This window comes from Corythoichthys intestinalis, chromosome 4 (genome assembly GCF_030265065.1).
Source record: "Corythoichthys intestinalis isolate RoL2023-P3 chromosome 4, ASM3026506v1, whole genome shotgun sequence".
In the NCBI taxonomy this organism is placed as follows: domain Eukaryota; kingdom Metazoa; phylum Chordata; class Actinopteri; order Syngnathiformes; family Syngnathidae; genus Corythoichthys; species Corythoichthys intestinalis.
In genome coordinates, this window is record NC_080398.1 from 33,960,742 (window position 1) to 34,211,366 (window position 250,625).

At 39.6% G+C, this 250,625-nt stretch overlaps 2 protein-coding genes across 7 annotated transcripts; both read right to left on the bottom strand.

Moving 5' to 3' along the window:
- Positions 1 to 39,176: 39,176 nt before the first annotated feature.
- Positions 39,177 to 85,424, bottom strand: etv1 (ETS variant transcription factor 1). Of its 5 annotated transcripts, XM_057834283.1 has the most exons (13): positions 85,364 to 85,424; positions 85,118 to 85,208; positions 81,469 to 81,482; positions 80,620 to 80,653; positions 69,704 to 69,757; positions 52,088 to 52,217; positions 51,841 to 52,011; positions 49,738 to 49,988; positions 49,283 to 49,354; positions 49,148 to 49,216; positions 48,898 to 49,067; positions 48,149 to 48,250; positions 39,177 to 45,733 (listed from the first exon to the last, which is right to left on the bottom strand). In XM_057834283.1, exons 1-13 carry the CDS (start codon positions 85,406 to 85,408, stop codon positions 45,512 to 45,514), a joined length of 1,425 nt encoding a protein of 474 aa, XP_057690266.1. In that variant the 5' UTR covers positions 85,409 to 85,424; the 3' UTR covers positions 39,177 to 45,511. The 5 variants fall into 5 exon arrangements, with proteins under 5 accessions (XP_057690266.1, XP_057690265.1, XP_057690263.1 ...); XM_057834282.1 differs by lacking the exons at positions 80,620 to 80,653; positions 81,469 to 81,482; positions 85,118 to 85,208; positions 85,364 to 85,424 and adding an exon at positions 75,334 to 75,766; XM_057834280.1 differs by lacking the exons at positions 80,620 to 80,653; positions 81,469 to 81,482; positions 85,118 to 85,208; positions 85,364 to 85,424 and adding an exon at positions 75,334 to 75,766 and having other exon boundaries at positions 49,148 to 49,354.
- A 7,481-nt stretch (positions 85,425 to 92,905) lies between these two features.
- On the bottom strand, positions 92,906 to 243,164 carry dgkb (diacylglycerol kinase, beta). Of its 2 annotated transcripts, XM_057833808.1 has the most exons (25): positions 241,112 to 243,164; positions 227,971 to 228,109; positions 221,200 to 221,276; positions 218,366 to 218,386; positions 218,129 to 218,270; positions 213,267 to 213,404; positions 208,450 to 208,499; positions 205,911 to 205,985; positions 196,749 to 196,868; positions 196,287 to 196,404; positions 191,654 to 191,742; positions 191,344 to 191,460; positions 190,775 to 190,873; positions 185,585 to 185,686; positions 177,788 to 177,861; positions 174,999 to 175,073; positions 168,715 to 168,800; positions 168,097 to 168,186; positions 164,904 to 165,064; positions 149,343 to 149,407; positions 122,430 to 122,520; positions 119,316 to 119,511; positions 107,279 to 107,399; positions 107,017 to 107,077; positions 92,907 to 97,063 (listed from the first exon to the last, which is right to left on the bottom strand). In XM_057833808.1, exons 2-25 carry the CDS (start codon positions 228,041 to 228,043, stop codon positions 96,956 to 96,958), a joined length of 2,349 nt encoding a protein of 782 aa, XP_057689791.1. In that variant the 5' UTR covers positions 228,044 to 228,109; positions 241,112 to 243,164; the 3' UTR covers positions 92,907 to 96,955. The 2 variants fall into 2 exon arrangements, with proteins under 2 accessions (XP_057689792.1, XP_057689791.1); XM_057833809.1 differs by lacking the exons at positions 190,775 to 190,873; positions 191,344 to 191,460; positions 191,654 to 191,742; ... (8 more) ...; positions 227,971 to 228,109; positions 241,112 to 243,164 and adding an exon at positions 186,120 to 186,155 and having other exon boundaries at positions 92,906 to 97,063.
- Between the last annotated feature and the right edge of the window lie 7,461 nt (positions 243,165 to 250,625).

The following is a 250,625-nucleotide window of genomic DNA, read 5'->3' on the forward strand; positions in this document are numbered from 1 at the left end:
CGGTAAGAGCCGAGTGGCGAGCTAACCCAAGAGCTGGATTTTCCCTTCTGAACAACGAGTTACCGTCACAACCAAGGTTGCGGTAGGAGTTGGATTTTTTTTTTCTTTTGGATGGACAGAACTGAACCGTGTGCTTCCTACACCGCAAACTCATTGGATTCTGAGAGGACAATTAATGGACAACCTAAATTGTTCTATTTTTGATTTTGAATGTTGAGGTTTGTGCCTTCAAATATTATTTGGAGTGTTACAAATTGAACATTGCTTAATTTTGTGATATTGGTTTAAAACTAAACAAATTAATCACTATAATTAGCAAATCTGACCGGTCAGAAAATTGAACATAGAATAGGAAAACAGGTTGAAGGTATAATTTTGTTAAAATTCTTAATACAAAATTAAGGAATAAGATAACAAAAATAATTTTCGTCAAGTACATCTTAAGAATTGATGCACATAACTTATTTGTTAATTGTAGTTTGTCTATTGTCTTGTTAATTTGTTTAGTAAATTGCCGGCTTTGTGTTCAAGTAGTATCTGTCTCTGGTTCCTTCTTTTTTACTTACCACTCCACGAACCTAGAACTAATCCAGTAGCCCACATCACCCTCTGCCTAACAGCAGAGGCGCTACAGAGCGCTGCCATCGCTGTTCTCGGTGTGACGTATCACTTCTGGGTTCGTCCCCTTTCGAACTTCGGAAACGCGATTATTTTGTCAAATATACAACATATAAATTATTTTTTCATGCTTTATTTGTTGGACAATGTTTAATTACTTTAATTGTGACCCTATTTGTCATGTTATGAAATTACTTCACATAACTGCTTTAAAGTTGCAGGCCGAGTTGCGAGCTTCAAAACAACAATAACGTCAATGGAGGCTAGCGTGTCCTAGCGCTGATTACGCTCGCGACGGGCCGCCGTTCGTCAAGCTCCGGCAAAGCACGGCGGGGATCCCTGATGACTTAATTGCCCGCCGGAGTCTCGTTAAGGCTTCCTATCCATCACGAGTCGTACGGCGAACGGCAACTTGGCTTGATGAGCAATTAGTGACGTACAAGCGATTTAAATCGTTACGCGTCGGCTTCTTTGCTATCAAATTCATCACGTGGACGGATGCCGCTGCGCCAAAGACAAAGCGATGAACGTCAACGATGTCAAGTCGCTCGGTACCAGCCTTTTGCGTTGAATCTCTCAACCACATATGTGTGATAGTAGGATTATGGGAAGTTTGCTCCCTAATTGTCTCATTAAATGGTTGGTAAATGTGTCTTATGAATAAAATCATGATACCTCGCAAATGTTTGGAGACCTGGCAGAAGCTGCCACAACTGAAATTAAGCGGATTTTTAGACAACCGTGGCACAGCTAGTGTCGGCCACTGCTGCACGATGCACCATTTCCACTGGCTGGTTGTTTTGCCATCCGTCCTTACACAAAGTTCATCTAACATAAAATCAAAATAGTTTTCCTGGACGTTTTACCCTTTCAGAGACAGTGGTCATCTATTCAAAAGTTATCATTGGCTTAAAGTGCCTATGACACCAAAAAGCATGTTTGTGTCATATTTCACGCGGTGTTTATTCTCCTTAATGAAATGGACCGCTTGGATGTGTGTGGAAGCAATCGTTTCGAATATTCAGTTTTTTAATCCCGTCCCGTGAAAATGAGTGACTTTCGGCTTCAGTCTCGGGTTTAGGATGAATGCGAATGTGACGTCACCCTGGTCAGCATCTCACAATACAGCATTGCTTTATAAGATGGACTGCGGATTCAGCTGATTTTGCGGATTAATTTGTTTATTTTTCGCATCAAGTCAGCCAAACGGCTGCAGAAAATTGTTGCTGCACCAGGGAGAGGCGTGTGAGCCTTTTTGGGTTTCAAAAGTTTCCCGTTCACCGCGGATATTGGCCAAAACAAGCCCTACTACTGTGGGACCTTTGGACTTACGAGGAAGTGAGTAAACATCGTATTTTGTATTATGTCAAATATTGGGATCATGGCACATGTTTTAATACGGAGGTGGCTTGCATTTTGTGGCTGACTGGCCACCCAAAATGCCACTCGGCCGACGACCGGCGGCTTTTTGAGTTACTGAACAAGAACCTGGGAATCACCCAAATGAATAGGCAGTGTCCTAAACTCAACAAGAAATGACCTGTAAATGCCCCAAAATGAACAGTAAGTGACCTGTAAAAGCCCTGAACATTGGACAGAATGACTGTGAATGCTTTGGTTTCGAATGAATGAACGTTCCCAGTCTAAATGGTATTTTGGTTGCAACTTGTTGGTTCCTTTTTATTTTATTTTTTTTTTATACATTGACACCTTTTTAAAACGTTACCTCGATTCTTGGCAGGAGCATATCGATAACCTTTTGGGATACAAAGTATCACGATATATCACCATTTTGATAGTTTGTCACAGCCCGAGTTACTACAATACAGTACATACTGTATATCAAACAGTACATAAATTATTGTGTTTATGATGCTTACACCTATTTTTTCTGCTTATGATACAAAAATATAGAGTTTTATTAGAGAAACATTTAAAACTTGAATGTTTTTATTGAACTCTGTATGATGTGCTCCTCCCAATGGAAATAATTTGGACGTCTACCGCAGTTAATGGCACTTCATAATTCTTCAGTGCCAGCTCTTGAAGCGCCACACAGCGAGTGTGCCAGTTTAGTGGCGATAAAAGTGCCTCCTCAGCTGTTTGCTCCCCCCACACCTCCTTCTCCGTCCCCTCGGCATTTCTCCAGGTAACATTTTCCAAAGTCTCACTATTAATAAGCAACATATTTGATTAGCAATGCGCAGCAGCAAACAGCATGCCATATGAGCAGCGTGGCAGAATAATTCAAGGCGTGACAGCGCCCCCAGGGTCCCCCCACGTGCTTTTGGGGGTGCGAATGTGTGGCTCACCGGCGCCAACGCCTCAGGTGAGCTCACGAGTGGAGCCTTTCTTTTGTCTCACTCGCTTGTCGTTCACTTTTTTTTTTGTTCTTTTTGAAAGTGTTGAGGTGTCAATTAGACGAGCAAGCAGCTCGCAGCACCTCCAAACTCGCTCATTAACACTACACGCGCGCATGTACGCGCTACTTGTTTGTTTGCGCTAGCTAACAACACAGCCGTCTGCAACAAGTTAGGTGTCAACTGTCCATTGATTTACTAACAAAGGTGATTATAACTGTAATTTTTGGACTGTAAGGCGCACCTGACTATAAGCCGCCACCCACCAAATTTGAAATGAAAACGGCATTTTTTTCATAGCCGCGCTGGACTTTAAGCCGCAGCTGTCCTCACTGTATTATGGGATTGTTACACCAAAAGATATTAACCGATAACTAGGGTTGTTCCGATCATGTTTTTTTGCTCCCGATTCAATTCCAATCATTCCCGATAATTTTTCCCGATCATATACATTTTGGCAATGCATTAAGAAAAAAATGAATAAAACTCAGACGAATATATACATTCAATATACAGTACATAAGTACTGTATATGTTTATTATGACAATAAATCCTCAAGATGGCATTTACATTATTAACATTCTTTCTGTGAGAGGGATCCACGGATAGAAAGATTTGTAATTCTTAAAGGATAAATGTGACTTTGTATATTGTGACTAAATATTGCCATCTAGTGTATTTGTTTTGCCCAAATGCATGATGGGAAGTGCAACCATGACTGTGCGTAGTGGCACCAACTGATATATCTTCTATGTGTTGGGAAATAACATAAGGTGTAAAAAAAGATCAACTACTACCTTTCTTCCCCACATTGCTTCCCACGATATTTCTAATTGTTGAGAGAGGGATTGTAAGGCTTTAGCCAATTAAAAAAAGGCTCCAAAGGCTGCCAAAATTCACTCTATACTCATTTTACACTGCCTTTTAGCTCTATATATAGGTAAAACGGCACCATTACAGATTGAGCGGGACAATGCGTGAGTGGGTCGTGCAGCACATGCGTTAATTGCGTTAAATATTTTAACGTGATTATTTTTTTAAAAATTACCACCGTTAATGCGATGAATTTGATAGTCCTACTTTAAGCCAAAACTAAAGACTTTGGATGAGTGTAAGACATTTTGTCTGTAACGTAAATACAATTAGAAAACGATTTAATTAAAAAAAAAATATATATATATATATATATATTTAAAAAAGGCATGTCCGATATTTTTTTGCCGATTCCGATACTTTGAAAATGACGTGATCGGACCCGATCGATCGGCATCCCAAGGGATGTCCCGATCCAGGTTTTTGCACTTCCGATCCGATACCGATACTGGCCGATACCGATACCGGCCTATCTGAGCATGTGTTAAAGTTTAAAGTTATTTAGCCTCCTTACTTAGTTGTCAGACCCATGTTGAAAAAAGTTACAAAAATTGTATAAAAAGCCTCTCAGGTTTAAATAAACGACTATTTCAGTATCAAGTTAACATTTCAAAACAGTAAATAAAATACTCAAGTCCCCATTCTGTATCAGCAGCTTTAAACTACATTCAATTCATTTAATTTTGCGAATCAACTGTTAAAGTTGTTAAAATTGCTTCCGTTATTCCATAATTTCCCTTCTGTCTACTTTCGACATGTGAAAGTTTTAAAACTGTTTTGAAGATAGATTCAAGTCATGATTTTGCCGATTCAGGAGTATTTTAGATAAAAAGTTAATTAGGTTCGCTTGGAAGGTTCACAACAGCCTACTAGGGAAGTCTCCTGCTTTAAGATGGCAGCTGTTTACTAACGCAACTAGTTTTCAATACTTGAATGTCGCTAACGCCATCGAGTCTGTCATTTTGCATCTAGTTCTATATACATATGATATCTATTATCTACAGTAAAACGATGTTGACGTAGTTTGTAGCGGCTGTCAGCAGCAGTCAGGTATTCTTGTGTTTTTTATCCAGCGGCATGAGTCGAGATAAAGCCGTGAGTTGAGCATTGGAATTACCCGGGTCTATGACACGCATGATGTTTACTCTCGGGATGCAATGCGGTCTGTTTCTCATTGTGTCCCGAAGACCGCGCTGTGTATTAGTTCCACTTTGCTTGACATATTTCAGTAATCGGAATTTGGATGTTTGTGAATCGTTCTCGAATCTTCCATGGGCGAATCGCTCAAGGATGTAATGACGGCTGGGCATGTTGTACCGTGGTTCTAAGTGTTTGATGGTGCGTCTTTACTCACCAGAGATAATGGCTCGTCATCCAGAATGAATTCTTCGGCAATGACTCGTTATTCCCTGGGCTTTGGGACTGTCGAGTGCCAGTTTGTCACGCATAGCAAAAGTTTCTGCCAGTGTTAGTTGCGTAGGACCTTTCTTTTTGCCTTCGGTTTTCTTAACATACTTCTTATATTGTTTGTGGTGGTATTTCGCTAAATGCTTGATTAGGTTGGTTGTATTAAAACTTCTTACCGCTTTACCACCACGCTTGACTTTATTGTGGCATATGTTGCACTCTGCCTCTTCGTCTTTGTCGTCCTTTAAGGTGAAATGACCCCACACAGCTGACATTTTTACCGATAAAGTCTCTCGGTAAATTGGGAGATGGTAATGTAAATGTAGTGTGTTGAAGGTGTGCCGTAAAATGTTGACCGGATTTTAGGGAAACCGAAGCAAAAATTGGAATGGATTATGTAAATCAGTGCGCTGGAAAACCCGCACCGGACTTTGAAAAAAAAAACTGGATCGGAATTTTTCCATGTTGGCCGATTCGATACCGATGCGCATTTTTTTTGCCCATATCGGTGTCCGATCCGATCCAAATATCGGATCGGGACATCTCTATTCAAAATGCTCTTCAGACATGACTACAATATTCTTCATTCCTACATACATTATGAGGCAATAACAAAATAGTATCGCACAGACACAAAGGAAGCTAACTTTAATTAGATCACTGGTTTGTAAAAATGAACGCGTTAGATTGCTCTTTACTGAAAGAAAGTAATCAGATTATAACTACTAACTCCTTAGTAACGCGTTACTGACAACACTGATTGTCATCATTTAATAGCGTTTATCTGTGTTTTTGTGAGGCTAAGATGTTTTGGTTCAATCAGATTTCAGGTTTAATGTGTTGCTATGTCAATATAATCTGCCCAACAGATAAATTTTACATCAAAATGAAGTTTTATATTTGATTACAATAAGTTTCACGTTATTCACATTTTAAGGCTGATGAAATGTAAATGTAACATTTTTACATGATAAATTTCGCTCCTAATAGTGCAAATTTTTATTAAGTTTCCTGTTTTGACGCGATATCATTTTAAGTGATAGTTTTTAAATTGTGAAAAGAGAAGTTTTTTTTACCGTAAAAATATTTGCATTCTTTTAAGTTTTATCGTAATGATTTACAATGTAATGTGAAAAGTTTCACATTTTAACTAGGGCTGTCAAACGATTAAAATTTTTAATCGAGTTAATTACAGCTTAAAAATTAATTAATCGTAATTAATCGCAATTAATGGCAATTCGAACCATCTATAAAATATGCCATATTTTTCTGTAAATTATTGTTGGAATGGAAAGATAAGACACAAGATGGATATATACATTCAACATGCGGTACATAAGGACTGTATTTGTTATAACAATAAATCAACAAGATGGCATTAACATTCTGTTAAAGCGATCCATGGATAGAAAGACTTGTAGTTCTTAAAAGATAAATGTTAGTACAAGTTATAGAAATTTTATATTAAAACCCGTCTTAATGTTTTCGTTTTCATAAAATTTGTAAAATTTTCAATGAAAAAATAAATTAGTAGCCCGCCATTGTTGATGTCAATAATTACTTACACAATGCTCATGGGTGCTGAAGCCTACAAAATCAGTCGCACCCAAGCGCCAGCAGAGGGCAGTAAAACTCCATAAAACACAACAAGTGGGCAATTCACTGTAAAGTCATTTAAATCTGTCAGCGTTAATTGCGTCAAACATTTTAACGTGATTAATTAAAAAAATTATTTACCGCCAGTTAACACGATAATTTTGACAGCCCTAATTTTAATGTAATATTTTTTCATGACTCATTTCAGTTTAACATTTACCTTAATATTACATATAGAATGAAAATATGTATGTTTCTTCTAAAGTACATTCATACCATTTTTTTGTCCCTCATCTAATGATGTTTTCTGTAGAATTGCTCGCGACCGCTCCCCAACAAGCCAGGAGGTGCTCTAATTGGACGACAGTCCGATTAAACCACACTCGCTCGTGGCCGCTGAGTCGTCGCCGCCAATTAGCGGCGTTAACAAACAATTAAGAGGTCCGTCCAACCGAGGCAGGTAGTGATGGGTTTAGGGGGGGCATGCCCCATGATGACTATTGATCCGCCACTGGAGTGTTAGCCGGCGCCATCATTGCTTGATGGTAGCTGATGGACAATGACGTCCTTTAACTTTTCACTGACATAGACGGTGATAGATGTCAAATCCATTTTGACTGGGAGGTTTGGCAGGGATCGAACAGCACTATTCTCAGCTGACACATGAAAGGAAAACTTTGTCAAAATCAGCAGAGAGAAGCAGCAACTGGAATGAAAATGGTAACACTTTACAATAAGGGTCCCTTAATTAACATTAGTTAATGTATTTTTAGACAATAACTCATGTTTAAGTAACATGACAATAATTCATTTAATCCCTTATCTAACATTTATTAATATATTAATTAACATGAGTTAATGCATTAGTTAATGCATTTTAAGACAATAACTAATGTTTAAATAACATGACAATAATTAATATAATTCAAGGGCGTAGGTTTGCATAGGGACGGTAGGGACATAACACTACCAACTTTTCAGGATGCTTAAATTGTTCCCACCAACTTTTAAGTCACCTTATTTGCATTGATAATGACTTCAGTTATATGGTCATTTAGAATGTCTTCCCATATGTTGTAAGGATAGAAATGACCCTACCATTATTAAGTGAATTATTTTCATTATGTTCAGGCTTACAATACATTTGCAGCTTTTGACTTGCCAGTCCATTTTTTCCCCTCAAACACGCATTTGATGACTTTACTCCATCAACAAAAGCACTCACAGCCCGAAAGAAATACAACATGTCGACAACAATGCCGCCTCCTCTGACCCCTTCGAAGTTTTTTTCGACCAGCAGCAGCAGCCACTGTGTGTAAAAAGACATCAATGTTGTGTAGGTGGGGAATACACCACTAATTTTGACATTGAAAGTCTGACCTCAGAGTTAGCAGAACATTAAACTGTGTGAGTTTGCTAACCTGCAAACTTGAATAGGAAGCTGCTTAGAGAGACGGTAATTAGACTTACTAAACTTTTATTTTTGTTATTCCCTGACTAAGAAGTGTTTTCAGTAATTTTTTTTTTTTTTTTTAATTTAGACAACGTTGAGTGGTCTTAACACAGATGTTTATTTTTTGCATTCCTGGATAGTTGAGATTATTATCAAGTATATGTTAATATAATTTATGTTCAAATATTGCAATTTAAATTTGCTAATAAAATCCAGACATTTATTCTGGAATTTTTAAAAATGTTTAGTAGTTTTTGAAAACACAGGTTTGAATTGAACGGTGTATCACCTGAACCAATACACTTGAAAGTTAGTATAAGTAAATACAGATTTACAGATTTGCATTAATCATTTAGCCTATCAATTAATTAGGTTCATATTCGTGAGAAATGTAGCCCCCGTTCACCCAATCTGTTTGGTCTTATTAATGTCCTGTCCCCAGCAAAAAGTCTACATGCTAAGATATGCTGTAAATTATGCTATTATATCGTCCCTACCAATGTTGAGACCAAACCTGCGCCGTTGATATAATTGCTTATCTAACATTTATTAATATAATAATTAACACGAGTTAATGCATTAGGTAATGCATTAATTAATGCATTAGTTAATGCATAACCAAACAGTAACCAATAGTTTGGTAAAATTAATATATATATAGGCCTATATAGGGTTAGTGTTTAGGGTTAGGGTTTGTTAACTTAAGCATTTATGATTTCTTAGTTAAGGGACACATGTGCAACACTTAAAATAAGGGTCCCAAAAAAAACATTCACTAATGGTTAATTAAGGTTAAGAAGGGGGAACTTAAGCATTTATAATTTCTTAGTTAAGGGATACGTGTGCTACACTTTACAATAAGTGTCGAAAAAACATTCAGTAATGGTGAATTAAGGTTAAGTAATACTTATAAGGTACGTTCAGCATGTGTCTCTAACTAAGAAATTATAAATGCTAAGTTAACTAACCCAAAACCCTAACCCTATATAGTTCTATATATATTTTAATTTTACCAAACCATTAGTTACTGTCTGGTTATGCATTAACTAATGCATTAACTCATGTTGATTAATATATTAATAAATGTTAGATACTGTAAGCAATCATATTAATCATTGTAATGTTACTTAAACATTACTGTCTAAAAATGCATTAACTAATGTTTGTTAAGGGACCCTTATTGTATAGTGTTACCATTTATTTGTTTTGGGGGGGGTACATTTTTTTTTTTCGGTTCTCAATTTTAAAAAAATATTTTTATCCGATTTTTTGTTGTTGTTTTTCTAATGATTTTTTTTTTCAACATTTTTTCGTTCTTTCTTTTTTCTCGATTTTTTCCCCCTGAAATACATAGCTGACTCACACATTTTTTAGTTTTTTCAAAATATTTAACCAAAAAAAAAAAAAAAAATTAAGAAAAATAAATACAGACAAAAGTAGAGGGAATAATTGTCAAATTAACAGCAGTCTGAGTTAGAGATACTTGGGGGAAAAAAGTACAAATAGGAAAAATGTTTAGAAAAACAAAAACTCCGAAAAATAGAATATTGAGGAAAAACAAAACAAAAATTCCCAATACAAAACAAAACAAATACACCTTTCAAAATAAATGACTGTAAAAAAACTTTCTCTTTTGAAGTGAATGCAATACGTTTCTGTACATGGCTTTTATTTCGAAATGGACATAATAGCTGGATGGATGTGCTAATTGGCTAATGACACACGTGTGTGTCGTGTTGTCCTGGTGGGTCCAAATGGCCGCGTGATATAGATTAAAGGGCGGAACGAGCGATTCATTGAGTTTCGTGACTTCCTGTGGACTCATCACATCCTCGTTAGCTGACGCTAATATGCACATGACAGCGGGACATCATCATGAACGATGATGCACACCCGCTTATCTTGAGGGGGGTTTCTAAACCACCTGTGATACACAAAATATTTTGAGAAATACTTTTCCCGTACCCACCTAATTAAAAAAAAATCTTCCAAATTGCCTTTACTATCATATAACATAATTTCAAAGGTAGGAATAATTTTTTTAATTTATAAAAAAAAAAAATTGCACTTACTTTGTCATGACTGTTACTTTACTTAAAACTGACGTACAAACCAAAAGACAATTTAACAATTCCCAGCACAAAAGGGTTAAAAAAAATTTCCAACGGGGGGGAAAAGTCAGAAAACAAGCGTGTATGTTGTCCCGGGCCTCAGGACCATAGGGGCCCCTGAATGACCCTTAGTTTTGTTTTATTTTACATTCACATATTTCTTTTTTATTCAAATCATTTTCTGATTCAATATTATTTTCTACTCGATATATACTGAAAAACTTTAAAATATTAAATATTTCAAATATATATATTTTTATATATAATGCCTCTCTGATCTTGATTATGAGAGGAGTCACGGAACGTATCCAAAGAGTCATGAAAAAATACAACATAAACACACCAGTCAAATCACACACAACACTCCGCCAGATATCGGTCCATCCAAAGGACAAAATCCACCCAGAAAACAAATATATGAAATTCCATGCAAATCATGCAATAAATCATACATCGGGGAGACAGGGAAGAGTTTTATTATAAGAAAAACAGAACACAAGAAGGAGTGTGAGAAGGAAACAGCAATAAGACAAACAAGGGCATTAAAAGAACAAGCACAACAGGAACATCACAAGTCAGCCATCAACGATCACTGCAAAAGGGAAAACCATATTATGGACTGGGAAAAGGCCAGAGTCATCCGCACCAAAGAAAACAAACATCAGCGCTGGATCAGGGAGGCCATTGAGGTCCGCAAGCAGGGCCCAAGGACCATCAACAGGGACGAGGGGGCTTACATGCTCTCTACTACCTGGACCAGCATCCTGGAAGAGTGAATGGTCAGCAGAGGGCGTGACTCGCCTTTCAATCCGACAGGTGATTCATGCCTTCATCCATCTTCTGATAAAGATGCATTACACCAACACCCATGACTCTCTGATGAAAGCGGATTGTCCGCCGAAACATGTCAGGTAATTAACCCTTTAACACTGGACGTGTCGGCAGCGATGCGTTTACGCATATCGTCTTTGAGGCTTCGTCACGCTGTAATTACGTCACCCACGTGCTGCTGGTTGGTCTCATTTGAAAGTGCAGAAGTTGATGTCCACACCAGTTTTTATTTGAAGTCAATCAACCAAGTAAAACGGGAGATAATGTCATTTGAGGTTTATAGTTTTATTGCACTCATAAATATGCATTAAAACGCTGAATGGACCATGTATCTATCTCCATATTTCCATCATTTCTTGTCCTTTTTCAACACCGAAAGCAGCAGAAAAGACTACATATCCCAAGAGCCGTTGTGATGTCAAGAAGGACAAACCGAATGTGAACATTTTAAATAAATTTCCGAGCAAGTCGCCAACTAAGGAAAGGGAGGCATATGAAGCAAGCAACGGCCAGTTGGTTTGAGCGAGCGACTTTGAAACGTACAGAATGAATCTAAAACTAAATTTAGCGCAAGCTAATGCATTATTTCATTAACTCAGGGAACAAGATGAGCCGTATTTGTCGTTGTTTTCTTCGGATGAGTCGGTGCCTCTGCGAGTAGAAGTGACAGCAGCGGGCAAACGGCAAAAGAGTAGGCTGTGTGACATTGTGTGTGACGTAGCTCCATGACCTGTTCAAGATGAAGCTTTATTGAGTGCGCAAAAAAAAACAAAACAAAAAAAAAAACACTTTATTGGGTCGCATGCCTGAAAAATTTGATTTGAACTGAACTACTTGTCAATATTTTTGAAAATACTTTTTTTTCAACGTTATATATATTTTTTCTTCACTCAAATTTTTTCAATTTTTATGTAGATGTGTGTTCGAGAAGCTTGATTGCATGTACGTATATATTTTTGATAAGGTGATGGGTACAATACCTAACTTCACAGAGATATCCTCCAAACCCTTTTTGTGTTAGATGATATATATTTTTTTCTCTCACTATTTTGCACTGTATATAACCTGTTTTGACAATAGTATGTGTAAAGGCCAAAAACACCTATGACCAGTGTTGGGAGTAATGCCGTTATAAATAATGCCGTTACGTAACGGCGTTAGTTTTTCAGTAACGGGGTAATCTATCTGATTACTTTTTCCGCCGTTACAACGCCGTTACCGTTACTGACGGTCAAAAGCGGTGCGTTACTTACTCTGAATAAATTGAAGAAACTACCAGCCGTGTCGAGTCGACTCTCTGCTCTGTTGATTTGTCAACCAAGACTTGGGGTGCGTTCAGGTTCGAGAATAGCGCATGTACTTCTGACTCCAAGCTGTTTGTCCCTGCTCATTCAATTAGACAATGCTTTCCAAAGTTTGGTAACGTTTCTGTGTTTTCTACACCTGATGCTAGCCTCGTTCCCATCTCCCACTGTCAGCCAGCAATAATTCTGCTTCCATCTTGAGGACGGCAGACGCTTTGAAGATGACGTGAATTGTCGGGAAACAAGCCTCCCTGAATGCAACCCCTCGAGAGATGCGATGGAAGTGATTGTGATTGGCTGAGGGTTAGAGTCATGTGTCGTGGTAAGCCAATCAGAGCCGGTGATTTCACAAGCAAACCGGAACAGCGCGTGCGGCAAACACACATGCAAAACAGATGCACAGGGTCGGGATGGCAGAGCATTCAGAAGAAAAATTGTCCTTTAAGAGGTGGAGATATAGACACTATTTCAAGTTTGTCGAAATTAAAGGAAAGAACCTGCATGTAATGTGTAATTTATGTCCCGGGGCAAAGCTTTTGTCGACATCTGTGTTAAGCAATTCAAATCTGCTGAAGCACCTAACATGTTAACTACCTGTCTGTTCTTCTCTATTCCACTGACTTGAATACTGCTCAGAAAATTTCAAATTCTTTGACATACAACAAGTTCTTTTTAAAGTCACAGAAATAGTTAATTTCCCTGGTAACTAGTTACTTTTACTATAGAGTAATTCAGTTACTAACTCAGTTACTTTTTGGAAGAAGTAGTGAGTAATGTAACTAATTACTTTTTGAAAGTAACGTGCCCAACACTGGCATACCTGCTGTTTGTGTTGAATTGTCAAACATAAAACTATTCAATCTTATTTTTTCTATTGAATGTTTATCCCAACAAGTTGAATAAATATTATCAAGCTTTAAAACGGTTGGTCGAGCATGTTTGGTTGTCAATGGGACATCAACATTACAAATTTTGAAAAAAGATTTTGGGATTTTTTTGTCTTTTGGGGTCCAAAATGTGGATTATAATTGGTCAGTGAAGAAAACAACAGTTTGGACATGAAGTTTAGGGTGTCCTGAAAAAAGGGACCCAACTTGGCCATTGTGAACATTCTTTTCTTTGAAATAAAATGGATTAGACATCTAGCGCCGTGAACTGCAGCCAATGAGTTTAAAAAAAAAAAAAAAAGTTTTGCATAAACGTTTAACACCATTGTCATTTTTCCCCCTGGTGGGCCAGCGCTGGCCAACATACCACCTGAAGCTTCCATGCATTTATCCGTGCGCCGCTCGCTCGCTTCCGCTAAGCAAATGATTAACATTCTGATGAATCAAATGGTCTCATTAGACACGTTTCCTATAGGCTGATTACGCCTCGTGGACCACATGGCGACAAGAAGTCATATAGAGTCACTTCATGATTGGCGCTGTCAGACCGGCACTCCAGAGATGATGAACTTAACATATTTCACATACATGATTTATTTAATTTCAAACACAGTGGGCGGGAAAAAACACAGTAGCGTCTAAAGAAGCCAAAATGTCCTGTTGCTGACGCCGCCCAGTCCGAGGTTGACTTTGGCCATTGGCCACGGACGGCGAGCCAAGCTGGTTAAAAGACACTTCCGCTCCGCACGCCGGCAACCATCTGCTTGAATTTGTGTGGACACAACACAACTGAAGCCATGACGAGCTGACGTGGAGACGAACGCATATTTGCGAGATGGGAATCGAAAACGAATTTCATTCCTGAAGAGATAGGTCAACTAGTTGGCGGGAAGAACAAAACTACAGAGCTTATAAGCACTCATTTATCGATGATTCCATTAAAGGAAGCATTTGACAATTGGGCCAAATAGACAAAATGGATGACTTCCTGTTTGATTTTAACCATGGGTCCTTGAGACTTTTTGATGCATTTTGTCATGATATACGAGTATTTTCTCACGCAATTTCATGTTGCCTAGTGAAATTGGCGCAAGTGGCTAATATTTTCTCTTTCAGATATCTGTCCAAAATGGCTGCTTCAAACCAAAATGGCTTACTTTCTGTTCAATTTTAGCCATGTGTCTGTTTGTTTTTTTTGTAGTTTTTTTTTTTTTTTTACTGTATGTCCTCATCATAAATACTCCCACCAAATTTTGTGTTTCTTGGTAAAACTGTGTCGAGGAACTATTTTTTTCCTCAACTTTCCGAATATTCTCCGAAGTCCAGAATTTGTTGAAATGGTTGGTTCAAAAAGAAATGGCTGATTTTCTGTTCAAGTCTGAGTTCGTGAGACTAACTGTTACTTTTTTTCATGTCAGTTCATGGTCGTGTCAATGTGCCTCTGAAGTGGACCCACTCTTGGATAGCTCCCCGTTTTTTTAAAATAAACGGACTTGCACTGTGAAGCCACTACGTTGCATTACCATAACGCATGTAATGTAAACATTGATCCAAATGAGCAACGGCTAGCTTGACTTCGTTGTTCTTTGTGGAGGCTGGCCTGACCGCAGTAGTTTTGCAGGTTAGCAAATTCAGACAGTTTAATGTTATGCTAACTCTTATGCAGGTTGGATTTTCAGTAGCAAAACCAGTGGTGTTTCCTCTACCTCCACAACATTGTCGTCTTTTTACATTACTTACAGTGGCTGCTGCTGGCCAAAAAAAAACAAAAACCTTCTAATTTCCCTCCTCTTCAAAGGGGGTGAAGGAGGGTGGCATGATGGTGACATGAATCTGTTGGCGCTGTGTGAGGCTACGACTACACGAGGACAGATAATTTTCTCCAGAGTATTTTGACGACTATTTTTATACCTGTCCACACTTACGATTAAGGTGCATTTAAGGCCCCCCCTCCCCCCCGCTTCTGCAAGGTACACCTGCATTTGTGCAAACTACCTATGCGTAGAAAGGAGCAGCCTCATATGTTACGTCATCACCCGAGCCGTTTACCTCTGAACCCGAAACTCACTACTCGCCAGCGGCAAATTTCGAAATTACTACACCTTCTAGACTATTTTGTGATCACTGTTTTTTTTCGTGAGCGCAATTGAACGCATCATGCAGAAGCGAGAGTGAAGGAAGAGCACGCTCGGCTTTCACGAGCAGTTGCCGAGTTGTGATTGAAAAATTTTTTTAGAAAACGAAAGCCTGACATCGTTACTGGGGATGTTACAATTAGGGCTGTCAAAATTATCGCGTTAACGGGCGGTAATTAATTTTTAAAATTAATCACGTTAAAATATTTGACACATTTAATGCACATGACCCGCTCAAACAGATTAAACTGACAGCACAGTGTCATGTGCACTTGTTACTTGTGGTTTTTGGTGTTTTGTCGCCCTCTGCTGGCGCTTGGTTGCAACTGATTTTATGGGTTTCAGCACCATTGTATAATTATTGACATCAACAATGGCGAGCTACTAGTTTATTTTTTGATTGAAAGTTTTACAAATTTTATTAAAACGAAAACACCAAGAGGGGATTTAATATAACATGTCTATAACTTGTACTAAAATGTATCTTTTAAGAACTACAAGTCTTTCTATCCACGGATCGCTTTAACAGAATGTTAATAATGTTAATGCCATCTTGTTGATTTATTGTTATAATAAACAAATACAGTACTTATGTACAGTATGTTGAATGTATATATCCATCTTGTGTCTTATCTTTCCATTCCAACAATAATTTACAGAAAAATATGGCATATTTTATAGATGGTGTGAATTGCGATTAATTACGATTAATTCATTTTTAAGCTGCGATTAACTCGATTAAAAATTTTAATCGGTTGACAGCCCTAGTTAGAATCAATGCTCAGTTGCGCTCTTACCACTTGGAAAATAACAAATACAAACATATGGTGGGTATATTTCCTGGAAGCCGCAACCAGGAGTGCTTGTGCATAACAGTGGCGATCCTGGATGTGGCGAAAGCTTTGACAGGCAGAAATGTCATGGAAAAAAACTGATTGCGCGCCTCTTTGATGGGGGTACCGCGCAGGTCACTTTTCAGGGTTTAATTTTCCTCTATGCATTTTAATATACTCATGCTCTGTCGGCATCGAGTTGGGAGGGGCCAGCCCCGCAGCTGGCTGATCGGAGACAAGGCGGGAGATGAGAACTGTAAAAAACGCTCATCTCCGCGTCATCCGCGATGGGAGGACCACAAATGGGCTCTGAATTGAAGCATATTATTGCGACGTAGTTTGAAGGTTCAGGAAAAATGTGTGGAAAAGAGGAGCAGGAATGCCACGTCGTGATCAACGATGCCTTCATGCTGCACTAAAAATGGCGACGTCATGACGTCACTTCCTTAGTATCCGATTGTTGTACGGAGACAGCAGTCCATATTAAGCGGCGGGTAATATTACCCGCCTACATTATCCGTTTAACAACTAATCCGGATAAGAGGCATACTAGTGTAGCCGACATGCCGTATAGTCAAACTAATTACACGTTTAAAGCCATTAACCGTCCCAGTGTAGACGTAGCCTGAGTGTGCGTGTGTGTCTGTGTGGCGGAAGGGTGGTGGGGGAGCAAGTAATCAACCAATCTAATGTACGTTTGGGGGGGGGGGGGGTGACAAACACATTCAGCATGTGAAAAGGAACAAATGTAAGTCTGAAAATAATAAAAATAGTTCACTTAATAATGGTAGGGTCTGTTCTATCCTTACAACATATGGGAAGACAGTCTAAATTACCTATATAACTGAGTTCATTATACAGTATAATGCAAATAAAATCAGGCATGCAATCTTGCCACCTTTCGGCGAAATTTCGCCGTTTCGAAATAAAAATCTGTCATTCTTCTGAATCCCGTAGATCCGGGGAGAAAAAAATGGGAAAGGGGGGGGGGGCATGTCAACGAGCGAGTGAAACCGTTAACTTCAAAACCGTAGTCCATGCTCAAAACTACACTCTAGTCCTATGACCTAGACCTATCACCGCCACTCTCTTCTCGTGACAACAAATAACTGACAAGAGTGAGAGACGGGAGCACAGTTATCACCAATCAGCAATGAGGGGGCCGAACCCCTCTCCATCCCAGCTTCTCGCCCGGTGTTCTGCCAAAATCTCCTACATTGGCGAAACGTCTACATTAATCGAATTTGACACCCAAAGTACTACCGTGCGCTCTAAACTTGTTTTGTTTAGATGCATACAGGAATAACGTACTAAAAAAAATGCCTGCAGAGAACACTTAAATTTAGTTATGTCAAATAAGGACAGTTTAAATACGCTACGTGACTAATAGAGCTGGGAATCTCTAGGCACCTAACGATTCGATTACGATTACGATTCAGAGGCTCCGATTCGATTATAAAACGATTATTGATGCACCCCCCTCCCTTTTTTTTTTTTTTTAATGTTTTGTACATTAGTTCCAAAATTGTTCAAAAATACTCTCAGGCTAAACCACACTACTATTTCAGTATCAAGTTAGCATATAGCAGTAAACAAATATACAAAAATAACATTAAATAAAAAACTCCAGTCCCCATTCTGTATCAGCAGCTTTAAACTACATTCAAATAATTTAATGTTGTGAATCAACCGTTAAATTTGTTAAAATTGCTCCCGTTATTACATAATTTTCCTTTTGTCTACTTTCGACATGTGAAAGTTTTAAAACTATTTTAAAGATAGATTCAAGTCAATATTTTACCGATTTAGGAGTATTTTAGATAAAAAGTTAATTAGGTTTGCTTGGAAGGTTTGCTACAACAGCCTTGTAGGGAAGTGTACTGCTTTAAGATGGCGGCCGTTTATAACGCCCGCATCTAGCTTTTTGTAGATGTGCTGCTAACACTACCAAATCTATAATGCATTTAGTCCTATATAAATGATATCCACCGTAACACTATATGGATGTACTTGTAGCAGCTTTTCGGCAGCAGTCAGGTATGTTGTTGTGTTTTTTTATCTCGTTGCATGAGTTGAGCTAGAGCCCTGAGTTGAGCATTGGCATTACCCGAGGGGCCGGTTAATGGGAAGCATGATGTTTAGCTACTCTCGCTGCGTTCCGTCCCGAAGACCGCGCGGCTCGCTGAGTGTTGTGTACTTCCGCTTTACTTTGCATATTTCAATAATCGGAATTTGGATGTTTGTGAATCGTTCTCGAATCTTCCACGGCCGAATCGCGAATAATCTAAGAATCGGAAATTTTGCACAACTCTAGTGACTAATGTGGTCAACTGCTTCAAAGCTAACACAAAAAACACAATGGTTAAAAGTATGAGAGGGTAATACATGCAAAAAGTATCTTTGAGGCAGTGAAAAGGTTCTAAATAACTAAATAAAAACAAAAATAGTGAGCGCTCGCCGCTTCTAACCCATGTGCGCATGCGTGTGGATGCATGCGCAAGCGCGCTGAGCATTGTGTAGGACGTTTCACCGCATAGTAAGGAATGGCCGAACACCGGACCCGTTGGAAATTGCGGCAAGGTAAGGGATTAATGTCAAAAATTGTTAACTTCTTAAAGCTAAAAGTTTGAGTGATGGCCTATAATAGTCTTCATAAATCATTCAGTCGTGTCGTTCGATCAGTTCCTGCGCTTGTAACGATGTCTATAACACAAGTATTCGCTTAATTTCTTGATAACTGACTTCAGATAGTCCTCGATATTTCACCACCTCGTAGAACGCAGTTACTCAAGGTAGCTCTAACTGCGGAGGGGCAAACTAGCGCCTTTCACACAGGGCTTTGCTAGTAAAGTTAGCGAACGTCAGTTGGGATCTGAATTATCGCCAGTTGGCGTTGTGACGAGTTATTTAAGGCCCCTTTGTAAAGCGCTTGTTAACGATTAAAATAAATAAATCATGAGCAGTGAGGTAACTAGAGTGATGAACTAGTGCCTTCCATACAAGTCATGTTCAGGGCTTTGTTAGTAAAGTTCTGAATGGCCACCAGTTATTTTTTACAACGAGTCATTTAAGGCCCCTCTTTACTCTCCGATAATTACAGAAAGGGAAGAGTTTTGCCTTGTTGTGGAGGTCGTTTCATTTGTTTAGCCATCGAGAGTTTATCAAACCGGAGAGCTCCGCTACAGGTCAGTGACGGGATCTGTCGTTCACTTGAGTAAACGAATCCATTCCGGATCGTTCAGTAAAAAGATTCGTTCAAACGAATCGTTCAAACGAATCGTTCAACGAATCGTTCGCCCCCCTCATCTCCCTCCCCGTCCAAATGAATCGTTCGGTTACTGAACGGGAAGTGACGTTGCCGAACGAATCACCAAAGACCGCTTCGCAGTATAACTGAACGGGAAGTGACATTGCTTGGTCCCTCCCTCTCTTGCACATTGACCACTCGTCGAAGTTTCAATAATGAGTGACAGGCAATATCATTCTGCTTTCACAGACAGCCTCGTCTCCCTCCCTCCCGCTGCTGCAAAAGCGAGGGAGAACTTTCGCGTCGTCTGTCCTAGTTCTATGGGCTCAAAATCATGGCTCGTGCTTGCATTTCGATTTAGGACACGGTTAAACATTTTCCTTTTGTGGGAGGAGTGGGGGTTTGGGGTCGGGGGCGCACGGACTTTCTTTAGCATGTTCTCGATCACATATACAATGCTGCTGCTAGCCTGCTACCAGCCAACGCAGCATGCTTGCTGTCACGAAAATAAAAATACATCGAAAGTTTAATTTCTAAATGGAACGACCAACACATCATATTTACCTCTCGCTCTGTTGTATTTTTGTTTTCATGCTCATCACTATTATTTTTAGTCACTATTGTTAAAACTATAAGTGTAAATAGCTAGTTTTCGAATGTGCTGCTCTGAAATAAAGACAATACTGCATTTTGATATTTGACAGTTTAATTGCAAATCAGTATTAAGATGATCGTATTGAATTTTTGCACTGGTATTAATAAATAAAATAATCCGGTCAGCTCCCCTGTCGTCCCCGCATCTCAGATCGTCAAATGCTGACGAGAAATGGTTGTTTGCTCTTTACGATGTCGCCTTTCTACCCTTATTAGTCTGTTAAGAAAAATGTAGACATATTGCGACATCTCCCGTGTCCGCGTGCGTTGTTTTGGGGCGCTTGAGTAGTGCATGATGGACGGATTGACATAATTTGTCAAACCAACCAACACCTGACACGGGGAAAAAAAATAAAACACTCGGAAAAAAATGACATGTACATACAGTTTCATTGCAAATCAGTATTATGGTGATCGTATTGACGTTTTGCACTGGTATTAATAAATAAAATAATCCGGTCAGCTCCCCTGTCGTCCCCGCATCTCAGATCGTCAAATGCTGACGAGAAATAATTGTTTGCTCTTTACGATATCGCCTTTCTACTCTTATTAGTCTGTTAAGAAAAATGTAGACATATTGCGACATCTCCCGTGTCCATGTGCGTTGTTGTGGGGCGCTTGAGTAGCACATGATGGACGGATTGACATAATTTGTCAAACCAACCAACACCTGACACGGAAAAAAAAATAAAACACTTGGAAAAAATGGACATGTATATACCGTTTCATTGCAAATCAGTATTATGGTGATCATACTATTCTTTTTTTCTGTGCACATATGAGGTAAATATCGCTGCCATGAAGCCTCCATATAGTGACAGTTCTTTGCCCCCTTCATTGTTGTCACGCGACCGCAGCTCAGCTTTTGCTTGCCTCGTAGCTACCCGTGTTTTAAATTACTGTAAATTTGATAGTATGTCGTAATAGGTAGTCCCGAGTCTGTTGAGAAAAGTAGTACACTAAACCATGCTCGCTAGATTTGTGTGGTGTTTTTGTCTTTTTGAGCTGCATTTGATAGGCTCCACGTTAACAAATATGTGACAAAGTCCTTTCCTTTCATTTTTTGATTCGTTCACCGCATAGTCATTACTGGAAAGTCACGTTAGCAGCAAGCTAGGTCAGGAACCAGAGGACCGAGTCACTGAACGGGAAGTGACAAAACTCAGTCTTGCCCCCTTGCCTGCACGCTGGCTGCTTATTGGCCACACGTGGAAGTGAGTGACATACGCCCTGATTCTGTTTCCGGTCCCTCCCCTGCCCGCGATGAGGCTGGCGTCTGATTGGTCGTGTGCGATGTCAGAAGACGCTGTCGCTTGCTCAACGCCCTCCCACGCAGTGAACAAGCACCAACTTCATAGAACGAATCAGTGCAGATGGTGATTAGTTCGGTCTCGTTCACCCAAACAATTCGTTCACAAAGAACGAATCGTTCGCGACCGATACAACACTACTACAGGTCGCATTTGAAAGTACCCCCATTCCCGCGCTGTTCGTACACACCCTCGTTCACAAAACAGCCTACAGGTGTACTTCTGTTTATCCCGTATGATGCCCTATCAATCGAAGTTAAGGACCATGGGACTAATTGCTTTGGTTGAATGCAAATAAAGTTATGATCACTACAGTCAATGCTTTTGAAGACTTGTAATTTTTTTTATTCTATCCATCTATATATCTATCAAACACATAATAGTTAAGTGAATGGAATTTATACTGTACCTGTAAATTCATATTTTATGCTGTCAAGCTGTTCTCTGCTTAATAATGCAAATGGGACATACAGTATATTTTATAATTCAGATTTTGTATAATTTGCTACTTAATACGTCTTATATGTTCTGATTTCAGGATGAGAGATTTAGACTTGTATATGTTAAATTATTATGTACTGTGTTTAATTCGAGATCTCTGGTGGTTGCACTATGAAATGCACTTTTCCTCGCATGCCGTGTTTTCATGTTATGTTACTTTGTCACCTTTGTCACCCCTAACCAGTTTGCATGCCTGAAAATAGCTTAAAAGTTGGTGGGGACAATTTGAGCATCCTGAAAAGTTGGTAGTGTTATGTCCCTACGCAAACCTACACCCTTGCTAACTCCTCCAAAGACCGGAATTTGTGAAAAAAGACTGACTTTCAGGCATGTCTTCTTCATACTTCTTAGTGATTTTAGTTACATGTTTACCAAATTTCATGTTGCTAAATGAAGACGTGCTCACCCAAATTCAAATAAGCACACATATATACAGTATATAATCTTCCTTTCGGTTTTTCCCTTCAGCGGTCGCCACAGCGAATCAGTTGACTCCATACATACATATGATAATGAGAATATATAATAAGAAATTAATGAAAATACAAACAGTGGAGCAGCTTTGAAATGTTAATAGTAGCCAATCTAGTTGTATGGAAACATGATTGCATTTTTTAGCACGTTTGGCACAAAGTGAAAATGAATCTTAACATAAAGTGAAAAGGGAAAAAAATGAACATGGGCTCCTATTTCCAGAGCTCCTTTTAGAGCTATTTAAAGGGCCTTAGGTGATATGAACGTGAGCCGCTCTAAATTTACCCGGCAAATATCTGTCTTCATCTGCGCCCACACTCTGCTCGTTAGTTAAATCTTTTCATTGGGGCGCACGTTAGCAGCCAGGGCTAACGGGCGGGGTCTTGGGTCCGAGTTGTACGGACCCTGCGACAGATGGTCGGCAACATCCAGGTCTATCGCCAGGCTGCTGGGCCGGCCCGCGACATTGTGGAAGGTTGAATAGAAGGGTGGCGTGCCAGGACAGAGAAGCTCTGGCGTCCGAATACTGATGTTTGCCCTTTTACATACACAAAACCAAAAAATAATATTTTAATTGACAGTAATAGACGTCCAATCCATTTGAACATTTGTTCATTTGCTGCCAGGTCCCCCATTTCAAACTGATTGGACGTCTCTCGCTGTTAATGGCACCTAACTAATTAGATGGGTGGCAGTTCTGTGTTTGAACCATGAAAACTTCTGGTAATGTGTTTACAAAAACTTAATACGAAATGAACAGAAGTCGCCAACAAATAGATATTTTTGATTAAGATTTTGGTTTCATAAATGCCATACAGTGGGGCAAATATGTATTTAGTCAACCACTAATTGTGCAAGTTCTCCCAGTTGAAAATATTAGAGAGGCCTATAATTGTCACCATGGGTAAACCTCAACCATGAGAGACAGAATGTGGGAAAAAAAATCGAGAAAATCACATTGTTTGATTTTTAAAGAATTTATTTGCAAATCATGGTGGAAAATAAGTATTTGGTCAATACCAGAAGTTCATCTCAATACTTTGTTATGTACCCTTTGTTGGCAATAACGGAGGCCAAACGTTTTCTGTAACTCTTCACAAGCTTTTTACACACTGTTGCTGGTATTTTGGCCCATTCCTCCATGCAGATCTCCTCTAGAGCAGTGATGTTTTGGGGCTGTCGTTTGGCAACACGGACTTTCAACTCCCTCCACAGATTTTCTATGGGGTCGAGATCTGGAGACTGGCTAGGCCACTCCAGGACCTTGAAATGCTTCTTGCAAAGCCACTCCTTTGTTGCCCTGGCTGTGTGTTTGGGATCATTGTCATGCTGAAAGACCCAGCCACGTCTCATCTTCAATGCCCTTGCTGACGGAAGGAGATTTTCACTTAAAATCTCTCGATACATGGCCCCATTCATTCTTTCCTTTACACAGATCAGTCGTCCTGGTCCCTTGGCAGAAAAACAGCCCCAAAGCATGATGTTTCCACCCCCATGCTTCACAGTGGGTATGGTGTTCTTCGGATGCAATTCAGTATTCTTTCTCCTCCAAACACGAGAACCTGTGTTTCTATCAAAAGTTCTATTTTGGTTTCATCTGACCATAACACATTCTCCCAGTCCTCTTCTTGATCATCCAAATGCTCTCTAGCGAACCGCAGACGGGCCTGGACGTGTACTTTCTTCAGCAGGGGGGACACGTCTGGCAGTGCAGGATTTGAGTCCCTGGCGGCGCATTGTGTTCCTGTGGTCCCAGCTCTCTGTAGGTCATTCACTAGGTCCCCCCGCGTGTTCTGGGATTTTTGCTTACAATTCTTATCTTATCATTTTGACACCACGGGGTGAGATCTTGCATGGAGCCCCAGATCGAGGGAGATTATCAGTGGTCTTGTATGTCTTCCATTTTCTAATGATTGCTCCCACAGTTGATTTCTTTACACCAAGCGTTTTACCTATTGCAGATCCAGTCTTCCCAGCCTGGTGCAGGTCTACAATTTTGTCTCTGGTGTCCTTCGACAGCTCTTTGTTCTTGGCCATAGTGGAGTTTGGAGTGTGACTGACTGAAGTTGTGGACAGGTGTCTTTTATACCGATAATGAGTTAAAACAGGTGCCATTAAGACAGGTAACGAGAGGAGCCTCATTAGACCTCGTTAGAAGAAGTTAAACCTCTTTGGCAGCCAGAAATCTTGCTTGTTTGTGGGTGACCAAGTAATTATTTTCCACTCTAATTTGGAAATAAATTCTTTAAAAATATAACAATGTGATTTTCTGTTTTTTTTTTCACATTCTGTCTCGCATAGTTGAGGTTTACCCATGTTGACAATTACAGGCCTCTCTAATCTTTTCAAGTATAAGAACTTGCATAATTGGAGGTTGACTAAATACTTATTTGCCTAACTGTAGGTAATGATTGAAATACACCACAAGTGTCAATGGCGAGTTTTAAATTAATTAGATATGGAGCCAGCGAGTGCGTTTTGTCCCTCGACTGACGCCGTAGTTTCCGGGTTCATTGTACCTTATGTACTGGCTTCACAACGTGCGAGACCTCTGATAGTTTGTATATTGTGACTAACTATTGCCATCCAGTGTATTTGTTGAGAATAGAGTTTGACCTAAGTCTGAGTAAGTTTTAGGTGTATTTTGCATACCTATTTTGATCAGGAATGCCAGTTCTTTGCATTTTTGCTTAACTGTGTGAGAATAGGGCCTCATTAATACAGATTGAAGCGCTTTTCTTTTTGTGAACATTATTTTTTTTTTGGAGAGAGGTAGGAATATTATTTTTTATGTGCTTTCACTAAATGATACTTATGTTTGTGAAGGAGTTGCCGAAGCTTATGCCAATAAACGGCGCGGTCCAATGAATGCCTGTGTCTACTCGTCTTTCTCTGCCTCTTAGCTCTCAATGTGCAAAAAATGGTGTTATTGTAATCGGTTTGAACCAATGCATGAGCGGGTCACTCCGCGCATGTGTTAAATGTAAAGATGCCGATCGATCGGGTCCGATCACGTCATTTTCAAAGTATCGGCAAAAAAATATTGGACATGCTTTTTTAAAAAAATATATATATATTTTTAATTAAATCGTTTTCTAATTGTATTTAACGTGTTAACGGTGGTAATTAATTAAGAAAAAAATTAATCACGTTAAAATGTTTCACGCAATTAACGCATGCGCTGCACGACCCACTCACGCAGTGTCGCGTTCAATCTATAATGGCGCCGTTTTACCTACATATAGAGCTAAAACGCAGCGTAAAATGAGTAGAGAGAATTTTGGCAGCCTTTGGAGCCTTTTTTTAATTGGCTCAAGCCTTATTATCCCTCTCTCAACAATTAGAAATATCGTGGAAAGCAATGTGGAGAAGAAAGCTAGTAGTTGATCTTTTTCTTAACACCCTATGTTATTTCCCAACGCAGAGAAGATATATGAATTGGTGCCACTACGCACAGACATGGTTGCACTTCCCATCATGCATTTGGGCAGAACAGTTAAATGGCTACAGTATCATTTACTCAACAAATACACTAGATGGCAATATTTAGTCACAATATACAAAGTCACATTTATCCTTTAAGAATTACAAGTCTTTCTATCCGTGGATCCCTCTCACAGAAAGAATGCTAATAATGTCAATGCCATCTTGAGGATTTATTGTCATAATAAACAAATAGAGTACTTATGTACTGTATGTTGAATGTATATATTCGTCCGAGTTTTATTCGTGTTTTTATCTTAATGCATTGCCAAAATGTATATGATCGGGAAAAATTATTGGGAATGATTAGAATTGAATCGGGAGCAAAAAAAAAACGCAATCGGATCGGGAAATATCTGGATCGGCAGATACTCAAACTAAAACGATCGGGATCGGATCGGGAGCAAAAAAACATTATCAGAACAACCCTAGATAAATGCGTCAAATATTTTAACGTGATTAATTTAAAAAATTAATTACCGCCCGTTAATGCGATAAATTTGACAGCTCTAATAAAAATTAATGTTTTTTTTTTTTTTGTGGTTTACCTGAAATGCTCCAAAGAAATAGTCACACAAATACGAAAAAAAAAAATCACTACTCAATTTGGGAAGCAATATCTTCCTCCGTGTTGGACACTCATTGGAAATTCCCCAACAAATGTACGTTAATCACACATTCACATTGGACAAAGTGAGTCAAATTGAGAACCAAAATGTATATTACACGTCACGTAACTATGCCATCATCATCATCATCTCCAGAGCATGCTGTGTTATCATTCCGCTTTATTAGCTTTGATGAAGTGCCTGCCTGATGAAACCACAATGCAAGCGTCATGTGACCCTTTTCCTATTTTCACGCTGATAAACAAACACACTAAATAGGTGGCACATAATGCACAGAGGGAAAGTAGGAATTCCAAATAAGTGATTATTTAACTCATTGGCTGCCAATCTTATCCTCCCAGTTCAAATGAAATAGACGTCTACTGCCATCAACGGCAATTGAAACATGATCCTTCACTGACAGCGCCATGAATTGTGAGCCCATCTTGGGCTCCTGTTGATGGGATTAAAAGGTTGCCGCAGTCTAGACGGAGAGATGATGGCGAGCTGCACTTCCTAACTGCAATAAACGATAATAATAACCGATATTTGTCAAGGAAGTCAAAACTCGCGGACAACGAAATAAAAAAGTGGGGAGATTCAAAACCCTGTCATCACAAAAAATTTTTTTTTAACTCATTTGCTCCAGAAACGTATAAATACGTTGTATTTTTAAATACTTCATTAACCCAAAAACTTTTGCGTTTTTTCTTACAAGAATATATAACTTGCGATCTATCTGAGAAACAAAAAAGGCTCCAAACCCATTTTAAAGCAATAAAACTGGCCACTGGAGGGCAGTAGCGCATTTTGTAAAGACCCGCAACCCGATTCAACAGCGGTGAAAGGCCGGGCAACACGGTCGGAGCGCTGGCGGCAGTATGCCAGGCGGCGGACGACGGAGCAAAACGACTGAGACCACCGTGCAGCAGGCTCGCCAAGCAGACCCCGCAGAGATTTAAAAAATAATCCCTCTTTGTGAGACAGACAACGATAAGGGAAAAGTTTACACGGCAGACGCGGCGACAATGGCGTCATCTCGGCGACAACAGCGTCATCGGAATGGGTACATGACATCTCGCTCTTCGAGTTAATAATTTTCACAGTGCGCAATAAAGCATATAACACTAGCAATCACTTTTCAAATTAATTTAATTTATTTGTCTGCTCAATTACAGTCACAGTAGATAATCAAAACTTATTGGCACTTATTAACACTTATCAATTTAAATATGCACATTCCTGTTGTAATGAAATAACAATAACATTCTGTAGCCACAAAAATTATTCAAAATCTTTTCTTCTTCCAAGTTTTTTTTTAGGATTAAGTATAATAATGTATTGCTTAAAATAAGGCTGTTAAGATTATTTTCAGCTAGCTATTTTTCTTCCAAGAAATCTGAGAGAAATACACTTGAAGCGCTGGCAGATAATTTCACTTATTTCCAATAGATTTACACTTAAAACTGACTAGTTTTAAGGAGGTGTGTTTTGCAGTGTATTAATGTTATACATTTTAGGAATGGCTTACTTTTAAAGGGATTTTTGTGCAATTTAGGTATTTACTCTGTAAGTAATTGTTGCCAAAAGTTTACCAGTACACAATGTCAGACACCCTGTCATTATTTAGATGTTGGAATTGAATACTTGTTCATATTTTATGTTGAAAAAAAGAGCAATATTTGTGTATACTTTAAAGTTTTACATAAATCTTTTAATAGAATTATCGGCTTGACATTATCGGTTATCGGTTGGAATGAGGAGGAAATTATCGGTTATCGTTATCGGTTGAAAAATGTATTATCGTGCATCACTAAAATGTATTATTACAACGATATTCTTATTTAACTTGCAGGTTTATTATGTACTCATTATTTTTATTTGTAATAAATGCATATTGAATAATTTTGTATGCATATTTAACATGTACATTTAAGTTGTACTTATTGTATTTATTTATTATTATTATTATTTTTTTTTAACAATATTTACAAACTACAATGAATTAACCAATTATAATAAATGTGCTTTATTAACATTTCAAGTGATCTTAAAGGAGAAGTTCACAATTTTTGACATTGGACTTCCAGTTAGTGGGGGTTTAATTAGTTGGTGCAGTTGATATAAAAGAATTCCGTGCAGTCAGTTATTTGTTAGTTTCAGGGCTTCGGACTGGCTAAGCTAGCGCCAGTCAATAGTACAATATTAGCATGCAAATGGAAAAACAACATACAGTATACACGCATGACAATCGCCAATGACCCATGCATTTTGCTGCACATAACAGAAAAATAAAAACCTTTATTGCTGTTGTAATGGAGATCCCAGCTTTGAATTGTTGGACTTTGCTCATTCCTTCCTGTGTTTTTGCACTGAATTAGTGTTGAATGATTGATGCTGTGTGATGGGCCCTGGCAACATATATATCAGCGCACACACAACGTTTGTGCTGTGTCAACAAACACTCACTGTCACTATCACCAGCCAACTTGTCGCCTACACGTGCGCTTCTGTCGCCAATCGACGACCAATCAAAAGCCTCCACGGAGCCATTTAAGCGAGCAAATAGAGGAGGCGGCCGCGACCCGTGTCGAGAACGCGAGCAAACACGAGCGGCCGTGGACCGGCGGGCGTCAACGGGGGCCGAGGGCCGGCGTCTGGGTTAATGGCTTTGTGATGACTCGAGACCCGGCAACCATCTGTTTGCCCCCCGTGCCGGGATTTGGGGGGGCGGGGCGGCGGCCACCAAATATTAGCGGCGCAGGATGTCCGCCATATGTCGACGTAAATGGCAAACACGCCGCTAGCCAAATTTGTTGGGTGGAACAGCTACACCTCTTATACTGTACAATATATAAATCATATCAGATGATATATACTGTATAGTATAGTATAGTATTCATCTCAAATGTATGCATCATTTGAAATGCTCAAAACCTCCTGTTGCATTTCCAGTGTGGCTTCTTAAGACTTTTTTATGCATCTACTCTTGATAGATATGGCAACCACATTTCATGTTACGAAGAGAATTCTGCCTCAAGGGCTAAAATTTTAGGACATTTTTAAAAGGTGCTACAAGGTGCTACATTTTGTGGGTCTACTCGTAATAGACGTGCTCACCAAATTTCACATTTTTATATGAAACTGTCTTCAGGGGCTGAATTTTTAGAACATTTGTGGAAGATGCTACCCGGCCAATTTGGACAAGCACTTCACGTCAAAGTGGAAGATTTTCATTTTATTTTCTGGCATGGCTTCCTGAAGCGTTTTATGAGTCTATTTATAATAGATAAGCAACAGAATTTCATGGGCTGAATTTTCCTCTTGAACATTCTTCATTCTTGGAAAATGATATTGGCCAATTTGAACAAGCACATATGTAAATGTCCACTTCATACCAAAGTGGCAGACCTCCTGCATGGATTCTTGAGACTTTTTCTTTTTTGTCAGGTACTCGTGACAGTTATGCCTACCAAAATTTCTTGTTGCCAAATGAATCTGGCTCCAAGGGCTCAGTTTTTAGAGCTTTTATCGAAAATTTTACCATGCCAATTTGGACAAGCACATACAAAAATAGCCATTTCAAAGTGGCAGACTTCCGATGTGAATTCAGGCATTGAGGCGTTTTTGTGGGCCTACTTGGGCTACATAAGCCCACAAATTTCAAATTGCAGAGTGAATCTGGCATCAGAAGCTGAATTTCTTTTGAATATTCTTGGGCTAGTGCATACTCGTTCTTGGACAAGTGCATACCAAAATGGCCGATTCAGACCAATCGGGCAGACTTCCTGTACATTTTCCAGCATGGCCTCTTAAAAGCAACACTTTGTAACCTGTCAGTTTGGTCGATTTTAGCGACGGTGGTAGACAAAAGCGGCAGGTTTTGCCTTAAGGAAGACTGCGTTTCCCATGAGGACCCCTGCTGCGTTTCCCATGAGGGCCAGCGCACACCCGAACGGTGTTGTAAAATCATCAATGACTCAAAAATCAATCTCCTGGTCCCCTGCAGAAGGATTACAGTTTTTTTCAATTGTTTTGGTACGTTTCTCGGATCAGACTTGCAATTCTCAAAACTACTTGTTCAATCCTCACAGCATTGCATCACTAGTGTGACTAGTAAATCATATTGTTTGATTTTTAAAGAATTTATTTCCAAATTCGAGTTGAAAATAAGTATTTGGTCACCTACAGACAAGCAAGATTTCTGGCTGTCAAAGAGGTCTAACTTCTTTTAACGAGGTCTAACGAGGCTCCACTCATTACCTGTATTAATGGCACCTGTTTTAACTCATTATCGGTATAAAATACACCTGTCCACAACATCAGTCAGTCACACTCCAAACTCCACTATGGCCAAGACCAAAGAGCTGTCGAAGGACACCAGAGACAAAATTGTAGACCTGCACCAGGCTGGGAAGACTGTGTCTGCAATAGGTAAAATGTTTGGTGTAAAGAAATCAACTGTGGGCGAAATTATTAGAAAATGTAAAATATACAAGACCACTGATAATCTCCCTTGATCTGGGGCTCCATGCAAGATCTCATCCCGTGGCGTGAAAATGATAACAAGAACGGTGAGCAAAAATCCCAGAACCACAAGGGGGGACCTAGTGAATGACCTACAGAGAGCTGGGACCAAGGTATCAAAGGATACTATCAGTAACACAATGCGCTGCTAGGGACTCAAATCCTGCACTGCCAGACGTGTCCCCTTGCTGAAGGAAGTACACGTCGAGGCCCGTCTGCGGTTCGCTAGAGAGCATTTGGATGATCCAGAAGAGGACTGGGAGAATGTGTTATGGTCAGATGAAACCAAAATAGAACTTTTTGGTAGAAACACAGGTTCTCGTGTTTGGAGGAGAAAGAATACTGAATTGCATCCGAAGAACACCATACCCACTGTGAAGCATGGAGGTGGAAACATCATGCTTTGGGGCTGTTTTTGTGCAAAGGGACCAGGACGACTGATCTGTGTAAAGGAAAGAATGAATGGGGCCATGTATCAAGAAATTTTGAGTGAAAATCTCCTTCCATCAGCAAGGGCATTGAAGATGAGACGTGGCTGGGTCTTTCAGCGTGACAATGATCCCAAACACACAGCCAGGGTAACAAAGGAGTGGCTTCGTAAGAAGCATTTCAAGGTCCTGGAGTGGCCTAGCCAGTCTCCAGATCTCAACCCCATAGAAAATCTGTGAATGGAGTTGAAAGTCCGTATTGCCCAACGACCGCCCCAAAACATCACTGCTCTAGAGGAGATCTGCATGGAGGAATGGGCCAAAATACCAGCAACAGTGTGTGAAAAGCTTGTGAAGAGTTACAGAAAATGTATGGCCTCCGTTATTGCCACCAAAGGGTACTTAACAAACTATTGAGATGAACTTTTGGTATTGACCAAATACTTATTTTCCACCATGATTTGCAAATAAATTATTCAAAAATCAAACAATGTGATTTTCTGTTTTTTTTTTTTTCCCACATTCTGTCTCTCATGGTTGAGGTTTACCCATATTGACAATTACAGGCCTCTCTAATATTTTCAAGTGGGAGAACTTGCACAATTAGTGGTTGACTAAATACTTATTTGCCCCACTGTATTTCTTTGTGATATTAAGTGCCGTCTTTTGCTTTCTGTATTGCAATGGAAAAACAGTAAGAGTGTAAACTGAATCTTGCAATCAATCTCCCACACACAATAGTGTAACTTGAAATTTTCATCAAAATTTACGTACACCATCTTCAGCATCAGAGCCTACCAGAGTAACTGTTCAATTGAGAGCATGACTAAGCAATTTGACTGTCTTGTCTGTACACAATGAAAAAATGACTTATCATTCTGACACCCCTGACATGTTCATTGACACAGAAATTTAATTTTGAGCGATGGACAAAGTGTTTTGCACAGAAAACCTGCTTTTGCAGGTAATCCATGTTGTTTTGCTGCTTGTGTGACGTGTTTTGAGAAATGCCCAAACTGTTTTGAGAATTTCAATTCTGATCTCCGAGATATAAATACCTGGATGAGCACTAACTATCTTCTACTTAATCCTGAAAAGACAGAAGTCCTTATAATAGGCCCGAAAAGTGTGAGAGACTCTTTAGCTGCCCAGATAGTCACTCTGGACGATGTAAGTGTAGCCTCCAGCACCACAGTTAAAAACCTAGGAGTTTTATTCGACCCTGACTTATCGTTTAAAGCTCACATTAAACAAACCTGCAGAACGGCCTTCTTTCACCTACGCAACATAGCCAAAATTAGAAATATTTTATCTAAAAGCGATGCAGAAAAATTCACGCGTTCGTTACATCAAGATTGGATTACTGTAACTCCCTACCTGCAGCTTGTCCTAAAAGTTCTCTAAAAGGTCTTCAGCTTGTCCAAAACGCAGCAGCAAGACTTTTAACAGGAACCAATAGAAGAGAGCACATTACCCCTGTGCTCCAGGCCCTTCACTGACTTCCAGTCGAGTTTAGAATTAAATTTAAAATCCTCCTTCTTACATTTAAGACCATAAATGGGTTGGGGCTATCTTATCTCACCGATCCTCTGGTTCCATACCGCCCCAACAGAACACTCCACTCTCAGAATGCAGGTCTGCTGGTAGTTCCCAGGGTTTCTAAAAGTACTGTCGGAGCTAGAGCCTTTAGTCACCAAACCCCTGTTTTATGGAATCAGCTTCCAGCTAATATTAAAGAAGCCGAGACAGTCTGCACAAGTTTAGATTAAAAACGTTCCTATTCAACAAAGCTTATGTTCAGGCTAGTTGAAGTGGGAGTAGACTCAAAGTTTAGTCTAAGCTGCACTAGAAGCTATAAAGCTGGGGGAAGTACAGCCACTGAGTTCTATCTCCTTTTTCTCACTCTACCTACCACTTATCTTACTTTATTTCTATTTTCCAATGCTATATCTAGTTGTGTAGTCTCTTCATCACTAGTCACCCGGTGTCCCCTTTCCCCCCTCCCCTCTGGGGAGGGGCTATTTTTCAGATGCAGCCTCCTGACTGTCCGGACCCCAAGCTGGATGGACGTCCTCGTTGCTACCCCCGTCTCATCTGGCTAGATGGACCTCTTTTTGTTCCTTTACTCCACTGCATCTTTACGGACTGTAACTTCACCTGCTAATTCCCATTAGCGGTCCTGGGGCTTCCTGTCTATCCGTCCTGGGAGTGGATCTCTCCTGACTGTGGTACTCCCCAAGGTTTCTCATTTTCTCCCGAAGACTCTGGAGTTTTTGAAGTTTTTCCTTGCCGACATGGAGGGTCTAAGGATGGGGGATACCCAGGACTTGAATTTATTTATTCATCTTTGTTGCTTCATTTGCTGTTTCTGATTGTGGATCATATTGCCTCTACAAAGCCCTTTGAGACAACGTTGTTGTGATCCAGGGCTATACAAATAAAATTGAATTGATCTGAGAAACGTACCAAAGCAATTGAGAAAAACTGTATACAACATTTCTGTTTCCAGTGGCTGTGTGAAGGACGAATAGTAATAAGGTAATGAATCTAGGGCTGCAGCTATCGAATATTTTAGTAATCGAGTAATCGACTGAAAATTCTATCGATTAATCGAGTAATCGGATAAAACAAATATATTTTTAGGTGAAGAGCAATTATAAATATACATGAGAAAACAAGACATTTTATCATTTTCAGTCAATCAATGTCTTTATTTTTTATGTATATTGTTAAAAACAGCCAACAATTGTATCTCAGATGTAACTAGAATTTTAAAAAATGACTAATTCACTGCTTTCACTCAAAAAACCTTTAATCTTATTTTTTAAAAGTATATATATATTATATAATATATATATATAAACACACCTAAAAATGCCTTTACGCTTGATAACACACATCACTTAAAAGTTAGGATTTTTTCCCACGTTTTTCAATTAAATATCTATTTGTGTCAAGCCATTTTTAAGTTCTAGTTAAGTTTTAAGTTAGTCTAAACTGTAAGTCCTGATAGGATTTTGAGTTTTTGCACTGTTCAAAATAAATGTATGATACAGGCTGTATTGGAGCACATTAGGGACTAGTGCTACTTGGTGTTTTATCCAGCAATGACTACTGAGCTAAAATTGATAGTTAGCATTATTGAGTTTTTATTTTACACCCTCATCACTCCACAACGCTATGTTGTGTAAAGCCTGTATGAAAGACACGTTAGCCACGCATCGAAAGCGGTCTTAATTAATTGAAACCTAGCCCTCCGCAATGCTAACGTAAGGTGAGCTAGTAGTGACAGTAACGTTAATCTTATATATTAGCGCTTAACGCTCTTTATTAGCGCTTAGCGCTCTACTGCTTTAAGATGGCGGCTGTTTGCTAACGCTGCCCAGACGCGGCCTAGTCTTTCACTGTGCATCTAGTTCAACATACATGTGATCTCTATGAGACGCACCAGATGCTATCTGTTACCAATGTAGCATTGTGCGGGCTAGTATTTAGCAACGTCGGCGTCATTTGTGGCGGCTGTCGGCTGCGGTAAGTTTTTTTTTTCCCCTTTATCCTCTCCGCACGTGACAGCGCGTTGTCCCGCATTAAAAGTAGTCCTGGCAAAACGTGATGCTTAGAGCTGTCAAAATAAACGATTACTCGAGGTGAATAAAATTACTCGGATCAGTTTTTAAACTCGAGTTACTCGAGTTGCTCGAGTATTCGTTTCAGCTCTAAATGAATCCAATTGTGGCTAAACAATAACATATGATGGTTAGCAACCATGCGGCATAGGCCAATGTTTATTCTGTATATCCTGTTAGCCTCTCTTTTTTTCCTCCTCAGACAAAACTTTTTGTCTCTTTTGCTACTCTGCCATCTTTGCAGCATTCACATCGACTTCTGTCTTTACAATGAATGGAGAAAGGGGGAAGTGACTTATGCCGTAAAGCAGTCAGCACATTTGGAGTTTTTTATTGTGTGGCAGAGTTCCTGCTACCCTTCTCAAAGTTAATTAGTGCCGGTGAAAGCAATACAGACACCCTGAAGATATAAAAGAGGTGTCATTCAACTAGTTGTCAGTTGACATATTATCACAAATGTTATGAAAATATTAGGGTTGTCAAAATTATCGTGTTAACGGGCGGTAATCAATTTTTTAAATTAATCACGTTAAAATATTTGACGCAATTAACGCACATGCCCCGCTCAAACAGATTAAAATGACAGTACAGTGACATGTGCACTTGTTACTTGTGTTCTTGTAGTTTTGTCGCCCTCTGCTGGCACTTGGGTGCGACTCATTTTATGGTTTTCAGCACTATGAGAATTGGTGGTGCTGAACAATGGCAAGCTACTAGTTTATTTTTTGTTTGAAAATTTCACACATTTTATTAAAACGAAAACATTGAGGGATTTAATATAAAATTTCTATAACTTGTACTAACATTTATCTTTTAAGAACTACAAGTCTTTCTACCATGGATCGCTTTAATAGAATGTTAATAATGTTAATGCCATCTTGTTGATTTATTGTTATAATAAACAAATGCAGTACTTATGTACAGTATGTCGAATGTATATATCCGTCTTATCTTTCCATTCAAACAATAATTTACAGAAAAATATGGCATATTTATAGATTATCTGAATTGTGATTAATTGCGATTAATTACGATTAATTAATTTTTAAGCTGTGATTAACTCGATTAAAAATTTGAATCGTTTGACAGCCCTAGAAAATATTTTAGAAAGGTTGACAAGTTACCTAGTGTTGTTTTAAGGATATTTTGAAGGTCTACACATGAGGGACATGCTTGGCAAATTTTATGAAACTGGTTTCGGGCCTTAATTTTCAAACAATTCCAAGGACCTGTGGAAATAATCCAAAAGACTATTTTAATTCAAAGTTGCGGAGTTCCTTTGCGTTTTCTTTTATGACTTTTCAAGGTCTACTCATTGTAGACATGCCCACCAAATTTTTCAAAAATTGCTTCAGGAGCTAAATTTTCAAATGAAATCAAGCAGACACGCCTGCCAACAGCCAGTTTATTTGACCTGAGAATAACAAAAGGATGAAACAATACAATTTGCTTGGGCCCAAATAAACAGTTGCATGTATTCATGTGTCATCACGTCAGTCAGGGAGCCAATCAGCTGTTTCAGCTCAAGTTTTACTTCCACTGGACTGCACACAATCAATAAATAAAGCAACAACGGCTCTGACAAATTAAGGCAAGTGTTGCTTTTTCATTACTTACACATCCGCTTTCATTTTTCCATCGGCGGAAAGCAATTAAACGGTGCTTCCTTCAATTAGTCATTGATTTTTAGCTATAGTGACACTTTACACGAGGCAATAATAACTTTAAAAGAGTGTGTGTTTTCTATTACTGCCAGTGTTGTAAAAAAACAAACAAAAAAAACCCACAATCCTCGAACACGTGATGAGCAGGAGAAAAAAAGTGCAGTCTTAAATTAGCCATTGATTTTTACTCAGGTGTCACTTTAGTTAAACACTTTGTGTGCCACAGCTGGAAATTGACAAGAGTCGAATCTATTTGTCTACGCGCACACACACACGCGCAGAGACACACTTTTGACTCGTTGTCTGTCATTGACGATGATCGATCTCAAAACTATTTTGAATGGAATGGCGTCGATCGTCGTCAATGCATCGAGGGTTGATTTCATGTTGTTTTGTGTTAGATGGCAAAATTTTTGCAAAAAACAGACAAAAAAGCCTGGAAATGCTCGACCTTCTGTGTTTTTCAGGCCTGGCTTCTTGGATTTTTCGTGGCTCTACCCATGATAGACATGTCTACCACGTATCATATTCCTGAGTGAAACTGGCTTTCAGGTATCAGTTTTTGAAAAGCTACAAAACCTTTGTCCATCCCAAAATGGCATACCTTTGCCATATCTTTTCTGGCATGACTTTTTGAGATCTTTTTTGCGGCTCTACTCATACTCATGTCTACCAAATTTTATATTCTTAAGTTAAACTGAATTTCCTGTCTCAACTTTTGAAAAGTTTCCAAATACTTCCCCAATAAAATGCCCACTTTAATCCAAAATGGTAGACTTCATGTGTCTTTTCAGGCATAACTTCTTGAAACTTTTTTGTGGCTTACCCATGATAGACATGAGTACCATATTTTATATTCCTATGTGAAACAAACATGGCTAAAATTTAAAAAACTCACAAATACTTTTCTCCCCCAAAAATGGCAATTTCAAACCAAAATAGAAGCCTTCCAGTGACTTTTGAGGCGTGACCTTTTGAGACTTCTTTTTTGGGTCTAGTTGTGATAGATATCTCTACCAAATTTTATAATCCTATGTAAAACTGGCTTTCGGGGCTCAATTTTTGAACACTCACAAATACTTTCCTCCATAAATATGGCCACTTCAACCCAAAATTGCAGACTTCCCATGTCTTTTCAGGTTTAACTTCTTGAGAATTTTTTGTAGGCCCAATTGTGACAGACTTGTCTACCAAATATTAGATTCCTAAATAAAACCAGCTTTCGGGGCTCAATTTTTGAAAGGTCCCAAATACTTTTCTCCCAAAAAATGGCCACTTCAACCCAAAATGGCAGACTTGCTGTGTCTTTCCAGGCATGACTTCCAGGGACTTTTTTGTGGGTCTAATTATGTTTTATTGTAAAGTTCATATTCCTAAGTGATACTGGCTTTCGGGGCTCAATTTTTAAAAGCTCCCTAATACTTTTCTCCCCAAAAAATGGCTATTTCAACCCAAAATAGCAGACTTCCCGTGTCTTTTCAGGCATGACTTCTTGAGACTTTTTTTGTGGGTTTAATTGTCATAGACACGTCTACCAAATTTGATATATTCCTATGCGAAACCGGCATTTGGGGCTCAATTTTTGAAAGCTACTTTTCTCCCAAAAAATTACAATTTCAACCGTAGGTTTGGTCTCAACATTTTTAAAGACAATATTACCGTAATCCACATAATGCAAACAATGCAAATAACGAATGGGTAGCTTGACTTTGTTGTTCCTTGTGGAGGCTGGCCTGACCGCAGTAGTTTTGCAGGTTAGATTAATGTTAGTTTAATGTTATGCTAACTCTGAGGCAGGTCGTACTTTCATCAGCAAAGTTAGTGGTGTTTCCCCCACTTCCACAACATTACGTCTTTTTACATGACTTACAGTGGCTGCTGCTGGCCGAAAAAAAATTGCATGTTGTCGACATGAATCTGTCAGGGCTGTATGAGTATGTGTGTGTGTCTTTGTGGTGGGACGGCGGACTTCAAGTCATCAGCCAACCAAACATTCGTTTGGGGGGTGGGGGGGTATTCAGGAAGTGAAAAGGGATAAATGTAAGTCTGAACATTATAATTCATTTAATGATAGCATGGTAGGCACAATTCTATCATTACTAATTGAACTCTATATAATGCAAATAAGGTTGCTTAAAAGTTGGTGGAGACATTTTGAGCCTCCAGAAAAGTTGGTAGTGTAATGTCCCTACCGTCCCTATGCAAACCTATGCCCTTGATTTCAACCCAAAATAGCAGACTTCCCGGGTCTTTTCAGACATGACTTCTTGAGACTTTTTTTGTGGGTCTAACAGTAATAGACCAGTCTACCAAATTTTATATTCCTATGTGAAACCGGCTTTCGGGGCTCAATTTCTGAAAGCTCTAAAATACCTTTTCCCCCCCAAAAATGGCCATTTCAAACCAAAATGGCAGACTTCCGGTGACTTTTGAGGCATGACCTTTTGAGACTTCTTTTATTGGGTCTAGTTGTGATAGACATCTCTACCAAATTTTTATATTCCTATGCAAAACTGGCTTTGGGGGCTCAATTTTTGAACACTCACAAATACTTTCCTCCCAAAATATGGCCACTTCAACCCAAAATTGCAGACTTCCCGTGTCTTTTCAGGTTTAACTTCTTGAGAATTTTTTGTAGGCCCAATTGTGACAGACTTGTCTACCAAATATTAGATTCCTAAGTAAAACCAGCTTTCGGGGCTCAATTTTTGAATAGTCCCAAATACTTTTCTCCCAAAAAATGGCCACTTCAACCCAAAATGGCAGACTTGCTGTGTCTTTCCAGGCATGACTTCTGGGGACTTTTTTGTAGGTCGAATTATGTTTTATTGTAATGTTCATATTCCTAAGTGATACTGGCTTTCGGGGCTCAATTTTTTAAAAGCTCCGTAATACTTTTCTCCCAAAAACTGGCCACTTCAACCCAAAATTGCAGACTTCCCGTGTTTTATCAGGCATAACTTCTTGAGAATTTTTTTGTGGGTCTAATTGTAATAGACTGGTCTACCAATTTTTATATTCCTTTGTGAAACCGGCTTTCGGCCCCAATTTTTGAAAAGCTACCAAACACACTTTTTCTTCCTAAAATAGCTCCTTTCAATCTAAAATTGCCGACTTTCTGTTTCTTACCAGGCACCAGGCTATGAGACTTTTTTGGGAGTCTACTCATGATATACACATCTACCAAATTTAATATGACAAAGTCGATTTTTGGGGCTAAATTTATGGTTGACAATTTCACAATTTTTATGGCGACTCATCAATTTTTCGAAACCATGGTGTGCCTGCTCGCAAAAGCCAAAACTTTTTCACACAATTTAGCATCCATTGGTACAATGTTCACGGTTGAAATTTCTTTTGAAGCACACAAAACCCAAAATAGCTGAATAAATACAATTGATTGGTTTCATTAGCATTCAACAATTGTTTGGAGTGTTATTAGCATTCAACAGTCTCATAATGCAACCAAACAAGTGATTCATTGAACAGTATGTTTATTATCGTGGTTGACATATTTATAATAAGCTACACGAGAGGGTCAAAACATTAGAAACAGTAGGATGCATGTTCTGGATGGGAAATGGAGGCTCCTAATGAAGTGTCCAGTCAATTCATTGACGTTCATGTGTTCATCGGTCCACTCCAATGTGTTCTGCGTCCCGAACGTCTTTTGATCCTTTCGACAAACGAAAAAAAAAAAGGAGAACAGTTGTCCTCTCTTCACATGAGTGGACGAGCAGGAAGTAGTCTTGGTGAAATTCTTCAAAATACAGAATGAAAGTTCTGGCTGTGGCGAGAGTCCAGTTTCAATGTGGTGTCGCATGCTGGAAAGTTTCATCTTAATATTTTTTTAGAAAACAAAACACTTCATGTACAAACATAAACAATGCCGTCGAGCCGTCAGAGTCCCTTAAAGTGCACGTCAACTAAACGATGTTGATGATGTTTAGAAATGGCCCTTATTTTAATCCTTGAAATAATCAAACTTCAGCGCTATGCCCAAAATGACTTTTGTGTATGTGTGTGTGCATCCCGTTAGGATAATATTGTCCACCCATTTTCATGTTAATAAAAAAATGCTGTCATGAGCCTTTCAATAAAAATTTAGAATCCCCCAGTAAGAGGATTAGTATGTTGACAGAACAATAAACAGCAATTCTAAGAGCTATTCTCTATAATTAAAGCTTCCACATACCCTCACACATGTTGATGGTGTGAGTAACAGTTTGAAGGAAGCTATAGCTGGCTTATTAGATCTATTAATTTCTGTGAATTAAGGGTGCTTATGAATCTCTTAACAGTAGGACCTTTATAATTCACTGTTATTTAGCCGTTTTATGGTGATTAGCCATGTTTCCCCACAAGCAATCATGAAAAATAAAATGTATGATAATTTAGCAGTGAGTAAAATTTGCTAGCAGACATACAAAAAAATATCTGCCTCAAGGCAAAATGGCAACCATACTGTATCCTATACTTGTTTTTTGAGAATTTTTTTGCGGGTCTACTTAGCACCCTTCAAAACAAAGGCTAGTTTCATACCGCAGGTCTTAATGTACAATCCGATTTTTGTCATATCTGTTTTTTCGGCATCCCCGTTCAGACTGCCTTTTTTCCATTGAGCCAGTTCAAGTATCACGCATACGCACTAATTCGCAATCCGAGACGTGCTGGGTGAAACTGACCCGCATGCGCAAGAGCATCAAAACAAATGACTACATATGACGCACACACACACATACGGACAGTTTGCCTCGACTCCCGGCCGTGTAAGCAGTCTTGAAAATATTGCTCATTTGGAGCAGAGAGAAAACTATTCTCAAGCTTATCCTCAACCTATTTTATTTTTTTATGACTGTTGCCAAGCCCGCCCCTTCCCCAAAAGCCGCGTTCAACCTAGGCGCTAACTAGGGTTGTTCCGATCATGTTTTTTTGGCTCCTGATCCGATCCCGATTCTTTTAGTTTGAGTATCTGCCGATCCCGATATTTCCCTATCCGATTGCTTTTTTTTTGTTCCCGATTCAATTCCAATCATTCCCGATAATTTTTCCCGATCATATACATTTTGGCAATGCATTAAGAAAAAAATGAATAAAACTCGGACGAATATATACATTCAACATACAGTACATAAGTACTGTATTTGTTTATTACGACAATAAATCCTCAAGATGGCATTTACATTATTAACATTCGTTCTGTGAGAGGGATCCACAGATAGAAAGACTTGTAATTCTTAAAGGATAAATGTGACTTTGTGTACTGTGACTAAATATTGCCATCTAGTGTATTTGTTGAGCTTTCAGTAAATGATACTGAAGCCATTTAACTGTTCTGCCCAAATGCATGATGGGAAGTACAACCATGACTGTGCGTAGTGGCACCAATTGATATATATTTTTTCTGCGTTGGGAAATAACATAGGGTGTTAAGAAAAAGATCAACTACTACCTTTCTTCCCCACATTGCTTCCCACGATATTTCTAATTGTTGAGAGAGGGATTGTAAGGCTTTAGCCTTTTAAAAAAAAGGCTCCAAAGACTGCCAAAATTCACTCTACTCATTTTACGCTGCCTTTTAGCTCTATATGTCGGTAAAACGGCGCCATTATAGATTGAACGCGACAATGCGTGAGTGGGCCGTGCAGCGCTTGCGTTAATTGCGTTAAACATTTTAACGTGATTAATTTAAGAAAAATTAATTACCGCCGTTAACGCGATAAATTTGATAGCCCTACTTTAAGCCAAAATTAAAGACTCTGGATGAGTGAAAGACATTTTGTCTGTAACGTTAATTACAATTAGAAAACGATTTAATTAAAAAATACATATATATTAAAAAAAGGCATGTCCGATATTTTTTTGCCGATTCCGATACTTTGAAAATGACGTGATCGGACCCGATCGATCGGCATTTTTAGCGCTAACGCTTTTGCACAGGTGCACTGCTACAGTAGTGCCCCGTCTCTCTCACTCTTTGCTAATGTAATTGCTGCATGAATTCTGATTTGGAGGACTTGACAGTTCAGACCGCAGTTACATTCTGGAAAAATATGGCCCAGATCGGATTTTAACCACATACGAAAGTGAAATGGTCCACTTTTATGCGACTTTTCCCGTTAAGACCCTCCGTCCGTTAATGCCTTACTCGAGTCGAAAAAAACACGAAAAAATCAGATTCGTGCATTAAGACCTGCGATATGAACCTATCCAAAATGGCTGAATTCCTGTGTGTTATAAGGTACGGGTAGTTCTGAAAGCATACCTGAAAATACAATTTCTAAGCAGCAAATTGATTTGGAGGGCTGAATTTTTTAACATTTTAACAATAATTTCCCCCCCGGAGTTTTGTCACAGTTCAGTTGAATTAAATTTCATAGCATTGTGAAGGATTAAGTAAATGTTTGTCCTTGAAGGAACCCTGGGAATGGTCAAATTGTGTCAAAAAAGCTCAATTCAAACCCAATTGACAGATTTCCTGTTTTTTCGGGCAAGACAATTGAGATTTTTTTTTTGTGGGTGAGGTCATGAAAGATAGTATAAACTAGGGGTTTCGTGATTGCATATTTTAGCACCCTAATCCGAGTCAACTGATTTTGAGAATCTTCCGATACCGAGTTCCGATCCGATACCGAAAGTTCCAAACATGTTAATATCCCACCGAGCTGCGTTCATAATGTGAATTATTTATAAACAAGAATAACGCAGAACAATGCGTGTCCTTAATAAATGCTTCATTGAGTGAGTCCACTCACGCTTTGACGCTCATGCTGCACAGAACAGCCTCTCACTTACACAATGGGTTGCCACAGCACACATCTGCAAGTTTAACGATGGTTGACAGATATGTGCCTTTGATCGTTGAACTACCAAGCTTCCCTGGCAAGATCAAAGCTACAAATCTGTCAATCACCGTGAACTTTAAGTACCAAACGCAAGCTTGACAGTTTGGCACACTGCTTAGTAAGAAGGAGGGTGAGATGCTGTGGTGCTGTATAAGCATGAAGCAGAAAAACGAATACCGTAATTTCCTGACTGTAAGCCGCTACGTACTTGTTTCCCTCATTTTGCATCATGCAGCTTATAGTCAGTCCAGTGCGGCTAATTTGTTGATTTATTTGGGTTAATAGGTAACACTTTATTTGACAACGGTGTCTTAAGAGTGCCATAAGAACATCATAATTATGACATGACATTATCATAGGCATTATTGAATGCTTATGAAAGATGTCATAAAGTGTCATCTGGCAAACTATGTCACTAACTTAATTTATGTCCATCTCTGATATTTTACATCCATTCAAAAGGGAGATAATTTGCCGGATGACACAAAATGACATCCGTCATAAGCATTCGTTAATTCTCATGGCAGTGTCATTTTATAATTATGATGGTCTTATGACATTCTGATGGCACCACTGTCGAATAAAGTGTTACCAAATACCATAACTAGCAATTAATGAAACAACTAGAACAGTAACTGAAGAAACAATTAGCACAGAACATGAATTTTGATTTGTTATTTACATCTGTAGCGCTGCAATGCATGCTAGGAGGCATGTTGGATGACAACATGGCTCCAACATGACAACCCGTTGCCAGCAAGTGACTGCAGAGGTTGGCTGTCTCCCCTAAGAGAACAGTGATGACCAAATGAAGCTTCTGGAGGGAATGAAGCTTTGGAGCCTATTGGTTCAAAGTTTTATGGTGGTTCATTTGGTCTTATGATGCCGCTGTCAAATAAAGTGTTACCGGTTGATATCTTTTGGTGTAAATATCACATAATACAGTGAGGACAGCTGCGGCTTATAGTCCGGTGCGGCTTATCTATGAACAAATGCTGTTTTGGTGTCAAATTTGGTGGGTGGCAGCTTATAGTCAGGTGCGCCTTACAGTGCAAACATTACGGTATATATTTTTAAAATTAAAAACCTGATCCTTTTTACCTGATTTCAATCCTCTGACAAATGGTGCATCCGGGCCGAATTCCAATCATGTGATCGGATCGGAACATCCCTAGTATAAAGTAGGGGATACATTTTCTTCAAAGCAAAAAACCTGTAAATGGCCAAAATGTCCGCTTCAAACCAAAATGGCAGACTTAGGTGTCTTTTCAGGCATGATTTCTTGAGACATTTTTTTGGGGGTCAGCTCATGATAGACAAGTATACCGAATTTCATTTTCCTTAGTAGAACCGGTTTTAAGGGACACGTTTTTAAAGTGCTGCCAAACAAACTTTCTCTGCTAAAATGGCCCCTTTTATCGAAAATGGTGTGTCATTTCAGGCATGGCTTCTTCTACACATGATAGGCATGTCTGCCAAATTTCATGTTGCTAAAATGAAACTGGACTTGGGGGCTGAATTTTTAAGGTGAGCATTCTGTCAAAAATCAATGCTCGGTAATGTAGTGTAGTTTAATGTGGGTGATTGAAATTTAGTCATAATGTGTCAAAATGTCCGAAGAATTTGTTCTTCGAGGGACCTTTGGAAACGGCCTTCAAATGTCCGTGTCAAATGATAATAAGGGAGGTTGCGTTTCTCTTTTAAGTTGAGTCTTTTTTTTTTTCCTGCGGCGCTTCTAGTAGACGTAGGCCTCGCTGTAAGGGTGCGGTTGGCAATAAGACGCCTCCTGGGCATAGGGGGCGCTCTCATCAAAGTGCGACAGGGGTACAGTGTCCTCCTCGTTGACGTGACGCTCCACGTCGCTTTTCAGGACCGGACGCTGGTTGTCGGGGAAGGCCATGGAGAACAAGGCCTCCGGGTCACACACAAACTTGTAAACGTATCTCTCGCCCGCCACCTGCCATTGATGGATAGATGGATGGATGAAGGTGGGATGGATCGATGGGTGGATGAGGAAGTGGGTGAAGGAAGGTTTGAATGGCGGGTGATGATGGAGTGGGGTGGGGGTGATGTTAAAAAATAAGTTTAAATCTTTAAATACGAGATCTTTTCAGTTGGTTGCTGAACTCTTAAAATTGTTATTAGTAGGTGACGTAGTGTTAATATTAGTATGTAAGGTTATATTGTGGTTCTTAAGAGAGCAAATATTAGATGAAAAGTCAAATATTCGTGTATCATGCAGCAAATTCACAATTATTTGGGAAAATAGCCAAGGTTAGATTTGAAAAAAAAAAAAAAAAAAAGGTAAAATACACTAATATTCAGTTAAGATTTCATTAATATGGGGGGAAAATATATGAATAAAAAAAAAACAAACAAAAATAATAGTCTTAATACTGTATTTAGCATAAATATACCAAATTTTATATTCCTTTGTGAAACCGTTTTACAATATAAATATAATATAATATCATATATGATATAAATATATTTATAGTACCTAAATATTAGACAAAATGAATGGGGAGAAAAACTAGAATACTATTAATTTGGAGATGTACACATTTTTGAAACCTGTTAGGGCATGAAGAAGAAAATCTTTTTGAAATTGATTGGAAAAATACAAAAAACCATTATGTGAAAAATGGTAATATACAGGGTGGGGCAGAGCAACTTGCTTATTTAAATTTGGCATCCTGAAACGATAGTTGCTCTGAGGATGCTAGGGATGGACTTATTTGAGAGGGTGGGGCTTAAAGTTTGGTTCTTAACGTGTGTTATTTATTTTGTGTTCATTTTTCAGGAACCCCAGGGAGTATCATAGAGTGGACGAAGTTAGAATACGCTTTCACTGTTGAGTCAGTTTTTTCAAGCGGTCGCTCAATCATCGCAACGCGCATTCTTCATGGAGGATTTGTCTCACAGAACGAGCAGAAAACCCAAGAGCAGATGTGTGTTTGCGGGCAGACCGTTGGGGAGATCTCATAACAGATTGTCTCAGCATGTCAATGTTTTGTGGTGTCCTTGCTGTTCGTGGGAGGCCAGGTTTCTTTTTCTTTACATCACCCGTTTCCCTGAAGTTGTTTACCCATGAATCAATTGTCTGCCGGCCAGGAATACGACCACGGGGGGCAATATTGACATGTCTACGGAATGCACGTTGCGTTGCGACCATTGAGCTACCGCTTGAATAAAATGCCATAACTATAAATATAAATAAATAACGCACGTGAAGAACCAAACTTTAAATGCCACCCTTTCAAATAAGTCCATCCCTACCATCCTCAGAGCTACCATGGCTTTAGGGTGCCAAATTTAAATAAGCAAGTTGCTGTGCCCCACCCTGCATTATACATGTAAATACTGCGTCACCAGTAGGTGAATAGTGAGATAGTGTAAAGCGCTTTGAGCGCCTTGAAAGGTGGAAAAGCGCTATATAAGTATAACACCATTTACCATTTACCATTACAGTATTGTATAAAAAAACAAAAACAACAAAAAACAATGGAAATTGGCAAATCCCACTCAACTTTCAAATTGAAAATACAAAATATTAAAAATAATTATTGAGGTAGTCCCCGACGTACAATGCAGCAGACTTTGATTTGTACTTTACAACTACCAACAACTATTTTTCTTGTTGTTGTTGTTTTTTGTCGTGTAAACAGTACCTTATTCTACCTCACAGTATTTTATTTATTATTTACTTAATTTTATTAATATGGCTGTTCTGCCCTACGGCGAAATGTGTATTTGATTATAATGTTGACTTTTGTCTTGTGATGCATGCTTATATTTTGGCGCAGGAAGCGTAGAGTAGGTAGTACTTCCACACGCGAGTAAGAGTGTATGCACACACGAAGAAGACCGCACGCGCACACACGAGGAAGAGCGCATTTGCGCCCACGAAGAAGTCGCGCAGCAGAGTCAGAGAGGGGAAAGAGTAGAGTTTAGCTCGCTGTCTAGCTGGGACTTAGTTCCAACGTCTTGGCGAAGACAATACAATTGCGTATAATACATGTTTTTGGATAGTTATTTTGAGATTTAAGTGGTATTTAAAGGGTTAATTCCGAGTTACGTGGAAAGCTTAGGGACGGAACTCTTTCATAACCCGGGGACTACCTGTATTCTATAAACTAAACTGATGGTTGAAAAATACACATCCGTTTGATCAACAAATATTTGTATGAAATGCATTTGTTAGTTTTTGCATTTTTTTAATGTTTGGGGAAAACGATCATAAAAAAATGCTAAAACATTAACAAAAAAAATAATATATATCATAATTATTATGTAATGATAACAAGAAATTTGTTATCATTGAATTGAATCAAACAGGTTCCGATTATTACAATAAACGTACTGGACTGACCTTTTGCATGATTCCCTTCTCGTAGTAGTAGCGTAGCGATCGGCTCAGCTTGTCATAGTTCATGGCCGGTCGGTTCTTCTGGATGCCCCATCGGCGTGCCACCTGTGTCATGCGCATATCGTTAGGAACAACAATGGCTGCCGCTCAGCAGCTGTGACAAAGCAAAGAGTCCACGTGGCGCTAACGACGCTGATTAGAGCGCGGCGACCGGCGTGCTTGGCGTTCATTAGCGCGCTCCAAGGAGGAAGCAGATGTTGCCGCACCTGTCTGGCGTGGCGCCCACCTGCCCGACAACCTCCCTAACACATAGCTGATAGTTTACCAACCACTTTGTTGCCATATTTTCCACATTATCATGATAGGTAAACACTAGGAAAGTGCCAAAGTTGCCTTTTTATCGCAACCTAAAGGAGAAAATGAATAGAAAATCTAATTGCTAGGCATAATTGCACAACCCGACACACTTTCGTGCAGTTGGCGTTGTCTCCATGTAAGCCAATCATCAGATGAAACATATGTATATCCACTGTATACTTGCTATGAACACCTTTTTCACAGTAATAAAACTGTAATAACACTATAATAACAGTTTAATAACACTACTAAAATTTTGATATGTCCTTGGATTCTCACTGGCTTACACCGTACTGACACATTTCCCACTCACTTCAATATCATAATTACACTCTTGCATCAGCCTATCTACTGTAACAAACGTGTAATAGCGCAGTCATCATTTCTTATCACACCTCTTCGGGTTCGATGAGCTTGAATTCCATGCCGCGACCCGTCCAGGCGATGAAATGCGAGTTAGCAGGGTCGTCCAGCAGTGCCACCAGGAACTGCCACAGCTGAAGAGACCCTCGCCGCTGGTAGGACGGACCCTCGCGGTACAGGCCCGCCTCCTGTTTTATGTCTCCTGAAAACCGAGAACAAACACAAGCTTTTAACCTTGCGTCATGTGCGGTTTTCACATGGGTGCGGGATCACGGGACCCACCTTCAACTTTCTCTGGCACCACGCAGGTGTCGTCGTAAAAGTGCCTGGCCACTTTGTCAAACATGCAACCTGGACAACGAGAAGCAGCGTTGGGAATGCTGTTTTTGGGAAGACTCCGAACGCCAGAGCTGGTACCTTCGGTCCGATTGCTGTGGGCCAGGTAGCCATCTTGTCGCAGGTAGACCGAATGGCAACTGGGAACCTCCGCTGAAAGCCAGGTGGGTGAAAAAGCATTTTTTAAATAGCTGTTTATTCCAAAAATTCATCATTTTTCAAAATCTTATCAGTGTCTTTGATTTTGTCTTAGACGTCCAATCCATTGAATATCAAATAAATGCTGCCAGCTCAGTTCAAATGGATTGGACATCCAGCACCACTATGGGCTTTGCTTCCAGAATAGGAGCGTAGGAGGACACAACGAAAAAGTTGACCGTCCGTAACCTCCGCCCACTCCCTTATTAGCACGCTACAGGAAATGGCTTCCACCGCAGACCCCCACCAGAACCCATTTTACTAATAATGGGCAAACTCAATCAACCCCCCTGCACTTCCGTCCTCACTCAGAGGGAAAATACTGTAGTTTTACTAACCCGAGTCATAGTTGAAGTCTCGGGGCTCCTGCTTGATCATCATGGCGGCAGGGTACATGTGGGGCAGCGGGGCGCCCATCATGGCGGGATGAGGTTCGAACAGTGGGTCGGCGTATTCCTGCTTGAAGCCTTGAGGAGGGAAGGGGATGCTGGGCTCGGACATTTGACGCTGGTACAGGGGCCGGGCGTCCCGGGACATTGTCGGCGGGGACGGGAACGAGTGACACGGCTCAGAAAGCTGACGGCGAAATCTGAAGGATGGCAATTTTAAAAAAAGACATTTTTATTTTATTACTATTTTTTATGATTTTATTATTTTTAAAATGCATGATTATTTTACAAATGATTATGATGTTTAAATTAAATTTGGTTTAATTTATTATTCATTTCTTATGCATTTGTTTCATTTATGTTTTTTTTTCCCAAATACTTTGTATTTTTAATTAATTAATTTATTTAAAATAACAAAACAATGGACGGCAAATTATAAAAGGGCATCGTTACTGGTGTAGGACATGAGATTTTGTGTTTATCATCAGGTGTGGGAAACTCTTGGTATCTCACAATCAGTGTTTTTAATCTTACTTTTAAAAAGTAATTAATTACATTTACATTTCTCCCAAAAAGTATGTAAGAGAATAAGAATTTTAGAGTAATTAATTACTTGGCAAAGTAACTGGTGTTAATTTTCATGTTTTTTTTTTTTTTCATTCACAAAAAAAAAAAAAAAAATCCATTCAAAAAAGCGAGTCTATCATTTCGCATCTAGTTCTCTATACATGTGTCGGTCATTTCTAGTTCTATATTCATGTGATATCTACCGTAGCATCTTGTGGCCGTAGTTTGTAGGCTATCAGCTACAGTCAGGTATTATTGGAGCCACCTAGCATCGCGTTTGCAATGGCGTCACAACTCCCTTGCCTCCTCCCCACTCCCGCTCTGCTCTTTCGTCTCCGTGAGTCCTTGTCTCTCAGACTTTTCTCGCGTCATTCAACCAGCGTAGTAACCCATAGTAACACACGACTTTACATCCCCAGTAACGGTTTTGCGTAGATGAGAAAAATTATTAATTAGATAACTCACCACTGAAAAAAATTAATGCCGTTAGTAACGCCGTTATACTCTAAATGCTGTGATTAACAACACTGCTTACGATACGATACGATTTGTGGTACAAAGCTCACAATGACGAACGATCTCACGATATGGCAATACAACAATTATCAATACATTGCTCAGGAAATCATTGTAGGATATTCTACAAAACAATTGATAACAGAAAAACAAGCTATCTTCATCCTTCTGTTGTAAGTTTATTAGCTAGTAGACGTCTAATCCATTTGAACTGGGAGGGTGACAGCAAATGAACCGCTCCCTCTTCGAACAGGCTCCTCCCACTTCTATGGCCGTCAGTGGCAGCCAATGCCAGGCAACGAGGTAATTTTGGGCCATTTCAGGTTGTTGATTTTCAGTCACTTCCTGTTGATTTTGGGGCATCTTATGGATCACTTCCTGTTGATTTTGGGTTACAGAACAGGAAGTTACCCGGGAATGAATAGGCAGTGACTCAAACTCAAAAGGAAGTGACCCGTAAATGCCCCAAAAATCGGAAAGAGTGACTGTGAATGCTCCAGTTTAGAATGACCGTATGTTCAGTCGACCTTCCCAGTCTCCCCCCCCCCCCCCCCTTTTTTTTTTTTTTTTTTAAAACATTGACATGTTTTTAAAACGATATCTCGATACTTGGCATGAACGTATCGATAACTTTTTGGAATGCTAAGTATTACGATATATCACCATTTCGCTATTTTGTCACACCCCTATTTATCATAGACATTAACTATATATAGACGTAGCCTTGAAGTAAAATTCTATATAAACATCAACACAATATTGTTGTGAAAAGCTGCATGGATACTTTTATGATTGTATGAATATTTTTTGTTTTGTGTTTACAGCTACCAAAGCACATAACACACTGATTAAAAATTCTAAATTCACTATAAAGGGAGTAGACAAGGTTAAGAATCATCAGATTTAAAAGCAACAAAGACATTTAATGTTTTGATGCTAACTTCCTTAGCATGAGTGCTAAAAGTGTACCTGTGATCCATGGCATAGGCGGCTTCGGGTATCGAGGGCGGCACGTGGGTGTACACCCGCTCGGGTTTGGGGGTCGGGGCGCCATGATGGAGGGGGGACACGGGGGTGCTACAGGGTGGCGTCACTGGGCTGGAGGGCTTCATGCCTGCGTGCTGCTTCTGCTCGTAGGCACTATAGTACATGGGTCAACTTCTTTAAGGCTGTGGATTATTTCTAATTGTTATGTTTAGGATGAAAGCGCACAAACCTGATGTTGTACAGGCACTTCTCTCCATACTGGAGTTTGAAGGGCCGCTCTTGGCTGCAGGTGGAGCTAAGCTCAGAACACGGACTGTGCAGCTCCCGCTTGATTTTCAGCTGCAGTCCGTGGAACGCCACTACAGCATGGCAAACAAACTTCAGTTAGGGTTCAAAAGGAAAAAAAAATACATTGGAACATTGGCAGGAGAAATGCGAACAGGACCCAGTGTGGCGAGCATAAACGGGACCCCTTGAATGGACCGTCCAACGGGGGAGTTGGAGGTGGGGTGCTAGTGGAAAATTGTTCGCGGGCCTTTCCACACTTTCACAGGCCCCTCAAGACAACCTGCCAAGCAGTTAGCAGAGAGATTTTAACACTTAAACACTATATCAGTGTTTTTCAACCGGTGTGCCGTGAGAGATCGTAAGGTGTGACGCAAGAAGTTATCCATTATCGCTTTTTTTAAACATACAGTACATCGTAGAGTCAATGGGGCTGTTGTCGGCGCGGTGCTCCTATTGGTGTGCTCGATGCTTCGGCGCGGCACTCCAGGTGGTGCCTCCGATGCGCCGGCGCGCCGCTCTTGTTGGTGCAACGGCTGCGCCAATGCGACACTCCCATTGGTGGACTACAGATACGCAAATGTACCGTCATTTTCAGACTATAAACCGCTACTTTTCTTCCTTCATTTTGAATCCTGCAGCTTATAGTCCAGTGCGGCTTATTTGTTAATTTATTTGGGTTTATATGTAACACTTTATTTGAAAGCGGCGTCATAAGACTGTCATAAGACCGTCATAATTATGACATGACACTATCATGGGCATTAATGAATGCATATGACAGATGTCACTAAGTGTTATCCGGCAAATTATGTCACTAACTCCATTTATGTCCAGCTCGGATCTTTTATATCCAATCAAAAGTGAGATAATTTGCCGGATGACACAAAATGATATCTCTCATAAGCATTTATTAATGCTCAAAGCAGTGTCATGTCATAATTATGATGGTCTTATGACAGTCTTATGGCGAACTTGTTACCAAATACCATAACTAGCAATTCATGAAACAACTGGAACAGTAATTGAAGAAATAATTAGCACAGAACATAAATGTTGATTGTTATTTACATCTGTAGCGCTGCAGTGCATGCTAGTAGGCATGTTGGACAAAAACAGTGTTGACAGCAGGTGGCAGCAGAGGTTGAGTGTCTTCCCCAAGGGAGCAGTAATGGCCAAATGAAGCTTCTTGAAGAAATGAAGCTTTGCAGCCAATTGGTTCAAAGCTTGGTTAATTTGGTTTTATGACAGTTGTATGATGCCGCTGTCAAATAAAGTGTTACCGGTTAGTATCTTTTGGTGTAAATATTACATAATACAGTGAGGACAGATGCAGTTTATAGTCCAGTGCGGCTTATCTATGAACACATGCCGTTTTCGTGTCAAATTTGGTGGGTAGCGTCTTATAGTCAGGTGCGCCTTATAGTCCGGAAATTACAGTATATAGTGGCGTTTTTGTATGAATTGGTTACGGGGAAAAAATATAGTTAAAAGCGATAAGGACTCCCGTGTTTGAATGGTAAATGGACAGTTTCCGCTGCCAATTCTTATTTTGCAAACGCTACAATACATAATTTGTAACAGTGTTAGGGTGGCCCCTGACGGTATTTTGAAGGACACTCAGCCTTGATAACAGCACGCGGACGTTGTGGGGCGGAGTTTAGAAGGAAGGAGTAGGTGTGTGGTGGCCACCACTACCACCACAATTTAGTGTTTCAAGATTTAGTTAATTATTTATGTGATATTTTTTTGGAGATGTATTTTCTAATGGGGCACACTTTAGTTAATATTTTTCTGAATGCTTATTAGATTTAATTTGCCAATTAGAGGTAACGACCACAGCTGTGTAAGATCTGGCACCTACCATTCTGAAGGGGGGTTATTTAAGTTGATTTGATTATGATTGTTTAGTGTAAAGTTTTCAGTTTGTTTAAATGCACATTAGTTATTGTTTGAATATATGTATATTTTTCATCTGTTGTTGTTTAGTAAGTTGAGAATGTTTGGTTGATTTGTCATACCTCCTTCAGGTGGTCGTTAGTAGAGTCCGCCCTGATTTAAACAGCCACAGAGATGTGTCTGGAGGTCAGGTCGGTTTTTGGTTGAAGACTTTTTGTTATGTTGGCTTCTTTTATGTTGGGCCCAAGGTTTGTGTTAAACTGTTTATTTTGTGACTTTATCAAATGGAATTTTTACCTAAGTTGAAACACCAGTATCCGCGTGTATGTCGGTCCACTACAAGGTGGAAGGTTCGGTCGTTTGCAGGCGAGCGAGTTATTGCTCGGTTCACGTTCAAGAACTGCTCGGTTTTCTAGCCATCAGCCACGTTGCTATCCAAGACAATGTGTTTGAATAAAACGCAGGGGGAGATTGACGATCATCACGTATAAATAAAATGGAAAGGATACTTTCATGTATATCGACACTTGAGTCTAATTAAAATTTTGTACAGTAATGTGCTGGGGTCCACATAGTCGCAGACAGCAAGGTGACTGTGGCTATAATTCCCAACAGTTCTTGAACACAAGATGGGTAATTACCTCGCTCGCCCGCATGTGACATGGTGGCGGTCATGGATTAATTTTTAAAAAAGGACAACTTTGAAATCCAAACTGAGCCCTGGACAAGATTCTGACCCTGATGAAGGCCCTAGTCATGCTTAAAAATAAAAGCGAAGACAGCCCAAAGGCAAGGCAATACGGTGAAAGCTACTATGTCTCGTGCGGATTTACTTTCACCGGGGATGAGACGAAACCTACTCCATTATGTTTCACATTCCATCAAATCTCACACTAAGTGTTAATATTGAGAAATTACATTAAAATTAGATATACTGTACAGAAAGTCATTTTGGAACATTTTTAGTTTGTGTTTTTCCAATGTAAAAACGTGCTATGACTCAGAAAAACTGCACTATATTGCAGCTCCATGCCTCATCGTACCTTTCCGTTTGACCCTTCCCTTGCCCAACCACACCCACTTTACGCCAGCAAACTGGGCCCCTGAGAGGCCCCAGCACCCCCCTAGGTTCTGCCCCTGCATTGGACAAATATACTGGGATGCATTTGGTCTGAGAGACACTGAAACTAAAGTTAGTCATAGACTTCACAATGATATTGACGGGTCAGATTCCACATTCAGTGCGCTACGCCTTCAAGAAGAGGGCCATCCCACGATCCGTTTGTTATTCGCAGTCGGTCGCAGCGACATATGCAGCGATCCAACGCTGGATTTATGTTGAAAAAGTACGAAAGCTGTACTAAATACAAACAAGAAGGATTGTCTCAGGAGTAATTTGTTTGAGGATTCAAGGACATTATTATATTTTTCGTACCATTTTGAAACGTTGTGAAAAAAATCAATGGGAGAAATTAGCCGCTACAGCATTGGCATTATACTTCGCAATATTTACGTAAAATAAATGCTACCTGCACGTTTTTTTTTTTTTTTTGCTTTTAACCAAGAATCGAGACTCTTTTACGTCCATACCTATAAAGAATTCAGGGATTTAAGCATTTATTCACAAATATTTTCAACGGATAAAGCTCTTTGTTTACATATGGCGGCAGCTGATTTCCTTACTGACTAGCCTCATAGTTCGAAATATGTACGTAAAATAAATGCTAACTGCACTTTTTTTTTTGCTTTTAACCAAGAATCGAGACTATTTTACGTCCATATATATAAAGAAGTCAGGGATTTAAGCATTCATTCACAAGAATTTTCAACGAAAAAAGCTCTTTGTTTACATATGGCGGCAGCTAATTTCCTTACTGACTAGCCTCATAGTTCGCAATATTTACGTAAAAGAAATACTACCTGCACGGTGTTTTTGCTTTTAACCAAGAATCGAGACTGTTTTACGTCCATATCTATAAAGAATTCAGGGATATAAGCATTTATTCACAAGAAATTTCACCGGAAAAGCTCTGTTTACGTATGGCAGCTGCCACATTGACTGACAGACTAGCATCGTACTTCGACATATTTACGTAAAATAAATGCTAACTGCACTTTTTTTTGCTTTTAACAAGAATTGAGACTATTTTACGTCCATATCTATAAAGAAGTCAGGGATTTAAGCATTTATTCACAAGAATTTTCAACGAAAAAAGCTCTTTGTTTACATATGGTGATAGCTAATTTCCTTACTGACTAGCCTCATAGTTCGCAATATTTACGTAAAATAAATACTACCTGCACGGTTTTTTTGCTTTTAACCATGAATCGACACTCTTTTACGTCCATATCTATAAAGAATTAAGGGATTTAAGCATTTATTCACAAGAATTTTCACCAGAAAAGCTCTGTTTACATATGGCAGCTGCCACATTGACTGACAGACTAGCATCGTACTTCGACATATTTACGTAAAATAAATGCTAACTGCACTTTTTTTTGCTTTTCACCAAGAATCGAGACTATTTTACTTCCATATCTATTAAGAGAAGTCAGGGATTCAAACATTTATTCACAAAAATTTTCTACAAAAAAGCTCTTTGTTTACATATGGCGGTAGCTAATTTCCTGACTGACTAACCTCATAGTTCGCAATATTTACATAAAATAAATACTACCTGCACGTTTTTTTTGCTTTTAACCAAGAATCGACACTCTTTTACGTCCATAACTATAAAGAATTAAGGGATTTAAGCATTTATTTACAAGAATTTTCACCAGAAAAGCTCTGTTTACATGTGGCAGCTGCCACATTGACTGACAGTCTAGCATCGTACTTCGACATATTCACGTAAAATAAATGCTAACTGTACTTTTTTTTTTTTTTGCTTTTAACCAAAAATCGAGACTATTTTACGTCCAAATCTATAAAAAAAGGACAGGGATTTAAGCATTTATTCACAAGAATTTTCCACAAAAAAAGCTTTGTCTGTGATTCCACTTGGTCAGCTTTGACCGCCACGCCAACAATGCAGACCCCCTATTAATCTGCCCTGCGCTACGTGTCCCGTCAATATCATTATGTAGTCTATGGGTTAGTCTTGAAAGGACCACTGGATTCAGCCAAATTGACCCTAAAATGTCCTGCTTCAAAGAAAAAATGATGACTTGATTAATGTATTGTAGCAAGACTTTTTGTAGGTCTACACATGATAGACATGCTTCCCAAATGTCATGCTGCTAAGTTTAAAGTGGCTATGAGGGCTGAATTTTCCTACAATTCTGTGAGGGGTGCTACCCAAACAAAATGGCTTCTTTCGAGTGTCTTATTGGACATGGCTTCTTGAGACTTTTTCTTGGGTTAACTAAAGATAGAAATGTCTACCAAATTTCATGTAGGCTAGGTTAAACTGGCTTCAGGGGCTGAATTTTCCCAAATTTCTGTAAGGGGTTTTAATGACCCATAACTTCCAAAAGAAGGTTTTGCAATACTTTACGATAAGGATTTTTTCTAGTTTTGACTGACAGCTGCTGTATAAATTCAAGGGGCTCTGCCAACACGTCATGTGACGCACAGCCGGGCCTGTTTGGGGAGGGCGGTTGTGAGTGAGGGCTGGATTGGGAGGGGGCGTGACAAAGCACGCTGGGGGCCTGCCCTTTCCAGGTCATCGATCGGAGGTCAAAAAGACACTTCCTGTGGGGAGACCTTTGACGACGCTCACGTGGAACAAACCTTATTAGGCGATTGACGTCTGATCCATTTGAACTGGGAGAGGCTGGCAGCGATCATTCGCTGCCAGCCTCTCCCAGTTCAAACGGATTGGGCGTTTATCGCTATAAAAAGGCAGTGAGTTAAAAAAAAAAAATTAGTTTCCAATGTCACATTTTCCACATCAATAGCAAGCTTATTCTGTCCGATTCAACGCAACTATGTTTAATTGGCGCCAATGAAAATATTTATTCAAAAACTGATAGCGTTACATCTTTGAGTCACACATGGAAATGTCACAATGGATTTTTGGCGGCAGGGTGCCAAGGTATGCTGATCGATAGCAAGCGCAGACGCTTCCTTTTCTCACATAGAATGTCACGGCGTGATTGCTCTCATTATCTGCACATTGATTAAGAAGTACGACGCCGGCGCCTTTTAAAAGCAGCACTTAAGACAATTAGCGACTCTTGGTGGAATGCTAATGTTTTCGTGCCGTAGTCGACCTCCTTTGTGTTGTAGAGGAAGACTTCTTGAGACTTTTTGGTGGGTTTACTCATGATACAGCCATGATACAGCCCAAACTCAGATAAAAAGCTTGAAAAAATAATGAATTAGTTAAAAAGTGCAACTCTTTAGCATTCAGAAACACTAAAATGAATAAAAAACATTGTGGTGGTCAGTAAATGTGACTTTTATAGAGCAAGTGCAGGGAAATATATATGGAATCACTCCATTCTGAGGAAAAAAATAGGGAATCTTGAGAAACAAACAAAGAAATAACAATCAAAACACATCTCTTGTATTTAGTAGCACCACCTCTGGCTTTTATGACAGCTTGCAGTCTCTGAGGTATGGACTTGATGAGTATTCTTCATCAATTTGGTGCCAACTCTCTTTGATTGCAGTTGCATCCTTGCAGGTCGGAGCCTTGCTGTGGACCATTTTTTTCAATTTCCACCACAGGTTTTCAATAGGGTTGAGATCTGGGCTATTCGCAGGCCATGACATTAACTAGATGAGTCTTTCTCCAAAGAATGATTTAACAGTTTTAGCTCTGAGGCAAGATGCATTGTCATCTTGGAAAATGATATATTTTAAATTGAAGGGATAAGAAAGTTGTCTAAGATTTCAATGTAAACTTGTGCATTTATTGCAGATTTAACCACAGCCATCTCCCCAGTGCCTTTGCCTGACATGCAGCCCTATATCATCAAGGACTGAGGGAATTTTGATGTTTTCTTCAGGCAATCTTTGTAAATCTCACTGGAACAGCACCAAACAAAAGTTCCAGCATCATCATCTTGTCAAGAGTCAAGAATCTGCATTGCTTGTCAAGAGTCAAGAATCTGCATTGGACAAGGTGATGATGCTGGAACTTTTGTTTGGTGCTGTTCCAGTGAGTGCTTGTCTGAGATGGGTGATTCCATACTTTTTGCTAGGGGTTGTAAACATGTCTGCCAATTTTAGTTTTCCTAAGTGTCACAGGCTGCTGGGGCTGAATTTTTAAAATTAATTTCAGGGGACAAGGGCTCATGAAAATTATGACTGATTTGGCCAATAAAAAAACGAAATAGCAGTTATTTCTGTGTTTTTTAGTGTGGCTTCTTGAGACTTTTTTGAGGCTTTACTCTCAATAGGCATACTGTTTCTACCAAATTTATTGCAGCTTAAAGTGATCATTCGCTAACAGCCTCTCCCAGTCAAAATTGGATTGGATCACCATCATTGCATGACAATGGCAACCAATGAGTGTCCTTTAAAGAATTAATAGTAATCTGAAAATGAACAAAATGACCCCAAACGGACAAAAACCAAACATTCATTCATAAATATTCCACATCAAAACATTTCCCGCTAATTAATGAGCCCTTGGCTGTGACATGTTGGACATTCTCAGGTCCGAATGGTGTGTTTTTGCCGCCCGTATTTGGCAGATCTTTTCCCAGTTCATTCATTTAACCCCAAAAAGGGGGTAAAAGGCTTTTTTGGCAAAGGGTGAAACAAGCTTCTATTCCATTTTCACCTACTGTAGGTGCTGGCCTTCGTTGTTAAATGCAGGCTCGGTGGCGGAGACGGAACGTGTGGCCTCATTTTACACCTCCGCCGTTCCCCGCTAAGTTATGCTAATGGTAAGCATCTGTGGAGATGAGACAAAGAAGACGATTCTTCCTTCTCCACACTTCCACCATGCTGCTTCCATACCGACGTGACATTGAAGACGACCGCCAAGTCAAAGTCTAAGATTAGACAAACTGTCAAAGTCCTGTTCTTCAGTTTTTATGCTATCTGTATCGACTGGACTTTGAAGCCTCAGTATGTAACGGTCTCGAAGTTTTTTTTTTTTTTTTTAGACAAAAATGAGTGGAAATGAGAAGGTCAAATGGCTAAATTTCCTCTTTTTGTTGCATCTTGCTGTTCCTTTTGCACTCATTTAGCGCCGACTAAATTCTTCTCTGTAAACAATAGAGTTTAAGGACCAAAGTGCTTGCAATGGCGGTCAATGAAAATCCTGTTAATGGTGTGAAAAATATAAAAACTGAAAAATAAATCACACGTTCATTTCATTTAATTTTTCAATCCAAAATCAGATTAAAATCAAATCAGTTTTGGGTGATTTAAATTTATTTGATCTAACGAAACATGCTAACATGCTAACAGGTCTCTATTCGAAAATTTTTGAAAATGAAATTTTAATGAATGATGCATGGATTATTTTGTCTGTCCAATAATTTTACAATTAAATGAGTCACTGAACTGCATGAATTTAAAACATTTATCATTGGAAAAATTGCAAGAACGTGATCCCTCGTTTTTTGCGGTTAATGGGGACCAGAACCCGCCGGGATAAGTGAAAAACCGTGAAGTAGCGCACCCCCCGTTTTTATTTATTTATTTATTTATTTTTGGCATTTAATGTATCTATTCAGATTTAGCATTCGAAAGAGATACATATAAGACATGTTTCTCCCTTTTTTTCCCCAAAGTATAATTAAAAATAAATGCTTCATTGAGTGAGTCCACTCAAATCCACTCCAACTGCTCACTTACACACAATGAGTTGCTACAGCAACAGTTTATCAAGTTAGACGATTATTGACGTATGCAGTGCTTTGAAGCTTTGGCTTACGAGCATCTGTGGCAAGATCAAACCCAAACATCTGTCAACATTGTTCACTTTAAAAAGCAACTTCAGGGCACTGTCTTTTTTTTAAATTTTATTTTACTAAATTGAAAAAAAAATCCACGATGGACTGAGGACCCAAAGTTTGAAGCGAAGTACTAGGGATCACTGTATACTAAAACTAGTGTCACATTGATACCGATACTAGTATCGATACCAATACGGTATGGTACTATACAAGTAGTACTGTGTTTAAGAACGAGTTCTGTTCCTGCACTGACGATGTAACCCGGATTTTCCTGTTAATCTGAATTACCCTTTAACTACCTCTAAACACCCTCTAAATTGAAAAAGAAACTATCCAAAAACATGTATTTTACGTATATTAATAAAATAAAGTAAAAAATGAAGTGAAGAGTGCACAACTGGCGATAAAATTGCGGACGCGGCACTGTTACTCGACTGAAAAAAGGGGAAAAAAAAACAACTCGAGACAAAATGGTGGCTGAAACACCAGCGTCGTTAAGTCGAAATCGCGTGAATCGGGTCCGTCGTAAACCGGTGCTTACATGTATTTGATATCATCGGTATCTAAGAAATAACGTGCTGAGGCTGAGTAATATGTACTCTTTGAGATCTGCTCTCCAACTGCCAGTCGCCCTAACCAAGATGGCTGCCAGTTACATACAATGCAGTTAAAAAAGGAATCCTTTTCACCCTTCTCAAGATGATGATAGACCCCCAGTTGTGTGATGTCCAATCATCCTTTTTATAAATTTAAATGAGTTTATCACTAGTAAACTCCAATCCAGTTTAAGTGGGAGGATGGCAGGACTTTCTCAACAGACTGGACGTCTAGCGCTGTCAATGGCAGCCAGTGAGTTAAGCAGTGTCTGAACAAGCCACTTATTTTACATTCAAGTGAGTATGCAGAAATTTAGTATTAAAAGAATAATATATACAGAATATTCTGTATCATTTAAAAAACAAAAGACACAAACACACAAAGAAACTAGGTATCGGCTGATACTCTTCGGCAGAGTATCAGAATCGGAGGCCAAAAAATAGTATTAGTGCAACCTCAACTAAAAACTTACATTAGTAGTGCATGCTAACTAGCTCGTCAATCACATTTCACGTTAAATGTTAGCATTAAGGTAGTCGACTTTGTATATGATAGGATCCTGTTAGTTGTTTAAATGAATGATACACTAATTATTTCATCAGCGCTTTCATTTCACAATAGAATGAGACATTGAACTCCAGAGTTTCAATTTTTTCAACCAAAATACTTCTCAATTGTAGTGTATGCTAATTTACGTTAAGATTGTCAAACACATGTCAAGCTACATGCTAGCATAGCAAGTAGCTTTGTATATGATGGTATTCCATTTCTGTTTTTTAAAACTATTTCAGAGAGATATTATATATTGTATGTATTTAACGTATATGTAATAGGTAAGATCATATAAAAAATATTTTTACAAAGTGTTGCACATTTTCCCCTCATGAGGAATGGGGGGAAAATTTTTTTAACTGTCCTTCCAATTTCACGATCAGACCCTAAACAAGCCTCCCTTTCACGAAAATGTCATCCAATGTAGCTTTTCTTCAAGACACAGTCTACACATTGTGCACTTGTTTATTTTCAAGCTGTGGTTTTGGGGAGTATTTACAGTAGCGGGGTGGATTTTTGCTGCACGGACTAAGAAAAAAAAAGAATGTAACCGCATTAAAATAATAGAAGCGGGGCTTTATTTTTGGAGTGTTTTTTTGTGTACGTCGTCGTCCTATGGCGTGTCATCCATCATCTTTGTCTACTCAGACCTCCGTGCTGGTGGTATAGGAACCCACCCATATGGGAGAGGTGGCGTCTGGGATGCCCAACCACGGCGCCATCTGTCAGCGGCGTGCCAGTGTGCCAACATCGCCACGATCCTGAAGGACAACCGGACCGGCGGATTGACCTCTTAGGCGGGATTTTCATTCAAAACTATTTTCTATTAAGTCTTTGGCTAGCTAGCATATGAGGGGTACCACAAACGATTATCTTGTGAGTCAATTAGTCATCGCCCATTTTTGCTATGGGTCGGGACTCATAGGCTAATATATAAATTACGTGGTATTTGCTGTCATATACGTAACTCTGGACTTTTTACTTCAGCTGGAAATGTGTGTTGGAAGCAAAAACTATTGACAGACATAGGTGAGCTATGTATTATGTAACTATGGACTGTAGTAACTGAAATCCTACAGAAATCAAATAATGCCTATTGTTGATTTTCCTTTTTTCAAATAATAAAATGGAAAAAAATATAGGGTATATAAAAAGCCACTTACTATTTTTCCTTTTTAAAATGTAAATTTACTTTTCTAAGTATAAATAGAAAAGACAATATTTAAAAACTTTTTTTTTTTTGGGGGGCAAGGGAAACAAAAGAATTTAAAAATTATATAATGATGTTTCTTGTTTTTCTTTAAAAACAAAAAGAATTTTATTTAATGAATAAAATAATACAGGTAGTCCCTGGGTTATGAACGAGTTCCATTCCTACGCTGGTGACGTAATCCGAATGGCCGCGTAAATCGGAATTAACCCTTTAAGTACCTCTAAATACCCCCTAAATCTCAAAATAACTATCCATAGACGTCATAATGATATTGATGGGACACATTCTCCACTGCGGCACGCCTACAAGTAGGGGGCCGTCCCACACGCCACTTCAGTCGGTTGAAGTCGGTCGGAGTTATTCTCAAACACTTGCAGCGATCCAACGCTGGATTTAGGTTGAAAAAGTACGAAAGCTGTACCGCATACAAACATGAAGGATTGTCTCAGGACTGAGTCGGTTGAGGATTCAAGGTAATTATTATATTTTTCGTACCATAAGTGCATTTTGAAACGTTCAGAAAAAATATTCATCGGGAGAAATTAACCGCTAAGGCATTGGCGTCATAATTCGCAATCTTTACATAAAATAAATGCTAACTGCCCTTTTTTTTTTTACTTTTAACCAAGAATCGAGACTTTAGGGATTTAAGCATTTATTCACAACCATTTTCAACGTAAAAAGCTCTTAGTGGTGATAAGGCGGCGCAACAGGGGCTCAAAGACAAGCAGCACATTCGACATAATTACGTAAAATAAATGCTAGCGGCCCGTTTTTTTCTTACTTTATACCAAGAATCGAGACTGTTCTACGTCCATATCTATAAAGACTTCAGGGACTTCAGCATTTATTCACAAGAATTTTCAACGTAAAAAGCTCATCGTGGTGATAAGGCGGCGCCACAGTGGCTTAAAGACTAGTAGCACATTCGACATATTTACATAAAATAAATGCTAACTGCCCATTTTTTTTGCTTTCAACCAGGAATCGAGAATGTTTTACATCCATATCTATAAAGAATTCAGGGATTTAAGCATTTATTCACAAGAACTTTCAACGTAAAAAGCTCATTGTGGTGATAAGGCGGCGCCAAAGTGGCTTAAAGACTAGCAGCACATTCGACATATTTACGTAATATAAACGCTAACTGCCCAGTTTTTTTTTATTTTAACGAAGAATCGAGATTGTTCTACGTCCATATGTATAACGAATTCAGGGATTTAAGCATTTATTCACAAGAATTTTCAACGTAAAAAGCTCATCGTGGTGATAAGGCGGCGCCTCAGTGGCTTAAAGACTAGTAGCACATTCGACATATTTACATGAAATAAATGCTAACTGCCCTTTTTTTTTTTTTTTTTTTTTTTTTTTTTTTTTGCTTTAAACCAAGAATTGAGACTGTTTTACGTCCATATCTATAACGAATTCAGGGATTTAAGCATTTATTCACAAGAATTTTCAACGTAAAAAGCTCATTGTGGTGATTAGGCGGCGCCACAGTGGCTCAAAGACTAGCAGCACATTTAACATATTTATGTAAAATAAATGCTAACTGCCTGTTTTTTTTTTTTTTTTTGTGCTTTTAACCAAGAATCGAGACTTTTTTACATCCATATCTATAAAGAATTCAGGGATTTAAGCATTTATTCACAAGAGTTTTCAACGTAAAAAGCTATTTTGTGGTGATAAGGCGGCGCCACAGTGGCTTCAAGACTAGCAGCACATTCAACATATTTACGTAAAATAAATGCCAACTGCCCGTTCTTTTTTTTTGCTTTAAACCAAGAATTGAGACTGTTTTACGTCCATATCTATAAAGAATTCAGGGATTTAAGCATTTATTCACAAGAATTTTCAACCTAAAAAGCTCTTAGTCTGTGTTTCCACTCAGTAGATAGGCCCCTTATTATTCGGCCCCGCGCCCCGTCAATATATTATGAAGTCTATGAACTATCCAAAAAATGTATTATACATCATATTAATATAATTTAGAAAAAAATAAGATCGCAACTCACGACAAAATGACGGACGAGATCTCGTAAAGTCAAGATCACGCAAGTCAGATACGTCGTAACCCGGGGACTACCTGTATTTATAGGTTTTTGGTTTTAGTAATGTTAATTTATTTATTATTATTTTTTATCTTTAAAAATAGATTAAAATAATTGACTATTAGGAGCCTCAAAAAAGAGAATTTGGACACTTTTTAGGTCACCAATACCTCCCAACGATTCATTAACTATCCAAATAGCTGTCGATTAATTTGATGATCAATTAGTCGATAAATTATGGCAGCCATACAGCCAAAGAGTAAAAAACTATCGCTAGCTAGCACTGTGTTGACATAGTTTTTCTTCATTCATGTAGTGTTATTTTGGGAAATTGCTTTGTTTATCTACAGTCAATGTGAACGCTAGAAAGATATGTTCTAGTACACTTTAATGTCTTGAGATGAAGAAAAAAAAATTGTGAAAGCCAATTTGTTATAAATGAAACCTGACTGCTTTAATACGCTTTTATTTAAGCTTTCTCTGTCCATCAATCAATCAAACTAAAGTAAAAAGCAAAGATCAGAGCGAGGCCTTTAAAAGCGGGGGTCACAAATGCTAAAAGTAGTTTCAAAACACCTTGTCTGATGTGTGTATGTGTTTTTAAGTATAATCAGCTTGAACTTCTTGATGTGTCATCTCAAGTTGGACGAGAAAGTATTAAAAGTAAAAAAAAGAAATAAAAAAAGAAGACCACCCATTGTTTCTGGACGTGGAACGCTTGCTTCAAGTTTCAACTGAGTTAAACGCTCTAATTTAGAGGCATAAAGTCCAATTTAAGACTTTTTTTAAGCCACTCTAATCTAATTTAAGACTAACTCAATGATTATTCATGTTTTTGCTTCTTCAGATCATTTCTTAGTTATGCTGAAACACTAAATTCTTCTAATACAGCCATTTGTGATTGGGTCTGGAGATCACCAAAATTACATCCCCCTGAAATTCATGCAAATTTACTACATCAAACCAAAATGGCTTACTCCATGTTCAATTTCAGGTATGGAACCTTAAGGCTTTTCTTGTGGATCTTGTCATGATACAGTTCATGTCAATCAGTCAAACGGGTTTCCATCAAAGTACAAGCCCTGGAATTAATCCATTATGGTTGCTTCAAAGCAAAATTGTTCACATCCTATTCAATTTTGGGGTATTAATCCTTGACATTTTTTGTTTCCTGGCTCGATGGACATATCCACCAAATCTTGTGTCGCCTGGCAAAACTAATTTTTTCCATCATATGATAAGCTCTAAAATTCGCCAAAAGTGGCTGCTTCAAACCAAAATGGCTGGGTTCCTATTAAATCTTAGGCATTGGTCCTTAGGACTTTTTCGTGTTTCCTGTTACGACAGACATATCCACCAAATTTAGTCGCGCCTTGTAAAACTGGCATCAGGGGCTAATTTCTTGCATCATATGACAAGCTCTAATATTCGCCAAAAGTGGCTGCTTCAAACCAAAATGGCTGACTTCCTATTCAATTGTGGGGATTGGTCATTGAGACTTTTTTTTGCATCCTGTTACAACAGACATGTCCCCAAATTTGGTCTTGACTAGTAAAACTTATTAGAGGCATATTTTTTCCATCATATGACAAGCTGTAAAATACGCTAAAAAATGGCTGCCTCAAACCAAAATGGCTGACTTCCTGTATCATTTTGGGCATTGGTGGTGTCCTTGAGACATTTTGTGTGTCTTGTTAAGAGAGAGATATACACCAAATTTTGTCTCACCTAGTAAAATTCATATTAGGGGCTATTATTTTCCGTAATATGATAAGCTCTAAAAGTTGCCAAACTGGCTGCTTCAAACCAAAATGGCTAACTTCCTGTTCAATTTCGGGCATTGGTCATTGAGGCTTTTTCGTGCGTCCTGTTACGACTGACATATCCACCAAATTTTGCCTAGCCTAGTAAAACTGGCACCAGGGGCCATTTTTTTCCAAATTAGGACAAGCTCTAAAATTTGCCAAAATTGGCTGCGTCAAACCAAAATGGCTAAGTTCCTGTTTCATTTTGGGAATTGGTCCTTGAGACTTTTACGTGCATCCTGTTACGACAGACATATCCACCAAATTTGATCTAGTAAAACTTATCAGGCGGCATTTTTTTCCATGATATGACTATCGATAAAATTTAGCAAACTGGCTGCTTCAAACCAAAATGGCTGACTTCCTGTTCAATCTTGGGCATTGGTCCTACAGACTTTTTTGTGCGTCTTGTTATGAGAGACATATACACCAAATTTTGTTTCACCTTTTAAAACTGGTGTTAGGGGCTATTTTTTCCCGTAATATGACAAGCTCTAAAATTTGCCAAAAGTGGCTGCTTCAAACAAAAATGGCTGACTTCCTGTTCAATTTTGTGCATTGGTCCTTGAGACTTCTTGTGCGTCCTGTTATGAGAGACATATCCACCAAAATTTGTCTCGCCTAGTAACACTGGTATTAGGGGCTATTATTTTCAGTAATATGACAAGCTCTAAAATTCGCCAAACTAGCTGCTTCAACCCAAAACGGCTGACTTCGTGTTCAATCTTGAGCAATGGTCCTTGAGACTTTTTTTGTGCGCCTTGTTACGATATAGCAACCAAATTTTGTCTCGCCTAGTAAAACTGGTGTTAGAAGCTATTTTTTTCTGTAATATGACAAGCTCTAAAATTCGCCAAAAATGGCTGTTTCAAACCAAAATGTCTGACGTCCTTTTTCATTTTGGGCATTGGTCCTTCAGACTTTTTCGTGTGTCCTGTTACGATATATCCACCAAATTTTGTCTTGCCTAGTAAAACTGGCATCAGGGGCAATTTTTTTCCCCATCATAAGACAAATGCTAAAATACGCCAAAAGTGGCTGCTTTAAACCAGAATGGCTGACTTCCTGTTCGATTCTGGGGATTGGTCCTTGAGACTTTTTTTGCGAGTTCTGTTACAACAGACATATTCACCAAATTTTGGCTAGCCTAGTAAAACTGGTATGAGGAACTATTATTTTCCAGTATCCTATTGGCCTGAATATAAGACGGTGTTTTTGCAATGTAAATAAGACTGAAAAAGTGGGGGTCGTCTTATATTCGCGGTCTAGACGTTATACCCATTCACGGCGCTAGATGGCGCCAGATATCATTGAAGCGATGTTCTGTCATGACAGAACTCAGCTACTCTCAAGTTTAACCAGTTTGCATTATTTTATTGCAATGTTTTTCCTTATTCAGATTTGTTTCAAGACTACAGTTACAGTTAGACTTCACTTTGATGGTAAATCCAGTTATTGCAATTTTGTTATTTCATCACAATAGATTGGTTTATTTACATTTCAAAAACCAGAAGCCATTCATTTACGAATGTGATTGCACTTTAGTTTACATATTTAAATGTTCAGATATTAAGATTTGAATGAGGCAAAATAAAATGCTTTTTATATGCTCAAATATATTGTTATAATCATTTGTTTCAGATGTACTGTAATTATTTTCTGTAAAAAAAATTTGTTATTCAAAAATTCTTTTTCAAACTTAAGTCTTGAAAAACGTCTTCTTATAATCAGGGCCGTCTTATATTCGGGCCAATACGGTCATTTGTCCAAATTTTCAGTTCACGACGTGAATTGTAAACTTCCTGTTCAATTTGGATTATCAGTCCTTGAGACCTATTAATGCATCCTGTTACGATAAGCATGACACTGGTGTTAACTCTTTGGCTGCCATTGACAGCAATAGACGTCCAATCCTTGTACACCACATGGATTGGACTTTTCGTCTTTACTGACTACCACAACACATACCCTACGAAAACGATACAAATAGAGTACGTCGGCTGGCAGTGAATGAGTTCAGGGGATATTTTTGTTTTCATAAACTTAAATTTAATAAAGGACATCAAGGAGATTCAGTGACGTCCGTTGTCATTTCACTTTGGCGTCCCATCCCAAAGACATGTGCTCACTCGGGTGGTCCCCACTGAGTACCCCCCTTTTTTCTGTCTCCATTTGCCAAATGGCAAAGCAACCGGGTGACACTAACACATCGCCTTCAATTTCCATCCAGAGTATTCTTAGAAACAAGCCAGCAAACGCGCTTTCATTGAGTCTAATAACCACAACGGCGAGGGGCCGACCGAAAAGACAAGAAGAAAAATCCTGATTTAGCGGAAGGTGCGCACAAAAAGCACTTTGAGGAGAAAAAAAGGTCGAGGGGCGTCTCGTCAGATGAGAACATTTCTATTCTGGAGGAAAAAAAAAAAACAACAAGCAAACAGCCTCCCTTCCTTCTGACTGCCTCCCCCCCAAAATCAGGTGACACTCAGCTTGGCCCTCCCAATGTTAAAAATATCCTCTAAAAACAATATTCATCCCTATGCAAATAAGCACACACACATACGAGGATTGGTGGCACTCACAGTTTTCAGTCTGGAAGTCTGGGACGAACTGCTCGTCATTGTCGGGAACTTGAGCTGCGAGCACAAAGCAGACGAGACGAGACACCTTGAGATGTTTGTGATGTTGACCCCGAGTCCAAACCCTCCCCCGAAGGGCCCCAGAATTTTTATTCTTTGTCAGCTTTCTTCTGTAAGCCACCAAAAAGCGCCGACGCGGAAGCTGCTGGGTGACTAAAATGGTTTCTTCACATGTACAAGAAGAATGATCATAGTTAAAGGCAGAAAAAAAGGTGTCTAGTAATCATTTTAAAAATATCATAATCCACTCCGAATAAATTCAATTATCTGTATTAATAATAACATATTAACCGATTACTTGCAGTCAGTCTCTTCCAATCAAAATGGATTGGACATCTAACACCGTCAATGGCAGCAAATGAGTTTTTTGGGGTTTTTTTAATAAGGAAAAAATGGCAATCAGCAGTATGTCATAATAACATCAGTCTTTGTGTAAAAGAAATTGTTGGTTTATCTTTTCTCAATAAGCTTCTTTGTTTGATTTTTTTTTTTTTATTATTTTTAAACAGTTTAACTTCCTATCAAAGAAATTGAGAATCGTAAAAACAATTTTTTTAATGTGATAAATTGCCAAAATCAGAAGTGTACTGAACTTTACTTTTCAGAAATGGCTGACACTTTAATTAAAACAAAACTTAAAATAAATAAGTAAATACAAATCCAATTTGGAGGAATACACAATATGTTATTTAGATTATTGAAGGTGTTTTTATATTTAGGAAAAAAGCTTTTTTTTGTTTGAATGACGATCTTTCACTGCAAATTTATAACGTCTTCATATGATTTTTCTTCAAACTTGTCAAATATTTTTCTCCAACCCGTTTTGAGTGTTACAGACTAGTTAATAGATTAATACGTCAGATTATTCCAGTTACTTTAAGTAAATGCAGTGGTTCTTCAACATAAAAAGACATCAAATTTGACTCGCCATTTGTTTCTACATCCGACGACATGCTCAAAATATGACGATTTTTAGTTTGTTTTCCTGCAAGACGGACACACAGCGGATTTTCTTGCGAGAGAAATCAACATGGGTTCCAACAATGTTAGTGGAGTGTTAGTGATGAAAAAAAAATGGAATATTGTGAGGCTTACCTGTGAATTGAAGATGGAAATGATAAAAAAATAATGAGCATGGGGTGCGTATCCGTGAACTGGCTCAACAATACGGCCGTAGATGGTCTATGATCTTGGCGGTCCTCCTCCGTTCGACAGTCTTTATAAGTTAAGGTGACAATTATTATTGTAACATAGCCAAAGAAATCGCCAGCTTTAGGTTAGGTTTTTAATCATTTATTTCAGGACTTGCGCAACACAACATGCCGAATGTCCGTCGTGAAAAGTTCTCCCCTCACTCTGACACGTCAGCCACGCGGTGTGTCAGGTACACCACACAAAAATACATCTCCCACATTAGGAACCGATTCGTTACATTATTACAGGTATTATTAATATTATTATTACCTATTATTATATTATTATTCCAATTTTTATTCATAATTTATTTGTTTTGCTCTGTGTAATTGCTATTTGTAATAATACCAGCAGTATTTATTGAGGATTTAGTGTAGGTTTTTGGGCTGTGCAACAAATTAATGGATTTATAATGTATTCTTATGGGAAAACCCTGCTCGACATGCGACCATTTCGACTTAAAAACAAGGTCCTAGAACAAATGAACTTTGTATGTAGAGGTACCACTGTATTATTATTGGTTATTATTACATCTAAAGGTTGGTAATTTTTCACCTAAATCAAGGAAAATTTGCTCTCAAATTATGTTTTGAACAATATTTGTTCTTGAATTAAGAACATTAGACATTTCAAATCTTTTTTTAAGATTAAATATACGAATTAATTAACTAAAATATGTCTTTTTTTCAGCCAGCTATTTTACTCATTTCAAGAAGTCTAAGAGAGTCGAATTTACTTGAAGCCCTAGCAGATTATTTAACTTATTTTTAGTAGATTTACACTGAAAACAAGGCAATTTACCTAGTTTTAAGGACCTGTTCTTGCAGTGTTGAATTACTCTATGTCTGCTAAGAACAGTATTTTGTATAATTTTTCAAATCTTATTTTACTTTTTTACTTTACTTTTTCGCAAATAATCATTTAAATTGAAAGTACAACTTGTGGAAAAATCTAAATGTGTGTGGGGTTTTTTTTTGGGGGGGGGGGACTCAATATATTTTTTTTCACCCTAAATTTTGTTTTTGAGTTGTAATGATCATGAATCTACCAAATACTTAAACATAAGCTTGCTGAAATACAAACCCGGTATAGTCTGTAGTGATGTATATTTTTAGAAATATAAACAAATCAGTGCAGTTATGAAATGAACTAATAAAATTCAAATTACAGGTTGGTACAAATAAGTACACGTTTTAAAAATACCGTTGCTTAACTATTACTATAATCATGATGAAAATGTCAAGTTAAAATTTATCTTACAAATTATAACATTTTATAACAGTGTTATTTTGAGACCTTTTCATTAATATTTTAACCCTCCCAAAAAATGTAATCTAAATTTATCAATGAATTTTAGCATTACATCTTATAATCATAATCATGTTCTCAATATTTCGATCTACTCTTGTCAAAATATTTGAAACCGAATACCACAAAAATACAGTAAAAAATTTTTTTAGGCAAGATTCTCTAATTAAATGTGTTTTGTTCCTATCAGATTTCATTGAAGTTTGCCTAATAGATTGATCGGTATCAATTGAGTGTAGACAAGCTTACAAGTGCAAAAAAAATATGATCTAAATGTTGCTCGTGAAGATGCTTTTGATAGTGGTGACCCCCTCCGCTGGTCCCAGCACTTCCTGGCTGCCACCACGCAGCCTCCCATTGTTAGCATCTTCTAATTAGCCCCCCCTTCCATGCTGAACGCTACCTGTACACCTGCCCGCTTGGCTCCTCGCGTTCCCAAAATTCAAATTCCCCAACGCGGACTCGGTAATAAACAAGCTTGCACAGGTCTATTAGCACTTCTATTTATACGCACGAGCTGGAGTTGGCGTAACACGTCTCGACATGATTTTTAAAATTCTCACTCTGGATGAGATGATGATGATGACACAATTGAAGCGATCAGCTAGTTAGTCATCCAGTAGTTATTTATTTCAAGCTTGAATGGGCAACCTGCGGCGTGTCAGATGCTCACCAGTCGGTAATGGTGTTTTACTATGTTATTACTACTATATTATTACTATATTACTACATTGTGTAATAATAGAATGTGCATGGCTTCCTAAATTGAATATTAGATTGATGTAATTTATATTTAAAGTATGTTCCTTTTTATGGAATTGGAAGTGGAACAAAAGGTTTCGTAAAAGTGAATAATTTTTTTTTAGAGACAAAATTAATGAATTTTTCCTTTCTATTTTCACTTTTTTTGGGGGGGGTGTATTTTTTTCCTTTTTTTTTTCTATCGCCGTTTTTTTCCCCCAAAATAGATGTCAGATTTGGCATTTTTCAGTCTCCATTTTTATTTACTGATCTATAAATGTGGTTACGTGTGCTATTTTGGCTAATCTCCGCTGTTGATTTGACATTTTTACTTAACTCCCTTTGCTTACATTTGAACATTTATCCAAAATGTGTATTACTTTTCTTCTGAAATCGCAAATTAGGGTGTGTGTTGTTAACATATGAAGGGCTTTTAGTTACTTTCCATCTACACACACACACATACAAAAAAAAAATCACCATATTGAAGATTTTACACTTACATAGTGTAAGCATTTCTATTTATTTCTTAAAGATGCTATTAGAAACAAACATAAAACATGTTTTGTAGTATTAAAAGGGGGTAAAAGTGTAATGTTCTAGCATTCTGTTTGCATTTTATAGCATTCAATCCACACCAAAAAGCTTGAAAAATCACGCTAGCTAACATTTTATCCAGTATTTTGAATATTTTTGAAGTGAAAACTACTAAAACACCTGTTGTAAAGTATTGAGAATACTTTTTAACAATCAAAAATTTTTTAAGGGGTCACTATTGTGCCAAGTACATTGAAATGGGGTTTTAATGTAGGCTCTTCAGAGTTCAGTGGCTTGCCCAAGAACACTTTGACAGCAAGAATTCGAACCGTTGACCCTTAGTACACTAGAAAACACACTCTACTGGTAGAAGCACGGCATTCTGGAGAACGGTGAACACCTGCGCTAACGTCAGGGCGCTCCCCACTCAGCGCGCACACTTTCAGGGGTGCGAAACGGACACAGGAAGGATGGAAGGAAGGAAGGAAGTGGAGCACAAATGAGTCAGTCTCTTAATGGAACAGTTGGATATGTTGCGCTCTCCCAAAAATTTGGAACACTTCCGAAATTCCTAAAAATGACATTCATCGTTTCAGCCCCAGCCGTCAAAGTTTCCTCAACGTGGAAAGTGACTCCCGTTCCTCCGCTTCTTCCTTCCAATTACCTCCGATAATAAATCTCAGGTTTTAGCGGACAGGAAGTTAAGAGCCGTCGCCGTCGTCGGAAGTGCCATCCTGAGCAGGGATGAAATATTCATTCCGTATTTAATATTTTTGTCCGCTGTTGAAGCTCGTTTTTCAACGAAAAGATGTATGGCACGCCTACTGTGAAAGCATTAAAATGAACAAAAGTTTCAAATTTCTAGGTAATATTATTGCAATCTGGAGTATCGGTGACTTTTGTGTTTATTGTATGTTTAATGTTTTACACAAATTTAAAAATTTTTTGATTTTCATTAAGCTGGCAATTTATTTTATGTTAAGTAACGCAAGATGATGTTGAATTTTGAAGGTGAAAAAAATAATGCTCAAGTCGATTTAAAAAAAAAAAATATCCGCATTTTCAAATTCACCCCCCTCACACCACTAAAATTTTAAAATATATTGACAACTTTGAAAATGTATATAAGGACAAAGCAGCCATTTGTAGTAAAAGAAAAAAAAAAATCATGTCATTTTTAATGTTCACGTGCATAAAACTAGCCTATCTGTGTTAAAATTTGGATTTTTCAGTTCAATACTCAAAAGTTAATACAGTTTAGTTTAAATAATAGACATGCAAAAAGTACTTTAAAAGGTACACAAATTAGTCAATTCTTTTGTTTTTCTAATCAATACTCAAGCAACCGTTAGCCATTTTGATTAAAGGTGATACCAGATGCAATATTGTGCAACTCTTAATATGATTTATATGCATTAAATTCACATTTTTAAGACCGGTTGATTCTAATTCAAATTTTCAATATTTCATAAATGTAAAAATTTTACCTTCAGTAAAAACAAGTCAATTTGTGCAACAATGCGAGTACAAATTAGCACAAACATTCAAATTAAATTTCTAAATATCTATTAATTTACATTTCATTATTTTGTCTTTAAATTATCAACATGGAGACTTCAAACTCAACAAAATTGGTAGCGCTAGCACAAAATGAGAAATGATGCACTTTAAACTTCTTAAAAAAATCTGCTCACTCATTAACTCACTCACTTTTCAAGTTTCAAATAATTTAAGCATCATTTATACACATAAATGCGTGAAAACTTGAAACTTTAGCTCAAAATTCCACTAACCAAAAGTTGTGTGCTGCAGACACGGCGGAAAGAGGACGCTGGCGCTTAAATCCTGAAGCATCCCGTCTCACTTAGAGCGCAGTGAGCCAGTCTTGCCATGGGAGAAAAAACATTTCTAAAAAAAAGAAAAAGAAAACGTGCGCAAAAGAAAACTTGAACACACCAGAAGCAAAAACAAAATGAAAAAAAGTCACTTTTTCAGTTCGGCGTGTCAGGAAAAAACGGTTAGATCCATTCTTGTTTTTAGTGCAGGCGAGGACGAGCAAGAGGAATTAAAGCAGACAAGGTGATGGTGCAGCTGGAGATGATGGAGAACAGAAAGAGAGAGAGCGAGAAAGAGAGAGAGAGATGGAGGCGGCGCAGTCGCTCCCGCCAAAAAAGCCGAGCAGACATTGAATGTCGCGCGGCTAATTTGTGATGACACTCCCACAGCTACAACCTCGCCGCTCTAGTGCAAGAAACCCGAGACCCCCCTAATATATGCAGGTGCTTCTCCGTAATTGGACCGTCATGTTGGGCGTGAGACCGCAACCCCCCTTAACAGGTTTGGTGGTGTTCAATGGAGATTTCAAATGTGTGGCAATCGTTTAAAAGATATTGAGGAATCCGAAAAAACAAAAAACGGTGATGATTCATGTTGAAAACATCTTTCAAATAAACGTAAATTCTAGTTTCAATCAGCAACTAAAAGATGATTAAACTACGGATCCTTCAGTCGACTCAATTCCAATAACAGATGTACTGAAAAGCAGATTGCTTATCTTTACGCCACACAAAGCATAAAAAGTAGTGTTGCACCGATACCATTTTTTGGGCTCGATACCGATACAGATACCTGGCTGAGCAGTATCGGCCGATACCGATGCCATTCCGATACCACTCTGTTTGCCAAAAAAAAACAACAACATACATACGTATAAGGGATGCAACGATACAGTTAAGTCATGGTTCGGTACAATTTTCGATACAACTCAATACAACAACAACAACAAAACAACAAAAATACAACTGTTATTATTATTATTTTTTTTTTTAATTTGCTAACAAGCAAAAATAACAGTGCCATCATATAAACAAGCATTTTAATGCATAATATTTATGTGCTTACTTCTTACTGAGCTGAAGAAATTTTGTATATAAGTGCTGAGAACAATCTTTACTGTTTGTAAAGTGGAGCACACTGTTGATTGCTGCAGCTCTCTTAGCAGCTATATTTACCACGTAAGCCAAACATCCTATTTGTGGTCCGAGCCCATCTGTAACATGTACTGAATCAACAGTATTTGCAGCATTATCTAAAGTCACTGGTATGGATTGATTTGGCCTGCTTAACTTCCATTCAGTCATGGCGGTTTCTAATTCTCCAATGTAGTGTATGGACTACGCGTCGCTCTGGGCTCATGCAGCTAATGGCATGGGATCTAATGTATCACATCTAGGTTTCTATTTGATGATATCTAGTGTGTGCCCGCGAGAGTTGGCATGGGATCTAATATAGTCATCTAGGTTGCTATTTGATGATATCTAGTGTGCGCGCTGCGCAGCTAGAGTGTTTTCTGACCACAGAAATCACTTCTGCTCATTACTGCACAACACCAGCATATGACAATCGACTTTCATAAACAGAACGTGTTTGAAGTACGGCGCTCTTAATTTGCCACTCATTGATCATCATGAAACCATGAGTTTGCTTAGTCTCCCACGGTCTTAACCTTTCTGATCCCATCGGCGCTACAACAACAGGCGTTAGCTTACGCATGCTAATTGTTTATGAATGCCATGTTAGATGAGCAGCCTAACATCGCGGATATGCGTCGTAGTTTACATCCTTAATATTGAAGACGAAGGTGTTAATTTCGTTTGATAATTTTGAGACAAAGACATACAAATGTCATGCATCGGGATTTGGGAAGTTTGCTCACGTAGGGAGGACAGTACATTTGCGTTCAAGTGATGCCAGTAGATGGTATCGGTGCCCTAAATGTTGGTACTCATCGATACCGATACCACCAATTCCGGCCGGATCGGCACCCCCTGCCGATACTGGTATCGGTATCGGTGCAACTTTAATAAAAAGTAAAAAAAATAAAATGAAATACTTGACTAAGTGACAAAAATGTTTTTTTCTGGCTGCACCCTAAAAATACATTCATTAGCAAAGATCATAGAGAAACATTCTATTCAATTGATCGACAAATAAATTTATAAACTAATAACATTTCATTAACGCAACACATGGTAACTTTTCAGTTCTGGTCGATTTTAGCGACGCTAATGGACAAAAGACAATGTCTTGTCTCCGGTTCTCGATTGTGTACAGTCCCTGACAAAAGTTGTCGCTTATCCATTTTGTAGAAACAATTGCTAATAACCTGACTTTTAATTATTCAATTGGCTTTAGAAATGGCTCAGATGAAAGTTAAGACCCTCCCAAATGATGCTGAATGTGTATTTGAATGTTGTGAATCAACCGTTAAAGTTAAAATTGCTCCCGATATGCTATAATTTCCCTTCTTTCTACTTACGTCGTGTAAGTTTTATAACTGTTTCATCATTTAAAAATAGATTCAAGTCAAGATTCTGCCGTTTTTTTTTTTTTTAAGATAAGAAGTAATTAGGTTCGCTACAAAAAAGCCTTCTAGAGAAGTCTACTGCTTTAAGATGGCGCCTGTTTACGAGCGCGGGAAAGTCATTTCGCATCTAGTTCTTGGTATATGATCTAACATGGCCGTCGTCTGTCATTTCACATCTAGTTCCAGATATATGTGATATCTACCATAGCCGTATGTTGCCGTATGTTTGTAGCAACTAGTAACTGGACGCTGTTTGTCGCGGCTGATGGCCGCAGTCAGGTATTATTGTTTTTTTTTTTTTTTTATCTAGCGGCATGAGTTGAACATGATACTTACTCTCGGTCCGTTCCTCATTGCGTCCTGAAGACCGCGCTGTGTTTTATTTCCGCTTTACCTGGTATAATTCAATAATCGGAATTGGGATGTTTGTGAATCGTTCTCGAATCTTCCACGGCCGAATCGCTAAGAATCGGAATTTTCGCACGCCTCTAGAAAGTAGTGTGAAAACTGAACAAAAAATGTACTTCAAATACAAAAATATGTTAAATAACATAAGCGAATTAAGTAGTGGTGCTGTGAGATCCAAATTTAATATTTTGTATGACTTCCAAGGGCTTGAAGGACTGCATCCATGCGGTTCAGCAAGGATTCATACAATTTATTGATGAAGTCATCAGGAACATCAAAGAAAGCAGTCTTGCATGCCTCCCAGAGTTCATCAACATTCTTGGGTTTCGTCTTCCATGCTTCCTCTTTGCTTTCTTTGATGTTCCTGATGACTTCATCAATAAATTGTATGAATGCTTGCCGAACCGCATGGACGCAGTCCTTAAAGCCCATGGAAGTCATACAAAATATTAAATTTGGATCTCACAGCACCACTACTTAATTCGCTTGTTATGTGACATATTTTTGTATTTGAAGTACGTTTTTGTCCAATTTTCACACTACTTGCTGTAGGCGACAAAACTTTTGTCTTTCCAAAATTGGATATTTACGTCTTCATTAAATGATAAATCTTTTTTCAGTGAAACAAATATATTTTTGTACATTCAACATCATTTGGGAGGGTCTTAGCTTTCATATGAACCATTTCTGAAACCAATGGAATAATTAAAAGTCAGGTTATTAGCAACTGTTTCTACAAAATGGATAAGCAAGCAGACTGTTGTCAGTGATTGTATGTTTATGACTTAACTTGTTTATTTAGCACCCTTGTTAACATAGAGAGTCCAACTGAATGTAAAAGAGGGCTTATTCACCGCTACACAAAAGCTTTGATGGCAAAATATTATAAGGGTGTAAAATTTGGCAGAACACCGGTGATGATCACTGCCTGCCTGCCGGGGCCACAGCAGAACGATGAGCCGAAACTTGTTCGCCGCCGGGGGCTGGCCGATCAGTGAAGACAATCAGTGTGTGACATGAGTCGAGGTAGTTTTGTGTGATTTTTCATTTTAAAAAATCGAGAAAAAGACTTGGAAAAGCCGCTCGGTTCGGGTTAGCATGCCGCCTAGCAGTCATGCCTCCTGTTTTGTTTACACTCTTTCCTCAGTCTCCGAAGCCGGGGCAGGGAAATGACAAAAGCTGGATTAACTCCGGTGGCATAAAATACCATTCGGGAGGTTTAAGAGGTCGGCAGTTTTGACCGTTATGCTGTAATTTTGCCCTCTCGTACTGAATAAATGCATTGTTAATATTTCATATTCCATTTAGCTCAAGACTGTTACTTGTCATGACCATACCATTTATTTACCAATTGGGGAAAAATACTTAGATAAGAAGAATATCCTGCAAAAATATTGCCGTAGAGAGATTAAACAATGATGACATTTTGCTGTTCTCTATCGCATTTTCCTCATTCTGAATCTTCCCCCTCAATGGGCTGAATTCTAAATCAGCTGAAATCGTTACTCTGCTGAGGTCATCACCCAGCTGGGGATGCTTGAGCGCTATAATGACAGGCAGGGCTAAACGGCAGATTAAAAGACTAATTTCTCGTCATCTGCGCTTTGCCAAATTGTTATAGTCGAATTGTCTCAAAATATGATTTTAATTCACATAAGAATGCTTTTGACCCTACCCACCGACGTCACAAAACCACGTGCTCGCTGTATGGTTCCGCCCCCTTGTCCGTCATTTTGTCTGTGTATTAGCATTGGTTTCAATTGATCGAGGAATTTAAAATGCATTTCATGGAAGACCCGGTGCTTTCGGATGCCGTAAACTCACTGGATGTGTTGCATAAAAGGCGTTATGTGGAAAAGCTTCGTTCTATAGACCCTACCCACGTGACGTCACAACTCCGCTCTCCTGACTGGTGCCGCCCACTTGTCCGTCAACACATCGTGTTGACCTGTTACGGCTACGTACATTCCTCCTATTTACGGCGTGTTTTTCTGCTCGTTAACATTAATAATCAAAATGGTGAAGGCGTGTGTGGCGGTCGGTTGCAATAACAGAGAAGATAGACGGAGAGACTTGAAGTTCTACCAGATTCCGAGAGACACGGAGAGGAGAGAGCGAGATGGGCTGCTGCAATTCGACGAGAAAACTGGGCTCCAAACGATTACCACAGATTATGTAGTAGTCATTTTATATCTGGTAAGATGCATTTAATATATATTTAGAGGGTTTTGGGCTGACAACCACAATTAAGATCATTGCTAGGCTAATCGCCGACAACATACACGTATGTATGTAGTGAGAGTGCTATCGCTAATCCATATAAACATTAAAAGCCCTAGCTCCATTGACAAATGACATGAAATACATTAGACTTGACAGTGGATGTTAGCAAGAACAAAAGATTTTGAATTGAAAATTTCGTAACTCACCTTCCGAGCACAAGATTCCTGTGCGATTTCGTGTACGAGGACCTGTTTCACCCAACCAGCAACGTAGCATTTATAAGCCTCCAAGCTCTTAAAGTTTTTCAAACTTTCGTGAGAATTGGCTGATTTTGTGTGGACAAGATAGTTGTACAGTTCAGGGTCAGGCAGAGACGGCGAAGGCAGCCGGTCAAAAATCATCGATTTAGGCATCAAATATGGATCTGGCGACTGTATAGAACGAAGCTTTTCCACATAACGCCTTTTATGCAACACATCCAGTGAGTTTACGGCATCCGAAAGCACCGGGTCTTCCATGAAATGCATTTTAAATTCCTCGATCAATTGAAACCAATGCTAATACACAGACAAAATGACGGACAAGGGGGCGGAACCATACAGCGAGCACGTGGTTTTGTGACGTCGGTGGGTAGGGTATATACAGTCGCCAGATCCATATTTGATGCCCAAATCGATGTTTTTCGACCCACTGTCTTCGCCCTGTCTGCCTGACATCTGCTACGCTGATATTTACAACTATCTTGTCCACACAAAATCAGCCTATTCTCACGAAAATTTGAAAAACTTCAAGAGCTTGGAGGCTTATAAATACTTCGTTGCTGGTTGGGTGAAACAGGTCCTCGTCCACGAAAAATTTGGCAGGAATCTATCTTGTGCTTGGAAAGGTGAGTTACGAAATTTTCAATTCAAAATCTTTTATTCTCGCTAACATCCACTGTCAAGTCTAATTTATTTCATGTCATTTGTCAATGCAGTTAGGGCTTTTTATGTTTATACGGTTTAGCGATAGCACTCTCACTACATACATACGTGTATGTTGTCGGCGATTAGCCTAGCAATGATCTTAATTGTGGTTATTTGTCAGCCCAAAACACTCTAAGTATATCTTAAATGCATCTTACCTGATATAAAATGACTACTACATAGTCTGTGGTTATTTTTTGGTGCCCAGTTTTCACGTCAAATTGCAGCCGTCCATTTCGCTCTCCTCTTTGGATCCCTCGGAATACGGTAAAACTTCAAGTCTCTCCTTCCATCTTCTCTGTTAGTGCAACCAACAGCCACACACGCCTTCACCATTTTGATTATTAATGTTAAGGAGCAGAAAAACACGCCGTAAATAGGAGGAATGTACGTAGCCGTAACAGGTTAACACTATGTTTAGACGGACAATTGGGCGGTACCATTCAGGAGAGCGGAGTTGTGACGTCACGTGGGTAGGGTCTATTCAAGACTTTTTTTTATCCTGTCACAGGCACTTTAAGGAAGACTGCGTTTCCCATGAGGACCAGTGTTGACCCGAAGTGTCGTAAAATCATCAATGAATCAAAAATCAATCTCTCGGTCGCCAGCAGATGGATTAAACAACATTTCTGTTTCCAGCGGCTGTGCAAAGGACAAATAGTAATAAGGTCATGAATCCAGTGTTGGCTACACAATAGCATATGACGGTTAGCAAGCGTGTGGCTTAGTGTGGCTAAACCCCCCACCCAAACTGGGGGGTTTCATGCCAAAAAGTGAAAGCTGGGCCAATTCTTATTCTGTATATCCAGTATATCCTCCTCATACAAAACTTTTTGCTTCCGTTTCTGTTGCTCTGCCATCTTTAGAGCATTCACGCGAAAGTGTTAGCATCGACTTCTGTCTTTATATTGAATAGGGAAAGGGGGAAGTGATGTATGCCGTGAAGCAGTCAGCACATTTGTAGGTTTTTTTTTTTGTGTGTGGCAGCGTTCCTGTCACCCTCCTCATAGTTAATTAGTGCCGGTGAAAGTGATACAGACACCCTCAAGATATAAAAGAGGTGTCATTCAACTTGTTGTCAGTCGACATATTTTCACAAATATTATGAAAATATTTTGTAAAGGTTGAAAAGTTATCTAGTGTTGCTTTAAAAACGAAATGTGAAATTGCACGGGGATGCTTTTGCTTTGCTCATTGGTAAACTGCGGTTTACAACTTTGTTGATTTTGGGGCATTCCTGTTGATTTTATGACATTTACGGGTCTCTTCCTTCTGATTTTGGTTTATTCCAGGATCGTTCCCTATTTATTCCGAGTCACTCTGTGTTGATTTCGGCTCAATCGCAGGTCACTTCCTGATGATTTCGGGTCATTTCCAGGAGACATCCTTTTGACGTATACAGTATACAGTGGGGAGAACAACTATTTGATACACTGCCAATGGGTTTTCCCATTGGCAGTGTATCAAATACTACAAATGTGCTGACAGTGGGGAGAAAAAGTATTACATACACTGCCAATGGGTTTTCCCATTGGCAGTGTATCAAATACTTGTTCTCGCCACTGTATATAGACCCCACTCACATGACGTCACAACCACGCCTCCGCGCCATATTGTCCGTCAGCTCGTCGTGTTTACGCATTACCGCTACGTAAATTCCTCCTATTATGGCGTGTTTTTCTGCTCGTTAACATTAATAATCAAAATGGTGAAGGCGTGTGTGGCGGTTGGTTGCAGTAACAGAGAAGATAGACGGAGAGACTTGAAGTTCTACCGTATTCCGAGAGACCCGGAGAGGAGAGCAAGATGGACTGCTGCAATTCGACGAGAAAACTGGGCACCAAACGATCACCACAGATTATGTAGTAGTCATTTTATATCTGGTAAGATGCATTTAATATATATTTAGAGGGTTTTGGGCTGACAACCACAATTAAGGCTAATCGCCGACAAAATGCAGTTTCAAATTAAAGATGCTTATTTCTTCCACCATCATTATTTTTTTTGAATAATATTTAGCTGGTAACAAGTGAAAGAAGCTGGCCTCGTCTACGGATCATCAGTTAAACAGGGGTGTCCAAACTTTTTGCAAAGGGGGCCAGATTTGGTGTGGTAAAAATGTGGGGGGCTACCTGGGCTGATTTATGTAGAACAATATATTTAAACAAATTTTAGCAAGCCCTTCTTTGTGTGGCATTTGCTTTATTATTTTTTAAATTCATTAATTCATTCATCAATTTCAACAATCTCGCCTTTGCGGCGTTCTCTTTCGTCACTCGGGCTCTTGCGAAATACTGCTGCTGTGAAATTAAACTAGCTTCAAGTTGCTTTAATTTCTCGCTGCGTATCTTCCCTGTAATGTTGTCGTACATGTCACCGTGTCTTGTTTGGTAATATCGCGTCACATCGAACTCTTGAAAAACAGCGACTGTCTCTTTGCAAATGCGGCAGACACAGTTGTTGCGTATTTTATTGAAGAAATAGTCCAATATCCACCTATCCTTGAAGCGTCGGCCATCGCAGTCAACTTTTTTATTGATTGTCGCCATTTTAGAAAATTGGAAGTAAAGGGTCACACGGGGTAATGTTGCTTAGAGTGCTGCTCTTACAGTTTTTCAAAGTTTCGTGAGAATAGGCAGAGTTTCTGTGGACAAGATAGTTGTAGATATCAGGGTAGCAGATGTCAGGCAGAGACGGCGAAGACAGCGGGTCGAAAAATATCGATTTAGGCATCAAATATGGATCTGGCGAATGGATAGACTGAAGCTTTTCCACATAACGCCTTTTATGCAACGCATCCAATGAGTTTACAGCGTCTGAAAGCAACGGGGCTTCCATGAATTGCACTATAAATTGCACAACAAATTGAAACCATTGAGAATACGGATAAACAATGACGGACAATATGGCGCCTGGATACAGCGACACGTCATTGTGTGACGTTGGTGAGTGGGGTCTATATAGTATACATATACAGTATACGCAATCCTGACTTGATGGTAACTCATTGCCTGTCATTGACAACAAAAGACATGCAATTTAACTGAGAGGACTGACTGTGAATGCTCGTTTCATTGCCATCGACTGTGCTAGACACGCAATCCATTCTGACTTGCAGTCAAACTCGATCGGGCATTTTGGGTCACCAATGATGATGAGTTAAAACGACCAAATCTCAATGAGAAATGGGCAATTTTTAAGAAGACACATGAATATTTGGACTTATTAGGCAATATTAGTTTTGATATAGAGTTTCAAGAAATGGTAAATGGTGTTATACTTATATAGCGCTTTTCCACCTTTCAAGGCGCTCAAAGCGCTTTACACTATCTCCAGGTATAACACTAATACCAACGGCCCGAATAGAGAAAAATGCTAAAAACTAAAATGGAATTTGCTACCAAAACTCATAGATATTTGAACCTTGCCTTCATTATCCTACACAAACATTGGTATTAGGAGGTCCAATTGAAATCTCGACACAGACCGCGCTCCAAAAACAAGAGATTTTTTCTTCGTACGTTCATTACAAAGGCCGCCAAGATGGAGATGCACAGAAAAATAGAACAACAACAATTGGATTGTAGCTAAAATGTTTAGCGGCCGTGAAATTACCTTCAGTGTCCTTGGCCAGGTTCGACTTAATCAACTTGGTCCTTCTGTCGTTTGATGAACTCTCACAAATTCTCCTCTTTTCTATGGTCTTCTTCACATATACACAGACACAAATCAATTGCGTCAGTGAATGAATGAGTCAGTGAGCCGCACTAAACAAGCTCGAATGTAAACAGTTTCTCAGTCGACGCTAATTCGTATGATTGTTAGCAATTATTGATATTCATAGGTTTTTGCAAGACTCACGTTGGAAAGACGACGAGGCACCTGCTGGTTATGTGAACTTTCCATTGTGCACCTGCCAGGATTTTAGAAGACGGAAAGAAACACAAAATAAGTACTCAGTACTTTCAGGGACAGTGGTGACAATGGTGATCTATTGAAAGGATATCATTAGCTTAATGTATGTGTTGTAGTAGTAAAAGAGGGAAATTGATATTGAGCACATCTATTGCCGTAAGTGGGAGCCATAGAATTGAGTTATAAGAGAAAGAAACAATCAGAAAAACAAAACCCCAAAAAATTCTAGCGCAAAATACAGTATACACGGGACACTTATTTTGTCTTTATTCATTTCGTTTTTTATTTTTTGCAATTTCTTTCAGTTAGATTTGTTGTTATATTTATTGAGATTTAAATAGGGCGGAAAACACAGACAAGACTGAAAAAGCAGTTTCTGCTCTTGCACGCCTTTTTAAAAGAAAATGCTGTATTGTAAGCCAAAACAACTGTTGTGTTTGATAGAACAGTATGTCTACATGCTGCCATAGCAGATTCATAGCACATTACGCCCCCAAACTATTTTTAATTTGCCTGTTTTACCCTGCAAACCCCCGTTTGCAGACGTCTGTTTCAACCCAGCCATGAAAACAAGGTAAGTAATTATATTTATTATTCAAAATGTCTGTCATTTTTAGCTTTGAATTATTAATTGATGTCCAATATTTTGTTTAAAAAAAAAAAAATTCACTCGCATATTTTTAACTTTTAAACAAATTACGTCACAATGAAAAAAATGGCGTCTGTAAAAAAAGTCAGATATCTACCTCATGCTATCGCTAAATTGTATTTTTTTGTTACTGTCGAATTTTCCCCGATATGTTAGATGATGAATAGTCGATCCAAACAAAGAAAAATTGGGGGAAAAAAAAAAAAAAAAGTTTTAGAAGGGTAAATATATGAAAAGGAAAATCTCGACCACTCCTTGATGTCTGCGATTTCTGCATTGCGACCCTTGTTATATTGCCATGTTTCACCCATAAAATCCCCCAAAAATCCAGCTGTGGCCATTCACAGCTTTGTCTTAACACTCAGTGAGACATGCGACATGGAGTTTTTGGATCGAAACAAGGTAAGTAAGCGATAATATATCGTTAAAGTCGTGGCGTCTGTAATTCTGCTATGGCGTGCTCTCACCTCCAGATAGGGTTTTGTTGTTTAAAAAACATTTTTTAAATTTTTTTTTTTAAATACCCTCCTGTCCAAAATTTTTCATTGCCCAAAAAATTGAGATTCATAGATTTCCAATGATAATGCGTATCGGACAATTTTGAAATTTGGCCAAATTGGGGGTGTCAGAGCGGAACTTCAAGTCACCTGAGTGTTTTCCACCATCGGTATATTTTTGGATTATCCATGTTTTTTAAATTACCATTTGTTTTTTTTTTTCCCGCAAAAGAGATCCTCCAATTAATTCATTTTACTTAACTTCATACATGTTTTTTAATTGCTCATCGCAAAATATGTGCACACAACACTTATACTACAATAGGATGTCAAATGGGTGCCGCAAAATATTGTCCCGTGTGCCGCAATTGGCCCCTGAACCACAAGTTTGTGACCACTATCCTATATGGTTGAAATTAAAAAAACATTTAACAAAATCATAATTCGTACATGAAAGACTTGAAATATGTTTTGACGAAAAGTAACCTTTTAGAAAAATTGCAAATTCCAGCAGCACTTCCAACCTGTTAACCTCACTTCAAAATTGGTGTTGAAATGTCTGAACAGTACTTACAGTTGGCTGCGGAGAGAACAGTTTGAGGGTCTGCACATGCAGTTTTGCTCTGAGCACACTGTTAATGCTCTCTTGGCCACCTGGCGTCGCCTCCGCACGGCCTCCTGTTGTGGAGTAACCCCCCCTAGACACAACCGCCACCCACCACACCACCTCCTCCCTACCCAAACATCCCCACTCAACATAAAGGTGCTATCAATTTTTACAAAGTGACTAACAGTACCGATCATATTTTTTCTTTACATAAATCCACCAAAATAAGTGACAGAAAAGGCTTAATAATATAAGTAGATCCTAATTATTTTTTCTGAGCTGCCTTCACCCCACCCACTAAACAAATCTCCAAACAAAAGTTGATGTCACAATAAGAATGAGCTGCAGATTTTTGCAGTTTGCTAACATGCTATCCAAAGGCTTTCCATAGACCCTACCCACCAACGTCACAAAATCACGTGATCGCTTTTGTGTCTGTATTAACAATGGTCTCAATTGATCGAGCAATTTATAATGCATTTCATGGAAGACCCGGTGCTTTCGGATGCCGTAAACTCACTGGATGCGTTGCATAAAAGGCGTTATGTGGAAAAGATTAGTTCTATACAGTCGCCAGATCCATATTTGATGCCCAAATCGATATTTTTCGACCCGCTGTCTTCGCCGTCTCTGCCTGACATCTGCTACCCTAATATCTACAATTATCTTATCCACACAAAATCAGCATATTCTCACAAAAGTTTGAAAAACTTTAAGAGCTTGGAGGCTTACAAATACTTCGTTGCTGGTTGGGTGAAACAGGTCCTCGTCCACGAAAATTCGGCAGGAATCTATCTTGTGCTTGGAAAGGTGAGTTACGAAATTTTCAATTCAAAATCTTTTGTTCTTGCTAACATCCACTGTCAAGTCTAATGTATTTCATGTCATTTGTCAATGGAGCTAGGGCTTTTAATGTTTATATGGTTTAGCGATAGCACTCTCACTACATACATACGTGTATGTTGTCGGCGATTAGCCTAGCAATGATCTTAATTGTGGTTGTCAGCCCAAAACCCTCTAAATATATATTAAATGCATCTTACCAGATATAAAATGACTACTACATAATCTGTGGTTATCGTTTGGAGCCCAGTTTTCTCGTCGAATTGCAGCAGCCCATCTCGCTCTCCTCTCCGGGTCTCTCGGAATCCGGTAGAACTTCAAGTCTCTCCGTCTATCTTCTCTGTTATTGCAACCGACCGCCACACACGCCTTCACCATTTTGATTATTAGTGTTAACGAGCAGAAAAACACGCCGTAAATAGGAGGAACGTACGTAGCCGTAACAGGTAAACACGATGTGTTGACGGACAATTGGGCGGCACCAGTCAGGAGGGCGGAGTTGTGACGTCACGTGGGTAGGGTCTATAGCATACCACACGAATGCTATTTTTAGACTGTGACATCGCCATCGTAACACGGAAGTGGGGCATTTTCGACACGCTCTAGCATACAAACCATGTTATTTCTGCTTATTTTCGCCTGTAATCTTTCAAAAAAGAACATGCCGATCAAGCACTGCTGATATGGAACTTGTAGAAATTACTCTAGACATTACGAAAATTAAGGATGTTTTCGTCATACGTTTCCCGAAACCAAAAACTCGGAAGAAAAAAATGTGAAGAATAGATCAACTTGCGCGGACGTCCAAAAGACCAGTTTAACGCCAGCAAGGTGAAGCCATTCACATTTCATCTGCAGTAAACATTTTGTTGGAGTCCTTCCTTCAGAGGACGAAGAGGTAAGCCATTATGATTTTTTTTTTTTTAGCGTGGCGTTTTGCCGTGCTGCTTCTGTCTGACAATGAATGACCTGAAAAAAATTAAAATGGTATCTGACTGCCACTGTTACTTTTTCTGTTGTAAAAAACACCTTTAGTACAGGGGAAGTGTAAATAAATTATATAATCAAGATTTGTTGTTAATGAAAAAAATTAAAAGTGTTCGTTTGCTGTCACCGAGTCGCATTTGCGATCGCTACACAAAAATAGCAACGTAAATTGCCGCCAAGAACAGTCAGAGACGGAAGACAACCAGAGGATATAATATATAAGAAAGACAGAGCATATGGTGGTAAAGGATAGATTGTTGAAACTAGGGTGACCAAACGTCCTCTTTTGCCCGGACAATTCCTACTTTCACGTAGTATCCTCGTCGTCCGGGCGGGTTTTATAAATTCATAAAAATGTCCGGTTTTTATGATTTTTCACGGGACCAATTTTGAAGAGAATCCCTCCGGCCGCTTGGTGGCAGCAGTTGACATGGCTCCCACAAGAAGGGAGGGAAGGAGTAGTTCTTGTTTTTGTTGGCAGTTTACCCCTATCATGAAGCAATACCGCCATCTACTGGGTTGACAATTTGGCCACAACGCCTGCCCAGTTGTTAAGTTTTTAACGATAAATACGTAAATAATGGCAACTATTGACTTCTGTCGGAGCTTTGACTGTAAAATCCCATTTGGTGTCGCATCGTTGCGCTGCCGATGATTGTAAACTTTTCTAGCAAAGTTTGAGTTTTGCCTCAGCTAGCTATCAGTAAGCTAAACCATTCTAGGCATTATGGGAAACGTAGTTTTGAACCGCTACGTTTGGAAACATGCTGGTTGAATAGTTTGTCAGTTTACTTTGGTTATTGTGTTCAATCTAGAACATTGAATGAGAATATCAATTGAATGGGAATAACAATTTGTCAAGGACAATTGTCGTGATAGTAATTTATAAAAATGTTTAGTTGGCACATAGCCTACTGTGTGTATGTGTATTGACTGGACTACATTTCCATGGGTCTTCATTATATATATCTATATAATATTTTAGTCATTTTTTTTTTTTTTTTCAAACTGCATTTTCCCATCCTAAGTGAGGGGGCACACTTTAAATATATTAAAGTGATATAGACATCTTTGAGTGAACTTCGAGTAAAATTCAAGTATCTTGAGGCTGGGCTGAGTGTCCTCTTTTTTGGAAATCAAAATATGGTCACCCTATTGAAACAGGAGAATGTCTTTGTCAGTGGCGTAAGAAAAGGGTGTCGATAAAAAAGCTAAGGCTAAGCTTAGGCTCTTTTCCCGTCTTTTTTAGCTCTCGAAATTTAAGCCATCTCTCTAACTGAACATTTGACTGTTCTTCCACATCTTTTCCAGTGAATTTGGCACCAGGGACATCTCATTCGTACACTATTTCCATTCATTTACTATTGGCGGCAAACGGGAGGTTGACCCACCTAGCCACAATTGCTAACGTCATGAATATTAACGAGCAAAAGTGACGTGTTGCTTGCGGTAGGCCATTGTGTCTTCGCCGTGTGACCAATCTGTCATGTCAACATGTACTAGCTAGCACAGGACTGGAAAGCCAGGCATAATCATAATTAATTATGGTTGCGATGTCAAAACCAGCATTGCTGAATAAATCTCCCTAATGCATTATTTTGGATGAAATACTGTAACTATGAAAAGGGTAAAAGACTGCTAGATTCAAGTGCCAAATTCATTTTCTACATGTAAAATTACATCAGTCATTTTTTTCAGGGTCACCATTTATTAGGACCTTTGAATTACAATGCTAACGAGATTTATGTCACAGGTTTTTCTTTGCGCGAGGATTATGTGAAGCAAAATAGTTATATAAACATTTTTCCAATCATAAAAAAATAAATTGGATAAGCATGTTAAAAAAAAAAAAAAGTAAATATATACTCACACACACTTATACATACCTTTATATAAATGGAACTTGGTGTGTGTTGTGCTCGTTCCCTATCGACTCCAAAAAGGCTGGGCGGATTTGGATGAATTTTATACAGTTGTACTTTGTGTGTCTGGCGTGTTCTTAACGGGTTTGATCTCTGTAGGCCTCCATTTAGTGCGGAAAATTAACACGAAATTAAGAAAAAAAATAGCATACAAAAATCCCTGATTGTGGAGGCCATCTCTTGGACAATAGAAGCGTCTCTCGCGATTACAATATCTAAGTTAGTTTTCAAACTTTACGGTTTCATGTACAAATTTAAATGTTCTGTGATGATGTGTTGTGGATTTAAAGTGCCTATGACTCCAAAAAGCATGTTTATTTCATATTTCACGCAGTATTTTATGCTCCTGAATGAAATGGACGTGTGTGGAAGCGATCGTTTTATTTATTCAATTTTTTTTAATCCCGCGCCATGAAAATGAATAACTTCCTGTTTTGTGAAGGAATGCGAATGTGACGTCACCTGGGTCAGCATCTCACAATACAGCATTACTTTATAGCATGCAGATGGACTGCGGATTCAGCTGATTTCGCGGATTAATTCGTTTATTTTTCGCATCATGCCAGTAAAATGTGCTGCAGGGATTTGTTGCTGCACCAGGGAGAGGCGTGAGCCTTTTCGGGTTTCAAAAAGTTCCCGTTCACCCTCGGAGAATGGCCAAAACAAGTCTGACAACTGTGGGACCATTGGACTTACGAGGAAGTCTGCTATTACCATCTAAAAAATATAGCAAGAATTAAGGGGCTTCTGACTCAACAAGACATGAAAAAACTTATGCATGCATTCATTTTCAGCAGATTGGACTATTGCAACGGCATTTTTACAGGTCTTGATAAAAAAATAATAAATAAAAAAATAAAAATCAGTCAGGAAGCTGCAGCTAGTACAGAATGCTGCAGCCAGAGTCCTCACAAATACAAGGAAACTGGACCACATTACACTGGTTTTGAAATCGTTACACCCGCTTCCAGTGAGTCAAAGGATAAACTGTAAAATACTGCTACTCATCTACAAAACACTTTATGGCCTTGGACCAAAATACATGCTTGATTTGTTAGATTCCTATGAAACATCTAGACCCCTAAAGTCGTCTGGAACCGGTCTCCTGTATGTTCCAAGAACAAGAACCAAGCAGGGTGAGGCAGCATTTAGTTACCTCACCTCTGGAACAAGTTACCTGAAGGTCTGAAGTATGCTCAAACTGTTAGCTCCTTTAAATCAGGGCTAAAAACGCTTTTGTTTAGCACTGCATATCCATAACTGTCTATATATTTAAATCTATTTGCTTTCTATTCCTCTTGTGCTTATCTCCATTGCTGATTTCAATTATTATTAGTAGTAGTAGTATTTTTTAAATGTTTTTAATCCTATTCGTGATTAAATGCGATTTTCATGAATAATTTTATTTCCTATTGCGATTGTTGTTTTTACGCTCAATTGATTTTAATGTGATTTTTATGATCTTTACGTGATGTAAAGCACTTTGAATTGCCTTGTGTTGAATTGTGCAATAAAAATAAATTTGCCTTCCCTTGCCATGTCAATGGAGATCTTATTTGTAGTTCTGTCAATGAAGTTTTCTGGGTCAGAGTTGAATGAGTAAGAGTGAATGGAGAATTTGTATATGTTAATCAGATACATTGTGAATTGATTGAGCAATGGCACTCTTTTAGAATGTATTTGCCAATGGAAATGAATGAGCCAAAAAGCGAGAAACGCCAGTCCTACAATTAGCGGTAAAGCTAGTTTTTAGCTCAAAGCTCTCCGAAGACAGTAGAACTTTCTCCTTTCCTTAAGTTGGCATGAAAATTCATGACGACTGCTATTGCAAACGACGCTGCTGACGTCACCCAATTGAAGTCGCAAGCGTGTGGCGTTCACACAACCGAAGGCCGGATCCTATCTTTACGCCTAACACTCCACTTGAAAGGCGGACGCGTCGGAAGCGCTCCATCTCGGATCCAGGCGGCTTTGCGTTAGTGGAGGTGGGTGACGCCGATGCGACGTGAAGGCTCGCCGCGCTTGCTCAAACACCACCTGACACCGAGACGGTCAACAGCAACATGGAGGAAAAAATACTCAAGGCATGGTGTCGGACAAATGTTTTTTTTTTTTTGTAATTTTGAAAATTTAATCTTCATCATCTCAGTTGACATCAACAGGCAATTTTTTCCCCCTATGAAGAGGAACAAGACGTGGCAGTATTTTCCAGAGTGACGAAGAAAATGTTGAAAAATGCAAAGCAAAAGACTCCATGCAGCAGCGCAAACACGACATTTATCAAGTGCACGCACATCGGAATTATGCGGATTACCCGTTTTTTTTTCCTGATGGGGAAAAGTGTGTCACCAATTTGAGGAAGGCGCTTTTTTTTTCTTAGGTCATTAAAAAGACAAACTGTTGCTGAGGCACACAAAAAATCAGCAGTTATAAAATAATTTAATTGTAGCAATATTTTGTATGCATATTCCTGTTTTTCATAAAAAGTGTTGCAATTTGCTAAAAAGAAAAAAAAATCAGCATTTATACAATATATAAATAAAATCTTTTTTTTTTTTGTATTCTATTGGCCAAAGCAGTAACTTTAAAAACTAATTTTCCTAAAAATACTAAAGAGATGTTATGTACTATTAAATATTCATTTTGTACAATAAGTTTCTCTGTTTTGCACATATATATATATATATATATATATAACCTTATATATCTAATTTTAGTGTACATATTATTTTGCTTTATTTTGCTCTACATTCTAAGAAGGCAAATTATTGATCAGACACGTTACTCAAAAATAAAGATTTTTTTTTTCTTTTTAATTGTTGACATTGTTAATATTTCATTCATCTGATAATTTACTGCTCGTGGGGTTTTGCCAATTTCATTTTAAATGTGATGCAATTTCTTCATGTCTACAAAGTCGTCTAGGTCCTGAAGGAGCAAAGCAGCCCCAAACCATCACAATACCAATATCAATTTGGATGCATTTTTTTTCGCCCATTCTTTTTTATCTTAAAAACAAAAGATTTAAAGGCCATTTTTATTTAATAAATTAACTCACTGGCTGCCATTGACGGGCCTAGACGTCCAATGCATTTATAGTCAGTGGGTTGTTCATTCACTGCCACCCTCCCACTTCAAATGGATTGGAGGTCTACTCGTGATAAACCTTCACAGCAGAATGATAAAAACATTGTTTTCGTCAACAAAGGCGATCACGAAAATATTTCGTCGAGGAACAATTTTTTTTCATGACGATGACAACACGATAACAAGCTAAAAATGTGTATAGGGAAACTAAAACATAACGCGATGAATGCCCATTTTCATCTCACAAGACGACAACGCATTGAGGGGGTCCGGTTTGGTGGCCTCAGCATTGCATCTCTGCTTTTTGCAGATGATGTGGTGCTGTTGGCTTCATCAAGCCGTGATCTCCAACTCTCACTGGAGCTGTTCACAGCCGAGTGTGAAGCAGTTGGGATGAAGATCAGCAACTCCAAATCCGAGACCATGACCCTCAGTCGGAAAAGGGCGGCGTGCCCTCTCTGGGTTGGGAATGAGATCCTGCCCCAAGTGTAGGAGTTCAAGTATCTTGGGGTCTTGTTCACAAGTGAGGGTGGGAGGGAGCAGGAGATCAATAGGCAGATCGGTGCAGCGTCTGCAGTGATGCGGACTCTGCACCAGTACAATGTGGTAAAGAAGGTGCTGAGCAAAAAGGCGAAGCTCTTGATTTACCAATAGATTTACATTCCTACCCTCAACTATGGTCAAGAGCTGTGGGCCGTGACTGAAAGAACAAGATCCCGGATACAAGCGGCTGAAATGAGTTTCCTCCGCAGGGTCTCTGGGCTCTCCCTTAGAGATAGGGTGAGAAGCTTGGTCATTTGGGAGGGATTCAGGGTCGAGCCACTACTCCTCCACATTGAGAGGAGGCAGCTAAGGTGGCTAGGGCATTAAGATCGGATGCCTCCTGTACGCCTCCCTGGAGAGGTGTTCCGGGGATGTCCCACCGGCCGCAGGCTCTGGGGACGACCCAGGACATGCCATAGAGAGACGATGTCTCTCGGCTGGCTTGGGAACGCCTCGGGAGGACCGGGTTGAAGTGGCTGGGGAGTGGGAAATTTGGGCTTCCCTGCTAAAGCTGCTGCCCCCGCGACCAGACCCCGAATTAAGCGGAAGATAATGGATATCAATGGATGCGTGACATTATTTATTGTACAGTATATGTAGTTAGCCTGCATCGTACCATTTTTTTTGGTTGTGTCACTCATGTGACGTGCTGCACCCACCCCCACTCACTGGTGTCCTCTAAAGGCTCCAGGCTTTCTTGTATTGAAACACATAGTAAGATTTGTATTCTTATGTTGGCAAGAGAGAATAAGCAATGTTGCTTTAGCCTCTAAAGGTCTGTGCTGAGTGATCTTCACACACTCAACGGAACTCTGAGCGTTAGCATAGCAATCATTTTCTCATTAGCATGAGCGACATGTTAAACTCTTTTTTTTTTTTTTTTTAAGTTTGTGGCGTCCAGGTAGGTATAATTAATTGAAAATAATGTACCTTTACCTGATGAATGTGGATGATTATCACAAATTTGGCGTAATTCTTGTAGACGCTACAAGATGTGATTGCCTGTCAATGTACGTTCCAAATTGCTGGAAACCTTTATTTTATTTTTTGGGGGGACTAAAACTTTTGCATTTTGCAGACGAAAACATTTTGAGTATGTGTCAACTCACAAACTCAAAGCCAGTTGAAATTTGGCTTTCCTAAACGAAAACGTGACAAGACAAATTTGGAAATTACTAAACTATGACCAAGACTAATAATTATTTTCGTACAAAGTATGAAAATTAGAAGGGATGCCAAAAAACAACACTGGATGAAATGAGCCACATTTGGACGTCTAGCACCGTCAATGGCACTATTGAATGCTTAAATAGCTGCGCAGCGTTTCAATTATCGAAAAATTTACTGGACTATTTCCTTACTGTAGGAAAAGCGCAAAAACTATCACCCAGAGACCAAAATTCATACAGAAGTCTCTGTTACTAGTACTGCTACTTACTGTACGACTTAACAATAATCGTGTTGCTGTTATTTTTGTGTGTGTGAATAAAATGAACAAAAATCACTGAAAAAAAAAAAAAAAAAAAATCAAGGCATGTTACCCTAATGAAACGCCTGCACAGAAAAGTCATTCAGGCTATTTTTCCATTCAAATAAAACACGAAAACCTGGTTTAAGCGAAGTCGTCCATTCCTGTAAAAAAGCGTCATGCATGCATTTCTATTTCTATAACAATCATTAACAACTGGCAGTAGTGAGCCTTGTCCATAAAAAAGCAACACATGCGAGGTGACCACCAAGTGCCCAAAAAAATCACGTCAGAGATGCAAAAAAAGGGAAAAACTAACATGATAAACAAATACAGTGGTGCCTTGACTTAGAAGAATTTGTTCCATGATACAGCTCTTAACTCAATTTCATCATCATGTCCCGTCAAATTTCGAACACAGAAAATTTGCATATATTTTCCATATTAAATTTTGGACTCTGATGGTAATAAAAATAAGAAAATGACATATTAAGGATGACAAATAAATAATACAAAATTAATATATAGATTTTTTTTTCTAACGCAGGACTAAGTTTGATTTTAAAATATGTAATTGCTGTTTTTTTTAAAAAAAAATTTTTTAATTCACTCAAATGGGGTCAAATCTTAAGCTCACTCATAACTCAAACAAGTTACCAGTGTATGAATAAATAATTGCGCAGTCTCCTCATAACAAAACATTTGTCCGCAACGGAACAACAGTGACAATTAAAAAAAAAAAAAAACTGCATTTTTCTGGATCCAAGCCGCACTCTCACCCACCTGGCATAACCTACACTTTTGCTACAGCACGGCGGGCTAGCAAGCAAGGATGCGAGCTCCACGCATCTCCAAGCGGGTCAGAGAGAATCCAGGGTTTGCCCGTGTGAGCTGTTACGGGCTCTGACGAGGACTTTGAGAAGTATTTTCAATGATCAGTCATTGCTTTCCGCCCGCCGTCTTCGCACCAGTGATGAGAAGAAGCTTCGACTCGGCTGAGGACCCATCAGCATGGGAGCTTGGTTCTTGTGGACGATCTCGATCTGGTAAGAATAGCAGTGTTGGTGATTCAACATGAAGATACTGAGTAACAAGGTACAGTAGATACATACATACAGTTGTTATACAGTATTCCAGCATTAAGGTCAACTGAATCCAGGAGTTAAAGTCACCTGATCTTATTCAGCCAATCAGACAAAGTTGACTGCATGTATTGAGAATAGTTGTTTATGTTTGTTTGTTTATATGCTGATCGATCGGGTCCGATCACATCATTTTCAAAGTATCAGAATCGGCAAGAAAAATATCGGACATGCCTTTTTTTTAATATATATATATTTTTTTTAATTAAATCATTTTCTAATTGTTTTTAACGTTACAGACATAATATGTTACACTCATCCAGAGTCTTTAGTTTAGGCTTAAGGTAGGGTTATCAAATTTATCCCGTTAACGGCGGAATTTTTTTTTTTTTTAATTTATCACGTTAAAATATTTAACGCAATTAACGCATGCGCTGCACGACCCACTCACGCATTGTCGCGTTCAATCTGTAATGGCGCCATTTTACCTATATATAGAGCTAAAAGGCAGCGAAAAATGAGTGGAGTGAATTTTGCCAGCCTTTGGAGCCTTTTTTTAATTGGCTAAAGCCTTACAATCCCTTTCCCTACGATTAGAAATATCGTGTGAGGCAATGAGGGGAAGAAAGGTAGTAATTGATCTTTTTCTTAACACCCTATGTTATTTCCCAACGCAGAGAAGATACATCAATTGGTACCACTACGCACAGTCATGGTTGCACTTCCCATCATGCATTTGGACAGAACAGTTAAATGGCTACAGTATCATTTACTGAAAGCTCAACAAATACACTAGATGGCAATATTTAGTCACAATATACAAAGTCACATTTATCCTTTAAGAATTACAAGTCTTTCTATCCGTGGATCCCTCTCACAGAAAGAATGTTAATAATGTAAATGCCATCTTGAGGATTTATTGTCATAATAAACAAATACAGTACTTATGTACTGTATTTTGAATGTATATATTCGTCCAGGTTTTATTCATTTTTTTCTCAATGCATTGCCAAAATGTATATGATCGGGAAAAATTATCGGGAATGATTGGAATTGAATCGGGAGCAAAAAAAAAAAAAAGCAATTGGATCGGGAAATATCGAGATCAGCAGATACTCAAACTAAAACGATCGGGATCGGATCGGGAGCAAAAAAACATGATCGGAACAACCCTAGTTAGAACCCATTCGCCATTGGCAAGTCGTGTACTTTTTGGAAGGAAAGCGTGATGCGACAGCTGCTGCAGATAATTATTTTGATAGTCGACTCATGACAACTCATGTTATTTACCATTACATTACTTTGATATTCAGCTTTTGTTTGATTTGCTTTTTGTTTAAAGTAGCAAAACAAAACAAAAATTACAGGTAATTCCCGGGTTAAGACATACCCGATTTATGTACATATTTCGACTTTACGACACCAGAGCCTCGTCCGCCATTTTCCCCAGTCGTTTTTTATTTAGGTATTTATTTATTATTAATATTGTTCAATTTGTTTTGTGATGCATGCTTTTATTTTGGCGCATGAAACACAGAGCAAATAGTACTTCCACACGCGAGTAAGAGCGCATGTACACACGACGAAGAACGTATTTGCGCACACGAAGAAGAGCGCACTCGCAAACACAAAGAAGAACGCATTTGCTCCCATGAAGAATTTGCGCAGCCGAGTGAGAGAGAGAGAGAGAGAGAGAGAGGATAGATTACAGCTCCAAGCTTGCACGTACATTTGTTGCTTGTGAAGCATTCACAGAGGCAACACCTGTATATAACACCTTTTGTACTATTTATTGTGCATTTTTAATTGTGGTCAAATACTTGGGGCGAGTTTATGTGATTGTTTTTGATGATGTGCGGATGCTCACTGATACATGCTAATTGTTTGTGTGGATTGTTTTTGCTGTATCAACAGCTAGTTATAAATGCAAATTTGAATTGCTGTTATTGAATATGAAACTGATTTAATTTAATTTTTATTTTAGTTTCATTCTGCAAGTGTTGATGTCAAGAGCAGCTGAATAAAGTCGTAAAGTCACAGGGACTTCTGACAGTGTCACTTTGGAGCTTGGCTTACTATCTAGCAATGACTTAGCTCCAACGTCTTGGCGAAGACAGTACAATGACGTATAATACATGTTTTTTCAGCTTGAATATTTATTTTCAGGTTACGTCTACACTAGGACAGATAATTTTCTCCAGGGTATTTTGCCGACTATTTTTATACCTGTCCGCACTTACGTTTAAGGTGCGTTTAAGGCCTCCCCTGCATTTGCACGAACTACGCATGCGTAGAAAGGATCAGCCTCATATGTTATGTCATCGTCCGCGAGGTTTACCTCTGAACCGGAAACTCATTACTCGCCGGCGGGAAATTTCAAAATTACTACACCTTCTAAAAAGCCGTTTTGTGATGACCGTTTTTTTCGTGGTCGCAATTAAATGCATCACGCAGGAGAGTAAAGGGAGAGCATGCTCGGCTTTTACGAGCAGTCGCCGACTTGTTATTGAAATAAATATTTAGAAAACAATGAAAGCCTGACATCGTCACTTGGGATGTTAAAATCAATGCTCAGCTGCGCTCTTGGAAAATAAAAAATAGAAACATAAGTTGTGGCGCTGTGTATTTTAACCTGGAAGCCGCAACCAGCAGCGCTTGTGCATAACCGTGGTGATCCTGGAGGTGGCGACAGTTTTGACAGGTGGAAATGTCATGAATGATGATTGGGGTACCACGCAGGCCTCCATTGTTTACGATGCCGTCATGCTGCACTAAAAATGGCGACGGCATGATTTCACTTCCTTAGTATCCGATTGTTGTACGGACACACTAGTCTATATGAAGCGGCGGGTAATACGTATTAGCCAGCTAACTTATCTGTGTAAGTTCTTGCACGGATCAGAGGCAGATTAGTGTAGCCGACATGTCGTATAGTCTAACTAATTACACGTGTAAGGCCATTATCCATAAAACACAAGACAGTAAAATAACACACAACTTAAACATGCTACTAAATAACAGACAAAGAATAAATTATTGTGCAAAAGTCGCTACATGGCAGCATCATGAACAATTAGTGCTGTTCAGTGTTGAGAACGCGGATGGCCCGATATTTGCATTTGAGTAGAGTCCCCTGATTTTGAGAATCTGCCGATAAGAAGTCCCAATCCGATCCCGTGAAAAAAAGTTTTATTTATTTATTTATTTTTATTTTTGAACAAAAGTTCCAAACATGTTTTGGTATTGCACTGTTTAGAGTACTTCCTTTTCCGCTTTTTCCGGGAGTGTTGTGGAGTGTAAAACATATATATTTTTGTTCCTTTTGGCAATGCCATTGTATATCTGCATTATTTTGTTACTTTTTAGCCCTTCCAAAAAAAAAAAAAAAAAAAGTTTTATTTATTTATTTATTTTTATTTTATTATATTAAAAACCCGATCCTTTTCACCCGATTCCGATCCTCTGAAAATTGGCGCGATCGGCCCTATTTCCGATCATGTGATCCAATCGGGGACATCCCTAATACTTGCGGTTTTCTTGACATATTTTCAGTTATAATAAATAAATATGAACATTTTAACACTTAATAATACTGATTTCCCCTCTTGTTTTATATTTAAAAACAATTCAAAAAAATAGAATATGTACTATTTACTCTTTCAAAGCCATTTACGATGACAGACTTTTAATCCTTCTGCTGAGAGATTGTCACTGGTAGATGTCCAATCCATTTGAAGTGGTAGAGTTGCCATAATCTAATTGTTGTTCATTCACTGCCAACCCTCCAACTTCAAATAGATTTGACAAATATTGCTGTCAATGGCAGCCAATGAGTAAGGAGGCCCAAAAATAGTAGAAATTGGACAATTTTAGGCCCACAATGCATCTAAACATTTGTTCTACTATCAAAGTACCGTAATTTTCGACTATAAGCCGCTACTTTTTTCCCCTCATTTTGAATCCTGCGGTTTACAGTCCAGTGCGGCTTATTTGTTGATTTATTTGGGTTAATAGGTAATACTTTATTTGACGGCGGCGTCATAAGACTGCCATAAGACCGTCATAATGATGAGATGACACTATCATGGGCATTAATGAATGCTTATGACATATTTCATTTAGTATCATGCGGCAAATTATGTCACTAAGACCATTTATTTCCAGCTCGGATCTTTTGCATCCATTCATAAGTGATATAATTTGCCGGCTGGCACAAAATGACACCTGTCATAAGTATGTTGATGGTCTTATGACAGTCTTATGGCACCACTGTCAGATATAGTGCTACTATATACCATAACTATCAATTAATGAAACAACTGGAGCAGTAACTGAAGAAATAATTATCAAAGAACATGAATTTTGATTGTTATTTACATCTGTAGTGCTGCAATGCATGATAGGAGGCATGCTTGACGACAACAAGATTGACAGCAGGTGGCAGCAAAGGTTGACGGTCTCCCCCAAGAGAACCCTGATGGCCAAATGAAGCGAGACCAGTGAAGGCCAAATGAAGCTTCTTGAAGCAATGAAGCTTTGCAGCCAATTGTTTCAAAGCTTCATGGTGGTTCCTTTGGTCTTATGACAGTCTTATGAAGCTGCTGTCAAATTATGTGTTACCGGTTTTTATCTTTTGGTGTAACTATCCCATACTACAATGAGGACAGCTGCGGCTTATAGTCCAGTGCAGAGTATCTATGAACAAATGCAATTTTTGTGTCAAATTTGGTGGGTGGCGGCTTATAGTCAGGTGCACCCCTATAGTCCAGAAATTATGGTAGTTGCTAATTAATTTGATTTGCTTTTATTACTTCTTAACACTACACGGATAGAATAAAAGTTTTCTATAGCACAGATTGACTACAATTGTTTGAGATTTTTGAAAGGAGTCTTTTTGTCAATTGTAATGTCTTCCATTAATTCAAATCCCATTTAGGACCCATTCCTTAAAAATCCAGGTCATTCTCAAGTATCCACTAACTTTTCCTATCACCTGTACATAATGAAAAGCAATTTGCTCCCATCTGTTTCACAACACAACAAGTGTTTTCTCCCTCAAGAGGATTTTCACTTTCACAATGAAACACAGGGTTTTCTTTGAGCTTATTTTGTCTTTAATTACGGTGGCCCTCTCACGCTGAAGCGCAGCGCCCATCTCCATAGCCGACGAGGCGTAGCGTGACCGAAGGAGCGGCCCGGGAGGGCTCTTGAGCGCGCCGTAACGATTTGCACACCGGCTACTTCTCGGTCGTCATCTTTTCGGTGTGTTGTTAAACGCCGGCAAAAACATCACAGTCCAAAAGGGATGTTAGCCTGCTAATTATTAACAACAAGTATGCAAATGCGGAATGAATAAACACATTGACGAGTGTCTGTCGTATCATTTGCATTTCTGAGCGATGTCTGACATGTTTTCTTTTGCTTTGATGAACAGGTTGCGAGATGTTACGCTCTTTTCATGTGTGATTGCACTAATGGAGGGTAATTATTCTTTCACTTTTGCTACATGCACAACACAAATTACCCATCATCCAAATCGAGTTACCTTCACAAGTTCAACTATGTTTGAAGTTGACTTCAGAACAAAAGTTGGAGAGTGAGGACTTGTAGTTTTCTGTTTTCAGTTCATAAAAAGTCAACAAAAAGCAAGTGGGTTGACTCTTCGAGATACGAGAACCTAATTTTCAGTTTTTCAAGATAGAAGCTGGCACTCTGATATACATACAGTGCCTTGCAAAAGTATTCGGCCCCCTTGAACCTTGCAACCTTTCGCCACATTTCAGGCTTCAAACATAAAGATATAAAATTTTAATTTTTTGTCAAGAATCAACAACAAGTGGGACACAATCGTGAAGTGGAACAAAATTTATTGGATAATTTAAACTTTTTAAAAAAATAAAAAACTGAAAAGTGGGGCGTGCAATATTATTCGGCCCCCTTGCGTTAATACTTTGTAGCGCCACCTTTTGCTCCAATTACATGTTTCTATCAGTTTTGCACATCGAGAGACTGACATTCTTGCCCATTCTTCCTTGCAAAACAGCTCGAGCTCAGTGAGGTTGGATGGAGAGTGTTTGTGAACAGCAGTCTTCAGCTCTTTCCACAGATTCTCGATTGGATTCAGGTCTGGACTTTGACTTGGCCATTCTAACACCTGGATACGTTTATTTTTGAACCATTCCATTGTAGATTTGGCTTTATGTTTTGGATCATTGTCCTGTTGGAAGATAAATCTCTGTCCCAGTCTCAGGTCTTGTGCAGATACCAACAGGTTTTCTTCCAGAATGTTCCTGTATTTGGCTGCATCCATCTTCCCGTCAATTTTAACCATCTTCCCTGTCCCTGCTGAAGAAAAGCAGGCCCAAACCATGATGCTGCCACCACCATGTTTGACAGTGGGGATGGTGTGTTCAGGGTGATGAGCTGTGTTGCTTTTACGCCAAACATATCGTTTTGCATTGTGGCCAAAAAGTTCAATTTTGGTTTCATCTGACCAGAGCACCTTCTTCCACATGTTTGGTGTGTCTCCCAGGTGGCTTGTGGCAAACTTTAAATGAGACTTTTTATGGATATCTTTGAGAACTGGCTTTCTTCTTGCCACTCTTCCATAAAGGCCAGATTTGTGCAGTGTACGACTGATTGTTGTCCTATGGACAGACTCTCCCACCTCAGCTGTAGATCTCTGCAGTTCATCCAGAGTGATCATGGGCCTCTTGACTGCATCTCTGATCAGTTTTCTCCTTGTTTGAGAAGAAAGTTTGGAAGGACGGCCAGGTCTTGGTAGATTTGCAGTGGTCTGATGCTCCTTCCATTTCAATATGATGGCTTGCACAGTGCTCCTTGAGATGTTTCAAGCTTGGGAAATTTTTTTGTATCCAAATCCGGCTTTAAACTTCTCCACAATAGTATCTCGGACCTGCCTGGTGTGTTCCTTGGTTTTCATAATGCTCTCTGCACTTTAAACAGAACCCTGAGACTATCACAGAGCAGGTGCATTTATACGGAGACTTGATTACACACAGGTGGATTCTATTTATCATCATCGGTCATTTAGGACAACATTGGATCATTCAGAGATCCTCACTGAACTTCTGGAGTGAGTTTGCTGCACTGAAAGTAAAGGGGCCAAATAATATTGCATGCCCCACTTTTCAGTTTTTTATTTGTTAAAAAAGTTTAAATTATCTAATAAATGTTGTTCCACTTCACGATTGTGTCCCACTTGTTGTTGATTCTTGACAAAAAAATTAAATTTCATATCTTTATGTTTGAAGCCTGAAATGTGGCGAAAGGTTGCAAGATTCAAGGGGGCCGAATACTTTTGCAAGGCACTGTATACTAGTATATATTTTTTGGGTAAGGAAGAATTTATTCTTCTTTTTGTTTTTCAAAGATGTTTACTGCCAATGCCAGTTTACCGTAATTTTCGGACTTTAAACCGCTACTTTTTTCCCCTCATTTTGAATCCCGCGGATTACAGTCCAGTGTGGCTTATTTGTTGATTTATTTGGGTTAATATGTAACACTTTATTTGACAGTGGCTTCATAAGACTGCCATAAGGCCGTCATAAATATGACATGACACTGTCATGGGCATTACTGAATGCTTATGACAGTTGTCATTTAGTGTCTTCTGCCAAATTATGTCACTAACCCTATTTATGTCGAGCTGGGATCTTTTACATCCATTCATATGTGAGATAATTTGCCGGATGACACTAAATGACATCTGTCATAAGCATTCATTAATGCTCATGGCAGTGTCATGTCATAGTTATGATGGTCTTATGACAGTCTTATGGCGTCACTGTCAAAAAAAGTGTTACCAAATACCATAACTAGCAATTAATGAAACAATTAGAACAGTAACTGAAGAAATAATTAGCACAGAACATGAATTTCGATTGCAATCCAATGACAGCAGGTGGCAGCAGTAGTTGACTGTCTCCCCAACGGGAGCAGTGATGGCCAAATGAAGCTTCTTGAAGCAATGAAGCTTTGCAGCCAATTGGTTCAAAGCTTCACGGTGGTTCATTTGGTCTTATGAAGCTGCTGTCAAATAAATTGTTACCGGTCAATATCTTTTGGTGTAAATATCCCATGATACAGTGGGGACAGCTGTGGTTTGTAGTCCAGTGCGGCTTATATATGAACAAATGACTTTTTCGTGTCAAATCTGGTGGGTGGCTGCTTATAGTCAGGTGCACCTCATAGTCCAAAAATTACGGTATTTAAAAATCAAACAAATATCTAAGAATTTTATGGAGACTCCCTGATTCAAAAGTAGAACAATTAAATATGTTAATACTCTGTACCCTAAATATACAAATCCTCACCCCTGGGCTGCGTTCAGACTGCAGACACTTGTGATTCCAATCAGATTCCTCCTCAAATCCGATTTCTAGGGCTATTTTAATTATTATTATTATTATTATTATTATTATTATTATTATTATCATCACTATTTTTAGCAAGTGTCCAAATCGGACGTGGGCCTGTTCAGACTGGGCCACATAAATGACCCATCTGACAGGTTTCTGTGGCAAAGAAGTCGTCATCCAGCTTGGAGTGACGTCACAGACAGTTAAAACCCATCTGAGCTGTTCAGACTGAGAAGCGTGTTGTCCACATTAGCTATGAAACTACCTCCTGTATGTGGTTTCAATCCATCTCGCAAAAATCTGATTTCTGTGCTTGATGACTTTTCAGACTACAAAAGAGCTGCTCAGTTTCTGAATGGGCTAAAAATGTAATTTTGGCTGCCAGTCTGAACAAGGTCTTAGACTGCCAATACTGTATGTACCCTCAGTTTACTAATCTGCATGAGATGTGCAACAATTAATCGACAACTAATCGATTAGCAAATTATTAGACAACTATTCTGATAACCAATAAATTGTTTAGGACCTTTTTCACCTTAAATTTGTCTAAAGTCTTGAAACTATAACATACTGTATATACAACTTCTAAGCTGTAAAAATTATCAGATTTCTTCATTATATTTTTGTTAAGCCAAAGTAGGACATGAACAAAAATCTAATTTTTTTTTAAATTGGAAAACAACAATTCAGATTTTTGCCAATTTTCGGACATCTTACATTCTAAATTAGCTTCTTAATAAGGCTGCAACAACTAATCGATTAAAAAAATAAATAAAATTAGTTGTCGACGAATTTGATAATCGATACAGGTGTAGACTACAGTTAAGTCAGGAAGCTCTAATAAAATGTTATTTTTAGAAGGAGGAGTCATCCACTTTGTCTTCATTGCTACTTTCAAGGTAAATTGTGAAGGAAATTGAAAGAAGTGACATTTATCCGGTTAATCATTTAATTCATCTTCAGATTAATTGATAATGAAAAACATCGTTAGTTGCAGCCCTAATCTGCATTTTATGATATTGGAACCAAAGTACATATTTTCACAACCCTAAGTACTGCTAACTTTCAATACAATGTGTGTTCTTGTCAATATGTTAAAACAACTGATATTTTTTTTTGTTCGTGTATGAGGGAAATTATGGTAATTTCAAATGTTGAAAAATCCGAGGTCACTTTTGTTGGACAAGAACTGTAAGAAATTAGTTTTTTTTTTTTTTGTTTTTTTTTTTTTTTTTTAAAGCTTCCTAGTTTATAGTTTAATGATTTTTTAAAAAACTAAAATAAGGCAAAATTGAACACACACAAATACCAAAAATAAGTAAATACATGTCCCACTAAAGTTGAAATAAATATAAATATACTGTACATAAATAGTAAAATAAATAGTAAAATATTTTCAAAAATAACTAAAAGCTAAATATTAATATAAAACCATTTTATTTAATTTAACACCCCTGGCCCCTTCATGGCTAACTAGCATATGTGTTTGTGTGTGCCAATTACACGGCAATGAGGCAGGCGCGAGAAACTTACAGTGCAGGGAGTCTGCATCCAAGGCTCACCATCAATCTGCATGGGAAGGGATTTACTGGTTCTGCAAGTGAACATTCAAATGTGTCAATTCAAGACTGAAATGCCAGATTGATTGAGAGTATGATCATGTTTCAGTGCCATTGACGACGACAGACGAACAATTCATTTGAAGTGGGAGATCAGGCAGCTATTCGCCAGTTTAAATTGGACGTTTATCGCCTTCAGTGGCAGGGAATAAGATAAAGTGAGTACAATCCAACACCTGATGGTGACAGAGGAGCACTGCGCCAGGCGTCTTCCAGCACTCTTTAGACCCGTGTAGATTTGGCCCATTTCCATAGCACCCTCCAGGCCGACCACTTCCAACAGCTGATCTGACAGGTCTGAAACGCATAAGAATTTGTCTCACAATTTTTTATAGACTGAAGACTTGTCAAGTTGCTGGGGGGGGGGTGGCCTGGTGCTTCTCTCGCCCCGCGTCTTGAGGTTCTGCCGGGGAGCCGCCTCTTAACTCACGCACTAGTCACTTTGCACTGTAAATACCTTTCACCTTTGGCACTTACACACTCATTCATGTCTTCGTGGAGAGTCGGAACGGAGTCGTAGAGTCCCGGGCCGGCTCGAGGTGCGACAGTTGCCTTTTTTAACGCACCACATATATTACACTCCCCAGGGGGGGCTTCGGTGAGGCGCGGTGGGATGTGCAGCTGGAAAGAACTTCCATGCGACGATCCCACTGCCTGCTATTGGCCCTCCTATTTTAATGCATACATTGCCCTACCCTCCCCACACAATTCCATCACGGTGCTGGGTAATAACTGCCAGTATGGGACCTGGCAGCCACAGTAATAGGGTGGTAGGTGGGTGCCACACTTTTTCTCTATGGAGTAGCTCCCGGGTCTTGGCCTCCTCTTTGTCTGGGCTGCCGGGGGTGCGGAGCGGCTTCTCGGCACTTTCTTGCTTCCGCCTTCCCCTCTCATTTCTGCCTGGGTGGGCACCCTGTCCTGCCCCAGGCCTAGTGGGCTGTGGGGGTCCCGCGGTGGGCCATGTGGGTGGGTGGGGGGTTGCGGTGGTGGCTGGTGATGGAGGAGGGTGTAGGGGATGGTGGTGCGTTCCCTCATTCCTTCCCTGAAGACGAGTTAGCGGGGGCACGGATGGTCCGGGCAACCACCCTGATTCCCAGGGTGATGATGGCAGCCCCCTTGCTGGAGCTTCAGGAAGAGGGCTGAGCTGGCTCACCCCCTGATTGGCTGGGGAAGGGCAATGGCCATTGGGTGGCACCCGCGCAGCATTTCCACTTTTCTGCATGACTATCACACATCTGATGGGATTCACGCATGGCTGGGTGCAATTAAACATACTCAAGTAGAGAAACTATCAGTGTCAGGATTAGCTATCAGCCAACATAGAGTAGGATGTCAACATATCTACACTTACAAGTGATTCACATAATACTGGGTTCTACACCTCACATTGCTGATTAGTGTATGCTCCATCCCCACAATCACATCTCTTTCTCACTCACACCCCCTCCTTTTTCTCCTCGGTCATCAGGCCCCCCACATGGTGTCAACGGGAGATACGATTAGCTAACAATAGTACTACGAGAATCATAGTGTAGGCGTTAAATGCATTTCTTTTGGTTGTTTGTGCTTCTTTTTTGTCTCTGTCCTTTTCTATTTTCCTTTCTGTCCCCCCATAGCCCCTTCCTGCTCTCTGCGTTCTCCTAATAAACGAAACACAATGAATAATCACAATGGGAGTATATCATACTCTCATGTGATACATTAAAACTGTTCAGACCAATAGGACACTGAGATTCCCATTCTCCGTGTCAAGCAGCTGAAAAGAAAAAAAAAAAACCTTGAGAAGAGAAAGTAAAAACTTCCCACTTTTCCGTACCTCTCTCACACTCTCATTAGTCACAGAGTGCATTCCGGAAAAGCATGCAAAACACAACCGGCAAATTAGAACCCATTCCGTTACATTTTTATATTATTATCATTCCGATTTCTATTTATAATTTGCTTTGCAATGTGTAATTGCTATTTTTAATTGTAAATGCAGTATTTATGTATTCTTATGGGAAAATCCCTCTTGAAATATGAACTCTTCGACTTACATACCAGGTCCTGGAACGAATTAAATTCGTATGTAGGGGTACCACTGTATATACCATTAGATTCTTCCTACATATGACATGTAGTGTTGATCGAGCAATGATTGGTGCATTGATTAATTCACTGTCGCCTATTATTTTTTGCTCCAAGATCTTCCTTTCAAGGACACAACCTTCTGCATTCTACCTTAACAGCTGGGCGGTGTTGATAACCACATATGTTGCTCACACAACATAATTAACTAAGTATATTTAAATTGAATTTAAAAAAATAAAATAAAATAAAAATTTTAATGCCACGATCTACCCACACTAGCGTTTTGATCGACTGGTAGATCGCGATCAATGTACTGAGCACCCCTTGATTATTGACATGACAATAACTCAAACTTTGTTTCTGTGTTACTTTATATATGGGGCTGACAGCTCAAATAGGGGGATACTTTAAATGTAAGAAGGAAACGGCCATTAATTGTGTTTGAACTAGGGCTGTCAAACGATTAAAAATTTCAGTCGAGTTAATTACAGCTTAAAAATTAATTAATCCTAATTAATCGCAATTCAAACCATCTATAAAATATGCCATATTTTTCTGTAAATTATTATTGGAATGGAAAGATAAGACACAAGACGGATATATACATTCAACATACGGTACATAAGTACTGTGTTTGTTTATTATAACAATAAATCAACAAGATGGCATTAACATTATTAACATTCTCTTAAAGCGATCCATGGATAGAAAGACTTGTAGTTCTTAAAAGATAGATGTTAGTACAAGTTATAGAAATTTTATATTAAAACCCCTCTTAATGTTTTCGTTTTATTAAAATTTGTAAAATTTTCAATCAAAAAATAAACTAGTAGCTCGCCATTGTTGATGTCAATAATTACACCACGCTCACTCATGGTGCTGATACCCATAAAATCAGTTGGACCCAAGCGCCAGCAGAGGGCGACAAAATGCCAAAAAACAAGTAACAAGCGGACATTACACTGTGCTGTCATTTTAATCTGAGCGGGGCGTGATTAATTAAAAAAATTAATTACCGCCCGTTAACGCGATAATTTTGACAGCCCTAGTTTGAACCAAATAAAATAAAATAAAATAAATAAATAAATAAAGAAGCTCCGTCATTTTTACTCCTTTAAAAACTAGTGTGAGACACAAAATCTGAAAAAAATTAAATTGATTTTTTGGGAAAGAAAAACCGGACATTTTTTTGGCCATGTCGCCCAGCCCTAGTCAGGTGTCAAAGAAGAAAATGCTCCGCATCAGCATCTGAAACACGTAAAGGGCGACTTAAGAACAGCAGCGTGTCAATTAATTAGATTGCACCGGCAATGCCAGGCAATCTTGTGATCATATCATTATTAATTTGCACTGATGTGTATTGATTTTGGCCCTGTTGGAAGCTGGGTGTCACGCGGGGCCCCATCTGCTTCAGCCGCTGACGCTTCCCTCCTCGAATTAAGGAGCTGTCGGGAGCGCGTTCACATTAATTGAAAGTCAGAGTTTTCCTTTTTTTTTTGGAGATGCGTGCGAGGTTGCCAACTGGCTGCTCCAAACCTGTCGCGTCCGCTTTCCCGTGGCTGTTGTTGTTGTCGCGCCCGTCACCATGGTGATGGACAGGCGTCGCTCTCTATCTGGGGCTGTGAGTGAGCTGCTTTTCAGGGTCACGCTGTGTGTACATACACAGATGACATCGGGCCTCACCCCCTCCCCCGTTCTCGCACCCGAGTGCAAACGCTTTCACGCATGTGTCACCGTGGGCTTGCTTTTTCGAGCCCCTGGCTACGTTCACACTAGGATGGATAAACGTTTGAACGTGTAATTATTTCGCCAATGCCTAACTAAACTATTGTTTAACTCATTGGCCCTTGCCGGTGATAGACGTCCTATCTATTCTGACTGAGAAGGTTGGCAGCAAATAATCGTTGCGATGATACACAGTCAAAATGCATTGGATGTCTGTCACTCCCAATGGCACTAAAACGTGACCATTCTTTGTCAGTCCCTCCCAGTTCAGCTCTTTCACCAACTACCACAGCACATACTGTGAATACTATACATCCATCGCTATCAATTGCAGCCACTATTTTAAGATGCAGTTAGGTGTTGGGATATTTTGATTCAGACTTTTTGACTTTTGTTCTGATTCATCCATATTTTTTGCTGACAACAATTCAATGCTTTTTTAGACAATATTAAAAAATACCAAAAATAAGGTAACCAGTATAAAAATACTTTTTTTTTTTTTTTTTTTAAAACCTGTCGTAAGTATGTTGGCATTCTAGTCTATGCTGTCTCTTCGCTAATCCTGACACCGAGGTTCCCTACTTGAATGTGTCTAATTTCACCTAGTCATGCGTGAGTCCCATCTAACATGTGATAGTCCCGCAGGCGAATGGATATGCCGCGTTGGTGCCACCCCAGGGCCCTGGCCCTTCCCCAGCCTATTGGGAGCCAGCGTAGCCCATCCCTCCTCCCACAGCCCAGCAAGGGGGCCATCGCCACCCCCCAGGGATCCAGGGTGGTCCCCGGGCAACCCGCGCCCCCATCAACCGGCCTTCAGGGATGGGAAGAGGGGACGCACCACCAACCCCTACGCCCACCCGGCCTACGAGCCACAGCCCGCTAGCCGGCGCGGTATATCGTGGGACCCCCAACGGCCCACCAACCCAAGGGCCGGGCAGGGCCCCCCCGCCGGAGCAGGCGACACCCAGCCAAACCACCGACATCCAGTATAAAAATACTCTTATTTTTGTTCAGAAAATTAACTCTATTGCAACTAGGCATGTGCCGGTATGCTATTCTGACGGTATGATAAGCTTAAGTCATATCATGGTTTCACTGTATCATGGTATTGCAATTACAGCTCTAAAATGTGTTACTTTGAGATATCTGGTTTAAAAAAAAAAAAAAAAAAAAATTAAAAATCCATTGAACAGGATTTTTATTTTTCAAAACATATTAAGAAAAATTGGAAAATAAGTATAATGTTCAGTTAAAATAAATAAAATATATTCTAAATAAAATTTAAATAAATGCAGTCCTTTAGGTGAGCCTAAACCCACAGCCACAGCTCAACATTATTACCATCAGAACAAAAATAATTAATTATTTTCCATGAATTATTTTCATATTTTATTATGTTTACATTGTACACACTCTCTTTCTCAATACAGGTGCCAGAGAGAAAAGAACACACTTTTTACCATCGCTAGACACACTAAACACGCTGGAGTTGACTCTTGTAGCTGGTGGGAAACATTCATGACAGTGTTTACCAACCTGTAATTTTGTATAAATGCAAAACCATATTGGAGGTATTGCCTCCTCGGCAGCCACCTTCCGCAAACATGTTTTATGTGTCGGTTGGACCTCCTCCTTTAAGCCGCGGCTGTTTGTAACCTTTCTGTAGCCGAAGTACTCCCATACCAGCAATTTTGTTTTCTTCAGTGGGGGAAAAAGTTCAGGAATTTCCCCTCCTCCAACCATCATGTAGCACAACTGACTCACTGACACTGAGGAACAACCGGTGGGGGAGGGTTAAGCCTCAGGGAGGAAGTAAGGAAATGCACCACTTTGTGAATGAATGTGTGAACAAGTATATGTTAATGGATTCTCTATGACCAAACCCATCCAAAATGGACTCGTGCACCTCCACACTACAGATTTTGGGGGGCAAATTACTGACGCCATGCACTCAGGGGCAAAGGCGAAAAGGCCCATCAACATTTAAACCATCATGAACAACAATTCTGCAGAAACCAGCAAATGTATTCAAAACGAGAAGAGTCATCTTCATATCTTCCTCACACACTCTCAGACAACAGAGGCTCTCTAAAAACACCATCCTGCTGTCGAGGCACCAGCAGGGCCATCAAGTCAGTCTAAAGCTAAGCTCAAATGTGGGAGGAGAATTTCAGCAGTGATCTGTCCTCCAATGAGCGCTACGAGCGGGGGTTGTCACGGGGCATCAGTCCCCAAACAACACACCCCACCCACAGTGGGGGGAAAAAAAACCTCACTCTCATTGTAAATAATTCACTCCGCAGCCATTCCCTTCCACCTGAGGGGCTTGTCTCCTGGCGTCACCAGCAGGATGATTTAACAGCTCCAGAAAGGTCAGGCACACACATCCACACACGCACACATACACACGAGCTAGAGCCTGCCAACAGTTTGATACATGTGTCGTACTCGACTACGCCCCCTCTGGCTATAGGACTTGTGTTGACCACTAAATGCACCTATTTCGTCTGGCGGGTAGGGGTGCCGAGTTTGAATTAACTTGAAAGGTTTTTTGGGGGCCAAGTTTCATGGTGGTCCTCTACCAAACTTCTTCACCTTTTAGCTGGTTCTGTTCTAAAGAGATTTTGTGCTTTCAGACTGGCAGTGGGTTGATTCTCATGAAGGACATTTACCAAAGCGAACTTATAATATTAATTATGACTTTAATTTTTATTTTCATAAATAGTTTGAGCTCCCTAAGGTTTTATTTACAGTAAAATATCTAATTGAATAATGTCTAAAACGTGTAACATTACACATCATGGTAAGGATCACCTATGGTCAGGAAGTACAGTGGGGCAAATAAGTATTTAGTCAACTACTAATAACAACAAGTTCTCCCACTTGAAAATATTAGAGGGGCCTGTAATTGTCAACGTGGATAAACCTCAACCATGAGAGACAGAATTTGGGAAGAAAAAACAAAAACAAAATCACATTGTTTGATTTTTAAAGAATTTATTTGCAAATCATGGTGGGAAATAAGTATTTGGTCAATACCAAACGTTCATCTCAATACTTTGTAATATACCCTTTGCTGGCAATAACGGAGGCCAAACGTTTTCTTGTAATTCTTCACAAGCTTTTCACACACCGTTTCTGGTATTTTGGCCCATTCCTCCATGCAGATCTCCTCTAGAGCAGTGATGTTTTGGGGCTGTCGTTGGGGAACACAGACTTTCAACTCCTTCCACAGATTTTCTATGGGGTTGAGATCTGGAGACTGGCTACGCCACTCCAGGACCTTGAAAGGGGTGGCTTCTTACGAAGATCGTTGTCATGCTGAAAGACCCAGCCACGTCTCATCTTCAATGCCCTTGCTGATGGAAGGAGATTTTCACTCAAAATCTCTCGATACATGGCCCCATTCATTCTTTCCTTTACACAGATCAGTCGTCCAAGTCCGTTTGCAGAAAAACAGCACCAAAGCATGATGTGTCCACCCCCATGCTTCACAGTGGGTATGGTGTTCTTCGGATGCAATTCAGTATTCTTTCTCCTCCAAACACGAGAACCACAGATGGGCCTGGACGTGTACTGGACGAGTACTGGCTTCAGCAGGGGGACACGTCTGGCAGTGCAGGATTTGAGTCCCTGGCGGCGCATTGTGTTACTGATAGTAGCCTTTGTTACTGGGGTCCCAGCTCTCTGTAGGTCATTCACTATGTCCCCCCGTGTGGTTCTGGGATTTTTGCTCACCGTTCTTGTTATCATTTTGACGCCACGGGTTGAGATCTTGCATGGAGCACCATATCAAGGGAGATTATCAGTGGTCTTGTATGTCTTCCATTTTCTAATCATTGCTCCAACAGTTGATTTCTTTACACCAAGCGTTTTACCTATTGCAGATTCAGTCTTCCCAGCCTGGTGCAGGTCTACAATTTTGTCTCTGGTGTCCTTCGACAGCTCTTTGGTCTTGGCCATAGTGGAGTTTGGAGTGTGACTGACTGAGCTTGTGGACAAGTGTCTTTTATAGCGATAATGAGTTAAAACAGGTGCCAATAATACAGGTAACGAGTGGAGCCTCGTTAGACCTCGTTAGAAGACGTTAGACCTCTTTGACACAGCCAGAAATCTTGCTTGTTTGTAGGTGACCAAATACTTATTAATTTGGAAATAAATTCTTTAAAAATCAAACAATATGATTTTCGGGGTTTTTTTCTCCACATTCTGTCTCTCATGGTTGAGGTTTACCCATGTTGACAATTACAGGCCTCTATAGGTCGGCCGGCTGATATATATTGGGCCGATATATGGACTTTTTTTCCAACATCGCCATTGGCCGATTAGCAAATAAAATCTGTGTGGGCAACTGTGGCCGTCGCTGACTGACTGTAGGACCTCAGAAGGCCCCTGCAGCAGCTTGAAGGCAGGCTGCTCTAGGAAGTTTCAGGCTTGTAAATATTGGAAGATATTGGGTCAAATAATACACATAAACATCTTTCAACTAAAAATGAACCATTTCAGGTTAATGACTGTATCCCTAAATTCAATTGAATAATTGGTGTTCAAACGTCCATCTCGTCTGATCAAAATGTGAATTTAATAGATTTTATTACCCAAATTTGCCTATCAAAAGTCTGCTAGCGTAATACTATGAATGCTAACGTATTTACAATTTTCATAGCAAATTGCTCACACAAAATGTATCTCTAGACCAGAGGTTGCGCTAGACATTTTCGTTGTCTGTCATTTTGACTGACAGGGTCATAAAAATCCGGTCATAGTCTATTTTTACCCGTCACTTAAATTTTTTAAATGATAATGATGACATATTCAATAGTATTTAGTTTTCATTCATTTTTAATTAATATTGTAACACTTGCTTGGCGGCGAAAAATTAGACACGGAAGTCGTGGTATTTTTCTCCCTTTTTACTCTGCTTACCAACAACTCCGCCCCCAAAGAAAAAGAGGCAACGATATAGACCCCAATCACCAACGTCACACAATGATCTTAATTGTGGTTGTCAGCCCAAAATCTTCTAAATATATATTAAATGCATCTTACCAGATAGAAAAAGACTACTACATAGTCTGTGGTGATCGTTTGGTGCCCAGACTTCTTGTCGAATTACAGCAGTCCATCTCGCTCTCATCTTCACCATTTTGATTATTAATATTAACGAGCAGAAAAACACGCCGTAATAGGAGGCATGTACGTAGCGGTAATGTGTAAATATGACGAGCTGACGCACAATATGGCGGCTCCGGTCAGGGGGGCGGAGTTATGACGTCATGTGATTGGGTGATTGGATGACGCGCTGGCACACCGGGTGCACCAATAAGAACCTCGCGTTGATGTGTCAATCACGGTGCCGCCGCCAGACCCCGGTGACGCTACAATATTCTGACAGAAGAGCCAACGACGTCATGCATTAAGAGAGACAATAGCTAATATGCTGACTCGCCACCCTGTGGTCTGGGGTGTGAATTGCAACCTGTCAAAATGACGGACGGATTTCAGTTTTTTCCGTCACCGTTTTAAAAAACCGGTCAACGACGGAAAATATCCGGTTAACGCGACCCCTGCTCTAGACTTAATTACAAATGAATAAACAAACATATATTAGTTGAAAAAGCTCACAGCCTTATGTGGGCCAAAAGAAAGGACAGCTGTCCTATAGACCCCAATCACGTGACGTCACAACTCCGCCCCCCTGACTGGTGCCGCCATATTGTCCGTCAGCTCATCGTGTTTACATATTACCGATACGTTCATTCATCCTATTACTGCGTGTTTTTCTACTTGTCTAAGGAATCACCGCCTAGTAAACGAACCCAAAAACCTTCCTGACAATCGTTAACATTGATTAATCAAAATGGTGAAGGCATGTGTGGCGGTTGGTTGCAGTAACAGAGAAGATATACGGTCATTTTAGTAGTTGCTGTGTGCCCATTTTTAAAAGGGCAAATCTCTAAAGCAGCACGGTTTCTTTGTCTCTGTCCATGATGCGTTTGTGTCGACAGCCGTTAGACAGCGGCGAAAACATCAATATGATGCCAACACGATCGCAGACATCATCAGACGGAGACTACGATGCTTATCGCCACGGTCGCGCAGCAAGAAGGTGAGCGCAACAACAGGTGTTGTGCCGAAAAATAGCCGCCCTGCATGAAATGTCCCCCCTGACGGAAGCGCCCACACGGAAACGACTTTCTTGTACCGTGAATATGTATTATTTTACTCTGCTTGAACTAATAAATGTCATACCTGTGTGATTGTCATTGGGATATGGTCGTGAAAACTTGTAGAGTAATACATTTCTGTTCATAGATGGTTATGTGGCCCAGTCCACGATTTGTTACTAAAATACAGTACAGTGATACCTCAGCTCACGAACATAATTGGTTCCCAGAAAGTGTGTGTAAAGCGAAAAGTTCGTCTACCGAACATTTATTTCCCATAAGAAACCATTAAAATGAGAATAATCCGTTCCCAGGTCCCCATAAAACATAATTTTCTACTAAATAAGCCTTAAAACTACCCAAAAATATACCTTATTTAATGTATAATAAATGTGCTATTGTATTGTAATTAAAGAAATAAACTGTACTGTATAATAAAGTCGTTTTATTTACCTTTGTGATGGTAGTTGATGGCTTGATGGAATGGAGTGGGAGGAGGAGGGAGGGAGGGAGTTACTATTTGGAAGGAGAGTCACCTTCCATAAGGACTGTAGGTAACTCTTTTTCGGTCCCATAATAGCAAAAGTACACTCAATATGGTCCAAAATGTCTATCAAACACAAACCACGTCCGCACTCAACGAAAGGGAGGATACTAACTGGGACGCCGTGAGCGTGTGTCAGCTTCTCGTGGCGCTGTTCGACCGCGTGGTTTGGTTCGTCCGCCGAAAACTAGTTCGGCAGCAGAGACTATATGCTCGCGAATTTAATGTTCTTGAGGCGAAAAGTTCGTGAGCTTAAGCGTTCGTCAGCGGAGGTTTTACTGTACTAATATTATCTTACAGTCGTAAATCCATTACTGTAATAGGTCCATGAAAACATTTGATGTTTTCACGTCAGTAAAGTGTTATAAATAAGCGCTCCCGTCAGGGGGGACATTTCACGTGGGGCAGCTATTTTTCGGCACACACCGGCCCGTTGTCGATCAAGTTTCATTTTACAATCGTGACAACGGTGACGCTCAGCTGACCAAATGTCGGTTTATATTCGGGCCGGTGCCAATTTTGGGTACCCGACTCCTCATCGTGACATAAACTGGAGTATGATTGGAAATTTTGTGGTCTCGGCTCTAACGCTCTAACGCACGGGACGGGAGCGGACGGGAGGAAACATCGGTTTGGGCATCAAATATGGATCTGACGACTGGATCGACCGAAGCTTTTCCAAATAACGGCTTTTATGCAACTCATCCAATGAGTTTACAGCGTCTGAAAGCACCGGGGCTTCCATAATTTACAAGTGAATCCACCTTTAGAAACTACGACCATTGTCAATACGGACACACAATGACGGACAATATGGCGGCACAATACAGCGATCACGTGATTGTGTGACGTTGGTGATTGGGGTCTATATCCATGTCAGACGAGTCTCCTACTCAGTCATAGAAGCCAAGGCGACAGTCCAGCTACACCCAACGCAGCCAACATAGGGCAGTGTATTCTCCATCATTAAACATACAATACCTTTGGATTATTTGGATAATTATTTTTTTTAAAGGGTTAATTCCGATTTACGCGGAAATTCGGGTTACATCGCCAGTGTAGGAATGGAACTTGTTCGTAACCCGGGGACTACCTGTATTTATACACGGGCACATGCAGCTAATAATCAAGTGCACCAGAATTTACAAAGGTCCCGCACCAAACTTTCTTTTTAATGCTTGATTTTATATTTCTAGTGGTATCCTTACGGAAAGCCAAACAGACATTGAAATTCGGGTTACATCGCCAGCCTAGGAATGGAACTTGTTCGTAACCCGGGGACTACCTGTATTTATACATGGGCACCTGCGGCTAATAATCAAGTGCACCAGAATTTACAAAGGTCCCGCACCAAACTTTGTTTTCAATGCTTGATTTTATATTTCTAGTGGTATCCTTATGGAAAGCCAAACGGACATTTTAGTGGGTAGCCGCTGTCCCCCTTCTTTTTTGCCCATTCACACATTCCCAGTGACGGGCGCCATTTTGACGTAAATGGAGTCAGGGGAGTCTGCTCCGATTAACTGAGCCTGTCCTCCACTGGCCTTGCAGGTCATTAATACGCAAGTGACAGTTCCAAATAGTGACACGGTTTTACCTCCGTGGCGAAAACAAAAGCCGCTGGCTGTGATTCGCCTTGTCATCCGTGAAATATTCATGCACTCGAGAAAAGTTTGGGGTCCCAAGTTTTGGTGTTGCTGCTCTCACCTTGAACCGCAAACATGAGCTCTTTGGGATCGGTCAAAGGCGTCCTCCTATCCGGGCCCTTCTTGGCCGCCTTGCGGTGACCCCGCCTCTTCTTGCTCTCGCCCCACAGGTTGGAGCCGCCGTGCATGCTGGGAATGTTGAGGATGGCGATGCCCTCCAAGGAAACGGAGCTCAGGTCGAGGGTCACGCCGTCACACTAAATAAGAAAGAAACAAGACAGACGCAATGCAGTTTTCATTCTTTTCGTGTTTTAATTAATAAGTTACTTTGAGAGAGAAACTATGACTTGTATCTTCATTAACATACGGTATCACCCTCTATGGGGTCGTGCAGGGTTAATTACCTTTGTGTGGCAACTGAGTCCAATGGGAAGCATGTGACGAGGCCCTTCGCTTACACGTTTTCGGAGGAGTGAAATTTGAATAATTTTGAGCTATTTGTGGAAAGACAGCAGGTGAGCTGTGAACTTAATGGAGTGAAATCCTTTTTTTTGTGGATTTTTTTTTAACTCATTCACTGTTATCAACAGCGATTGACCTCCTATTCATTGTGACTGGGACGGCCTGGCAGGAAATGATCGCTGCCAGCTCTCCCAGTCAAAATTAATTGAACGTATTGCAGGAAATGAATTAAGTGTGGCAAATAGAAAATGGTCGATAGTCCTTAAACTTTCCCACCACGCTCCGCCCACATTCATTGACAAAAAATCTATTATTTATGACAGTTTTGGTTTATACATATGTGGTTGGGATTTCCCAAGAATCAGGCAAAAAAAGGCAACATTTGTTGGAAAATGAAAAGAAAAAAAACATTCTTTTTTTCAGGTGTAGCTTAGAGACTTTTTTATATGTCTACACTGGTTTGACATAATGTTTTCCTCAACAATGACGATAACAAAAAATATTTTGTTGTCGAACAGTCTTTTCATGACAATGATGAGCTAAAAACGTTCCTTGGGAAACTAAAACATATTGAGACGAATCCCAGTTTTCGTCTGACGAGACGAGAACGAGATGAAAATGTGCCATATGTGCAGTTATATGTTCACAATGTGTGACATTTTTTTTATTGTATGTGTAGTTAACCTGCTTCATAGTAGGGTTTGGTTGTGTCACTAATGTGACGTGCTGTGCTCTCCCGCCCCACACACACACTCACTGGTGTCTTCTCCAGGCTCCAGACTTGCTTGTTTTGAAACAAAAAGTTTTCTTGTCTTGGCTAGAGAGAATATGCCATGTTGCTTTAGCCTTTAAAGGTCTGTGCTGAGTGATCATCATACACTAAATGTAACTTATTGCGTTAGCATAGCAGTCACGTTAGCATTAGCATTTAGCGTCTTAAACTCTAGGACAACTTTTTATTTTATTTTATTTTACATAGAGTTTGTGGCGTCCAGGTGGGTTTAATTACAGGTAGTCCCTAGGTTGCGAAGTACTCAACTTACACGATTTTTGTCAAGACTGAGATAACGAGGCGGACTCCGCTGCGGAGTTCTGGCAACAAAAACTTCATTGAGAAAACAAAGGTTCTTCCGCTGACATGCGGGGATGAGGAAAAGTACAAACATAAAACGCTCAAAATGAAGGAAAAAGCCAAGACAACTAAGATCAAAAAGTCAAACACAAAGAACTCCAAAAGGAGGATAATATCTAGACAACTAGGATTGCTACAAAAGAAGGCTGACGAGATCAGCATGGGTGTAAGACACTACTGCACAAGACAAGGGAAATTCAGGCAATATATACACATCAGGTAATGGGGAACAGGTGGAAACAATAGGCGATTAGGCGACATAAGGAAGCGCAACTACACAGACACGACGAGGCTGAAGCCTTCAAAATAAAATGGGAAATGACATGACAATTTCAACTTTACGATGCCGGAGTGTCGTACACCTTTTTGTATTTTTTTTTTTTTTTTGTTTATTTAAATTTTGCTTTTTGTGTTGTGATACATGCTTTTATTTTGGCGCAGGAAGCACAGAGCAGGTAGTACTTCCACACACGAGAAAGTCGCGGAGCCGAGAGAAAGAGAGAGGGGAATGATTACAGCTGCAAGCCTGAGCGCAGATTTGTTGCTTGTGAAGAATCCTCAGAGGCAACACCTGTATATTACACCTTTTGTACTGTTTATTGTGCGTTTTGAATTGTGGTCAAATACTTGGGACGAGTTTATGTGATTGTTTTTGATGATGTGTGAATGCTAACTGATATATGCTAATTATTTGTTTGTTCATCATTTGGATTGTTATTTTATGTATCAGCAGCTAGTTATAAACCGTAATTTGAATCGCTGTTATTGAAGATGAAAGTGATTTAATTTCATGTTTTAGTTCCATTCTGCAAGCGTTGATGTGATGAGCAGCAGAAAAGTCAGCAAACCACACGGGCATCTGACATCGTCATTTCGGAGCTTAGCTCTGTGTTTAGCTAGGACTTAGCTCCAACGTCTTGGCGAAGACAAACAATGACGTATGATACGTGTTTTTGGATAGTTATTTTGAGATGTAGGGGGTATTTAGGGGTACTTAAAGGGTTAATTCCGATTACCGCGGAAATTCGGGTTAAATCGCCAGTGTAGGAACAGGACTCGTTCGTAAAAAAATGATGTACTGTTTTTAAAATAATGTACTGTTTTCCTGCTGAGTTTGTATGGTCATCACAAAGATGACGTTACAGTTATGGGCTCGTCTGTCAATGTTCATTTGAAATTTTTGGAAACCTTTATTTATTTTTGGACTAAAACTTGAATTTTATAGACAATAACATTTTTGAGTACCGTAATTGTCGACTAAAACTAGACGAAGACGAACACTGCTACCAAATTTCACATTGCTTGGTGAAACTGGTTTTGAAGGCTGGAATTTGGATGACAATTTCACAATTTTTATGACAAAAAAACAACAACTTTGCAGCCATGCTTTTCTCGCACACACAAAACAAAAGCGAACTTTATCACAATTTAGTCTTAGCGTCGATAGAATGTTGAAATGTTGTATCATCCAGTAAAATTCGTAGGAAAAGGGCAATTTTGAAGGGACCGGTGAGAAATCAGGCCAAAATGCCGGACACATTTTGATTAGTTATGATGTTATTTTCTTATTTCTGGACTCACCTCAACCTCCAGAAAATCATGCAGCTTCTTGCACGTGGCCGAGAATGTCTCGGAAGTGCCGAACTCAAAGTACCACAACTTGTTCTTTGTTCTAAGGGAGAAAGAGAAAGAAATCCATCTCATGACAGGGGCGAGTATCTGTAAAGGCGGATCTTTTGTGAAAAGGGATTTCCTTAACACCGGACAGGAAATACATTGCTGTGACATGCGCGTTATTAATCTCTACTGAATACAATATGCGCACCATTCGTCACATATTGAAGGATGACGATGAATGTGGTTGGAGGAAAGCGCGAGCTGAGGATCAATGACCTAACCATCTGCCTATGCACTAACTGTGTGTACAGTAAATGAGAGCATGGGAGGGGGGCGCCAGGGGCCCATTTCATACAAAATATTAAAAATATGTCAAGTAGTTTTCATGATTATATATCAGAATATCTTCAATTAAATAGTGCTCATTTTATATTTTGATATTTAATTGTTAATTAATCATCCCAATAATTAAATATGAAATGACATGTTGATATTTTATTATTTATAATAAAACAATTACATCAGATTAAATTATCAAGTTTGTCATCCTTAATCTAATGACATCATGTAAAGTTGAAACAACAGCGGTCCGAAAAGCGGACCTTGTGGGATTCCACTTTGCGACATTCCCGGAGTCCGATCGATGGCTGGACCAGCGCTAATCCAAAATAGGAATTCTAATTTCACACAATCATCTTTCCCCGAGATGCCAAAGAGCGGAATGCCATTTATCTTCCGGCATGAAGGACGCACACAAAAAAACAAAAACAATGCTGACACGCAGAAGCGAATCCAGTAAAGAATGGCCCCGACATGGGGGATGTATTAGTATAAGCAGAGGAACAATCACTGAATTATTGATTCCCTCATTAGGACTTTTGTCAGGACCATTTAGCCACTTTATAGATGGGCTTTCATTAGGTCCACTCGCAAGCTCCAGCCACTCACGGCTGATTTATCGCGCAGTCAATCGGCACTGTAGTTGCCGTATTTGTCCGTAAACAAATAAGGACAGCGTATTCAAAATGGGTGGTTGCTGATTTGGGGATCAAATCAGCCCCGGCGGCAGGTGCAAGACTACTATTACTAAGAGTTTACACCCATGTTAAAATTTTGTGAAGTAATATAAATCATGTCAATTTTTTAACTGTAAATGTAACCTGTAACGCAATAAAAGTAAATCCAATGTTAATCAGTTCATAAAATGTGAGCATTTTGAGCAATTTATGAAATGAAAAAAACACAAAAACATAGCTTCTTTAACTCATTCATCATCATGAGAGACATCCTATTCATTTGAACGGGGGTGGGGGTGGGTGGGAGCAGTGAATGAGTGGTATATACTGTACATATTTTTTTTTATCTTAAAACTTCATTATAAACTTTATTATAAAAAGCATCACCATATTTCTGACTTTAGTGACTTTTGTCCCTTTCTTTTCTCATTGTATTACCAACTTTGCAAATTTGACATACCGTAATTTTCAGACTATAAGCCACTACTTTTTTCCTACATTTTGAATCCTGTGGCTTTTAGTCCAATGCGGCTTATTTGTTGATTTATTTGGGTTAATAGGTAACACTTTATTTGACAGCGGCGTCATTCGACCGTCATAATTATGACTATCATGGGCATTACTGAATACTTATGACAGATAACCCTAAATGGCATCTGTTATAAGCATTCATTAATGCTCATGACAGTGTCTTGTCATAATTATGACAGATAACACTAAATGACATGTTAAAAGAATTCATTAATCTTCATGACAGTGTCATGTCATAATTATGATTGGCTAATGAAAGTCTTACGGCGCCACTGTCAAAGTGTTACCGAGGACTAAAACTAGTAATTAATGTATAAACTGAAACATTAACAGAAGAAATAATTAGCACAGAAAATGAATTTTGATTGTGATTTACGTCTGTAGCGCTGCAATGCATGCTAGGAGGCATGTTGGACAACAACAGTATTGACAGCAGATGGCAGCGGTGGTTGACTGTCTGCCCAAGGAAGCAGTGATGGCCAAATTAAGCTTCTTGAAGCAAAGAAGCTTTGCAGCCAATTGGTTCAAAGCTTCATGGCGGTTCATTTAGTCTTATGACAGTCATATGATGCCGCTGTCAAATAAAGTATTACCGGTTGATATTTTTTGGTTTAAATATCCCATAATACAGTGAGGACAGCTGCGGCTCGTGTCAAACCTGGTGCGTGGCGGCTTATAGTCAGGTGCGCCTTATAGTGTGAAAATTACGGTAAATAGTAGAGGTGGGAACCTCTTGGTACCTCACGATATAAGATTTACGATACAAAGCTCACTATAACGATGATCTCACGATATGGTGATACAATGATTATCAATAGATTGGTAAGGAAATCATTCTAGAATACTCTACAAAACTGATAAACAAAAAAAGTTATTTTCATCCTTCTGCTGTAAGTTTATCGCTAGTAGACCTCCAATCCATTTCAACTGGGAGGGTGGCAGCGAATGAACCCCTCCCACTTCAAACGGGTTCCTCCCACTTCTATGGCCGTCGGTGGAAGCCAATGCCAGGCAACGAGGTAGTTGTTGATTTTCAGTCTGTTGATTTTGGAGCATTTCAGGGTCACTTCCAGTTGATTTTGGGGCATTTTATGGGTCAATTCCTGTTGATTTTGGGTTACAGAACAGGAAGTGACCTGGAAATGAATAGGCAGTAGGCCTGAACGATATATCGTTTAAACATCGCCATCGCGATGTGCGCATGCGCAGTAGTCCCATCGCAAGGACGTGCGATAGTTTTTTCATTTCATTTTTTTAAATCCACAAACGTTTGTTTTGAGGAAGGAGCGGGAAGGAGAGCGCACAGCCTCTCATCCCATTCCCTCCAACTCGCAGTCATCGGCTCCTCCCCCTCCCCTGCTACAGCGGAGTGGAGGGAGGAGGGGCCGAACAGCAGAGCGGAGGGAGGAGGGGCCGTTTTCAAAGTGAAAGCAAGCAACACGTTGAATAGGGAAGACTGTCTCCAAAAGGAGTTTTGGAAGTATTTTGGCTATCGACAAGAATATAAGGAACAAAAAACAGCCCTGTTGACAGTGCCTCGCCATGGTTGCCTCAACAAGAAGTAATCCGTCGAACATGTGGGACCATTTAAAACGCAGGTATCTATGCATTCCTGCTACGAGCTTCCCATCAGAGGCTTTTTAGTACAGGTGGGAACATTGTTACGTGCCAACGTTGTTGTCTCAAGCTTGCAATGGTGGATAAACTAGTAGTCTTGGCCAAAAACCTATGAGACCCAGTTGAGAATTGCTGAGCAAGGAAGGTGGACGATATGCAGACAAATACATAACACAGCTGCAGGAATGTCTTTTCTTCTTTTTATTCATGTGACAGCTATCAGGAAGGCAGGAAATTTGGGAGTTAAAATGGTTCTGTTATTCATCAGTTATTTGCTGTTATTCAGTTCAATTATTTACAAGTTCAATTGAGTTTCTGTTTCTTTTATATTTAAATTAATTGTAAATCGTATTTTTCAAATAACTATAGTACAGCTGCACATAAAGTTTTGATACTTAATATTTTTTAAATATTTTTACAACTTTGTTGCAGTTTTGCAGTTTTATATTGTTATATTTTGTGTAAACAACTCAGGGGACTAATGCACTAGCACTTTTATTTGACAGATTTAATATTTAAGTTCAAATATGTTGACAACTTTATTGTTTTACTGAGGTTTTTATTTATTGTTATAGTTTGTGAACAACTCTTATTTGTCATATTTAATATTTTTGTTCAACTATGTTTACAACTTTGTTGTTATTTTACAGAAGTTTTTATTTATTGTTATATTTTGTCAAAAACTTAGGGGACGAATGCACCTGCTCTTTTATTTGTCATTTAATGTATTTGCTGCTGTTGAAGTGTCAAATATTGTGTTCAATAAATTATCTATTTTGTGCAGACATTGCTTCCTGGATCCCTTCATAATAATACAGCAATCTTAATCATTCACAAATGAAACGGTATTATATGAATACACTGTGGTCACGGTGTGTCATGCAAAGTATTTCCAAACAGCTATTCAAGTCATCTAGTGAAAATTTCTTTAAAAAAAAAAAAATTATATATATATATATATATATATATATATTTTTTTTTTTTTACTATCGCAATATAATATCGCAATATATTGCACACCTCAAAAAAATCGCAACAATAGTTTTTTCCAATATCGTTCAGGCCTAATAGGCAGTGACTCAAACTCAACGGGAAGTTACCTATAAATGCCCTAAAATGAACAGAAAGTGACCTGTAAATGCCCCGAAAATCAGAAAGACTGACTGACAATGATATGTGAACGTTCATTCGTCCTTCCCAGTCTTATTGGATTGGGCGCCGAGCGCCGTCATTGGCAACCTGAAAGTTGACTGGTTACTTATTATTATTTTTGAAAGCACTGACACTTTTTGAAAATGATATCTCGATTCTTGGCATGAGCGAATCGATAACCTTTTGGGATGCATAGTATCACAATATATCACCATTTCGATATTTTTTCACACCCCTAATGAATAGGCTAATCATTTCTTCCGGTTCATATTACAAACTTATCCTCCAAGGTTGATCATAACTTATCTTGAATACATAAATCAAAACTGACATAAAGTATGAAACAGAATGCATAAATTTTGCTTTCCATATGTTTCACCTACTGGCGGCGGTAATAAAATAAAAAATATTAATACTCAAATTTCAATGCCGGTGACGACGACTGATGCCCAATTAATTTTTATTTAAAATCATGTTAACAGAAAATTGAGTGTAAGGAAAATGTGTGGTCAGAAAAGGTTCTCTTGCACAGTTAAAATGGATTGGACATCTATCTGACAGCCATTTAAGTTAAATAACTGCTTAATCAATCATTATTTAAATGTTAAAATACGACATTACTTTTTATTTGTAATCAAATGTGGCCTTTGAGCACCTGTTTTTTTAACCGACATATTTTTTTTTAACCAAACAAATCATAGTGATGCTCCACAAGCAAGCAACAGCAGAAGAAGAGAGAGTATGACAAGAGGGCCACTCCTGTCGATTGGCACCACTTAACCTAACAAGCTAACACCATGGCAACAAATCACCCGGCGTCCCTGTTCATTAGATAATTAGCAGCTGGATGGGATTGTCATTTGTTCCCTGACGACTGACGCCAAACACGGGATCCATCACGGGGAGCGGCGGTGGGCTTGTTCCTACACTAATGACCAGCAGTCTCATTATCGCCGTACAAGGTAAGCATGTGTATCTTTTGTCCGGTGGACCTAAGATAACACGACCACAAAAAAACACGCAAATAAAATCTTCCAAACAAATAAACTCAAATGAATCGTCTGCCTCTACTTTGACATAGACAAAAATAAAACTGCAGCATCTCGGTGGTACATCATGCAAACTTAATGATGCTTCCCATGGGAGCTTTCAGGAGACAAAAACAATGTTGCTCAAATAATAAAGCGGGAGAAACCTCAAAAAAAGAGTATGTGTGATTGGTCATGCAGTGTATCAACGCAAAGCATGTGATGGCAACTGCTCGAGTGTGTCGAGCGATAGATAGAAATCTGTAGTAGTAGTAAAAAGTCAAGTCTAGATAGCACAGCACTGTACTGTCTTTACGAGTGTTTTGTCTTAAGAACAGCCTACCTAACCCTAACCCTACCTAAAACCTAACCCTAAACCCTAACAAACACAAACCAAACATCAACGTCTATATATTTCTGAGACCCTAATCTCAAATATCACTTGGTTGCTCGGTCATCCAAACAGATGTCAGTGGCGATGATCTTGCGCATGGCCTCACCGCCCTAAGGCACCTTTCCCTGCACTTTACACTACACGCACTGAACACAACACAGCTTTCATTGATTTTTCTGTAGCGCTGACACTTCATCTAACCCACAGTGATCTACGACCTTATTCTAGCACTAATTTGTTCTTGATCAGAGGTGATAAATATCGCATTGACATAACCAACTGTTTCCGCGCTGCATCACTGCACCGTCGTGGTGTTATAGCGCCACGCCGCCTGTAGCACACCGGGTCCACTTGGCAGTTTGAGGAACGACTCGAGCTGCGTTGTATCGGAGAAGTATACTTTCGTTTTAAAAAGGAGCATGTCAATTTTTTAGAGACTTTCGAAAGAGCGTTAACAAAATGTGATGGTGAGATGTTGCTCAATTGGTCTGATATTTTAGTGCAAAATTGTATGTAATTCATTCAATTTATCCGATTTTTCAGAGCGACAAAATATGTGAACTCAGAAAGAGTCCAAGATAGAAGTCATCATGTTTAAACTTTTAGAAATTCACATTTCATCATAAACTTTCCATTAAAATCTTGGTGATTCAGTCTTATTTTCGTCAACGATAACAAAAATATTTCATCTACGAACAAGACAATGAGCTAAAAACGTCTTGGAAGGCTAAAACATAATGAGACGAATGCAAATTGTCGCCAGTTGAGACGACAACAAGACGAGAATGCACCACAGTTTCCGTCACGTTCACATTTTTATGTGGGTTAGCCTGCATCATAGCAATATCTGGTTGTGTCACACAAGTGTCCTCCCCAGGTTTGCTTGTTTAGAGACACACATGGCAAGATTTGTTGTCTTATATTGGCAAGAGAAAATATGCACTGCTGATTGATCATCACACACTAAATGTAACCCGCAGCGTTAGCATGGCATTGACAATCGCATTAGCACTAGGCTAATGCTAACAGCACGCGTCATCTTGAACTCTTTTTTTTTAACATACAGTTCGTTGCGTCTAGGTGGGTATGATTAATTGAAAATAACGAAGTTTTCCCGCTGAGTGTGTATTATCACCAAGATGGCGTTGTCCATGTAGATGCTACAATATGTGCTTGTCTGTCAATGCTCATTCAAAATTGTTGTAAACCTTTATTAATGTATTTTAGATAAAACTTTTGAATTTTAGACGAAAACATTTTGAGTAAATGTCAACTAAACTAGACGATGACAAACACATTTTAAAACTACTAAAATATTACTAAGACTAATAAGTATTATTGTTCAAAAGACTAAGATAAAAATTAAAATGGATGCCAAAAACAACACTGGTGATTCAAAGGCCTGTTTTCGTAAAGAAATCCTCGTGAAATGTTAAAAAAATAAATAAATAAATCACATTTCGCAAAAGATAATCCCCCTAGACATCATAAATGATCTCCAAAGCAACTGCTTATTTCCATACCTTTGTCAATATACATCTACTTGGAGAATCCCCAATCAATGGGTATCAGTATACGGATTTCCAGTTGCCAATTTTATACCCAATTTATTGATTCTACGTCCTAATGAGCCTAAATTGGGCAGGAAATGTGTGAAGATTAATCATTAGGTATTTGCAATCAAAGTTCCAAGTCTCGGGCATAGGGAGTTAAACTGACCTCTGATTGGTCTATTCTTCACGCTCAGCGCGTTGAATTTATTGTTGAAAAAAAAAACAATTTTTCTGCTGATTTTCAAAGAAAACAAAATCAATTAAGAGGATTTAATGTCTCTGTCGAAGTACACAAAAGTTGCTGGCAGTCCGAATCAGCTGACAGATTGCCATTTGGATCTTGCAATAAGTGCATGGCATGCATGGTTTGGACGCGAGTAGGCATGTACTGGTATCAGATTCTGACGGTATGATTGATAACCTTAAGTAAAAATATCACGGTTTCACGGTATTGCGATTACAGTTCTAAAATGCGTTACTTTGAGATACAGTGGGGAGAACAAGTATTTGATACACTGCCAATGGGTTTTTGCCATTGGCAGTGTATCAAATACTTGTTCATTGGCAGTGTATCAAATACTTGTTCTCCCCACTGTATATGAATTTTAAAAAATCAATTGAACACGATTTCTAAATTTACTAGCAAATTGGAACATAAGTATAATGTAAAGATTATTTTTAAAAATAACTGAAATATTCTAAATAAAATGAAAATAAATGCAGTCCTTTAGTGGAGTGTAAACCCACAGCCACAGCTCAACATTATAACCATTATTTTCCATCAAAGCATGTGTGTATGACTCGAATGAAGTTTACATTATATACACACTCTCTTTCTCAACACAGACAGTTGCCAAAGAGGAAAAAAAAACAAATTTTACCACCGCTAGTCACACTAAACACACTGGAGTTAACTCCCGTACCTGGTGGGAAACGTTCATGATAATGTTTACTAACCTTTAATTTTGTATAAATGCGAAATCTATTGGCGGTATTGCCTCCTCAGCAGCCAACCTCTGCAAACATGTTTTACATGTCGGTTGGCCCTCCTTGTCTAAGCCACGGCCATCTGTAACTTTTCTGTAGCCGAAGTATTCCCATACCTGCGATTTTGTTTTCTTCGATGGGGTGGGGGAAGTTCAGGAGTTTCACTTCCTCCATCCATCGTGTAGCACAGCTGACTCACTGACACTGACAAACAACCAGTGGGGGAGGGTAGAGAGTTGCATTTTTGGGACATAAAAAAAATCGCAAATACCGTGAGGACAGTATGACGGAAGATTTTTGTGGTTTTGAAACAGTGACGTTTTCATACCACCGTATACCTTGAAACCGGTTATCGGCACATGACTAGACGTGAGTCAATCAATCAAACCCTTTAGTTGTTTTTGAGGTTCAATGGCACCATTTCAGAATGGAATTGAAATGGAGGGGAAAAAGTTACAATACATTGAGGCAGGGGTCCCCAAACTACGGCCCGCGGGCCAGATAAGGCCCGCCTCCACATTTGGTCCGGCCCCCTGAACAATACCAGAGAGCATTTTGAATTTTTTTTCTTCTTTTTTCTCAATAGTGTTATTTATTTCCTGGCCTTTTTCTGTGAAGAACTCAGAGAGGATTATTTGGTTATTATCTATTTAATTAACCCTTAGATGCATAAGTGGGTCAAAAATGACACGGTGAGATTGTTTTCTTAAAATATCTTTGGAATGAAAAAATGTTATCAATTCATATTCCAGGTATTCCTCAAAAAACATGTTTTTTATATAATGCCATTCAATTTTTTGATGAACTTTTTATACATTTGAAGAGATTGTCATTTTTGTATTACTACCCTAAGCTTCCACAAGTGGGTCAAAAATGACCCACATGCATTTTCTATGGAATCCAATGGTAATCTTTCATTCTTATCAACTTTGGCTGTCAGGAATAAATTTACTGTGGACCACACAGACTAGGTATGTAAAAAGTGACATCCCTTAAGAAGATTATTTTACACAGCAAGCGCTGATACGTGTACTGTAAGTATTATGTCAATATATTATTTTGTGTGTGTGTCTTTCATGACTCTTTATTATTATTTATCAACAAATTAACCTCCTTCATAACTAGCTAGCTAACTAAGTCTAGGTTCATACCACAGGTCCTTATGCAAAATTCTGATTCTTTTTTTGTCATGTCTGCTTTCTTTGGCGTACCCGTTCAGACTGCCTTTGTCCATTGAGCCTGTTCAAGTATCACACATGCGCTCTAATTCGCAGTACAAGATGCGCTGAGCAGGGAGCAGAGAGAAAAACGAGCATTGTCAGGCTTATTCTCAACTCATTTTATTTTTTTTATGACTGTTGTCAAGCCCGCTGCTTCCCCAAAAGCCGCGTTCAACCTAGGCGCTGACGCTAATGCACAGCTGCACCGCTACCGTAGCACCCTGTCTCTCTCGCTCTTTGCTGATGTTATTTGCTGTATGAATTCCAATTTGGGGGACTTGACAGTTCGGACCGCTGCCATATTCTGGGAAAATGTGGCTCGGAGGGGATTTTAACCACATACGAAAGTGATCTGGATCGAATTTGAAAATGGTCCACTTTTATGCGACTTTTCCCGTTCCGTCGAGTCGGAAAAACACGAAAAAATCGTATTTGTGCTAGATTTACAACTGAAATGGTCCTACAGATGTTGGATGATGGAGAAGCAGTGACAGGGTTGGACTCAAGTGTCCGAAATTTCTGATGACGAGGACCCAGACTATTGTCCAGGTGGCAGTGGCAGTTGTCCACCTGGAAATCCAACTGAACAGGATCAATCTGACTCATAAGATTCCACCCAGGGCAGAACACAGAGCCACAATATCCTCAGAAAAGGGCTTAGCACCGCTGTCTCACCAAAAAGATGCATGGGAGCTCTTCATCATTGATGATAAAATACAAGGATGGATGAAGTCTATAGTTGTTCTGTTTTTTGTTGTTGTTTTTTTTCCCCTTCAAAAAATGTTAATTGAATCATAAAGATATTTCAAGCATGAAATGATTCTTTTGTGGCCCCAAATATCATACTAATTAATATACAAGTGACTATTCTTCACAAAAATGGCATAAAATCACATTGGTTCTAATATGGGTCATTTTTGACCCACTTATGGAAGAGTGTAGGATCCAGTAACTTGTGCATCTAAGGGTTAATAATGTTATTATTATTTATTATATTATATTATAATTTATATATATACAGCGGGGAGAACAAGTATTTGATACACTGCCAATGGGAAAACCCATCGGCAGTGTATCAAATACTTGTTCTCCCCACTGTATGTATATATATATTTTTTTTACTTTTGTTCCGTGAAGAATCCAGAAAGGGTTATTTGATTTTGGCTTTCTGAAAAACAATATTTTTTTACACTTAGGCACTCCTGCAATCGTCACACTTTTGTCTGTTACAAACTGACCCCGGCCCCTCAACAGAGAAGGGAAAAGTTATGTGGCCCTCACAGGAAAAAGTTTGGGGACCCCTGCATTAAGGGCATTATTTCATCACTGAAGAGTACAAATAATTGTTCCTTGGGATATCCTGAGTTTGTCCAAATGCTTTTATAGCCTAACTCACGTTTTCAAAAAATATGTCATCACTCTTTTAGAGTACTGCTAAGGCCTTAATTTCGGAAAAATGTGGTAACACAGGTAACATAAAACTCAATAGATTGGACATCTATTGTTGTCAATGGCAGCTAGTTGAGGACAAGTCAAGTGTCTTAAGGAGAGGTTAAGTGTATGTGTAAGTGCATGTGTGTGCGCTCCAACTGAGCTGTGGGACAGGGGCCACAGGTGAGCTACTTCTAAATTACACACAAGTGGTCATTAATTATAGATGACACTTTGGTCGCATAAACGATTTCATCCTCAAATGAGGTCCGAGGGCGGCAAAGTGTGTATGTGTGTGTCATTTCCAACACACACGCACAGAAACACACACATTGTGGTGTCGCCCCATCCAGCACATGGCGGCGCTTTGATGAACACGGCTCATTATGCTAAAGAGCGCCGCATGCCCGGGCTTCCCTGCGCCTTCGGGAAAGGTTAACTCAGGATGGTTACACAGCACAGCCGGAGCTTGGGGGCCCGCGGGGGCCCCCATGAGGGCGGGGCGTCCCGGGAGGGCCGCGCTGAGGCCGTTAGATGTCAGAAGACCTTAAATAGAAGGCCAAATATCAAGGGGACATCAAGGTGCTGCCAAGGACAGAAAGAAATCAGTTGGTTTTTGGGTTATTTCGGTTCAGGCAAAGTAGCAAGGCTCTGTTCTGGGCTGCGATTTGATTGGTCGGTGTGGATTTTCTGGGATCTTCAATGGCTACACTTAGAGCTGGACAATAGCACTTGGTTCAGGACAATTTTCGACAGTTTGTCTGGCCTTGAACTCATCTAGGTCCTGTCCTTGACTCCCTTGTGTCTTGATCTGGACTCTGTCTCCATTATCTTATTTTGGCCTTAGTCTTGACTCCAAAAATCTTGATCTTGACTTCGTCTCAATGATTCCTGAATTCAGACAATTTAAATTAGGGCTACCAATCAGGTATCAGATTAATTGACAGCTATTTTTGTTAATTGTCTGGACCAGTGGTTCTAAACTGGGGTTCGGTGAGTAAGTCTCAGGGTTTCGATGAAGGTTAAGAAACACACAGCTTTATTTTGTACGCTGACTAAATCTAGGCAAAGTGGCGTTTTAGACCAGGCTGTGGACTGGTTTGCCCTCAATTTACAGGCTTTATTCTATTTCTTTAAAATGCTAGCCCTCTATCTAATGGGAGGAGAAGTCGGTTTGCTCAGTGGAAGGTTGACTGGCACTTGGTCTAAGGAAGTATTACAGACCTACAGACAGCGTGAACTGCAGATATTTTTTTTATACATGCCGTCATTTTACGCAATGAAAATAGTATGTGATGCAAGGATGCAACAATAAAATGAAAATGTATACATGAAAACTAAAAACGAACTGTGTGAAATCAAATTAAAATCATTTTATTTACCAACATGAAAATCAACAGCAAAAGGCTAAATTATCTGCAGTAAATTTGAAATCTAAAAAAAATTTGAACAGGTATTCACTTAGAGGTTAGCTTGCTAAGCTTTGAATTCGTTTTTAAAAAATGGCTTTATTATGAAATTCCGAAGCGTTCGGTGAATGCACGTAGGGGTTCGGTACCTTTAGCCTCTTAACAGTAAACATTCTGATTTATGTAGTCCTTGAGGAAATCAGATTATTTCGTTTCTTGGCCCAGGTGACAGAATTTTGGTTTACAGAATAGATTTTTAGTAATACTTTGACAGTGGGTTCATATGACTATCATACGGCCATCATAATTACGACATGACACTGTCCATGAGCGTTAATGAATGCTTATGATAGATGTCACTGTGTCAACCGACAAATTATGTCACTTTTGAATGGATGTAAACAATGCGGACTGGACATAAATGGAGTTAGTGACATAATTTGCCATCATAAGCATTCATTAATCCTGATGACAATGTCATGTCATAATTATGACGGTCTTATGACAGTTTAATGAAGCTAACGTCAAATAAAGTGTTACCAGATTATTTTGTGTATGGTCATAATAGCTCTTTGATGCAATCTTAAGAAAAAGAAAAGTTGCCCCTTCTTTTTTTCATCTGAATCTTAGTCTTTTGTTGTACTTGCAATCATATGACACCTTTGAAATTCAACACCTGGCTTGCTGCAGTCAGCAGACTGGTGTTAACTCGAAAAAGAGAAATGTTAGGAGGTACAGGCTCATAACAAGAGGCTGTCTGGAAAGAAACTGAAAATTGGGCGTCCAGAAGAGTGCTTATTGGGCCAGGGTGAAACCAGTGGGTTTCCAAAAGTCTGATCTAAGTTTGACGTGACAGCGAAAAATTGGGATCAATTTTGGATTTCCCACTGAAAAATATATACTTATATACTCACGTATGGGTCGCTCCGGCAGATAGATCGCACTACTAGTTTGGGGTTAAAGAAGTAGATACTTTAGGTTGACTCTCGAATAGGTCGTACCACAATATGGGAGATTTTGGGGCAAATATTTGAAACAATATGACGAAAACAAAACGTTTTAATTTATTATAATATTTATTGACTATTTTATTTAGTAACATCTTACATAACAACAACTAAGTACACAAAATAATGCCAATGTGGTAAATATATCAAATTTATATTTTTTTGTTTATTTGTCTTAGAGAGGAAGTTCAGAATTTTTTACATAAGGCTTAATCTTTGAGTTAGCAGGGCTTTAATTAGCAAACAATACTGTTGGCTATGTTTTCAGGATGCAAGTCAATAACTGTACAGTAGTACGAACAGCAACATTTGTAATCCAGCAGCTCTGTAGGTAACCCACAGAGGAGCGGAGTGATATTTTTTCCACCTGTGTGTTTATGTCGTAGCCAGCAGCAAGTACCCACAGTTTGCATTGTTCCTCGTTCTTCATAGGGAATTTGTGGAAACTCTCAATTCTTCTGTGTTTCCGCAGCCTCTATATGAACTAGGGCTGTCAAATTATCGCGCTAACGGGCGGTAATTAATTTTTAAAATTAATCACGTTAAAATATTTGACGCAATTAACGCATATGCCCCGCTCAGACAGATTTAAATGACAGTATAGTGAAATGCCCACTTGTTAATTGTGTTTTGTGGAGTTTTGCTGCCCTCTGCTGGCGCTTGGGTGAAACTGATTTTATAGGCTTCAGCACCCATGAGCATTGTGTAAGTAATTATTGACATCAACAATGGCGGGCTACTAGTTTATTTTTTGATTGAAAATTTTACAAATTTTATTAAAACAAAAACATTAAGAGGGGTTTTAATATAAAATTTCTATAACTTGTACTAACATTTATCTTTTAAGAACTACAAGTCTTTCTATCCATGGATCGCTTTAACAGAATGTTAATAATGTTAATGCCATCTTGTTGATTTATTGTTGTAATAAACAAATACAGTACTTATGTACCGCATGTTGAATATATATATCCATCTTGTGTCTTATCTTTCCATTCCAACAATAATTTACAGAAAAATATGTCATATTCTATAGATGGTTTGAATTTCGATTAATTGCGATTAATTAATTTTTAAGCTGTAATTAACTCGATTAAAAATTTTAATCGTTTGACAGCCCTAATATGAACGTTTCACTATGTTGCCGTTCTTCAGTCAAGACTCCGCAGACTGATGCTGCATTCGAGGACGGTGGGAAGTCGGAGTTTTCCAACCTCCGACCAGGAAAAATATCACAGGAACGCCACTTGAACTGGGAGGCCCTAGTCTTGAAGTAAAAAAAAAAAAAAAAAAAAGTACCACGACAAGTGTTGCTTCAATCAAATGTCACTCGACAAAATTTGCTACCCGTCAAAAAACAGACTGTCAATAGTAAAACTATAAAAGGCAGTTTACAGAGTGGTCTGTTTATGTTCGCCGTAGTTTTTCCTCCACTATTTGATCACTTACGTGAAGGCAGGTTTGCTGGATGTCAACATGTCTTTTGATGGTCAAAATAAAAACACGCTTGGAACACTTTGAGGTTGCAACTGGTACCATCCAAGTGGGATAAGTCAGACTTCCTCGAATGCAGCATGAGCACGAGTGGCCGATGCACTCCTCTCTATTGTGGTTGCATTACCCATCTAAAAAAAAAATTGTTCTGCAGAAAAAAATGAATGACGGCAGTTAGGTGTGACCTTATTTTGGTTAAATGGGCATTTTGAACAATGATCTGCATTTCGGATTTATTTGACTATGTAAGATATGTTAATATTGTTTTTGTTTTTGTTTTTTTGCATGCTAGGATGGCACCATTGACTCACGCTAGCTTAGCCACTCCGGAGCCCTGAAATGACTTAAATAACTAACAAATTGTTGAAATCAACTCCACTGACTAATAAACCCTTCCTAACTTGTAGATTAAGCCTAATGTCAAAAATTCTGAACTTCCGTTTTAACAGTCTTACGGTAACTTTTCCTAATCATCAGGGATGGAAGCCAACAAATTCCTCTTCACCATCACTATCAAACATTTTTGACATTTTCACAATTGTTTTTTGCGCACTGCTAGAGCACCTTGTTGAGGTCGCTTGGCGACATTGTTGTGAAAACCAAGATGTCTGCACGCCGAACACAGTTGCAACTTCGGCCATGATGTTGGTCTTTATTTCTTCCTCGGACAAGTTTTGTTCGCAAGTACAGTTTGTCTACAGTACAGTGAATATTTTTGTTGTTGTACGGAATGTTGTATTTTTTTTCTATTAGATTTTTTGTAGATTTTGAGTGTAACCTGCTGTATACAGTAGTTAGAATACATAGCTAATGCACAGAATTCATAATGGTATTAACGGGTCAGATCGGTCATGCACTGCACCTCGCCTTCAAGTAGGGGGCCACCCACATCAAGAGGAGCTATTCATAAACGCACGCACGCAGCAATCTAACGCTGGATTTGTGGTGAAAAAGTACGAAAGCTGTACCACATACAAAAAGGAAGGATTGTCTCAGGAGTGATTTGTTCGAGGATTCAAGATAATTATTATATTTTTCGTACCATGCATGGATTTTGAAACGTACAACAAATCAATGGGAGAAATTAGCCGCTACAGCATTGGCATCATAGTTCGTAATATTTACGTTAAATAAATGCTAACTGCACTTTTTTTTTTTGCTTTAAACCAAGAATCGAGACTGTTTTACATCCATATCTATACAGAATTTGGGGATTTAAGCATTTATTCACAAGAATTTTCACCGGAAAAGCTCTGTTTACATAAGGCGGCCGTCGGCTACATTTACTAACAGGCTAGAATTGTACTTCGACATATTTACGTAAAATAAATGCTAACTGCACGTTTGTTTTTTTTTTGTTTTTTGTTTTGCTTTTTACCAAGAATCGTGACTGATTTATGTCCATATCTATAAAGAAATAAAGAATTAACTAGAGGTGCACGATAATTATCAGTCCGATAATTATCGGTCCGATAATAGGAATTATGACGTCATCCCAATAAATCCGATAACCTAATATATTATCGGCCCTATTAATAATACTTTTGGCACGGTGTCGGATTGGGATTTGTTTGTCTCCACTCCTGTTTTTCCATTATGCAAAGTTTTGTTACTGTCTTTGTTTTGTTCATTATAATAACGTTCATGTCATCATGAAAATTCTGGTTCGTTCAAAGGCAAATCCAAGCTGAATCAACCACTAGTATTTTTGACCTACAGGTGTTCAGAAACTCAGGTGAATATACGTTGAAAATTTATATAATCGGTTATAGTATCGGTATCGGCCTTGAGGAGCAGGAAGTTATCGAAATCGGTTTCAAAAAATGGATATCGTGCCCCCCTAGTTTTAACCAAGAATTGAGACTGTTTTATGTCCATTTCTATAAAGAATACAAGGATTTAAGCATTTATTCACAAGAATTTTCAACAAAAAAGCTCTTTGTCTGTGATTCCACTCGGTCAGCTTTGACGGCCTCGCCAACAATGCAGGCTCCCTATTTATCGGCCCCGTGTCCTGTCAATACATTATGAAGTCTATGGCTAAGGCTAATGCTAGATTGTAATCTTTTTTTTTTTTTTTTTTTTTTGGTTTTACGACCAAGTCTAAATTGGGCAATGGTCAGTGCAAGGATAGCATATCAGGCGTACAAGTCACAACTGCGACCTATGCAGTAAGTTAAGTATCTTGAACGAAGTCCCCCGTACCTTTTGGCATCACCGTAGTTGAAACGAAAGACATCGGACGGATGGCGGCACCAAAGTTAAACAGCGTAGCAAAAAACACAGCTTTATTGAATTCCTAATGACACACTGAACAGCCCCGAGGTCCAAACTTTACAAACCTGCCGATGTCTTTATTCTCCTGCCATCCTTCCTTTTCCCCTCCGAGTCACAGATTAGCACGTAATTACATGAGAGATCAGCAAAAAATGCCGGCTGATGGCAAGAGGGGGGTTCTTTTTTAACGAAGGAGGAGAAGCAGCCTTCGTCACGGGCCGGCTGATTGTCTGCTTTTAATCCTCGACCTCATTATCACCTCCAGGTCCGGCAGTGGCAGTAAATGAATCTATCTGCCGAGTGTCAAATCTTCACACCTTGGCCCTAGTAATCACCCCAAGGTGCAAATATACAAGATGGATAGGACACAAGGTGCCGAGGGAAGGGGAGGGGATGATGGCTAGCAGTGCGAGACCCCCACATTCCATCAACGTGAAATCTTCTGCGTTCATAATTAAGGCAATTGTGTTTGGCAATTGAAGATGATTTGATGTTCTGTTTCTTTAATACCATAAAAAATATATAATAAAAATAAAAAGATTTTTTAGAGAATCATATTTTTCAATCCTAAAAAAGTGTTTTTGTTCTGTGCAATAACCCTTCATGGACAGATTATTATTTTTAACTGTTAACAGGGCACTCATTTAACTCACTGTCCGCCATTGACGGTGGTAGGTGTCCAATCCATTTTGACTAGAGGGGCGAATGAACCCATTCATTGTTATTAACTCATTTGCTCCTAAAAAACTATAAATATGTTCTATTTTTAATTGTTTCAGTGTCCCAAAGACATATTTATACGTCTTTTACGTTTTTTTCATGAAAGACATCTCTGGGTTCTGATTCAACTTAGCTCCAAAGCACAACGCTGAAAATCCATTTTAAAGCAATAAAAATGGCCGCTTGAGGGCAGTAGCGCATTTGGTAAGACCCGCAACCCGATTCAACGGAACGAACAGCTGGCCGCACAACCGGGGCCCCGGCGGAAGATGACCAAATGGACGTCCGGGATGCCAGGCGCTGAACGACCAAGCAGAACGACCGGGACCACAAGTGCAGCAGACTACGCTGTTGAGTCCGTGCTGCTCACCGAGCAGAGACAGGCGGCGATGAGGGAAAAGTTTACCCCGGCTGTCACGGCCACAACAGCGTCATCTCTCAGTTAGTTATGTGTATATAAATAGTTACTTTGCTATCAAAAGCTCTATTTGTCTTGTTGTTTATGTTTTTTTGTAGAAGGAAAACATTATTCAGATGTTTGGGATGTAACTAAAGCAATAAATAGCTGTGTAAAGTCAAAGTTATGTTTGAAATATATGCTTTCACAAAAAGCTCAATTTCTTTGTTTTTTCATCAGAAATTGGAAAATTGCTCAGACTAAGCTATTTTCTAATGCTGATTTCTAAAGAATGGAAAAAGATGTGAACTATCTTTTTTTGTCCTGCTGAAGAGAGTAATCTTTCTTTTGGTGGGTTCCATGTTCATATACAGGGGTGCACATAAGTGGTCCGCATGCGCGCATGCGTACTGGACGTAGACAAACGCGCTGGCCCTCAACGGTTTCCATACGCGTTTGCGTACCGATGGCTGACCACTGTATTTGCGGCGGACACGAGAAAATAACTTCTCAAAATGTCGAAGAGGCAGGCCACACTGAGTAATTACTTCCGTGTTCCCCCACCCCCGTCAAAAGACAGACAGACGACAGAGACGTCACCGGAGCTACCGAAAAAAAGGACTTTTGCTGAAAAGTGGCTACAGGAGGTACCATGGCTAGAAGCAAATGATGCTCGCACGGAAATGTGGTACAAAATGTGCCGTGAGAATCCCAATGTCGCCGATAAGAGCAGCGCATTTTATGTAGGGTCAAAGAATTTCAGCCACCCAAACTTTGAAAAGCACGAAAAAAACAGAGCGCATGTGGCAATTAAGCAAACTATCGATGTCAAACAGGACCCCACTTGCCCTATGGACAAGTGGCGGAATAGGGTGGAGTAAAGGTAATGAACAGCGAAATGCACTGACAAACGTGTTTTTGCTCGCATTTTACAAAGCTAAACATGCACGTTCAATGAGGTCTTATGAGGAGGACATCCCACTTTTAAAAAGGCTTGGAGTTAATGTGGGAGCCGCATAATGCCCTTTATATTGAATTGGTGCTTTTTATTTCTTTACATTTCACTTCAAAGTAATGGCAATTTTGTTGTGCCAGTTGATGTTAATCAAGCATTAATTGTTAATATAATTAATTAAAGTTAATTGCCTCTAAGTAAAGCTTGTCATAAATGTATCGCATCAGGCGGGTCGGCTCTCAAGCTCAATGAGAACCAAGTCACATCTACAGGTCCTCCTCTGAGAACCTGGGCAAAAAAATTATGTGCACCCCTGTTTATATAGCAATAGAACAGAATTTTCTGTGGTCCTTGCAAAATCAGTCAAAATCCAGTAAAACGGCTGGGAGCGAAGAGGGTTGCACCGGTGAAAATGGCTGGGAGTGAAGGAGTTAACAATGAATTCATAAATGTATTCAGAATTATAAGAAATAAATTAAATACAATGTTGATAACTGATATTTTAGTTTTTTTTTTTTAAATGACCAAAAAAGTCTCTTGCTCTATAAAGTGTTATAGATCTTAGGTGTCATCTTTTGAATAGCTGTCAACTGTCCATGAAAGGGTTAAAAGCTAAGAAGACCAAACATTTGAAGATTTACAGTTTAGAGATAGAAATAAACTCAATATTTCATTAAAAATATTGTGTTATCCCTTTTTATTTATTTATTTTTTAAATACGTCAACGGATGTCAACACCAGGCATCCACATTGTTTCCCAACCATTTTAAAAGGCTTCCGTGAAAAATGATTGAGGTATTTTAAGAAAATGATTCTGTCTGTTATTTGAATCCTGTTAATAATTCACACCGGCGAATGGCTTTAGGATCTCTCTATTACACACTATCCTTGCCACTTCAATAATGCATGCTGATAGTTTCACAAGGTAGCAGAGATTTTTGTTGAATTTGTCCACGGGGCTCGTGACCATTGGAACTAAGCGCGACTTATCATAGAAGAGGGGGAAAAATGTCCTTTGGCAGAACACTGATGGAAGCTGACATAGCAAGAGACACGTGGTTAGACGTTGGAATTGAGCTTTTCTGCAATAAAAGTATTTATGAAACAACAAAATTTTCGTCGCTGATTGACACATGTTGCCATGGACGAGCATAGATGTCTAATCCATTTGAATTCAGAAGAGCTGGAAATTGGAATGACCGTTTCCAGCCCTCCTAGCCTACGGCAGCCAATGAGTAAAGGATTTTGTTGATGAGTAAAGTGTGAGTCAGTATCAGTTTTTAATATATTTTTTTAATAAAAAAATAGATAAATACATAAAAATTCAAGAAAAATGTCTGGTAGCTGCCAGCCCACCCAGTTAAAATGGACTGGACATTTATCAACATAAGTTACAGCTATTGAGTAAATGATTTTAGTGATGGTTAAGGATTTATTTAGTTTAAATATATATATATATATATATATATATATATATATATATATATATATATATATATATATATAAAATTTTAAAAATTATATTAGATTTTTCTAAAATTGCATTTTGAAATATATACTGTTTTTAAGAGTGGACAAAGTGAATGATAATTGCCATTCCTTCCAGTTAAGAAAACTGGACGTCCATTGCCATCAATTGCAGCTACTGAGAAACAGCAAAATTATATATACTAGTATATATATATTTTTTGTTTTTGTTTTTTGAGTCTCTTTAAATTTGTATTTAAAAAATGTTTAAAATAAATTAACCCTTTAACACCGAACGTGTCGGCGGCGACAAAATTACATATATCATCTTTGAGGCCTCGTCAGGCTGTAATTACGTCATCCACATGCCACTGGTTGGTCTCATTTGAAAGTGCGGAAGTTGAGGTCTACGCCCATTTTTACTTGGAAGTCAATCGACTAAGTAAAGCGGGAAATAATGTCATTTTGTCATAATGTCAGTTTTATTGCCCTCATAAATAAGCATTAAAGCGCTGCATGGACCATGTGTTTATATTCATATTTCCTTCATTTCTTGTCCTTTTTCAAAACCGAAAGCACCACAAAAGACTACATATGCCTGGGGCCATTGTGAGTTCACAAAGGAAGAACGTCACCCAAAAACTTTTAATATATTGCCGAGCGAGGCGACATCTTAAGAGAGGGAGGTGAGGTAGCGAGCGACGGCAGTTTGGATTGAGTGAGCGACTTTCAAACGTGGGAATTGAATCGAAAACTAAATTTAGCGCAAGCTAATGCATTATTTTATCAACTCAAGAGGATGAGCCAGGTTTGTCGTTGTTTTATTCGGATGAGTCAGCGTCTCGGCGAATGAGAAGTGACAGTAGCGCTAAACGGTGGAAGAGTGGGCTGTGCGGCGTAGTGTGTGACGAAGCTCTGTGTCCTGTTCAAGAGGAAACTGAGTGGCATGCCTAAAAAAAAAATGAACTGAACTGGTTAATTGTCAATATTTTTGATAAGGCTTTTTTTCAATGTTATATTTGATTTTTTTTTTTTTTACTATCAATGTTACCAGTATGTATATACCGTATTTTTCGGACTATAGGTCGCACCTGAGTATAAGTCGAACCAGCCATAAAATGCCCAACGAAGAGAAAAAAAACATACATAAGTGTCGCACTGGAGTATAAGTCGCATTTTTGGGGGAAATTTACTGGATAAAATCCAACACATAGAACAGATATTTCGTCTTGAAAGGCAATTTAAAATATTAATACAATAGAGAACAAAATGCTGAATAAGTGTACAGTATGATAATGTTGCATGATGCATGAACAACAGAATGCAAACGTGCCCGGTACGTTAACGAACATAGCTATAAAAAGTTATTCAGAAAACTATAGCATAAAGAACATTCTAAGAAGTTTACCAAACCATCAGCGTCACTCCAAAACACCAAAATGACATGTGAAATGATATGATAATGTGTTAATAATTTCACACATAATTCGCTCCAGAGTATAAGTCGCATCCCCAGCCAAACTATGAAAAAAAACTGCGACTTATAGTCCGAAAAATACGGTAGATGTTTGTGTTTGAGAAGCTTTATTGCATGTATACTGTATATTGTTGATAAGGTGATGGGTACAATACCTAATCTCACAGAGATGTCCTCCAAACCCTTTTAGTGTTAGATGATATACGTATATGTATTTATATATATTTTTTTCACTATTTTGCACTGCATATAACCTGTTTTGACCATAGTATGTGTAAAGGCCGAACGCGCCTATCACCATATCTGCTGTTTGTCTCGAATTGTCAAACATAAAACTTTTCAGTCTTATCTTTTCTATTGAATGTTTATGCTAGCAAGTTGAACAATATTATCAAGCTTCAAAACGGTTGGTCGAGCATGTTTGGTTGTCAATGGGACATCAACATGACAAATTTTGAAAAAAGATTTTGGGATTTTTTTGTCTTTTTGGGTCTAAAATGTTGATTATAATTCATCAGTGAAGAAAACTACAGTTTGGACATGGAGGTTATGGTGTCCTGAAAAAAAAGGGACCCAACCTGGCCATTGTGAACATTTTTTTCTTTGAAATATAAAGGCAACATCAAAAGCATCCAAATTCGGCCAAAATAGGCTTAGGTGTTGAAGGGTTAATGGGACGTCAATGTTAAAAATTTTGACAAAAGATTTTGGGATTTAAAAAAAAAAAAAAAATCTTTTTGGGTCCAAAATGTTGATTAGAATTGGTCAGTGAAGAAATCAACAGTTTGGACATGAAGGTTATGGTGTCCTGAAAAAAGGGACCCAACCAGGCCATTTGAACAATTTTTTCTTTGAAATATAAACGCAACATCAAAGGCATGCAAATTCGGACAAAATAGGCTCAGGTGTTGAAGGGTTAATGGGACGTCAATGTTAAAAATTTTGACAAAAGATTTTGGGATTTAAAAAAAAAATAAAAATCTTTTTGGGTCCAAAATGTTGATTAGAATTGGTCAGTGAAGAAATCAACAGTTTGGACATGAAGGTTATGGTGTCCTGAAAAAAGGGACCCAACCAGGCCATTTGAACAATTTTTTCTTTGAAATATAAACGCAACATCAAAGGCATGCAAATTCGGACAAAATAGGCTCAGGTGTTTAAAAGTTTAAACAAGTTCAGCTGGATTGAACTCCTATCGCCATCAGTTTCAGCGAATGAGTTAAGGGTTTGGTTAAGTGCCATTGTCAATGGCAGATCAATGAATTAATGAAAATCCATGCATCTCCAAATATTGTGCCATTTTCTACAAAACAACAACACCCATTTCAAAATTCAGTAGACCAAACAAGTCGACACAACCAAACAAGAAAGCGAAAATAGATCCAAAATGCCATCTTATGGGAACGCTCACATCACATTTTTGTTGAATGAGCGTCAGGAGGATGTGGCGTGGCTAAATGGCGCACCAGGATCAGGCTAACATATGCTAACGAGCGCAAATGGGATTATTAGGAGGCGGCGTGTCATCGCTCTGACTGATCCGCCATGTCAAACTAGCCAAGCCAATTCAATTAGGGCCTGGATGACTCCCCGGCGCTAGTGGAGACGTATGGGCAGACGTTAAATATTGATGGAAACATACTGGTGATGCCACATTTGTCCGTGTGCGAAAGGTGAACACGTCTCCCGCAGCTCATCACAAAGGCTAAATATGAGGAGCATCCATTCGTCATCGGCGGAGACGCTAAACAGCGGGTCGCCAGGGAGGAAGGAGGGAGCCAGTCGGGGATGACGAGCCGCTGCCTTAATTACGCTCCGAACGACACACTGCGCTTACCTATTTTCCTCAAGACAACATATAGTAGATGCTTGAAAATGGTTTTCATTTTCATTACCGCCTGTGATGGTAGCTGTTTGCCATTCTCCGTGAATTGATAAAAAGCATTTTTGTCATGTCTACATCCTATAACGAAAAGTATTTCTGAATGTCAAAATGCAACATATAGAGTTGTCCAATAATTACTTTTTTAACCGACAACCGATATCCCAATATTGTCCAACTCCAAAAAACTGATACCGCTACAAACTGATACCGATATATGCAGTTGTCACTTAAAGTGTTACTGCTAATTGTATTGTTAAGCCCCTCTGGATTGGTTAATAATGATAAATGTAACAACTTCAAGATTTTCCAAATAAAATAAACATTAAGGGAAAAATAAAATAACTTCAACTGAAGTTATGGAAAAAAATGTCCCATATAAATAATATAAATTGAAATGATCCAAAATGTCCATAATTAAATAAAAGGAATCATTCACAATTTAAATCATGTTTATAGTAGTTACACCTAAGAGCCACTAGGGTCGACCAAAGCATTACAAATACAGGCAGGTTATGCAAAGACAATTCCTGAAATGTGATTTTGATGGGCTTTGTACATATTTTTTGTATTTTATTACTTTTCTAGTTTTATGAGTGACTTTCTTTTTGGTAACAAAGTAGTTATATGTAATGAGTTTATAATTCATTATTTTTCAATCATTTATTGTTCATTTATTTTTTTGCATCATGAATGCAAATGGTCTGCTCATATAACAGATCCCAAACATTTCAGTTTGGAGGCATCTATTGGTCAATAAGCATAACTGCTGTGCTAAGATGTGACCAGCCATTGTACAAAGGCAGAAAGCTTCAACTTTCACTCTGAAGGCAACATGCATATTGGCCCAAGACCAATATGCACCAATGGTCGGCTGATTATTATTGGTTACTCAATAATATTGGACAACTCTACATAACTACAACTATATATATTTAACCTCTTATAGGGCATTCATTTAACACTCAAGCAGCCATTGACGGCGGTAGACGTCGAATCCATTTTGACTGGGAGAGCCTGACAGCAATCATATTATCAATACCACTGAAAGATAAGCATTCGCTGTTAGTCCTGGCAGTTTCAATTAATAGCGTACCGCACGAATGCTATTTTAGACCTTGACATCGCCATCGTAACTCAGAAGTGAGTCAACATAGACACGTCCTCGCGTACAACTTATGTCATTACTACTTGTTTTCTGCCAGTAACTTGTAGTAACGAATCTAGACATTACGACATATGAAGGATGTTTTCTTCATGTTTCCCAAAGCCAAAAACAAGGAAAAATGTGAACAATGGATCAACTTATGCAGACGTCCAAAAGACCAGTTTAACGCCAGCAAGGTGAAACCATTCACCTTCATATATAGTAAACATTTTGTTGGGGGCCATGGTCCTTCAGAGGACGAAAAGGTAGAATTAAGATTTGTTAATAATGAAAAAATTAAAAGTGTTCGTTGGCTGTCACTGAGTAGCATTTGCAATAGCTACACAAAAATAACAATGTAAATAACCCCCAAGAACGGTCAGAGACATAAGACAACCAGAGGATATAATATATAAGAAAGACAGGGCATAATGGTGGTAAAGGATAGATTGTTGAAACAGGAGAATGTCAATGTTAGTGGCATAAGGCAATGCACACAAGAAAAAGGATCATAAGCTACCTCTGGATCAGGTCGGCTTTTTCCCGTCTTTTTCAGCCCCGACACTTAAGCCATCTCTTGAATTGAACATTTGTATGTTCTTCCACATCTTTACCAGTGAATTTGGCACCAAGGACATAATTTTCAGACAGAATTGGTAGGTTTAGCTCAGTAAAAATCTTGTGCGTACACTATTTACATGCCTTTAGCATTGGGACAAACGCGAGCTTGAACCGCCTAGCAACAATTACTAACGTCATGAATATTAATGAGGAAAAGTGACGTGTTGCGTGTGGTACGCCATTAATTTGTACGTCTATCGTTGTCAATGGCAGGTTTGAGTTAAATACTATGACATCATGGGGGGGACTTGAAATTTTATAAGGAGCCATAACTATTTTTTTTTTAAAGTGATGTCCACATATATAAATGTTAGGTCTTCATGAGGTTAAGTTTTTAAATAACCAAAAATAGTCACCTGCCCCACAATGGGTTAAATGTGTCATTTAATATGTAATTATTTCAGAATAAAGATATTATTTTCATGGCGTATTTCAGTATTTGTTTATATATTTTTTATTTTTTATTTATCTACATTTTATTTAAAATGTTTTCAGTCTCTATTTCAGTTTTATTCATTTCAACATTTATGTAGTTCCATTTTCATTCATGTACACGTCACGTTTCAATTTGTAATATATTTAAAAAAAAAATAAAAATAAAAACATTGGTTCACTTTTTATTGATTTCATTTTGGTACTGTTGACCTTGCGCAACATCATATTTTATCTCCCATCAAATACGCTGGGCATAAAAATAATTTGAAATTGAATAAAAAAATTTCAGCCTTAATGGCAATACAATGAGACCAATATTCTTAATTATAAATGTATTCATGTATAATTCATACAGTAGTTTTTTACTCACAAAAAAACTAACCACTAATCACAAGAAACTACAACCGCTGCAAAGTACATTTGAATCCTGCTGAAACTAAAACAAGCAACAAATTGTTTCATCAATAAAAGGGAGACAAATGTTGCTCTGTGCGTGAAACCAAAATGAAAACTCCCACCAAGAAATAGAAATGAGCTGAATTGTTTTGCCAATGACAGAAAAGGAACTTAGTAAAGGTAATATCAGACTGTCAACCCACTCCTACATCGCTGAAGTAGTCATTTAATAACATAACATAGAAAATGTAGATGTAAATGTACCTGCTGTTAAATTTCTCCGGGTGCTTCTCTCTCATCACATGGAAGCGATGTGCGATGGAGGCATCCTGCAAAGTGAAATGAAATGTTTCATTATGAACCACTTTATCATTAAAAACACAACGCAAAACACCTACTGTAAAAAAGTATAGCAAAACACAAACTTATTGAAGCAATTGTATGATCCTGAAGCTCCTCATTATGAAATTCAAGTCGACTTCTTGCTCATTAACGGAGCGCCACACGACGTGCGCTTACACCTTAGCGCGAGGAGCGGCCTGACGATGGAGGCTTCAGTGCGGTTGCGGCTAATTAGCAAAACACACGCCGCCCGTAATCACAGCTTCAGGTTGGCGCAGACGCCCTGGGAAAACCAAAATCATCTCCATTGCTCTGACACTCTTGACCTCTTTTACACTGACTTTGGCTGCCCCCGGGCCGAAGAGATTATAAAAAAGTGTGAATGCTACCTATGAAGCACGTGTTAGAGAAGCGTGACTTAATACAGACGCTTCACAGGTATGCTAACACTTTGCTGTCTGCTCGGACCATTAAGGCATCCAAATTTAGAAGGAAAAAAGATTGTTCTCTCGCTACCTTGTCATTTTTCATAAGAAACATTAGCATACAGAGGGCAAATAAGTATTTAGTCAACCACAAATTGTGTTCTCTCACTTGAAAAAATATTAGAGGCCTGTAATTGTCAACATGGGTAAACCTCAATCATGAGAGACAGAATGTGGAAAAAAAAAAAACAGAACATCACATTGTTTGACTTTTAAAGAATTTATTTGCAAATCATGGTGGAAAATAAGTATTTGGTCAATACCAAAAGTTCATCTCAATACTTTGTTATGTACCCTTTGTTGGCAATAACGGAGGCCAAACGTTTTGTGTAAGTCTTCAAAGCTTTTCATACTGTTGCTGGTATTTTGGCCCATTCCTCCATGCAGATCTCCTCTAGAGCAGTGATGTTTTGGGGCTGTCATTGGGCAACACGGGCTTTCAACTTCCTCCACAGATTTTCCATGGGGTTGAGATCTGGAGACTGGGTAGGCTACTCCAGGACCTTGAAATGCTTCTTAGGTAGCCACTCCTTTACCAGCCACGTCTCATCTTCAATGCCCTTGCTGGTGGAAGGAGATTTTTATTCAAAATCTCTCAATACATGGCCCCATTCATTCTTTCCTTTACACAGATCAGTCGTCCTGGTCCCTTTGCAGAAAAACAGCCCCAAAGCATGTTGTTTCTACCCCCATGCTTCACAGTGGGTATGGTGTTCTTCATATGCAATTCAGTATTCTTCCTCCTCCAAACACGAGAACCTGTGTTTCGACCAAAAAAATTCTATTTCGGTTTCATCTGACCGTAACACATTCTCCCAGTCCTCTTCTGGTTCATCCAAATGCTCTCTAGTGAACCGCATACGGGCCTCGACGTGTACTGGCTTCAGCAGGGGGACACGTCTCGCAGTGCAGGATTTGAGGGACAAAAAAAAAAAAAAAAGCAAAAATACACAAGACTTAGCTTAGCTTGCAGTGGAATGATTCATAAAATCCAATCCATGCTTTATGAACTCGAGGCTAATAGCTGTGCTAGCCCTAGTGTAAAAGCTTAGCTTTTTCACGCTGTTAATGTCTTTTTTTCTCTTAAACTCTACCTTAACTTGTTCGTCTGTAATGGCACCAAACATCGAAAGGAGCCTTCATTGGCCATGAAAATCATTTACTGCCTAAAGAAATTGCTTGTAGTGTGCTAGCATCACAGCTTAAAACAACAAAGCTTAAAAGTCCCCCGCCCCCCCCCCCCCCCCCCCCGGCATTGAGGCGTGAGGAAGAAAGTGGTTGAGCAAGAGAGAGAGCGAGAGACTAGAGAAAGTGCGCAGTTAACGCAGGCTCAAGTGCTGCGTCCCCCACATGCTTTTGTTTTGTTAATAAAAGTACCCCCAAGAAGCCAACCAACGCCTCTTGGTGTTTATATGTACGCCGCCGTCTTCCTCAGGAGGAAATCGGACGAATCGAGCCAACCGCCGACAACGAGCCAATATGAAACGCCAGTCCATAGCACCGCCAATTACCAAGAAGGGCGAATTGGTAACGCAGGCATTTATTGGAGCTGCGCTATTTAATGGAATAAGTGGTGGCATCTCTTCCACACCTGTTAGAACTATTGTGGCAAGCGACATGGGGAAGAACAACTGGAAATGATCTTTTTCTTAACACCATGTATTGTACTCAACGCAGAGAAGATATACCATTTGCAGCAACCAGTGTGACTCATGGTTGCTCAAATTCCCATCATGCATTTGGACAGTTAAGAACATTAAAGTCACTACAGTATCATTTAGTGAAAGCACAACAAAAATAATATTCCTATCTCTCAAAAATAAAATAATGTTCACAAAAAGAAAAGCGCTCAATGCAATGAGATCTGGCATTCCCAATCAAAATAGCTATGCAAAATAATACTCTATTCAAACATTAAGTTTAGCTCAACAAATACACTAGATGGCAATATTTAGTCACAATATACAAACTATCAAAATTACTATAACTTGTACTTACATTTATCTTTTAAGATTTATAAGTCTTTCTATTCGTGGATCCCTTTCACAGAAAGAATGTTAATGTTAATGCCATCTTGTGGATTTATTGTTATAATAAACAAATACAGTACTTATGTACAGTATGTTGAATGTATATATCCGTCTTATCTTTCCATTCCAACAATAATTTACAGAAAAATATGGCATATTTTAGAGATGGTTTGAATTGCGATTAATTAATTTTTAAGCTGTGATAAACTCGATTAAAAATTTTAATCGTTTGACAGCCCTAGTTTACATATATATATATATATCATATACAGAATATTTCTGTCTCCATCCATGTACCCGTTTATAATGCGCGCCATGATTTTACAAGTTGATTTTGGGGGAAAAAAGTGCGCGTTATATTCGGGAAATTACGGTATGTTTCAATTTGATAATGTTTTGAAAAATAAAAATCCTGTTCACAGGTAAAAAGTTTTTATTTTTTATCTCAAAGTAACACATTTTAGAGCTGTAATTGCGATAACATGTTACCGTGAAACCGTGATATTTTGGCTTAAGGTTATCATACCGTCAGAATATCATACTGCCACATGCCCTGTAGCCACCCTTTTTTTCCCCCTTCTCAGACAAAACTTTTTGTCTCTGTTGCTGCTCTGCCATCTTTGCAGAATTCGCGCGAAAGCATTCGCATCCACTTCTGTCTGTATAATGAATGGGAAAAGGGGCATGTGACGTATACCGTATAGCAGACAGCATATTTGTAGTTTTTTTTATGTGAAGCAGGGTTCCTATTCCTGCCACCCTTCTCATAGTTAATTAGTGCCAGTGAAAGAGATATAGACCCCGTCAAGATATAAAAGAGGTGTCATTCAACTAATTGTCAGTCCACATATGATCACAATTGTTAAGAAAATATTTTATAAAGGTTAAAAAGTTACCTAGTGTTGCTTTAACCGGAAAATTCAGTAATTTTTCCTGGGTTTCACGCAAAAGTGTCTGCTAGTTGTTTACTATTCAAGCCGTGTTTTTTGGGTGTATAAAGGCGTTAAATGTAAACAGAAGATGGAGTGCCGCTGGCGCGGTGAAGCTTCAAGTAATCAAGTGAGGACGCTGGCATTTCCTTTAATTCACACTTCTAAGCATCAGCCACAAAATGCTGGCAAGGCCTTTGAAAAAAAGAGGCTGAACTCAGCAAAGTTGTCTGGCTCGATAAACAATTTGGAGGAATAAGGAAAGCGAGTGACCACAAACTTTTTGGGGGGGGGGCTTGTTCATCCCTCGCCTCCTCCTTCTCCTCCGTTCCTACAATGTGTTTTGATCCACCCCCTTTTTGAGTGGCACTATTGAAACACAAGGAGGACCCCCTGCTAGTGCGCAAACCTAGCAGAAGCCAAAAGAGGAAGGCAAACAACAAGAAAAAAAATCAATGGCTCCTCTTTTTCTTCTTCTTGATGTCTCCTGAAGAAGACCAAAAGAAGTGTTTTGGCTGATCCCCTGCAGACGGAGAGGTGAGATGATGGATATATCTGAGAAAACTTGATTCTCTTACAAACAGGACAAGAGCTGCAAGCCGGGAGGGAGTTAGTTAGCTGGTTAGTGGTCTCCCCTTTGAGTTGAGGTGTTGACAAGCAACACCAAAAGATTCACCGCGGCGACTTAAAGAGGTCAAGCTGCTCAGCCGTGGATGACGGCGGCCTTAGCGGGAGGAAAGTTTTTGACGCGTGAATGAGGAACTTCAGGAGGTCCGCTGTGTTTGGACCACATGAACAATTTGGTTGGAAATAAATCCTCCAGTTCTTTGGGTAGAAATAATGATGGATTTCATTTTGCTTTTAAGAATTACAAGGTTTTCTACTACCTCCTTTTTGCTCCTGTTTTGTAGATTAGCAGCGGAGTTGTTATTGGTAGCCCTTTTAATTTTTGTCTAAGTCTTAGTCTTTTGGACAAATACTTTTTAGTCTTAGTCATATTTTAGTCATTTCAAAATAATTTAGTCTTCGTCGTGTTTTAGTCGACGAAATCTCATACAAATTTCATTTTCCGAGCGTGTGACATCCTTTAATCTTACTGCCCAGAAAAGCCAAGTGGCTCTGCTTTAGACAGGCCAGTGTTTTAAGAGGAAACTCATCATTCTGAAGCTAATGCTAACGCAAACACTAAGCTAACGCTAGGATTAGAGTTAGTGTCTGATGATCACACAGCACAGACCTTTAAGGCCTAAATCAACATTGCAAATTCTCTCTTGCAAAGATAAGAAAACAAAACTTACACTGTTTCCAAACAAGCAAGATGGAGTGCAGCCTAGCTTGAGACACATCCTAAATTCCGGCGACGAGGGAGAGGCGCAGCACATCTCACATGAGTGACACGACCCAAACACTGCCACTGTGCAAGCTGACGTACTCCACGTACAATGTAAAAATGTCACGCATTGTCAACATAAACAGAAACGATTTCGCATTTTCTCGTCATCGTCTCGTCAAAAGAAAACTGGCATCCGTCTTGTGTTCTCGTCTCCCAAACCACGTTTTTAGCTCGTCATCGTCATGTGATCATCATGAAAAAAAATTGGCAACGAAATATTTTCGTGATCGTCATTATTGACAAAAACAACGGTGATTGGCAGTTCATATAGAAACCAAGTAATGACATGAATAAATTAGCTTTAATGATAGATGCAGAATTTTTTCTGAGACGAACCACAAGAGGAACTAATGAAGATTTAATACCAGGAAAAAAAATATTTATAACTCTAGTGTTGTTTTCATCAACAATGACTATATTGAAAATATTCCATTGAACAATTTTTTTATGACGATTAGACGATAACGAGCGAAGAGCGTGTTTTGCAAGACAAACATCACGAGACGAATGCCAGTTTTCATCTTACGGGACGAAAATGCGCCATAGTTTCCGTCACCTGTTCCCAATGTGTGACATTTGTTTGTGTCTTTAGCTTGCATCGTAGTAGTGTCTGGTTGTGTCACTCATGTGATGTGTTGCGTCCCCCAGGCCCCGACTCACCGCTATCCTCTCCTTTCCAGGCTTGCTTGTTTTGCAAACCATAGTAAGATTTGTTTTCTTATCTTGCAATGTTGCTTTAGCCTTTAAAGGTCTGTACTGAGTTATCATCACTAGGGTTGGACATCGAGCATAGATGGGATCCGGGACTAACACTCCGGTTCTCCTGGAACCGTTCGAATTTTTTTTCCATTTCGATTCCAAGTTTCGATGCCCTAACTGGACTGGAAAAAATAGCTGCCGAACACGATGAAGAAGTGCCACATGAAGACTTGCACTGTTATGAGCAAATCATATGAAGTAGATAATTTAGCTTAGCACAAAAATGTGTTCCTTCGCTTCATAGATGCCAACAAAGTAACAGAATAAACACACCGAAATGATATCAGACCCTCTGCTAAAACGTGTAAACTTACAGATTTTGTTTGATCAAGGATTCCCAACGATGTGTGGAGCAGAGGAGTTGTGTAGCGTCTGTAAACCTCGAGGATTCTTTTCCAACTAAAGTAGTTAAGTTCTATTTGCCTGCTGCTTCCAGTAAGTCACCACTAGGGGAAGCCAAGCGCACATGGCAAAACCAAAGAAAAACTGTAGCGGAATTACAATACTGACACCTTTTGGACGGATGAACAATATATCAGTTTAGAAAGAAATCCTAATTAAAAAGTAGTCAATTTAAGATCAAGGGACAGAACACACCCCGCCTGACATCCTTAACTAACTCGTAGAAATACTACCTAAAACAAACGATGCAATACAATAAATGCCTGCAGCATAAGACACTCTAAAACATAGGCAAAAGAATATGTGTAAATGTTTTCGCCGTAAGCTTTTGAAAAATAAACATCTTCGTAATAGTGCACTCCTGTGAAAAGAAACTTCATCATATTCAAGTTCAAAGAGTTCAAGAGTTAAAAATAGCCCTGTGAGAAATTCATCGCAAATTTAATTGAAAGTTCATATAATTTTTTAAAAAATAACTGAGAGGTTAAGAAATTAATATAAACTATGCATTTTTTACCCTTCCTATTAAAAAGAGTCGGAATCCAGAATCGTTTGGAACCGGAATCGAAACCGTTCAAATGTAAACGATGCCCAACCCTAATCATCACACACTAAATGTAACGCTTAGCATTAGCATAACATTCACTTTAGCATTAGGTTAGTGCTAACAGCGAGATTCTACTTAAACTCTTGGACAACTTATTTTAGACACAGTACGTGGCGTCTAGGTGGGTATAAATAATTGAAAATGATGTACTGTTTTGGTGCTAAGTGTGTATTATGACCAGGAAGTTGGCTCCAATATGTGCCCGTCTGTCAATGTTCATTCAAAATTGTTGGACACCTTTATTTATTTATTTTGGACTAAACTTTTTGATTTTACAGACGTTAACATTTTGAGTACCGTATTTTTCGGATATATAAGTCGCTGTTTTTTTCATAGTTTGGCAGAGGGTGCGTCTTATACTCTGGAGCGACTTATGTGTGATTATTTACGGTCCGGTCGGGCCAACTTCTCTCTCGCTAACTTTTTTTAAAAAATAAATATATATTCATATATTTATACTATAACGATGTATGGATGTTAAATAAAATCAATAATTTGGATAAAACAAAGAAGGTGCCGTGCATGCCTGCGCATGTGAACACAGTGGCCCCGCTCTCTTTTTAATCTTCCCCTCCCGCGCCCTGGCACCCACCGCGAGCGTCCTGGTATTTCCTTTTTGATATGGAGCAGCTGTTGGAGTGAAAAACAAACTAAAGACAGGGGAATTGAAAAGCAAACAACTGCGGTAGGAATGGGATATGGAAAGGATTCAAATTGATTGTTGAAGATGCTATACGGAAACCTGTTTTGGCTTTGCTGAATGTAAACAAATGTGGCACTTTGGTCTCATACGAGAAATATATTTAACAAACTTTTCCAGCGTTATTTCGTTGTGTAAATGCATTTATAATGATCATAAAAATATGTAGACTAAACATTAAGAAAGCTTGCGTTTTTTTTTTTTCTGCCAACTTGAGGAGATTAAAATAAATGTCAAATCCACTATCCGCCTGTTAGAACAGAGACGCAAATATAAAAGATATAAATGTTTATTGAATGTCCATCTCACGGTCTTGTTTAACTGGGAGAATTCGTTACAAAAGACAGGCTTTAATTTGTTATCATTATGCATGTATGCACAGGCATCGTCACAAACTTGATCACACAAAACACAACCACGCATCACATCCCCGCATTTCCTCCTTCTCCTGAGTCCTCAAAAATAAAACAAAAATTTAAAAAAAAATTTTTTCAGGCTCGTGCCCACAAATAAAACATAAAATTTCAGGTTTTTTCGGACTTGGGCAAGCAAATCAAGTTAACTGATTGGGCTGGGGCCGCGTCGGGCTTTAATACCTGCAGGCCGGTCGGGTCGGGCTGGATTTTTTAGGCCCGATCTAGCTTCTAGCGTCATGTAATGTTAGCATACCGTACACTTATTCAGCCTGTTGTTCTCTTATACTCCGGTACGACTTATATGTTTTTTTTCTTTTCATTGCGTATTTTTTGGCTGGTGCGACTTATACTCAAGTGCAACATATAGTCCGAAAAATACGGTATGTCAACTATAACTTGAAAAAGACGTATACATTTTGAAATGACTAAAATATGACTAAGACTATTAAGTATTCTTGTCCAAAAGACTAAGACTAAAACGAAAATTAAAAGGGCTGCCAAAAACAACACTGTATAACTCAAACTAGTAAATCAACAACTGTACCAAGAGCTAAAAGATCACGCCAGTCACCTGCTCCCTTCCACTCTTCGGCTAACACGGTCAAATAATTACCAATGTAAAAACGTGGCAGGCGAATTAATGCGGGACGTGTGTAATGTCCTCTCATAGCTCAAAGTTTAGTCCAATTACGAGCGAGGCCATGACGCTTTCATGTCTAAGAGTAATGTCCACCGACAGGAACGTGGTGCGGTCATTAGGCCGGCTGACTGCATTATGCTAGCGAAGAGCACCCCTGATTAGTTCTGTCTCTCAGGCCTGATTGAGCTCATTACATGTCATGTTGAATTTGGGGGGAAAATGGGCTTTTTTTAATGTATATGTATCGAAAAATGCATAGGTCCTTTGAGTGCATATTAAAACGTGCTGCGGTTGCTTTTTGTGGACATAAAAGAATGGGAACATGCTTTTAACAGGCAAATTTATGTATATTTGGGAAAAAAATGATTTTTTTTTTAAACGGGCCCTTGTGTATTTAAAAACTATTGTTTTTTTTGTGACAAAAATATCCCAGAAATGTCCTTGAACTTACAGATCGCAACTTTTCTATAAAGTCACGAAGCTACATGGTTAGCACTGGCGACTGCTGATCTTTTGATTTGGCCCGTGTCATTATAGAAACAATCTACTCCTCATCAGCATAATCTCTGAGGTAATTATTAGCTTGACTTGTCGCCTAATCTTTACAGTAGAAAATGATGTAAAACGTGTCACAAAATATGATATGACACTCAAATCTATAGAGGGCTCAAAGTCTTAATCCCCCCCAAAACAACTTCATTTGCTATCATCACGCCCGCTGGCTAATCCTACGTGTTTTATAATGACTATAGCTGCCAAATCTTATACAGGAACAAATAATTAGCATTATTTGTAGCATTATAGGCATTACACAGATAGATGGTGATTGATTTCGGGAACTATCTAATATGCTGTGCAGTGTTAGTTTTTCAAAGAGCCTTGGAAATGGCGGCCATGAACTAAATTTACTTTCTGAATCTTTTTGAGGAGGGATTTTTTTTTATTTTTATTTTTTTTTTGTGGGCCTACTCTTTTTAGACATGCCACCACATTCCAGTTTTAATTGATAGAAATGTGGAAGAAAATGTGAACCTAACCAAAATGGAGGACTTACAAAGTTTTTGTGTGTCTACTCATGATAGGCATGTCTACAAAATATTTTCCAACTAGCTTCTGAAGTTTAATCTTACAAAAATTCCACAGTGTTCAACAGAAGATATTAGGTCTGCAGCTAGCGATTATTTTAGTAGTCGATTAATCAATGAATTAGTTTGAATAATCGAGTAATAGGATAAAGAACATAAGAGATTAAAATACCTGAGCTGAGCCTCAAACAGTATTAAAAAATAAATAAATAAGGATCTAAGTACAAAAAAAGAATTGGCTAACTCATATAGTACACGTTTGCTAGCTTAAATGCTATAAAATTGAAATTTTTTTTGTTTTTTTACAGTGCTCTTAAAAAATGGTTTAAACATATATTCTCACAAAAAAAAGGCTAAATATAGCTAAATTACGAATGCATTAAAAAAAACATTAGCTCAAACAAAAACTTTCCTTATGATGGTCTTAACTCATTTGCTCCCAAAAACGTATAAATATGTTCTATTTTTAATTGTTTCAGTGTCCCAAAGTCTTTTACGTTTTTTTCATATAAGACATCTCTGGGTCCTGATTCAACTGAGCGCCAAAGCACAAAGCTGAAAATCCATTTTAAAGCAATAAAACTGGCCACTGGAGGGCAGTAGCGCATTTGGTAAGACCTGCAACCCGATTTAACGGCAACGAACGGCCTGGCCGCATGGTCGGAGCACCAGCTGAATGATGCCAGGCGGCGGACGACCGAGCAGAACAACTGAGAGGACGCCCGGGATGCCAGGCGCTGGACGACCGAGCAGAACGACCAGGACCACCAGCGCAGCGGAAGATGCCGTTGAGTCCGTGCTGCTCGCCGAGCAGACCTCGCAGAGACTCCAAAAAAAAAATCAATCTTTATGAGACAGGCAGCGATGCGGGAAAAGTTTACCCGGCTGTCGCGGTGACAACAGCATCATCTCGGCGACAACAGCGTCATTTCTCTGTTAGTTATGTGTAAATAAACTGTTACTTTGCTATCAAAACCTCTATTTGTCTTGTTCTTCATGATATTTTGTAAAAGGAAAACATTATTCAGATGTTTGGGATGTAACTAAAGCAAAAAATAGCTGTGTTAAAGTCAAAGTTATGTTTGAAATGTATGCTTTCACAAAAAGCTCAATTTCTCTGTTTTTTCATCAGAAATTGGACAATTGCTCAAACTAAGCTATTTTCTAATGCTGATATCTAAAGAATGGAAAAATATATGAACTTACTTTTTTCCTGCTGAAAGAAGAGAGTTTAATCTTTCTTTTGGTGGGTTCCATGTTAACATAGCAATAGAACAGAATTTTCTGTGGGCCTTGCAAAATCAGTCAAAATCCAGTAAAACGGCCGGGAGCGAAGGGCCTTGCTCTGGTGAAAATGGCTGGGAGTGAATGAGTTAACAGTGAGCAGCTGGATTCAGCCATGTGAAATAAGTTATGTCATATTCACTGTTGCCACTATAGGGTAAAACCACGGAAATTGCTAAATTGACTTCAAAATGGCTGTTTGCAACCCGACGTGAGTAGTAACGCATTACATTTACTCCGTTACATTTACTTGAGTAACTTTCTGAGAAAAATGAACTTCTAATAGTAGTTTTACTCAGCCATACTTTTTACTTTTAATGAGTAGATTTGTGAAGAAGAAATGCTACTCTTACTTGGCTACTTCCACTACACAAGTCGTTACATTTTTCCTCTTTATTTTACATATTTGATTTACTTTTTTTTTTTTTTGACAGAGATGCCATCAGTGGCACTACCAGTTTCACCAATGAGCCGTCGCAACAATACTAACATGACTCCATCATACGTACGAATCAGAATCAAGCTTGCCATTATATAATCACGCTGGCCTGTTCAGTCACGTGGCGTCCTTAAAGCACCGAGAAAAAAAAAAAAAAGTATTTGACATAGAGTGGTGCCGTCAACATGACTCGAAAGCGCAGATTTTAACCTCTCTCCCAGTTTTCATTTGGCACCGACTGACCACGGACAACCGGAAATATGATCGTTTTAGTTTCATAATGGGAAAGATGTTTTCTCCACTAGAGGTCACTCGTGCCCTTTCGACGAATGACGCTTTCATTTGTTATTCGATATTTTCTGCGTCCTATATAGTATACTGGGGGCGGGTTTCAATAAGCTTCGGCTTCTCCCGTCTGCCCTTTTATTTTCGGGTTGAATTAATTGTAAACACATATACTGTGGGGAGAACAAGTATTTGATACACTGCCAATGGGTTTTCCCATTGACTGTGTATCAAATACTTGTTCTCCCCACTGTAAATGCTGTATGTTTTTTCGGATTTGTCATGCCTGAAGGGAAAATAAATATATAAATAAATAAATTTTAGTATTTTTCTTCTCTCGCTGGAGTTCAATGATTATAATTATAATTCCATTAATTCATTCCACAGCCTAAAAACCTACACTAACTCCTTAATAAATGCTGCTGGTACTATTGCAAATAGCAATTACACAGACCAAAACAAATAAAATAAAAATCGTAATAATTATATAATAATTGCAATAATAATACCGTAATAATTATACCTGTAATAATGTAATAAATTCGGGTTCTAATGTGGCGAATGTGCTTTGCGCGGTGTACCTGAATGCATCGCGTGGCTGACTTGACAGAGTGAGAGAAGACTTTTTACTTTCACTTTTCATGTTCAGCTGCAGCGGACAGTAGGCATGTTGTGTTGTACAAGTTCTGAAATAAACGATAAAAACCTGAATAATCAGGCAATTTTTTGGCCATGTTACCACAGTAATAATTGTCACCTTAACTTATAAAGACTGGAGAACATAAGTGGGAGGAAGACCTTCAAGATCGTAGACATTCTACGGCCGTATTGTCTAGCCAGTTCACAGATGCGCACACCACTTTCAGATTTTTCCACCATTTCCATCTTCATTTCAATGGTAAGTCTCACCTTTTTCCTTTTTTTCACCACCTGCACTAACATTCTTGGAACCCATGTTGATTTCTCCCACAAGAAAATCCGCCGTGCATCTGTCTTGCGGGAAAACAAAGAACTGCGGCGCTGTCATAATTCGTCGTATTCCGAGCATGTCGTCGGATGTAGAAACAAATGGCTAGTCAAATTTTACGACCGTATGTCGAGGTACCACTGTATAATAATAACAGTTCATATAGAATTAAAAAAATAATAATAATAATCGTACATCGTAAGCAGTCACTCACAATGTTACTCATTACTTGAGTATTCTTTTCACCAAATACTTGTATATGAGTACTTTTTTTTTTCTGTTGACTACTTTTATTTTGAAGTAACGCTACACTTACTTGAGAAACAATCACTCACAATGTTACTCATTACTTGAGTATTCTTTTCACCAAATACTTGTACATGAGTACTTTTTTTTTCCTGATGACTACTTTTATTTTGAAGTAACGCTACACTTACTTGAGAAACATTTTTGGCTACTCTACCCACCTTTGTTTGCATTCAATATGGCTGATTTCCTGCGTCTTCCTTGGCCTAGGCTTCTTGAGATATTCTGCTACTAATACTGTGACAATGTGCATGACGTACAGTCGCATTACACTGCCGCCCAGCAAATGTCAACTACCATATTTCCCCTGTGATATTTATCGAAAATGACTAAAGCCTGATTCACACGTGATTTGTATTACCTGTGAACCTTTAGTAATTTGTAATAATTGCAGATGATGATATTAACCCTGTACAAATGTGCTGTGTGTTCAATTGTATAGTTAAAATCCCCCCACAAATGACCTACTATATTTTGCCAAACAGACATCTGGCAATAATACTCGTCCCCTGTGTATTTGCATCTCAGTGTTTGCCATTATAACAGCGTGCCTTTTCTATTTCAATCTCTGCGGTGAAAATGTTGATTAGCAGTCGGGACTAGAGGTCGACCGGGGTCAGCAAATTGCTGATATCGAAAGCAGTTTTTGTAAGCATTTTTTTTTAAAGCACGTAAATTATCAAAGGCAAGTGAAACACTCATTAAACAAACAAAAAAAAAGCTTTAAAGTGCCTATGACAGCAAAAAGCATGTTTTTTTTTTCATATTTTCCAAGGTATTTCAGGCTCCTGAATGAAATGGACCGCTTGGATGTGTGTGGAAGCGATCGCTATAGTCATTTAGTTTTTCGAATCCCGCGCCATGAAAATGACTGACTTCTGGCTCCAGTCTCGAGTTGAGAAAGAGGGCGCTGTGACGTGTACAGTAGAAGGAGTCCTCTTCACTGTCCAGCCGTACTGTTATATGAGAAGGACTAAGGATTCAGCTGATTTTGCAGATTAATTTGTTTATTTTTCGCATCACGCCAGCCAAACGGCTGCAGAAAAAATTTGCCGCACCAGGGAGAGGCGTGTGAGCCTTTTTGGGGTTTCAAAAGGTTCCCATTCACCGGTGGATATTGGCCAAAACAAGCCCTACTACTGTGGGACCGTTGGACTTACAAGGAAGTGAGTAAACATTGTGTTTTGCATTATGTCAAATACTGCGATCATTTTAATACGTAGGTGGCTTGCATTTTGTGGCTGACATGCTCCTTGTCGACTCGGCCGACGATACCGGCAGCTTGTCGCCAATCCCCTCACCGGGACAGCACTATACTCGGTTTATTGCCCTCTTAATGTGCCCGGTGTTCTATCAAATTTTTGAACCCCATCAGAAATTGCAACTTTGTGTTAAAAATGGCTGCGAATACAGCGACTGAAAAGTAAACACCACAAACTTTCTTTAAATAAAGGACTATTTAATTACGTTTTATCATGGATGGGCAGGTAGAAAAGATCTCCTAAGACACATTCTGTTTGTCATGTTGGCTGCACAACAACTGCACGCCGCTCTTTGTTTATGTCGTCGCCGTGTAGTAAAACATTATTTTTCATTATATTCATGTTGACCATGTGGCAGCTACGCGTTCCTCTGACGTCAGCCAGTTTGTCCGGCGGTACTCTTCAGCTGCTTCCCCGGCGAGCTCTCCTGTCCGTAGTAGCAGGGGAACGAGCTGTAACTTGCTCTCCGCCCGGCGGGTTGCCGATCGGCGAAGACAATCGACATCCCCGCGGCAGTGTGAAATGAGCCGGGCTAGTTTTGTGTGATTTTTCGCTTCGAAAGCGAAAATAAGACTTTTGAGATGTCACTCGGTTCGGGTTAGCATGTAAGCTAGCTGTCGTGCCTCTTGGTTTGTTTACATTCGCACAAGCCGGGGGTCATAATATAGCGTTCGGGAGGTGCGACAGTGAAGGTGAAGTCGACAGTTTTGGACCATTATGGAGTAATTTTGTCATGTCGTACTGAATAAAGGCATTTTTATTATTTCATATTCCATTTAGCACAAGATTGTTATTTGCCATGACCATACCATTTATTTAACAATTGGGGAAAAAAATACTTCGATAAAAAGAATATCCTTTAAAAATATTGGAGTAGAGTAACTGAAACAATGACATTTTGCGGCTCTCTTTGTCGCATTTTCCTTGTTATGAATAATTACCCCACCTGATGGTAAAATCAGATGAAACCATTCTCCCGCTGACGTCATCCACCTGTTGGGGACGCTAGAACCCTATAATGGTAGGTGTGGCTAGACGGCAGATTAAAACACTAATTTCTCGTTAGCTGCGCTTTGGCAAATTGTTGTATATCGTCGAATCGTCTCAAAATACGATTCTAATTCACATAATAATGCTATTTAAGACTTTTTTTATCCTGTCGTACGCACTGTAAAGTAAAAAAAAAGTCCATGTATTCCGCTACTTCCTTTTGGCAACTCTGACCACTAGGTGGTACAAATCACAATTACCAAAGATGATCACCCAACCAGTTATCCTATTTATCATCCATATTCTGTGTTGGCCCGATATATCGGCCGACATATCGGTCAACCTTTAGTTTGGACAACTTTTCAGGGGAAAATTATTATACGCATGGGGACTACATGGAGACACGGCATGGCATCTCCGTGGAGCCCCAGGTAGAGCTCCTTAAGCTGTTGTGTCAGCCATAAACGGCACATCAACAAGTTGGCAGCTGGGTTTCTGACTCACCACTCCGATGGAGAAGTAGTTGTTTACAATGCTGTAGGGCACCGGGTCGCCGCGCTCGTCCTTGTCGGTGGCCGTGACGTCGATCTTCCAGCGGTCTAGCATCACCTCGCTGCTGTTTTCGATATCGCGTAAGATCTTGAGCAGGCTCTCACCCTCGTAGCCTTTAAATGAGAGACATGTTTAACTGACCGCAGAAAAAATAACTTTGTAGTCATTAGGGAATAGAGAAGGAGTGAATGAAACATTCACTCCTTCTCTACTCCCTAATCACCATGTAAGGATTTTTGTATATGTAACTACATAATCACATTTTGTAATTATCAACGATACCGATGATGATGACAATAAATAATAATAATACATAGTTTATTCATGAGTCAAATAAAAAACTGCACAGTTCTTGGGAGAAAAATCATACTGAATGTTTTCGATTATTATCAGGATTTTTTTAGATGCTCTATCTTAAGTTTTAAGACGCTCAACTAAAATTTGCTATTTTCATGCAAATTTCCGCCATGTTTGATTGAGAAAATACACTCTTGGCTGATCATTGAAGTATACCTCATTGTTTTCGATCAGTGATCCCAATCATATAATTGCCCAGCCTTACTCACCAGAATTTAATTATTGAATTTTTCAACATCAAGATGTGAGGGTTGTTTTTGTTCCTGGCCGTTGTTTGGATTTCCTGTGTTTCTTGTTTCTGTCTTGTCTTTTTGATTGCTGGTTAGTTTAACTTGTTGTTAGGCTGCCCCTTGTGTGTCTTCTGATTAGCTTCCATCAGCTGTAATGTCCTGCCCAGTTGTTGCTCGTTTTCGCGTCTCATGGTTTGTATACAATTCCCTGTTTTCTTTTAGACCTTACAGTTCTTAATCCACATAAGAGCTGAACCGATTACTCGAATAATTCGAGTAACTCAATTTTAAAAATTGCTTGAGGCATTTTCTACGCCTTGAGGATTCGTTTAATTTTACCAGCTCTAAGCATGACGTTTGCCCGGACTACTTTTAATGCGGTACAACGCACTGACATCACGTGCGTAGCGGAAGAAGGGGAGAGGCGGCGGATATATTTGATTTCAACCACGCATGAATATAGAGGTTACGACGAAGAAGCCGACGAAAGCAAAGAGAAAGGCACCAAGAAAAAGCAGAAAATGTCAAAAGTGTGGGAGCATTTCAAGGCAAACACTGTTTCATATATTCACTGTAAGACAGCGCTTGCATAACACTACTCCCGCCCGGCCCCAGCTACTTACGGACCCGCCGACGCATCCACACCCCCGGCTGGACCTTGTGACCGTTGACCGCCCCCGAAACACTGCGCAACCCCACCCATCTGGCCCCCGCTCCCCGAAGGCATTTAATCCGAGAGCGGAGGAGCGATACTCAGGACAGCAAAAACTCAAAATCCTATTAGAACTTACTGTACGATTTAGACTTAAACTTATAACTTAACTACAACTTAAAAATAGCTTGACACAAAGGGAAATTCAATTGAAACGTGGGAAAAACTAACTTTTAAGTGATGTGTGTTATCAAGCGTAATTACATTTTTAGGTAAGAAATAAGAATCATTATTATTAATAAAGTTTTTTTGAGTGAAAGCGGTGAATTTGTTGTTTTATTTTTCAACTCACATCTGATATGCAGTTGTTGGCTGTTTTCAACAATGTACATCTAAAAGATATCGATAGTCTAAAAATGGTTCAATATTAGATGAAATGTCTTGTTTTCTAATGTATATTTATAATTGCTCTTTATATATAAAAAAAAATGTTTTATCAAATTAATCGATTCAATTTTTAGTAGAATGCTCGATAACTAAAATATTCAAAAAGCTGCAGCCCTAACCCACATCATGTCATGTCATGTCTTGTTTATGTTGTGCAAGTTTTTGTGTGTTGGTTAGTCGTATTATTTCCTCCTAGTACCAAGGGTACTAGGATTTGGTTTGATTTGGATAAGGTTTGCATAGGGACGGTAGGGACATAACACTAGCAACTTTTCAGGATGCTCAAATTATCCCCACCATCTTTTAAGCAATCTTATTTGCATTATATAATGACTTCAGTTATATAGGTCATTTAGATTGTCTTCCTATATGTTGTAAGGATAGAATTGATCCAACCATTACTTAGTGAATTACAGTACTCTCATTATGTTCAGATTTACATTGACTCCTTTCGCTGAATGTGCCAGTCCATTTTCCCCTGAAATGCACGTTTGATTGGCTGATGACTTGAACACCCCACCCCCAACACACACCCATTCACAGCCCGACAGAAATTCAACATGACGCCTCCCCCGCCACCTTCAAAGACAAGGGATATTAGAAGTTTTTTTTTCCGCCAGCAGCAGTCACTAAGTAATGTAAAAAGACTTCATTGTTGTGGAGGTGGGGAACACTCCACTAATTTTGCTGCTGCTGCTGCTGCTGCTGCTGCTACAGTGCTTCAAGTCGATTTTACTCACTGAGATTTCTTGAAATAAGCTTAACAGACTTATTTTAAGGAAACATTTTGTATATTTAATCTTAAAAATCTTAAAAACTTGCTTGTCAGAAATGTTCTTAATTCAAGAATATTGTTCAAAACATTATTTGAAAGATTTTTTTTTCTTGATTTAGGTGAAAGATGACCAACTTTTAGATGTGTGGGCTCAATACAAAAAAATAGTAATATTTACTTAAAGTGGAAGTGGAAGAATCTGACGCATTAATCTGTTAACTAGCCTTTAACACGCAAAAAAAGATGGAGAAAATTATTTGACTAGATTTAAAATAAAATATATCAGATTAAGACGTTATAAATGTGCAGTGTGAAAGTTAGTATAGGTCAATACAGATTTATTTTGCATTAATTATTTAGCCTATCAATTAGGTTCATATTGGTGAGAAATGTAGCCCTGACCCCCATTCACCAAATATGTTTAGTCTTATTAATGTCCCGTCCCCAGCAAAAAGTGTACATGCTGTATATGCTGTTATATCGTCCCAACCAATATTAAGACCAAACCTATGCCCTTGCCTAGTATTATATATATATTGTGCTGGTTTTTGGTATTTTTATTTATTTTTTTAGTTTGCATCTTTTCCCGTCTTGCCCTCTTTCTTCCCTACACTTCTGCTTCTTAACTGATAGGTCAAGACCAAAAAATGTGTGGTTTCGGTTGCTTTGTTTTTTTTCCAGTACCTCCTCCCCAGCGCAGACATCTAGCCAAGTCATTTCCTGTGCCGAGAGGAAGTACACACACGGGTGGGTTCCGGTCCAAGTTGGCCTTGTCTGAAAAACGAGAAATAAAGTTACAATTTCGACGAACCAATCTGAGCAAAGTCAGAGAAAGGAGAACATAAACAATTTTGAGTACAGCTCTGCTGCTAGTTAAAGCAAATAACATGGTGGTCTATTTCCAGGGGCACGTTTTGCCCAACAGCCGTTCCCTCTTATTACTTCGCTCTTGCTTTGATTGATAAAAAATTGAGGCAATTTTTTTTTTCGCTAGCTGTACAACCCTAGACGTCGCGGCCAAATAAAGACGAGCGGACGATTCTTTCTTCTGTTTTATTGCCAATGGTCAAAATGATGACTAATATGTTGTTTCAAATCATCCCATTTTACCACCCCAGAACACGCGCACTCGCATGTAATGAAAGTGTTTACATACACTCCAAATGTGATTCTGCCTCTCGTCAATAACATTGTGAGCTTTGACCGTTGAAAAAAAAATTTTTTTTTTTCTCCCTGAAAAAGAAATGGGGTCATTAAAGTTGTTGATGTTACCAAAAGGAGTGTAAAAGACAGGTTCAGTACCAATAAAGTCCAGAATCCAGCCAACTGTGCCATCCCCTCCGCACGCCAAAACCCGGAAATCGGGGACCTCTCGGAAGAAATTCAACCTGCGAGGGACCAGCAAAAGATAAAATAGATTACATGACCTCCGCCATGCCCATACGGTGAACCACTAGGATGTCCCGGATTGTCATTACAATGGATTTAACCGTTAAATTGTTACGTTCATAATTTCTAGTTCCGTCAATAGCGGTGAATGACAAAAAAACAGTTTGAAAGTCGATTACAGTAATGTCTAATGATAATTATGTTCGTGCATCTATAGCCTCTTGCATTGTATTTATTAGCGTTAATCATAGACTTGCTCTCAGTTGACGAGACAGCTTCTACAGACATGACAAACCGGGCAGAGCGTCGTGGCAGCTTTCACTGCGATAAACACATGCAGCATTCTAACGTCAGATTTAGGTGGAAACATGACGAAGGTTTTAGAGCATACAAGCAGGCAGGAGTGTCTCAAGAGTGTTTCGGTTGAGGATTCAAGGTCATTATTATATAAAATAGCACCATGTATGCAGTTTGAAAGGTTAAAAATAATTAATGAATGGAAATTAGACTAACTTTATCTTGAAATATTTACATAAAATGAATGATAACTGCCCAGTTGTTTGCTTTTAACTAAGAATCCTGACTGTTTTATGTTCATATCTTTAGGAATTCCGGGAATTTGCATTTATTTACAAGAATTTTCAACTTGAAAAGCTCTTTGTTTTGTGATGCCCGCGACGTTGGATTTTGTATCCGTACACAAAAGTGTAACTTTACATTCAAATAATCAGGTCATTTTGGCCAACTGCCCGTTTTTTGGCAACAAAACAAAGAAAAAATTGTAATTTAGACATTTCTGCATACGTACAAAAAAAAATTAAAAATCTGCTTTTACATGTTTTTTTTATTTAACATCTCAATCTAAAAATGATGAGGGCCAGATAGCCGGCAAGACGTGCTGAGGTAATAGCGACATCAGAATTTAACCTAAGTTGTCACTGTAGATGGAAATATCCAAAATCTGCTTTTGTTGAGTAAAATTAAGATGATCCTGCATGCGTTCTTTCAGTATTAAATTTCTGATGTGAAAATTGAGTGATTTATTAGCTATTGAAAAATTATGTCAGAATTGCATTAAATGAAAAAACTTAAGTCGCTATTTTGGGGAAAAAAAATTACACGATATGTTAAATATTGCTATTGACCCTGAAAATATAGGTCCATAGACTTCATAATGATATTGACGGGACACATTCCCCAGACACTGCGCCACGCCTTCAAGTAGGGGGTCGTCCCACACTCCACTTCAGTTGGTCGAAGTCGGTCGCAGTTATTCTCCAACACATCAGCGACCAAACGCCAGATTTAGGTTGAAAAAGTACGAAAGCTTTACCGCATACAAACAGGAAGGATTGTCTCAGGAGTGATTAGAAGGTAATTAATTTTTCATACCATGCATGCATTTTGAAACGTTGTGAAAAAAAATCAATGGGAGAAACTAAACGCTACAGTATTGGCGTCATAATTCGCAATATTTACGTAAAATGAATGCTAACTCGAGACTGTTTTACGTTCATATTTATAAAGACTTTAGAGATTTAAGCATTTATTCACACGAATTTTCAAGATATTTGTGGTAATAACGCGGCGCCATAGTGGCTTAAAGACTAGCAGCACATTCGACATATTTACGTTAAGTAAATGCTAACTGCCCGGTTCTTTGCTCTTTTAACAGAGAATTGAGACTGTTTTACATCCATATCTATAAAGAATTCAGGGATTTAACCATTTATTCACAAGAATTTTCAACGTAAAATCTCTTTGTGGTGATAAGGCGGCGCCACAGTGGCTTAAAGACTAGCAGCACATTCGACATATTTACGTAAAATAAATGCTTACTGCCGTTTTTTTTTTTTTTTTTTTGCTTTCAAAAAGAATCGAGACTTTTTTACATCCATATCTATAAAGAATTCAGGGATTTAAGCATTTATTCACAAGAGTTTTCAACGTAAAAAGCTCTTTGTCTGTTTCCACTCGGTCAGCTTTGGCGGAGATAGGCCCCATATTAATCGGCCCCGCGCCCCGTGTCCTGTCAATATATTATGAAGTTTATGATAGGTGATTATCGTTGCATTTGGTGATTTTTGTGCATCTAGCGTAAAATACAAGAATTTTATAGCCATTTTAAGTATTGTTATACTTATAATCGGGATTTTATTAGGGAACGACTTTGAATTTTTTGATGCCGCTGCTCATGGAGCCTCATATATACCTAAGGGAGGTGTCTGTTTTGGTTTTAGGTCGCTAACGGCTTTGGTTTTGACAATATTTGAATTTTAGGTTTTTGAAAATAGGCCCCCTACCGAGCGGACCGCGCCCAGTTTCCCGTCAACTGATCGTGAAGTCTATGCATTAATCTTGTGGATTTGGTCGGCAAACTCTTGTACCTTAAAATATGCATTTGTAAAGGATTTTTTTCTCGTCCTTAAACAGTCCACCTCCCAGAATTTGATCATACTCAGGTTTTTCAACGTTCATACGGCCTCGCATATCCAGGTTACTACAAAAAAGGGTTATTGACTACCTATAAACGTGTTCACTTTTGTGGACCATTAGGTTTGTCATCCTACAGGCACTTAATTACGAACCAAGTTTATGAAATGTATGTTATTTGCAGACTTTTTTAAGCATTTTAGATGTTTCGGCGCTACAGATTATTCGGCCATGAATTAGAAGCAATGACAAGTCCTCAGCATGCCACTTCGCCCCTTCTAATAATAATAATAATAAAATTGCCGATCAGTCATCTGCTGCCTGGTGCGGGCCTAATCGGATCACGCCGGCCCATGTTCAGTCGGACGTCTTCCGTTCCTTCACAATAAGCACGCTTTAACTGAATGAAGGTCCGCATGGCGGCTAAATGACTCGCTCAATTACACCCCGACCGGGACGGGCAAACCGCATTAAGGAGGCAAACAGACGGCCGTCCACATGAAAGGCAACTTTGGGCCCATTTAAAGAGCAAGAAGCAAACACTTCATTTGCGCTTATTGTGTTAGCCGTGAAGCTAATTGACAGCAGCGGGGTGTGCGCGCGGCCTGCAGTGTCCACTCCTCTAATGCGCCGGAGAAAATATTAACCAGGATGCGACGCCGCGAGGTCACTGGGAAGTTTCTAGATTAAGGAAGAGGCGTGTGCCACTTTGCTTTATTCCTCATAAAGGCTCGGCTAATCCGAGCCAAACAAGACTGCGGCACGACGGCGGGTGTCGAAGGCCAACGGCGGGAACCCGACGCGTGAAAATCAAACATTTACGGTCTTAATCATAGACGCCCGCCGTCTGGGAAAGTCGACTGTTCGTCTGTATGCGCCATCACATGTCGCTGAAGGCCTCTCCTGCATGTAATGCTGGCTATTACGCAATGCAAAAATGTTAGCGCATTTCTAAACAAAACGTAATAAGCAGATAAAATTTGTGCCGTGCCTTCGATGATTCCCTGGCATGGCTTTCAGAAGTTTAGAAGTAAAATGTAGCTCTTGAGGAGGGCTTCATGACTCTGGCCAAAATGATAATTACAATTAGTTTGTAATGTACTGTAATTTTCTGACTATAAAGCGCACCTGACTATAAGCCGCCACCCACCAAATGTGACACAAAAAATGACATTTGTTCAAAAATAAGCCGTACTGGACTATAAGGCAAGGCAAGGCAAATTTATTTATATAGCACAATTCAACACAAGGCAATTCAAAGTGCTTTACATCACATGAAGACCATAAAAATCACATTTAAATCAACACAACGTAAAAACCAAGACAAATGATCGCTTTTAATCACGGAATAAAAATAAATAAATAAAAATAGAACAAAAATAAAAATAAAGCAAAAACTACTACTAATAATAACCATTGAAATCAGCAATGGAGATAAGCACAAGAGGAATAGAAGGCAGGTAGGTTGAAATATATAGACAGTTATGGATATGCAGTGCCAAACAAAAGCGTTTTTAGCCCTGATTTAAAGGAGCTAACAGTTTGAGCATACTTCAGACGTTCGGGTAACTTGTTCCAGAGGTGAGGAGCATAATAACTAAATGCTGCCTCACCCTGCTTTGTTCTTGTTCTTGGGACATGCAGAAGACCGGTTCCAGACGACCTTAGGGGTCTAGATGTCTCATAGGAATCTAACAAGTCAAGCATGTATTTTGGTCCAAGGCCATTAAGTGTTTTGTAGACGAGCAGTAGTATTTTATAGTCTATCCTTTGACTCACTGGAAGCCAGTGTAGCGATTTCAAAACCGGTGTAATGTGGTCCAGCTTCCTTGTATTTGTGAGGACTCTGGCTGCAGCATTCTGTACTAGCTGCAGCTTCCTGACTGATTTTTTATCAAGACCTGTAAATATACCGTTGCAGTAGTCCAATCTGCTGAAAATGAATGCATGCATAAGTTTTTCCATGTCTTGTTGAGTCAGAAGCCCCTTAATTCTGGTTATATTTTTTAGGTGGTAATAAGTGGATTTAGTGACGGACTTTAGATGGCTATCAAATTTTAGGTCTGAGTCAATAATTACGCCAAGGTTTCTGACTTGATTTGTAGCTGTAGGTGACATTGTGCTAAGTTGGCTGCTTATCTTTGACCTTTCCTTTTTTGGCCCAAAAATGATCACCTCTGTCTTCTCCACATTTAACTGGAGAAAATTCTGGCACATCATATAAGCCGCAGCTGTCCTCACAGTATTTTGGGATATTAACACCAAAAGATATTATCCGATAACACTCGTAAGACTGTCATAGGACCAAATAAACCATCAGCTAATTGGTTCAAAGCTTAATTGCTTCAAGCAGCTTCATTTGGCCATCACTGCTCCTTTGGAGGAGACGGTCAACCTCTGCTGCCACCTGCTGTCAACACTGTTGTCATCCAATATGCCTCCTATTATGCATTGCAGCGCTACAGATGTAAATAACAATCAAAATTCATTTTCTGTGCTCATTATTTCTTCAGTTACTGTTCGAGCTATTTCATTAATTTCTATTTATGATATTTGGTAACACTTTATTTGACAGATTAAATTATAAATCTTTTTTCAGTGAAACAAATATATTTTTGTACATTCAACATCATTTGGGAGGGTCTTAGCTTTCATATGAGCCATTTCTGAAACCAATAGAATAATTAAAAGTCAGGTTATTAGCAATTGTTTCTACAAAATGGATAAGCGACAAGACTTTTGTCAGAGACTGTAGTATTAATATTATAGTATACTGCTATAAGTATAGACATAATAATATTTTTTAATGTAAAGTAAGGAAGAATAATGCAGTCATGGACTATAGTAAGCAGGCCAGTGTTTCCATATACAGTATATTTTCATTATATGTGTCTAAATATATACATATATATATATACAGTATATTTGTTTAGTTTTTTCCCCAAGCAGGAGCTTCCATGATATTAATAAATACAATCTGCATACTGTGCACAGAGATGTCGAGAGACTCGAGACCTACAGCTTTCCGGAGCAGCAGCAGAGTAGATACACGTTAAGTGCGTGAGAAAAACTTAATGATGCACGATGATACGACACACATTCAGGCAACTTCAATGATTTTTTTTTTTTTTTTAAAGTCATTAGCTATATAGACTCACGATCCGCCAGCTTGTTGTTTTTTGTCGTCTTCCAAAATTATACCTGGGAGACGGCGCTTCAAGCGTTCGTTCATGGCCGACATGCTACAGTGGTATGCGAGCGCAGCATTGCAAAGACCACACACAATCCGCTTTTTTGGCTTAATGCTGCTTTCACCGCCTGCATCCCGAGCGTCCGCCATTCTCAACTTTATCCGCATGTTTTTTTTTTGTGTTTTTAACCCTTCATTACCCGCCGACGGTATGTTGTGCCCGTTGACGCATTTACGTCATCGATGACGTTGACAACGTCGACTAGTTGGGACAGCTCAAGTAACATCTATGTAAATATCAAATGTTAAGATATGGACATCTGCTGCTTCTAGTCAGTTAAGGCATATATATGGATTTATTCCTAAAATTTTGTGAAATTTGGCCGGTGCTTATAATCAGGTGCGCTTTATAGTCCAGAAATTACGGTAGTTGTTGCAGTTCTTGTAAATCGCACCCAAACTGTACAGTAACAAACATGATCCAACAGATGGTGATGGACTAGAACAGTTTTGGACAGGCAGGTTTGTACGCCTTGGCGGAGGTCTGAAATGACCATTTGGCTGCACTACTTACCCGGGCATGGGTCCATTCTTTGCCAGGTTGTACACTTGTCTCGGGTTCAGGAGGTACTGGAACTTCCTGTAGATTCTGTCGTAGTTTGACCAAATGAGAGAACACACCAGAAAGTCTTGTCAAAATTGTATTGTCTGGGACCGCCACAAATGATTTTTTGATAGTCGATTAATCACCAACTTTTGTGATAAATCAACGTCATTTACTGTTATTATTAAAGATGTCCCGATCGATCGGGATGCCGATCGATGGGGTCCGATCACGTCATTTTCAAAATATCAGAATCGGCAAAAAAATATCGGACATGCCTTTTTTTATAAATATATATTTTTTAATGAAATCGTTTTCTAATTGTATTTAACGTTACAGACAAAATGTCTTACACTCATCCAGAGTCTTTAGTTTTGGCTTAAAGTAGGGCTGTCGAATTTATCGCGTTAACGGCGGTAATCAATTTTTTCTAAATTAATCACGTTAAAATATTTAACGCATTAACGCATGCGCTGCACGACCCACTCACGCATTGTCGCGTTCAATTTATAATGCCGCCGTTTTACCTACATACAGAGCTAAAAGGCAGCGTAACATAAGTAGAGAGAATTTTGGCAGTCTTTGGAGCCTTTTTTTAATTGGCTAAAGCCTTAAAATCCCTCTCTCAACAACTAGAAATATTCAAGGAAACAATGTGGGGAAGAAAGATAGTAGTTGATCTTTTCCTTAACACCATATGTTATTTCCCAACGCAGAGAAGATATATCAATTGGTGCCACTACGCACAGTCATGGTTGCACTTCCCATCATACATTTGGGCAGAACAGTTAAATGGCTACAGTATCATTTACTGAAAGCTCAACAGATACACTAGATGGCAATATTTAGTCACAATATACAAAGTCACATTTATCCTTTAAGAATTACAAGTCTTTCTATCCGTGGATCCCGCTCACAGAAAGAATATTAATAATGTAAATGCCATCTTGAGGATTTATTGTCATAATAAACAAATACAGTACTTATGTACTGTATGTTGAATGTATATATTTGTCGGAGTTTTATTCACTTTTTTCCTAATGCATTTCAAAAATGTATATGATCGGGAAAAATTATTGGGAATGATTGGAATTGAATCGGGAGCAAAAAAAAAAGCAATCGGATCGGGAAATATCGGGATCGGGAGATACTCAAACGAAAACAATCGGGATCGGATCGGAAGCAAAAAAACATGAACGGAACAACCCTAGTTAATATATTATCATGCTATTACATTAAAGTTTTTTCTTTGGTTGTTTGATGAATATGTGTTACTTGATCTTTATAATTCGGTTATGCTCAAACAAAGCAGGTTTTAGGTCATTAAGCTCAACCAGAATTCGAATATAATGCAATCAGTTTTGGTTGAAAATATTTTGAGTGCGCCTTGTCGTACGAAAAATAGGGTAATTTTTTTCATTTAAATTAAGAAAATACAAAATATTATTTGCTACAACCCCTCCACCCATTGTTTTAATTTATGAAACGGTGAAATGTTTTTAAATGTTTAGACGATGAAAAGAGCCCTACACATGGCCAAATGTGGCCTTAACACGACGCTGAACTTTCTGTGTATTCTGAAGTGTCAAATAAAGCAACAACGTCACAGCTATCAACTATGACTGCCTAAGGGGTTGTCGCTCCATAAGCATGACGTGGTGAGATGGACTAGCCGGCGGCGGGGCGGGATGTACACTGAGACCCCTTTGAAGAGAAGTCATTACCAAGACTAATTCATTTGAATTCCAATTTCATTATGTCAACTGGTTGAAGTCGTATTTTGATCTCATAATTTAAACAAATGAAGGGTCGGCGTAATAAAGAGCGAGTGATGATGTTTCAGTAATAACCCAATTAGCTCGGAGCTACCAAGAGGGCCTGGGTGGTTGCTTGCTAGCATGGATTGCTTTAACTCATTGGCTGCCATTGATGGCGATAGATGTCTAACCCCTTTGAACTGGAAGCGAAAACGGATTGGACGTCCTTTGCCGCCAGTGAGTTAAGAACATGTTAAAATTCACTCTAAATTTTTACTATTCCGAGCCTACCAGTTTTGATTTTCCACACTTTGCAGCACAATTATTAGGAATTAAAATAAAATTAAAATTAAATGTTTATTTATTTATTTATTTATAGAAAACAAACTAACAAGGTTAGTAAATTTAACTTAAACCCTAACCCTTTATTACTGAATTGGAAATCCTGTTAAAAGACTCTGGAAGTCTTCCATTTTGGTCAAAAGACGCTAACCAACACTTCTTGCAACACTAATTTAATTTGGCGTCAACTAAAACTAGATGAAATTCGTCAAAGTTTTCGTCAAAGAAAACTAGACAAAGATGAACACGTTTTGAATGGACTAAAATATGACTATTAAGTATTTTCATCCAAAAGATGAGGACGAAAATTAAAATGGCTGGCAAAAACAAGAACAGAATAAAACGTTATTCTGACTTGGAATTTTTTGATCGTCGCTAACCACTTAATCGAGATGTCGATTAATCATGACAGCCATACTAGACAGAATGGCTGCCACTGACAGCACTAATGGACGGCCAATCCATTTCAAGTGGGAGGGTTGGCATCCTTCCAGTTCAAATGGATTGGACGTTTACAAGTGATACTCATTTAAATTCACAGTAACATGGAAACAGTTAATGCTAAACTTTCAACACAATAATCCAGTATAACACCACAAGTTAAACAAAAAAAACAACAAAAAAAAGAAGGTCTTCTCAGGCCAAACATTTTGTACTCACCTTTCTCCCTGTTTGCCGCCACTCTTCGGATTGACAAACACCAGCAGCGGATGAGTGCCCTCCATTGTCGTGATCTGAACGGGAGATGTCAAAACAAAGCGTCGGCATTTGGAGGCGGCAGGAAGCTTTGCGGGAATTCGCTTTCAAGACGCATCCCCTCAAACACTTTGAGCACGCACATGCAGCGTGGCTACCACTGGAAACTGTGCAGAGCACATAAAAACTTGGTTCAGTAGCCTTCATGGCTGGGAATGATCATGTTTCAGTGCCATGGACGGCGCTAGACGTCTGATTCATTTTGATTGGAGCTGGCATTGAACAATCGCTAAGTTTTAAACCCCTGAGAAATAGAAATATATATACTCTATATACTGAGGAAAATAAGTATTTGAACACCCTGCGAGTTCGCCCACTTAGAAATGATGGGCAGGTTTGAAATTTTCCTGGGACAGTGGTATGAACCTTTTGGAATTTGTCACATTTGTGCATAAAATCACCATTAAATGTGATCTGATTGTCAAAATCACACAGATGAAAAAAAAACTGTCTGCTTTAACTAAAACAGCCCATACATTTATAGGTTTTCATATTTTAATGAGGATTGTATGCAAAGAATGACAGAAAGGGGAAATATAAGTAAGTGAACCATCACATTTAATATTTTGTGCCACCCTCCTTTGGCAGCAATAACTTCAACCAGACGCTTCCTGTAGCTGCAGATCAGTCTGGCACATTGATCAGGACTAATATTGGCCTATTCTTCTCTATAAAACTGCTGTAGTAGTTCAGTTAGATTCCTGGGATGTCTGGCATGAATCACTGTCTTTAGGTCATGCCACAGCATCTCAAAGGGGTTCAAGTCTGGACTTTGACTTGGCCACTCCAGCACGTGTATTTTGTTCTTCTGAAACCATTCTGAAGTTGATTTACTACTGTGTTTTGGATCATTGTCTTGTTGCAGCATCCATCCTCTTTTTAGCTTCAAATGTCTGACAGACGGCCTCAGGTTTTCCTGCAAAACATTCTGATAAACTTTTGAATTCATTCTTCCATTAATGATTGCAAGTTGTCCAGGCCCTGAGGCAGCAAGAGAGCCACAAATCATGATGCTCCCTCCACCCTGCTTCACGGTGGGGATGAGGTGTTGATGTCTGTGAACTGTTCCATTTTTCCTCCACACATGACCTTGTGTGTTACTCCCAAACAATTCGACTTTGGTTTCATCAGTCCACAAAATATTTTGCCATAACATCTATGGACTGTTCAAGTGCCTTTTTGCGAACATTAAACGAGCAACAATGTTTTTTTCAGACAGCCGTGGCTTCACTCCGTGAAGTCCTCCCATGAACACCAGTCTTGGCCATAGTTTTACATACAGTTGATGTGTGCAGAGAGATACTGGACTGTGCCAGTGATTTCTGTAAGTCTTTAGCAGATACTCTAGGGTTCTTTTTTACCTTTCTGAGTATTCTGCGCTGAAATCTTGGCATCATCTTTGGTGGACGGCCATTCTTTGGGAGAGAAGCAACAGTGCCAAATTCTCTCCATTTGTAGACAACTTCTCAGACTGTCGACTGATGACCATCCAGACATTTAGAGATGGTTTTGTATCCTTTCCCAGCTTTATACAAATCAACAATCCTTGATCGCAGGTCTTCAGACAGCTATTTTTGACCGAGCCATCATGCACATCAGACCATGCTCGTCTTCAAGAAAATTCTTACCAGGGCCGCTTTAAACCATTCATCAGTGATACGGCACACACCTGACTTAAACTGCTTGGTAAAAATTGGTTTCAATTGCTCTTTAAGTCTCCTTAGGCAGAGACCTCAATTCCTTTATTGTCATCGCAAGCCGAGCGAACAAAGAAGTTGGAAAGCTACTCTGTGATACCATAAAACACCCACAAGACACAGGACGGTAAAATATCAACTTAAACATACTACTAAATAATAGACAATAAATAAATTATTGTGCAAAAGTCGCCCCTCAGAAAGTAAAGTCTGTGGCGAGCTTTCCTCACCGTGGCCGAGGAGTTAGCTGACCAGTAGAGGTCACCAGAAAGGTGGACACCAAGGAATTTGAAGGACTTTACATGTTCCACACATACTCCGTTTACCCATAGAGGTGCCGGTTCTGAGTCACGCACCTTTCTGTAGTCCGCTATTAATTCCTTGGTCTTGGTGGTATTTAGAACCAAGTTTTTCACCGAGCACCATGCTGACAGTCACTGTATCTCATCTCTGTAGGCGGATTCGTCAGAGGGTTCAACTACTTACCCCCCCCCCCCCCCCCCCCCCGTCATTGTTTGCATGCTATCCTCATTAAGATATGAAAACCTATAATTTTTGGGTGGTTTTAGTTAAAGCAGACACTGTTTTTACATTTGTGTGATTTTGACAAAGATCAAATCACATTTGATGGTGATTTTATGCAGGAATGTGAGAAATTCCAAAAGGTTAAATTTATCTGGATATATGCGAATTGGATTTGCAAATAAGTATTTGAACACCTAACCCTAACCCTAACCCTGGACGCCTTTAAAAAGTCCAATAAATAAGTACAATGGGGGTGAACTTTTTGAGTCTGACTTTTTAACCTGTTTGAGGCGGTTATCAGCATATAAACACCTGTCCACCCCATACAATCAGGAAGACTCCAATTACTAATATGGTCAAGACCAAAGAGCTGTTCAAAGACACAAGAGAAAGAATTGTAGACCTCTATGAGGCTGGACAGGGCTACGGGGCAATTGCCAAGCAGCTTGGTGATATAAGATCCACCTTTGGAGCAATTATTAGAAAATGGAAGAAGCTAAACATGACCATCAATCTCCCTCGGACTTGGGCTCCATGCAAGATCTCAATGATCTTAAGAATGGTCAGGAATCAGCCAAGATTTACACAGGAGGAGCTAGTCAATGACCTGAAAGGAACTGGGACCACCATTTCCAAGGTTACTGTTGGTAATACACAAAGACGTCATGGTTTAAAATCATGTATGGCATGGAAGGTTCCCCTGCTTAAACCAGCACATGTCCAGGCCCGTTTCAAGTTTGCCAATGACCATTTGGATGATCCAGAGGAGTCATGGGAGAAAGTCATGTAGTCATATGAGATCAAAATGGAACTTTTTGCCTTAATTGTACTCCTTGTGTTTGGAGGAAGAAGAATGATGAGTACAATCCCAAGAACACCATCCCTACTGTGAAGCATGGTGGTGGTAGCATCATGCTTTGGTGGTGTTTTTCTACATATGGGACTAGACAACTGGACTGTATTAAGAAGAGGATGACCAGAGCCATGTATTGTGAGATTTTGGTGAAAAACCTCCTTCCCTCAGTAAGAGCATTGAAAATGGGTCATGACTGGGTCTTCCGACATGACATTACTCACGTTCCCATTGTCCAAAAGTAGCTATTGTCAATGGCACTAAAAGACTACCTCCAAAATTTTGCAGCAGCAAACAGGTTGACTGTATTCTCCAAACTCGTTAGTCGGCGCGTATTAATTGGCAGCAGCTCGGTCCGCTGCGATTGCAAACTGCTTCCCAGAATCTGAGAGAGCGCCGCCGGCCGAAGCTCGCAAAGCGCCAACCCAAACAAGCTCTAATCCTCGGGCTCTTGTTTGAATGGGACCCTTGCCGCCGTCAGCCCCCCACCTTTCTCCCTTCTTGACACAGATGAAGCGCTTAACCCTCCCTCGTCTGCTATCCCAGCAGGCCGAGGGGGGAATTAACGAGCTCCCCGTCCAGCCCCGGAGTGATCCATTACTTCCTGTAATTATAAATAATAATCTTGATTATTACGCTGGTTAGCCGGCGAGAGGCAGAGACGGATGTGGCGCGGGACGCGATTCATCATCGCCGTTGCTAGACGAGCAGTCGCCACGGACGCCGTAATGGCTGACGGATATCGCAAGAGAGGATCGCCGACAGGACAGACGGGAGAAGGAAGCTCATGTGCGTGTCAAAAGTCAACAAAAAAAAACCAAAACGGACAATTTATTCTTGTTCTATGTTCTAAAAGTATGACGTTGGCATTTTCTCACAATAATTTTAAAAAAAAAACTTGTTTTCTTAATGTATTGCTGTAAATCATGACTTTTTACATATCATTAAAAAATTAATCAATATCTTCTAATTTAATCTTAAACATTTACATCAATTCCAATAAAATAACTACTTTTTGTGTAAAATTGTGACTTTTGACATCCAATCCCCCCCCCCATATTAGAAATAGGTCTAAAAAAAAATTGCAAATTTGCAATTTGTTCTCTCCTTTTATCATTTGGATTTAAAAAAAAAAAAAAAAAAAAAAAAAAAAAAAAAACACCATATGGTAATATTTCAAAAATTTAAATTTGAAAAATGACTACTTTTTTGCAGTCTTACTTTTTTCTCATAACAACCCCTAACCCTTTTCACTAATTGTTGACATTTTTACTTGTATTAAAACAATTTCTAAGTTTCATCTTGTTATTTTTTATTAATATTATATTATATTATTATATTAATATTTATTTAAATTATGATTTTATTTCCCTTAACAGCATAACTTTTCACTGACTCACTGGCTGCCTTTGGCGGCGATAGACTTCCGATCCATTTGGACAGTCAAAATGGATCAGGTCACAGACTTCATACCGTATTTTTCGGACTATAAGTCGCAGTTTTTTTTCATAGTTTGGCTGGGGTGCGACTTATACTCAGGAGCGACTAATGTGTGAAATTATTAACACATTATGATATCATATCACATGTTATTTTAGTGTTTTGGAGTGACACTGATGGTTTGGTAAACTTGTTAGCATGTTCTTTATGCTATAGTTATCTGAATAACTAAATAGCTATGGCCATGTTCGCATTCGGCAATGTGTGTTCAATTGTATCATTGACTTTTTTATATTGGAATGCATGCTTTTAGTTTGTGGCGCTTTCACGCCCACGTGGGGGCGCACTCGCACTTGTTTATGCGAAGAAGACTGACAGCTACGCAGTGTCTCTGAGCGAGTGGGCGAGAGAGGGAGAGAGAGACACTGCTGCGAACCTACGTTCATTGTTTATGCTTGTAAAATATCTCTACAAAGGCAACTCCTGTGTTTATCATCTTTTCTGTTGTTGTTGTGTGTTTCCCACCCGCGATCGGACACTTAGAGCCAGTTGTGTGGTTGTTTGAACGATGTGCTAATGCTGGCGAACGCATGCTAACCGTTTGTGTCATTGCTGTAATAGCCCCTAACTATCATTTATTGACGTTGATGCGAACCTGTTTGGTATCGAGGACGGAATTAATTCAGCAAATTATACGGACGTCCAGCATCATCATTTGGGAGTTTAGCTCGCTGTATAGCCAGGACCGAGCCGTAGCGTCCTGGTGAGGAAAGTATATTGGCATTTACCTGAGCTGAGCCTCAAACGGTATAAAAAAAATTGGCTAACTTACATAGCAAAAGTCACCTAACTTAAATGCTATAAAATACTAACTTTTTTTTTTTTTTTTTTTTTTTTACAATGCTCTTCACAAATGGTTCAGACACATATTCCCACAAAAATTGGCTAGATATACCTTTAAACTAAATTACGAATGCATTAAAAAAAACATTAGCTCAAACAAAAACCTAGCTTATGTTGGTCTTAACAGGGCGCAGCTGGATTTGGCCATGTATATTGAGGCAGACTGGAGGGCAGTGTATCCACCCAAATCAATAAAACTAAATGCAAACACTTTCAAAAACAAACCATTTCAACGCCTCTTTAATTAAGCGAATACTCGATGCAGCAAAATTGAATTCGATTCTTTTTTTCCAATCGAATACTCGAGTTAAATCGATTAATCGTTGCAGCACTACTTTCAATATGACATACTGTATCTGTTCTATATGTTGGATTTTATCAAGTAAATTTCCCCCAAAAAATGCGACTTATACTCCGGTGCGACTTATATATGTTTTTTTTTCTCTTCGTTGGGCTTTTTATGGCTGGTGCGACTTATACTCAGGTGCGACTTGTAGTCCGAAAAATACGGTAATATAAGTAATATTATATAATATAGGTATTGAAGTCTATGATCAGGTCAAGCCCGTCGACAGAGGGGGGCAACCAGGTATGTTGTCCCGGGCCTCAGGACCATAGGCGCCCTTGAATGACCCTTAATTTGTTTTACTTTACTTCACTTCACTTATTTTTTTTTTATTTAAATCATTGGCTGATTAAATCTTATGTTCTACTCGATATTTACTTAAAAACTTTAACATATTAAATATTTCAAATATTTTTTTTTTCCTTTTTTTTCACAACGCCTAACACACCCTCTGTCTGAGCACAGGATGGATTGACCCCGCTCTGGCACACTCAAGGCTACACTATGTACGTGCCCTGATGCGGGATATTAAAAGCTGTCATTGTTATGAACACTAAACATGTCGAGTAGTCAGAAATCGGGTGCGCAGAAAAGAAAAGAAAAAGAGATGAAGATCATACAGATGAACGAGAAAAAAAATGAAGTTTTTAAAAGGGGGATAAGAAGCTAGAGAATTAGGGCTAGAGTTGGCTGTGGACGGTGATGTCGGTAAGTGAACAACAGCCGCTAACACTGAACGTTTTCATTCACGATCACCGTGACCAAAGCCCGATTCAAGTATGTCACCGGCCGCTTGTAACCTTTTGAGCTGCGGTATGACAAGACATGCTGCTGTTGAGAGAGAAGGTGATGGGAGATCAGGGATATATGTTAGTCTGTGGGGAGTAGGTGTGCGAGGCTGAACAGACTCTGGTCTGGCGGCTGGATTTCTCTTGAGTTAACAACCTACCCACGCTCTCCATTGAGCGTGAGCTTGCTCAAAAACTATATTTCACTGATGCTATAAATGACTTTGCTGTCAAAAATCTAGGCGCATCATTGTTTGAGGGCTTGATAACCCCAGGGATGTGGAGGTGGCAGCAACAGGATGTTCAGCTACTGTTTTGTTGCTTAGCACGCAGGCATAGCACTCTCAGTTGTATTGTATTGTTCCCTACATGGGACAACCGATGGAAATTGTTTTGTTTATATTGTGTCACATCACATTGCGGTCTGTTAAATTTAACTGTCCATCTCAAATTAAATAATTTGAAAATTTACACTGTCATTGCTTGCAAAGCGTTAAAAGTACCGTGTATGTTGTCGTGACAAGCCGAGGCAGGGATGGGGGGGCCCAATAATAGTCTCTTGGCCCCTGCAAGTCTATTGACAGCCCTGGATCAGGTGTCTATACCCGTCAACACCACTGAAACATGATCATTCATTGTCTGTTCTCCCACTTCAAATGGATTGGACTGCTGTTGCCGTCAATGGCAGTGAATAGTTGGTCATGAAGTAACAGCACTGCAAAGTACAAACCTATTTCACTTTTCCTTGACTTGACAATGAGTTACAGAAGCAGCAATTTGTGGATAAAGTTGATAATAATGCAGGGCCAATTATGTAATTACATGATGAGGAGGTTAGACATTGATGTGCCCGCCCACTGTCACTCTGATGACCGAAGATGATGTCAATCAGGCATAATGTAATTAACCTGTACAGGCTTTTTGACAAAATAAAAAAGCCTGTTTTTGTCTTAAAAGTAAAGACTTTTCTTCATCGATTGGTTGCTTCGTCAAGTCCAATCTATTTAAAATAGTAAGGGCTAGACACAGTGTATTTGATTGTATTATTTTAATAATTGTAGGAAGCCAAAATCAAAGCCCCGATTAAAATTTTGATTAATTGCCCACCCCTAATACATCCTACGTATTTAATCATGTTATTTACATCACCTGCAGGCCTTGCCCATCCACGGTAACAGAGTTGGCTCTTTGCACCTTTCCACGACTTGACTGACTGCACCGCGAGTCTTTCCTCAACGTCGACTGCCTTTCCTGCACATGCAGAAGAATAAAGAATATCAGCATTCTTGCACTGTTTTAAAAGTCAACGTTCATGCTTTTTAAGACATTTTTATGTTGAAAATATACTTTAAGACAAAACATGTCGCAGCCATTTATAATGAAAAAAAAAAACTAATTTAAACTTTAACTGCTACCACGGACCGGTGGTGTTTTTCTTCTCCCATATGCGACTCAACAGTTTGGACCCCCGTTGCCACTAATGAAAAAGTATTTTTGCAACACTTTGCACTGGGCACTTTTGTTATTTTCTCCAGGGGCCAACCAACTCTTAAATAAACCATCTTCCATCCATTTTTGATTAAATTTACAGTACACTTCCCCATCTCTGCATATTCTCGCGCACCTCTACAACCACGAATAACCAGGAAATAGAGCCAGGCGACAATTCTAATCTCTGACGTACACTGAGGTTGCGGACAACTGTCACGTCTGGGTGAGGGTTGTCATGTCTTGGTATATTGTGCCTTCCTGCTTTATTTTGAAGCCTCACCCTCCTGTTTCCACCTCACCCTTCCTGCAGTCTCACCTGTCTCTGATTATGATTACCTATTGTTTCCACCTGTGCCACTTTCCTCATGTTCTTAAATTGTTTGTCTCTCCCTAGTCTCGTGCCAAAGTGTCTTCGTCCTCCTTCGTCGTCACTACAGCCCGTATTCGTAGTCCAAGATATTCTACGTTGAGTTTATTTATAGTATTCTACAGTTTTGTTCTTTTATGCCTAGTGCCAAGTCCTTTGTTATAGTATTCTACTCCAGTGCATTTTGCCTGGTTCTCTTGTTTCCCGTTTGTACCATTTTATTTCATGGCTCGTCATTTCCTCCTTCTGGAGCGCCCTTAGTTTGTTACTGCCTCTGATTATTTGTGTTCAATAAAAGACTGAATTCTGCACGTGAGTCCGCTCTATTCCGTCCAAGTGTGACAACAACGTACCGTTTAACATATATGAGGGGCATTCAAAAAGTAATGCACTCAAGTGCATTGCTCATACAGGATTTTACCAATCTTGTTTATATTTGGCACAAATATGATAGGACATACCTTTTTGTGATTGTTATATGTGTTTTTCTTATTTTCAGATTTTTAAAGCTTAAACTAGCTTCCAAAATGGCTGCCCCTCTTGAAGCTTGTCAGAGGTGGATGGGCGACCACTAAGGGTCTTATCGGCTATGCTGGCTTTACCCACCTCTTCATGGTCTTCAGTACTGTTTTTAAATCGCTGTACCCATCTTTTTACAGTACTATAGTCTATGGCGCAGGTGTCAAACCAATTCCAGAAAGGGCCAAGTGGGTGCTGGATTTTGTTCCAACCGATACAACGCAGAGTTTAACCAATCAACTTCCTGCTGAAACTAGCAGCACCTGACAAAGTTTAACTGATTACACATGTAAAAGATCTAATTGGTGAAAAGGTATCCTCTTCATTGGTTGGAAAGCAAACCTGCACCCACTTGGCCCTTTCTGGAATTGGTTTGACACCTGTGGTCTATGGTATCATACTTGTAAACATTTTCCAGCCGGTTTTGAATCCTCAGAGGGGTTTGTCCCTCTGCAACAAGGAATTCGATTACAGCTCTTTGTTTCTGAAGAGCTTCAAGAGGGGCAGCCATTTTGGAAGCTAGTTTAAGCTTTAAAACTCAGAAAATAAGAAAAACACATATAACAATCGCAAAAAGGTGTGTCCTATCATGTTTGTGCCAAATATAAACAATATTGGTAAAATCCTGTACGAGCAACGCACTTGAGTGCATTACTTTTTGAATGGCGCTCGTATTATTCCCCAACTCTCGTATTTACTGCACAACGTCTGGAAATTTAATACCTACAGCGATTTTCCATTAAATGTAAGATAATTTAAGACCTTGATTATCCAGATTTGAAATGTAAGATTTTTTTAACTCATTTGCTCCCAAAAACGTATAAATACGTTCTATTTTTAATTATTTCAGCGTCCCAAAAACGTATATATATACGCCTTTTACGTTTATTTTTTACAAGAGATATCTCTAGGTTCTGATGCAACTTCGCTCCAAAGCACAATGCTGAAAATCCATTTTAAGGCAATAAAACTGGCCACTGGAGGGCAGTAGCGCATTTTGTAAGAACTCATATTGGACCTTGAAAGGAAGTGAAGAGAAATAGTCAGGAAATGGAAGTCGGAAGAAGCAAGAAGCGTGAGAAGAATGTGGAGAACGATGCAAAACACAAGGCAAATGACACTGGAGGAGTGCCCCGGAAAGAAAACGACACAATCGCCAAAGTGCAGCGGAAGACGCCACTGAGTCCGTGCCGTTTGCCGAGCAGAGTTCGCGTTGCCGTGTTCGGCCACTCGTTTCTCTCGTGACTCAGCTGGAAACACGCACGGCTAAATTAGCCTGCCCCCCCCCCCCCCCCCAGGAACACAACATGCCCCACATAAGCTCCCCAGGTGAACGCTGGCAGCAGTCACCACGCAGGTACCCCCCCAGAATCCACCCACACAGGACGCCAGGCGCAACCCAATTTAACGGAACAAAAGGTCGGCTAAATTAGTTCCCCTCCAGGAACACAACATGCCCCTCACAAGTTCCCCAGGTGAACTCTGTTATGAGGTAGTGGTCACCACAAAAGAAAGACTCAAAAAAAATCTTGATGAGACAGGCGGTGATGAGGGTAAAGTTTACCCCGGCTGTCGCAGCCACAACAGCATCATCTCTCAGTTCAATAGTTTAGTTATGTGTAAATAAATTGTTACTTAAAAGCTCCATTTGCCTTGTTGTTTATGTTGTTTTGTAGAAGGAAACCATTATTCAGATGTTTGGGATGTCACAAAAGCAAAAAATAACTGTGTTAAAGTCAAAGTTATGTTTGAAATGTATGCTTTTACAAACAGCTCAATTTCTCTTTTTTTTATCAGAAATTGGAAAATTGCTCAAACTAAGCTATTTTCTAATGCCAATTTCTAAAGAATGGAAAAAGATATGAAGTAACTTTTTTTCCTGCTGAAAGAAGAGAGTCTAATCTTTCTTCCATGTTCATATAGCAATAGAATAGAATTTTCTGTGGGCCTTGCAAAGTCCAGTAAAATGGCTGGGAGTGAATGAGTTAAGGACCCGCGGGAACCCTGAAAACCGTGATCCCTCGCTACTTCGCGTTTCCAACTTTGCGCCCTCAGTCCATCACGGATTTTTTTTCAATTAAAAAAAAAATACAGATGAGCTGTCCCGAGCCGATCATTTCGTCTAACTCTCGCTCTCTCCCTGCTCTTTGTTCATCAGGCACTGTGGCACTGCACTGGAGTAGCTAATTAAAATTAACAATGTTGACAGATGTTTGTGTTTATACTTGCCAGTCACGAGCTTCTAAAGCGCCGCATGCGTCAATCATCCTTTAAACTTGTTAAAAAGTTGCTGTGGCAACTCGTGTGTAAGTGAGAGGATTTGAGTAGACTCACTCAATGAAGTGTTGTAAGTGCTGCCATGGAACAAACAGGCTCCGTGTGCACATGCACGGGGGGAATAAGGAAGCACGCGCTGGAATGAATGTGTGTGTGGTGACGTTCGAGGCAGGCAGACGTGTTGTGTTCACGGCAATAAACGCCACATGTTAAAAGTGATCCTGAGCAGTTTTTAATTTCCACATGTCACTCCAAGAGTCACAGCCAAAGGAGGTAACAGAAGCATTTAATAAACCCAAGCATTTTTCTACTACAGCACTTTATTCTTGTTTAAAAATAATTCAGTGGGACAGTAACATGTTTAAAATGTATTATACTTGAAACTTATTGTATTTGAAGTGCTTAAAAACAATTTATCAAAAAAAAAAAAAAAAAAAAAAGAATAAATATGGCGGAAAACATTCAGGTGACTTGAAGTTCCGCTCTGAGACCCCCAATTTGGCAAAATTACAAAATTGTCGTTGACGCATGTGTGATACATCATTGGAAAGCTTAAAATCTCAATTTTCTAGGGGAAGAAAATTTTTGAACCCCTAAACCCCTTTTTTTTAAACCCAAAATTGAGGTGAGAGCATGAGAGAGCATAATTAAACACATCATGATTTTAACGAGATATTATCACGTACTTTGTTTCGATCAAAAAACTATGTAGCATGTCTCACTGAGATACAGTTGTGAATGGCCACAGCCGGACTTTTGGGGGATTTTTGGGTGAAACATGGTAATATAACAAGGGTCGCAATACAGAAATCGCAGACATCAAGGAGTGGTAGAGATTTTCAAATATTTACCCTTTTAAAGTTTTTTTTTTTTTTTCAATTTTTCTTTGTTTGGAACGATTATTTATCATCTAAAATATCGGGGGAAATGCGACAGTAACAAAAAAAAAATTACAATGGAGCGATAGCTACGCGGTATCCGTGACCAATTTACAGACTATTTTTTTCATTGTTACATAATTTGTTTAAAAGTTTAAAATATGCGAGTGAATAATTTTATAAAGTCGTTTTTTTTTTTTAGCTAAATATTAGACATCAATTAAGGATTCTAAGCTAAAAAGGAGGGACTTTTTGAATAATAAATATAATTACTTACCTTCTTTTTATAGCTGGGTTGAAACATAAGCGATTGCGCGGTGTGTGTAAAGTGGCTCTCCAGGGTAAAACGGACACATTAAAAATAGTTTGGGGGCTTAATTTCCCTGGAAACTACTATGGCAGCATATAGACAACAGTTCTTTTGGCTTAAAATACAGCAGTTTATTTTAAAGATGGGTGCAAGAGCAGAAACTGCTTCTTCAGCCTTGTCTGTGATTTCCGCCATATTTTTTTTTTAAATTATCGTGGTGGTTTCTGGTCCCCATTAACCACGAAAAAAACGAGGGATGACCGTATATGCATATTCCATCTGCATGATATGCCATGGCTTGCTTTCAAAAACACGTGTTTTTCACAAAGGTCTGACATCGTGTTAGTTTTGTTAGCCCGGCTATAGTGATTTGCATTGTTTATTAGCATTAAGCTAGTGGACTTTCATAAATTATTAAAATAATTCAGGGTTTTTTTACAGCCCTGGTATCCAGGTGCATCTAACAAGGTGTAACACCAAAGCAGGGGGGCTCTTACCAGAACAACAGGGCAGATGGAGTTGGGCGGCAAGATGTGATCCTTCAGAGGTCCACAGTCACATTCTGGCTTCACGTGGGAGGCACACTTGTTATGGAGCTGCAAAGAGTCATACAATTATTTTTGTTATTGATAGTTAATAGCCCGATCAAACAAACAAACAAAAAAAAGCATCTTAATTAGAGCATGTGTATCAGATATTCAAGAAAATAAACTGCATTTTTAGCATTGAGCATTGAGTCAAAACAAACCGAGGCGATACCATGATTGTTCACAGTTATCATAATGTGGGACATTATGTCAAAACAAAAAATCATTGAATACTTCTAATCGAAAAACTGCATGGAACTGTACATTTCCTAATTATAACCATTTCCACTAGAGACAACTGTACTGCAATTCTGACTTATTTGCATATTTTCACCCTCACACAAGCATTAAACGTGTCGTCTTTTGTGTGAGTGTAAATTGGCAAAGGAGGTGTTAAATTTAAAAAAAAAACAACAGCTAACTCTAGAGAACAAAAACAACAACAACGACAAGGTGGCCTCTTGACGGTGCTTCCTCACCGTGATTTGACACCACACGCAGTGGAGCCCAGTCAGGCCCTGGTAACATTTAATGGTTTTGTGGCACTTGTCACATTTGGTGGGGCAGTTCCCTTCCACCCAGAAGTGGTGCATGAGCTGCAGAGTGAGGAAAAAAAGCAAAGGTGGACAAAGTAATTCTACCGATAAGTGTTAGAAGAATCTAAAGAAAAACAAACGTGTCTGTGGATGAGACCCTGTCGGCTGATAATTAGCAATGCTAAGCAGGCGGTAAGAGAGCTTGAAGAATGGGAGCGTGCCGATGAGTGTGCGGCACTCCAATTGGACGCACCTCGGTGTTTTTCTTGGACTTGACGTAGGTTTTGATGCAAGAGGGCGGCGCGCGGGCCACACAGCGCTCGTGGACCGTGTACTTGCAGACTGGAGCGATAATCACAAAACAACGACATAAAAAAAGGGAAAGTAACTTTTTTCTTTTTAAAAACAGCAATTCTTTTCAAAGGTTTCACACAGTGACACTCAATGAAATGTGTTGACGAAAACACCATTGAATTGTATATTGACACTGATGTTTATTTTTTACATTTGTGGATATAATATTTCAGTAAATTTCCTATCTACGCCATTTTTAATCGAGTTAATTACAGCTTAAAAATTAATTAATCGTAATTAATCGTAATTAAGCGCAATTCAAACCATCTGTAAAATATGCCATATTTTTCTGTAAATTATTGTTGGAATGGAAAGATAAGACACAAGACTGATATATACATTCAACATACGGTACATAAGTACTGTATTTGTTTATTATAACAATAAATCCACAAGATGGCATTAACATTATTAACATTCTGTTAAAGCGATCCATGGATAGAAAGACTTGTAGTTCTTAAAAGATAAATGTTAGTACAAGTTATAGAAATTTTATATTTTAAAACCCCTTTAATGTTTTCGTTTTAATAAAATTTGAAAAATTTCCAATGAAAAAATAAACTAGTAGCCCGCCATTGTTGATGTCAATAATTACACAATGCTCATGGGTGCTTAAGCCCATAAAATCAGTCGCACCCAAGTGCCAGCAGAGGGCGACGAAACTCCAAAAAACACATTGGCATTGCATTGTGCTGTCATTTTAATCTGTTTGAGCTGGGCATGTGCGTTAATTGCGTCAAATATTTTAAGGTGATTAATTTAAAAAATTAATTACCGCCCGTTAACGCGATAATTTTGACAGCCCTAATATATATATATGTATGTATATATATATATATATATAATATATATATATATATATATATATATATGGCGGAAAACACAGACAAGACTGAAAAAGCAGTTTCTGCTCTTGCACTCCTCTTTAAAAGAAACTGCTGTATTTTAAGCCAAAATAACTGTAGTGTTTGATAGAACAATATGTCTATATGACAGATTCATGGCGCCTTAAGCCCCTGAACTATTTTTAATTTGCCCGTTTTACCCTGGAAACCCCCGTTCACAGACGTCGCGCAACCGTTTTTGTTTCAACCCAGGCATGAAAACAAGGTAAGTAATTATTCAAAATATCTGTCATTTTTAGCTTAGAATCATTAATTGATGTGTAATATTCCGTTTAAAAATTGAAAAAAAAAAGACTTTAAAAAAGTACTCACTCGCATATATTAAAATTTTAAACAAATTACGTCACAATGAAAAAATTGGCGTCTGTAAAAAAGTCACGGATACCACCTTATAACTATCGCTTAATTGTATTTTTTCATTACTGTCGCATTTTCCCTATTATTTCAGATGATAAATAATCGATCCAGACAAAGAAAAAATGAAAAAAATGTTTAAAAGGGTAAATATATGAAAAATAAAATCTCGACCACTCCTTGATGTCTGCGATTTCTGCATCGCGGCCCTTGTTATATTACCGTGTTTCACCCATAAAATCCTCCAAAAATCCAGCTGTGGCCATTCACAGCTGTGTCTTGACACTCAGTGATACATGCAACATGGAGTTTTTGGATCGAAACAAGGTAAGTACGTGATAATATCTCGTTAAAGTCATGGCGTCTTTAATTCTGCTCTGGCATGCTCTCGCCTCCAGATAGGATTTTGCTGTTTAAAATTTTTTTATCTTTTTTTTAAAATCTCCTCTTGTTCAAAATTTTTCTTCCCCCAGAAAATTCCGCCATATACACGTATGTGGCGGAAAACACTCAGGTGACTTGAAGTTCCGCTCTGAGACCCCCAATTTGGCCAACTTTCAAAATTGTGTGATATGCATGTGTGATACATCATTGGAAAGCTTAAAATCTCAATTTTCTGGGGGAAGAAAATTTTTGAAAAGGAGTGCATTTTTTTTTTTTATCCAGAGGTGAGAACACGCGAGAGCAAAATTACAGACACCATGACTTTAACAAGATATTATCGCGTACTTATCTTGTTTTGATCCAGAAACTCCACGTAGCATGTATCACTGAGTGTCAAGACACAGCTGTGAATGGCCAAAGCTGGATTTTTATGGGATTTTATGTGTGAAACATGGTAATATAACAAGGGTCGTGATTAGAAATCGCAGACATCAAAGAGTGGTTGAGGTTTTCTTTTTTATATATTTACCCTTTTAAATTGTTTTTTTTTCAATTTTTCTTTGTTTGGATCAATTTTTTTACCGTCTAACATATCGGGGAAAATGCGACAGTAACAAAAAAAAAAAATACAATTTAGCGATCGTTATGAGGTAGATATCCGTGACTTTTTTACAGACGCCATTTTTTCCATTGTGACGTAATTTGTTTAAAAGTTTAAAATATGCGAGTGAATAATTTTTTTAAGTCGTTTTTTTCTTTGAACAAAATATTAAACATCAGTTAATGATTCTAAGCTAAAAATGACAGACATTTTGAATAATAAATATAATTACTTACTTTGTTTCATGGCTGGGTTGAAACAAAAACGGTTGCACGACGTCTGTAAACGGGGGTTTCCAGGGTAAAACGGGCAAATGAAAAATAGTTCGGGGCTTAATGCACCATGAATCTGCTATGGCAGCATATAGACATATTGTTCTATCAAACGCAATATATATATATATATATATATATATATATTTTTTTTTTTTGGTGACAAATTAAGTCACTGATTTCGTTCGATTGAAAATTTTTAACACGTACTTTTTCAGATTTTAATAAGACACTTGGTAACTTTTTTAGTTTTGGTTTATTTCAGAGGTAGTCCGGTGTCTGGTGGACAAAAGCGGTAGTGTTTTGCCTTAAGGAAGACTGTTTCCCATGAGGACCAGCCATACGGAGAGATTGGGGAGGGTCATAGCCCCCTCGTGCCCCTCCCCCGGGTTGGCTGAAATTTTCATTGCATGTAATTGACTTTCCAATCCATTAATTTAAAATTAAGACTTTGCCGGTAAAATGTCATTAAAGTTGTAAAGCAATAAAACAAACAACAAAAATGAATGAAAAGAAAAACAAAACATTTTTATAATGGGTCAAAATTAATTTTCGAACGGAAGTATAACACCATTTACCATCATGTGACTGGCACCTTAGTGAGGATCACATCATTTGCTTAGCCAAAATGACCCGAGGACAGAAGAAACAAGATGGATATACATACTTTTTTTTCCTAACCTATGCTTTCAAAAGCGACAACAACAAATGAGCGAGAACCAAGAATTGAAGATGTGGACCATGAAACGCCGGAGAGCACCACTAAAAGCTGTTTATTATGTTTATTTATGTTTATTCTGAATATCCTGGTCGCCACCCTTTTTTTTCCTCCTCAGACAAAACTTTTTGTCTATTTTGTTGCTCTGCCACCTTTACAGAATTCATGCGAAAGCGTTCCCATCGACTTCCGTCTTTGTAATGAACGGAGAAAGGGGAAGTAACGTATGCCGTAAAAATGTCAGCATTTTTTGTTTGTTTGCTTGTTTGGCAGGGTTCCTGCTACCCTCCTCAAAGTTAATTAGTGCCGGTAAGAGCAATACAGACCCCCCACCAGATATAAAAGAGATGCCTTTCAACTAGTTGTCAGTCGACATATTATCACAAATGTTATGACAATATTTTATAAAACATGAAAAGTTACCTAGTGTTGCTTTAACCAATGATAATAATAATTCAATATTTCTTTTGTGTTTGAATGTGAATTGAGACAGGGAATTTTTCATTTATGAATTATTTCATTAATATTTTTGGGAATATTTGGCAATGAAGACACTGATATAAATAGGTTTTAGATTATATTTTGAATGAAGTCATTTATTTGCAGAATTCGATATCCGTTCAATTTGTTTTTTAAAGTAAATATGTTCCAGTGAAGTAATGAACCCTTTTTTATGATAATTTTTATTAATTTATGACTCAAATGGATTTACTTTTTGAAATATTCTTGGGATTTGAAATTCTACATGTACAAATGAAGTCAATGACTGATTTTTTTGCAGTTAATTTTTTTAAAAATGTATAATCATTGGGACGTTTAAAAAAAAAAAAAGTTACTTGTTTCTTGTGTGTGGTAGCAGGTGTATATACAAAAATGCTGATTTAAATATCGCAGCTCATTTTGTAGAATGGAAATGATGTGGCTGTTATGACACAATGCAACATCACTAACTAAAACAAATACTGTCTATTAGGGTTGTTCCGATCATGTTTTTTTAACTGCCGTTAACGGGATAAATTTGATAACCCTACCTTAAGCCTAAAAACTAAAGACTCTGGATGAGTGTAACATATCATGTCTGTAACGTTAAATACAATTAGAAAACGATTTAATTAAAAAATATATATATATTAAAAAAAGGCATGTCCAAAATTTTTTGGCCGATTCCGATACTTTGAAAATGACGTGATCGGACCCGATCTCGACTGTCTATACATTTTACAAACCTCAAGAACACAGTGTACAATGTTTACCACTTCTTAAGGTGAATCAGTTTAACCCATCTAGGGAGCACTCACACGAGCAGCAGAGTCCCTGCTTGCCGAGACCGATGAGCATGTTGAGGCAAAGGTTGCAGTAAGCCGGCTTGTTGAAGTGCTTTAGACGCCATACGTGCTGACCGTCATCTTTTACATTCTGCGTACACATCATTAGGTAAGTATGCTTAACAGATAAGCATGGAGTTTATTTTAGTTTTACTGCCTGCAAAGTAGGCTGTCAAAACACAATTATGTTCAATGTACCAGAAAATTCACACAGTAAATAGACACAGTTAATGCACATCATTAAAAAAAAATTTTTTTTTTAATCCATTCACTGCCTTGACGTCTGCCGTCGTCAATGGCAGCCAATTTTAAACCTGGCTTCTCATTTGCTTCAAATAAAAATGATCATCCAAACTAATGAAAAGAATAAACTAAAGACATTTGTCAAATGGCTCCATCTAGTGTCCCCAATTTGAGCTGCACTCAAGTACTCACAGTCTCCAGACCTAACAGAACCAGCAGCGGGATGGTGGTCATTCCTCCTTGGATCCACTCCTCCAGAGAAACGGTACCGTCGTGGTCGTAGTCAATCTCCTGCATCATTTCCTGCAGGATCTAGGAATCGACAATCAATTCAGATGTGAGAGCAAGACAAAAAGTCAGAAAACTGAGAAGACAGCTCTAATGTAATCTCAAAATATCAAATAAGCTTTTTTTTTCTTTTTTAATTGTTTTATTTTAATCTTTGTAAATATAATTTTTGTCACCTTGGACGGTCTCAAGTATCAACTAAATGGCAGTAAACATTTTGGAACCTATTTTAACATTGAAAATTGTTGTGTACAAGTTATATTTTATAAGTCACACTACTTCAGCAATAGTTTACACTGCTGGCCCAAAAAATTGGCACCACTGCAATTCTGTCAAATAATACTCAATTTCTCCCAGAAATGATTGCAATTGCAAATGCATTGGTTGTAATATCTTCATTGGATTTGCTTGCAATGAAAAAAATACAAAAGAGAATGGGGAAAAAAATTAAATCATTATCATTTTACACAAAACTCCAAAAATGGGCCAGACAAAAGTATCGGCACCCTTTGAAAAATCATGTGATGCTTCTCTAACTTGTGTAATTAACAGCACCTGCTAATTACCTGTGGCACATAACAGGTGGTGGCAATACCTAAATCACACTTGCAGCCAGTTAAAATGGATTAAAGTTGACTCAACCTCTATCCTGTGTCCTTGTGTGTACCACGTTGATCATGGCAAAAACAAATAAGACCAAAGAACTGTTTGAGGACTTGAGAAGCAAAATTGTGAGAAAGCATGGGCAATCTCAAGGCTACAAGTCCATCTCCAAAGACCTGAATGTTCCTGTGTCTACCGTGCACAGTGTCATCAATAAGTGTAAAGCCTATGGCACTGTGGCTAACCTCCCTAGATGTGAACGGGAAAAAAATTGACGAGAGATTTCAACGAAAGACTGTGCGGATGGTGGATAAACAACCTCGACTAACATCCAAACAAGTTCAAGCTGTCCTGCAGTCCGAGGGTACCACAGTGTCAACCCTTACTATCCGTCGCCATCTGAATGAAAAGGGACTCTATGGTAGCATACCCAGGAAAACCCCACTTCTGACCCAGAGACATAAAAAAAGCCAGGCTGGAGTTTGCCAAAACTTACCTGAGAAAGCCAAAAACTGTCAGGGAAGCGGGCAAGCAGGCAGGTTGTGTGGACCCAAATGCAGGGAAAACGAAAAAGGCAGCGAGGCAGGTGGCAGAGAACTCAAAAAATGGTTTTAATTACAACTAACAAAAGCACAAAGTACAAACAAAAACACTAGGGATCAAAAGGCAAGGTTCAAACCAAAACTTACTTAAACAGAGGTACTGGTACACGAGGGCGCGGAAAGGGCTTGAAATTGACGTTGGCATTGACGTAGACATAGACGTAGACAATGACGCAGCAAGGAGTGAACAGAAAATGGGAGCATATATACACACAAGCAGACAAGGGATAACGAGACAAGGAACAGCTGGGTAACACAGGTGGATGCAGATTGCAGAATACACTGGGAAAACACACACAGGTGAGAGCAATGGGTAATCACAGGACAAGTCACACAAGGAGAAACCAAACACAAAACCTAACAGTACCCCCCCCTCAAGGGACGGATCCCAGACGTCCCGAGGAAACAAAAAGTCAGAAGGTTGCTCGGAGGAGGGAGCAACACCAGCCCGTCACGGCCAGTCAGGTGGGCGTCCAGGACGCCAGACGTGGGCCGATCGCACGGGTCGATCGGGAGGGCGCCCGGGGCGCCAGACATTGGGCGACCGCACAGGCAGATCAGGCGGGCGTCCCCGACGAGGTAGTGCTCGGTTGTCCATACCGCCACGTTTTGGCAGGAAACGGGGAGCAGCATCATCGGGGCGAGGGTCAGGAACAGAGTCTGAGTCGTCGTGCGGCCCAGGAACGGAGTCTGAGTCGTCGTGCGGCCCAGGAACGGAGTCGGAGTCGTCGTGCGGACCAGGAACGGAGTCGGAGTCGTCGTGCGGCCCAGGAACGGAGTCGGAGTCGTCGTGCGGACCAGGAACGGAGTCGGAGTCGTCGTGCGGACCAGGAACGGAGTCGGAGTCGTCGTGCGGACCAGGAACGGAGTCGGAGTCGTCGTGCGGACCAGGAACAGAGTCGGAGTCGTCGTGCGGACCAGGAACAGAGTCGGAGTCGTCGTGCGGACCAGGAACAGAGTCGGAGTCGTCGTGCGGACCAGGAACAGAGTCGGAGTCGGAGTCGTCGTGCGGACCAGGAACAGAGTCGGAGTCGGAGTCGTCGTGCGGACCAGGAACAGAGTCGGAGTCGGAGTCGTCGTGCGGACCAGGAACAGAGTCGGAGTCGGAGTCGTCGTGCGGACCAGGAACAGAGTCGGAGTCGGAGTCGTCGTGCGGACCAGGAACAGAGTCGGAGTCGGAGTCGTCGTGCGGACCAGGAACAGAGTCGGAGTCGGAGTCGTCGTGCGGACCAGGAACAGAGTCGGAGTCGGAGTCGGAGTCGGAGTCGTCGTCGTCTGCTGGCGGGACAGCAGCGGTGTCGTCTGCTGGCGGGACAGCAGCGGTGTCGTCTGCTGGCGGGACAGCAGCGGTGTCGTCTGCTGGCGGGACAGCAGCGGTGTCGTCTGCTGGCGGGACAGCAGCGGTGTCGTCTGCTGGCGGGACAGCAGCGGTGTCGTCTGCTGGCGGGACAGCAGCGGTGTCGTCTGCTGGCGGGACAGCAGCGGTGTCGTCTGCTGGCGGGACAGCAGCGGTGTCGTCTGCTGGCGGGACAGCAGCGGTGTCGTCTGCTGGCGGGACAGCAGCGGAGTCGTCTGCTGGCGGGACAGCAGCGGAGTCGTCTGCTGGCGGGACAGCAGCGGAGTCGTCTGCTGGCGGGACAGCAGCGGAGTCGTCTGCTGGCGGGACAGCAGCGGAGTCGTCTGCTGGCGGAACAGCAGCGGCGTCGCAGGAGGCTGCTGGCGGAACAGCAGCGGCGTCGCAGGAGGCTGCTGGCGGAACAGCAGCGGCGTCGCAGGAGGCTGCTGGCGGAACAGCAGCGGCGTCGCAGGAGGCTGCTGGCGGAACAGCAGCGGCGTCGCAGGAGGCTGCTGGCGGAACAGCAGCGGCGTCGCAGGAGGCTGCTGGCGGAACAGCAGCGGCGTCGCAGGAGGCTGCTGGCGGAACAGCAGCGGCGTCGCAGGAGGCTGCTGGCGGAACAGCAGCAGCGTCGCAGGAGACTGCTGGCGGAACAGCAGCGGCGTCGCAGGAGACTGCTGGCGGAACAGCAGCGGAGTCGCAGGAGACTGCTGGCGGAACAGCAGCGGAGTCGCAGGAGACTGCTGGCGGAACAGCAGCGGAGTCGCAGGAGACTGCTGGCGGAGCAGCAGCGGAGTCGCAGGAGACTGCTGGCGGAACAGCAGCGGAGTCGCAGGAGACTGCTGGCGGAACAGCAGCGGAGTCGCAGGAGACTGCTGGCGGAACAGCAGCGGAGTCGCAGGAGACTGCTGGCGGAACAGCAGCGGAGTCGCAGGAGACTGCTGGCGGAACAGCAGCGGAGTCGCAGGAGACTGCTGGCGGAACAGCAGCGGAGTCGCAGGAGACTGCTGGCGGGAGAACAAGACTGCGGGGAGTCGGCGCGGGAGCCACTTGACTGCGGGGAGTCGGCGCGGGAGCCACTTGACTGCGGGGAGTCGGCGCGGGAGCCACTTGACTGCGGGGAGTCGGCGCGGGAGCCACTTGACTGCGGGGAGTCGGCGCGGGAGCCACTTGACTGCGGGGAGTCGGCGCGGGAGCCACTTGACTGCGGGGAGTCGGCGCGGGAGCCACTTGACTGCGGGGAGTCGGCGCGGGAGCCACTTGACTGCGGGGAGTCGGCGCGGGAGCCACTTGACTGCGGGGAGTCGGCGCGGGAGCCACTTGACTGCGGGGAGTCGGCGCGGGAGCCACTTGACTGCGGGGAGTCGGCGCGGGAGCCACTTGACTGCGGGGAGTCGGCGCGGGAGCCACTTGACTGCGGGGAGTCGGCGCGGGAGCCACTTGACTGCGGGGAGTCGGCGCGGGAGCCACTTGACTGCGGGGAGTCGGCGCGGGAGCCACTTGACTGCGGAGAGTCGGCGCGGGAGCCACTTGACTGCGGGGAGTCGGCGCGGGAGCCACTTGACTGCGGAGAGTCGGCGCGGGAGCCACTTGACTGCGGGGAGTCGGCGCGGGAGCCACTTGACTGCGGGGAGTCGGCGCGGGAGCCACTTGACTGCGGGGAGTCGGCGCGGGAGCCACTTGACTGCGGGGAGTCGGCGCGGGAGCCACTTGACTGCGGGGAGTCGGCGCGGGAGCCACTTGACTGCGGGGAGTCGGCGCGGGAGCCACTTGACTGCGGGGAGTCGGCGCGGGAGCCACTTGACTGCGGGGAGTCGGCGCGGGAGCCACTTGACTGCGGGGAGTCGGCGCGGGAGCCACTTGACTGCGGGGAGTCGGCGCGGGAGCCACTTGACTGCGGGGAGTCGGCGCGGGAGCCACTTGACTGCGGGGAGTCGGCGCGGGAGCCACTTGACTGCGGGGAGTCGGCGCGGGAGGAGCTTGACTGCGGGGAGTCGGCGCGGGAGGAGCTTGACTGCGTGGAGCCGGCGCGGGAGGAGCTTGACTGCGTGGAGCCGGCGCGGGAGGAACTTGACTGCGTGGAGCCGGCGCGGGAGGAACTTGACTGCGTGGAGCCGGCGCGGGAGGAACTGCCGCACGCCGTCGGCGTTGATGACCACGCCGAGGCCTTTGGTGAGCGCCTTCAGGTGGCAGGGGCGGCAGAACAGCCTCATTAGGCCGCCTTGAGCCTGGGCGACCCCGTAGACCACCCCGGGGGGGTCCCCGATAGATGGCCCAACGGGATCCCAGGTAGGAGTCCTTGGCTATGAGCTCAGAATGTGACACCGAGTGCGGAGGGTGGTAAGAAAAATAATCAGGGGAGACAGAGGGCATGAAATCAAAATCAGAGTCTGAATCAGAGAGAAGATCATATAAATTATGATCTTCCTCAAAATCCGAAAAATCTGAATCCAAAAAAATATGTCTAGGAAAAACATAATCAGGGGAACGGGCAGATGGTCGTCGGCGTGCATGCCGGTGGCGAATTTTTCCCGCTGGGTCCACAAGTGGCTGCGTCATTCTGTCAGGGAAGCGGGCAAGCAGGCAGGTTGTGTGGACCCAAATGCAGGGAAAACGAAAAAGGCAGCGAGGCAGGTGGCAGAGAACTCAAAAAATGGTTTTAATTACAACTAACAAAAGCACAAAGTACAAACAAAAACACTAGGGATCAAAAGGCAAGGTTCAAACCAAAACTTACTTAAACAGAGGTACTGGTACACGAGGGCGCGGAAAGGGCTTGAAATTGACGTTGGCATTGACGTAGACATAGACGTAGACAATGACGCAGCAAGGAGTGAACAGAAAATGGGAGCATATATACACACAAGCAGACAAGGGATAACGAGACAAGGAACAGCTGGGTAACACAGGTGGATGCAGATTGCAGAATACACTGGGAAAACACACACAGGTGAGAGCAATGGGTAATCACAGGACAAGTCACACAAGGAGAAACCAAACACAAAACCTAACAAAAACGTTTTGTACGTTAACAACGTCTGGTCAGATGAGGCAAGAGTAGAGCTTTTTGGGAAAAGGCATCAACATAAAGAACATGGTCCCCACAGTCAAACATGGCGGAGGTTCCCTGATGTTTTGGGGTTGCTTTGCTGCTTCTGGCACTGGACTGCTAGACTTGTGCATAGCATTATGAAATCTGAAGACTACCAACAAATTTTGCAGCATAATGTCGGGCCCAGTGTGAGAAAGTTGGGTCTCCCTCATAGTTCATGGGTCTTCCAGCAGGACAATGACCCAAAACACACTTCAAAAAGCACTAGAAAATGGTTTGAGAGAAAGCACTGGAAACCTCTAAAGTGGCCAGTAATGAGTCCCAACCTGAATCCCATAGAACACCTGTGGAGAGATCTGAAAATGGCAGTTTGGAGAAGGCACCCTACAAATCTCATGGCCGAAGAAGAATGGTCTGAAATTCTAGCAGAGCGTTGTAAGAAACTCAGTGATGGATACCGGAGGTGGTTGTTCGCAGTTATTTTATTGAAAGGTTGTTCTACCAAGTATTAGGTTGAGGGTGCCAATATTTTGGTCCGGCCCATTTTTGGAGTTTTGTGAAAAAGGATAATGATTAAATTGTTTTTTCCCATTCTCTTTTGTGTTTTTTCATTGCAAGCAAAATAAATGAAGATATTACTACCAAAGCATTTGTAATTGCAATCATTTTCTGGGAGAACTTGAGCATTATCTGACAGAATTCCAGGGGTGCCAATAATTTTGGCCAGCAGTGTATAATATTTAATTCGAATACAAAATGTGACACGTTATTCCATTTCTTGCATTTACAAATGCAGTCCTTTTTTACTTCATACGTATAAGATCAAATTTAAGTTATTTTTTTTCCTATAACAAAGTATTAAAAATAATACCAAAAAAAACTAATTTTTTTGGAATGGAATGGAATTTTATTGTCATCATCATCAGTATCATTGACTAAGCCTGTCGCAATATGCAATAATTCCATTTATCGCACGATAAATAAAAATGAAGGCGATAATTTTCCGCTGCGATTTATCGCCTTGCGTGCACCTGCGTGCGCGCCTGGGGCTGACGTGCTGTTAAAAGTTCGGCTTCCTTGTTACCAACTATGCAAAATGCATTTTAGTTCTGTTTTTAGTTTAGTGCAGTTTAAGTTTAGTGCAGGTGGAGAAAAAAAGAAAAGGTGACGCTTACCATTGAAATGAAGATGTGAATGATAGCAAAATATAAGCATGGTGTGTGCATCCATGAACTGGGTCGTAGAATGCCGATCTCAGCCGGCGGTCCCCCTCCGTTCGCCTGTCTTTATAAGGTAAGGTGACAGTTCTTATTGTGGTAACATCGCTTAAGAAATCGCCAGCTTCTTCAGGTTTTAAATCATTTATTCCATCAACTCGCCGAGTGCCCACTGCTGTTGACGCCAGGATCGAAACAGAAACGAAACAGAAAGTAAAATAGCGCCCTTCTGCTCACCGTCAGCCCCGCGGTGCGTTCAGGTACAGCAAAAAAAGTCCGCCACATTGGAAGCAGATTCGTTACATTATTACAGCTACTGTACTGTATTATTGTTATTGTTGCAATGATTATATTATTGTTATTCTGATTTTTATTCATATTTTATTTGTTTTGCTCTTTGTAATTGCTATTTGTAATAGTAACAGCAGTATTTATTAAGGATGTAGTGTGGGTTTTTGGGCTGCGGAAAGAATTATTGGAATTATAATGTATTCTTATGGGAAAATCCTGCTTGGCATACAGCCATTTCGACTTACAAACAAGCTCCTGGAACGAATTAACTTCGTATGTAGAGGTACCACTGTATTACACATGGAACGCCATAGCAGAAGCTATGAGGGGAAACATTTTCATTTGCCTAGATGCTTAAATTATTAAGTGGAATTTTATGTTTCTTAAAAAACACATTCTATTTCTTTTGTGTTTCTGTGCAGTATTAATATTGTTGTCTTTTACTTAAAAGAGGCATGGTCTATTGTTTTTAGTTGTGATTTCCTAAAAAGTATTTTTGAATTTAAGAGTAAACATGTATTGCGTTTAAATGGGTGTACATAATCTATTAATATATACTGTATTCTCACAGTGTCATTGTAATTTTTTTTTTTATTGGGGGGGTGCAATAATATCGCATATCGCAATAATTTATTAAGTAAATTATCGCACACTAAAATTTGTTATCGCGACAGGCCTATCATTGACAATCATTGACAATTACGAAATGTGATATGATTTGCCCGAAGGAACCGAAGAAGAAGACAAAGGCGGACGGGATGAAGCATATGCTTATCAGTTTCCCGTCCCCCATACAACTAAAGACGCACATTCAGGCATGGAGCATACATCAAAACTGTACAATAACACAAACAACAATCTGAGTTGAGTAACTTAGCGTCCAGTAAAGCAGCTCGATTAATTTCAGGGCGTACAAGGTTATGGCTTAGTCATGTCCCTGACATTTTTGCATTTGTTTGCTGTGGAACATTTTGTTATGGCTATGTGTGTGGCAAAAGTGATATCACAGCTGGTGTGAGTAGCGACTCAAAATGCATTTCGCATAAGTCTCTTAAAAGGATACATTGCTAAGGTGTACATGGTGGCAGGGCAGTCTTGGTCTTGTGGTCTGCCAGCTTCATGAGCACCGTCGCCGGTCCTCTCCCCCCAGATGGGAGCAGAAGGCAGCGATGGATGTCCAGCGGTTCCATGTTTATTCCATACTCTTTCAGCTTAGCAATTGCCAGTTGCGCCACTGTGTCCCCTGGGTTAGGCGTCAGTTGTAATCCAGAAATGATGAGCTCATTTGCGCGTCAGCACTGGTCAAGATCGTCAGCCAAAATTTCCATCCTCTTGATGCGAACATCTCTCTCCTCGACCGCCTGCTTGAGTTTCTCGTTTTCAGCGCAAATTAACTGGAGCTCTCTGACGATTTCTTGATTCTGGTTTTGAATCAAGCCAGTCAAGGAGACCTCCAACTTCTGTATGGAGGATTTTATTTCATCCAAGTCTCCAGGTTTCAAATTCTTTGGATCCATACTGGAAGTCAAGCTTGCTGGCCCTGAGCGCTTATCGGTTAAGATAAGAGAGTGCTTCAGGAGCTCAGAGTGTGTCTGTACACGGTGAAGGCTGAGCACCGAGGTACTGCAACTATTACATTAAAATGTGCTTGTCCATCCATCCAACTTAAGCAGTTATTTTTAATTGTTCCATTTATCATGTGCATTTGATTCAATTATTTTACATTTAGAATTACTTGTTTATACTTCAAAACATTTTTTGAATACTTTTACAATAAAGTGTGTTTGAAATAATATATTCAAAAAATTTTTTTATTAAATCATATCAACTGTGGTACTTTACTCATTCACTTCCATTGACGACAATATACGCTCAAGCCATTTTAGTCAAATTGGATTGGACGTCTATCGCAGTCAAGGGCAGCCCATCAGTCAAATAATGAAAATGAGCAGCGTTTCCTCTTACGGGTTTGAGCTCGGTCACATCCCATTCCAGGTACTCGGCCACGTGCATCATCTGCGAGATGATGTGCTCCAGCTCCTGCACACAAACGCGCAAGCATTTATACTGTATATATTGTATATAAAGACAGTATTTTGCTGCTAAATGTGCTGCTGGGGGTTGTGTAATAACAGGTTGGAAATGTCAGTGGAGGCAGTGTGAAGAGCTCAGTGGCTTAATTACAGTGTTTTGTTGGGGGTATTTCTTTTCCAGGGAGGGGCAGAGCAGTTGACATCATTACAAAGTGCAACACATGGCTCTCTTGTGATGATGCTAATAGTGGGATGCTAATTATGGGATGCACAGAATTGCTCCCCCATTTCACCCACACAAGACAATTGCCATCCTTGGTATTCCATTTTTACTCATTCATGTCAAACATTAAGTTTTGTTATTTGTTTGTGGTGTTTTCTTTAAAAAAAAAAAAAAAAAAAAAAAAGTATTTTGGAATTGTTAAAGTAAGGCTTGAATGAGCGAGGTGGAAACCTGTAGAAATTGGATTGGAGTTCAAATTAGGACTGCAACAAAAGATTATTCTGATAGTTGATTAATGACCAAGGATTTTAGAGATGAGTCAAGTTACAGGTTCATATACAGCAGGGGTTCCCAAACTATGGCCCGCCTCCACATTTGGTCCGGCCCCCTGAACATTACCAGAGAGCATTTTGATTTATTTTTTCCCCCAATAGTGTTATTTATTTCCTGGCTTTTTTTCTGTGAAGTACCCAGAAAGGGTTATTTGGTTATTATCTATTTAATTAATAGTGTTATTGTAGGAAGGCCCCATTGCATGTTTGTGTTTAAGTTTAATTGTTACTACGCTGGCCCTTTAAGTAAAGCGACGCGCGCACGAGTCACTTTCTCTCCTCTCGTCATTGGCGCGCACGAGTTACTGTCTCTCCTCCCTTTACTGCCGGTGTTGTGCCGAAAAATGTCCCCCCGCGTGAAACGTCCCCCCTGACGGGAACGCTAATTTATAACGCTTTATTGAGGTGAAAACATCAAATGTTTTCACGGACGCATTACAGTATTGGATTTACGACTGTAAAATCAGTTTAAAATAAATAAATTACACAAAATACTAGTACTGTATTTTAGTAACAAATCGTGGACCGGGCCACATAACCATCTTTGAACAGAAATGTATTAGTCTACAGGTTTTCACGACCATATCCCAATGACAGTCACAAAGGTATGACATTTATTTGTTCAAGCGGAGTAAAATAATACATATTCACGGTACAAGAAAATCGTTTCCATGTCCATCGATTGGTAAGAAAAAGCTGTTTGTACGAGTGAGGTGTGTGCGCTCAATAATAAAATAAATAAACAAATAAATAAAATAAACGCTCAATAAACCGTTATAAATAAGCGTTCCCGTCAGGGGGGACATTTCACGCGGGGCGGCTATTTTTCGGCACAACACCTGTCCGGTGTACACGAGTCACTTTTTCCTCCTTTCACTGCCTGCGGTTCGTTCATCAAGCTGCCATCCTGTTTAGTGGCAATCCAAGTGTTTTGTGTGAAAGAGAGGTGGGTATATTGCAGAAGTGTGCCTTGGCAGTGCATAAACACATTTGGCAGATGAGTTACCTGCTTAGGGTTTCTTGTATTCGTTAGCTGCCACGAGGTAACCGCTAGCCGCCGTGTGCTAACCGTTAGCCGCTAGCGCTAATCGCTAATGCTAATCGTTGGCCCCTTTGGCTACATGGTGGAGGCTGAATTTTGTTTGTTGCCAATTCACTTATCTAAATTGTTAGTTATTTTCCTGCTTAATGTGTATGCTCATTATTGTGAATGATTAGCATTGTATGCATTATGTAAACAGTGCATTTCATTTATATTATATTTAATCTTGTTCCTTTTAATTTAGATATGTTTATAATACAGTATATGTTTGTAGGTTATATATATTATATTACATACATGTTAAGACAGTGTAAAGCGCTTTGAGGGCCTTAAAAGGTGGAACGGCGCTATACAAGTGTAACACCATTTACCATTTTATGGTTATCTTGAATTCACAGAAACCACAATACAACAAAATAAATCTCATACTCCTTTCATCATCATTAAAGGAAACAAATAAATCCTGAACGTCCCCTGTTGATTTTCTGATCAGAGTCACAACTCCATAGCGTCACCGGCTTTATACCACACACCCACACAGGGATCCCCAGTCAAATTAACCCTCTTTTTCAGTTATTATTATTATTATATATTAATATTTTATTTACTTTTGTTCCGTGAAGAATCCAAAAAGGGTTATTTGATTATGGCTTTCTGAAAAACAATACATTTTTACATTTAGGCACTCCTGCAATCGTCACACTTTACAAACTGAACCCAGCCCCTCATCAGAGAAGGGAAAAGTTATGTGGCCCCCACAGGAAAAAGTTTGGGGACCCCTGATAAACAGTGTATCACAAAAGTGAGTACACTCCTCCTATTTAAGAATATCTTATATTACCAACAAATGTTCAAAATGAAAACAAATACTTACCGAGCTATCCAAAGATCCGTTTCCGTCGGTGTCATAGAGGCGAAACATAACTGTGTGGAAAGAAGTGGGGAAAAAAGTTGTTACTAACATCATGTGCTTTCATAACCTTGAAAACTTTTCACAAGATACTGGATTTGCGATTATCATTGCGGTTGACGACACCAAAAATAACAACGTGAGCACTGCATACAGCAGAAAGCTTTCACATCATGAGGAATTACATAATCAAACACTGCTGACATCATGAGGTCGAAAATGCTCCATGACAGGGAGACAATGGTTTCTTTCTTGGAAGGTGGACACGTAAAAGTGATTGTTAGGGAAGCTACCACACAAGAGGTAAATAGATAATACTGTAAAATATACTGTATATGGCGGAAATCACAGACAAGACTGAAAAAGCAGTTTCTGCTCTTGCAACCCTTTATGAAATAAACTGCTGTATTTTAAGCCAAAACAACTGTTGTGTTGGATAGAAAAAGATGTTTATATGCTGCCATAGCAGATTCATCGCGCATTAAGCCCCTGAACTATTTTTAATTTGTCTGGCAAAATGTCTGTCATTTTTAGTTTAGAATCATTAATGGATATCTAATATTTTGTTTAAAAAAAAAAAAAAAAACGACTTTAAAAAATTATTCACTCGCATATTTTAAACTTTTAAACAAATTACATCACAATGAAAAAAATGGTGTATGTAAAAAAGTCTCGGCTGTCTACCTCAGAACTATCGCTTAATTGTATTTTTTTTGTTACTGTCGCATTTTCTCCGATATGTTAGATGATAAATAATGGATCCAAACAAAGAAAAGTTGGAAAAAAAACGTTTAAAAGGGTAAATATATGAAAAAGAAACTCTCAACCCCTTCTTGATGTCTGCGATTTCTGCATCGCGACCCTTTTTATATTACCATGTTTCACCCATAAAATCTCCAAAAAATATCAGCTGTGGCCATTCACAGCTGTGTCTTGACACTCAGTGATACATGCTACATGGAGTTTAGTGATACATGCTACATGGAGTTTTTGGATCCAAACAAGGTAAGTACGTGATAATATCTCGTTAAAGTCATGGCGTCTGTAATTCTGCTCTCGTGTGCTCTGGGCACCAGATAGGGTTTTGCTGTTTAAAAATTATTAAAATTTATTTATAAAAAAGCCCTCCTGTTCAAACTTTTTCTCCCCACAGAAAATGAGATTTTAAGCTTTCCGATGATGTATCTCACACGGATATCGGACAATTTTGAAAGTTGGCCAAATTGGGGGTCTCAGAGCAGATCTTCAAGTCACCTGAGTTTTTCCCACCATATACAGTGAGGAGCAGAAGCATTTGCACCCCTTCTGATTTTGAAAGTTCACCCACTTAGAAAATAGGCAGAGGTTTGAAATTTCAATCACTGAGAAATAGTATGATTTTTAGAATAATTTACTTGTAATTTACTGGGGTTCGTAAGTATTTGTACTCCTGAGAATCAGCAATAATTATGACACTGAAAGAGTTGTCAGTCTACCTTAAAAAAAGTCCAACTTTACCCCACGAGTAATAACCCACCCACCCGTTTGAGCTCATTATTGTCACCTGTGCACCCCACAGTCAGCCATAATCCAATTGCGACCATGGGCAAGACCAGAGAGCTTTCGAAAGACACCAGAGAAAAAATTGTTGAGCTCCACAAAACTGGAAAAGGCTATTGGACAATTGGAAAGCAGCTTGGTGAGTATAAATCAACAGTTGCAGCAATTTTTAGAAAATGGAAAAGGCTAAATATGACTGATAATCTACCTCAGACTGGGGCTCCATGTCAAATCCCTCCTCGTGGGGCATCACTCATGATGAGAAAATAAAGGGATCAGCCTAGAAATACTCGGCAGGAGCTGGTTAATGACCTGAAGGGAGCTGGATGCACAGTTTCAAAGGCTACTACAGTCAGTAGAACACTAGGGTGCAATGGTTAAATATATTGCATTGCTCAGAAGGTTCCCCTGTTGAAGCCAGTACATGTAAAGGCCCGTCTGAAGTTTGCCAGGGATCATCTGAATGATGCAGAGGGGTCATGGGAGAAAGTAATGTGGTCAGATGACACCAAAGTAGAACTTTTTGCTGCAAACTTTACTCGTCGTGTGTGGAGGAAAAAGAAGGATGAGTACAATCCCAAGAACACCATCCCCACTGTGAAGTATGGGGGTAGAAACTTCATACTTTGGGGGTGCTTTTCGGCAAAGGGGACAGGACGACTGTATTGTATAAAACACAGGATGAATGGTGAAATGTATCGCCAGAGAAACTTGAAGATGACTCGTAGCTGGATCTTCCAAGATGACAATGATCCAAAGCACACAGCCAAGCTGACCATGGACTGGCTGCGTGAAAAGCATATCAAGGTTCTGGAGTGGCCAAGCCAGGAAGTGCAGCTATGATTGAAATTTCAGTCTTATACCTATTTTCTAAGTGGGTGAACTTTTAAAATCACAAGGGGTGCAAATACTTCTGCTCTTCACTGTATTAGCTGAAACAACTTACAGCCTTATGTGGGCTAAACCAGAGCGCAGCTGTCCTTTATCCATGTCAGACGAGAGTCAGCTCCTCAGTCATAAGGCAACAGTCCAACAAGACCCAATGCTGCCACCAGAGGGCAGTGTATCCTCCAACATTAATCAAAATACAATATTTTGGGACTTTTGGATGGTTATTTTGGGGTCCTTAAGGGGTTAAATCCGAATTGAACTCGTTCATAACCTGGGGACTACCTGTATTCTTGTTTATACATAATTCACATTAACAGAACAGTGGCTTGCACATCCACCTCACAGTTCTGGGATCGTCGGTTCAATCCCGGCTCTGGCATTCTTGGGTGGAATTTGAATGTTTTCTCTGGGGTTCCTGCTGATGAACACTCCAAATTGTCCGTAGGTGTGAGTGTGTGCATGAATGGTGGTGTACCCTGCCTTCTGCCTGGAGTTAGCTGTAATAGGCTCCAGCACCCCCACAACCCTCATGAAGAAGATGAATGTGAATGTTATGGAGAGTGATTAAAAATATGGCGTTAAGGTGACGCAATGAAATGTGTGCGTGCGCCTACATTTTGTGCTGGTGCACTTCCAGTGCAACCAATGCAAAAGTAAGTGTGGAGCCTTGGCAATATACTGTATATCGCTATGTTAATTTTTTTTCCAATATTATTCAGGCCTATCCCAAACAGCTATTCAAGTTATGTTGTGTAAATTCTTCTAGTTTTAATATCGCAATTTAAACGCAGAAAAACGTACAAAAGATTTAAAGGAAAATTGAAGGCCTGGAATTACTTGCAAAGTATATGAATTTATTCCCAGCTCTTTCATACTGTGATACAAAATATAAAACCAAACCAAAAACACTTTCTCTGAGGAACCATTATGTGAACCACAAACGCTGCTGCTGGCAATTTATGACTGCCTTGTGATTTTCAGATTTGCAATGGGATTCTAATGCATTGATAGCCAATTTTCCAAGTTTTAAAATTTTCCTGGGCAAATTTTCTTGCAGTGTTCTTCATACAAGTTTGCCTTCACCGGCTTCAACAATGCGCTGAACTGTACGTTTTCAAGCCACAAATCATTAAATTTGCACTTATTTTGCACAGATTCTTAAGACCTTTCAAAATTGTATTTAAGACCGTTTTTTGACATTTTTTGGGGAGAATTTTATAGATTTTAAAGCCGTACATTCAAATGATTGGATTTAAGAGTTTTTTTTTTTTTTTTTTTTTTTTTTTTTTTTAAATACTTTTTTGGGCTCCGCGGATACCCTCTTTTAGTGTCAAAACCAATTTTAACGTCATACGTTTTGCTTTTTTTTTTTTTTTTTAAATGCATTCTAACTTTAAAAAAGGATCATGAGTATGTTTCGTGACTCCGCATTACTCATTTGGAAAATTTTGGCTCACTAAACTGACTAAATAACTACACTGGCCAACATTTTGGGGGTCATTTTATGTTTCACGAAAAAAAAAAATTAAAAAATACTATTTTTGCCACAGATTTTAAATCTGCAATTCATTCAATATTTTCACTTAATAACGGTTTAACTTTTCAGTCCTTTGCAAGGTTGCATACTTTTTTTTTTGGAATTGTTGCCAACAAGTAGCTTAATTTTCACATTATATTGGCGCAGTTTGGCAGCAATGTAGTTCATTCACTGCCATTGACAACCCAATTTACATTGATCAAAGATTTGGGAGGGAAAATGTCAAATAAATGTGATTAAAAATCCATGACGCTAGTATATTTAGACACCACTAACTCCCCCAAAAGGATTAAAATAAGTTCAACAGCAATTGGAGGCTTATAGAAGTAAAATGGCGACAATAACAGGTGAAAGATGTCACTACCAAAAAAAAAAAAAACAGCAACAGCAAAAAAAGTGCAGGAAACGGAAGTAAACAAACAGCCGGCCTGCTGAAAAAAGTCTTTAGCGCAATACAATCTACTAATATTAATATATTTTATTAAGTAATATTATATCATAAAATGTCAACCAAATGTAATTTTAAAAGAAACCGTAAATTAAAAATGTAATGTTTAGGCAAACCAGCAGAGGACGCCATTGGCATGTCTAAACTGGATACAACCGTAATTTCTACCCACAATGGTTGACAATAAAGTGCTTATTATGTATTAATTCATTTAATCGGTTAGTAAAACAGCAAGAAACAGTAAAACCATATATTCAACTTTAACACCTGCTGTGATTCCGCTGATTCATAAACCTCTTTCATCACCTTTTCTGTCCTGTATGAACATAGTTGTGCCATACGAGTAGGTACAACGTTGTCACTCACACTCCAATTTGTCCTCAGGCCTTCCTCCCTCCAGCAGCGACAGGTAACACACAATGTCTTTGAGCTGCACCATATTTGGAGGATCGGGCAGGGTATTGGTCCTCAGGGGAGTTGAGTTGCTTTTGATCAGCTTTAGGCCTGCGGGGAGGGAGCACAAAAAGTCAAACCTCAACAGGAAAGTCGCTGGGGAGGACTGACATCAGTCACACAAGAAATCAATTAGAAACCTAGTAGTAGTAGTAACTTGGCTGCTATTGACGGTAGTACAGCAGATCAGCCCTAAAAATGAATTTGTTTTGTATTGACCACTAGGGACGTGACAATACAGGTAGTCCCCGGGTTACGATGTACACGATTTACGTGATTTTGACGTAACACGGGGCTTTACACTTTACACAATGAGCACAGGGTAATTTACATCCCCAAAGTTGCACTTTTTGACAATATTTTGTAAACAATATACATTTTTGTCATGTAATGTGAAAAATCCAATTTTCTATTCCTTTCAATGAAATGAAACTTCATCTTTTACATCTGGAAGGGGTCTATTCATGATTAAAAATAATCGTCATTTATCATTTTATTAAATTCTTGGAGGGTATCAATGCCATCACTGATCAGATCCTCTTCCTCCGAATGCGTATCCTCTCTTTTTGGGGACTCATCTTCAGACTTGGCATGCTCTTCTATTGGTGTTCTACACCTCTTCTACCCCTGCCTTGTCGTTGTGATGCCATTTTGTAGATGCAATTGTGCGAATAACTGATTATCCAGCAGAGACGTGGAATAAAACATCGTGGATGCAAGATGGCAGCCACAGACGCGAACTTCAAGGAACTTCAAGTAAACTCATTCAAGTCAGCTCAGGGAAACTCATTTAGTTACCATGCGACAATGCTGCCATCTGGTGTTGAATAAAAAAGCTACTGTTCCTCAATAGACCCTACTCACATGACGTCACAACCACGCCTCCGCACCATATTGTCCGTCAGCTCGTCGGGTTAAAGAATTACCGCTACGTATATTCCTCCTATTATCGCGTTTTTTCTGCTCGTTAACATTAATAATCAAAATGGTGAAGGCATGTGTGGCGGTTGGTTGCAATAACAGAGAAGATAGACGGAGAGACTTGAAGTTCTACCGTATTCCGAGAGACCCGGAGAGGAGAGCGAGATGGACTGCTGCAATTCGACGAGAAAACTGGGCACCAAACGATCACTACAGATTATGTAGTAGTCATTTTATATCTGGTAAGATGCATTTAATATACAGTGCTGCTCAAAAGTTTGTGAACCCCCTCAACATTTTGGAATTTTCTATTATTTCAACCTGATTTCCTAATCAATCAATTCAGTAGTTTTTTTTTGTTTTTTTAACAGTTGTGTTGTCGAGACTAAATTAAAAAGAGTTTTCATCAACTGATGTAGGTGCAAAATTGAACTGTTTGGTCACAACCAAAATCGCCATGTCTGGCGAAAAGTCAACACTGCATACCACCAAAAGAACCTTCTCCCAACAGTGAAGCATGGAGGTGGGAATGTCAAGATCTGGGCTTGCTTTTCATCCTCAGGACCTGGACAACTCCACATAGTCCAGGGAATCATGAATTCTGAGGAATATTGTCAAATCCTAGAACATAACCTGACGCCATCTGTTTTGAAGTTAAAGCTTGGCAGAAGGTGGATCATGCAACATGATAATGATCCAAAGCATTCCAGCAATACAACTAAGGAATGGCTGAAAAAGAAGAAGATTCGTGTTCTGGACTGGCCCAGTCAAAGTCCTGACCTAAATCCCATTGAAATGCTGTGGCGGGACCTGAAGCGAGCAGTTCATGCCAGACGCCCATCAAACCTCTCTCAACTGACTGCGTTCTGCAAGGAAGAATGGGCAAAAATCCCCCAAAGTAGATGTGAGAGGCTGATTAGTCACTACAGAAACCGTTTGGTTGAGGTAATCTCTGCAAAAGGAGGCGCAATATCCTATTAACTGAAGGGGTTCACATACTTTTGCACACATGATATCTGAGTTTTTCTTAAATCAACCACTTTTGTTAAATAAAGAATGACAATATAACTATTTCTTTTGTTTCAGTCCATTATTTGGAATGTCAGTATTGTGGATTTGGGTATAACTTAACATTTAATAAGGTTATTTTAGTTTTTTTTACAAAAAATCTGACCATCGCTGTGGGGTTCACAAACTTTCGAGCAGCACTGTATATTTAGAGGGTTTTGGGCTGACAACCACAATTAATATCATTGCGAGGCTAATCGCCGACAACATACAATTTTAAATTCAAGATGCTTATTTCTTCCACCGTCATTATTTTTTGAATAATATTTAGCTGGTACCAAGTGAAAGAAGTTAAACAGGTGTGTCCAAACCTTTTGCAAAGGGGGCCAGATTTGGTGTAAAAATGCGGGGGGGCTACCTTGGCTGATTTACATAGAACAATATATTTAAACAAATTTTAGCAAGCCCTTCTGTGTGTCACATTTGCTTTATAATTTTTTAAATTCATAATTTCAACAATCTCGTCTTTGTGGCGTTCTTTCTACACTCAGGCTCTAGCGAAATACTGCTGCTGTGAAATTAAACTAGCTTCAAGTTGTTATAATTTCTCGCTGCGTATCTTCCCTGTAATGTTGTCGTACATGTCAGCGTGTCTTGTTTGGTAATATTGCGTCACATCGAACTCTTTGAAAACCGCGACTGCCTCTTTGCAAATGAGGCAGACACAGTTGTTGCGTGTTTTATTGAAGAAATAGTCCAATATCCACCTATCCTTGAAGCGTCGGCCATCGCAGTCAACTTTTTTTTTATTGATTGTCGCCATTTTAGAAAATTGGTAGTAAAGGGTCACACGGGGTAATGTTGCTTAGAGGGCTGCTCTTAAAGTTTTTCAAACTTTCGTGAGAATAGGCTGATTTTGTGTGGACAAGACAGTTTTAGATATCAGGGTAGCAGATGTCAGGCAGAGAGGGCGAAGACAGCGGGTCGAAAAATATCAATTTAGGCGTCAAATATGGATCTGGCGAATGGATAGACTGAAGCTTTTCCACATAACGCCTTTTATGTAACGCATCCAATGAGTTTACAGCATCTGAAAGCACCGGGGCTTCCATGAATTGCACTATAAATTGCATGACAAATTGAAACCATTGAGAATACGGATAAACACTGACGGACAATATGGCGGCCAGATACAGCGACACGTCATTCTGTGACGTTGGTGAGTAGGGTCTATATACTGGCCAGAAATTCCATCTTTTTAATGAGCACAACAGATGTTGTGGCCTACAGAAATCAAGGAGATGCCGGCGTCCCCAATTGTACAGTGCGGAGTGTAAAGTGTTAAGGGTACTTAAAGGGTTAATTCCGACTTAAGCGGAAATTCGGGTTACATCGCCAGCGTAGGAGCGGAACTCGTTAGTAACCCGGGAACTACCTGTATATCGATATGGTGATACATCGCAATACTTGGTATTCAAATAGTTTATTGAATTGCTCCCGCCAAGGACCGATTTTAAGCACTTCAAATGTAATAATTGTGATAAGTTTAAAACATGTTACTGTCATTGTCACTGTTATTTTTAAACAAGAATAAAGCAGAAAAATGCTTGTCTTTATTAAACGCTTCATTGAGTGAGTCCACTCAAGCTGCTTACTGTCACTTACAATGAGTTGCCACAGCAACTGTTTAACAAGTTGAACGGTGATTGACGCATGCGACACTTTGAAGTTACAGCTTCCAGGCATCTGTGGCGAGATCAAACCTTGACGTCTGTCAATCATCGTTAACTTTAGTAAGGAACTGCAAGTAAGCAAGTGCACTGCCTGAACAACAAAGAGCAACAGGAGGGAGAGTGAGACTACGTGATCACTCCGTTTTTTGTGTGTTTTTTTTTCAATTGAAAGGAAATCTGCAATGGACTCAGGGCGCCAAGTTTGAAGCGTGAAGTACCGTAATTTTTTGGACTGTAAGTCGCACCTGAGTATAAGCCGCACCAGCCCAAAAATGCGCAATGAAGTGGGAAAAAAACATAAGTCGCACCAGAGTATAAGTCGCATTTTTTGGAGAAATTTACTTGATAAAATCCAACACATAGAACAGAAACGTCATCTTGAAAGGCAATTTCAAATAAAAATACGATAGAGAACAACATGCTGAATAGTGTACAGTATGATAATGTTACATCATGCATGAACAACGAAATGCGAACGTGGCCGGTATGTTAACGTAACATAGCTATTAAGAGTTATTCAGGTAACTATAGCATAAAGAACATGCTAACAAGTTTACCAAACCATCAGTGTCACTCCCAAAAAAATTAACATGTGAAATGATATAATAATGTGTTAATAATTTCACACATAAGTCGCTCCAGAGTATAAGTCGCACCCCCATCCAAACTATGAAAAACACTGCGACTTATAGTCCGAAAAATACGGTAGCCATGGATGACTATATCGCTATATTGTGACATACTGTAATTGTTGTTGTGTTATCGTATCGGGACATATTCACCACTCACCAAAGAATCGAACCCACAACCTGGGATGGGGAACGACTACTCTACCACTGAACCACACAATCCCCTAATATTTTCTATAGTAAAATTCAATAAACATGATTTAGGCATTTCAATGAAGTTCAGTGTTTGCATTATTCAATTTTTTCCACCAATTTTTATACTTTTACTGCGAATGAATATCGGCTCCAAAAATCAGTTGTCGGCCCCTCTAACTACCAATGATCGGCATCGGTCATGAATAACTCATATCGGTCAATCCCTAGTTAAGAGTAGCAATAATGTGAAGCTAAGTGATGTTTTTGTTGGTGTACTGTCAACTCTTACCAGACACTCTGGGCTTGTCCGAGGACGGGCTGGCGTGGTCCTTGTTGCTGAAGGACATGAAGAGATGCTGGCAGAACTCTTGCGGCAACTCACTTTCCAGGAACGTCTGCATGAAGACTTTGAAGCCCTCAAAGTCGATCTCCTGCTTGAGCACACACATAGTATGCTGTTTGAAATGCGTTGACATTTCTGTAGCCTGCGGGGGATTCTGTCAATAAGGGAGAAAGTAACGCTCACCTGGCTGAGGATTTCCTGTTTCTGTCAAAAGGAAAGAGGATAGGAATTAAAGCGGGAGCGGAGTGTCACAACTCAGGTAAGCTGCATGCGCAAGGCACATGATTAAATAAGTGAAATGACTCCAAATGTGCTACAATGTGATCATGGGTAAGTGTTCCTTAAAGCTAAACATCAATGCGTAATGTTGGTAAATCGGAATGTTGGCACTTACAGCAAGTTCATTGAGCAATACCTAAAATTGTACTTTTAATTGACGTCCATAATTAGATGTAATCATTTATATAAAGAATTATATTTCATGTTGGTGCCTGTATGAGTTGATATTTTTCAATTTGTCATTTATATTTAATTTTTACAATTATTAGAAACGTATAACAGTGGTATGAAAAAATATCTGAACCTGAATTTCTCACATTTCTGCATAAAATCACCATCCAATGTGATCTGATCTTCGTCAAAATCACACAGATGAAAAAACAGTGTCTTCTTTAACTAAAACCATTCATTCATTTATAGGTTTTCCTATTTTAATGAGGATCGTATCCAAACAATGACAGAAAGGGTAAAAATAAGTAAGTGAACCATCACATTTAATATTTTGTGTCCCCCCCCAATAACCTTAACCAGACGCTTCCTGTAGCTGCATATCAGTCAAAATCACACAGATGAAAAAACAGTGTCTGCTTTAACTAAAACCACCCAAACATTTATAGGTTTTCATATTTTAATGAGGATCATATGCAAACAATGACAGAAGGGGGAAAAATAAGTAAGTGAACTATCACATTTAATACTTTGTGGCCCCCACTTTGGCAGCAGTAACCTCAACCATACACTTCCTGTAGCTGTAGATCAGTCTGGCACATAGATCAGGACTAATCTTGGCCCATTCTTCTCTACAAAACTGCTGTAGTTCAGTCAGATTCCTGGGATGTCTGGCATGAATCGCTGTCTTTAGGTCATGCCACAGCATCTCAATGGGGTTCAAGTCTGGACTTTGACTTGGCCACTCCAGAATGTGTATTTTGTTCTTTTGAAACCATTCTGAAGTTGATTTACTTCTGTGTTTTGGATCATTGTCTTTTTGCAGCATCCATCCTATTTTTAGCTTCAACTGTCTGACAGACGGCCTCAGGTTTTCCTGCAAAACATCCTGATAAACTTTTGAATTCATTCTTCCATTCATGATTGCAAGTTGCCCAGGCCCTGAGGCAGCAAAAGAGCCCCAAAGCATGATGCTCCCTCCACCATACTTCACGGTGGGGATGAGGTGTTGATGTTGGTGAGCTGTTCCATTTTTCCTCCACACACCACGTGTGTTACTCCCAAACAATTCAACTTTGGTTTCATCAGTACTCAAAATATTTTGCCAAAACTTCTGTGGAGTGTCCAAGTGCCTTTTTGCAAACATTAAACGAGCAACAATGTTTTTTTAGACAGCAGTGGCTTCCTCCGTGGAGTCCTCCCATGAACACCATTCTTGGCCATGGTTTTACATATAGTTGATGTGTGCACATATATTGACTCTGCTAGTGATTTCTGTAAGTCTTTAGCAGGCACTCGAGGGTTCTTTTTTTACGTATCTGAGTATTCTGCGCTGAACTCTTGGCGTCATCTTTGGTGGACGGTCACTCCTTGGGAGAGAAGCAACAGTGCCAAACTCTCTCTATTTGTAGACAACTTCTCTGACTGTCGACTGATGAACATCCAGACTTTTAGAGATGGTTTTGTATCATTTCCCAGCTTTATACAAATCAACAATCCTTGATCGCAGGTCTTCAGACAGTTCTTTTGACCAAGCCATAATGCACATCAGACAATGCTTCTCATCAAGACAACTCTTACCAGGTGTGTGTTTTATAGTGGGTAGGACAGCTTTAAACGACTCATCAGTTATTGGGCACACACCTGACTTAAATTGTTTGGTAAAAATTGGTTTCAATTGCTCTTTAAGTCTCATAAGGCAGATGATTCACTTACTTATTTTCCCCCCTTCTGTCATTGTTTGCATACTATCCTCATTAAAATATGAAAATCTATAAATGTTTAGGTGGTTTTATTAAAGCAGACACTGTTTTCTCATCTGTGTGATTTTGACAAATATCAGATCACAATTGATGGTGATTTTATGCAGAAATGTGAGAAATTCATAAAGGTTCAGATACTTTTTTATACCACTGTATTTTTTTTAATAAGTGGGTATTTTTAGTTGGTTAATATTTTTCCAGTCAGTTAATTAGCATATCAAGTAATTTCAATCAATTTTTCAACTACTTTTCTACTGGGTAAATTAGTTTTTTTTAGCTTGCATTGTACATGTTTTTTTTTTTTTTTTTGGGGGGGGGGTAATTTATTGTTATTTACTATTAATTTGTTCTTTTTAAACAGCATATTTAAATTATTTTATTAACTTTAAATTATCTTAATTCCTAATTTTTATTTTAAATATAAAAAAAAACAAAGATAATTAACATTCCTGGTGAAATTGGTTAATATATTTTTCACTGTTTGTTTTTAAATTAGATACAAAATTCTATATTTTTGTTCAACATAATTGTTTAAAAGTTTTTAAAAAAAAACATATTCATTATTAGTCTCACCGTTTTTTGGGAGGATAAATGATTAGAAGCCGAACAGTTTGAAAACATGATTAGACTGGGATGACTGGCTGTAAAAGATCAATATTCATTGCCATTGACGGCGAGAGACGTCCAATTTATTTGGACTGGGAAAGTCTCGGTTTCTGCAAACCCTCCCTGTCCGGATGAATTGGACATCTACTGCCATCAAGGACAGTGAATTATTTAATGTAGCGTAGCATAAATTGCACAAACCTCCTCTGGATTGTATTTTGCCAGCACGCCATCTCCGTGGAACTCCTGCAGCACATCTTTCAGCTTCTTGCTGGAGTCTGACCAAACATGCAAAACGCTTCAATGTGTGTGTCCAATGCGAGATGCTCATTGCAATAAACTGAAGCACTTGTCATCATTCCTGAATGCCATGGCAACACAACCCATAATAGAGGCATGTGTTCGTGCGCACGGGCGCGTGTGTCACATTCTGCAGATCGTATTAAAACGATTGTGTTGCAGTGAAGCAGCACTTAGGCCACATAAAGTCTTTGTTGGGAGGCATTATTGTGTGTACCCTTGACAATCATAGAATATTCTAGAAGCTACTGCAGGAACACAATGATACAAATGTGCCCTTGCTGCCAATGCGGCTGTGTTCGCGTTTAAGCAAAATCAGCTTTTTGAGGGATTTAATGTGGGCAAAAAAATGGATGATTTGACATTTTAGTGTCCTGGAAAGTGCAGTAACTCCCTCCAAGTGGGAGATAAAATCGTAATATTTGGATTATAAGGCGCTGCTTTTTTATTTCTCTCATTTTAAAGGGCATAGGACAGGAGAAAAAAAGTTTTAAATAGCATTATTATGTGAATTAGAATCATATTTTGATACGATTTGACTATATACAACAATTTACCAACGCGAAGATGACGAGACATTAGTATTTTAATCTGCCGGTTAGCCACGCCTACTATTATAGGGCTCTAGCGTCCCCAACAGGTGGATGACGTCAGCGGGAGAATGGGCTCATCGGTTTTACTATTCAGCCTATTGAGGGGGAATTATTCAGAACGAGGAAAACGCGACGAAGAGAGCTGCAAAATGTCATTGTTTCAGTCTCTCTACTACAATATTTTTACAGGATATTCTTTTTATCCAAGTATTTTTCCCCAATAGCTAAATATATTGCTTGAGAAGGACCAGTCGGCCCATTGAGGGGGAATTATTCAAAACGAGGAAAACGCGACGAAGAGAGCCACAAAATGTCATTGTTTCAGTCTCTCTACTCCAACATTTTTACAGGATATTGTTTTAATCCAAGTATTTTTCCCTAATTGCTAAATAAATGGCATGGTCGTGACAAATAACAGTCTTGTGATAAATGGAATATGAAATCATAAAAATGCACTTATTCAGGACGACATGGCAAAATTACTCCATTATGGTCAAAACTGTCGACTTCCTCTTTACTGTCGGACCTCTCGAACGATATTTTATGACACCTAAATCGGACATATGTCATTTCCCTTCCCTGGCTTCGGAGAATGTAAACAAACCACAAGGCGTGACAGCTAGCCGACATGCTAACCCGAGCCGAGTGATGTTGCAAAGTCTTCGAAGCGGAAAATCACACATAACTAGCCCGGGTCATTTGACATGACGACTGGGTTGTCAATTGTCTTTGCGGATCGGCAAACCGCCCGGCAGAGAGCAATTTACAGTTCGTTCCCTGGAGGAGGGCGGCTGCAGTTGTTGTGTAGCTAACGTGCAGCTAATGTGCACGAGGAGAGCTTTTTACATGCCTATCAATGATCAAACGTAAGTAGTCCTTTATTTAAAGAAAGTTTGTCGTGTTTACTTTGTAATTGCTGTATTAATATTTGACATAATACACAACAAGATGTTTACTCACTTCCTCGTAAGTCCAATGGTCCCACAGTAGTAGGGCTTGGCCAATATCCACGGTGAATGGGAATCTTTAGAAATTTCAAAAAGGCGCACAGGCCTCTCCATGATAAAGCAAGATTTTTCTGCAGCCGTTTGGCTGGCGTGATGCGAAAAATAAACGTATTAATCCGCAAAATCAGCTGAATCCTTAGTCCTCATACACAAAGGCTGTTTAGTGAAGAGGACGCCTTCCCCCGTACACGTCACAGCGCCCTCTTCCTCAATGCAAGACCGAAGCCGGAAGTCACTCATTTTCATGGCGCGGGATTAAAAAAAACTAAATAAATATAGCGATCGCTTCCACACGCATCCAAGCGGTCCATATCATTCAGGAGCATGAAATACTGCGTGTATCATGAAATAAACATGCTTTTTCGTGTCACAGGCACTTTAAACCCTGCGACTGTAATAATGAAGCATTTTATTGATTTTTGGAGGCTAACTAGCATCATGCTCCCTTATTTCATTCATTTTGCTTTGCAGCCCAGACAGCGTCATGATGACGTTGCTACTTTAAGTGCGTTGTCTCTCCCTAGTGTCGCCAGTGTTCCATAGCCCAACAAAACTGTGTTTCTGAGTGTAATACCGCTTACTCAAAGTACATTGTGAAATACACTTTTAGCGATAGCATTTGTAAAGGCTTTGTCTGTGAGAAGATGGGCTATTTACAGTCCCTGACAAAAGTCTTGTCGCTTATCCATTTTGTAGAAATAATTGCTAATAACCTGACGTTTAATTATACAATTGGTTTCAGAAATGGCTCATATGAAAGCTAAGACCCTCAACATTCTTTGGTTTCTTCTTACATGCTTCCCCTTTCATCCTACCCCAGACATGCTCAATGATGTTCATGTCTGGTGACTGGGCTGGCCAGTCCTGGAGGATCTTGATCTTCTTTGCCTTGAGGAACTTTGAGGTAGAGCTTGAAGTATGCGATGGAGCACCGTCCTGCTGCAGAATTTGTCCATTTTTATGGTTAGGAATGTAAGAGGCAGCTAAGACTTGTTGATATTGCAGACTAGTCCAGACAGTCCAGTCCAGAACAAATGTGCATCTTGTTTTGCCACAAGGAAAATCTGATAACGAGGAACCCGCGACTGAGAAATTGACACTCAGCACTCACGTAACACTGAGGTGGCAAAATCGTCAACTGTCGTTACCCTTACAACAGTAACATCTGAAACCCTCCTGCCCAATCCACACAGAGAATAATCCTAAACAACGCCCAAACACACTCTTGTTCCGGACCACAGCCCGCCTCAACAGAGCTTTTAAAAGACTGAATGTTTAACTAATCATTGTCATTTTTTCTCAGGAATCTTTTGTTGACTTGTGATATGGTGACCCTGGATCCAGTTTGCCTCCTCGCCTGGGTCTCTATGCGCTGTATGATTGCTGCTGACTTGGAATAAATTGTCAACTTTTTTTCGAAGCCCTTTTCCAGCTTTTAAAATGGGGTCCGTACAAGGGCTTAAGACTAAGGTGAACGCGCGCAGTTTGGCCTTTTGGCTGGGTTGTCAGGATTCTGCTGCCCGGGTCGTTGGAATTGCGCAAGTGCAGTTCCGGCCGTTCGGCTGGTGTGATTCTGGCAGTCTGGCTAAAAGGTCAGATTCCTTCACACCTGTTGATTTTCAGTCACTTCCTGTTGATTTTGAGGAATTTCATGGGTCACTGCCTGTTGATTCTGGGTTCCAAAACAGGAAATGACACAGTAGTAATTGGGCAGTGACTCAAACTCAACAGGAAGTGACCTGTAAATGCCCCGAAAATCGGAAAGAGTGATTGTGAATGCTCTGGTTTCGAATGAACGAACGTTTAATCGCACTTCCCAGTCTTAACGGATTGGGCATTGGGCTTTTTTTTTTTCTTTTTTAAACATTGGTACCTTTTTAAAACGATATCTCAATACATGGCATGAGCGTATCGATACCTTTTGGGATGCAAAGTATCACGATATATCACCATTTTGATATTTTGTCACACCCAAAGTTTGACTGTGCCATTTTTCATTGCTATCAAGCTCATTATTTGGAACTCTCTGCTCCTTCACTGGCTTCAAAAGTTCCCGCATAAGTTTGTTTGGAAGGACGTGTGGGCAGCACCAGACGTCCTGCCGAGCTCCCTCATATTTTCCACACTACGTCTTGCTACGCGTCAACATTTCGGAGGGGAACGTAAACCGCGGGCACGGCGAGCGGCGTGATGAATCACTGGCGATGGCCTTCGCATTAAACACTTCGACATCTGCTGCACGGTGCCAAAATCATCAGTGTGGTGGCGCGCGTCATTAAAGCGGGAAATTGGAAACGACGCCGTCGTTCAATTGAATTCTGCTGTGATCACGGAGGTTTCTAGTCAATTACAGGAAAGGTCATTTCTGGGAAAAAGATGAATACAATGATAACCCATTCAGCCCATGTAGAAGTATATTATTCGCAAAGTACAGTATTTAGTAAACCACCTAAGATTAGAGAGGCCTGTAATTGTCAACATGGGTAAACCTCAACCATGAGAGATAGAATGTGGGGGGGGGCAGAAAATCACATTGTTTGATTTTTAAAGGAATTTATTTCCAAATTAGAGTGGAAAATATGTATTTGGTCACCTTCAAACAAGCAAGATTTCTGGCTGTCAAAGAGCTCTAACTTCTTCTAACGAGGTCTAAAGAGGCTCCACTCGTTACCTGTATTAATGGCACCTGTTTTAACTCATTAGCGGTAGAAAAGACACCTGTCCACTCCAAACTTCACTATGGCCAAGACCAAAGAGCTGTCGAAGGACACCAGAGACAAAATTGTAGACCTGCACCAGGCTGGGAAGACTGAATCTGCAATAGGTAGAACGCTTGTTGTAAAGAAATCAACTGTGGGAGCAATTATTAGAAAATGGAAGACATACAAGACCACTAATAATCTCCCTCGATCTGGGGCTCCATGCAAGATCTCACCCCATGGCGTCAAACTGATAACAAGAACGGTGAGCAAAAATCCCAGAACCACACGGGAGGACCTAGTGAATGACCTACAGAGAGCTGGGACCACAGTAAAAAAGGCTACTATCAGTAACACAATAACTCAAATCCTACACTGCCAGACGTGTCCCCATGCTGAAGTCAGTACACGTCCAAGCCCGTCTGCGGTTCGCTAGAGAGCATTTGGATGATCCAGAAGAAGACAGGGAGAATGTGTTATGTAGAGATGTCCCGATCGATCGGGTCCGATCACGTCATTTTCAAAGTATCGGAATCGGCAAAAAAATATCGACCAAGCCATTTTTTAATATAAACATATTTTTATTAAATCGTTTTCTAATTGTATTTAACGTTACAGACATAATATGTTACACTTATCCAGAGTCTTTAGTTTACGCTTAAGGTAGGGTTATCAAATTTATCCCAATAACGGCGGTAATTAATTTTTTAAAAAATGTATCACGTTAAAATATTTAACGCAATTAATGCATGCAATGCACGACCCATTCACGCATTGTCACGCTCCATCTTTAATGGCGCCGTTTTGCCTATATAGAGAGCTAAAAGGCAGCGTAAAATGAGTAGAGTGAATTTTGGCCGCCTTTGGAGCCTTATTTTAATTGGCTAAAGCCTTACAATCCCTCTCCCTTCAATTAGAAATATCATGGGAAGCAATGTGGGGAAGCAAGGTAGCAACTGATCTTTTTCTTAACACCTTATGTTATTTCCCAACGCAGAGAAGATATATCAATTGATAGCACTACGCACAGTCATGGTTCCACTTGCCATCATGCATTTGGGCATGGCCTTCAGTATCATTTACTGAAAGCTCAACAAATACACTAGATGGCAATATTTAGTCACAATATACAAAGTCACAAGTCTTTCTATCCGTGGATCCCTCTCACAGAAAGAATGTTAATAATGTAAAGGCCATCTTGAGGATTTATTGTCATAATAAACAAATACAGTACTTATGTTCTGTATGTTGAATGTATATAATCGTCCGAGTTTTATTCATTTTTTTCTTAATGCATTTCCAAAATGTATATGAACGGGAAAAATTATCGGGAAAGATTGGAATTGAATCGGGAGGCAAAAAAAAAAGCAATCGGATCGGGAAATATCGGGATTGGCAGATACTCAAACTAAAACCATCGGGATCGGATCGGGAGCAAAAAAACATGATCAGAACAACCCTAGTGTTATGGTCAGATGAAACCAAAATAGAACTTTTTGGTAGAAACACATGTTCTTGTGCTTGGAGGCGAAAGAATACTGAATTGCATCCGAAGAACACCATACCCACTGTGAAGCATGGGGGTGGAAACATCATGCTTTGGGGCTGTTTTTCCTCAAAGGGACCAGAACGACTGATCTGTGTAAAGGAAAGAACAAATTGGACCATGTATCGAGAGATTTTGAGTGAAAATCTCCTTTCATCAGCAAGGGCGTTGAAAATGAGACGTGGCTGGGTCTTTCAGCATGACAATGATCCCAAACACAGCCAGGGCAACAACGGCTTCGTAAGAAGCATTTCAAGGAGTGGCCTAGCCCGTCTCCAGATCTCGACCTCATAGAAAATCTGTGGAGGGAGTCGAAAGTCCGTGTTGCCCAACGACACCCCCATAACATCACTGCTCTAGAGGAGATCTGCATAGAGGAATGGGCCAAAATACCAGCAACAGTGTGTAAAAAGCTTGTGAAGGGTTACAGAAAACGTTTGGCCTCCGTTATTGCCAAAAAAAAGGGTACATAACAAAGTATTGAGATGAACTTTTGGTATTAACCAAATACTTATTTTCCACCATGATTTCCAAATAAATTTGTTAAAAATCAAACAATGTGATTTTCTGGGGTTTTTGTTCACATTCTGTCTCTCATGGTTGAGGTTAACCCATGTTGACAATTACAGGCCTCTCTAATACTTTCAAGTGGGAGAACTTGCACAATTAGTGGTTGACTAAATATTTATTTGCCCCACTGTATGTGTTATGGTAGTTAGTTAGAAAAAGAAAATGCACATTTGAATTAAAAACTCACATTGACAACAATACATTCGGTGAAATGCAGTCTTACCTAAAGACTGATTTATTGGTGGATGAATACTCACACTGAGTGTACTCCTGCAATAGAGCAAATTCTGCAGGGGTCAGCGTGACCCAAGCATCTTGACCGCTCGTCATGGTGCTCAGGCCTCAGCGAGAAGCATTTTTGCCAGGTGCAAGCCAAACCGGGAGCCTCAATGCGTGCTGTTGGCCAAGAAAACAAGAACAATGTGTCACATTCAGATCAGACCTTGGCGCCCACATTAGAGGACAGACGCAACGAAAAATACTTGGTCATTTAGCATCAGTCATTTGTATTGAATGTCTGATTCTAGATGGAAATCATTTGGACCAATTTACTATTAAAAATGGTCAAGAACAAGCCATTGAAAAGCCAGATCTCCTGTTCAAACTTTTCAAGATTTTTGGGGACATACTGGTATGATAGACATGTCCTCCCATTTTGCGTCATTGAGATGAACTACTGTAACTTTTTAAAGATGTTCAAAAAGCCTGGAATGCCCTTGTCACATACACTTCAAGCCAAAATGGTTGACTTCTTGTTCAATTTCAGGTAGGCTTGTGCCGGTATGAAATTCTTACAGTATGATAACCTTAAGCCAAAATATCACAGAATCACGGTTTTGCAATTACAGCTCTAAAATGTGTTACTTTGAGATATCTGGGTTTTAAAAAAATAAACTTTTTTTCCATTGAACAGGATTTTATTTTTCAAAACATATTAGAAAATTGGAACATAATTATAATGTTAAGTTAAAATAAATTTAACAATATATATATACAGTGGGGTAAATAAGTATTTAGTCAACCACTAGTTGTGCAATCTCCCACTTGAAAATATTAGCGAGGCCTGTAATTGTCAACATGGGTAAACCTCAACCATGATAGACAGAATGTGGGAAAAAAAAACAGAAAATCAAATTGTTTGATTTTTAAAGAATTTATTTGCAAATCATGGTGGAAAATAAGTATTTACTCAATACCAAAAGTTCATCTCAATACTTTTTGATGTACCCTTTGTTGGCAATAACGGAGGCCAAACGTTTTCTGTAACGCTTCAAAAGCTTTTCACACAATGTTGCTGGTATTTTGACCCATTCCTCCATGCAGATCTCCTCTGGAGCAGTGATGTTTTGGGGCTGTCGTTGGGCAACACGGACTTTCAACTCCCTCCACATATTTTCTATGGGGTTGAGCTCTGGAGACTGGCTAGGCCACTCCAGGACCTTGAAATTCTTCTTATGAAGCCACTCCTTTGCTGCCCTGGCTATGCGTTTAGGATCATTGTCATGCTGAAAGACCCAGCCACATCTCATCTTCAATGCCCTTGCTGATGGAAGGAGATTTTCACTCAAAATCTCTCGATACATGGCCCCATTCATTCTTCCCTTTACACAGATCATTCGTCCTGGTCCCTTTGCAGAAAAACAGCCCCAAAGCTTGATGTTTCCACCCCATGCTTCACAGTGGGTATGGTGTTCTTCGGATGCAATTCAGTATTCTTTCTCGTCCAAACACGAGAACCTGTGTTTCTACCAAAACGTTCTATTTTGGTTTCATCTGACCATAACACATTCTCCCAGTCGTCTTCTGGATCATCCAAATGCTCTCTAGTGAACCGCAGACGGGCCTGAACGTATACTTTCTTCAGCAGGGGGACACATCTGGCAGTGCGGGATTTGAGTCCCTTGCGGCGCATTGTGTTACTGATATTAGCCTTTGTTACTGTGGCCCCAGCTCTCTGTAGGTCATTCACTAGGTCCCCCCGTGTGGTTCTGGGATTTTTGCTCACTGTTCTTGTTATCATTTTGACGCGACGGAGTGAGGATGGAGTTGAAAGTCCGTGTTGCCCAACGACAGCTCCAAAACATCACTGCTCTAGAGGAGATTTGCATTGAGGAATGGGCCAAAATACCAGCAACAGCGTGTGAAAAGCTTGTAAAGAGTTACAGAAAACGTTTGGCCTCCGTTATTGCCAACAAAGGGTACATAACAAAGTATTGAGATGAACTTTTGGTATTGACCAAATACTTATTTTTCACCTTGATTTGCAAATAAATTCTTTTAAAATCAAACAATGTGATTTTCTCGGGTTTTTTTCCACATTCTGTCTCTCATGGTTGAGGTTTACCCATGTTGACAATTACAGGCCTCTCTAATATTTTCAAGTGGGAAAACTTGCACAATTAGTGGTTGACTAAATACTTATTTGCCCCACTGTGTATATACATATATATATATATATATATTAGGGCTGTCAAAATTATCGCGTTAACGCGCTGTAATTAATTTCTTAAATTAATCACATTAAAATATTTGACGCAATTAACGCACATGTCCCGCTCAAACAGTATTCTGCCTTTTGGTAAGTTTTACAGCAAGGCTTTTTTTGCTGTCTAACAGCGAACTCTTGTGGTCGCTTTGTGCCTTTTTTTATTGTTTTCTTGCCAGTTCAGTATGGCTGCACGACGTCTCGGTCTGACGCCTACGTTGTAATGTTGTGCTTATATGATCCTTGGACAAGATTTGTCCGTAAGAATGGTTGTTGTAAAGAATGTACATATTATGTTAGTAAGCGAAATGTTATATTTTTTGTATGAGACGCTTTTTGTTTATGTTTAGTGAACCTATATAGCGTGCTAAGCTAACGTTGTTGCTAATGCAATGCTTGTGTACTTTTTTTTGTAGTTTTACGACGGTCTAAAGAGGACAGTGGTTTGATGCCATTTTATTAATAAATCAGATGAAAAAGGAAGAAGTCTGATTATTAAGGCGTCGTTCACTAGCTGTCTAGCTTTGGAAAAAGTAGACGCTTCGGAGTTAGGACAGCATAGACAGATTTAAATGACAGTAGAGTGAAATGCCCACTACAGTCCTTATGTACCGTATGTTGAATGTATACTGTATATCCATCTTGTGTCTTATCTTTCCATTCCAAAAATTTATTTTACAGAATATATATATAATTTACAGAAAAATATGGCATATTTTATAGATGGTTTGAATTGCGATTAATTACGATTAATTAATTTTTAAGCTGTAATTAACTCGATTAAAAATTTTAATCATTTGACACCCCTAATATATATATGTATATAATATGACTCGTATCATGTTTACATTATACACACACTCTCTTTCTCAACACAGAGAGTTAACAGAGAGAAAAAAACGCACCGCTAGACACACTAAACACCCTGGAGTTAACTCTTGCAGCTCGTGGGAAACGTTCATGACAGTGTTTACTAACCTTTCATCTTCTATAAATGCGAAATCATATTGGAGGTATTGCCTTCTCAACAGCCACCCTCCGCAAACATGTTTTACATGTCAGTTGGCCCGCCTCCAATTTTTTTTTCTTCGATGGGGGAAAGAGTTCAGGAGTTTCACCTCCTCCAGCCACCGTGTAGCTGACACTGACACTAAGCAACTACCGATGGGGGAGGGTTGAGCCTTACAGCTGCAAGCGAGGGATTATTCCATGCAGTTTTGAGGGATTACTCTATGCAGTTTTGGGACATAAAAAATAACATACTTTAGGGACAGTATGACGGAATTTTTTTTGCAGTTTTGAAACCTTGACATTTTCATACCTTATAATCGGTAATCGGCACATGTCTAATTTCAGCCATGAGTTTGGATAGGTCACTCAAATTTGATGTCATCTTATTAAACAGGTGCTGAGGGTTTAATTCTTTGTCAAAATACAAGTCTTAATTTTTTTCCTAAATGGCTGCTTTCCAGTGAAACTGTTGCTAGGCGCTTAATTTGCACTTCTTGCTGCTTCAAACAAAACATGGACAATTTGCTGTTTAGTTTTGGGCCTGGTTCTTGAGATTTTTTTCATGATCAACATTTCATGTAGACCATTAAATTTCTTGCCAGAGACTTATTTTTTGGGTTGTTGTTGTTGTTGGAGGGGAATTTTCCCTAAGTGGCTACGTAATTCAGTGTGAATGATTATCTGTCTCTGTGTGTGCCCCGTGAATGATTGGCAACCAGTTTTGGGCTGCAGATATCGATTATTTTAGTAGTTGATTAATAAATCAACTAGTAAGTTTGAATAATCGAGTATTCAGGTTAGGATATTTTAGGAAATGTAAACAAAGGCTTTCCAAGATTGCACTTTCAAAAGAGCATTAAATGCGAATACAAAATAAAATTCTCGAGTGTTTCTTCAAACTATGCAGATTTGCACTTTCATCTAAAATTAAAATACTTGAGCTTAGCCTCAAATGGTATACAAAGCAAAAAGATGAGGATCGATGTACAACAAAAGAACAATTGGTTACTTGTATAGCAAAAGTCCGCTAGCTTAAATGCTATAAAATCCTAACTTTTTTTTTTTTTTTAAACAATGCTCTTAACAAATCAGTCGAACACTTATTCCCACAAAAAATGGCTACATATACCTACAAACTAAATTACGAATGCATAAAAAATATATCGTATTGGCCTGAATATAAGACAGTGTTTTTTTGCATTGAAATAAGACTGAAAAAGAGGGGTTCGTCTTATATTAGCGGTCTAGACATTATACCCATTCACGACGCTAGATGGCGCCAGATATCCTCGAAGTGTAAAGTAATGTTCTGTAATGACAGATCTCAGCTACTCTCAAGTTTAACCAGTTTGCATTATTTTATTGCAATGTTTTTCCTTATTCAGATTTGTTTCAAGACTACACTTACAGTTGGACTTCACTTTGATGGTTAACGCAGTTATTGCAATTTTGTTGTTTTATCACAATAGATTGGTTTATTTACATTTCAAAAACCAGAAGCCATTCATTACCTTGGTCTTTCCTATGGAAAGAACAAGGTATTGTTATTCTGCAACTTTATTCGCCTTATTATTATTATTTATTATATCTTCATCTTATTCTCCGCGTTTTTTCGGAGCGCCGCGCAGCCCGAACCATACCACCGATCGGCACCGTTGAAGTATCGGCACGACCGGATTTTTCGCGCGACGCAGGGACTTTTTCAAAATCCCCCGAAAAATTTTCCGTTCGCCCGTAAACGGCAATTTTCCGAAAAAAAAAAAAAGTTAAAAAATGTATCTAGTCCTACAATTTTTGACCAAATCACATAATTTGGGTATCAAAAATTCCGGGACGATGAGGGGCATAAAAGTTGTATACAGAATTTGGCAAAAATTTACGGTTCCCCGGAAATTTGCCAAAAACTTTCCTATTCATTTTGAATGAAAAAAAAACGCACGCTGCACAGCCCGAACCGTTTGACCGATCGGCACCGTTCAAATATCGGCACGACCGGAATTTTCGCGCAACGATGCGAATTTTTCAAACGGACCCGAAAAATTTTCCCTTCGCCCGTAAACGGCAATTTTCCGGAAAAAAAAAAAAGTTTCAAAATGTATCTAGTCCTACAATTTTTGACCAAATCACACAATTTGGGCATCAAAAATTCCGGGACGGTGAGGGGCATAAAAGTTGTATACAGAATTTGGAAAAAAATTACGCTTCCTCGGAAATTTGCCAAAAACTATCCCATTCATTTCGAATGGGAAAAGTCCCATTCACTTCCAATGGGATTTCCAATGGAATTTACATTGCATTGATGCCATTGACGGCCATGCATGTCGAATCTACTGATGCCAATGTACTTGGATTCAATTGACTATATGGATGTCGATGCCATTGACGGCCATGGACGTCCAAAATTTTTCCCATTCATTTTCAATGGGGAAAAAACTAAATTTCCCCAAATCAACAGAAAATGACCAGATATCAATAGGACGTGTCCCCCAAACTTCCCCAATTCCATTGACGCTTATGAAGGGTGCCGCCATTGACTTCCATGGACGTCCAAAATTTTTCCCATTCATTTTCAATGGGGAAAAAACTAAATTTCTCCAAATCAACAGAAAATGACCAGATATCAATAGGACGTATACCCCAAACGTCCCCAACTCCATTGACGCTTATGAAGGGTGCTGCCATTGACGTCCATGGACGTCCAAAATTTTTCCCATTCATTTTCAATGGGAATTTTTTTTTTTCCCCAAATCAACAGAAAATGACTAGATATCAATAGGACGTGTCCCCCAAATGTCCCCGATTGCATTGCTGCTTATGGAGGGTGATGCCATTGGCGTCCACGGACGTCCAAACTTCCCATTAATTTCCAATGGCGTTTCTTCATGTTTGTTCATTCTATTGATGCCAATGTATTTGGATTCCATTGACGCTTATGTAAGTTGATACCATTGACGTCCATGGACGTCCAAAATTTTTCCCATTCATTTTCAATGGGAATTTTTTTTTTTTCCCCAAATCAACAGAAAATGACTAGATATCAATAGGACGTGTCCCCCAAATGTCCCCGATTGCATTGCCTCTTATGGAGGGTGATGCCATTGACGTCCACGGACGTCCAAACTTCCCATTCATTTCCAATGGCATTTCTTCATGTTTGTTCATTCTATTGATGCCAATGTACTTGGTATCCATTGACGCTTATTTAAGTTGATACCATTGACGTCCATGGACGTCCAAATTTCCCATTCATTTCTAATGGCATTTAATTATGTTTTTTCATTTTATTGATGCCAATGTACTTGGATTCCATTGACGCCTATGTAAGTTGATACCATTGACGTCCATGGACGTCCAAAATTTTTCCCATTCATTTTCAATGGGAATTTATGGGACGTCGGCGTCATCCGCACGTTGGACTTCGTCGACTGGACGTCGGCGTCATCCGCATGTTGGACGTCGGCGACGTTTGCTAGTTGGACGTCATCACCGTCCGCTCATTGGACGTCGGCGCCGTCCGCTCGTTGGAAGTCGGCGCCGTCTTTATGTTGGATGTCGGCAGCGTCAGCACTTTGGACGTCGGCAGCGACAGCAATTAGGACGTCGGTGACGTCCGCTCGTTGGACGTCGCCAAACTTTGGACGTCGGCGTCGTCCACTCTTTTGACATCGTCACCATCCGCTCGTTGGACGTAAGACGGCGCATTCTGCACTTTTGACGTTTGCTTGTTGAACGTCGTCATTGTCCCACGTTGGACGTCGGCACCGTCCGCTCGATGGACGTCGGCAGCGTCAGCACTTTGGACGTCGGTGACGTCCGCTCGTTGGACGGCGCATTCTGCACTTTTGACGTTTGCTTGTTGAACGTCGTCACTGTTCCACGTGAGATGTCGGCACCGTCCTCTCGATGGACGTCGGCGTCATCTGCTCTTTTGACGTCTTGGACGTCGGCGTCGTCCACTCTTTTGACATCGTCACCATCCGCTCGTTGGACGTAAGATGGCGCATTCTGCACTTTTGACGTTTGCTTGTTGAACGTCGTCATTGTCCCACGTTGGACGTCGGCAGCGTCAGCACTTTGGACGTCGGTGACGTCCGCTCGTTGGACGTCGGCGCCGTCAGCAGTTTGGAAGTCGGTGATGTCCGCTCGTTGGACGGCGCATTCTGCACTTTGGACGTCGGTGACGTCCGCTCGTTAGACGGCGCATTCTGCACTTTTGACGTTTGCTTGTTGAACGTCGTCACTGTTCCACGTGAGATGTCGGCACCGTGCGCTCGATGGACGTCGGCGTCATCTGCTCTTTTGAGGTCTTGGACGTCGGTGACGTCCGCTCGTTGGACATCGTATTCTGCACTTTTGACTTTTGCTTGTTGAACGTTGTCACTGTCCCACATGGGATGTCGGCGTCATCTGCTCTTTTGACGTCGGCCTCTCACGCTAACTTTTGACGTCGGCGCCGTTTGCTCGTTGGACGTCGTCACCATCCGTTTGTTGATCGTCGGGGACGTCGGCGTCATCTGCTCTTTTGACGTCTTGGACATCGCATTCTGCACTTTTGACGTTTGCTTGTTGAACGTTGTCACTGTCCCACGTGGGATGTCGGCATCATCTGCTCTTTTGACGTCGGTGACGTCAGCCTCTCGCGCTAACTTTTGACGTCGCCGCCGTTTGCTCGTTGGACGTCGTCACCATCCGTTCGTTGATCGTCGGCGCCGTCCTCTCGATGGACGTTGGCGTCATCCGCTCTTTTGACGTCGGCGACGTCCAATCCACTCTGAGGTATACGCATAAAGTAGGAAACTGACCGGGGATCGAACCACCATCCTCTCGTACCAAGGTCAGCGATATTAACACTGAGCTATCCATCTGCTAAATGCAGTGTTGTGTGATATGTATATAAAGTTATCATGTATGTGATACAGGCATTGACAAAAGCTAACTTGGTATTGACAGAGGTTCGATCCTACGACCTCCCGCATCAAAGTCATTTCAATTGGAATTTTTTTTTTTTCCAAAAATCAAAAGAAAATGACTAGATATCAATAGGACGTGTCCCCCAAACTTCCCCAATTCCATTTACACTTATGGAGGGTGATGCCATTGACGTCCATGGACGTCCAAATTTCCCATTTATTTTTAATTATGTTTTTTCATTCTATTGATGCCAATGTACTTGGATTCCATTGTAAGTTGATACCATTGACGTCAATGGACGTCCAAAATTTTTCCCATTCATTTTCAATGGGAATTTTTTTTCCCCCCAAATCAACAAAAAAACGACCTGATATCAAAAGGACGTGTCCCCCAAACTAGTCCAATTCCATTGACGCTTATGAAGGGCGCCGCCATTGACGGCCATGTACGTCCAAATTTCCCATTCATTTCTAATGCCATTTAATTATGTTTTTTCATTCTATTGATGCAAATGTACTTGGATTCTATTGACGCTTATGTAAGTTGATACCATTGACGTCCATGGACGTCCAAAATTTTTCCCATTCATTTTCAATGGGAATTTTTTTTTTTTCCCCAAATCAACAGAAAATGACTAGATATCAATAGGACGTGTCCCCCAAATGTCCCCGATTGCATTGCTGCTTATGGAGGGTGATGCCATTGACGTTCATGGACGTCCAAACTTCCCATTCATTTCCAATGGCATTTCTTCATGTTTGTTCATTCTATTGATGCCAATGTACTTGGATTCCATTGACACTTATGTAAGTTGATACCATTGACGTCCATGGACGTCCAAAATTTTTCCCATTCATTTTCAATGGGAATTTTTTTTCCCCCCCAAATCAACAAAAAATGACTACATATCATTAGGACGTGTCCCCCAAATGTCCCCGATTGCATTGACGCTTATGGAGGGTGCTGCCATTGACGGACATGGACGTCCAATTCTCCCAATCTTTTCTCATGGCTTTTACTTTGTTTAGTGCCATTGACTGGCATTATGGTCCATTCTATTGATAGACCTGAGTGGGGCTAAGATCTGTATCTCCACAGAGGAAAGACCAAGGTGTGTAATTTCTCCCGAAATTGCAGTTTCTAGTTTACGAATGTGATTGCACTTCAGTTTACATATGTAAATGTTCAGATATTAAGATTTGAATGAGGCAAAATAACATGCTTTTTCTCTAAAATATGTTGTTATAATAATTTCTATCATATGGAAGGTAATTATTTTCTGTATAAAAATGAATTTGGTGTTCAAAAAGTCTTTTTTCAAACTTGAGTCTTGAAAAAGAGGGGGTCGTCTTATAATCAGGGCCGTTTTATATTCGGGCCAATACAGCAATTCAGTGTGAATGGTGTGTGCCCTATGAATGATTGACAACCAGTTCAGGGCTGCAGCTATCAATTATTTTAGTAGTCGATTAATCAATACACTAGGTAGTTCGAATAACCGAGTAATTGGATTAGGAACGTTGCAGAATAAATTTTAGGAGGTGTTAAACAAAGGCTTGCCAAGATAGCACTTTCAAAAGAGCATTAAATACAAATACAAAATAAAATTCTCATGTGTTACTTTAAACTATGCACTTTTATTTAAAAACAAATTAAAATACTTTAAACCCTGACCCTAACCTTAAACCCTAACCCTCAAATGGTATACACGAAAAGAAAAAAAAACGAGGATCAAAGTACAACAAAAGAACAATTGGCTACCTTGCATAGCAAAAGTCCGCTAGCTTAAATGCTATAAAATGCTAACTCTTTTTGTTTTTAAAAAATGCTCTTAACAAATCAGTCGAACACATATTCCCACAAAAAATGACTACATATACCTACAAACTAAATTACGAATCCTTAAAAAATATATTAGCTAAAACAAAACTTATGTTGGTCTTAACAGAGAGCAGTTGGTTTCAGCCAGTGTTCAGCCAGTAGTCACTGTTGCCACTAGAGGGCAGTGTAACCACCCAAATCAATGAAACTAAATGCAAATACTTTCAAAACAAACCATTACAATTAATGATGTCCCGACATCCCGATCGATCAGGTCCGATCACGTCATTTTCAAAGTATCGGAATCGGCAAAAAAATATCGGACATGCCTTTTTTTAATATATAAATTTTTTTTTTTTTTTTTAAATTAAATCGTTTTCTAATTGTATTTAACGTTACAGACAAAATGTCTTACACTCATCCAGAGTCTTTAGTTTTGGCTTAAAGTAGGGCTATCAAATGTATCGTGTTAACGGCGGTAATAATTTTTATTAAAATTAATCACGTTAAAATATTTAATGCAATTAACGCATGGGCTGCACGACCCACTCACGCATTATCGCGTTCGATCTATAATGGCGCCGATTTACCTATATATAGCGCTAAAAGGCAACGTAATATGAGTAGAGTGAATTTTGGCAGTCTTTGGAGCCTTTTATAACTTGGCTAAAAGCCTTAAAATCCCTCTCTTAACAAATAGAAATATCGTGGGAAAGCATTGTGGGGAAGAAAGGTAGAAGTTGATCTTTTTCTTTACACCCTATGTTATTTCCCAACGCAGAGAAGATATATCAATTGGCGCCACTACGCCCAGTCATGGTTGCACTTCCCATCATGCGTTTGGGCATAACAGTTAAATGGCTACAGTATCATTTACTGAAAGCTCAACAAATACACTAGATGGCAATATTTAGTCACAATATACAAAGTCTCATTTATCCTTTAAGAATTACAAGTCTTTCTATCCGTGGATCCCTCTCACAGAAAGAATGTTAATAATGTAAATGCCATCTTGAGGATTTATTGTCATAATAAACAAATACAGTACTTATGTACTGTATGTTGAATGTATATATTCGTCCGAGTTTTATTCATTTTTTTCTTAACGCATTGCCAAAATGTATATGATCGGGAAAAATTATCGGGAATGATTGGAATTTAATCGGGAGCAAAAAAAAAAGAAGCAATCGGATCGGGAAATATCGGGATCGGCAGATACTCAAACTAAAACGATCGGGATTGGATCGGGAGCAAAAAAACATGATCGGAACAACCCTAATTACAATGCCACTAATTGAACAAATACTCAAAGCACAGAATTTGATTCGAAGCTTTTTTTCATATTCGAATTACTCGAGTTTGATTAATCGATTAATCAATTAATTGATTGCAGCATTACACCAGTTTAGGGTGCGGTCCGCTGTTTTGCCTAAAGCAGTGCTTCTCACTTATTTTCTGTTATGCCCCCTCCATAAAGACATAAACGTTCCGCGCCCCCCCTACTCTCTGCCGCCACTGTAAATATACTGTAGTATCATTTGTATATAAAATACTCCTCTGCATAACATTGTGTTCTTTTTAATATTAAAGAAAAAAATAATATAGATCAAAGATAAAGTTTTTTTTAAAAATTACTCATCCATTGTGTAAAAATACACTTAAGATTTTTTCACCATTCTATACTGAAAAATACAATTTAAAAAAGTCAATAAATAATAATAAATTCAAATTGATTAGCAACATTAACTCACGAGGACAATATGCCAAACAATTAGACCGAAAAAAACAACAATTAATAGAACAAAAACGAAAGTGTCATTGGACAGAGAGACAGTTTATTTTTGCTGCTGGCAGTCTCAGCTCCTTTCCTATGTTGTGGAGTTATTTTGCACTGAGCAACTTGTTATGCCACCTTATATGATTATATGACAGTGCTCGCTGGTTTACTGATGTAAGACTGACAAAGCGGGAGGATTGTTGGCAATATTCGGCACGTTTTCGCTGGAAAAAAAAAATTCCTGCTGTCCGCTGCTAACATTTTTAGACAAAGTAAATAGACCGGTCTTTCCTCATCTCTCACTGTACTAAAAGTCAAAGCCAAAAGTCAAATGCTGCATACGCTTCGTCATATTTCCTCATCTTAGCTTTTCATATCTCCAGTGCTCTTATCTGTGTGCTCTTGTTTGGTTCAAAAATATTGCGCACACGCTGAAAATGAGAGCGGCACTGCCACCCCCTGAGTGGATGTACAATTACACTTTATTCTAGTACGGCAAAAAAGTACGTTCCCCAAGGTCACATGCGCCACCCCCAGTATCGCTTTGCGCCCCCCTGGGGGGGCCCGCCCCACTATTTGAGAAGTACTGGCCTAAAGTCAGCTGGGATAGGCTCCAGCACCCTGCGACCCTGATGCGAAAAAAAACCATTGTTGAAATATACTGGATGGCACTTTATTATATCTAAAATACCGGAATTTTCCCCTGGATACAGTGCAATGAAAAACCTTCTTGTGATTTGGCCCTACTGTACATACAGTAAACGATAAATTAAAATACTACATGTAAGCTCCTACCAAGCACAGGTTTACATGTATGTTACGGATGGATGCTAGTGGATACGTTCTGGCAAGATTCAACAAGTGCAAGTCAAGGACTCTTGTCTCTTCTTACTCTTTTTGTGCATTCTGGGCTGCATCTAGCAGGCATCATCAGACTGAGCTGTTGCTATGATGACGGCACAAGCAGCCCCGCCGACTCCTAATGAGACCACCGTTCACACTGCCCGCATTAATCGCTTGTTGCAGCTGTATTGAGGCTAAATGATGCACTATCCATTTGGGACGTGCATCTAATCTATTGAGCCTGTGCATCATTATGTTAGATTCTCGGCTGTGCGTGTGCAGCGAAGCCCGAATGGCTGAAAGTGGTCGCTACAAAAGCATGCAAATTGCATCGATTATTAAAACGTCAAGTGTTGTGAGCTTACTGTGTCTTCCCGACACGGTAAACTGGTTTACGTTGTCATTCCGAGGCACTGACGATAAACTCAACCTCACGTGTGTGCTCATGCTGTGCTGCATCCATCAGGAGATGGAGACTGCCTCCACACATACATACATAAACACAAAATGCGACACGCATGCATCAATAGGTCACCACAACATTTCTCACCTGCTGCAGAGTTCAGGGATCAGATCACATTCCTAAAAGGACGCTCCGATGGAAGAGCCAGTCAGTGGGTAGCGAGGACGAGGAGGAGTGTGAGCGTATGTCATTGAGAATGTGGAGAAGAGGAGGCGGCAGAGATCCGTCGGGGGATCTGCTGGGTGCTGAGGTATCGTAATTAGATGAGGCGTGTGAAGAAGAAGTGGTAGAGCTGAAACAGTGGGGAACCCAAGGTACAGAGGAGGGTGTTGTTGTTGTTGTTTTTTTTTTCATTAGATGAGCTGGCAGGGATCCAGTGGGTCCTGAGAAGTGTTTGTTTTCTTAATTGCAATCGTAGTGAGCTAGTAGGGTATCCAATCGGTGTCGAAGAGTTTTTGAATCGATGTTACATATCAAAACAGATGGCAGCGATCCTGTGGCTATCCAATGTGGGCTAAGTATGAGCAGTGTTTTTCATATTGATTTCTTAAGAGATTGCATTTATCCAATGAGTTAGCCTGTAGGTCTTTGGGGAGTGTTTTTCTTTTAATCAGAAGTCAAGTGTTAAGACAGTGATGGATCCAGGAGTTGATCTAGTGGAGATTACGTTACAGGATCCAATGATTGCGCAGTTATCCTGTGGCGATCCAATGTGGGCTAAGGATGAGCAGTGTTTTTCATATTGATTCCTTAAGAGGTTGCATTTATCCAATGAGTTAGCCGTTAGATCCTGGGGGAGTGTGTTTTTTCAATCAGAAGTCAAGTGTTAAGACAGTGATGGATCCAGGAGTTGATCTAGTGGAAATTATGTTACAGGATTCAACGGTTGGTAAGCCTGAATAAGATATCAGGTATGGATAAAGTCAGGTAGTAAGTATAAAGTCAGGTAGTAAGTAGGATCGAATGGTTGGTAAGCCTGAATAAGACATCAGGTATGGATAAAGTCAGTAAGTTAGATCAGTTAGATCAGATAGTGATCCGGTCAAGGATCCAGTAGAGGCTCCAGAAGTTTTCTTTTTGTTAGAGAAGACAGTAGGGCTCAGGGATCCGGTGAGGGATCTAGTGCTAAATACCAGCGATGATTAAGATGGTTCTAAGCCTAGTTCTATTCAATCAATCAAGTGTTCAAAACAATTGGCAACTCTGATCCAATGAAAGATTCAGTGGGTGATCCTGTTGTGAATATGTGGTAGTCTGTGATCTACTGGAGAAGCAGCAATAGTTATCTGGTGGATCGTATAAACATGATTCAGCAAAGGGATTCAATGACTTCCAAGGCTGAGGGTTGCATTTCTAGAATTAGATTTAAAATACATAGACAAGTGACAGTGATGAATAGAAAATCCAGTGGATGTTTGACACAGGAGTGTGTATTTCTTTCTTAAATGTTGACTGTGAAGAGTCAGTAACGATCCAGGAGGGCTCAGTGAAGGACAAATAGGTTCTAACAAGGAATTTATATTTCTGAAATCGATGTTATAGGTGAAGCAGAAGATGTAGATCTAGTGGTTAATCCTGAGAATGATTTGGTGAGTGCATATACAAAGAATGAGTTTTTTAGGTTTAGATGTCCAATATGAATATGCAGTAGAGATGCAATGATTGATAGAACATAAATTCCAGTTGACACTGTGGCAAGAGGGTGGATTTCTGAAGTAGATGTCACGTGTAAAGAGTGGGTGAACATCCAGTGAAGGATCCAGTATTTTATCGGACAAGAATTTGTTGTCCAAGTTTAGATGTTGGTTCTATAGAAGGGGGTAGAGATCCAGCACAGAATCCCGTGAACGGTCCAGTGTGTTACTGAATTAGTAAGTACAAACGTAGAAGAGTGGGTGGCCATCCAATGAAGGAAACGGTGGATGATCCCGTAGTAGATCCCATGAATGACCCAATTTCTCATTGAAACGCCACAAGTGATGAAGTGGTGGTGGAGATCCAGTGAGTGTTCCACCTTGCGGTCATGCAAGAGTGTAAATTACATGTTTAGTATGAAGAAGAAGAAGGGGAGTCGATGCAGCTGTCGATCAATTGAGCGGTCCATTGGGTGCTGAGGCAAGAGTATGTAATTCAGAATTTGATGTCGAGTAAGAAAAGGTTTTGCTGCTGTTGCCGCAGCCCACTCGTCATGTCAGGGGGGAGTGCTGTTTGTTTTCCCCCAGTCACAGACAAGCGGGACAAAGAGAGGGAGCAGAATCATCACTTTTCCCACCCCTTGCTCTCTTTTCCCACTTTTCTTTCAGTCCCATCCGTTAGCATTCGACACGACAGCTGCTAACTGTGCCAACTGGCGGGGAAACCTTCCCCAGGGAGACGAGCAAAAAACGTGAAATGGATGGATGTTCATCTATCCATTTGAGCTGAAAGGGGCTTGAAGCCTCTCAGTTCAAATTGATTGGACGTATATCACAGTTCAAATTGATTGGACGTATATCGCTGTCACTGGTTATCAATGAAAGAAAATGACGATTAAAAATTGCTCAAATAGTGCTTGTAAATTGTCAACCCTGCTCAAATGCCAGTTTTAGTGTATTGGTGTGGTTTCAATACCTTTCTCATGTATTGTTAGCGTGACATAACCTGACCACTCTAAAGGGGGTGGGGTTCAAAAGTAATGGTTGCATAAATGTGCACACTAGGGCTGAAGCTATTGATTGTTTCAGTCGTCGATTAATCTATCAGCTACCGTATTGGCCCGATTAGAAGACGGTGTTTTTTGCATTGAAATAAGAGTGAAAAAGAGGGGGTCGTCTTATATTCGCGGTCTAGACATTATACCCATTCAGGACGCTAGATGGCGCCAGATATCATTGAAGCGATGTTCTGTCATGACAGATCTCAGCTACTCTCCCCATTCACGACGCTATATGGCGCCAGATATCCTTGAAGCGTAAAGTAATGTTCTGTCATGACAGATCTCAGCTACTCTCAAGTTTAACCAGTTTGCAATTTTTTATTGCAATGTTTTTCCTTATTCAGATTTTTTTTTCAAAACTACAGTTACAGTTAGACTTCACTTTGATGCTTAATGCAGTTATTGCAGTTTTGTTGGTTTATCACAATAGATTGGTTTATTGACATTTCAAAAACCAGAAGCCATTCATTTACGAATGTGATTGCACTTTAGTTTACATATATAAATGTTCAGATATTAAGATTTGGATGAGGCAAAATAACATGCGTTTTCTCTCAAATATATTGATATAATCATTTGTTTCGGATGTACTGGAATTATTTTCTGTATAAAAATTAACTGGTGTTCAAAAAGTCTTTTTTCAAGCTTGAGTCTTGAAAAAGAGGGGGTCGTCTTATAATCAGGCCCGTCTTATATTCTGGCCAATACGGTAGTTAATTCGAATAATCGAGTGGTTTAAGGATGTAAAACAAAGGCTTACTATGATTGCACTTTCAAAATAAATTTCCCGAGTGTTTCTTCAAACTATGCAGAATTGAACTTTCATTTAAAAATAAATGAGAATACCTGAGCTTAGCCTCAAATGGTATAAAAAAATAAATAAATGAATAGATAAATGAGGATCTAAGTACAACAAAAGAACAGTTGGCTAACTTGTATAGCAAAAGTCCGCTAGCTTAAATGCTATTAAATACGAACGTTTTTTTTTTTTAACAGTGCTCTCAACAAATCAATAAAACACATATTCCCACAATAAACAGCTAAATATACCTGTAAACTAAATTAATAATGCGAGTAATTAGATTAGAAAAAAGATTCGAATTAAATTTTGCTGCTTTGAGTATTTGTTTAATGAAAGTGCCGTTGTAATGGATTGTTTTGAACGTGTTTGCATTTCGTTTTATTGATTTGGGCGGATACACTGCCCTCCAGTGGTGACAGTGAAAATGACATAACTTATTTCACATGGCTGAATCCAGCTGCTCCTGGTTCAGAAAAACATAAGCCAAGTTTTTGTTTGAGCTAATGTTTTTTTTTAATGAAGTCCTAATTTATTGGTATATTTAGTCACTTTCTGTTGGAATATTTGAACCATTTGTTTAGAGCAGGTGTCTCCAAACTACGGCCCGCGGGCCGGAAACGCCCCGCCCGCACATTTGGTCCGGCCCCCTGAACAAATTGTTTTTATTTTTATTTTTTTTACTTGTGTTATTTATTTCCTGGCTTTTTCTGTGAGGAACCCAGAGAGGGTTATTTGGTTATTATCTTCTTAATTAATAGTGTTATTATTATATTATATTATATTATTATTATTATTTTATTTTATTTACTTTTGTTCCGTGAAGAATCCAGAAAGGGTTATTTGATTGTGGCTTTCTGAAAAACAATACATTTTTACATTTAGGCACTCCTGCAATCGTCACACTTTTTCTGTTACAAACTGACCCCGGCCCCTCATCAGAGAAGGGAAAAGTTATGTGGCCCTCACAGGAAAAGTTTGGGGACCCCTGGTTTAGAGCATTGGGGGGGGGGGGGGGGGAATATACATATATATATATATATATATATATAGCATTTAAGCTAGTGGACTTTTGCTATGTACGTTAGCCAATTGTTCGTTTGTTGTACTTAGATCCTCATATATTTATTTATTTATTTATTATATACCGTTTGAGGCTCAGCTCAGGTATTTTAATTATTACTCGATTATTCAAACTAACTAGTTCATCGATTAATCGACTACAAAAATAATCAATAGCTGCAGCTCTAAAGAAAACATTAGCTCAAACAAAAACTAGCGTTATGTTGGTCTTAACAGGGAGCAGCTGGATTCAACCATGTTAAATGAGTTATCTCATAGTCACTGTTGCCACTTAAAGGGCTGTGTATCCACCCAAACCACTAAATAGCAGCAAAATTTGATGTAAAGCTTTTTTCTAATCGAATTACTTGAGTTAACCAATTAATCGTGTCAGCACTAGTGCACACCCCCTTGTTGCTTGGGAAGTTATCTTTAGATCAATTCCCTTTCAAACTCATATTGTGAATAAGTGCACAACATGAGTTTGAAAGTTAAAGAGACTCTACTTAACCCCATAGGCTGCGTTTGGCTTTTGGGGCAGGGGGCACAACATGCTGATGACCCCAAAATGCAGTGTCAGCAATGAAATGAACTTACAAGAATATTTATAATAATAAGTTGACAATGAACATTTTTTCCCCATCATTCTTGAGGGGAATTCTAAATCAGGCTGCTTAGGCAATACTTTTCGCCAAGATCGTCATCCATTGACTATTGTACGCCCGCCGGTGTCGTGCCAATGTAGTTACCTCAGTCAAGAATTGTATGTCCTGGGCGGAGCCATATGGAGGTACATTTGTGTCTTTATTATTCAACCCAAAAAAATGTCGCTTCAATAAAAATAAAAAAAACATTTTTAAAATAAAAAATGTGTTTGAATGCAAAAATAAATTTGAAACTCAAAAAACTCCCCCCCCCCCAAAAAATGCACGTGAAAGCTATTTTTCTTTGATTTTTTTTTTTTTTTTTTGATTGATTTGTTTTTGGGCCACATTTTGGCAAGGACGTTTTGGTTTTTATTATTCAATCAAAAAATAAGTTGCTTCAAAATAATATAGAAAATCAAAAAGAAAATCACTTCAATAAAAAAAATTGAAAAAATCAATCATAGAAAAGTGCGAAAAAATATTTGAGATTGAAAAATTTGCATTTGAACACTTTTCATTGAAAAAATGTTCTTTGATTGAAGCAATCATTTTTGTGTTTTGGCCATATTATGATGAGGACGTGTGTGTCTAAATCAGGGGTCAGCAATCCTGGTCCTCGAGTGCCACTATCCAGCTTGTTTTCCATGTCTCCCTCTTTTAACACACCTGAATCAAAAGATCAGCTCATCAGCAAGCTCTGCAGGAGCCTCATAACGATCATGATTATTTGAGTCAGGTGCGTTAAAGGAGGGAGACATAGAAAACAAGCTGGATAGTGGCACTTGAGGACCAGGGTTGCTGACCCCTGGTCTAAATCATTCAATCAAAAAAAATATATTTTCGATTTTTTTTTTTTAAAGTAAAAGACCGTCTAAGGTCCTCGAAAAATAGTTTTGACCCATTATAAAATATATTTTTTTGTTCATTTCATTCATTTTTGTTGCAGTTTTATTGCTTTACAACTTTAATATACAGTATATAGGAAAGTCAATTACATGCAATGTCACTTTTCGGACACCAGGGAGGGCCTGGCCCCCTTGGCCCCACCCTTAAAATCCGCTTATGCTTAACCCCAAATAAAATTCAGACATTGCAGTTGGCTTTTCCTGACTTGCTTTTCTTCCTGAGCAAAAATTCCCTTCAATGTAGAATTGACTAAAACGCAACATGTAGCACAGTCGGACCATAAGAAAATTACCAGCGTACATTTAACAAGTGCAAAGTCCCATTTTTTTCTAATGAAAAGCCTAATACAATCTTTGAACATTATTGAAAGTACATCAGATGCACTTTGTTTCATGTGCCGACTCCCATTTAACAAGCGTTTGAATGTAAATTGTTTCCAAAACCTAACACTGAAAGATTGATGTCAGGAAAGATGCTGAGTCATTGTAGCTGGGGTGCACTCAAAATACTGCTTGACATGAAAGCAGCCCATTGCAGGGACCATTAAGCTACACAGTTAAATGGCAACGGAGCATTACAAGCACCCTCATCTCATTTGGTGGAAAGTGAGCGGTCGCCATGGCGACCTGTAAGTGCACATCGGGCCTCTGCGGTCGATTTACGGGCAGGTTTCTTCTCAGAGAAGACCAGCTTCGCAGGCTGAAAAGTGAGCATGTTCTGAGAATACAAGAGTGAGAGGATCTCCATTCAAACCTTCATCATTGGTTCACTGCTTGGGCTAAAAATAGCAGCGAGTCTGCCTGAATGGGCTTGATTACGTAAGTCTGTGGGGATGACCTGGGGCGAGGTTTTCCTTCCCGCCTGATTCGCTCCCTCATGACCAGGAGCTCCAGTGACGTCAGTGTGCAGGACGCCGTTGCTTCCCCCGAGCCCTTGCACTCACTGCTAATCATCTTGGTGCGCCCTATCGGCAAACGTTCTGCCTAGTAACAAGAGTGCAGTCACGAATACAGTGGTATGAAAAAGTATCTGAACCTTTTGGAATTTCTCACATTTCTGCATAAAATTACCATCAAATGTGATCTGATCTTTGTCAAAATCACACAGATGAAAATACAGTGTCTGCTCTAACTAACACCACCCAAACATTTATAGGTTTTCCTATTTTAATGAGGATAGCATGAAAAAAAATGACAGAAGGGGGGAAAATAAGTGAACTCTCTGCCTAAAGACACTTAAAGAGCAATTGAAACCAAAATTTACCAAAGATTTTAAGTCAGGTGTGTACCCAATCATTCATGAGTGGTTTAAAGCTGCCCTGACCACTATAAAACACACACCTGGTAAGAAATGTCTTGATGAGAAGCATTGCCTGATGGGCATCATAGTTCGGTCAAAAGAGCAGTCTAAAGACCAGCGATCAAGGATTGTTGATTTGTATAAAGCAGGGAAAGGATACAAAACCAATCAATCAATCAACAGTCAGAGAACTTGTCTACAAATGGTAAGAGTTAGGCACTGTTGCTTCTCTCCCAAGGAGTGGTCGTCCACTAAAGGTGACGCCAAGAGTTCAGCGCAGAATACCCAGAGAGGTTAAAAAAAGAACCCTAGAGTGTTGGCTAAAGACTTAATAAAATCACCTGCACAGTCCAATATCGATGTGCTCACATCAACTACAGTGGGGCAAATAAGTATTAATCAACCACCAAATGTGCAAGTTCTCCTACTTGAAAAGATTAGAGAGGCCTGTAATTGTCAACATGGGTAAACCTCAACCATGACAGACAGAATGTGGAAAAAAAACAGAAAATCACTTTGTTTGATTTTTAAAGAATTTATTTCCAAATTTGAGTGGAAAATAAGAATTTGGTCACCTACAAACATGCAAGATTTCTGGCTGTCAAAGATCTTAGAAAGGTCTAACTTCTTCAAATGAGGTCTAACAAGGCTCCACTTGTTACCCGTATTAATGGCACCTGTTTTAATTCATTATCGGTATAAAAGACACCTGTCCACAATCTCAGTCAGTCACACTCCAAACTTCACTATGGCCAAGACCAAAGAGCTGTCGAAAGACCCCAGAGACAAAATTGTAGACCTGCACCATGCTGGGAAGACTGAATCTGCAATAGGTAAAACGCTTGGTGTAAAGAAATCAACTGTGGGAGCAATTATTAGAAAATGGAAGACATACAAGACCACTGATAATCTCCCTCGATCTGGGGCTCCATGCAAGATCTCACCTCGTGGCGTCAAAATGATAACAAGAACAGTGAGCAAAAATCCCAGAACCACACGGAGGGACCTAGTGAATGACCTACAGAGAGCTGGGACCACAGTAACAAAGGCTACTATCAGTAACACAATGCGCCGCCAGGGACTCAAATCCTGCACTGCCAGATGTGTCCCCCTGCTGACGAAAGTACACATCCAGGCCCGTCTGCGGTTCGCTAGAGAGCATTTGGATGATCCAGAAGACAAGTGGGAGAATGTGTTATGGTCAGATGAAACCAAAATAGAACTTTTAGGTAGAAACACAGGTTCTCGTGTTTGGAAGAAAAAGAATACTGAATTGCATCCGAAGAACACCATACCCACTGTGAAGCATGGGGGTGGAAACATCATGCTTTGGGGCTGTTTTTCTGCAAAGGGACCAGGACGACTGATCTGTGTAAAGGAAAGAATGAATGGGGCCATGTATTGAGAGATTTTGAGTGAAAATCTCCTTCCATCAGCTAGGGCATTGAAGATGAGACGTGGTAGGGTCTTTCAGCATGACAATGATCCCAAACACACTGGGCAACAAAGGAGTAACTTCGTAAGAAGCATTTCAAGGTCCTGGAGTGGCCTAGCCAGTCTCCAGATCTCAACCCCATAGAAAATCTGTGGAGGGAGTTGAAAGTCCGTGATTCCCAACGACAGCCCCAAAACATCACTGCTCTAGAAGAGATCTGCATGGAGGAATAGGCGAAAATACCAGCAACAGTGTGTGAAAAGCTTGTGAAGAGTTACAGAAAACGTTTGGCCTCCGTTATTACCAACAAAGGGTACATAACAAAGTATTGAGATGAACTTTTGGTATTGACCAAATACTTATTTTCCACCATGATTTGCATATAAATTCTTTAAAAATCAAACAATGTGATTTTCTGTTTTTTTCCCACATTGTCTCTCATGGTTGAGGTTTACCCATGTTGACAATTACAGGCCTCTCTAATATTTTCAAGTGGGAGAACTTGCACAATTAGTGGTTGACTAAATACTTATTTGCCCCACTGTACGTACAGTATATGTAAAACTATGGCCAAGAATGGTGTTCATGGGAGGACTCCACGGAAGAAGCCGCTGCTGTCTAAAAAAAAAAAAACATTGTTGCTCGTTTAATTTTCGCAAAAAGGCACTTGGACACTCCACAGATGTTTTGGCAAAATATTTTGTGGACCGATGAAACCAAAGTTGAATTGTTTGTAAGTAACACACAACGTCATGTGT

What these genes read in the sequence shown, in the direction of transcription:
- dgkb (XM_057833808.1), bottom strand. Translation starts at nt 228,043, where the DNA reads ATGACGAGCGGTCAAGATGCTTGGGTCACGCTGACCCCTGCAGAATTT. An exon ending in GCCTGAGGACAAATTGGAGT is followed by an intron (nt 208,500 to 213,266) that starts GTGAGTGACAAC and finishes CTTTCCACACAG; the next exon opens with TTATGTTTCGCCTCTATGAC. An exon ending in CCGGAGAAATTTAACAGCAG is followed by an intron (nt 122,521 to 149,342) that starts GTACATTTACAT and finishes TTTCTCCCTTAG; the next exon opens with AACAAAGAACAAGTTGTGGT.
- etv1 (XM_057834283.1), bottom strand. Translation starts at nt 85,408, where the DNA reads ATGGAAAGTTCACATAACCAGCAGGTGCCTCGTCGTCTTTCCAAC. An exon ending in TGCCTCGTCGTCTTTCCAAC is followed by an intron (nt 85,209 to 85,363) that starts GTGAGTCTTGCA and finishes GTATATGTGAAG; the next exon opens with AAGACCATAGAAAAGAGGAG. An exon ending in AGACTTCAACTATGACTCGG is followed by an intron (nt 49,355 to 49,737) that starts GTTAGTAAAACT and finishes CCTGGCTTTCAG; the next exon opens with CGGAGGTTCCCAGTTGCCAT.